Source organism: Dothidotthia symphoricarpi, assembly GCF_010015815.1.
Source record: "Dothidotthia symphoricarpi CBS 119687 unplaced genomic scaffold P153scaffold_22, whole genome shotgun sequence".
Lineage (NCBI taxonomy): Eukaryota > Fungi > Ascomycota > Dothideomycetes > Pleosporales > Dothidotthiaceae > Dothidotthia > Dothidotthia symphoricarpi.
In genome coordinates this window covers 14,389-228,666 of record NW_022985029.1, presented here as the reverse complement: position 1 = coordinate 228,666, position 214,278 = coordinate 14,389, and the positions used below count along the sequence as shown (strand labels likewise).

General features: G+C 47.8%; 72 protein-coding genes and 1 non-coding gene across 73 annotated transcripts; 43 read left to right on the top strand and 30 right to left on the bottom strand.

Moving 5' to 3' along the window:
* Positions 1-13,997: 13,997 nt before the first annotated feature.
* On the bottom strand, positions 13,998-16,244 carry P153DRAFT_349824 (amino acid transporter). The gene is made up of 4 exons (XM_033666265.1): positions 15,742-16,244; positions 15,182-15,694; positions 14,519-15,117; positions 13,998-14,466 (listed from the first exon to the last, which is right to left on the bottom strand). The coding sequence occupies exons 1-4, from the start codon at positions 16,014-16,016 to the stop codon at positions 14,282-14,284; spliced, it is 1,572 nt and encodes a 523-aa protein (XP_033519079.1). The 5' UTR covers positions 16,017-16,244; the 3' UTR covers positions 13,998-14,281.
* Positions 16,245-16,678: 434 nt separating this feature from the next.
* P153DRAFT_301229 (acid phosphatase) lies at positions 16,679-18,227 on the top strand (the record flags this gene model as incomplete). Its single annotated transcript, XM_033664372.1, has 2 exons — positions 16,679-16,758; positions 16,910-18,227. The coding sequence occupies 2 exons, from the start codon at positions 16,679-16,681 to the stop codon at positions 18,225-18,227; spliced, it is 1,398 nt and encodes a 465-aa protein (XP_033519078.1).
* Positions 18,228-18,414: 187 nt separating this feature from the next.
* On the top strand, positions 18,415-19,894 carry P153DRAFT_124609 (uncharacterized protein). Its single transcript, XM_033662004.1, has one exon. The coding sequence runs from the start codon at positions 18,602-18,604 to the stop codon at positions 19,514-19,516; it is 915 nt and encodes a 304-aa protein (XP_033519077.1). The 5' UTR covers positions 18,415-18,601; the 3' UTR covers positions 19,517-19,894.
* P153DRAFT_370600 (uncharacterized protein) lies at positions 19,751-23,779 on the top strand. Its single transcript, XM_033669076.1, has 3 exons — positions 19,751-20,193; positions 20,244-21,245; positions 21,466-23,779. The coding sequence occupies exons 1-3, from the start codon at positions 19,860-19,862 to the stop codon at positions 23,670-23,672; spliced, it is 3,543 nt and encodes a 1,180-aa protein (XP_033519076.1). The 5' UTR covers positions 19,751-19,859; the 3' UTR covers positions 23,673-23,779.
* A 435-nt stretch (positions 23,780-24,214) lies between these two features.
* P153DRAFT_301773 (uncharacterized protein) lies at positions 24,215-27,573 on the top strand (the record flags this gene model as incomplete). The annotated part of the gene is made up of 2 exons (XM_033664406.1): positions 24,215-26,489; positions 26,636-27,573. The coding sequence occupies 2 exons, from the start codon at positions 24,215-24,217 to the stop codon at positions 27,571-27,573; spliced, it is 3,213 nt and encodes a 1,070-aa protein (XP_033519075.1).
* Positions 27,574-27,851: 278 nt separating this feature from the next.
* Positions 27,852-28,415, bottom strand: P153DRAFT_360873 (uncharacterized protein; the record flags this gene model as incomplete). The annotated part of the gene is made up of 1 exon (XM_033666945.1): positions 27,852-28,415. One exon carries the CDS (start codon positions 28,413-28,415, stop codon positions 27,852-27,854), a length of 564 nt encoding a protein of 187 aa, XP_033519074.1.
* A 596-nt stretch (positions 28,416-29,011) lies between these two features.
* On the top strand, positions 29,012-30,254 carry P153DRAFT_301284 (uncharacterized protein; the record flags this gene model as incomplete). The annotated part of the gene is made up of 2 exons (XM_033664377.1): positions 29,012-29,446; positions 29,889-30,254. 2 exons carry the CDS (start codon positions 29,012-29,014, stop codon positions 30,252-30,254), a joined length of 801 nt encoding a protein of 266 aa, XP_033519073.1.
* A 1,032-nt stretch (positions 30,255-31,286) lies between these two features.
* Positions 31,287-33,033, top strand: P153DRAFT_379302 (FMN-linked oxidoreductase; the record flags this gene model as incomplete). Its single annotated transcript, XM_033669855.1, has 2 exons — positions 31,287-31,451; positions 31,519-33,033. 2 exons carry the CDS (start codon positions 31,287-31,289, stop codon positions 33,031-33,033), a joined length of 1,680 nt encoding a protein of 559 aa, XP_033519072.1.
* Positions 33,034-33,570: 537 nt separating this feature from the next.
* P153DRAFT_253058 (uncharacterized protein) lies at positions 33,571-34,353 on the top strand (the record flags this gene model as incomplete). The annotated part of the gene is made up of 1 exon (XM_033662737.1): positions 33,571-34,353. A coding segment is annotated over one exon (783 nt), but the record flags the coding sequence as incomplete, so codon positions are not given.
* Positions 34,354-34,852: 499 nt separating this feature from the next.
* On the bottom strand, positions 34,853-37,696 carry P153DRAFT_325969 (uncharacterized protein). The gene is made up of 8 exons (XM_033665285.1): positions 37,605-37,696; positions 36,511-37,555; positions 36,345-36,459; positions 36,021-36,279; positions 35,749-35,970; positions 35,481-35,688; positions 35,279-35,429; positions 34,853-35,232 (listed from the first exon to the last, which is right to left on the bottom strand). Exons 2-8 carry the CDS (start codon positions 37,546-37,548, stop codon positions 34,955-34,957), a joined length of 2,271 nt encoding a protein of 756 aa, XP_033519070.1. The 5' UTR covers positions 37,549-37,555; positions 37,605-37,696; the 3' UTR covers positions 34,853-34,954.
* A 313-nt stretch (positions 37,697-38,009) lies between these two features.
* Positions 38,010-40,166, top strand: P153DRAFT_370595 (uncharacterized protein). The gene is made up of 3 exons (XM_033669075.1): positions 38,010-38,593; positions 38,647-39,493; positions 39,547-40,166. Exons 1-3 carry the CDS (start codon positions 38,108-38,110, stop codon positions 40,017-40,019), a joined length of 1,806 nt encoding a protein of 601 aa, XP_033519069.1. The 5' UTR covers positions 38,010-38,107; the 3' UTR covers positions 40,020-40,166.
* A 437-nt stretch (positions 40,167-40,603) lies between these two features.
* P153DRAFT_400764 (uncharacterized protein) lies at positions 40,604-43,475 on the top strand. Its single transcript, XM_033671851.1, has 4 exons — positions 40,604-40,988; positions 41,044-41,190; positions 41,238-41,634; positions 41,689-43,475. The coding sequence occupies exons 1-4, from the start codon at positions 40,657-40,659 to the stop codon at positions 43,099-43,101; spliced, it is 2,289 nt and encodes a 762-aa protein (XP_033519068.1). The 5' UTR covers positions 40,604-40,656; the 3' UTR covers positions 43,102-43,475.
* Positions 43,476-43,479: 4 nt separating this feature from the next.
* On the bottom strand, positions 43,480-44,996 carry P153DRAFT_124431 (uncharacterized protein). The gene is made up of 4 exons (XM_033662003.1): positions 44,747-44,996; positions 44,672-44,687; positions 44,482-44,625; positions 43,480-44,421 (listed from the first exon to the last, which is right to left on the bottom strand). The coding sequence occupies exons 1-4, from the start codon at positions 44,793-44,795 to the stop codon at positions 43,884-43,886; spliced, it is 747 nt and encodes a 248-aa protein (XP_033519067.1). The 5' UTR covers positions 44,796-44,996; the 3' UTR covers positions 43,480-43,883.
* A 650-nt stretch (positions 44,997-45,646) lies between these two features.
* Positions 45,647-47,464, top strand: P153DRAFT_325963 (uncharacterized protein; the record flags this gene model as incomplete). The annotated part of the gene is made up of 2 exons (XM_033665284.1): positions 45,647-46,140; positions 46,270-47,464. The coding sequence occupies 2 exons, from the start codon at positions 45,647-45,649 to the stop codon at positions 47,237-47,239; spliced, it is 1,464 nt and encodes a 487-aa protein (XP_033519066.1). The 3' UTR covers positions 47,240-47,464.
* A 913-nt stretch (positions 47,465-48,377) lies between these two features.
* P153DRAFT_349795 (cytochrome P450 monooxygenase-like protein) lies at positions 48,378-49,907 on the top strand (the record flags this gene model as incomplete). The annotated part of the gene is made up of 2 exons (XM_033666264.1): positions 48,378-48,947; positions 48,987-49,907. 2 exons carry the CDS (start codon positions 48,378-48,380, stop codon positions 49,905-49,907), a joined length of 1,491 nt encoding a protein of 496 aa, XP_033519065.1.
* A 1,057-nt stretch (positions 49,908-50,964) lies between these two features.
* P153DRAFT_301763 (uncharacterized protein) lies at positions 50,965-51,390 on the top strand (the record flags this gene model as incomplete). The annotated part of the gene is made up of 1 exon (XM_033664405.1): positions 50,965-51,390. The coding sequence occupies one exon, from the start codon at positions 50,965-50,967 to the stop codon at positions 51,388-51,390; it is 426 nt and encodes a 141-aa protein (XP_033519064.1).
* Positions 51,391-51,420: 30 nt separating this feature from the next.
* On the top strand, positions 51,421-52,374 carry P153DRAFT_390138 (kinase-like protein; the record flags this gene model as incomplete). Its single annotated transcript, XM_033670900.1, has 2 exons — positions 51,421-51,547; positions 51,608-52,374. 2 exons carry the CDS (start codon positions 51,421-51,423, stop codon positions 52,372-52,374), a joined length of 894 nt encoding a protein of 297 aa, XP_033519063.1.
* A 1,003-nt stretch (positions 52,375-53,377) lies between these two features.
* On the top strand, positions 53,378-55,618 carry P153DRAFT_325956 (subtilisin-like protein). Its single transcript, XM_033665283.1, has 2 exons — positions 53,378-53,788; positions 53,841-55,618. The coding sequence occupies exons 1-2, from the start codon at positions 53,698-53,700 to the stop codon at positions 55,538-55,540; spliced, it is 1,791 nt and encodes a 596-aa protein (XP_033519062.1). The 5' UTR covers positions 53,378-53,697; the 3' UTR covers positions 55,541-55,618.
* Positions 55,619-55,684: 66 nt separating this feature from the next.
* Positions 55,685-56,239, bottom strand: P153DRAFT_124358 (uncharacterized protein). The gene has a single exon (XM_033662002.1). It carries the CDS (start codon positions 56,074-56,076, stop codon positions 55,798-55,800), a length of 279 nt encoding a protein of 92 aa, XP_033519061.1. The 5' UTR covers positions 56,077-56,239; the 3' UTR covers positions 55,685-55,797.
* Positions 56,240-56,412: 173 nt separating this feature from the next.
* On the top strand, positions 56,413-57,375 carry P153DRAFT_301522 (HET-domain-containing protein; the record flags this gene model as incomplete). Its single annotated transcript, XM_033664385.1, has 1 exon — positions 56,413-57,375. A coding segment is annotated over one exon (963 nt), but the record flags the coding sequence as incomplete, so codon positions are not given.
* Positions 57,376-57,627: 252 nt separating this feature from the next.
* P153DRAFT_252946 (ankyrin repeat protein) lies at positions 57,628-57,945 on the top strand (the record flags this gene model as incomplete). Its single annotated transcript, XM_033662733.1, has 1 exon — positions 57,628-57,945. A coding segment is annotated over one exon (318 nt), but the record flags the coding sequence as incomplete, so codon positions are not given.
* Positions 57,946-58,570: 625 nt separating this feature from the next.
* P153DRAFT_325946 (ADP-ribosylation factor 6) lies at positions 58,571-59,583 on the bottom strand. Its single transcript, XM_033665282.1, has 2 exons — positions 59,488-59,583; positions 58,571-59,418 (listed from the first exon to the last, which is right to left on the bottom strand). Exons 1-2 carry the CDS (start codon positions 59,534-59,536, stop codon positions 58,802-58,804), a joined length of 666 nt encoding a protein of 221 aa, XP_033519058.1. The 5' UTR covers positions 59,537-59,583; the 3' UTR covers positions 58,571-58,801.
* Positions 59,584-59,692: 109 nt separating this feature from the next.
* P153DRAFT_370588 (autophagy protein-like protein Atg27) lies at positions 59,693-61,304 on the bottom strand. The gene is made up of 2 exons (XM_033669074.1): positions 60,226-61,304; positions 59,693-60,176 (listed from the first exon to the last, which is right to left on the bottom strand). Exons 1-2 carry the CDS (start codon positions 61,077-61,079, stop codon positions 59,981-59,983), a joined length of 1,050 nt encoding a protein of 349 aa, XP_033519057.1. The 5' UTR covers positions 61,080-61,304; the 3' UTR covers positions 59,693-59,980.
* Positions 61,305-61,905: 601 nt separating this feature from the next.
* On the bottom strand, positions 61,906-63,062 carry P153DRAFT_124349 (uncharacterized protein). Its single transcript, XM_033662001.1, has one exon. It carries the CDS (start codon positions 62,718-62,720, stop codon positions 62,286-62,288), a length of 435 nt encoding a protein of 144 aa, XP_033519056.1. The 5' UTR covers positions 62,721-63,062; the 3' UTR covers positions 61,906-62,285.
* A 2,053-nt stretch (positions 63,063-65,115) lies between these two features.
* P153DRAFT_301612 (uncharacterized protein) lies at positions 65,116-65,609 on the bottom strand (the record flags this gene model as incomplete). The annotated part of the gene is made up of 2 exons (XM_033664395.1): positions 65,116-65,358; positions 65,412-65,609. 2 exons carry the CDS (start codon positions 65,607-65,609, stop codon positions 65,116-65,118), a joined length of 441 nt encoding a protein of 146 aa, XP_033519055.1.
* Positions 65,610-65,709: 100 nt separating this feature from the next.
* On the top strand, positions 65,710-67,313 carry P153DRAFT_370586 (methyltransferas-like protein). The gene is made up of 2 exons (XM_033669073.1): positions 65,710-65,916; positions 65,975-67,313. Exons 1-2 carry the CDS (start codon positions 65,828-65,830, stop codon positions 67,176-67,178), a joined length of 1,293 nt encoding a protein of 430 aa, XP_033519054.1. The 5' UTR covers positions 65,710-65,827; the 3' UTR covers positions 67,179-67,313.
* P153DRAFT_360857 (uncharacterized protein) lies at positions 67,305-71,694 on the bottom strand (the record flags this gene model as incomplete). The annotated part of the gene is made up of 2 exons (XM_033666944.1): positions 67,305-70,632; positions 70,835-71,694. 2 exons carry the CDS (start codon positions 71,692-71,694, stop codon positions 67,305-67,307), a joined length of 4,188 nt encoding a protein of 1,395 aa, XP_033519053.1.
* Positions 71,695-72,258: 564 nt separating this feature from the next.
* P153DRAFT_301611 (Fibrillarin) lies at positions 72,259-73,336 on the bottom strand (the record flags this gene model as incomplete). The annotated part of the gene is made up of 3 exons (XM_033664394.1): positions 72,259-72,464; positions 72,513-73,036; positions 73,086-73,336. 3 exons carry the CDS (start codon positions 73,334-73,336, stop codon positions 72,259-72,261), a joined length of 981 nt encoding a protein of 326 aa, XP_033519052.1.
* A 522-nt stretch (positions 73,337-73,858) lies between these two features.
* P153DRAFT_301649 (60S ribosomal protein L17) lies at positions 73,859-74,539 on the top strand (the record flags this gene model as incomplete). Its single annotated transcript, XM_033664397.1, has 3 exons — positions 73,859-74,075; positions 74,149-74,336; positions 74,393-74,539. Coding segments are annotated over 3 exons (552 nt in total), but the record flags the coding sequence as incomplete, so codon positions are not given.
* A 621-nt stretch (positions 74,540-75,160) lies between these two features.
* Positions 75,161-76,165, top strand: P153DRAFT_379288 (glycoside hydrolase family 128 protein; the record flags this gene model as incomplete). Its single annotated transcript, XM_033669854.1, has 1 exon — positions 75,161-76,165. The coding sequence occupies one exon, from the start codon at positions 75,161-75,163 to the stop codon at positions 76,163-76,165; it is 1,005 nt and encodes a 334-aa protein (XP_033519050.1).
* A 141-nt stretch (positions 76,166-76,306) lies between these two features.
* On the bottom strand, positions 76,307-78,128 carry P153DRAFT_301534 (amidase signature enzyme; the record flags this gene model as incomplete). Its single annotated transcript, XM_033664386.1, has 2 exons — positions 76,307-77,543; positions 77,599-78,128. The coding sequence occupies 2 exons, from the start codon at positions 78,126-78,128 to the stop codon at positions 76,307-76,309; spliced, it is 1,767 nt and encodes a 588-aa protein (XP_033519049.1).
* A 988-nt stretch (positions 78,129-79,116) lies between these two features.
* Positions 79,117-80,270, top strand: P153DRAFT_349752 (uncharacterized protein; the record flags this gene model as incomplete). Its single annotated transcript, XM_033666263.1, has 1 exon — positions 79,117-80,270. The coding sequence occupies one exon, from the start codon at positions 79,117-79,119 to the stop codon at positions 80,230-80,232; it is 1,116 nt and encodes a 371-aa protein (XP_033519048.1). The 3' UTR covers positions 80,233-80,270.
* Positions 80,271-81,581: 1,311 nt separating this feature from the next.
* On the top strand, positions 81,582-82,326 carry P153DRAFT_301263 (uncharacterized protein; the record flags this gene model as incomplete). The annotated part of the gene is made up of 2 exons (XM_033664376.1): positions 81,582-81,991; positions 82,047-82,326. The coding sequence occupies 2 exons, from the start codon at positions 81,582-81,584 to the stop codon at positions 82,324-82,326; spliced, it is 690 nt and encodes a 229-aa protein (XP_033519047.1).
* A 1,264-nt stretch (positions 82,327-83,590) lies between these two features.
* On the bottom strand, positions 83,591-85,023 carry P153DRAFT_379286 (uncharacterized protein; the record flags this gene model as incomplete). Its single annotated transcript, XM_033669853.1, has 3 exons — positions 83,591-84,181; positions 84,218-84,628; positions 84,925-85,023. 3 exons carry the CDS (start codon positions 85,021-85,023, stop codon positions 83,591-83,593), a joined length of 1,101 nt encoding a protein of 366 aa, XP_033519046.1.
* A 3,186-nt stretch (positions 85,024-88,209) lies between these two features.
* P153DRAFT_360850 (general substrate transporter) lies at positions 88,210-89,938 on the bottom strand (the record flags this gene model as incomplete). Its single annotated transcript, XM_033666943.1, has 3 exons — positions 88,210-88,746; positions 88,797-89,834; positions 89,885-89,938. 3 exons carry the CDS (start codon positions 89,936-89,938, stop codon positions 88,210-88,212), a joined length of 1,629 nt encoding a protein of 542 aa, XP_033519045.1.
* Positions 89,939-92,707: 2,769 nt separating this feature from the next.
* On the bottom strand, positions 92,708-92,779 carry P153DRAFT_t113. Its single transcript has one exon. It is a non-coding gene; the product is annotated as a tRNA-Thr (tRNA).
* Positions 92,780-93,666: 887 nt separating this feature from the next.
* P153DRAFT_370577 (MFS general substrate transporter) lies at positions 93,667-95,902 on the bottom strand. The gene is made up of 2 exons (XM_033669072.1): positions 95,105-95,902; positions 93,667-95,053 (listed from the first exon to the last, which is right to left on the bottom strand). The coding sequence occupies exons 1-2, from the start codon at positions 95,541-95,543 to the stop codon at positions 93,783-93,785; spliced, it is 1,710 nt and encodes a 569-aa protein (XP_033519044.1). The 5' UTR covers positions 95,544-95,902; the 3' UTR covers positions 93,667-93,782.
* Positions 95,903-96,036: 134 nt separating this feature from the next.
* P153DRAFT_400744 (uncharacterized protein) lies at positions 96,037-96,596 on the bottom strand (the record flags this gene model as incomplete). Its single annotated transcript, XM_033671850.1, has 2 exons — positions 96,163-96,596; positions 96,037-96,077 (listed from the first exon to the last, which is right to left on the bottom strand). Exons 1-2 carry the CDS (start codon positions 96,383-96,385, stop codon positions 96,037-96,039), a joined length of 264 nt encoding a protein of 87 aa, XP_033519043.1. The 5' UTR covers positions 96,386-96,596.
* Positions 96,597-97,500: 904 nt separating this feature from the next.
* P153DRAFT_124095 (uncharacterized protein) lies at positions 97,501-99,689 on the bottom strand. The gene has a single exon (XM_033661999.1). It carries the CDS (start codon positions 99,590-99,592, stop codon positions 97,700-97,702), a length of 1,893 nt encoding a protein of 630 aa, XP_033519042.1. The 5' UTR covers positions 99,593-99,689; the 3' UTR covers positions 97,501-97,699.
* A 1,652-nt stretch (positions 99,690-101,341) lies between these two features.
* P153DRAFT_301221 (glycoside hydrolase family 18 protein) lies at positions 101,342-102,313 on the bottom strand (the record flags this gene model as incomplete). Its single annotated transcript, XM_033664371.1, has 1 exon — positions 101,342-102,313. A coding segment is annotated over one exon (972 nt), but the record flags the coding sequence as incomplete, so codon positions are not given.
* A 4,333-nt stretch (positions 102,314-106,646) lies between these two features.
* P153DRAFT_370574 (uncharacterized protein) lies at positions 106,647-107,136 on the top strand. The gene is made up of 2 exons (XM_033669071.1): positions 106,647-106,841; positions 106,893-107,136. The coding sequence occupies exons 1-2, from the start codon at positions 106,706-106,708 to the stop codon at positions 107,009-107,011; spliced, it is 255 nt and encodes an 84-aa protein (XP_033519040.1). The 5' UTR covers positions 106,647-106,705; the 3' UTR covers positions 107,012-107,136.
* A 1,031-nt stretch (positions 107,137-108,167) lies between these two features.
* On the top strand, positions 108,168-110,953 carry P153DRAFT_390119 (uncharacterized protein; the record flags this gene model as incomplete). Its single annotated transcript, XM_033670899.1, has 4 exons — positions 108,168-108,521; positions 108,811-108,908; positions 108,962-109,732; positions 109,786-110,953. The coding sequence occupies 4 exons, from the start codon at positions 108,168-108,170 to the stop codon at positions 110,951-110,953; spliced, it is 2,391 nt and encodes a 796-aa protein (XP_033519039.1).
* A 1,476-nt stretch (positions 110,954-112,429) lies between these two features.
* On the top strand, positions 112,430-114,531 carry P153DRAFT_390118 (glutamate decarboxylase; the record flags this gene model as incomplete). The annotated part of the gene is made up of 11 exons (XM_033670898.1): positions 112,430-112,600; positions 112,649-112,671; positions 112,725-112,806; positions 112,859-112,884; positions 112,941-113,005; positions 113,065-113,162; positions 113,215-113,325; positions 113,388-113,502; positions 113,550-114,099; positions 114,149-114,346; positions 114,402-114,531. The coding sequence occupies 11 exons, from the start codon at positions 112,430-112,432 to the stop codon at positions 114,529-114,531; spliced, it is 1,569 nt and encodes a 522-aa protein (XP_033519038.1).
* Positions 114,532-114,676: 145 nt separating this feature from the next.
* P153DRAFT_434904 (NAD(P)-binding protein) lies at positions 114,677-116,167 on the bottom strand (the record flags this gene model as incomplete). Its single annotated transcript, XM_033673116.1, has 3 exons — positions 115,612-116,167; positions 115,193-115,510; positions 114,677-115,103 (listed from the first exon to the last, which is right to left on the bottom strand). Exons 1-3 carry the CDS (start codon positions 115,728-115,730, stop codon positions 114,677-114,679), a joined length of 864 nt encoding a protein of 287 aa, XP_033519037.1. The 5' UTR covers positions 115,731-116,167.
* An 83-nt stretch (positions 116,168-116,250) lies between these two features.
* On the top strand, positions 116,251-117,407 carry P153DRAFT_349728 (uncharacterized protein; the record flags this gene model as incomplete). Its single annotated transcript, XM_033666262.1, has 2 exons — positions 116,251-116,725; positions 116,802-117,407. 2 exons carry the CDS (start codon positions 116,251-116,253, stop codon positions 117,305-117,307), a joined length of 981 nt encoding a protein of 326 aa, XP_033519036.1. The 3' UTR covers positions 117,308-117,407.
* Positions 117,357-120,368, bottom strand: P153DRAFT_349727 (DUF1740-domain-containing protein; the record flags this gene model as incomplete). Its single annotated transcript, XM_033666261.1, has 1 exon — positions 117,357-120,368. The coding sequence occupies one exon, from the start codon at positions 120,366-120,368 to the stop codon at positions 117,357-117,359; it is 3,012 nt and encodes a 1,003-aa protein (XP_033519035.1).
* Positions 120,369-120,646: 278 nt separating this feature from the next.
* P153DRAFT_349723 (uncharacterized protein) lies at positions 120,647-126,475 on the top strand. Its single transcript, XM_033666260.1, has 7 exons — positions 120,647-123,627; positions 123,678-123,908; positions 123,957-124,241; positions 124,288-125,316; positions 125,366-125,692; positions 125,743-125,884; positions 125,936-126,475. Exons 1-7 carry the CDS (start codon positions 120,754-120,756, stop codon positions 126,334-126,336), a joined length of 5,289 nt encoding a protein of 1,762 aa, XP_033519034.1. The 5' UTR covers positions 120,647-120,753; the 3' UTR covers positions 126,337-126,475.
* Positions 126,476-126,626: 151 nt separating this feature from the next.
* On the top strand, positions 126,627-128,451 carry P153DRAFT_400736 (uncharacterized protein; the record flags this gene model as incomplete). The annotated part of the gene is made up of 2 exons (XM_033671849.1): positions 126,627-127,455; positions 127,511-128,451. Exons 1-2 carry the CDS (start codon positions 126,711-126,713, stop codon positions 128,449-128,451), a joined length of 1,686 nt encoding a protein of 561 aa, XP_033519033.1. The 5' UTR covers positions 126,627-126,710.
* An 885-nt stretch (positions 128,452-129,336) lies between these two features.
* P153DRAFT_301693 (2-isopropylmalate synthase) lies at positions 129,337-131,365 on the top strand (the record flags this gene model as incomplete). The annotated part of the gene is made up of 3 exons (XM_033664399.1): positions 129,337-129,489; positions 129,563-131,140; positions 131,198-131,365. The coding sequence occupies 3 exons, from the start codon at positions 129,337-129,339 to the stop codon at positions 131,363-131,365; spliced, it is 1,899 nt and encodes a 632-aa protein (XP_033519032.1).
* A 987-nt stretch (positions 131,366-132,352) lies between these two features.
* Positions 132,353-133,731, top strand: P153DRAFT_379275 (uncharacterized protein; the record flags this gene model as incomplete). Its single annotated transcript, XM_033669852.1, has 2 exons — positions 132,353-133,616; positions 133,676-133,731. The coding sequence occupies 2 exons, from the start codon at positions 132,353-132,355 to the stop codon at positions 133,729-133,731; spliced, it is 1,320 nt and encodes a 439-aa protein (XP_033519031.1).
* A 1,062-nt stretch (positions 133,732-134,793) lies between these two features.
* Positions 134,794-135,827, bottom strand: P153DRAFT_252837 (uncharacterized protein; the record flags this gene model as incomplete). Its single annotated transcript, XM_033662732.1, has 3 exons — positions 134,794-134,928; positions 134,983-135,466; positions 135,523-135,827. Coding segments are annotated over 3 exons (924 nt in total), but the record flags the coding sequence as incomplete, so codon positions are not given.
* A 1,014-nt stretch (positions 135,828-136,841) lies between these two features.
* P153DRAFT_400732 (DDE-domain-containing protein) lies at positions 136,842-138,307 on the top strand (the record flags this gene model as incomplete). The annotated part of the gene is made up of 4 exons (XM_033671848.1): positions 136,842-137,419; positions 137,475-137,879; positions 137,958-138,185; positions 138,221-138,307. Exons 1-4 carry the CDS (start codon positions 137,234-137,236, stop codon positions 138,305-138,307), a joined length of 906 nt encoding a protein of 301 aa, XP_033519029.1. The 5' UTR covers positions 136,842-137,233.
* A 726-nt stretch (positions 138,308-139,033) lies between these two features.
* Positions 139,034-142,184, top strand: P153DRAFT_325872 (uncharacterized protein; the record flags this gene model as incomplete). The annotated part of the gene is made up of 3 exons (XM_033665281.1): positions 139,034-140,929; positions 140,981-141,697; positions 141,749-142,184. Coding segments are annotated over exons 1-3 (2,697 nt in total), but the record flags the coding sequence as incomplete, so codon positions are not given.
* Positions 142,147-145,563, bottom strand: P153DRAFT_370564 (uncharacterized protein). The gene is made up of 3 exons (XM_033669070.1): positions 145,345-145,563; positions 144,507-145,282; positions 142,147-144,458 (listed from the first exon to the last, which is right to left on the bottom strand). The coding sequence occupies exons 1-3, from the start codon at positions 145,541-145,543 to the stop codon at positions 142,560-142,562; spliced, it is 2,874 nt and encodes a 957-aa protein (XP_033519027.1). The 5' UTR covers positions 145,544-145,563; the 3' UTR covers positions 142,147-142,559.
* A 1,397-nt stretch (positions 145,564-146,960) lies between these two features.
* P153DRAFT_390106 (amidase) lies at positions 146,961-148,771 on the bottom strand (the record flags this gene model as incomplete). The annotated part of the gene is made up of 3 exons (XM_033670897.1): positions 146,961-147,115; positions 147,191-148,442; positions 148,490-148,771. 3 exons carry the CDS (start codon positions 148,769-148,771, stop codon positions 146,961-146,963), a joined length of 1,689 nt encoding a protein of 562 aa, XP_033519026.1.
* A 633-nt stretch (positions 148,772-149,404) lies between these two features.
* P153DRAFT_370561 (Emopamil-binding protein) lies at positions 149,405-150,550 on the top strand. The gene is made up of 2 exons (XM_033669069.1): positions 149,405-149,855; positions 149,910-150,550. The coding sequence occupies exons 1-2, from the start codon at positions 149,472-149,474 to the stop codon at positions 150,255-150,257; spliced, it is 732 nt and encodes a 243-aa protein (XP_033519025.1). The 5' UTR covers positions 149,405-149,471; the 3' UTR covers positions 150,258-150,550.
* Positions 150,551-150,721: 171 nt separating this feature from the next.
* Positions 150,722-157,433, top strand: P153DRAFT_434893 (uncharacterized protein). Its single transcript, XM_033673115.1, has 2 exons — positions 150,722-153,994; positions 154,048-157,433. The coding sequence occupies exons 1-2, from the start codon at positions 151,013-151,015 to the stop codon at positions 157,153-157,155; spliced, it is 6,090 nt and encodes a 2,029-aa protein (XP_033519024.1). The 5' UTR covers positions 150,722-151,012; the 3' UTR covers positions 157,156-157,433.
* A 68-nt stretch (positions 157,434-157,501) lies between these two features.
* Positions 157,502-158,120, bottom strand: P153DRAFT_370559 (uncharacterized protein). Its single transcript, XM_033669068.1, has 2 exons — positions 158,076-158,120; positions 157,502-158,020 (listed from the first exon to the last, which is right to left on the bottom strand). Exons 1-2 carry the CDS (start codon positions 158,113-158,115, stop codon positions 157,803-157,805), a joined length of 258 nt encoding a protein of 85 aa, XP_033519023.1. The 5' UTR covers positions 158,116-158,120; the 3' UTR covers positions 157,502-157,802.
* A 1,402-nt stretch (positions 158,121-159,522) lies between these two features.
* P153DRAFT_360833 (uncharacterized protein) lies at positions 159,523-160,962 on the top strand (the record flags this gene model as incomplete). The annotated part of the gene is made up of 1 exon (XM_033666942.1): positions 159,523-160,962. The coding sequence occupies one exon, from the start codon at positions 159,523-159,525 to the stop codon at positions 160,960-160,962; it is 1,440 nt and encodes a 479-aa protein (XP_033519022.1).
* Positions 160,963-162,473: 1,511 nt separating this feature from the next.
* P153DRAFT_123395 (uncharacterized protein) lies at positions 162,474-163,279 on the top strand. The gene has a single exon (XM_033661996.1). It carries the CDS (start codon positions 162,809-162,811, stop codon positions 163,232-163,234), a length of 426 nt encoding a protein of 141 aa, XP_033519021.1. The 5' UTR covers positions 162,474-162,808; the 3' UTR covers positions 163,235-163,279.
* Positions 163,280-164,031: 752 nt separating this feature from the next.
* On the top strand, positions 164,032-166,123 carry P153DRAFT_301799 (high affinity glucose transporter; the record flags this gene model as incomplete). Its single annotated transcript, XM_033664408.1, has 5 exons — positions 164,032-164,123; positions 164,174-164,576; positions 164,632-165,016; positions 165,068-165,125; positions 165,463-166,123. The coding sequence occupies 5 exons, from the start codon at positions 164,032-164,034 to the stop codon at positions 166,121-166,123; spliced, it is 1,599 nt and encodes a 532-aa protein (XP_033519020.1).
* An 895-nt stretch (positions 166,124-167,018) lies between these two features.
* On the top strand, positions 167,019-167,744 carry P153DRAFT_253041 (HET-domain-containing protein; the record flags this gene model as incomplete). The annotated part of the gene is made up of 1 exon (XM_033662735.1): positions 167,019-167,744. A coding segment is annotated over one exon (726 nt), but the record flags the coding sequence as incomplete, so codon positions are not given.
* A 1,251-nt stretch (positions 167,745-168,995) lies between these two features.
* Positions 168,996-169,617, top strand: P153DRAFT_123306 (uncharacterized protein). The gene has a single exon (XM_033661995.1). It carries the CDS (start codon positions 169,092-169,094, stop codon positions 169,467-169,469), a length of 378 nt encoding a protein of 125 aa, XP_033519018.1. The 5' UTR covers positions 168,996-169,091; the 3' UTR covers positions 169,470-169,617.
* On the bottom strand, positions 169,618-173,857 carry P153DRAFT_123305 (oxysterol binding protein 1). The gene is made up of 6 exons (XM_033661994.1): positions 173,674-173,857; positions 172,434-173,620; positions 172,063-172,386; positions 171,032-172,014; positions 170,627-170,980; positions 169,618-170,581 (listed from the first exon to the last, which is right to left on the bottom strand). The coding sequence occupies exons 1-6, from the start codon at positions 173,682-173,684 to the stop codon at positions 169,766-169,768; spliced, it is 3,675 nt and encodes a 1,224-aa protein (XP_033519017.1). The 5' UTR covers positions 173,685-173,857; the 3' UTR covers positions 169,618-169,765.
* A 174-nt stretch (positions 173,858-174,031) lies between these two features.
* P153DRAFT_301632 (F1-ATP synthase assembly protein) lies at positions 174,032-175,163 on the bottom strand (the record flags this gene model as incomplete). The annotated part of the gene is made up of 2 exons (XM_033664396.1): positions 174,032-174,807; positions 174,857-175,163. The coding sequence occupies 2 exons, from the start codon at positions 175,161-175,163 to the stop codon at positions 174,032-174,034; spliced, it is 1,083 nt and encodes a 360-aa protein (XP_033519016.1).
* Positions 175,164-175,311: 148 nt separating this feature from the next.
* Positions 175,312-178,253, top strand: P153DRAFT_370552 (uncharacterized protein). Its single transcript, XM_033669067.1, has 4 exons — positions 175,312-175,678; positions 175,735-176,133; positions 176,182-177,430; positions 177,478-178,253. Exons 1-4 carry the CDS (start codon positions 175,525-175,527, stop codon positions 178,100-178,102), a joined length of 2,427 nt encoding a protein of 808 aa, XP_033519015.1. The 5' UTR covers positions 175,312-175,524; the 3' UTR covers positions 178,103-178,253.
* A 333-nt stretch (positions 178,254-178,586) lies between these two features.
* On the bottom strand, positions 178,587-180,345 carry P153DRAFT_325845 (arad-like aldolase/epimerase). Its single transcript, XM_033665280.1, has 2 exons — positions 179,437-180,345; positions 178,587-179,308 (listed from the first exon to the last, which is right to left on the bottom strand). The coding sequence occupies exons 1-2, from the start codon at positions 180,097-180,099 to the stop codon at positions 179,072-179,074; spliced, it is 900 nt and encodes a 299-aa protein (XP_033519014.1). The 5' UTR covers positions 180,100-180,345; the 3' UTR covers positions 178,587-179,071.
* A 3,829-nt stretch (positions 180,346-184,174) lies between these two features.
* On the top strand, positions 184,175-185,157 carry P153DRAFT_434885 (polysaccharide lyase family 3 protein; the record flags this gene model as incomplete). Its single annotated transcript, XM_033673114.1, has 3 exons — positions 184,175-184,642; positions 184,685-184,826; positions 184,889-185,157. The coding sequence occupies exons 1-3, from the start codon at positions 184,301-184,303 to the stop codon at positions 185,155-185,157; spliced, it is 753 nt and encodes a 250-aa protein (XP_033519013.1). The 5' UTR covers positions 184,175-184,300.
* A 1,362-nt stretch (positions 185,158-186,519) lies between these two features.
* P153DRAFT_123216 (uncharacterized protein) lies at positions 186,520-188,834 on the top strand. The gene is made up of 4 exons (XM_033661993.1): positions 186,520-187,335; positions 187,385-187,505; positions 187,560-188,075; positions 188,125-188,834. The coding sequence occupies exons 1-4, from the start codon at positions 186,621-186,623 to the stop codon at positions 188,684-188,686; spliced, it is 1,914 nt and encodes a 637-aa protein (XP_033519012.1). The 5' UTR covers positions 186,520-186,620; the 3' UTR covers positions 188,687-188,834.
* A 1,017-nt stretch (positions 188,835-189,851) lies between these two features.
* P153DRAFT_123197 (uncharacterized protein) lies at positions 189,852-190,450 on the top strand. The gene is made up of 4 exons (XM_033661992.1): positions 189,852-189,939; positions 189,990-190,116; positions 190,169-190,306; positions 190,355-190,450. The coding sequence occupies exons 2-4, from the start codon at positions 190,015-190,017 to the stop codon at positions 190,367-190,369; spliced, it is 255 nt and encodes an 84-aa protein (XP_033519011.1). The 5' UTR covers positions 189,852-189,939; positions 189,990-190,014; the 3' UTR covers positions 190,370-190,450.
* Positions 190,451-190,530: 80 nt separating this feature from the next.
* Positions 190,531-191,166, top strand: P153DRAFT_400718 (uncharacterized protein; the record flags this gene model as incomplete). The annotated part of the gene is made up of 2 exons (XM_033671847.1): positions 190,531-190,765; positions 190,817-191,166. 2 exons carry the CDS (start codon positions 190,531-190,533, stop codon positions 191,164-191,166), a joined length of 585 nt encoding a protein of 194 aa, XP_033519010.1.
* Positions 191,167-192,139: 973 nt separating this feature from the next.
* Positions 192,140-193,254, bottom strand: P153DRAFT_325836 (carbohydrate esterase family 5 protein). Its single transcript, XM_033665279.1, has 3 exons — positions 192,928-193,254; positions 192,599-192,813; positions 192,140-192,533 (listed from the first exon to the last, which is right to left on the bottom strand). The coding sequence occupies exons 1-3, from the start codon at positions 193,132-193,134 to the stop codon at positions 192,263-192,265; spliced, it is 693 nt and encodes a 230-aa protein (XP_033519009.1). The 5' UTR covers positions 193,135-193,254; the 3' UTR covers positions 192,140-192,262.
* A 2,164-nt stretch (positions 193,255-195,418) lies between these two features.
* Positions 195,419-196,073, bottom strand: P153DRAFT_349675 (uncharacterized protein; the record flags this gene model as incomplete). The annotated part of the gene is made up of 2 exons (XM_033666259.1): positions 195,419-195,472; positions 195,525-196,073. The coding sequence occupies 2 exons, from the start codon at positions 196,071-196,073 to the stop codon at positions 195,419-195,421; spliced, it is 603 nt and encodes a 200-aa protein (XP_033519008.1).
* Positions 196,074-214,278: the final 18,205 nt, after the last annotated feature.

The following is a 214,278-nucleotide window of genomic DNA, read 5'->3' as shown; positions in this document are numbered from 1 at the left end:
TAGTAATAGTAATAGTAATAGTAATAGTAATAGTAATAGTAATAGTAATAGTAATAGTAATAGTAATAGTAATAGTAATAGTAATAGTAATAGTATTAGTAACAGTAATAGTATTAGTATTAGTAATAGTAATAGTAATAGAAAGTAAAGAGCTAATAACTTAGAACTAGTCTTAACTTTAGCTGCTTTAGTTTGTACAAATAATAAGAACTAACAAGTAATTAAAATACGTATCTAAAAATATAATAGTAACGTAATACATTAATCTCTACTCTCTAGACTTAAGATCTATTAGAGCTTACTTAGAACAACTTCTATTTTAAAGTCTAAGTAGTATTAATAAACTACTTATTAGTTAGCTTATTAGTTTTGCAAGGCTTAGTATTAAGAAAAGCTATATAAATTTTTAAACTTAAGTTTAAAAAGGATAGGCTTTAACTTTATAAGGCTATAGTATTAATTTTTATAATAACTTTGAAGTACTATAAAATATCTTTGTTTTTCAAGTAAAAGATATTACTATTATACTAAGTAATACTTTTTATTTTATTTTACTACTTAACTAGATCTTAAAAGATCCTACTAGAAATATCTAAAGTACTATACTAGTATTAGTAGTTTCTTAAAATATATTTCTAATTCTTAGCTTACTATTAAATATATTATAGAAACACTTAAGCTATAATAAAAAATTTAAATTATTAATTAAGTATAATCCTAGTAGTAAAATAGATTTAAATAAGTTTAATTTATAGATATATAAAGATTTTAACTTTTAAATTATTAAAGATATTAATATAACACCTTATTTCTCTAGGGAACAGGGATTAATATGTAATCTTATTATTCTACTTATATAGATACGTTTTACTTATTTGTTAATTTTATTTAATTATTTTAACTATAGTAGCTAAAGTTTTACCTACTTATAACTCTCTACTTCTTTTTACTATAGCTATTACTATAACTATAACTATTACTATTACTTTAATATTTACTTTTTATACTACTAATACTAAATATAAGTTGTTTATCTACTAAACTACCTCTACTAAAATTATTATCTAATTATAGGCCTAGAAATTTTTAAAGGCTAAGTTAAACTAGCTTTTATATAGACCTAGAATAGTATTTTCCAACTACTTAGTAGTAAACTAGTTAAGTTAAATAGGCTAAATTCTTAAATGTGTTTTATTAGCTTAATAAACTAATCTAAAAAGAAGCTATACTTAAACTTTATAACGCTCTACTTTAAGCTATTTACTAACTTTTAAGTACTACCTTGTTATTAGATTTCTTATATAAAATATTAGATTATTATACTAAGTAACACTCTGTATTTTCTTTTACTATCTAGTTAAGTTTTTAAATATTCTACTTCAGATATTAAAAGTACTATAATAGTGTTAATAATTAATCCTATTAGATAATATCTTATTAAAGTAATATTAAATATAGCACCTTAACTTCCAAGCTTTAGTTAAAGTTTTCTTATATAAGTATAAAATTATAGTTATAGTAAAATAAACTTAAAAATAAACTAGGTAATTAGTTAGAAGGGTAGAAAATTTTAAAAACCTTTAAATACTAGTTTATTGTTATAAGCTATTATTACTTAGACACTTGTTAAAGCTACTAATTATTTATTTAGAATTACTAGTTAATTAAATGTTTTCTATTTCTAAGCTATAGTTTATAATGTAAACTAAAGTTTCTAACTAAGCTAAAATTTAGTTAATAGCTGCTTAGACTTTAGAATCTTTATCTATTCTAATATGTTTAACAGAAAATTACTAAGAAATAACTTATCTACTATCTAATATACTAATGTTTTTTTTAACTATTATTTACTATATATTAAAGAGCTAAGTCTTAGCTTCTCAACAAAGTTACTATACTATAATATTACTACAGTATTTCAATCTACTTGTATTATAGGTATAAATACGCTATAACTCTAAAATAATTACTTATATATGTATCTATAACATGTACCTAGAGTAAATATAAATATATAATTAGTCTACTACTAATAATTTTAACAGAATTAGGATGTTTCTAGGTTTTAGTACTAAAAAAACTTTTTAATTAGATATCTTAAATATAGAATTGTAAGTAAGTAGAAATAAGAAGTATAAGCTATTATTAAGGTATAAAAATTGAAGAATTCGAACTAAAGTTCTTAAAGATAAGAACTTAAATTAATAGTATTAGATATTAAATAAATAAAATATCTATCTTTAATTCTTTTTCTTATAGCTTGAACCTACTAATAACAATTTACGTCTTTAGGAAATAGAGTATATAAGTAGATTTATATTACACTCTATATTAGGGTTTAACAACTTATAGTTTAATTTTCTCGTCTTATAATATAGAACTATAGAATTTAGAATATAATCTATTTATCCTAGAAATATAAGATTATTATATTAGTAAAGAGTTTTATTTACTAAACTAAAAGTCTTATAACTTAACTTTTTTATCTTTTATTTAGTAATAGGACTTATAGTCTTTTCTCTTTCTTAAAATACTAATCTATAATATCTTTCTATCCCTAGAGGACGGGGATTAATGTGTTACGTTACTATTGTATTTTTGTGCACGTGTTTTAATTGTTTATCAGTCTTTATTTAGCTGAAGTTTAACCTAGTCGCAACCCTCCGCTTCCTATTGCTATCGCCGTTGCTGTTGCTCTTGCTGCTACTTCTAGCTTTGTCCTTATTCTATATTAATCCTATAGTCCTGCAGTAAAGTTTTATACCTCCTAAATTACTTCTATAAGTCTCTATTTCTAGGCAGTGTACCTAAGGTCTATAAAAGCTTGCTTAAAACGCCTCTTATCCTTAGTTAGAATAGCGTTATTACGCTGCTTAGCAGTAAGGCTATTAAGTTAGAAAAGCTAGGCGTTAAAGAAAGCCCTATTAGCCTTATAGACTTATATAAGGAGGAGCTAAACCCTAACTTTATAAAGCTTTACTTTAAGCCTCTTATTAAGTATAAGGTACTACTTAATATCTAGATTACTTAAGCAGAATATATTACTATTACGCTAAGTAATTCTCTCTATTTTTTCTTACTACTTAACTAGGTCTTTAAAGATCTTACTAGAGATATCTAAAGTACTGTACTAGTACTAGTAATTACTTACCTTAATCTTTTAATTATTAGTTTACTGTAAGACACAGCGCAGGAACTCCTAGGCTACGCTAATAGGATTATATTATTAGTTAGGTATAATCTTAGTTATAAAGAAAGATAAGATAAGATAGATAAATAGATAGATAGATACAATATTTAGATCTTAACTCTTAAGGCGTAAAGGATATTTATGTGCTAGCTTACTTATATAAACTATTATTGCCTACACTCCCTCTAAAGCTGCCCTAGTTATATATTTAGGATTACTAGTTAATTAAGTTTTTATAACCTAGCTATAGTTTATAATATAATCTAGGGTTTACAACTAAACTAAACTTTAACTAACAGCTGCCTAGGCTCTTAAATATACGCTATTAGAAACTTATAAATGTATTTTCCTGCTAACAGTTTAAAGACGCGTCTGCACTAGTATATTAAGTAGCTAGTTATTAAAAAGACAGTGTTCTAATTAGCTCTCTGTTACTATTACTATGTACTTTAACTAATATTTACTGTGTAAAAAGGGGCTAGGTAATAGCTTCTATACTAAGTTACTATATTAGATTCTTACTGTGTTACGTCTATCTGCTTGTACTAGAAGCATAAATACGCTATAAACCTAAAATAATAATATCTTTCTATTTAATATAAGTAAAGTAAAGAAATTCTTTCTAAGTATTAGATTTCCGAAACTTCTTTCTATTAGATAGCTAGATTAATATTTTAAGCTTATACTACGTAATCTATAGATTATATATTGTTTTAGGTTTTAAATAAAGGCTTTAAACCTTCCTTTCTATTTAATAAACTTAATATATCTCCTAGTTAATATTTTAGTAAAGATTAAATAGTAGTACACTAATAAACTAATATTATAATTAAGGGTTTATTAATTTTCGGTTTTTTTTAGATCTTATTATACTAAAAATAGAATTTTTTTAGTGTTAGCTTCGAGTTCTCTTTTTACTAAGTTATATTACTAATAAGTCTAGTAATCTTAGAAAGGATTACTGGAAATAAGATAGTAGATATAGCCTAATCTTAAGTAATTTAATCTTAGATATATAAACTTTTGTTTATATATTAAGCTACTTTCTTTACAACTATTTAAATAGGTATTTTTAACTTTTTAAGTATTAGTAGATATAATCTCTTAATATATCTTAAGATTCTTGTACTAAGTTTATTAGAATAATTGCAATATACGTTTATTCTTCTTATAATTATACCTAGTGGCAGGAAAATATAGCTTAAAATTCTAGTAACTTAGTAAGTCTCTCTACTGTATAGAAAATAACACTACAGTTACACAAGAATATTGTCTAAAATTTTAACTCTAATAAGGGAACTACTAGCTTTATAATATATTTAAACTTTATATCTTTTAGTGCTATAGTAACGAAGTTATAGTCTTAATGTTCCTGTTGTTTTACTAAGTTACTAGAATTCTAAGCTATATTTTCCTACTACTAGGTACTTACTTAATAGAAAATAAATACAATATTATATTAAGTACTACTATAACTATTATTTATATTAACCTATATCTTATTACGTCTATTATAATATTGTCTTAAGTAGAATACTTTATAAATTACTAAAATATACGCTAGTAAATAGGTTAGAGTTAGGTAGGATTTAGGTTTTATATAAGCATAACCTAACTTCTACCTAACTCTAGCTTAATATACAGTCTACTCTAACCTAAACCTAACCTAATATTTTAATACTAGTATTAAGTTAGGGTTAGGTTAGGGTTATATAGACTCTAAGTAAAGGTTAGCTTATATTATATTAACTCTAAAATATTTTTAGTAATTAGAATTTTATATTATATAAGTAAGTATCTTAGTAAGTATTAGATTAAGGACAGTATTTAATATAGTAATTTATTACAGCTTATAAAAAGTTTAATTAAAACTATAAATTTAAGTATTTTTTAATAGAAAAAGCTAATTATATAAACCTATTTATTTACCTAGAATCTTATTATACTTAATTTGCTATAGTAATATCTTACTAGTACTAAGTTCTTTTACTAAATAGTAACCTATTTAGTATAAATAGTATTAATATTATAGTTTTTTAAAGTAAGTATAGTACTAGAAGTAGTAGAATAAAATTAACTATACCTTTAAAATAACTAATAAGAAATAACTTAGTTACCTCTTAGAAGGCTTTAAGTATAGTTTTCCAATAGTTTATGCCTATACTTTTTAGTAAAGCTTTAGTAATCTTATAAGTAAAATAAAAAAATAGTAACTTATAAATAAGAAATTTAGTAGACTTTAAGTACTTCTTTATATCTTATAAAGCTATAGCTAAGTATTATTAGTATTTATCTATAATTAAAGAATATACTAATATACTATCTTACTTAAATTAGTAATTTTTTTTAACTAGTATTTTCTTTTTACTAGTTATTTTTTTTTAAGTAGTTTTTTACTTAGCTTTAGTTATTTAATTTTTTTAGCTGCTTAATAGTAGTAGTATTAAGCTTAGGTTTTCTTATTTTAGCTATTATAGTAGAGTAAACCTTTAAATAATATAATTAAAATATCTAATAATTAAATATTATTAAAAATATAATAATAGTAGGATAAGCTTATTAGAGTTTTAATAATAATAAGTAGTAAATATAAGTAAAAATCTACTATTTATACTAAATAAGTAATATATATTTATAAGCTACTTATACTTTTTTACTTTAAGTTTTTTATTTAAAACTTACTACTTATTTTAACTTAATAACTATACTTATACTATATTATTATAGACGTTAATTATATAATATATAATAAATACTATTAAAGAAAAGCCTAATAATATTTTAAAGAGCTTACTACTAGCTTTAAAAAATAACTCTTTAATAGGTTTTAAGTATTAAAAGTAGTTTAATCTAACTTAAGTATTAAATATATTTATTTATTATTTTCGGTTTATAGTGTATTTATACTTATAGTATAGGCAGATAGACGTAACACAGTAAGAATCTAATATAGTAACTTAGTATAGAAGCTAATACCTAGCCTCTTTTTATAAAATAAATATTAGTAAGAGTATATAGTAAAAGTAATAGAGAGCTAATTAGCTGTCTCTTAACAACTAGCTACTTAATATACTAATATAGACGCGTATTTAAGAGCCTAGGTAGCTATTAGTTAAAGTTTAGTTTAGTTATAAACCCTAGTTTATATTATAAACTATAGCTAGGTTATAAAAACTCTTTAATTAACTAGTAATCCTAAATATATAATAAGCAGCTTTAGAGAGAGTCTAGGTAATAATAGTTTATATAGGTAAGCTAGTATATAAAGATCCTTTATACCTTAAGGCCTTCTAACTTATCTCCTATTCTATCTTTAATCTTATCTTACTATAACTAAGATTATATACCTATAATATAATACTATTACTAAAGCCTAGATATTTAAGTGCTGTATTCTATAGTACTCTAATAAGGTGTAAATTACTATATATAATCCCTAATACTATTACAGTACTCTAGATATCTATAGTAAGATTTCTAAGGACCTAACTAAATAGTAAAAGAAGATAAAGAGTATTACTTAGTATAATAGTAATATATTCTACGTAAAAAATCTAGATATCTAGTAGTACCTTAAGGTTAATAAGAGGCTTAGGGTAAAGCTCTATAAGGTTAGAGTTTAGCTTCTCCTTATATAAGTCTATAAGGCTAATAGAGCTTTCTTTAATACCTAGCTTTTCTAACTTAACTAGCTTACTACTAAGCAGCGTAATAATACTGCTCTAACTTTAGATAAGAGCTACTTTAAGTAAGCTTTTATAGATTTTAAGTATTATAATTAGAAAATAAGATTAGTAGTAGTAATTAAGCAGGTATAGTACCTATATACACTGTTAGCAGCATAAGGACTAGTAACTATTAGGGCGATAGTAATAGCGACAGTAATAATAGTAATAGTAATAGTAATAGTAATAGTAATAGAAAGCGGAGGGCTAATAACATAGAAAGTCTAAAGTTAGTAAGAATTATAAATTAAATCTATAAATATACCTACTTACAACTAGGTTAAACTTTAGCTGCTGTAGTTAGTATAAATAATAAGAACTAATAAGTAATTAAAACGCGTGCGTAACTAAAACACAATAGTAACATAATATATTAATCTCCGTCCTCTAGGGATATATTTATTTATTATAGCAAATACTTACTTATATAGAGGTATAATTATAAAGAAGTATAAAATTTAAAATATTTTTACGTAATATAGTTAAGCTAATACTTAAAAAGATTACCTAATAAATTTTAAAAAACTATTTATAAGTAATTTTAGTACTAGTAGTTTTACTATTACTTAAAGAAACTAAACTACTTTACTTAATAAAAAGAAAAAGTGCCTTTTACTACTATAGCTATAGATTATACTATAAAGTATTAGCTTAACTAGTAACTTAAAAAGATAGATTAATATATAGCTATAAGTAAAAATAAGTAAGTAAAGTACTTTAAAGAAAAACTTAAAAAGCTAGTATAAAATTACTTTAATAATTAGAAAAGTAGTAAGTTAATATAGTTATATATTTATATTATTTTACTAATAATCTTTAGCTAAGTAGTTATAAGCTAAGCTTTAAAAATTACATAAAAAATAAAAAGATCTATACTAGAAAGTTAATAAACGCTAAAATTAATAAGTGTTATAAGAGGTTACTTAAGTAAGCTAAGATAGTATAAGTACTTAACCTTAATTTTATACTTAACTATACTTATTTAGTACTAGTAGTACCTTAAAATAAATTTTACGTAATACCTATAAAAAAAAATTAGTAAAGCTAAAAACTAATCTTTTAAAAGTAAAAGTATAAAGAAAAAGTAGTAAGCCTTTATTACTAGGCTTATAATAGAAGAATTAGTTATCCCATACTCCGCCGTGTAATGCCCTGGAGCACGGACTACCTACTGGCCAATTAGATTGCACTATCACGTTAGCAAGTTAGTGTCGCAATAGTGATTCCTGGTTTGAAGTTCGTGGCGTTCGCTATATGCCGACCTACCGACGCCAATCCAAGCTGTGATTGGTCGACAGTCGGCCCGTGCCTCCAGGGCATTACACGGCGGACCATGGGATAGTAACTAGTAAAAATTAGTTAGAAGTTTAATATATACCTTTATTATACTTATATACCAATAGTAATAAGTAACTTAAGCTTATACCTATTTATAAACTTTTAAGCATAAATATCTTTACTTTACGCAGTAATCTTCTATTTATTAAAAGTTATAATAAATAATAAGTATAAAGAAACAGTTAATATTAATTTAGAAACTAATAAATACTATAATTAAGGTAAAATTAACTATTAGAGTATTATAAAGTATAATAATAAGATTAATTTTAAAGGCTTTATAGATTTTAAAGGCTTTTTAGATTAAAATATTAAAGTTAAAAGCTTAGGTTAGATAGTAATAATATTAGCTAATAGTTATATAAAATAATATAACTTAAACCTTTTATTATACTTTAAATAGTAACTTAAAAATAATAGCTTAATTACTTAGTAGATAATAGGTATTAGCTATAAGGTTTTTAGCTTAGTATTTTACTAGCTTTTAATAATTAGCTTAGTTTTCTTAGTATATATTATTATTAGAGTTAAGACTTAGAGTTTTATTAGAATAGCTATAAACTATATATAATATTAAGATTACTATAAGTTTATTTTAGTATTTTATTATAGCTATTTATTTTATTTTTATTTACTATATTAATTTAAACTACTAGATATATAATTAACTTATTACTTAAGCTTATTTAGAAAGTTAAATAATCTTATAAGCTTTTACCTAACCTTTTTATATTAAGGTTAACTACTTTTTAAATTATTAAAAGTATAAAAATAATAAGCTTATAGCTTATAAAATACCTACCTATAGTAATAAGGTAGAATAATAATAATAAATATATAGTTTTAACTTAGAATAAGTAGTAGAGTAGGACTAAATAGGCTGTTAACCTTATAACTAGCTACTTATATTAAAACTCTGCTATATACTATAGTTAAGTATAGCTTTATTTTAGTAAAGCTATAAACTTTATAAATAGTTATTTATATATATACTACCTTAACTATAAACTAATACTTTAATTCTTATTAACTAAAAAAAGTATTAAAATAAAATACTTACTTAACTATTTAAACTTAAGAAGCTATAAATTTACTATTATTTTTATATACTTATAGCTATTAATCCTTCTTAATTAGTTTACTTTACTTAGTAATAAAAGAACTTATAATTCTTTTCTTTTATATTATACTTTAAACTTTCAAAAAGAGCTTATATAGCTAGTTATTAGAGGACAGAGATTAATGTGTTATATTACTATTATATTTTTGTGTACGCATTTTAATTATTTATTAGTTTTTATTAGTTATACTAACTATAGTAGCTAAAGTTTAATCTAGTTACAACTCTTTACTTCTTATTACTATTACTATTACTATTACTATTACTATTACTGTTACTATTACTGCTACTTCTAGCTTTATCCTTATTCTATATTAATTGTCTCTGTAGTAAGGTATTATACCTTCTAGATTACTACTATAATTCTTTTTTTCTAGGTAGTATACCTAGGATCTATAAAAGCTTACTTAAAGTAGCTTTTATTCTTAGTTAGAGCAGTATTATTATACTACTTAGTAGTAAGCTTATTAAGTTAAAAGAGCTAGGTATTAAAGAAAGCCTTATTAGTCTTATAGACTTATATAAGAAGAATCTAAACTCTAACCTTATAAAGCTATACTTTAAGTCTTTTATTAAGCTTAAAGTACTATAAGATATCTTTATTTCTTAGGTAGAAGGTATTACTATTATACTAAGTAATACTCTTTATTTTTTTTTACTACTTAACTAGGTTCTTAGAGATCTTACTAGAGATATTTAGAGTACTATACTAGTACTAGAAATTACTTACTTTAATTCTTTACTTATTAGCTTACTATAAGACGCAGTATAGGAATACCTAGGCTACACTAATAGAGTTATATTATTAGTTAGCTATAATTATAGTTATAAAGAAAAATAAAATAGATAGATAAAGACTTCTAAGGTATAAAGGATATTTATATACTAGCTTATTTATATAAACTATTATTACCTATACTCTTACTAAGGCTGCCCTAGTTATATATTTAGAATTACTATTTAATTAAAGAGTTTTTCTAACTTAGCTGTAGTTTATAATATAATTTAGGGTTTATAACTAAACTAAACTTTAACTAATAGCTACTTAGGCTCTTAAATATACGTCTATATTAGTATATTAAGTAGCTAGTAATTAAAAGATAGCTAATTAGCTCTCTATTACCTTTACTATATACTTCTACTAATATTTATTATATAAAAAGGGGCTAAGTATTAGCTTCTATACTAAGTTACTATATTAAATTCTTACTATATTGCGTCTATCTGCCTATACTACAAGTATAAATACGCTATAAACCTAAATAATATAGCTAGTTATTAATAGTAATTTCTTCTTCTAAATAATTAAATAGCTATTATTTAGTTACTTTTTTAAATTTCTATTACTAGAGACTATAATAATTAGCTATTAGATATTCTAGTATAACTTCTATAAATTATACTATAAAGTAAAGAAATTATTTCTCTATAATCTTAGTATAATAACTAGAATTTTAGTTTTATTAGATAGGTAGTTTATAAGTAATTACTTTTGTTTTCTTACTATTGAGATATACTATATTAATACTAAATAAAAACTTTAAAGAAAGCTACTAGATTTTATCTTAATATATAGTATAAATATTAGTGTTTTTATAGTAGAAGAGGTAAGTAAAGTACTTTCTAAAACTAGTACTAAGTATAGACTTCTTACTATTACTTATAATAATACTAGTTATAATACTATACTTACTTAAGTAATTAAAGTAAACTTATAAGATAATAAAATTACTTAAAGCTTGTAAAAACACTATTTTCTGCCTTACTTATATTATTAACCTTATTATTTAAGATATTATTTAGTATTTAAAATTAGTTACTTTTACTAAGGTTACTAAAACTCTATAAAGGCGCTATATTTAAAATATTAAAGTATAAATATTAGTTTTAAACTTACTTTATAAGAAATTTACTTTTTTATTATATATATTTAATTATATACTAATTTATTACTAGCTTAAAGCTATTTAGATTATAATTAATAATTTACTATAGTAATATAAGTACTTTATATTAATATATTTATACTTAATAGTAAAAGATTAGCTATCTATTATTTATAATATAAAGATTAAATAAAATTTTACTTATAATATATATAAGTATATAATTAAGCTGTAAAGATATCTTAGTAAATAGCTAAAGTAAGAAATTGTTTTTAAGGCTAGCGTAGGTACTTAAACTAGTAATACTTTAACTAAAAATAATATTAGTAAAATAAACTTTTATAATTTAAAATAACTTTAACTATTTTCTACTACGTAATATTACTTTAAGCTAATAATAAAAATACTTAAGTAATTTAAAAATATAACTAGCTTTTAAAATAAAAACTAAAAGCTATAAATTTAAGATATTTAGCTAATATATAATAAACTATTTAACTTTTTAAACTAGATAGAAAAAAACCTTTATAAAGATATTATAAATTAAAAAAGTACTAATTAGCCTACTATAATATAAGCTATAGCTAAAAGAAGTTAAGTAAAATTAAGTAAGTACTATATAAAAACTAATATAAAGTATAAGTTCTTAATGTGTTACGTTACTATTATGTTTTTGTGTACGCGTTTTAATTGTTTATTAGTCTTTATTTAGCTAAAGTTCAACCTAGTTATAACTCTCTGCTTTCTATTGCTATTGCTATTACTATTACTGTTAACGTTGCTATTACTGCTACTTTAAAATTAGCTAGCTTTATCCTTATTCTATATTAATTATACAGCCCTGCAGTAAGGTATTACACCTTCTAGATTAGTACTATAATTCTCTTTTTCTAGGTAGTGTACCTAGAATCTATAAAAGCTTACTTAAAGTAGCTCTTATCCTTAGTTAAAGTAGCGTTGTTATACTACTTAGTAGTAAGCTTATTAAGTTAGAAGAGCTAGGTATTAAAGAAAGCTCTATTAGTCTAATAGACTTATATAAGAAGGAGCTAAACTCTAACCTTATAAAGCTATACCCTAAGTCTCTTATTAAGCTTAAGGTACTATAAGATATTTTTATCTTCTAGGTAAAAGGTATTACTGTTATACTAAGTAATACTCTTTATTTCCTCCTACTACCTAACTAGGTTCTTAGAGATCTTACTAGAGATATCTAAAGTACTGTACTAGTACTAAGGATTACTTACCTTAATTCTTTACTTATTAGCTTACTACAAAACGCAGCGTAGAAATACCTAGGCTATACTAATAGAGTTATATTATTAGTTAACTATAATTATAGTTGTAAAGAAAGATAAAATAGATAGATAAAGGTTTACTTCTAAGGTGTAAAGGATATTTATATGCTAGCTTATCTATATAAACTGTTATTACCTACACTTCTACTAAAGCTACTCTAGTTATATATTTAGAATTACTAGTTAATTAAAGAGTTTTTATAACCTAGCTATAGTTTATAATATAATCTAGGGTTTATAACTAAACTAAACTTTAACTAATAGCTGCCTAGGCTCTTAAATACACGTCTATATTAGTATATTAAGCAGCTAGTTGTTAAGAGATAGCTAATTAGCTCTCTATTACCTTTACTATATACTCCTACTAATATTTACTATATAAAAAGAGGCTAGGTATTAGCTTCTATACTAAGTTACTATATTAAATTCTTACTGTATTGCGTCTATCTGCCTATACTACAAGCATAAATATACTATAAACCTAAAATAATAAAGTATAAGTTCTTATTTAATTATTTAATAATACTGAACCTAACTTAGAAACTTATAATATATAAAGTCTATTTATTATAGTTACTTATTATAGTTATATACTAACTATATACCTAAAATAATTTATAAAATACTTAAAATAAATATATATATTATATATAATTTCTTAATTACTTAAACTGCTATAACTAAAAGAAGTAAAGTAAATTTATACTAAACTTAACTATTTACTTATAATAATAATAAAGTAGTAAATAGTTTTAAAAGTTTTTTACTTTTTTTCTATTATAACTAAGTAGTTTTTTTTTACTTTAAGTTAAAGTTTTTAAACTTAAGAAGCTAATAATTTAATTAGCTAAACTATTTTAAAAAAAAGCTTACCTAAGTACTATATATATAATAAGTAATAGCTTCTTTAATATTCTAAAGTAGTAAAAGGCTAATAAAGGTATATATTCTTAACTAGCTTAAGTTATAAAAAATATATTAATAATAACAATTACTTAAGTTAGTATTAAGCGTATTTTTAATATTACTAAGAATATAATTAGTAATTAAATGTATTACTTATTTAATAAAATAATTTAGTAGATTATAATCTTTAAAGATTTAATTTTTTATAAAGTAAACTAAATAATAAACTTTTTAGATAAGGATATAGGCTTAAATAAAGCCCCTTATAATAAAGCTAATAATTTATTAAACTTTCTAGCTTTAGTACAGTAAATTAGTAATCTATATAAAGTTATTAATAGAAAAAAAAATATTAAAGAAAAAAAGAAAGAGAATCTATTACTATATTTATTATATAAGTATATTTATCTTACGTACTACTATAATTAATATCTATAATAAATTAATTTTAATACTTTTTTTTATACTTTTTATCTTTTACTTAGTTAAATTACTTTTATAATATATAGTTTATTTTAATTAACTAATATCTTTCTTAATAGGCTATATATTTAAGTAGACTTTACTTAACCTTAACTTAAGCTTTAACTACCTTTACTTAACTTTAACTTTAAGCTTTATCTACTTTAACCTTACTTTAACGTAAAGCTGTTACTACTTTTACTTAATTATAACTTTAAGCCTTAACTACTTTAACCTAACTTTAACCTAGAGTCTGTGCAGCCCTAACCTAACCCTGACCTGTTGTTAGGTACCCCGAACCCATTTACCAGCGTACCAAGATGTTACTAGCGGTTGATAGCTATATGAATTTCGCACTACTTTCCCTCTGCCGCTAGCTTAGGATTTCCGACCTCAGTATCACCTGGCTCGTGGCTCTTCAAAGCTTCAAGCACTTCCAATCCCATATCATTTCGAGGCCCTGTGAAATTCTTCCTACCATCAAGGAACCATTGAATAGTGCTGATGAAGAGAATGATGCCGAAAGCAACCACGCAGTAGTCTAGAAGTTTTAGCTGTAATCCAGTGGAATCTTTGAAAATTGTGGTACATACTCATGTTGCTTGCAGTAACAGGCAGTTCAGGCGGAAAGACAAACAAGACGGTGGTGACAATGGCATAAGCAAGCCCGAGAAGATTCGCGAACCAGCCTACGGCGCTGGGCAATGCGAATGATCTGGGAGGGAGCATTTTCCGTCCTCGGCAAACATTGATAGCAATGGGGATGGCATAGCTTACTCCGAGAGCGACGACGGAAGCTGCGATGAGCGCATTGAAAGCGCTGCTAGATCCAATCATGAGTAGCCCGAACAGCAGGGTTAGCACGTTCGCCAAGATGAGAGCGTTAAGCGGCTGGCCGAGCCGCGGATGAACCTTTGCGAAGAACTTGGAGAATGGCAGGCCTCGATCTCTTGCAAATGCGTACGTCATTCTTGACGAGGTCGTCATGATTGCAATCTCGGCAAAGAGTATGCATCCCAGAGGAAATAGGAGAAGACATGTAGCTCCGGCTCTACTACTTGTTGCGTTATACAAGATCTGGAGGAGGGCGCCAGCAGGGGAACTGATGATGGCGTCGCTATCTCCACCAGAGACGAATAGTAGGACCATCAAGAAGATAAAACCAGTGAATGTTCCGATGCAGACGCAATATCTGTGTGTTGGTTTCAAGTCAGTCTTGATCTAACATGTATTCCATGTGCCGAAGATTTGCTTACATCATGATTTTGGGTCCTTCGACGGATGCATTGGGTATCTCTTCAATCATGTGTGCCACCGCATCGTATCCAGTGATACCGAAGCCTCCCTGTAGTAGACCCAGAAGCCAAGCAATACCGTCAGGCCAACCAGTCTCGTTGATGAAATCTGTAAAAACAAATTCTGCAGTCGCGTAGTTGGGTGAAGCGCACGCCAAAACAGTGATGCAGATGATGCCAAAGCCAGCTACAGACCAGAAGAAGGCGGTACGATTGACATAGGGTAATAATCGGTTTAAGAAAGCGTTGACAACAAAAGCGATGAGTGTCCAGGCGACGTAAATCAAGTACTGCTGCCAAGGCTCCATGCTAAAATCCGGGTGGAATAGCGATATAAGACCAGCGATGAGCTGAGAAGCTAGAAGGCCTCCAGAGGTTGTCAAGGCAATCCATCCCGAGACGTTGATCCATCCAGTAATCCATGAGGCCAATGGTGCCCATTTCGCAGGCGTAATGACGGCAACCCAGTGGTACCTGTTATGTCAGTGTTTTTCGAGTCGCATACTAGAACAAATACATACTGTCCACCAGCCGTAGGATACGCAGACAAGAACTCTGCGAGCGATGCAGCCAAGGCTAGGTTACAGATGCCGGCTGTGAGCAATCCCCAGATGACGCTCGTCGATCCGCCACTCGGCAGCGCAACAGACAGAGATGCCGAGAGCGCGGTCCAGGAATTGAGAATGGCAAAAGCCAACCCTAACATAGACAGCAGCGAAAAGTTGCGCTGCAACTCGCCCTTGTGACCCAAGGCTTCGAGTTGTAGCTCATCATCGGTTCGTTCGCCAGGTTTCATTGTGCAAGCATTGGATTGGAAACAGAAGACAGGTCCGACCCGCAAGAAGTGCGATATAGAGGCGTAACACGAAGTAGAGGATAGTGACAATGGCAGAGATGGGAACAAGACGATACTTGGGGAGGCATACGAGGTGAGGGAATACCGCCATTGACGTCGACTTCCGCTTTCGGTAAGTCCAGCAGAGAGGGGTTTAGGGCGGAGCTTTATTGAAGATTGCCACTAGACGCCGCAGATGCGACAGATAGGCAGATCTAGTGCCAACGGCCAATTACGTGCATAGAGCGTTTAGTTATCGAAGCACAAGCGTAAGCGGCGCTGTCTTTATCTTCCCGTCATATCTCAACCCTGCACCACACATCCACGCGTCTTGCGCGTACTGACCACGTGAAATAGACACCCTGCTAGGACGTTCATGAATTATATTGTGATCAATTACGGCTGTAGTCGTGTCAAGCTTTTTACGTGCTTGGCGCGCCGGCAATGAGCGGGTCGAGCCTGAAACTTCCAACGATGTGTCAAACAATACCACCACCCCTAAACGTATCGCAGATTTGTTGGTTTCCGCATGTCTGCCGGCTAAATCGTACAGTGACATGTGGTTGCACGTAAATTAATCGACTCCTGTCACGGCTAAAGACGTCTCTCGTACGATAACCACGATGGCGCATATATGGAAGAGGGTCACAAGCCGTCGTTCAAAGGAGTACGACCGACTTCCAGCGAGCGAAAAAGAGCACTTGTTACCAATCAAGCATCCGAAGATAGTTTTGTCCAGACATAGCAACTTCGGCCTCATGTTGTGCCTTGCGGGGACCTTACTCGGGATCTATGGACTTGTCTCGTTCGAAAACCCTCCCCTTCACTCATACTTGCTCAAGCTGATTGTTTAGTGCTGTGACTACCGTGTCTAACACCTCATCGTCCTGCGACACTGTCGATCATGGCTATACGTGTAGCCCGGAGACGTCGCGCTTCTGGGGCCAGTACTCGCCCTGGTTCGCGGTGCCATCCGAAATCGACGTCGCTCCTCCCGAGGGTTGCGCCGTGACATTTGCCAACGTTCTGTCACGCCATGGCGGTCGCGATCCCACCGCGAGCAAGACAGCCACATACGCTTTGCTCATTGCTACCATCAAGAACACCAGCACCGCCTACCCCAACGAGTACGCCTTTCTCAAAGACTACAAGTACACGCTAGGTGCGGATGACCTGACGGAAGCTGGACGACAAGAGATGCAGAACTCGGGTGTCCATTTCTTCAGACGGTATTCCACGCTCGTTACACAACATACACCATTTGTGCGTGCGAGTGGACAGGCTCGAGTGGTCGAGTCGGCAGAGAATTGGCTCAAAGGCATAGCGCAGTCATTGGGCGAAGATTCCAAAGACGTCGATGTCACTATTGGTGAGGGTTCCACATACAACAACACGTTGTCGCACGATATATGCACAGCTTTTGAAAGCGGACCCGTTCATACCATAAACGACAAAGCGAAACAGACATGGGTCGCGCAGTTTGTCCCGTCTATTCAACGGCGAGTAAACTCTCAGCTGGGAACTAATCTCACCACATCCTCCATCATTTCGCTCATGGACATGTGCCCGTACGAGACCATCGCAGACGCTTCCGCCAAGGTGTCTGACTTTTGTCATCTCTTCACGAACATGGAGTGGCATCAATATGATTATTACCAGACTCTCGACAAATGGTATGGGTACGGAAATGGCAACCCACTTGGACCAACTCAGGGTGTTGGGTATGTCAACGAACTGCTGGCCCGCTTAACGAACAAGCCGGTTGAAGATAGCACAACCACGAACCGTACTCTAGACTCCAATCCTGCGACATTCCCGCTCAACCGTACCGTGTATGCCGACTTCAGTCACGACAACGACATCACTGGCGTGCTGGCGGCTCTTGGGTTATACAATACCACCGAGAACCTTTCCAACTCGACGATGCAAGGCACCAACGAGACGCATGGGTACTCTGCGGCATGGACGGTCCCCTTCGCCTCTAGAATGTATGTTGAGAAGTTGCAGTGCACAGATATGACGGAAGAGTCTGTTCGCATCATTGTCAACGATCGCGTTATGCCGCTAGAGTTTTGTGATGGGGATGAGTACGGCCGATGCGGTTTGAGTAAGTTTGTAGAAAGCCAGAGCTTTGCGAGAAGTGGCGGATTTTGGTCTGAATGCTGGGAGTAAAGTTTGATGTCGCTTTTCTGCTTTGGCAATTGGGGCGTTCTTGACATGGCATAACTTCAGCTTGACGCATCGCATCAGAATCTCAAAGACATTGTGCGCAGCCTGTCACTCATAGAGCCGTGTTTAGTCTGCCAGGTGTTGATTTCGCAGTATCTGAGAAGGCAACAAAGCCCGCACCTGTTGACCAGGTCAGGACAAAGAGCACACCATTTTCTTATCTTCGTCGTCGCGTGAGACATACAGTCGCAAGTCAGTTCCACACTTCGATTGATGTACGAGATAGGTCAGAGTGTCAGTGTCAGTTATCAAGTTGACAAACAACGAGCAAATAATCCGTCAAACAGCAAAACACCATCCAGTTGTCACGATAAGAGATGACGCGCAGACTTCCTGCGCGCGGAAGCAAGATTATAGCTGCTGCTAACATGGCAGCCCTAGTCCAACAGTCATCCATTCATCCAGACGACTCGCGCCGGCTGATAGTCAAGATTCCGAAACGTATATGGAATGCATGGGACCCACGGAAAACAATCAAAGCAAAGACGGCACCGAAGAGGAGAATTGATTTCGTGAGGGATAGGGATAGTCCCACCCTTCCAGCACACTGCAAGGCTAAACTTTGGAGGTTTCATTACGGCGGTCCTGCTATGAGAGTTGCTGGCAAATGGCAGAATAAGATCACATACGAGACGCCTTGTTTACAAACTTCATGCGTGAACTGCCAAAAGTGGCATCCGCATCTTCTCGATATGAGCAATTTTCCGGAGGGGAACGGTGTTGTGCGAGCGACTGCTGTGGAAATCGAATGTAACAGACCGACGATCAGTCCTCTAAGCCCGGAAGTTGAGCGCAGGATGTTGGATGACTACGCAACTGATTTTACGCCTGACGTGTCGATTCCAGCTTCCGATATCATTTCTTCTGGCAAACTCAACATAGTCCTGTCTTCATCTCCGGTCAATCAGGCTGTTTCGGCCGCTTCGCCGTATACCAGGTGGCGCTCTGAACAGCGCCAACGGAATACGGTAAGACTAAAGTTTACATCATTTGAGGGGCAGAAGAGGTTCAGGACGTTGGTGGGAGAGAGAGAGCGGAAAGAAAAGAAGCTAGAGAAGAGAAGGCACCATAGGTTCAGCAGGACCAAGTCACAGGGACGGGCTGATGGAGATGGTCGCAGTGGTACTGGTACGAGCGACGACGGTAGATGGAAGCAGGGACATAGGGTGAGGTTGATGTTCAGGAGTCAAGAGGGGAGGGATGCGTATCGGAGGTTGGTGGACATGTATTGATGATGACCAAGGATTGTTGAACACTGACTAAGAGTCCAGTTGGAACTATGCAGGTCTGGTCGAGATATTCAGTCGTCGCAAGAAGTGACGTAGAAGCATTCCAGCGTCGGTATTATCTGCCGTCAAATCATAGACATTGCCACGCAAGGTGACTGTTATCCAGCTCGCAGCGGAAACCCCCGCCGTTGTCGGTGACTAGAGTGCCAAGATCCCTGTTTGCAACCCACCACAACCAATGTGCAGTCACCCGCACGCACACGGCTGTTGTATATAGTGCTCCCATGTCCACCCCTCCAGATGCCGGACGAGGCTCTTGCACCTGTCCCTCTCCCCGATGACGTCCATGACGTCCATGGTTAAGATACGGCCGAGTGCGAAAGCGCTGCGGTCGACGGTGGCGCGTGGCGAATGTGCAGTGAGGCAGTCACGACGCGCGCTGCCGTCGCGACGAGGCATTGCGACAGACGCGGCGGTACGGGAACCCGGCGTCGAGCAGCTCCCTGGCGGCGTCCCTCCGGTGGTGTCGTCAGGCGACGGGCGGGGACGTAGAGAGGCCATCAAGACGGCCAAGCCCTTCTCGGACTTTTTGACAGACACATACCAGCGGCAGCACGACTATCTGCGCATCAGCATCACGGAGCGGTGCAACCTGCGATGCCTGTACTGCATGCCCGAAGGTAGGCGGCACCGCCCCTCTCCCACGCGACCCGGCTGACGCGCACGTCAGAGGGCATTCCGCTGTCGCCGGCGGCCCACATGCTCACGACGCCCGAGATCTTCTATCTGTCGTCGCTGTTTGTGTCGCAGGGCGTGACCAAGATCCGGCTGACGGGCGGCGAGCCTACGATCCGGCGCGACATTGTGCCGCTGATGCAGCAGATTGGCAGCCTGCGCGCCCAAGGTCTGCGTGAACTCGCCCTCACGACCAACGGCATCGCCCTGCACCGCAAGCTGGACGCCATGGTCGAGGCGGGGCTCACGGGCGTCAACCTCAGCCTCGACACGCTCGACCCCTTCCAGTTCCAGATCATGACGCGCCGCAACGGCTTCGACGCCGTCGTCAAGTCCATCGACCGCATCCTCGAGATGAACCGCCTCGGCGCCGGCGTCAAGCTCAAGGTCAACTGCGTCGTCATGCGCGGCCTCAACGAGCGCGAGATCATCCCCTTCGTCGAGCTGGGTCGCGAGAAGGACATCGAGGTGCGCTTCATCGAGTACATGCCCTTTGGCGGCAACAAGTGGAGCGAGGGCAAGATGATCAGCTTCCAGGAGATGCTCGACGTCATCCGCACAAAGTACCCCGCCCTCGCCCGCCTGCCCGGCCACAAGAACGACACGAGCAAGACGTACGCCGTGCCGGGCTTTGTCGGCAAGGTCGGCTTCATCTCGAGCATGACAAACGACTTCTGCGGCACGTGCAACCGCCTGCGCATCACCAGCGACGGCAACCTCAAGGTGTGTCTGCATGGCAACGACGAGGTCTCGCTGCGAGACCTGCTGCGCAAGGACAACGGCGGCGAGCCAATCGACGAGCAAGCTTTCCAACGCATCAAGCAGATGGAGATGGACCGACGCGACGGCCGACTAAGCGACAAGACAACCCTCGGCTGGGGTCCACGCGAGCGCGAGCTCCTGCAAGTCATTGGCGGCGCCGTGAAGAGGAAAGCCGAGAAGCACGCCGACATGGGCGATCTGGCGAACATGCAGAACAGACCCATGATACTAATTGGTGGGTGAACATGGTCCTCTTTCTCCTTGTTGTCCGCTGGCCATTGCCTACATGTCGTTTCGCACTATGGCACTCATTGCATGCATGGCGTTGTGAGTGTCGTGTTACTGTTGTCGCTCGGATGCGGAAGATTCTGGCTACATACACCAATCATATACCCATTTGCCCTCTACAAATCAATCCACACGTGCCTGTGATGTGCCATGCTGACTTGCTGCAGATCGAAGAGCCCAGCCAGACACCCTTGGCCCGTACCCGCATACTTCACGTTGCCGCAGGAGCATTGCTCGGCCCAAGTCCAGTGTCCTACTGTCTTCGCGCCCATTTCTCAATCACCATTCAGCATTCGAAGGTGCCTCTGCTCGTGCTTTCTCGACAAGCCCGGTTATCCGTACCCAATCGCTCCCCGACGAAACATCTCGGAGCGACAATACCGCAGCTCCATCTGCACATGCCAACACACAACCGACGTCAAGTCGTCCAGAAACAGGCAACGCGAAGGCTTCTCAACCCCAGACCAGCTCCCATCTATCCCTCTCCCCCAGCCTTGAGGCCGTACGCGAAAAATATCAACTGACAGGCCAAGAGTGGGACCCTTATTGGCTCATGGTGCGCGGGTCAACGAGAGGAGGCGGCCGCACCGTAGTCAAGAAACTCGATTTTAGAGCTCACGGGCTGCTACGCAATATACAAGAGATAGCTGGGCGCAAGCATCCGGTTCCTAGCCACAACGAGTTGATGCGAGAAGCACGCCATCTACGCGAGAAGGTGGTGGAGAGCGTGAGCCAGTACAGTACGAAGGCGAATGTGAGAAATGTCATGGCTTTGATGGGAGAGATGAGGGCCAACCATACAACATCCCGACTATACTCAAGTGAACAGGAGGAACAACTAATAAAACTTCATCAGGAAAAAGAGGACCTTGAGGGAAAAAAGCTGAAACTAATGGAGCTTCTTGGCAACGAGGAAGAGGTGGACCCTTGGGCTCAATCTCCTTCGAAGTTGGGAAATCCTCAACAGCGTCGTGACGCTCTTCTCAAAAAGAGTACCGTTGTAATACAACCCCTTGAAGCTTTCAAGGTCTCTAAGCCGGGTTATACTCTTTACGATCCTAATGCCCATATCAACAATCATAGTGAAGAGACTCAAATTTCACCGGAATTGGATGACACTCCGAAACATAACACTGCCGTAAGAGCAACGCCAGTGGGCATATCCTACCGCCCATTGAGCGAGAATCTACGTCTCAGCGTACCGTCCTCCAATACAATCAAAGTCGATGATGATCTCACCGTCAACTTCGAAGCAGACGTCCCCGATTTGCAGCGTCAAATTTTCCAGCTGCAAGAGCGTCTAAAATCTGTATACCCCCGAATCGATGCCCTTCCCTACGATGTATGGAGTTCGACCAAACACAATACACTGCGCACATGGCTCAAGATCTTGATAAGCAGGTGGCAGACGCGGTTTGATGATGCCATGAATGAAGGAGTGGTCGTCGATGAGCAGGTCAAAAAAGTTCTCGATGATATGGTGCGTAATCACGACTTGAGTAACGCGGCGGCTGAAAGAATGGCCATGCGGTGGAACGAAGTGTTCAACCGCAGACAAGGCTCGTCAAGTCACGCGACGGAGGCAATTGATTGGGAAGAATACGAAGCTGGAGGCCTGGGATTCTTGATGGATGGGAATGAAATGGAGGTAGATGATGAAGTTGTGACGCGGGTGGATGGGCGGATCAGCTGGCGTTACACTTTGTTTGCTAAGCAGCAAAAGTCACGCAAACCCAAACAATTCTACACTCTACCCCGGCACTACTCGACATCCACACGCACATCACCCGACCATGAAATGGTTACCATACCCGGAAAAACGGCCTCACCCTCACCCTCCCCACCAACGCCTACGTTCCCCCACCTAACTCCCACGGGCTCTGCACACATGGTTTCCGTCTCCTCCAAACCACACACAACCCGCACCGCTATCGCAGTTGGCACAGTATACTTCTCGAACCCGACCCCACTGTCTCTCATCCGGAGCAACTCGCTCAAAAAAGGTGACGTGCTGAGCGTGTCTCGCATTGCAGGTATCATGGCTGCAAAGAAATGTCCAGATCTGATTCCCTTGTGCCATCCAATCGCTCTCACACACGTTGGTGTTGAGCTCCGTGCGTTTGCATCAGAGGGGAAGGTTGGAAATGACATGGGTTGTGGTGGGGTGCAAGTAGAAGCAAAGGTTCAATGCACAGGCCCCACGGGTGTCGAAATGGAGGCTCTGACGAGTGTCATGGGTACTACACTTAGCATCGTGGATATGTGCAAGGCAGTAGACAAGTTCCAGACGATCCAGGACGTGAGAGTTGTGTTGAAGGAGGGTGGGAAGAGCGGGGTTTGGAGAGAGGAAGGGTGGAAGAGTTGGCAGAGCTAGAAGATCTGGAAGTCTGAAAAAGAGGAAGACAATGTAAGATATGTGTTAGTGTATCTATGTACCAGCGTCGTAGTCTTGGTAGACAAGCTCAATGGTAACTCCCGTCTTGTCAAATCTTTCCTGTTTGGGGATGTCGTTTGTTTGAAATGTCAGTCGGAAAGGTCAACGTCACTCCAAAGGCTTTGCCGTCGACTACGAACGAATCATATCGCATGCTGATTTTGAGATCTGGTCAAACTAGTGAACAGTTCCATAACCTCCACTTTCTAACCCCGGATTTAACGATCGACTAGTCGGGCCGGTCTTGCCGCGGAGAGGAGCGTACCACTGACAAAACAAATCATGGCGGACTGGCTCCGAACCAACCGCCAGTCACTAGAACACGAGGCGTGTAAATATACTTTTGTGATCATGACGACATGGCTGAAAAAGGACACTGGAATGCTTCCGGGATCCGGGCTCCTGGGATATATATACAAACACGAAGTCTTGAAAGAGAGTGTCAACAAAGTCTGAAATCAAGACTAGAAAAAACAATCAACATGCCACCTATTCCATGGCGCGTTAGCATCACCAACCACCCAGGTTCCAGCCGAGATGAAATCAGTCAGGAGCCAGACTGGGACACCGTACATGGACACGGGCATCGTATTGGTTATAGAAACCAGCACGATCGCATGCCTGGCATTACACACGCCTGCGATGAGCGAACCGACGACGAATTTACGGAAGAAGCAAAGAAGGCTTATGCACAACTGGTCCAGAGAGCGAAAGAGGGAGACCTTGTCAATTTCCGCGATATTATCGAGAACGAAAAAGACTTGCATTTGAGACATCCCCAGAACAGGAGCTTGGGGTGGAGGTACGTACTGCAGTTTACGGAAGACTGGGTCAGGAATAAGGAGGCTTGGCCGGCGAATGTGCAGAAGTGGCAGAAGGAAGAGGAAGAAAAGGCGAAGAAAAAGAAGGAAGACGAGGATAGGAAACAGGAAGATAAAAGTGGCTCGAAAGATTCACAGAAGGATGGAGGTGTACAAGATGAGGAAGAATGGAAGCGCAAGCATGGCGAGGGCAAAAAACACAACGATGCCTATGCCGAGGGTGATCAAGATTCAGGATACTCGAGCGACGACTCAAATGAGCACAAGTCTGAGTCCGAAAAACTCCATGAGAAATACACACCCCAAGAGATCTCTTTGTTGAGAATGCTGCGGCATGAAAAGGACTACATTCAGACCCTCGAGCAGAACGATGGCAAACGTGAAAGCCCACAAACTCACAATAGGACTACCATCTCCATTGATGAAGCTGATCAGTTCTCCCCCGACAACTGGCTGCCGCGTTCTTCGGACTTGATCCGTTTGACTGGCAAACACCCGCTCAACGCCGAAGCACATCTGTCGCATTTGTTCGACGCCGGGCTCATTACGCCAAACGAACTACACTACGTCCGCAACCACGGCGCTGTTCCGCGCCTGCTTTGGGAATTTCATGAACTGGATATCTGTGGCGGCAAACTTGTGCTCACAATGGACGACCTGAAGAACAAGTTCGAGCCTATCAACATCGCAGTGGCACTGGCCTGTGACGGCAATCGTCGCAAAGAATTGAATATGATAAAAAAGTCCAAAGGCTTCAGCTGGGGCTCTGGAGCTGTGAGTTGCGCGTACTGGAAAGGCCCACTTCTGCGCGACGTTCTTTTGGCCGCTGGGGTACCTAACAGCATGCCGCAAGGCAAGCGATACTGGGTCAATTTCGAGGGCGCCGACGAACCCAGCGAGGGCAAGTACGCGACCTGCTTGCCATTTGATTACGCCATGGATGCAACCAACGACGTGATTCTAGCATACGGGATGAATGATGTCATGCTTCCCCCAGATCATGGCTATCCAGTACGTCTGATGATTCCAGGGTACGTAGGTGGACGATGCGTCAAGTGGCTCAAGCGGATCTGGATCTCGGACAAGGAAAATGACTCGCACTATCATATCTGGGATAATCGTGTGCTTCCGTCTTTTGTCACGGAAAAGGATGGCGAGTTTGCAGAGGCGCTGTTCAACCATCCGGATACGGCGTGCAACGAGCAGAATCTCAACTCTGTCATTGTGAAGCCTGCGCAAGGGGAGAAGATTCCGCTGACTGCTGCACGCAAAGGGCAGACATACCGCATCGAAGGTTATGCGTACGATGGCGGTGGCCACGAGGTGCAGAGAGTTGAAGTTTCGCTTGATGATGGAGAGACATGGTTGTACTGCATACGGAAGTTTCCTGATGCTCCCATCCGCCATGGAAACAAGTTCTGGACATGGCTTCACTGGCATGTTGATATCGAGATCACACACCTGCTACAAGCCAAAAGTATCACCGCACGCTGCTTCAACGTATTCAAAAACACACAACCAAGAGAGCCTAATTGGAACGTCATGGGTATGATGAATAACTGCTACCACGTAGTAAAGCCGTCCATAGTCCAAGATTCCGACTCAGACACTCCATCGATCTTGTTCAGACATCCTGTCGAGCCAGGCACTGCAGATGGTGGGTGGATGAAGCCGAGCGTGGAAAATCAAATCGCCGCCGCTAAACAAGATGCCGGGGCTCCGCAGAAACAGTTCACGAGGCAAGAGATTGAGAAGCACGATTCGGAAGATGATTGCTGGATCGTCGTAGACGGAAAAGTGTATGATGCCACAAGTGTGCTGCAGTGGCACCCCGGCGGCAAAGCAGCAGTCTTGGGCCATGCTGGCAAGGTGCATGCGGAGACGAGCAATGAGTTTGAGAGTATCCATGACGGGTATGCGTATCAGAAGTTGAAAGGTAAGCACCCTGGTTTCGATATACGTTCCAATCCAGGTGTGTATCAGCACCAATACAGAGAGGCGTCTGTAAAATCACAAACCATACGCAATGAGTTGGACAGTTCAGGCACAAGCCCTAGATCATTTTCTCTCACGTCGAACAAGCTGACCACGTAAACCCAGAATGTATCCTTGGTACTGTCACCGACAAGGCAGCCGCCTACATCAAGAAGAGTGCTGAAGCAGCTGCAAAAGAAAAGTCTGAATCATCCAAGGGCTCCAGCAAGACCGTACTTGAAAAGTCACGGTGGAATCCAGTCACACTCATCGATCGTAAATCGTTGTCCGAGGATACCAGGGCATACACCTTCCAGCTTCCGAAAGACAAACCTGACCTTGGACTCGGGACCGGTCAGCATATTCAGCTCGGCTTCCACCTCAAGGACCGTATGTTGATCCGCTCATACACGCCAACCAAGCCCCTACTCCCCGAGTCCAACGGCAACATCGATGACATGCACGACGGGGCAGATATGTTCGAACTGACTGTGAAGACGTATTTCCCGACCGATGAACAACCTGGCGGGGCAATGTCAAACATCCTCGACTGTATGCCGATTGGCGAGGAAATCGAGATCCGTGGCCCTACAGGTGAGATTGTGTACAACGGCAACGGCTCCTTTACCATCTCCTCAAAAGAATACACATTCAACCGCATCAACCTTGTCCTGGGTGGTAGTGGCATTACGCCAGGCTACTCGCTGATTGCACGCGCTCTTCTGTCTTCTGGAGATGAAACTCAAATCAGAGTTGTAGATGCGAACAAGACCGAGTCGGACATATTGCTCAAAGAGGAGCTAGACAAGTTTGAAAAGGAAAGTGGCGGGAGATTGAAGGTTACGCACGTGCTGAGCCACGCGGGAGAAGGATGGAAGGGGAAGAAAGGACACGTGGATGCGGAGATGCTTAAAGAGTGCCTGTTCGAGCCGGGTGAGGGGACGGGCGTGTTTCTATGCGGACCGCCGGGTATGATACAGAAGGCTGCTTTACCGGCACTGAGTGATTGGGGATTCAAGGAGGATGAAGATGTTTTTGGGTTTTAGCGGGCATATTCATTGAGGATTATATGTTTGTTAGGCCATTCCTGGAAAGCCAGGTCAAGATCATATAATCCATTTGACAGAGACATGTACCAAGGCAATTCCTTCTCAAGTTGCTGCGTGAGATGGTCTGGGCATGTTGGAATAGTTCGAGAAGGTTCGAGTAATGTGAGAATGGTCGCGATGCAGCGGTAGAGAGCAAGGGAAGTCTTACGCGAACCCCCACGGTTTACCTCATGTCCGGCTGAAATCGCCTAGAAGCCACAGCGTCAACGCCACCGTCATGTCCAAGCGTCCGAACGACGGGCGCGTGAGGCTTGGCGGAGGCTCAGTTCAGCCTCGTCCGCCTCGTCCAGACCCTGGCTTGTCGCGGGTCTATCGAGATGCCCCACCAGGAAACGGCCCCTGCTCTGGCGACGTCGTGAAGCGGCTTTGACGTGCGCCGTATCGACAGAGGCATCGACGCGCGTATCGAGACGGCGATGGACATGGAGGCATGCGATCAGAGCCGTGATCGCAGAGAGCATCATAGCATGACGGAAGTTGGTCAAGGTTCGAAGATCGTCGTCCCCTCCATCGTAATGCGTCCTCGGAGAAAGTTGGGCGCCAAGGCTAGCGGGCTGTGATTGGTGCGAGATAAGGCATGATAGCCAGCCGTTGCCGTTGTGATGTAGGTAGCCCTCGACAGTGCTTTGTTCAGCCCAGACTGCAGACGTGTTGCTTTTGGCTGCTGGAAAAGGCAGCCAGCGAGGCGTCTTGGTTGACTGCATGTCGTGGCACCAGAGCCACGCACAGAGGCAGCCCACGAGACAGCAAAGCAAAGCGGACGAGGGCGACGCCGCCATCTGTTACCCTCACGAAATTATCAAAAAATGGCCGATCCGCTGCCGATGATAGCCCGTCTGGCAATACGAGCCCCAATCGGGCATGACCCATTCAACGTTCCGTCGCCATCAATCCACTCACAGGCCGGTGATAATAATTAGAGACGCTCCCCAGAGCCTCACCCCAGGAACCCAATTCCTCCGCATTCCTCACGCGACCTTGCCTGCCTTGCCCTCCAGTTCATTGCACACGCTGCGCCGCTGAATCGCAAACGACGTTGCAAGACTGTGGCCCCAGCGTTGTCGTGCCACGCCTTCCCGTCGTCTTATCGCAAGCCCGCACGTCAGCACCAATTGCCTGTCGACGTCGGCCACTCCAAGCACCTTCCTGCCAGTCAACATCGACGGTTGCACTGCAGAACAGAACAGGCACCCTTGGACATCGCCGTACCTGGGCCACACAGCACCACGCTCTACCAGGCACCTTGACCACGACCCTCACCGCCAGTGTTGTTGTCGTTGTCGTTGTTATCCTTATCAGTCAACCGCACTCGCAGTCACTTCCCAAGTCCTTTCTCTTCACCTCTCAACACTCACTCACACACGACCACCCCAACATGGCGACGCAATACTCAACCGCCGTCTCCCAGCCCGCACCTTACCAACGCCACGCCTACCGGAAATCGGCGCAATACTCCCCCACCGGCTCGGCCATGCACACGCCCATGAACATCTCGCCCTCGTCGCCGCGCAACACCCAGGCCCCCATGCACCAGCAGCAGCACATGGGCATCCGCCCGCTCAAGACGGCAATAGGCGTGCCAGCAGCACTGCGCAAGACGGAGCGACCCATCAAGCAGTCCCCGCCCAAGGTCGACTCGGCCAGGACCTCTCCCAACAACGGCTGGGTCGGAGGCAGTCCTTTCGGCCAGCTCTCCAATGACCGCGCCGTAACGCCCGTGTCCCAAGTCGGCAACGAGGACATGCACAGCATCTACAACGACGTGCCCATGTCGCCCACGGCAGGACCCATTACGCGCAACCACTGGCAGGTACGTTGCTGACTCTCTCCTATTCGTCTTTCTTGATATGCCGGTGCTAGCCCCACCATGCCTTGTCCGTTCTTGTGTCGCGTGTCCAGTCCCAACTGGGGGCCCGCTCTTACGTACATGCTTCGGGGTGGATCCCTTTAGCGTTGCATGGTCTGGCCACTCGCCAATGCCACTCGCCGATATGCCGATGCGCTCCACGATCCACCATGTCCATGTCGACCTGGATGCAGCCTTGGGTGTTGCCGCTTGTTGCGTCTCGACGGCGAACCGGACGCATGTTTGGCGTGGCACGTTGGCCACAGCGACCACACATGTCTTGGTCTTTCTTCTTCTCCCACGCTACACGCCCGAACCGACGCAGGGTCACGTTCGTCATTTCCGGCTTTGACTCGGTTTTTTTTTTGAACGGTTCTGGACCAATCATGCTGACGAACACATCTAGGCGGATGGCTCCACCTCGGTCTGCTCGGCATCTGCGTGTCAGACTCCTTTTGGTCTTTTCAACCGCCGTCACCACTGCCGGAAGTGCGGTGGTGTCTTTTGTTGGCAACACTCATCCAAGCAAGTCCGACTGGATGAGCTTGCACGCTTCCACGTAGAGGGCGAACTGTACCGGGCTTGCGACCGCTGCCATGGCTCGTTCCGCGAGTGGGAGCACCTACGTTCAAGCCGCACGAATAGCGAGAGCTCTGGTAGCAGCGCTGCCGCTATCCAAGTCGAGGCGCCCGTCATGCCGAAGCGACCAGACCTGCGCGTAGGCAGCCTTGCACAGAGCTTCCAGGGCGCTTGGAACTGGAGCACCTTCTGAGCTCGCTGTCGACGACGGAGCAGTTGACTACTTTCAGCAAATCCGGTGGACGGACTCGGTTCCCTACAATTCCGCCTCTTCATGATATCCGGACAGTCCGCATGCGGCCTTTCCACATTATAACTTGTATTTTCTTCCAAGCATTTGCATACTTGCATAATACCGGCGTCCTTGCACAAAACGGGTGTTTCTCAGTTCTCACTCTGCGATTGAGCGATTTTTGCCACTTCTCATGGCGACTCATAGATATGAGCTTCCTCTACTGTAAAACGAGGTATGCTACGGCCGAGCGGACGTGCAATTAGTGATTGCCGACTGCATTTTTGGGCATGCTAGGTTTTCGGTCAAACGGCCGCAACGCGAGGTTGTAGGGAAAACATTGCTGATGGGCGCTTGATATGATTTATTTTGCTGGGCGGTGAATGGTGATTGTGAGTCGAGCTAATTTGGCTCCTGGCGTTTCGCGACATTTGGAGTTAGGGTTCCTATGGCATGTGTATAGATTGAGTGCCGGTCATGGTTGAGTGACGAGCTTCAAGAATGAAGATGAGAACAATCGATTGATAAGATTTTCAAGCACCTTGATGTCGTGGTGGTGAGCCAATCAGACTTGGGATAATCTTGTCGTTTTCGGTGACAGATACGTGACTTGACTCCTGCAACCACCTAGCAGACACTGCAAGACCAGACGAAGATGCAAGTAGGATGGAGAGTTGGCTGGAGCGAGCGAGTGTTGCAAAGGCAAGAACAACAGGTGCACGACGAAGAAAACGATGGTGTAACCTGATACAAAGGCAGCCTCGTGCTCCGATTGGCCAAAAGTTTTGGGTCTCGGATGGCGCACTTTTTGTCTGCGATGACCTCTTCGGTGCAACATCTTCGCCTGTGAACAGGCGCCACCCTGCGATTGATCACGGGACAATCCAGGCTCGCATTTCGCTTGTAATCATACGCTTCCTTGTCCCCAAGGTTTTTGGGGGCACGATAGCCCCCAGGAGAGTTGTCGGGGCCCCGCGACGGCTTTTTGCAGTCATGGCCACCGAGGCCAATACGCAGCAGGCGCACGAGGACACAGCGGAGAAGGATGGGGCAGCAAACGGACATGGGAACAAGGCCAAACTACATGGGCGGGCCTTCTACGAGAGCATTGGGAGTCCAAAGCTCGTGCTTGCGCCTATGGTTGAGCAGTCCGAGTTCGTATGTCTCTTCAGCCCTCTTCTCCTCGCCGCCGCCGCATCCTCTACTGACGTCACGTCCTACACAGGCCTGGCGCTTGCTCTCGCGCTCCTTCCTCCCCAAGGCCCAACAGAAGGACCTCCTAGCCTACTCTCCCATGTTCCACTCCAAGATGTTCGCAGAGAAGAGCCAGTACCGCGATGCCCACTTCCAGCCTCTCAAGTCTACCATCCCCTCGCCCGCCGACACATACCACGTCTCCCAGCTGCCCGACTCTGAGCGACATCTCGACGGCAATCCGGCCTTTGACAGACCGCTCACGGTGCAGTTCTGCTCGAACGACCCACATGACCTGCTCAACGCGGCAAAGCACGTGGCGCCCTTTTGCGATGCCGTCGACCTGAATCTAGGCTGTCCGCAGGGCATTGCCAAGCGTGGGAAATACGGCGCTTTCTTACAGGAAGATTGGGGGCTGATCGCCAGCATGATACGGAAAGTGCATGAGGAACTCGATATTCCCATCACGGCGAAGATGCGCGTACTCGAGACGCGGGAGAAGACGCTGGCATATGCGAAAACGCTGCTCGACGCGGGCGCTAGCATCATCACTGTACATGGCCGGCGGAGAGAGCAGAAGGGGCACAACACTGGGCTGGCGGACTGGGCCATGATCCGCTACTTGAGAGAGAGTTTGCCCAAAGGAACTGTCATATTCGCAAATGGCAATATCCTCCAGCATGAGGATATTCAGACGTGTCTCGAAGTAACCGGCGCAGACGCTGTCATGAGCGCAGAGGGGAATCTCTATGACCCCACTATCTTCGGGCCAGCACCCCCACCTGGCGAGGAAGGACGAGAGTATTGGCGCGACAGGAATGGGAAAGGTGGTTACCGGGTCGATGCTGTAATGCGCCGATATATGGACATCATCCACAAGTACGCGCTGGGTCAGCAACCGCCCAAACGCAGACCGCTATGGATCCCGGGGGAGACTCAGGAACCAGAACCACCAAATGAGGAAGTTGAAGACGAGGAAGAAGGACCACCAAGAAAGAAACAGAAGCAGATGGAGAAGAAGGGGAATGGGAAGAAACAGCCAGAGAAAAAGAACCCAAACTTGACAGCCATGCAAGCGCATCTCTTCCACCTCCTCCGCCCTCTCGTCGCAGAGCACCACAACGTACGGGACGCCCTCGCGCGGTCGCGAACCGGCGACATCGAAGCCTTTGAAAACGTCCTTGCGCTCGCCGAGAAAGCCGTCAAAGAAGGCATCATCAAATATGAGCAAGAGCCTGTCACAGAATCCGATTCAAGTACCACCGAGGAAGTTGTCGCAAACCTTGACCCTTACGAATCCTCCCTGGCCACGGTGGCGCGATGCAAAAGACCATACTGGGTCTGCCAACCTTACGTTCGTCCGTTACCCAAGGAAGCTATCGAGAAGGGGAGTATGCAGCTCAGTAAGAAAGATAAAAGAAAACAAGAGCTAGAGGCTGAGGAGGTCAGGAAAGCGGGGTTGGAGCCTGGCGGACGAGTGGAGAAAGAGGCGCTGAACACGGATGAGGTAGTCGAAGTGCCCAAGGACGGTGTGGTTTGTGGATAGGGTGCGAGCGTTGAAGCAGAAGGTAGGAGGAAGAAATATACCCAATTCAAGAATCACAACTTTTGGCAAGGCTATGAGAAGTGCAATGGAGCTAAATCGTTGTGTGTGTATCCCAGGGTGCACGATCTGGTCAGATGTGGGTTGCTTCATCTTGTTGCTTTCTCACTCACGCTGGCCCCAGTCTCCCGTTTATCATCGCATTGCCACAAACAAAGGCAACGTCTTTCTTCCGTTCCTCTTCCACGTTTATCAACACCTACAATGCATCTTATGCAAACCAAATGTCGACCGCCAAGTGTCGGGTGCAAGTGATCATTGGACCCTGCAACACGTCCTTTCCCCACTTTCAGCTTACACTCAGCGCTCTCACCTGAACACTCAACCCGCAAGTCAACAGCCTTCACTGTTCACAGCATGGCCGCAAAGCAGCGATCAACTGCAAAAAGTCGCGACGGACCTACTCAATGGAGTACTGGTCAACCAAAGTATCGCAACCGGCAGCTCCTTCCCAGACGACCAAAGCCTTTTTCCATAACGCGCCCCGAGAGACGGCAGATGCTTACCGAGCGGAACGATAGACTCCATCGACTACATGATGCTATCGTTGGAACGGGACGCGCTTTTAAAGGCAAACTTACCCACAACCCTCAGGATGCGAGCAGCCAAGATCCTGCAAACCTGTCTGACATAAGCAATCTTTCCGAGGCGGGTCGTGCTGCGATTTACTGGACTTCAGGCAGCGCACAGTTGGGCTACATGGGCGTAGGTGTTGTCTGGCAAGAAAAGGCTTTGGGCTCTGGACGATGGCAAGAAGCAGAATACCCAATAGGCTATAACACAGGTACTATTTCTGATGCTCAAGCATTCGGTGTCGCTGTTGCCTTGGGCCTTGCCGTAGATAAGGTCAAAGAAGGAAAGAGCCTGAAAGTTGTGAGGATTTTCACGCATTCTCCAGGCATGATAAGCAGTCTGCACAAACAGAAGTATACTTCGCTCGGTCCAATGCTCGGGGACAGATTCGCGCTCCTCGATCTTTACGAGCGCTCGGACTGGCTGGTTAAGCATGGTGTTGAGGTCGAATTGGTGTGGCTCAAGAACAAGGGTCACGTCAAGAGCAAGGCTGTCAGATTGGCGGATGAGGCTGCCGATCGAGCCGCGCATGCAAACACCGAGCTATCCGGTGTGATAAAAACAGCAATCCACGGCGCCAATGTTACAGAGTTACTCAAGACCATCGACGACGTACCCCAAATCTATAGAGCGAGTGGTCAAGATTGGATCGATGAATGGCTATGGCGGCAGAACAAGAGCCTGTACGACTTCCCAACCAAGAATCAGGCAAAAAGGGAAAAATTGGCGCACGGTGTTCAGGATCTGGCTGATGAAGAACTCGACCACTCCGACATGGACGCACAAGCCGATGACGAACCTCTAAACCACAACATGGCTGCACATCCGATCCTCAAACATGAGCAGGATGAGTCCGATGAAGACGACTGGGTCGGAGGTGTTTTGCTCGACGCTCTCGAGAATGCAACACATAATTTTCCAGAGACTTTGAAGTCGAACACGTCCATGCTGAGCTACGTTAACCAAGAGGATGGATGCACGCCATATAAGAACGACTACCATAACAAGCAGGCTGGGATAGCGTATGCAAGTGACGACGAGGATGAAGATGGGGGCGTCTTGATCAAGAGAGAGGAGGAATGATGTTAGGAGATGCCGTGTGGGAACGCTGCCAGCTGTTTTTGAACTTCGTCAGCGACATCCGCCAATCAACAAAAAGCACAAACCCGTGCTCTGTGACATATGGTTGCTGGAACTATGAACAGTTCTGTGTGCAAGTACAACTAAAGGAATATTGTAAATACTCTCTCATAGGCATACAACGTCGAACACAGCTTAAATACTACTCCATCTAAGCAGTGCCAGGTGCAAACGCCGCAGCAATGCCAACAAGCTTCATCACAAGCACCTTTTGATGTTGCCCGTGTTGCAGATTGCCTTTCACTGGCCATCTTGCTTCAAAGCGAATACTTCGACCTTCAACGATCATGGCCACCTCGTAGTAAACCTCCCAATACCATTTCTGTGAGCCGAAATGGGTGCTGAATTCAGATGGCTGCTGGGGCTGGATCAGGCCGTCTTCCTTCAAAAAGGTCAAGTTCGCCTCAATTGATCCAATCAACTCGGCCCCTATCTCATAATTAGATAGGTGAAACACAGAGCAACTAGAGCTTACCTTTGTTCAAGGGATGCGTCTTTCTGTAGTGGTCTGAATGTTTGAGATCAGACATCCACAGTTGCTCAGCGCACACAAGCTTCTTCCTTGTCAACGGAAAGGTATGTCTCACGTCAAACGTAAACGTTTGCATATTCTCCACTCTCTCACCCTAACACACAGTAAGTCAATCATATCATTATACGACTTTGAGGTCACTTACAGCGCGGATTACCCATCGGATCGTTTCATCGACATATTTTTCGCCATCGGCTTTATTGATGCGACATCTTGTTTGACGATGTGCTTCTATACTATCAGGCTCATACGGTTCGCTGACGAGAATTCCATAGCTGCATTGGGTAATCCGGCTCGGTCCAAACCTCTTGTTGAGTGCTCGAAGAACTGCGCCTCTTGCTACTGCTGTTGACCTATGAGCTTGTCAGTTCGCTCTTCATCGACGTGATAGTCAGGATCAGAGAATGACTGACGGGTTTTGCGGAACAATCAAATCAATCTTCCAGCCTCTGATATTCATTCGTCCCGCAAGATAGGTTCGCAGGTAGCTTTGCAAAGATGGGGATTGGCTAAAACCGCCAGTCAGGATAATCTTCTCGACGCGATGATTCTTGCTTTCTGCCAGCTCCAACTGGTTCTCGAGAACCTCCTTCACGCCTGCCAGCGAATCCTCGAAGAACCCACTCATTGTTTTTCTGCTAGAATTTCAGTATATGGACACATCAAATGGATCCTCCAAACTTACCGCTTCAGCTCTAGAACGTTTTGGAAGAAGTGTTTTCTCCGATTCTCCCTAAGATCATCGATCCAGATTGGAGCTAAGGGGGCTTCACGTTTCGTGATGTCAATGATTCTCTTCTGATAGTTTTCAAAGATAGTGGTTCTGGCCTGTACAATACTTTTCAAAGTTTTTCCGTTCTTAACCAGATAGACTTCGCTGGCAAGTTTATGCAGTAGCTTCTTCTCAAACCTTTCGTTTATGTAACTCGCACCACATAATCGACCTACAACGCTTAGCCTACATTGATAGATGACGTACCAAAGAGGAAAACCTATCGGAAGTACTCACTATCTGGGCTAACAACCTCCGCAGACAAGCGCAAGGGATCACTGTTCTCGCACTTGTACGTTACGGCATCGACTGTGCCTCCTCCAGCGTCAACAATGACGACCGTTTCGTTACGCTATGCGTTATAGTTAGTAGAATCGTTAACAAATGATAGAACACTACCTACAAAAACCTCACTTCTTGCCTCAGCAAGAATACATTCAGCAGCAGCCTCTGGCTCCGAAATCATGAAGAGATTGCGCACGGTATGACCGTCCCGCTCACTCAGGCCGACGTCCATCACAGCCCCTTCCAGTGCGGCCTGCATGGTTCGACATGCGCTCACAGGCCATTTGGCAGGCACACACAAGACAAATTGGATGAGCATATCTTGTTGGAGCTCATTGGAAGAAAGAAGCTGTTCCTTTGTGTGTCTTAGTAGGTGTGTGAGATAGTGCGTGTAGATATCCGTGTCGTTCTGGATGATCCCTTTTCTCTTCAAAGCTTTCAGAGCTGTCCTGATATCAGTCCGAACGTCGTCAGTTTCTATACCGTGACCAAGGTTGAGCTTGAATCTAGTGAGTGGTCGTGCTTCATCTCTAGGGATGTTCATCGTGCTAAGCTTGTGCTGGACTCCGTAACCCCAGTACTGTGTGGCAGGAGTTCTGCGAAAATCTCGGTGTCGTATATTCGCGCGCGCTTCCAACCCACCATCATCATCGAATGGTGATTGTGACTGCCCGTCCTCGGCATCATCGTCATCACTGCTAGAGGATTCCTCAATTTCACTCTCCGGGTTTCCAGCACGATCGACCCCGTTGGAAAAGCGTTGCCTCCGACTTTCTACTTGTCCATCATCGTACCACAATTCAGTTGGGACATCTTGTCTGAAATCCAGTACACCAGGAGGAGGTTCGTAGCCTGGATAGTTGCCGATGCATCTCACCTGGCGTATATCGACTCTTTCTGGCGGCGTACCCTTCGGTACGACAGTGTACGCAACAGAAGAGAACGTCGTGCCGAAATCGATAGCAATGATCATTCGATCCTCTTGAATGTTGCTGACAGGATCGTGTTCCATCTCGTAATCCTCATTGATGTTCTCTCCCTCTTCTTCTATGGTCATCTCAACATCTGTGTCCTGAGTGACGTCTTCGTACGACGGTTCTGGACCGGGATCAATTTGACTGAATATGATCTTGGAACTTCTCGTTGCAGGAGGCATGTTGTTCCTGTGAAGGTAAGTGACAATTGCTAAAGCGTAGAAAGAGAAAGCGATACGATATATAGATCTGAACCCAGGACCTACGCTCGAATGAAGAATTGTACAAGTAGAGCTGAGAAAAAGGTCAACACAGTGTAATGTATTCTGTTGAGTGCGGTTCAAGCTCAACTTCAAGGTCTCACTACATTCGAAATGCTGCAAAAGCACTACGAGCTGGCGTGGCGCAACAGGGCGCGAGGCGGATTCTGTTTCACAAAAGGTAGTCAGCCTTGCCGCCTGCTTGGCATTAGATTAACCCTACCGAGATGCAACTACGACAACCAATCGCTCCCCTCCATTCCCATGCACTCTCCAAAATAGGACAACCCCTTTTCCCGTGCCGCCATCACTCCTTGCTAAGCGCAAGTCCCATATTTGACCAAGCACCCAGTCTCGGAGGATACTTAACCTTCTCTTGTAAAGCCTGTTCCATTTTGTCGATCTAGTATTCGATTTCCCGTCTTCTCTAAAGCGCTTGATTTTTTCCGTACCCGTTATTCACAGTTGTTCGAAGTCTTTGATGTCTTGCCCAGACGTAGTTGAACTTCTGGCAAACCTCGATTTCTTGGTTGAAGGGCCCAAGACAAGGTCATTACAGGATGAAGATTATGACGAGTACACATATGAACTGCTTGGCCAGCTTTCTAAGAGTTTGGGGAGCCGGTACACTGTAGAGCAAATCAGGAAGCAACTTTGGACGGAGTTTCAACCTGGGTACGAATTTCCCCAGCATAACATCGATCTGCTCTTCCTTCACGGCAGCTCCGAGATACGGACTCTTAGTCCGGAGTTGAAGAGCCTCATAAAAGAACAGCTGCGTACAATCCGCCTACAAAAGGCGTTGCACGCACCGCGTTGTCGACGATCTTTAGCTCGAGTGGAGAAACACCGTGGACACCATAGAAACTCCGGGCCTGCGAGACCATCCGCAAAATTCAACACAGGAAAGAGTCGTACAAATGCGGTAAAAAAAGACGTATCGCTTGAGAAGAGTACGTATCCTAAAGTAAGGTTTCAGTTTACGACGACTAGGGTATAACTGCTAATACGGAAAGTCAGGCTAGACAAAGTACTACATCGACACCTAAACCTCAGACAGTTCAGTCCATAGTTATTCCCGCAAGGACCAAGACTGATCACAATTCATACCACTCTCCATTTTCATCGCCTCCAACAAGGGAACCCACTACTACCGTCCCGTTTTCAGGCGAGAAGCTAGCTATGCAGTCAACATCAGTCGCTCACACTGCAAGATCAATGAACGAAAAGATTGATCGAAGGAGCCATTATATGACCAGAAGTCCTCGTTCACTTGCTATGTCCACTGAGATCGACGACATGGATATGATCTCTGCAATGGTACACTATAAACGGCGCTGCGAAGAAGCTGAACATAAATGCGAAGACCTAAAAAAAGAGAGGCGACAGATGGAGAGCTTGAGATATGTACCAGAGGATGTTTCGAATGTCTTGCAACAAAACATACGACAGATCAGCAACCTGAAGAAACAGCTCGATGATCGGGCGAATCTGGAGCGGTACCTCTACATTGGCAATTTTCCAGATGAGACGTTGAACGCGCAACAATTCATTTCGAGGTTTCAGATGATGAAAGACCAAATCCCTACAATCCTGGTTCTGAATGATGCAGACAAGCTATCAATCAAGCATCTTTATGGCGAATCTACAGATCTAGATGGTCTGTTATCAATCATTTTTGGCACTGACGGCCTAGGCGGATTCCAGAAAATGGCAGACAGTCTCCCTGCATTGACGTTGTATGATCTCGTTCAAGCTCTTACGGGAGCGGCAATCCATTCTTGGATCTTTGGAAGCGAGTATCGTATCCATAGTTTGAAAGATTCACCGCTGTTACAGAAGTATCGTGATCACATTGCTACCTTATGTAAGTGCCGATATGGCCACTACCTATTGTTCATATACACTAATATCTAGTAGGTGGTTACGAAAGCCTTTGTAATTTGGATATCGCTGTGCATCGATCCATAGTCGACGAACAAAGCTTCAGGGATGTGATCGTTCGGAACATGAGCGAGACGTATACTACCCGTTTGCTACATGCCCTCCAACCTCTCTTCCAACAGCCACTGGAGCGCAACGCAACCAGAAAATTGAAATCCTCGCTGGATCGCGTATTGAGTCTGGCAGTACAAATTCGATCAGATTCCCTGGTTGGCACTGAGGACTATGAGTCGGTATGGCCTGCAATCGGCTCGACATACAGCCAAAATGAGATGGAGACCAAGCACGCAGGGTCTGTTGCCATAGCAAATGTGGTCAGGTTGTCTCTCTGCCCAGGTCTCCGGGCGTACTCAAAGAAAAAGGCAATGGTTGAATACCATAGTCTTGGGAATGGCGGATGTTCCAATGTGACTCCAAAATATGTGATCAAAGCCCTGGTTCTCTGTTAAGAGACACAATTCAGATGAATGTCTCCGGAGTAGTTTGTCAACCTATACCCATTGCTATTTGTATTTCAACAGCATTTGTAAAACTGGATTGATTGATGTCTCTAAAAACAACCTGCAACATAAATGCATTCTTGTGGGTTTAGCTACACCACGTATAGTGCCACTGTACCTTCGCTCCACTGTGTAAAGCGGCTGATTGAGGCTTACATCGAATCAAAACAAGGGGAATGCAGAGCCCGGTGAGCAGCTAGATAGGGACATTCGTAGCAGACTCCGTACATCATGCGACAATACTGACACGCCAGTGAGGGCTATGCGCTGGGTTCCAGCTGCTGCCTGTCATTGTACAACGTCTAGTGGGCGGAGTGTGTCAAGGGCAAGTTGCGGCGCTTATCAGTCTTCCCAGCAAGACGCGTGCCTATCTAAGCGCCTCAGCGTACTGCAGTCGATGCTGCGATCCATGTAATTATGCCTTATGCAGGGGCTACCAGGATTACAGGGATGTTCATATGTGCTGCGCCACTGGTGTCATTGAACAAATCGCAGGCTCCCACAGAATGTACTCATAAAGTACTCACAGACGTCTAAAATGTCCGTTTTCACGATCCCAAAGTGACTGATCAAGCAAATATCGACGATGCCACCGAAAAAGGATCAGCTTTCCAAAGTGGACTTGCGTCGAAAAGCCTACGAGCATGGCATTCGGTTCGAGGGACCAACGCCACCAAAATTGTGGCCTAATGAACACAAGCACCATTTTCAGGCCATCCGGTCCATTCAGTTTACACAGTATGACGACTATAAAGACAACAAACATGTTTCCATCAATCGAAGGGAGACTTTCCAAAAACGTGTCAATTACTTGCGGCGTAAGGCAAAGGAACTGCTCGATGATGTCAACACCAACGAAGCCACTTGGCGCGAGCTTGAACATCCAATATTGGAGAGATTTGACAAACTTGTCATCTGGTATGCATTAAAGTTGTCAAATTTCTGTAACAATAACACTGACCTACGAACCAAGTGGAAATTGCAACAATGAATTATGGAAATCGGACCACGAGGCAGAGTGCCTACACGAAGAGAACCAAATCAAGCTCAATTCAAAACGACATCTAAGAAGGATGTGTTTTTGCAAGAACAGACGAGTCGAAGTAAGGACAGAAAACAGGTAATGCCTCCTCAATGTCCTTTCTGATGAATGCGCTGAATAAGAAGTGATGATGAGAATGGAACCATATTCCGGTTTGCCAAGGACGAAGTCATTACCCACGCATTGGGAGATGATCTCCAAAATTTCAATATCTCCATGAAGCCAGATCGAGTAATTGGATTAAGGGCCCCATCAAATATGCCCCAGAATTACTCCTACTTTCCAGTCACAGGAAGGGGAATATTGTTACCGTTTCTCATAGTAGAAGCGAAGAAAGGGGGGGTTGTCCCAGGTTTTCGATCAATTCAGTATCAGACCGCCTTTCCGGTTCGTCGGCTTTTGAAAGCTCAATATGACCTTGGTAATCGTAGCTCATCTTGTGAGCCTTGCTTGGTGTGGTTTTTTGCATATCAGGGTGAGCAATGGCGCCTACACGCGGGTTCTCAAGAGCATGGAAAAGTAGTAAGTTACAACCTAAAGTGTAAGGTCGAGATTGTGCTCATACAAAGATCCCAGAGAATATACGATCTATGGCAAGGGACGATACAATCTCAAGACGGCGCACTACAATTATTGCTTATCGTTGACTACATATGGTCATGGGCCCGAGATGTCTACCGGCCAACTATCAGAGAACTCATTCTGGACTCTATCACAGGTATTCGTGATCTCTCCCCAGCATCTACCGATCGGTTTCGCCATTCTATCTCATTATCGTCCGTAACAAGCCCTGCTCCAACCATACAGGACCTCGATCAGATGCAAATTGATGAAGGTTTGGTTGCTACAGAGCGTTCCATAGGACTTGCCCAGGAAGATGGTTATCAATCTCACCAGTACGAAGACCAGGAAGTCATAGTCCTCAGGGATGCACGTTCTCACACTTTTCTCCAGTGGGCAGTTGGCCAAAACTGCTCACCCTCGTGGACCAAGCTTGGAAGCATACGCCACTCAGACATCATACATTTCGAATTCCGATGTTATGATGCCCAGAGGTGTGACACTGATATTGGACAATCAACTGAAGTGGAAGATGATGATGATGATCTGTTGTTATCTCGTACCCTATCTTCTTGGGCGCTTCCTATACTTCCGGAACAGCTCAATGAACTGGCAACTCTCTGGACAGTGAATTTCGCTCCAAACCCGACACTTGATCTTAGGGGCCCTCTTCAAGCAACATTGTTCTGCCAGACATACTGTGATCAGTCAACATGGCAAATCAAGAGAGTACTAAACTGCATATTATGGAGACAATTGACCCTGGAACCGGCTACGACAGCTAATATCGCCTGTCTACCAACATATGGGGGCGAGAATGATACACTGGAGCGCCTGGGAACGATAGACTTCAAAAGTGCTATCCTACATAGTCGTAACATTCAAGGTAGAGAATCAGTTCGGTGTGCTCTGCAAGGCGTGAGCATGGTTTTGCAACCTAGAATCGATAACGTGGGCCTCGACTGGACATTGTTTGCACAGACTAATCTTCCCGAAAATGCATCTGAGACTCTCATGGGCCTTGCAGCTCGTATGCGTCTTGGCGATATCGATATACACCATGTCACTTGCTGTGGTGGACTCTCGCAGATCGACTCAAATTCCGAAAGTCATCTTCCGTCAATACTTCCAGCTTCAGGGCAGGGTACACAAAATGGAGATTCCATGCTCGCGATCCGGTTATCTTCATGGCCATCAACATGTCCCATGTTTTGCTTGTTTGTCCTTTCTCAGAAAGGTTACGACTCTGTCAACATCCTCCACCGACTTCTCGAAGAAGCCATTTCGGCAAAAGATTGGCACGGAGATAGCGATTACAAATGGCGTCCCTCAGACTGGCAGATACTTCGCGAATGGCGCGAAGCTCTTCGAACTGAAGAGTGGAAAAGGGCTACTATTACTACAACATCCCATGACTTTTCAGCATAACCATGGAAAGGTTACCCTGTTAAAAAACATCAAACTAACCAGGAGATATGGAACAACATAACACTCTGGCTAGCAATGGGCCTCAAGCGATCACCTGCAAGTTGGAGAAACGCAAAATGGCCTACATATGAGCCTTGCTGGCGGTTCGCAAGATATTGGGAGGCACAGTAATCAAATCCTCATGTGTTGCTAATAGAAATTCTTGTGATGTTGATAGGGCGGGCCAAGAGCGTATCATCTGCCCAGGATGCGATAAGTTGCAAAGAGATCACTTCAATTACAATGGATTGGGACTGATGTTCTTGTATACATCATAGCAGTATATGTCACGCATTGCGTTCCAGTAGTGATGCGGCGGTCACGTTCAGTTCGGGTAGAGTGTTAGAGATCGTTTGCTCTAAAACCTAATATGATCTTAGAATATTTCACATCTGCACCCTGCCGTTAAGCGTGTCGGTCTTGAACTAATGAGAGACAGGACACTTTTTGTAAATCAGAATTACGAGCTCAGGCAGGAATCTCAACCAATCTACACCAGCTTGATTTGTAGAGAGCTTTCGAGTACAAGTGTGACGAAGTAATGGCATAAGTGGATTCATGATAGCCTTCAAGCTGAGACGGCTCGATTCTGGTTGTTGAAAATTAAACTGGAAGTCAAAACGGTGGGTGAATGACATTGTTAAGATGGAGTTCAGGACAGAAACTTCAATCTCTAGGCGGACAGAGGAGATCGAGAGACCTATTGTGATGAAAGATCGGGCTGCACAAGCTCGATGAATCATCTACTCCAGCCGAATCGCACCCACTCTAGTCTCATCTCCGACAGACTGATACAAGGGTCCCCTTCCTGGCATCATCAGTACCATAGGCTCTATACCCGTCCCTCCTAGCAATCTACTGGAAACCCATGTGTGTCGCCTTATCCAGGCCATGCCATACAGCAATGCCGCGCTGCCAAACATGCCAGTCGCGATATATTTTATCAAGTATTGACACCATATAAACCAATGAGATCCTTCAGCATCCCAGGCATAGCGTTGAAGATATATGGAGAAGACCAGGTGTCCACAATAGAGAGCATTAACTCCAACTCTTGTTTGAAGCCCAGGGGTGACTGTCCAGATTCTGACTGCAAGGAGAAAGGTAGCCGGTAGAGAAAGAATCATGATGACGTAGTTTTTAGAATCGAACCTATACGCGAGCAACGAAATAAAGTTGAGAAGCGGTAATACGAACCATGACAGGGTTGATAAATAGAGGAACGGTTTTGGTCGGATGTATTGGGGGAGTTCCAGTGCGAGAGGTGCCAGGGGGAAGAGACTATTACATGTACGAGATGCATCAGTGATGTACACGGTATGTTCTTGCAGTCATGCTTACAATGTCTTGACCCCGACGTTGAAGGTATTGAGTAGAACCCATTTGAGGCTCAAACTGGATGGCAAGGCGAAGAGATGATTGAGGTAATTAAATAAGCCGTAAAACGCTGAGACATAGAACAACATTGTCGCAAGGACAGACGTCCTAAAATGTGTCAGACACTCATTTAATATGGCGAAACGGGTAGTACCATTGTGCGTATATGGCTGGTATCATTTAGCATCCTGACATCAGCGAGAAATTCGCTCAAGTCGCGATAACGTACTCAGATTCCGTAGTCTCAGGTCGGATCTCACGTTGTACCAAACACCCATCCTACACCTAACGAGAGTCGTGCTCGACTCTAAGAACTTGATATGTGTTGCGAGAACGATATATACATGCTGTTAAAGGATAAACGCTTGATGATGGTGCAAGCATGAGTTGTGCGATGGAACCTGCACCACGATGACATCGAGAGGCACAGCCACCTCGATGCCAAGAGCGTGTTTCAGCCCCCACAGCTATCGACCGCTCTAGGCTTTCGATTAGTCAACAAATCAAAGTGGGTAGGCATATACCAATCATGTTTATGGGGCTCAAGTTCTACTTGAACTTTGCTTGTAGTTGTCCAGCTGTTCCAAGATCTCGCTGCAGCTTTGTTCCAGGTGTTTCGTCTAGGCAACCGAGAGCCAGGAAATTAGACGTTGGACGTCACGCCAAATCACCACTTGGCTCCATGGCGTCGCGCGACGCAATTTATCAACCGCTCAGGGACTCTTCTATCCGCCTCCTATCCATTAACCCCGGGTTTCCAACGGAAACCATAGAATGTGCGTTCGTCACTGTCACCGATATTAACGAATCACCGCCATACAGTGCGCTATCGTACGTTTGGGGCAAGGAACTAAATGCAGACCCTATAATCTGCAATGGTGTCAATGTAGCCGTTACGAAACAACTGGCCGATGCACTAAAGCATCTACGACGCTTCCCAGGATGGGGTTCGGTCATTCCCTGGTCTAGAGATCACCCGCTACATTCGAGGAAGAATGCGTGGAACGGGTTTGCGAGAAACCGACATGAACATCACAAGGATAGTATAGGGAGTCAAGAGGTCTTGCTATGGGTCGATGCGCTATGCATAAATCAGGATGACGCCAATGAGAGAGCAAATCAGGTCAAGATGATGGGCAAAATTTACGCGCGAGCCTTGAACGTCAAGATATGGCTTGGCAAAGAAGACAAGGAACCACCAGACTTTACCGCTTCTCTCGGACTAGGAACATTGAATAGTGTTCATATCGGCGCGTCTCTCGGACTAGGAACGATGAATAGTGTTCATATCGGCGCGTATGGCCGGATACCTATCTCCCTGTCTTTTATCGCGCAAGCACTGCGAAACGCCAGCGGACCGAAGAACAGACTGGCTGCAATTAGACCGATGGAGGATTCAGCTCATCGTAACGTGGCATACGGGTTCCCGCCGCCCAACGCCCCCGAATGGGACGTTGTTCGCGATTTCTTTACAAATTCTTGGTTTGAAAGAGTTTGGGTGGTGCAGGAGGCAGTGCTTGCGAGCGAAGCAACGGCGCTGATCGGTGACTGGGAGATCGAATGGGCAGCCATTGGCCAAGCAGCGGTGTGGTTTCAGGCCAAAGGCTATGCTATGCCAGCAGTGTTGAAGTACCAACTGCGAGACCAACATGATCTCTTGCCCGTCTCCAAATCCGCCTCAGCATGGAATTTCTGCTCTTGGCCTGAGCATAGGATCCCACTTCTAGACTTACTTCATGAGTTTCGCAACAGACTAGCTACTAATCCCGTAGACAAAGTGTATGCAACGTTTGGTATGGCGGAAGAATTGGCATACATGGAGGAGAATGGATTTCATGAACTGGTGGAGCCAAACTACACTTCGAAGTCCGTTCTCGATGTCTATCGCGATATCGCAAGATTCCTCGTCATCGAACATGGAAATCTCGCAGTACTTTCTCACGTAGGAATGTCGGTGCTGTCAGACTGGCCGTCGTGGGCTCCGGACTGGCGCCACGACAAAGCCTCAAATGCCTTGTCGACAAAGTGGTCTGCCGGCGCATACAACACAGGTGGAGATCAGTCGCTCGCTATCGGCATCAGCAACGATGTTAACACACTATCGCTTCAAGGGATTGAGACGGATACTATCGCGGCTTACGGCGACAGACTTGCAAGCTACGGCTTTGGCTATGTGACTTACCAGGAAGAAATCGATTTCGTGAAAATGGCGTGGGCATTGTTCATGCAGCGACCTTTGGACACATCGGCCTCGGACACAGACGACGGTGTCGCAAACACATTCATCCACACACTGACTGCAGGTCTCAGCAACACAAATAAACTCGCATCCGAAGACCCCACCTACCAGGCAGACGCCCTGTATTGGTTCGCACAGCATGCTCCTCACATGCTACCTGGCATATCTTTTTCCCAGCGCCTGAAATGGTCAATAAAGCAGCGTCCAGATCCAGGCCGATTTCATGAGGCGTTTGTGCGTGCTTGCGTTGATAGACGGTTCTTTGTGACTAGAGATGGGTCAATGGGTATCGGACCAGACGCGATGAAGCAGGGTGACGTGATTGTGGTATTATTTGGCGGGAGGGTACCTTATCTTCTCCGAGCCTTGGATACTGGATATAGGTTTCTAGGGGAGTGCTATGTACCAGGGCTAATGGATGGCGAAGCGGTTCGAACATGGAAAGACGAAGGGAGCAAGAGAGTTTTCTTCGAGTTAGTTTGATGTCAGAGCGCGTTGAAAATGGATGCATAGTAACGGCAACATTTCTGCCCCTTGATCTCTACCGATGCTAGCATATGGGAAGAAAGCCGCTGGTACGTTGCCCAAACACGGCAAATCGAGCGGGAAGCCTCACTGTTTTGGACGCTGATACCATCACCATCGATAATGTTGCTGTAACCGTGAGCGTTTTTTGCAGAAAGAAAGGTGGCAAGTCAATTCTTAAATACCTACACGGGTTTATATGAATTGGCTCCGCAATAGTTGAACCCCTTGCCCAAGAGTTGTATAACGTCGTGACGATTTGACTTTCGATGCGGGTGAACAATTGTAAGGGACAATCTTAGCAACCAGGTAGGTCTGTGGTTACTTGTAGTTGTCGTTACTGTATCAACAGTCGAAGTAGCCCAACACCATGCCCGAGCGCATATTACTCGGCACTACTTTCGAGCTAGAGGGAGCAGGATACGAAACCTTAAGGGGGTGTAAAGTTCATATACAATGGGGCCGAGGGCAAAACATCAATGATCCATAGGTTCTCCGAAGATGGGCCGAATAGTGTATCTTGAGATACTGCGTAAGATTATACGAGCCACAAAATGCCGAAGCTTCCACAACTGTCTCCGCCATCAGTATCAAAATTGATGAAAGCAATTGAACTTGACCAAGATTTCCACTCGAGAATATCTTAAACAGTACTCTTGTTTGACGGTGTTTGGGTTCGAATAGTGCAGCGATGGGTCGGCGTTACTTGACTGTCCGCTTTTGCAACCTGATCCAAGAAAGACCGCCGGTCAATTCGGGCGTGGCGTGGCGCAATTTGCCAACTCATATGTTAGGATCTGCGGAGTAATAAAGCCTGAGAGAATCTATAGCCAAGTGAGTAAGACCTTGCCTAAACAAGTCTCGAGTACTACTCAGACAGGTATAGCCCTCTGTTCATCATTGGAATCATTGGCATATGAGAATAAGCATATTCTGTTCTCCCCTGCGAGAACCGGCAACATCTGAAAGCTATGCTGGGATAGGTTTTTTCTTGGTACGATGCTCAAACTGGGGTGTAAACTCTCGTTGAAACCTATAAAACGACGTGTGCATCGCACAAAAGGCGTCAACGATTACCGACTCTTCACATGCCATCATGTCGACTGAAACACCATCAGTGTCCAACGTGTTCCTCAACCTCTTCATTCCACGCGGGACAAACACAAGTTTTCGATGGGACATAGTTTGGATCACCTTGGCCTTCTCGGTTGTCGTTCAGGCTTTCAAAATGGTATACTACGCAAACATACATCCGTTGCGAGCGGTTCCCGGCCCATGGATTAGTTCAGCAACCTCTGTATGGATTCGGTGGCAGAGATGGAACGGCAAGCTTTCATTCGAGGCGGATAAGCTTATGACAGAATATGGGCCAATCGTCAGAATCAGCCCAAATCTTGTGATTCTAAACGATTCCGAAGCAGTGGAAAGAATATTCATGAGGAAGGACCTCGATACTTCCCCGAAGTCGATCCGTGCTTTGCGTGTTGGCGGTCATGACTGGACAGTCACATATCCACAACACCCTGTTGCGCGGCTACGACGCCACCCTGTCATGATTGCTACGACGACCAAAAACCTTAAGCTCCGCCATGAGATATTCGTCACCAACACTGAAGCGATGGTTCGAGATCTTGCAAAGTCAGAAGGGGCGAGATCAGAAGATATCGTCTATCACCTTCGCATTTGCACTTTGAAGAATTCGCAGGTTATTATGGGAGGTTCCGCAGTAGATCTTGACCATCGCGAATTTCCACGTGTTGTCGGAGAGTACAACTTTCTCGTAGTTTGGAGATTGTGCCTTCCTGAATGGCTGTTTGGTTGGTTACAATACGGTCCGTTCCCGCATTCTCGTTTCCGTGTACAATCAAGCGATAAGCTTTTCGAACTGGGCGAAGAGATGTGTCGACAAGCCGCTGCGGGACAAGAAGCAGTGTTCGAGGAGGACCCTAGCGTTTACAAGTTGTTTACCGACCATGATGCAAAGTACCCCACACAATCATGGACCGGCCCCGAGCTCGGTGCGGAAATGGCAGGTCAAGTGCTCGCTGCCACGGAGACAACCTCATCTGCACTCGCGTTTATCTACTACGAATTGGCGAGGAACCAGCGCCTTCAACAGGAGGTGTACGAGGAAGCCTACGCTCATGAGGGGTATGAGGACCTCGATTCCTTAAAGCTTCTGGATGCGTGTATCAAGGAAGGTCTTCGATTCCGTCCACCAGTCGCCCTCACAGGAAGTCGCATGGTGCCCGAAGGAGGAATGTATGTTCTCGACTATTTCCTCCCTGCTGGCACCGTTATTACGACCCAATCACTGTCAATGAGTCGACAAAGACCTGATCTCTTTCCAGATTTCGACAGCTATAACCCTCGACGCTGGCTAGACAATGAAAATCATGCTGAAAAACGCCGCCTCCTTGTGCCGTTTGGTATCGGAGCCCGCCGTTGCCCAGGAGGAAACATGGCCACGTACCAGATGCGCCTTATCCTGGCTGCCACATTCCGCGCATTCAAGATTACACTAGCACCAGAAACCACTCCTGAAGCGATGGCACCGTTCGAAGCAAACGGTTATCGGTCCCGCCACGACAGGTGCGACTTGATTTTCACACCTCGAGCGGCATAATACTATTTGCTACCCTTCTTTTGGTTGCTGGGCGTTCATCATGTCCCTTTACTTTTGCTGTATTACTAGATGTAGACATTAGGCGTTTGAGATTACAAACAAATTTGAGGAATTGAGAAGTTTTTAATTCTCAAAACAGTGGCTTTTTCAGGTGGCTAATATAGGTCTCAATTCCTGAAGTGCTAAAGTTACTGTCAAGTCACGGATCGAAACACCCGTGAAGATATATATCATGTGTGGCTACAACTCTACTTTGATGTGAAGAGATATGCGAACGTAGAGCGACCTCGCTCATACTGGGAGGAGCCACCGGGAGAGGGCAGCATGGATATGAGTGAAAACTGTTTGAGCTTATTCATCTACGACAATCCAACAATCCAAACAACCGTGTGTGACTTTGTGATCAACGGTTGGTTTGGTGGTGCGACTTCTTGCAACATTCTGGGGGTCGGTATTCCCGTGAACGGTGTGAAGTCATTCGATACCGTGGACTACCAAATCACCTACGTGACATTCTGCTTTCACCTCGCAAACTATACTCGAAATTATCCAACCAGGAGAGTACAACACGACGAGCAGGACTTTACGCTGATGATCTCGATTCTTTCGAGCTCGCTCTACAACCCTTCACTGAGTTCGGCCGGAAGTCTGTTTCCTATAAAATTGCTCCCCTCTCGTTTTGGGATTTGAGGAACGAGATTATGCAATGCACGAGAAGAACCTCAAGCGTCGAAGTGGAAATCGTATGTCGCACATTTGTTACGTGTGCTGCTTCTAGACTCCGTTCTATAACCAACCTCAACAATCGCACGATTGGATCTTGGCTCTGCTATGCACGGTCGGATCTTCCGAACCCCGAGCTCCTGCCATTGGGGCCGAGTGGATTCGCTCTGCAACGGCATCAAATTTTGTCCCACAGAGGCGCCATATCAATAAGACAACTATACAGTAAGAGGTTTCGAACTTAGCGATGTTCACAGACCCCTCCTCTTTCTGCTCGCCCCGTCCTTTTGTTTGCATTCGACTCGCCTCTCTACACAAAAGCTGTCGCAATCAGATGAGGAGGTGGATTCTATCTCACAACCTGTCTCGAACAGTATCTGGCCATGCTGCTTCGAAGGTTTCCTGTGTACGATACGAGCCGATTGAAGACATCGAACCATTCGAGCGGTACGCTGCTGGAGGTTATTATCCGGTTCAGATCGGCGACCAATTCTGCTTGTCTCGTTATCACATTGTACACAAGCTGGGCCACGGGGCTTCTTCCACCACATGGTTAGCACGTGACGAGCGTTTGACCAAGTACGTCGCGATCAAATTCGTCGTGTCGGAACGTAACCGTCCATTCGAGAGCGCTATACTGAAAATCTTGCGGGATGGGAAAAGATGCGATGCGGAAGCACATGCCGGCATTGCTATGATACCAGAGATGTTGGATGAGTTCGACGTGGAAGGTCCAGAGATCCAGGGCACAAAGGGATAACATCGTTGCCTCGTCACCACACCAGCAAGGATGAGCATTTCAGAAGCGCGAGAAGCTTCTTATGTGCGGTTGTTTCAGCCTTCGGTAGCTCGTGCGATTGCCGCTCAACTTATCCAAGCCGTGGCTTACATGCATACTCGTGGCATCGTTCATGCGGGTAAGTAATCAGGTTGGTAGGCGCTAGAATAGCATCGCGTTTTGCTGACCACGACTACAGATCTTCATGAGGCCAACATCCTTGTTCGTTTACCCCATTCCATTGACAACCTTGCTCCAGACCAGCTCTACGAGAAGTATGGGCAGCCTAAGCTCGAGCAAATAACGCGGTTGGACGGACAACCTCTGGATCAGTGGGTGCCTACTCATGGTGTCGTACCAATATGGTTTGGAGATGCCTGCGAAACTGTTTCGCTCGCCGACTCGCATATCTTCTTAAGCGACTTCGGCGAATCCTCCCAGCCAGCAGTTGATGTACCACAATCTTCTCACACACCCTTGATACTGAGATCTCCAGAGATACTCTTAGAGCCAATGTCACAGGTTTCGTTTCCTGCTGAGATCTGGAGTCTTGCGTGCGCGGTCTTCGCCATCATGGGTCAGCGGCCCCTGTTCGATACCTGGTTCCCTAGTAGAGATCGAATTCTTGAAGAACACGTTGACACATTGGGTTGTTTGCCTAAAGAGTGGTGGGCAAGTTGGTCGAATCGCAACGAAAGTTTTGATGATCAACTCCAAAGAGTTGATGGATCACCGCGTCGGCTGCTGGAAGATCGGTTGGAGAACTCAACACAGGAGCCACGAAAAGAATCTGGAATGATAGAGATGGACGAGGAAGAGAAGAAAGCCTTCCTTTCACTCTTGAGATCGATGTTATCATTCAGGCCAAACGACCGACCTTCAGCGCAACAGGTGCTCGAGTCCAACTGGATGCAGAAATGGGCTAAACCAGCGTTTGAGTTGATGGAGGACATTCCCAATCCTTAGCAATCTGCCCATTAGCTGAAATTACAACACAAGGCTTGCTTTGGCAAACATCCTACCTCGGACTACGCAGAAAACAAATTTTGTCTCTTACACATATCACTGTAAGCCATAGCTACATCATAGTTTGTAGTATTTACCTGGCAATCGTGATCGAGATACCTGCGTTCCGTCTCGAAGTTCAATATCATAAGGCACGAAGACCGAAAGTCGACGCATGTACAGCACTGATGATGGCATGATTGAGGTAAGGTATGACTGGAGAAGGTGGAGGAGCAAAAACAAACGGGAAGGTGTCGAGTGCAGGTGGGATCACGGAGTGTCATGACGGATGCAAGAGCAGGAGCGAGCCTGGACTAAGCTCGAAGGCAGTAGCGATGCTGATGCAAGACGATGTAGAAAAAAAAAGAAGACAAAAACATACAACAGCGGGTATTAGTTGCAGCAGGGGAGTGCCTGGGTGACGCAGGTGAGGCTCTGCACGTGCAAAGTGCACGGTCCATATGCCCACATTTGTACATAAGACACCTCGATCCCGGTAGGACGTAAAAAATCGACAACAAAAACATACAACAGCGGGGATTCGCTAGTAGTCTCCTACCCAGCTACTAATCCGCCGGTACGTTGCTTAAATAGGGCTGAGCGAACGGGAAGCCTTGTTTTCAACGTCCTATGGTCGTATGTGAAAGATATGGGTGTTACCGGAATACATATTGCTGCAGTGTTCTCCCAAATCGCTGACGAACCCACGATAATCTGTGGCGGTGGCAATGCTACTTCCTGCAATGCATGAACGTGTCGTCCAAAACTTCGACGGCTAATATCGATTCATGTCGTGCGATGCTATGCGCGAGCACGTTTTCGTTGTTAGTCAGTCCTTGTTCCTGCCATTGCGTTCCCGGCAGGTGCTCAAGTACGGATATTGCCTCGGCTGCACCGAGCCACCGAGAACCCGGATTAAAGTCTTTCGCCACACGAATCAATCACTCCATCGCGCGAACTCATCTTCATTCCTCATGCGTACTAGACCTTGGAAGGCAGCGAGCGGCAGGCACATCCGCGGCGTTATCGTAGGCTAAGTCTCGATTAGGCAGGAGCTTGAGGCTATTCAAGCTTCGTTGAGACCCACGACGGGAAGCTTGTCCTTGCTTGGAACCGCAACGATATTGGCAACGTGCATCACGAAGATACAAGTCTAACTGCAGAAGGCAGTTGATAGGTGACATGCATGTACGTGCCGCCATGGGCTTGAGTATTTAAGCGTAGAGGGTGCCATGTCTTGCAAGCCAGTGCTTCGCTCAAGTCAAGCTCGTACCAGTCGGAAAGATGGCACCAGTTCTCAGCTTCCTTATCGGCTCTCTGCTGGCGGCAAGGGGCCTTGCAGAGCCCTTCGAGAAACTGTTCGCTGTTCCTGAGGGTATGCAGGTTCCAAATCGTGATTCGATTGCATATACTGACATAACCCGCAGGATGGAAATCCGCAGGACCAGCAGCTGACTCGCAATTGCTCAAGTTGCAGATTGCTCTCCAGCAGGGAGACTCTGAAGCGTTCGAGCAGCACGTTCTAGATGTTTCCACTCCTAGCAACAGGAAGTACGGACAACACTTCCAGTCGCACGAGGACATGAAAAGGATGCTGCTGCCGACTGAGGAGACTTCATCCACCGTTGCCGCCTGGATCCAGGCTGCTGGTATCGATGAATTCGAGCAAGACGCCGACTGGGTGAGCTTCAAGACTACCGTTGGTGTTGCCAACAAGATGTTGGATACGCAGTTTTCCTGGTTTACCAGCGAGGAGGCGAAGCCGCGCAAGGTCCTTCGCGCCCTTGAGTACTCTGTACCTGAGGATGTTGCTTTACACATCAACCTCGTTCAACCGACTACTCGCTTCGCCGCCATTCGTGCGAACCACGAGACCGAGAAGGAGATCTTCGGCCTCCAACGCATTGATCTCGCCGCCAACGCGAATGTTACTGTCAACTGCGATGCCGGCATAACTCCTCAGTGTCTGAAGCAGCTCTACAAGATTGACTACAAGGCCGATCCTAAGAGCGGCAGCAAAGCTGCTTTCGCCTCGTACCTTGAGGAATACGCTCGGTACAGTGACATGGCTCTGTTCGAGCAGAACATTCTGCCCGAAGCCATTGGGCAAAACTTCACTGTTATCACATATAATGGTGGTCTGGACGGCCAGAACTCCACCTCCGACAGTGGCGAGGCCAACCTGGATGCGCAGTACATGCTCGGTTTGGCCCAGCCCCTTCCCGTCACCGAGTTCAGCACCGGTGGTCGCGGTCCTTGGATCGCTGATCTCGATCAGCCTGATGAGGCTGACAGTGCCAACGAGCCCTACCTGGACTTTCTTCAAAACGTTCTGAAGATGTCACAAAAGAACCTTCCTCAGGTCATTTCCACCTCTTACGGCGAGAACGAGCAAAGTGTCCCCAAGTCGTACGCTCTGTCTGTCTGCAACCTCTTCGCCCAGCTCAGCTCCCGTGGCGTCAGTGTCATCTTCTCTTCAGGTGACTCAGGTACTGGTTCAGCGTGCCAGAGCAACGACGGCAAGAACACCACCAAGTTTCAGCCTCAGTACCCTGCTGCATGCCCCTGGGTGACATCCGTCGGTTCTACGCGCTACCTCAATGAGACCGCTACCTTCTTCTCGTCTGGCGGTTTCTCTGACTACTGGAAGCGCCCTTCGTACCAGGATGATGCTATCAAGGCCTATTTCCATACTCTCGGTGAGAAGAACAAGCCTTACTTCAACCGCCACGGCCGTGGTTTCCCCGATGTCTCTGCTCAGGGCTTTGGGTACCGTGTTTACGATAAGGGCGTGCTGAAGGGCTACCAGGGCACCTCTTGCTCTGCTCCTGCGTTCGGTGGCATTGTTGCTCTCCTCAATGACGCACGTCTGAGGGCCAAGAAGCCTTCTCTTGGGTTCTTGAACCCCCTCCTATATTCTAACCCCGATGCTCTGAACGACATCGTCCTTGGTGGAAGTACAGGTTGTGATGGCCACGCCAGGTTTCACGGTGCGCCAAATGGAAGCCCGGTCATCCCATATGCCAGTTGGAATGCTACGGCAGGGTGGGATCCCGTCTCTGGACTGGGTACACCGAACTTCCCCAAGCTGCTCAAGGCTGCTGTCCCTAGTCGTTACAGGGCTTAGACTTAGGCCTGGTTGTTCGAAGGAGGGACATGTATATAATGGCGATGATAACGAATAAATATAACTATGAAACTTCTCAAAAGCAAAAATTCCAGGTCGAGTTTTCAAGCTGGCATTAGGCGAGGAGTGCGTTGAAGAAATGTGGTTGCCCTGGGATGTGAGGGGAACCGATTTTGGGCAGTCGCGCCCAAAGACCGCGGCACGCCTTCAACACCGCCAATCAAACCCTTCGCCGTGGTCTTCACAGCCCTTGACGATCAGCCTCTAACGCAGCCACCGGTGTAGGCATCGGTGCCAGAACCCATAGTGCCTACCCCACATCCGCAAGAGGTTGATATTGCAGTTGCTGTTAACCACGATGTGCGAAAGTATGTACGAGATAAGTGAGTCTCCCTAAAGCCTTCATCACATACATACCAACCAGTTGTGATAATCTGTTCAGTGAAAAACAGTGTAGGCTCTCTCGAAAGGGATGCAGTAGGCAGGCATAGCTGCACCGCAGATGCACTGCCTCCTGCACCATGACCGCAACGCATATCAGTGCGCCCTTCCTTGGCCTTTGCATCCTGTATAAAGTAGTGCTGTCTTTGTTCTATCTTCTGTGCCAAAATACTTAACCTTTGAGCTTCGCTTCAGCCTATCTGGTCAGAAATCCTACGAACCATTTCAGCGTACTTGTCTCTGAACTTGTCTCTCTCCTTACGAACGATCAAAATTACATCGACAATAAGAGCCTCGTCCGTCACTTCTCAACTAGCGAATCTCATAGCAGTTTTGCTATATTTGACTCTTGCCAAAACATCGTCGCACCATCTACACGTACCTCATAACCTAGTGCGCCTCTCCGATGCATATCTTATACAATGTCTTCGATGGACGATTTCAAACATAAACCGATAAATCTTGAAGAGGATTCATTTCGCATCATTCGTCTTTTCAAGGGCAAGAATGAACCCATTTCGTGCGAGTTGATCCATGCAAGACTTCATGATGTAAAAGATTTAATAGAGTATGAAGCTCTATCTTATACATGGGGAGATACATGTAATCAACACATCATAAAAGTCGACGAGAAGGAGATGTTAGTCACAGAAAACTTGTTCCTGGCGTTATTACATCTGCGGTATGAATACGAAGATCGGATCTTATGGATTGACGCAATTTCTATTGACCAAAACAACGTCAAAGAGCGAGGACATCAGGTACGACAGATGGGATCTATCTATGGACATGCTGAACGAGTTGTTATCTGGTTGGGTCCAGCAACTCTTGCAACCGACGTGGTCATGAGCTCAATGCAACTACTGGCGAGGGAGGCAAACAAACACGCATGCCGCCGATGGGAAGTTTCAGATAAGCGGTGGTACAAGCTTTGGTCAATAGGACAACCATTATCGCCAGACAGCTTTCATGAAGGCTTCATAATTCAACAACGTGAGGGTATGGATACCCTCTTAAGCCGACCATGGTTCAAAAGAGTTTGGATCATACAGGAAGTCGCCAACGCACGATCAGCCAAAGTGGTGTGTGGCACCAAATCCATCTCAACACACATCTTCGCAATCTATCCGTCGTTGTTAGATGTAGAACCAGAATCACACTGCCAAGCTATCCTGGATATAATGCCAGGGCCTGCACGAAACTCCTCTTGGTGGATCGAAAACCGAAGTCTTCATACACTATTGCTCAAGTTTCGTGGAAGCGAGGCGACTGATCCAAGAGACATCGTCTATGCATTGATTGGCATGTCGTCAGATGGATCCAGTACTGACAAACTGGTACCGGACTACGACAAGTCTATGGAGGAAGTTGTTCGCGACACTGTTGCGTTCCTACTTGATTTCCGAGTCGACGGAAAGTTCGCAGACTATTTCCTAGAGTGGACATTACCGGAGCTTTTGCAGAACTTGGATTCTTTAAGCAATGGAATTTTCCTTTGGGCTGTCCATGAAAGCCGTTTAGCTACAGCTCGGAAACTATTACACCTTAAACAATTGGATCTGAATGACCACACTCGCATGGATGCTTACTCAAAGAACTGCGCAGTCCTCCCAACTTTAGCAAGGGGTGATGCACAAATTCTCCATATACTATTGGACAATGATGCCAAAGTTGATACAAGTCAGCACAACTATGCCGAAGAGCTCCAGGTGGCTTTAGAGAAGGGCCACAGGCAGGTAGCGGAGCTGTTTCTAGAAAAGGGTATCTGTATCCACAAAGACAAATCCAATTACGAGGCTGCACTCTCTGTGGCTTCTGCTGAAGGTTATAAACGTGTGGCAGAGCTTCTGCTAGAGAAGGGAGCAGACCCCAATGTTGCAGACGCAGACGGACGGACGCCACTTCAAATGGCAGTTGAGAAGGAATGTCCCGAGATTGTAGCGCTGTTGCTAGAAAAAGGAGCAGGCCCTGACGTTGCAGGCCCTGACAGACGGACGCCACTTCGAATGGCAGTTGAGAAGAAATTTCCTGAGATCGTAGCGCTGTTACTAAATGCAGGAGCAAGCCCTGACTCTATGGGCGCAGACGGGCGGACACCACTTGACTTGGCCATTGAGAAGGATTATCTTGAGATGGTAAAGCTGTTGCTAAGAAGAGGAGAAGACCATAACGTTAGAGTGTGTCTCGGATTCACACCAATCGAATTCGCAGCCTTGCATGGCAAAGTCGAAATTTTCAGGTTTCTGCTAGGAAATGGAGCAGAGATGCCTGAAAAGATATATTGGCACCAATCCATTCGTGACTCACTCAAAGCTCCGTCTAAAGACAAACAACTCCGAAGATATGCAGCATGCTTGGTTCCACAAGCAGCGCTCAGACGCCTGTTTAGAAAGTGGAATTCTATTACTGGGAGGAGTACTTCGACAGAGGGACAACCAGAGGGATAGATCCGGATAGGGGCCTGTCACATAACTAGTGTGCTCTATAGTATATAGAGAGTCTTGTTCCCAGCTCTAATCAAGCACCCGTTCTTGCCATTTCCACATCGTTCAACAACCACGGCAGGTGACAACTGGGACAACGGAATTTGATATCAAAGTCTTGTGTTCTATATGAGAGACTCGAGTGTTGCTAGAGTATAGAAATAATAACAATTGTTCATGCAAGGCGACCCGAAGCATTGGCTGAACTCATCGTATCACGTACCCGATCTTATGTTCCAAAGTCAACGCCGCACCTTCAAGCCATCGCGAACGTTATACGTGTCATAACGTAGGGTATCTTCACCTCATCTCACGAATCCAGCTTCCACCCATCTGGCTATCGCATAACCGGCGGTCTAGACTCCTTATTGAACGCCATCCTACTGCACAACCACTCAACCGCTTCCTGCACTCCCGTCCCCGTCAGTGCACTGCACGGCAACACCCTACTATCCCTCACATTCCCACCCTTATCGCCCTCAAACACCCTCCTCACAAACCCCTCCTTGATCCGCACCACCTCCACACAATCTTCTCTATCCTGCTTATTGGCCAGCACAAGTATCGGCACGCCACTCGTATCCTGGTTCTCCAGCACGCTCTCCAGTACGAGCCGGCACTCGTCCAGGCGTCCGATGTCGTCGTGCGCTATGTCTGTCGACATCTCCGTGAGCGTGGCGTTCCCGACGTCGCTGCTATCTATGACGAAGACGATGGCGTGGCAGCTGCTGTAGTAGCTCTGCCAGAGGCCGCGCAGGCTATGTTGACCGCCGACGTCCCATATCTTGAGGTAGATGGGTGGGTTTGGCGGTGGGAGCGCGAGTGTCGCGACGTTTTGACCGACGGTGGGGACGGTCTTTAGGTTTGGGTGGGAGGGTGTGTAAGAAGCTTTTATTTGCTCGAGTAGGGTTGTCTTGCCGGCGTTGTCGAGGCCGAGGAGGAGGACGGAGTACTCTGTAGGGATTAGCTGTGCACCGGGTTGATTTGGATAAAGTAACAGTCCGAGGTGGGGAGCAAGGTTACCTTCTTTACTTGTTGCATGCAGGTATATCGATTTGAAGAGGTGGTACATCTTATGTGTGGAGCTGATGGTCGGTGGTGTTAAACTCGATGCGCGAGTTGTCTTCGGAGGTAAGATGGTGTTAAGACGAGGGTCCATGCGCAGGTATCATGATGGACAGCAGATAAGTATCTCAAACTTGAAATCACAAAAATGCACTCTCGAGCTATGACCGTGAGGATATGGAAACTCTCATAGTGCAAACTTCATCGTATAATACTAGCAAAAAAGAGCGAAAGCATGTACAGAGAAGAAACCTCGTATACTGAGGTAATCGCAAATTCTAGGAAGACCGGAGGACCTTCAGGCGGAAAGGGCCTTTCCCAGTCAAGCCTATGACGCCGAAACAATGCCATCTATATTACACTGTCGCACTTCAATCCAACACGTTCCGCATCCAACTCTCGTAACTCACTCAACTCCTCACGAAAAAGAATCGGACTGTACAGCATCTGTCTACACGGCAGCGTAACCTCCTCTGCCTCCACTTCCTTGCACAGTACCCATGACCTTCCTTGCAAAGTCCTTGGCGATGTATGGGATATCGCGAATGGTGTCGCCATGAGGAAGCAAGTCCCAGCCGCGAGCGCCGTAGCGGTTGTAGTTGAGCCAGGAGCCGAAGATGAGATAGGACGCTATGGCAAGGAAAACACTATGTTGCATTAGTAGTGAAATGAGACATAGAGAGTGAGAGAACTTGCATGATGAAGAACCAGCCAAAGAAGCCCCAGTGGCTTCCCGCATCCTCTGCAGGCGCGTCTTCACACGCATACTGTGTCCGCCACTCGAGTCGTAGTGTCTTGACATTCTTGTCCTTGGCGATGGATTCTTCTTCGTATCCGCAGAAGCGCAGGCTGTGGTCGTTATCCTCGCACTTGCCCTTCCCACCATCCTCCCTCCTCCTCAACTTCTCTTCTTTCTTGCCATCTCCTTTCTTATCGTCTCCACCCTTGTCATCGTCCTTGGGGTCGCTCTCATGTTCACCGTCATCCTTCTCATCACCCTCCAAGCCCGTCCTCTCTTTATCGCACACAAACTCGACGATGGCGCGTTGATCGAGACCGTTCTTCTTGTCGTCAAAAGGCAGTCGCCCACCATGCAGCTCTACCCTGACTCCCTCACGCCCAGCGTCCGAGTTGCTCTTGGAGCTCCGCAACCGCTCAAACTTGGCCTCGAGCTCCCTCCCTGTCTGCGTTTTGTATGTCCCCGCAATATCGATCGGCGTGAATGTTGAGTTTCCTTCCATAGATAGATCAACGTTCTCTCGGATAGCGCAGACCATGGCGCCATGGTGACACTCGGTCGCCAAACTCCCGCCCTTGTGCCACTTCAGCACGTTGCAGATGTCGAGTGTGAAGTTGTATTTGTACATGACGTCGTGCCCTAGATCTTCTTCTTTCCAGTGCACCATGTGTGGGCCGCCTAGTTTTCCTAGGTTGAAATGGACGCCTTGGGCTGCGATGTCGTTGCAGTCAAAGGCCCATGATGACAGCGGGAGGAGTGCGGATGCGGCGAGGAGGGAGAGAAGCGACGTTTGCGATCGTGATGGCGCCATAGCGAGAAGGGTTCTATCGGTTGCAGTCCAAGGTCGATGCGATGGACGGGAGATGGAGTGGGTTCAAACTTCAGGAGGCAGCCGTCGGCGTCCCAACGCGTAGGAAAATGTGCAGATGATGTCAGTGGTGAGAGAAACAAAGCGTCAAAGGGTCAAAGGAGATAACGAGGGATGGAGAAGGAAGATGAAAGAGTCGGCGACGCTAGCGCAAGTTGTCAGTCGTGGTCCAAACTGTCGCGTGGACTTTGAATGGTATCAAACATGGGCAATGACGGCTGCCAAGACATGCTCACGTAATGTTGGCTTACTAGATAACTTCATCTTCCTTCGACGACAATATTTTCCACGGAAACGTGAATTGGACGTACTGTTTCGGTAAATTTTTTCAGAGTTTTTCACTCAATGCTCTATCTTGCATCGCCGTACAAGATCCGTATAAAGGGTAGCCTTTGGCCGTGGTGATCTCCGCTTCATTATCTTAGTATTCGCTTCGTCCGTATTCGTCCTTTTCCTTTATCAGATTGACTGACCCTCTGCTTCCAAACCAAGCATTTGCATCCTAAGTCTGACATTCTCCATTCGTGTTGACTGCTCGCGCACTCCTATGGTTTACATTGTCCTTTATTACGACGCACAAATCACAATGCAACGACATCAAAGGCAAGATTTGCAGAGTCGAGCAAAACCGCAGAGGCTATGTGTGTAACATACAATCTATCTAGTTCCAATACTGGGTCCTGTGCTAAGCCCATCTATGATCATGCCAGAAAATCTAAATTCTAAAGTATAACGCCATGAATCGATACAAGTCCAAACGATAAAGAGAGTGATCGAGATTGGAAAGACGCGCGGATAAACAACCTCTTATACAGAAACCATACAAAAGGATAGAAGAAACCCGACCGTGTAAATGCAAATGAGGAGCGAACGATTGAGTAACAGAAGAAACAAATTGACTAAGAGAATGATGACACTGATTAAGATAGATGGAGAGGAGAGGATACGCGTCACCCATAAATAAAAAACGAGTGCTAGAAACAAGATATTCCCAACCTCAGAAATGCGATAAATTAAATACATCCAAAAGTCAAGAACCAGTGTTGGCATGAAAAGAAAGTCGTATCATCGTAGAGTAGTCATGCGCCTCTGCCGTATACACCAAGCCCAGTCTTACAATATCGAATAGTTCCAGGGATAAGAGCGACTCTAATTGCCTTTGTCATCTTTCTGTCCCGACCCTCGAGTGTTGGCAGGCATCGGGTACGGGAAGGGAGCGTAAGGGAGTTGATAGGAGGGGTTGCTGGAGCCCGACGCTGATCCAGCGGTAGACGTGTTGCCAGGGGAAGAAGAGGAGGAAGACATGGCTGTCGTGATGGGTTCTTGAGGCTGATTGTCTGATGTGTTGGTGCTGGTGGGAATCGGAGAATGTGCCGCGGAAGTGTGTCGAGATGGCGAGCCGGGGACAAAGATGACTGAGGTTGAGGATTCGACCGGGGATCGCGGTCCTGATGTGGCTTGAGAGGTTTCTGCGGAGGCTTGAGGTGAGGCCGATGAAGTGGTAGGTTGCGTTGAGGCTTCTGGCGTAACGTATCTGCTAATGGGCTTTGGAGAGTTCGATGAACCAGAGGTTTGGTCGCTCATAGACCGGTGATCAGAGGTGTTGATACTGTCGATGCTGGCTGATCGTAGCCTGGAGAAACTACGGTAAGAGTTTGGAGATGATACGTTAGAAGGCTGTTCGAACTGCTGTAGTGAGTGAACAATCTCTACACTGATCTCTATTAGAGTTTTATATCTGTGGAGAAGTTTCAGCGACCCCCGATAATCACGATTTGGCTTCTACCCCCAAATCCCTGATAGGCGACAACAGAATGACTAGACTACGGATACGAACTCATGGATCTTCTAAGCTGATCCAGTAAAGCGCAATGGAGATATTCTGTCCAGGTTCACGGGCACAAAGAGATCAGAGCGTCGCCGTTTTCACGAAGAACAGACCCAAGTGTCGTTAGAGATGTGGCAAAAACGAGTATTATCGAGTCGCCAAACGGTATCAAGCTATTTGGATGCGGTGTGGCTGCGCGGTAACCTGGTGTACGGGCTCGTGCGGGAACGGACAATCTTTTTTAGTACTTTGTCGTCTGATCTACGTTCTGCTCCAGGATAGGTCAACGGATAGGTAGCGGTACTGCAATGGGAGCCTGTAGGGCTGCTGTCGTCAGAAGCTTATTTTGAGCCGCACGCGCTATGGCCGGGGTATGGGAAGAGGACAGGTCAGGTGGAGTTTGGTGTGTGGCAAGATTGGCGATGTCCGTGGAGATCAAGGTGCTCGGTGTAGAAGTGGACTTGGTCTTGTGGTGTGGGATATCATTGTGACTGACAAAGTGAATGATATACACCATCATCATCATTCTTCTCGTTCATTCTCCCCTCTTGCAAACATGAGGAGTTGTTGATTTGTCTTCATTCCTGTAAGCATGCCATACACACATACAAAACATACAATTGTCATCGGATGGTCCACTGAGGACGTTCCGCAGCTGGCAGTGCCCAACAAACCTTACCCATCGTGAGGAGAGGTACACATCTCACTGTGCCATGTATCAGACCGGCATAACCGAGTGCAACCTTGGAGACGCCACGCGTATTTGACCCTTGGAAAGAACAGAGAGCGCTTACAACGACAGTAAAAAGAGCTTAGGTGAGTCAGTGTTTCAATTCCCGCCAAGACTAGCTCTGTCTTCACAAGATGTATTCCCAATAGACGTTACTCGGCTCTCGCCTGGATTTCCGCTCTGCCCTAATACAAATCATGATCCCAGACAAGTATGAGGTCATTGCCAGTATACCTATAGAATATGTGTCCAATTTTGGTGTACTCGCTGATTAGTAGTCAAGTCGGACAGTTTGTAAGCGGCTCGCGTATCGTGCATATGACAGGGATGATGCTTCGTTCTCGAAGGTTTCCTGATTAGGAAAATGGAATACTGGTTTGTAATTTCTGACTTGACGATGCAACACAGGCTCAAGCGGTGTGGATGTAATCGCTCTATGATGTGACGGGGGAGTTTCTACGAACATGGCGACGGATAAGGCACGTTAGGCTAAGTGATGCATTACCAAGAATGCAAGGCCGAAAGCTAAATTCATATCAGCGGACAAGTTGACCTCGACTAAATCTAGCAGATCCGGCCACAAGAGAAACGCTCTATATTGGGCAAAGCCAGTTGTACACAGACACGAATTGAAGTCCGGAAGGATTCCAAGTAACAACCAAATTAGTACTATTGAAATTCATTTTGGTGCTAATTGACGGCCTTCAATCTCTAGGCTGACTGTAACGTGCTGACACAAACACGGGAAAATGACGTGGTTGGCGCGAGATACGCTTACCAGCCATGTGCAACTGCTTTTCATATTTGAGAAAGCAGAATGCGACGTCGCATTACAGAGTTCACACCGTACCCAGCAACAATGACAAACTCTCAAAGGCCAGACTGTCAAGAAATTAAATCTGAGAAGAACTTCCAAAGGTCAAACGACGACTGGACTTGGAGTTCACGAGTCAGTCCCTGCACCAAGATATAAATGATGATTAGACCCGTTTAGCATGACGTGCTCTTAACTACATCATGCTGACTTGGCCTGCAATGGTAAGTGAGGTAGGAAAAATCTCCAAGGTCGCCATCGTCGAAGAAAAAGAGACGAACGCTGCAACTGAGCATGGTGCCGTCTTCTACTGAACATCCTATCGCATCGCGACATGCCTGGCAACTCTCCTGTTCTCTTGAGATATCCGCTTGTGCTCTCAACACTTTTTTCCACCTGCGAACCGTCAACCCAATCCATCGAGTGACTAGTAAACACGTGAAGCGACCGTTCACGTCCTAACCCTCCCTCGCACCACCTCTACCTTCCTGCTCTTATCCTGAAGAGAAGCCCAAGTTGTCTCCTACTCCATCACCAACGCGTCGTCCGCTGCCACCTCGATGGCCCCGTCCTCTGATTCCTATCATGCCCCTAGCACAGATATTCTTCACCCTCCCAACTTCTTCCCACCATCCAACAACCCCATAACAACCTCAACAACCCTCCGAAACCCCTCCATCTCCTCCTCAACAGTCCCGCCCATCCCCGCACTCGCGAAGCTCAACGAACTCCCAACATAAACCGGTTTTCCCGTCTTGCGCGCAAGCACCTTGGACAGCCGGGTCGTGAAATCTATGGTTCCGGAGTGCGTGAAGAGGGGTGTGCTGAGCGTATCGGCTGGTGACATGCGCTATTGGAAGGTGTTAGCAACGCTCAAAATGCAGATGGGAATGATAGACTTACATTCGGCATAGCGTAGACGAAGGAACCTAGCGGCGCGGAAGATGCGGACTCGGGGGACGCGGTGGTCAGGAACAGCACCAGGTTCGGCCCGTTGTTGGTGAGCTGGAGGTGGATGTTTGTGCGCAGTCCTCGGGGCAGAGGGAAGGAGACCTCGACAGGCGCGTGCGACGCGTCGCTTTTCGTTGTTGCGGCAGCCATGGCGCGAGGTGCTGCTGCTTGTGTGTTGGTCGCGGTGGTGAGATGGGAGGGTAGAGCCCCGCGCTAGATCTACAGCTCCCCCCACGTTCCACTACCACGCTTCACACACGTCGCGACACAGGGACATCCGGAGGTGAACGTGACGGGAAAACCAATCGGAATCTTGTTCACAACAACACGATCTCCGTCGAGCTGCCGAAATATCCAAAAAAGGCAGCATGCCAGAAAAAGAATGGGAAGGCGACTTCGACCCAATGGCCGACCCAGAAGAGCAGCAACACCTTCTATCCGTACTAGACTCGTTTCGGTACAGACATGCATTCCATCCCTACACCAAACCAAGCAAGCTACTAACTCCCATGCAGTTCCTACCGCCGCCTCGCCCACTTCAACGGCACCCACGTGCGCCGACAAGCCTTCTACTCCCTCCCCCAAGAGCACTGGACACTCCTCTCACAACCCCCTTTCTCCCTCCTCGCCTCCTTCAACAAGCTCGACGACCTAATCGACAGCAATGCCGAGCTCGCCGAGGCCATCTTCACAGCAGGCTTCAAAGCCTTCCTCGCCCCGACCATTGACAGCGAGTGGGTCGCTTCCATCATCCCGGCCAAGCACGCAGGCGATGAGTACCAGATCTGCTCGACAGTAATGGACCACATGAGCGTGCAAACCAACCAAACCGACATGGAGAAAGCACGGAGCTGCATCAACCAATTCTACCGGGAGTGGAGTGCGGAAGGCGCCCTCGAGCGGGCGAAATGCTTCGATCCTGTTGTCGCGGCCCTGCACGACGAACACACACGCCGCCTAACCACCACACCGGGCCTAGACAGATCGGACACGCGCGTCCTCGTCCCCGGCGCCGGACTGGGCCGTCTGGTATTCGACGTGTGCCGCGCGGGCTACAGCGTCGAGGGGAATGAGATCTCGTACCACGAGCTGATGGCCAGTGCGCTCGTGCTGAACCACACGCAGCGGGTCGGGCAATTCAGCATCGCGCCGTTCGCGCTCAACGGGTCGAACCACCATTCGCGGGCTGAGCAGATGCAGGCGTTTGCGGTGCCGGATGTGCATCCTGGGACTGAGCTGGCGGATAGGGGGAAGGATAAGGTGCCGGCGCATGAGCGGATGAGTATGGCGACGGGGGACTTTTGCGTGCTGTACAGCCAGCTTGAGTATGCGGGCGTGTTTGATGCGGTGGCGACGGTGTTTTTTATTGATACGGCGCCGAATGTTATTCGGTATGTTGAGGCTGTGCGGAATTGTTTGAAGGCGGGGGGTGTGTGGATTAATCTTGGGCCTTTGCTGTGGCATCATGCTTCTCGTGGCGGTGGGGAAGAAGACGACGAACAGAAGCGGAAGAAGAGGAGCCAAGTCGCTGATGCAGGGATCGGCGACCCGGGGTCTGTCGAACTAACAAACGACGAGGTCGTGGCACTTGTCGAGCATCTGGGGTTTGTGATGGAGAAACAAGAGAGCGGCACGTTTGAAACGGGATATATCTCTAATCCGAAGAGTATGCAGCAGAGTACATATCGGCCCGTGTTTTGGATAGCGAGGAAGAAGTAGTAGTGATAGAAGGATGAAAGCAACATAAACCGAACAAAGGATGGATTGAGGTGTGCATGCCGACTCGGCTGATCTTCTATCATACCACTAGAAGAATAAACACACCCACCATCATACTCCCCACATTCAATTATTCCGCTTACTCTTCTTGTCCTTCTTCTTCTTCCCCGCCTGTTCATCCTCACTCCCCCTCTTCCCATTGCCATTCACCGCCCCCTCCCCCAGCACAACCTCATCGTCCTTCTCCTTGACCAAAAGCTCATTGAGCGCCTCGTTGAACTTGTCTAACTCCACGATCTCGCCGATCTTGACGCGCATGTAGTCGAATGCAATGGCGACTTTCATGTCCTTGTTACGGATGCGTACTATACGTCCGTTTTGCTGGAGTGAGGAGGTTTGAAGGGGGAGGGAGGGCGGAGGTGCAGGTGTAGATGCGGGCGTGGGACGAATGTCTGGGTTGCCCATTGTGGTGTCGCCGTCGCCTTCTTCGTCGTGGACGGCGTCTTCGGCGCTCTCTTTTGCCTGGGTGCTAGTGTCTTCCTGTTCGCCGTCCTGCACTGTCTGCAGCACGGGGATCTTCTGATATCGTTGGCTGAAGTGCGTGAGTACCACTGTCTTGGCTTCCATCTTTGCACCAATCCGCAGCGCCTCACTCGTGGTGGAGTGCTTCTTCGCCTTTGCGTCGCCCGCCAGTTCATCGTCGAACGTCGCCTCATGAATCAACACCGTCGTATCGCGGCCAACGGTAGCAAAATGCCACGACGGACGGCAGTCACCCGAGTAGCTGACCTTCAACGGCTTGACATGCGCAGGATCCGACGACGAAGGTGGGAAAGTAACGCATACGGCCATAGAGCCGTGACAATGTGAGACCTTAACGGACTGTATGTCTGAGAAACCAATGAGAGTCTCGTAGTCTTTCTGTTCGATCTTCTTTCCCGATTCTTCACGGTGCAGCGCGTTGACAACGGAGAGATAGGACCCTGAGCTCTGAGAAGTTTCGACGGGCGTGATCTCTAGGGGCAGGATGCGACTGTATCCGAAGTCCTCGACGGATGAGTACTCGTGGAGCCATTGGATCATGCCGCGATGCGAGATAATGGAGAGGCCGTATTCGCTGGCATTGCTAACCAGCGAAGATGTGTCGAACGGTTTAGAGTTTGGAACGCTGCCGTGCTTGATGGCGTACCAAGCCCGGATTACAGATGCTGTGCCAAGATGATGGTCCGCGTGCAGGTGGCTAATCCATATCATGCGCAGATCCTTGATGATTTGAACGAGCTCCTCAGGCTGGAACATTCGCTGAAGCTGGCCCAGAGTGTTCTCGCCACAGTCGAAAAGGTAGTTTCCGACGCCTGGGACACGCACCAAAGTGGCCGATACGTTTCGGTATTTGGACGGCAGCGCTGAACCAGTCCCGAGGGTCGTGACTTCTGTGTCGGGACGTGCGACTAGCTGTCTCCAAGTCTGCATCGATTTATGGTCATCTTTGACGGCTTGTTGGGCCAATTTTGCCAGCTCGATGACTTCTGGGGACAGATGCTCCATCGCAGTTGTAGGATTGAAGAGGGGTGTTACGCTATCTGCTTTCTTGACGAACTTGGGCATCAGTGTGAAGGTCATACCGCGGTCAGCAACAACAGCTTCTTTGGGCAATGGACTGGAATTGACCAAACCAAAACCGTATAGACTGTTCTGTGGGAGCGTTTTGCAGTCATGCATGGGGATGGTGTATCTCGTTGGGTCGACATGAGCTAAGCGCGTGGTCTGACCAGCGACTGAGTCGAACGTCAAACGGTTTGGACAACTATCCACAGACGAGATTACGTGCTCGACATTGGCCAACTTGTTCATGAAGTTGTGAAGGATAGGATGGCTAGCGAGCCCAGGACCCAGAATCCAAACAACAGCTCCAATACCGCTCATGACCTGAGCAGAGGTCAATTCTTCCCGCTGAACAATGGACTTGAGATAGCCAATAGAAGGAACATCCAAGATGGCGATACCTTGCCCAGGTTTATCAGGTCCGAGGACCTGATCAGGCGTTATCCACTCCCCCTTCTCGTTCTGAACCGACTCGCCTGAACTCAGCTTCCCAAAAGTCGGACCAGGTTTGACGCCCAGCTCCTTCGCGCGCTTGACATCGAACGCGCCGCGAGCAGGGAACGTGCGAACAATGTACGACACACACTGAGGGGCCGGTTTCGTAGGTGGGAGAGCCATGATCTTAGCCCCAGGCCATGGCGTTCTTGTCCACACGGTGATGTCTGGAAGAGCGTCCTGGCCTCCTGGCTTGGGACCCGTGTAGGGCACATAGCCATGGGTGTCGTGGTTGCGAACATACATGGGAGTTGTTGTCTCTACTTCTGAGATGTGTCGCTCAACAAGCTTGTCGAAGCTCCAGTTGGAGTCAAACATGTACTTGACAGTGAGTGCACGAATGCGATCGTACCGCGCCTCGCGGTCTGCTGTGCTTTCGTTTTCCGACGCCTGGTGTTCTTCAAACGCGTTCAGATTTGCGTCGTAGAATCGCCGTCGAGATTCAAGGTCAGCTTCGGCTTGCGCATCTACCTCTTGGTTCGCAGGTGAAACGGCGAGTGCCCAGACCTGAATGTTCGAATCCTCCCAGCTCGGTAGAATATCCCCATTATCGCTATGCTTTTCCGGAGCTTCGCCACTATACTCAGTCGCCACTAAAGGCGCGCCTGTCCTGAAGATGAACCTCCGACAGGTACTAATCGCATGCTTCAAATTCGGCGGGCCATAAACGTTGAAATGTGGTTTCGACGGCTCCTCCCCCTTCTTATTCTTATTCCAGACCTCCCAAGCCGTCGAATACGAATTGGTCGCCGAATCCGACAGTGTGAGTATCGACCCAACCAGACCACCTATGTTCTTCCACTCGGTCCGACCTGTGAGGAAGAAGTCCTGAGCTTTGAGTAAGCGCGTGCCCTGCTGCACCATAGCACGCTGGACGCCCTCGCCCTGACTGCCAAACACATAGTGCTGCCTCGCCGTGCGCAGCAGAAGCGTTGTGCCTGGTGTGTCTGCCGTAGGCGTCGTGATAATCTCCACGCTGGATGTCATGCTGCCGTGATGGCTGGACGATGTCCCGTGAACTTGGCTCTTTGGTTCAGGTACACTATTTCGAATATGGAGAGGCTCGAGCAGCGTGTCGCGTTTCCAGTTGCATCCTCCAGGCCTGTTATTTCCCGAATGGGCGTGGAAATGTGCGCGTACAGCTATGGGCACTGGACGAGGTGGAGCGTATGTTGCTGTTTTCTCAGAGCAACTTTTCTGATGCTTGGAGGCAAGATCTTGGAGGGATTCGAGGGCCGAGTTCTTGGCTAGACGGAGCGTGGTGGTCGTAAAGGCCCGGCAGGTGAAGACACGAGCTGTGAGCGGCGGGCGCAAGGCAAGGAAAGAGCACCGGGTCGTGGAAATCGTAATGCGCCTAATGGCGGTCAGTTTAGAAGCCAATTTGGCGGACAGTCAAAGGAATGACGCGTGAGATCAGAACATGCACAGTCATTCATTGCAGCGTCACTTGAGGGCAAAGCACTATGAACTTTTTTTTGGAATGCGTCAACGACATCGGCATTTTGTTGGTCCGACGAACTCTTGGCGTTGTACTTGCTGATCATCGAGTCATTCACTTCTTCATCTTCAGTGCCCCGCCATCAACCGTGATCTCCTGTCCCGTCACGAAACCTGCATCGATAAGGTACAGCGCTGCATCCACCACGTCCCTCGGCCTCCCCGCGCGATTCGTGGGATGGTCGGCAATATCCTTGTCACTAATCTGACCCTCCCAGTTCGTGCCCGCCTCATCTCCCTCCTTGCTCTCATGCGCGACCTTTATCCTGCCTGGCGCAATCAGATTCACTCTGATGCCAAAAGCACCCAGTGAAATGGCCATCGAGTGCATCAAGCCCAAGAGTCCAGCTTTGCTCGAGGCGTAGCCCTCTTGGTTGGCGTCAGACTGATGGGCCCGGAAGGATCCAATATGTATAATGCAAGGTCCTGTGACTTGGATCTTGTGGGCGCCATCCTGTGCGTCGCTGAGGCGGGCCTTCATGTAGGGTATGCAGGCTTGGCTCATGGCGAAGGGGGCTGTCAGATTCGTCTCCATATAAGCCTGCCATTCTGATATAGTGTCTGGATTCTCCATATCTTTTCCGTCTCTCCAGAAGGGCGAGGCGATGCCGCCGTTGTTGATCAGGACATCAATGTGGGAGTTGAAGAACTCGGCCGCCTCCTTGACTTTGGCGCGGATGTCCTCCACATTGCGGAGGTCACAGAGTGCGGACCGAAGCCTTCCATCCTCATGGTACGCCTTGAGATGGACTTTGGTGGTATGCTCGAGCTCATCTTCGTCGATGTCGAATATGTAGACGCGGTGGCCGGCTTCGAGGAACATACGTGCAAATGCTCGACCGATTCCGCGGGCACCTCCAGAAATGATGACATTTCTGAAGGTTGTCTGTCTCTCGACTGCAACTGCGACTGAAGCCATGTTTGGGATGTTGGTACTCGTGTTGGTCTCTGAATTTGTCTTTGAATTTATTCGAATTCGTGGGCCGCGGGAGGTATATTATGAAGGTACACACGTTCATCTGACGTCACGCTTTCACGTCCAACAATCTGGCAGGCGCATAAGGCAGTAGCCGAATTGTGTCAATGGTGTCGCGATAAGCTTTCGTGTGTATCTGCGCATGTCCGATCAATACCTTCTCCTAGTATGACAAAGCTCCCAAACGGATCTGGGGTAGATGAAATTATAGTGGGTATAAACTTTATGACTTCAGTGCTTTGCCTCAGGTTGATATTTTCATTATCTGCGATTTTCATTAACATGCTGAGCGAGACGCATTGAATCAGAGGAAGGATTGGGGCACGACGAACAGAAAAAGTGGCAGAAAAGTAGAGATGTGAAGCTTGAACATGAAGAGTAATTGCAGCGTGACTATTTTCCTAACAGTACCAATCAAACAAGCCCCAGCACCCTTAACGCCAATCCTTAGTACAGGTATATGACCACGCCCATGTATCGTAAAATCACAAGTCAAATCAACCGTGTTCATGTTGATCGTTCGTAGACACCAACAACCATGGCGTGATCACGCTCAAAGGGCTCGAGCGTCAGCTGCTCCTTGGGCTTGATGCCCATCTCCCTCAGCTTGGCGACTTCCTGGGCAAAGACGGCTTCAGGTGCGGCGGTCGAATCGATACAGTTGGCCTTGATGGAGATGACGATACCTCCGCCAACCTTGAGGAAGAGACCGGCTGGGGAACGTTAGTAGAGTTCGGAAATGATGTGGTGAGGAGACTTACCGTTCAAACCAACAATACGGGCCTGATCGGGCTGAGCAACATCGGCGAAGATGCAGTCAACCATGCCGACCAACATGCGGTACTTGAGCGGGTGACGCGCATCCTCGACAATGGGGATGACGTTTGTGCGGTGGGTGGCCATGTTGATCAGATCACGGCCAGAGCGGTGGGAGAACTCGACGGCGAAAACGGTGCCCTCGGGTCCAACAATGTCGGCAACGTGAGACACACTAGTACCGGAGGCAGCACCGAGGTAGAGGACCTTGCTGCCAGGGCCCATGTAGATGTTGTCGACACCACCGAGGATACCGGCGGCCAACTTACTCCTGAAGGGGTTCCACACGCGGTACTCGGTGCTGGTGGGCGGCGCATCGTCGCCGTTGGCAGGCTTGTCGGCGCCAACGCTGATGCGCTTCTCGCCGTAGACGCTCTCACCGGGCGTCAGGTTCTTGGTGACGAGGAGATCCTCCTTGCCGCGGGCGACAAAGACACCGGCGTGGCGATGGGGCTCGACAATGACCTTGCTGTGCGGGTTTAGTGATGTGACGCTGTGAAGTAAACGGGTCGACATACGCTCCACCTCGGGCTCCACCACGTCCTCCACCACGCGGCGCACCACGACCACGGGGAGCGCCACGGCCTCCGCCTCGTCCACCGCGGTCACCAAAGCCACCTCGGGCACCGCCACGACCGCCTCCACGTCCGCCGCGATCGCCAAAGCCGCCGCGACCGCCTCCGCGACCACCGCGGTCACCGCCGCCTCGGGGAGTGAATCCACCGCGTCCGCCTCTGCGCAAAGTCAGTTTCTGCTGTCTCAATGGCATGCGCAGTGCATTGGACACGCGGGGAATCGTACCTGGGAGTGAAGGCCATTGCTTATTGCTTGTTGGGTTTGGTAGAGCCGGGAAAGTTCTGCTGCAGGTTAGCTCAAGCTCCAAAACAGGCAGGCAAACAACATACCTCGAAAGGAAGCTCGCAGAGTATGCGCGATGTGAATGCGCTGAGTGGTTCGTGGGGTGACGGGATGCGCGCAGAAGAGTCGACGGGCAGGAACGATGGGCTTGCAGGAGCTCCGAGATGAAGTTCGAGCTCGCAAAAAAATCCAGACGGCATCTTGGCGTTCGGGCGCGGCGGCCAATCAGCGCCGACTGCCCTGCTCAGTCAGCATCGCGGCCCGCTAGTTTTGCCGAGCCCACAATCCTCAGTTTTCGATTTGGCGCAGGACCGCGGACTCTCGAACTACTAACCACAGGCCCCTCGACAATCGACAAAATGGTACGTCGCACGCCGCAGCAGTGCCCAAGGGAAATACTGGCCGCGCTCGCCAGTGCAGGGCTAACTCATGGCAGGTGCGATACGCTGCAACCTCCCTCGACAACGCGAAGAGCGCCCGCGCCCGTGGCAGCTACCTCCGTGTCTCGTACAAGAACACGCGCGAGACGGCCCAGGCCATCAACGGCTGGAAGCTCGAGCGCGCCCTGACGTACCTCGGCAATGTTCTGGAGCACAAGGAGGCCGTCCCCATGAGGCGGTACGCCGGCGGCACTGGACGCACTGCACAGGGTGAGTGCTGAGACGGGCATGGAGATGCGAAGAAAGGGCAGAAACATGACAAGGGCAAGGCTGACGTCCCCAGGCAAGGCTCTCGGTGTCTCGCGCGCCCGCTGGCCCGTCAAGTCGGCTGAGATCCTGCTCGGCCTCCTCAAGAACGCAGAGGCCAACGCCGACACCAAGGGCCTCGACACGGCCAACTTGGTCGTCAAGCACATCCAGGTCAACCAGGCCCCCAAGCAGCGCAGGCGCACTTACCGTGCCCACGGTCGTGTACGTGTCACCCCCATACAATGCTGTTTTGGGATGAGAACCTAACCCACCACCAGATCAACCCGTACATGTCCAACCCCTCCCACATCGAGCTCATCCTCGCCGAGGGTGCCGAGGTCGTCCAGAAGGCCCCCGCTGTCGAGCGCCGATTGAACTCGAGGCAGCGTGGCCGCGAGGTCCGCAAGGCCATCACCGCTGCGTAGACGGGAGGAGAAGATGACGTAAGAGTGCGGAAAAGGGTCAGGGCATGGGCACGGTACGGAGTCAATGAGCGATGAATCATAGGGTTTTTCACACCACTCGTCATGTATGCATGAATGGGACTTTGAGTTCTCCGGGGTCTGGTCGATCCAAATAAACAGGGCCACGGCCTGAATCCCCGTGTTTTTCTGTCTGCATCTGTTTGTGCTTCGAGACGATTGATGGCTGTGTTTGTTTTCACGCAACTTGATATAGACAAAACGCCGCCATCTCCAATCTGGCCTAGTTGTTCAGCCAGACTGCGAACCCCAGTTCTGTTTCAACACCCATCACCACCTCATTTCTTACCCTCGTTACTTTGCGCAATTTCCGATTTCCTAACTCTCTTTTCACGAAATCACTTTCTATTCCTCCGAGTCATGTCTCTTCCCGCCTTGCTTCGGCCTCACTTGCCAAGTACCTACATCGATCATGACGCAAGCCCAGCACGCAGAAGGATTCCGCCACGACTTGATGGCAAAAGATAAAGACTCTTATGGAGACTATTTCCGCATTTCAAATTCAACTGTGTCCATTCATTTTCAGCATTCAATCTTCCCCTCACATTCCATATCAGCACAGTCATGACTTGCATCACAACCCGCCACCAGCGGCAACCCTCGCATTTCACTACTTTCCTTGTCTTGATGTTAAACACATCACTAGCCCTCGCACAAGATGGTAAACGAGGCCTAGCATATATCGGCAGCTCCCACACTCCCGACACCAACCTCCTAAGTTCATCCGCCAGCCCGCTATCCTGGTACTACAACTGGGGCCCCTACCCGGGCCTCCAAACCGACGCATCAAACCTCGAATTCATGCCCATGATCCACGGCCTCGACGCCGTCCAAGACTCCCAGACCGAAAGTGCCATCGCCTCCTCGCCATCCTCTTCCACCCACCTGCTCTCCTTCAACGAGCCAGACGGCACGCAAGACTCCGGCGGAAGCAAAATCAGCGCAGAAGACGCCGCAAAAGCCTACCACGACTACGTCCTCCCCTTCCGCAACGGCTCGCGAGGCGGCGGCCGAAAGTGGAAAATCAGCCACCCCGTGACCACAGGGAGCGGCTCAGGCGTCGATTGGCTCCGCGCCTTCAACGCGTCGTGCTACGAGATCGACGCGCAGAACGGGTGTCCCACGGACTTTATCGCCGTGCACTGGTACGGGAATTTCGACGGCCTGGCTGCGTGGCTCGGCACGATAAATGAGTTCTACAACGTTAATGCGTCGATGTCGCTCAAGCTTTGGGTTACGGAGTTGGGCCTTCCGCAGCAGGATGCTGATGTTACGGCGGATATGATGAATCGGACGCTGCCGTATCTTGATGGGCTGGAGTATGTGGAGAGGTATAGTTGGTTTGGCGCGTTTCGGACGAGTGATGCGAATGAGTGGACGGGGAATGGGGTTGCGCTGTTTGATAGTGATGGTGGGTTGACGGAGGTGGGGGCGCTGTATATGGGGGATGGGTTTGAGAAGGGGCAGAAGGGGCAGGGGAATACGTCGGGGGTGGAGGGGAGGAGAGTGGGATGGGGGGTGTTGGTTGGGTTGGTTGGGGTGGGTGTGTGGTTTGGAGGGGTGTTGTAGAGTAGGAGCTGTTGATACCCATTTGATTTGACGTTCGCTAAATTGCTCAATCATGTCATGATGTACTCGTCTTTTTCTATACGTGAACAAGACGTACAACCTCAACCCATCCACATCTTCATCATTTCCCCCACATCCTCCTCACAGATTCCGCACCGGCACATTCCTCTCCAAATACCCATACCAACTCGGATCCGACCTCCCCCCCGCCCCCTCCCCCTCCACACCACCCTGCAAATCCTCAATCGCACTAGCCCACCTCAACAACTCGCCCTCACTCCACGCCGTCCCCATAAGCGCAAGTCCAAACGGCATCCCAGTACTAGCATGCACGCCCACGGGCAGCGTAACCATCGGATACCCCGCCTGCGCAGCAATCTGCCCACTCTGTCCCACGTCGGGCGGCACAAGCAGACCATCCAGTCTCGACCCATTATTCGCGAGCGCGGCGTCGATGCCGTCTTCGCGCGTGCTGCGGTGGATGAAAGACAGCGCTTGGTAGTACGTCTCGTCCATCCTGCCCTTCGACGCCAGACTGGCGAGGAAACCGTCCTGGCCGGAGTAGAACGCTGGTGTGCCCAGGGGCCAGGGGTTCCCGCCCTCGCTGCCGTCGTTCGCGTAGTTGTATGCTACGATGTCTTCTAGGCTGCGGATGTTGGTGTTTTCTAGCTCCGAGAGGTAGGTTTTGATGTTGTTGTAGAAGTCGACTTTCACGACTGTGTACTCTGATTCGTTGGCGTATCCGCGTGTGGTGCCGTAGTCCCAGTTCCAGCCATCGGGTGAGACGATGGTGGCGTAGTTGGGCAGCTCAGTGTTGTTGATGACCTTTGCGCCTGCGGATTCTATCACAGCGATGAGGGAGAGGAGTTGCGCTTGCTGCTCCGCGTCGGCGTAGACCCAGAAGCTGTTCCATGGGATGCCGAAGGTGGCGTTTTTCAGCGCGGATTTGTCGGTCAGGAACTGCATGTAGCCGCCCGCGGGTGTGTTGTTTTGCTGCGCGAGCGTGTAGTTGTCGCGCGCGTCGACGCCGAAGATGGCGTCGAAGGCGTAGGCGGCGTCGCGTACGCTGCGCCCGAATGTGCCGACTGTGTCTTGGTGGATGCTCTCTGGGATGACGCCGGCCCGCGATGTCAGGCCCACTGTGGGCTTGATGCCTACCAGGGCGTTGCGCTGCGCGGGGTTGATGACACTGCCGTCTGTTTCTGTTCCGAGGGAGAAAGCCACGACATTTGCGGCGACGGCGGTCGCACTGCCCGAACTGCTTCCTCCTGGGTTGACGGTGAGATTGTAGGGACTACGCGCCTGACCGCCTCGTCCCGAGTATCCCTCAGAGTAGTTATTCGAGCGCATATCCGCCCACTCCGACAGTGTCGCTTTCCTATTTCCATCTCAGTTCCGCTCATATATTTTTAATTCCTCCCCCACAAACTCACCCCATAAGCAGAGCCCCCGCTTCCCTCAGCTTCGCAACAACATGCGCATCCCGCGGCACCACGCTGCCCATCAACGCCCAGCTGCCCGCCGTCGTCTCCATCTGGTCCTTCGTCGCGATGTTGTCCTTCACAATGAATGGAATCCCATGCAACGGCCCCCTCACCCGCCCCGCCGCGCGCTCCGCATCCAGCGCAGCAGCAATATCCTCCGCATCGGGATTTGTCTCGATGATGGAGTTGATGTACCCGTCCACCTGCCTGGCTCTTCTGAGGTAGCATCCCAGCAATTGGACGGACGTCAATGCGCCGCTGCTCAGGTAACTTTGCAGCTGGTCAATTGAAGCTTCAGCCAGCGTGACATTGTGGCATGTTGGCATAGGGAAAAGCGCCGGTGTATTCGCCGCATCTTGGGGCGGGAAGTAGTACGGATATGGCTGCTGCAGGGGATCTACATCCAGAACATTTGACGAGTTTAGCTGCGCCCGCGCCGTTGTGCCGAGCGCGAGGAAGAGACTGAGAGATGCGTGCATAGCCAAGTCCTCTCGTCCTGGGGAGCAGGACTAGATGAGGCTGAGGGTTCAGGTACAGAAAAGATATAGGTGACGAATGCGGCGCTTGTTCGTTAGTATGTTTTGAGGCTGCGCTAGTTTTGGACATGGGAGATTGTAGCGTGGGATAAGGTATCATCCTGCAGCGGTTAGGCGATAAGCGATGGGCGTTTGACAGGGGATATCCTCTGAATTTTGTCGAAGCCGAGATAGGTGTATTAGGTAGTTGAATCCACTTTTGTAGCGGTGAAGACCTAATGTTTTACCCCGATAGGCACCTAGTTCACAGAAAGCTCAGTCAGAAAAATTTGATGTTGTACTTGTGTAGTTAGTCCACGCTCAAACATACGAATTACTACCACTCACCATCTCATAAACGGACGTCTGTGTCGCCGTAAAGATAGACAACTCTAAGCGTACTTTTACCTTTTCGCGCCCACTGTCTCTTTCTCTGTCGCCTTTATATGCCGTTTAAACCATACGGGCTGGTATCATACAACATTGTCCGCGTTTTTCTAGGTGACTTTGGCAGGCCTTGTTCGATGAAGTCGATATTCTTATTCGATGAAGCGATGAACAGATAAACTAAAGCCCAAATGCCTGACTTTCATGCATTGCTCTACTGAGTAGAAGTTTGATTTCGTACAGGCGAGCTTTTCACATCTTAGCGCTATACTTAGCGAAAATACTCAACTGATCAAACTACCATTTGTGCTCCGCCGATGAACAGTTTGCTTGAACTGTTGGCTACGCAGTAATACTGCATCTCATAGTCTCTAAGAAGGACTGTCTATCCGGCTTGTTGTTTGTCGTTCGTGTGTCAATTGTCTTACACGAATGTCTCTGTTTGTGAATAATGTTGATACAATGTTTCAACTCACCAAATCCTATCACACAACTCGTTCTCCCCAAATCTTCCCTCTCTGAATCTACTATTTTCACGACGTCAGTCAACCCACATGAATCGGCTATGATCGCGCAAGGCGATTTGCAAGAGCAACTGTCCAAGATCCTGGCTGCTGCGAACTCTGCCGGCCTCAAGTTTGAAGATGTGATCCCCGACGAGATGGCAGACTACTTCCAGGGGATGACGCAACTCAAAGCTGCGCAGGATTACATCAAAGACTTGGAGTTTCAGCAGACGCAGCTGTCGGCCGAGAACAGCAAATTGACGGCCAAGTTGAAGGCGGCAGAAGAGGAAATCGAAAACCAGCCGGAAGAGTTCAAGGAAATGAAAGTCGAATTACAGCAAGCGAATCGTCAGGCCGACTGCTGGCAGAAGTGCTACGAAGACGCTCTTACCCGTGTGGAAACCTATCAGCGTCAACTGCAAGAGAGACTCCAGCCGCGCTTCGCCGTGGATGACGACTCCGTGAAGAAGATCGAGCGCCTGAAGCACGAGCTCGACCAACAAAAAGCCATCAATGCCAAACTCGTGCAGGAAAACCAGGTTGCATCAGCTCTATTCGAAGCACTGCAACCGCAGTATGCGCGCGAAGTCGAGGAGAAGGATGTCGAACTCCGCAGGGTCGTTAAGGAACTCGACGAGTCCCAAGCAACAATAGCAGCCATTGAATCCGAGAACGAGCAAGTCTCAGACACTTGTAACGTCATCATCGAGTTCTTGGAGAGTGAGAACGAAAACGCTGCGAAGGCCATCCAGCATCACTCCACCAATGCTCGTGATGCGAACCGACTCTGTTCCGTGATACGATCTGAGATCACGCCTCTCAATACGTTCTTCTCCTACGCCCTCGCTATCTTGGATACATATCGATCTGTTTTCCAGGCTCTGGCAGCACCTTACGCCCACACATTCCCCGCCACCTCAACCTTGGACAAGGACCTCGATGCCGCGGCAGACCATCTGGAATTCTATCGCGTCATGCACCAGGCGACACAGATCGAGGGCGAGGTCGACGATTCAGTGCGAACACAGGTGAACGAGGTTGCAGGGAAGGCGGGGGAGATGTATCTGAGTCTTGATCGGATGAAAGTGGATGTTGAGAAGATTATGGAGATGAGGAGGCGACATCCTGTGGGCAAGAATGGGAAGCGGAGGTCCTTCTTCCAACGGTTCTTATAGCCGAGACCGATATTCTTGTTAGCTTTAATGATACTACGATTGGTTGATTGGACCAAAGTCTATCTTGCCATTACTTCTTTCACAGTGTATCTTTTACTTAAATTGCTGCTACAACATCGATGGTGTGTGGCTGACCTTGCTGGAGCATTGGCTGGGAGTCTAGCCATACCATTCACAACACTCACACAGTGCTGGAAGTCGCGCTCATGTTCTGAAGAGTGTTGCTTGCAGCATTAGGTTGTTCTTTGCCTCTGATGTCGTTTTTGCCTTAGGAATTAGTTACTCGAGTATGTTAGTCGCATCGCCTAACATGAACAATGCGTTTGGAACCCCGTATGTAACAAAATATCCTACAGGAAAAGGTCGAGGTGCTTTGGCGAGTTGAAGTTGACATTCTGATGACGAAGGACGTGGCTCGTGCCCGGTGCACGGACATAGGCTGACTGAAGCTTCGATCTGACCATCAATCAATTGGGAAACCTCGTATCCTACTCGGCAACGCGCGAAACCAACTTCAGATGGCTCTCGTATGATGCAGTCAGCATTTGCCAGGCAGGGATACGATAATGCCGAACACCGATGGCATCACGCGTGAAAGTCGGGTTGGAGCCGGCTGTCATTACCAACACACAATGCGTACGCACAATATGATATCACTCGACAATGAGCTGTCATACCCCGAAGACCTCCTTATCGATCACACACGGGATATGCCAGGCGTGCCTCAGTTTCTCAGTTTCGCAACGACAAGGTCAAATGGACTTACCCAGTCTTCCTCGGGCACATCTGTGCATATCCTAGCTTCATCACCCAACATATAGTCCTTCGACTAATGATGGGGATGCCCGTTTGACATTCAACCGAGGAGTTTCACATTCACGGGTGGAGTGGTTGATTGAAATCAGCATAAGGTGGAGAAACTTCGAGTCTGCCTCGTATAGAAACCATATGTAGCACCTAGCGCACCGGGTCTCCTGTTTCGATTAGGCTCAGCCCCTTCCTTCGAAGTCTCGTTGGTCTAGTGGCAACCACCCTCCCGCAAGTTTTGCTTTTCAATTCGTTGGCATCTGTGGGGTGCGGGACAGATGTAAGACGTCGCCGTTTCCTTCGAATTGATTGGTCTGGGTTGTATCAAGGCGTCCAGGAGCGTTACTGCAAGAACACCTTGGCATCTTTTCGTCGTTGCCTGGTGGACGTCTCTAGGCTGCCATTTTACACCTGAAAGATTATCTGGCTCACTTGTCCGCACGAGTCCACCAACATACACATTCTTTACCAATTACACTAAGCTTGTGTGATCAGCTCTTCAATATCTTCGCTCTGACTTTTGTTCGAACATGAGTCCTATCATGGCTGATGAGCGTCTCCTCCGCTTGGGTTCGCTCCTCTGCAACGCCATCGCGACACCTCTCCTTGTCACCTCCACGATCGTCAGGATCAAACACTCTAATAACTACTCATGGGACAGACCCTTTGATAACTACTCACGGAGTAGACATCTCACTGCTTTCGCCTTCGGATTTATCCCTGTTGCGCTTACCGCTATTGCTGCGACGGCGAGTCTTCTGCATCACAAGAAGCATCGAAACACTTTTGTCTCCACTCCCGCACGTCCCCGGATGGCTCTTCTTGACCTTCTGGCCGGGTTCGCGTATCTTGGTGTGCTGATTCCGATTTGGGTTGTTGATATCGGGACTATGAGACGGCCGGGATTCGGCTTGTTGGCAGGATACACTACTGCGCCCATGATTGTCAATATGTAAGCTCATCTTTGTCACATGCGCAGTTCGAGAATGCTTTGCTCACAGTAACAGGTTCATTCACTTTGGCATCGTCTTGTACAACGCTCCGGCGCTGTTCGCATCATTTAAAGATGACACATGTCGACAATGCCCCAATTGTCGCAACAAGTTCACCATAAGCGGTGCAGAAGTCAGACAGACTACCAAGGGAGGAGCAGGCTACAACTTGTTGCGTGGAGAGGTTTACCTGGATGCAGATGAGGATGCTGCTGTCTATCATGATAGCATAGCCTCAGAGGACTTGCGCCCTGACATGTCTGAGGGTGTTAAGGGCAAGGCCGTGGAAGTCTGAGAATGGTCGACCAAATTGATCAGAACAAGATCCACATGGGTCGCAAGAGTAGTGGAGATGTAAGTGAGCACATGCGGGTGGAAGTTGGGGAGTCTCGGGCTCAGGTGGGGTGAGAAGAGGAAGAACAACCGATATTGGGTAAATCAGTTGTGTTGTTGGTTGCTAGGGTCAGAGTACAAACTGCACATTTTCCTGAGGTGAGGGGGATGGAAGTTGCACTTGAGCAGTGCATTTTGGCTACACGCCTTGACAGTTTGTTCGTATCAGTCGCTCCTTCAAAAGTAGTTTGAATAAATGCATTGAGCTGGTGCTTTTGAAAAGTCATGTTCATTGTCCTTTATTTGCTATTCCAGCATCTCGAGACTGCGTGAACAATCCCATCATGCATTTCAAACACCACATGACCAATTCTAAAAGTTCCACACTCCCCTACCATCAAACAGCTTTTTCCATACAGCAAACCTCTCCAAGTAATAGCCCAAGCACCCTATCATGCGATTCATCCCATCTGCCTGCCCACAGCAATGCGACACCCCCAAAAATCCCTCATTGTGAAACTCAAAGTCCACATACCGCAACATCACCGCGCATATGTAGCCCCAAAGCCTCTTTCCGCTAGAATGAAAAGGACGATCTTGTCGAAACACAGGCAGTGGTTGGAGGCAAACAAGCAAGGTGATGCGGAAGCCTCAGATGAGATTGAAGAGGAGCTGAGGGAATTGGAGGAGGCCAAGGCGATTAATCGGGCGGCGTTTGTGGAATGGAAGTTTGGAGTGGGCGGGTATGGATATACGTAGGCCACGGTTTTGATAGTCAGTTGCTTGGGAACTTTAATTATGTATCCTGAAGGGGATGAAGTTGCGAAAGTGGTTGCATGAGTGACGATAAAGATCTTACCAACTGTCGTTTAAGCATTCATCTGCGGTGCACCGGGATTGTGCCGAGATGAAAAGAATATGGAAACGAGACGTGGGGATAGTTATAGTGAATGAGCTACACGCTGTGATACGCGATGCGGATTTTGGAATTGTCATCTAAATTCCTGCCGAAATATGAGAATGAGAATGAGACCAGGCGAGAGTTCGGACTTGTATTTTGGAAGATAATTCGATATTATAGAAACCCTTAGCATAGCTTCATACCTAGCCAGTCAGATGAATTCCACCAGCTGACTGAGTCTATCTTGCACGGTAGACATGTCTTACACTGCAACGCTGTAGCGTATCTCCACAAGTCTTCGCTCACTCTATTGAGCCCATGACAACTAGACCCGACCGATTGACTCACGCGAGTACTCCACCATCCACCAACCAGGGCAAGGCTGCACCATCGTGCCAGACCCTTGCTTAGAACCATTCGTGACTGTCATACCCATGGAGCCTGCGATGATTCTCGTCTTGAATCGAAGGCCGAGATCCAAGGCTTTCACAGTGACCGAAATCTCAACAACTCCAGAAGGAACACCCTCGAGAGTGTGGTAGATGAGAGGGTAGACTTCACCGTCGATCTTGGGAGGCTTCTTATCGTTTGCAACAACGATGTCCTTGGATCTCTGGCAATAACCTTCGTTGTCCCAGTACATGAATGCAGTAAGCCATCCGTTGTACGTCGGGAGAGGGCCACTTCCAAGTGCACCGTCCGAGTGAACCGCTTGCATCCAAAATTTCTTCAACTCAGTCGAGTCTGGCATGTAGAATGAGGCGATGAATCGCTTGAGTACCGGTACGAGAAGTCGACTCCACTTGGCTGGTTGTTCGCCGTATTCTGCAAGCTGGTCTAGTCGTGTCAGAATCTTCTGCCAGTCCTCGACCTCACCAAGGAGAGTAACTGATGGGAAACCCCACCCGCTCTTGAGCTCAAAGGCGAAATATTACTTCATAGTCGCCATCACGACCATCGAAGACACCGCCAAGTCAAGGTCGGTTGTAGTCGAGAACACGGGAACAAGCCAATCGCGGACGCTAGGATTAATTACCTTCTCCTGCTTCAGTGTAGCAAACTGCTTAGACATGCTCCCGATATCCCAATTGAGGCACGGCCTAGTGTGGTCCTCGACAACCAGCTCCTCCTTTCCTTGATGAGCGACAAACTGGTCGCGCAACTCTTCAGCATTCTTGTTGACATAGAAACTAAACTGAGTGAGGATTGCAAGCCATACATCATCAGGTCGAAGAACGAGATGAAGATCTTGTTGAAACGCCCTCATGACTCCGTCGACAAATCCATTGCGGTACGGAGCGATCGGCCCTTCGTGATGGGCATTGAAGTTTCTGAACGATGAGTGAAGAACGCGTTTGCTGTGCTTAGATTTCACCGGGTCGTAGCGAGTTTCCTTCTCCCAGGCTGTAATAAGCGCACCGTACAGACGGGAGTCTGTGGTCGCTGTGGCGTCAAGGTTACGTCCCCTTCTCAGGCGAGGGCTTGATAATGACAGGTATTAGACTGGCTGCTTGTCGCAGGGCAGGTGTTAGCTGGTGGATCGGGAGTGCACACTCGGAGTCGATTGTCAGGATATGAGATGGCTGAATGAGGTGAGTGAAAGAGAAGAACGCGATGTGATATGTAAAAGTGTGGATCATTTGTATTTGCATGATGTACTTCACAGTCTGCGATAACAAAGGAGGCAGGTACGACATCAAAGTTCAAAACCCACGCGGAGAGATTATTAACGCGTCTCGAAATATTCGAGAAACACATACGACTTGATCGTACCTATCAAGCTTATGTAACGTGTGAGAGCACACAATCTGTGGTCAATGGACCATTTTCTCGCCCTTAGCTTCCCCATAATATCGTCTAATCCTTCAGATGTCAGATCTCTCAGTGCCCACATCCAAATACTCTCTCAATCTCTCCCTCGCCTTCGCAACCCCTCTCTTGCCCTCCCTCAGCCACCTTCTCCAGACTCTCAGATCTTTCTCCTCCCGTACCTGTGCTACACCCCACTTTCTCAACCGCTCCATCTCGAGCATCAACTTCGCCAACTTGGTCTCCTCTTGAAGACAGTACGTAACGAATCTTCCACCCTCTGACAACACAACCCTCAGAGCGTCGGTTGCCTTACGGGTCTCTTCCTCATCCGCATACCTTGGATCACTAAACACATGCGCCATCTCCGCCCTCGCAGCATCTTCGGTGAGTCTCATCACCCGGTGGAACAGCATCCAGATAAGTTCCTCGGTGCTGACTCGGCGGCTAAGAGACGTGTGGCAAGGTTCATATGGACCATGCGTATGATACCTCCGGCAACGCATCTTCTGATTTCCATGATGTAGATGCTGCCTGCCTTCATCTTGCTCATCCATGCACTGCTGCGCCATGCGCGACACATGTTCGCCCGTACCGCTTGCCCAGCTGAGTTTAGTGCCATCGGGTGTGCGGTCGATGGTGATGTCCACCAGGAGTCTCAGCAACGGCTCATCCTCCTCGCGATCCAGATACTCGAGATACCTTCCCGGGATGGTGAAGGCCAGAGGAGTTCCCTGCTTGTAGTGCTCTTGATAGAGCTGTCGCACACGATCGGTGACCATGTCTTTCACCACACCACAACCCGCTGTCACAGCCACGTCATACAACTCCATGCAGTTCTTGAGATTCCAATCCCACCTCTTGACCTTAGTGTTGGCGGGTCTAAGCACTCCGAGAATGCCATCTTTATACGTGCCAGACTCAAAAGCTTCGTCAGGTAGCTCGATGTCATAGACAGGTAGTTCCGTGCTCGGCAACGGCGAGATGGCCTGTATGAAGGCGCGGATGACCCAAGGCGGGAACTCGCTGAAATCAATCTGCTCGACAGACTGAGGAGTCCCGTCAATGGCATCCACTTCCGCGCGGACAGTGTCGCAGTAGTTGTACAGCGCATTGCCTTTTACCGTATATCGGTCTTGGTCTAGTAGTACCGAGACTAGTCTGCTGCCGTGCATGTTGAGACCAGCTTGTAAGCGGTCGCGGAGTGGAATTCTGGCATCGTCAACTTCTGTAGAAGATTGATTTGAGACAAACTTACTGATCTGATTCGTAATCCTCGATTTCATCTTCGCTCTCCTCGCTCTCCTCGTCGCTTGCATCGCCGCTCTCGAAGCCTGGTAGTGGTGGGTATCGGAAGTTGATATTGAATCGTGAGGACTCGGAAAGGCTCTCTCCTTCGCTCAAGTCAGCAAGGTGTTGATGGTCTCGTAGCCAGTCTTCAACGGTAGTCACCAACTGACCAGTTTGAGATGTTGTCTGTGGTCCATTACCATCAAGACGATGGCCTGTAGAAGACTGCGGTAGCGCTGATGAAGCCATCACTCCTCCAACCTGCGCGGTAACGTTGTTCCTAAGCTGTCGCCTCGCAGGACCTCTCACTGCACCCCTACGAGGTTGATCCGGCTGTGGGCTCCCCCCAACGACTAACGTTGGGAAGTTCTGCGGTCGCAGTCCCAACTCCTGCAAGCGCTTCTTATCCTCCTTCGCACGACATTGCCAGGGAACAATAACCTGCTCACTCTCAAACCACACCCGTCCGTCTTTGATAGCTGCCTTCGACACAGCGGCATCTACAGTCGCCGATGCCCCCAATCGGTTGTAGTTCGCCATGCAGTCACTGAGAGACCAGTTGAGGAAGATGCGCTCGTGGACTAGATTCTCCTCTTTAGTAACGGTAGTATTCAATGTTTGAAGAGGGGTTCGCGTTGGGAACAGAGCTAGCGTGCCGACCTCGCGTAGGTAGGCTTGTCTTACGAGGGGCTCGGTATCTGGGGGCGCGTGTGGATTTTGCGTGAGGTCGTTGGCAGGTATGCGGTTAGCTGTGTGGTTTGGATCTAGCAAGACTGGGGTAATGGCTGGAGGTGTTGGATTGGGTTGCTGGGTGGTTGTTGCTGCCGCGACACTAGGCGTGGGGTTGTTGACACTCGCATTGCTTGTGCTTGGTGTGGCATCGTGCACGCTTTTGTCCTTTGACGCGTTACCTGCTTTGCGTGTAACAGAAGCTGACTTTTGCTTCTTCGGAGGGGGCTCGTTATCGATGTCTTGATCATCTTGCACTGAGCGGTTCGTATGTGAAGGATCGTCGCTGGGGACAACATCGTCCTTTTTACGCTTCGAAGACGCCATGGAGATGTTCGTGACGGAGAGTGACCTCTACTCAAGTTGAGTCAGTTGTAAAAACGGACAAGAAGCAGATGATAGTCTGGAATGGGACATCCGCAGTTCTCATTCGTGCGAAGACAAAACAATGTGGGGAGATTTGCACAAAAGCCGTGCACTTACAAAGGTAATGAGACGAGTAGAGTGTGTAAACGAGTCTTGGTGTTGACTTTGTACGGGAGACAAAGAGCAAACTGGAAGAATGAAGACAAAGGGCATGGCGGGGGCCGCCTGTAACGAAAGGTCACGTGGACCTGCTTTCACTTCAGGTATGACGACCAATCAATTCCTGTGAAGGCAGCCTTATCAACAAGCGAGAGGTCATGACCGATGCAGGCTTACGTCAATATCACGCAGTTTTCTTGACGGTGAGCTCACTTGAAACAGTTACGTGTGCCAGCGATAGCAACTGTAAAATTTCTCGATTGTGACACCCGTTCATCCCTCACGAGCTGTGATTGATTTCGGTACGTGCGTGCATTGTGTAAAAATTCTGAGCGGGGTTGACAATGTATGTTTGGAAGCGCAGAAACGCGATAGATGACCACGACGACATGTTAGACATTCCATGTTTCTTCGAGACGCATGGGCGAGAAAGTAGCATATGATTGTTCAATTAACAAATATCGATTTATTAGCTCTACGAATCCTCCAACAAGTCCCTTCCTCGTGGACTCACCCAACGATAGCGTACCCGTGGCGATTTACCAGGAGCTAAGCATCGTTCCCCCTACTCAGGATCTGAAGCAGATATACTCATACTTTCTCCACCTCGAGGATATTGCCCTCCGAGTCGGCTGCAATCTTCTTCTTGACAAGCGAGGCGTTGCGAGGATTCGGCGCGTTGAAGATGTCATCAAGCTCCTCAAGCGTGCGTTTCTTGGTCTCAGGAATGAACGCCCAGACAACTAAAGCTTGCACCGGGCACCAGACGGCGAAAACAATGTACAGCTTCCACTTGATCCTCTCAAGAGCGATTGGGTATGCGAACTGGTTGACCAACATAGCGGTTGTGATAGCCAAATTGGAGAAAGCCATACCCTTGGCGCGGATCTCGAAGGAGAGGACTTCGACGGGGTACAGAGCCTGAAGTGGCGTGATACCAAAGGCGAAGACACAGTTGAACAGAAAGATGAAGGCGATGAAGGCTTTGCCGGCCGCGGCATTTCCGGTTTTAGCGTTTTCGGACACACAACCGATAGCGACGGCCCACATGAAAGCAGCACTTCCAAACGCGCCCATGAGCATAGGTCGACGACCAAGCTTGTCAACAAAGAAGGCACCAGTAACAGCCTAGAAATTATTAACAAATGGTTTAGCAGAGGAGAATCAGGTCTACTCACGCATGCAAGTTGCGCACAGGCTTTACCGAGATTGATGTTCATTCCCTGGATTTCATCGGTGATGCCAACCGTCTCGAGTACCGCGCCGATGAAGTAGTCGATAGCACCGTTGCCAGCCCACTGACCAAAGATGGAGATGGTGACGTTGCAAGCAATACGGTAGCGAGCGCCACGAGTCTTGAACAGTGCACTGTAGTCCCACCAGCGCTTGTCTCCACCGTCCATGTTTAGGTACTCCTCATACTCTCGAAGTTGCATTGAGACCCAGGCACTGTCTGGATTTCCTTCGCCATGGAACTTGGTCAAGATCTTCTTAGCATCTGAGTGTCTTCCACGGGTGTAAAGCCAGCGCGGGGATTCGGGAAGGAAATAAGCGAGAACGGTGATAAGACCAGGGAAGAGAATCTGCATCCACACTGGCATGATCCAGCTCTGGTTGCCTGGGAGATTTGTGGAGCCGCGAGCGACGCCAGCAGCGAGAATGGAGCCCACAAACCAGAAGGTGTTGTAGAGACCTGTGATGACACCGCGATGGGCAGGGTGAGCAGTCTCGATGACATGGAGAGGTCCAGCGGTAGTGAGAATGGGCACAGCAAACCCTAGCAAGAATCGACCGCCCATGAATTGGCCGATTGGGTTGCCGCGATCGGCCTTGGTCGTGGCCTGGATAATGACGCCTGCGCATCCAATGGCTCCTCCAATGATCATCCCGAATCGACGGCCCCAGGTATCGCAAGCTGGGCCAATGAAGGGAATAGCAACGACACCGCCGATCTGGTACATGGAGCTAACAATGCCAGCCCAGGCGCCGGAGCTCTCAACTTTGAAGTAAGACTTGAAGGCCTTGTTGAGGAGGAGGGCGTTGAAGACAGAGCCGTCGAAGCCATTGCAAGTGGAGCAAAAGAACCCAACGAAGGCGCAGAGATAGAGAATCATGGCATACAAGGAGAAGCGTGTAGGAGGTTCCTTGAGCTTGGCTTCGGCGATCGCCTCAGATCCAGCGATGACCCTCACCTCGGCGACGGCGCCCTTCTGGTCCTGCGAAGATGTAAGACGCATGTTGAGTAGGGAAGAGGAGAATAGCTTACACCATGGTCCGAGGTGGTCGTGTGGACTCGTGCAGCGGTATCGTCCTTCTCCATGGTTGTGGTGATAGTCGTGAGGATGCTCGAGTGGAGACCTGCTGCTGATGGGCAAACCGACGAGACGGGGGTGAACTATAAACATGCTCGACGAACACACCTACCACATCCCATGGGCAAGGGCGTCCGGGGTTGTGGCCCGCAGTATCCGCCGTACCGCAGAAACACTGGGTGTCTGTATTGGCGCACCGCACTGGAAACATGCGTCTGTACAGATTGGGCGCGGAGACATGGGCTCCGTCGTCGGGAACGGTGCAGTTATTGGATGCCGCGACCTCGAACATAACGTGTGAATGGTGCGGAAACCCGGTCCATGCTCCAGAAGCAGTAAGATGAGTTCTTGGTGCATGCCAGCCTTGTCTTCCACATTGACTCGGACCACCACATGCCATGTTAGCGAACGAATCTTACTTGGATGTGTAGTCTTGGCGCGGTCTGCATTGCAACGGCTTTGTGATGATTAGAGGTAGATGTCTCGTGTCCTGGACGATTGCGTCCAACCAGCTGACGGCGGAGTTGGACATAATGTACAAGTGGAACGGACCACTGCACAATAAGCAAGGCTTGCCTTGAAAAGCAGCATGTCAGACGACGAAGATCAATTCCTCCGCGAATGAGATTCTCCATGCAGCATCGTGCAGCAACCCCACAATGCAGAATGCGGAGGATGCGCATTGGGATTACACAGTGTCTTCGCAGTTGAAGGGCAGCCAGAGCGAACTGAAACAAAGAACTGGCCTTCCATGATGTAAGTTGTCCAGACAAGAGCGTTGCTAAGAACGACACGACGTCCCGAGCGAGATGCGATACATGAATGGCGCGGTGGATCGCGGAGGGAGAAAGCGGAGACCCCAAGCGGGGTTGGGGTGCCAAGCATCAAGCGAGGAAGCCTCGACCCAGCAGCGTTCCTGGCCGCTCCGCAGTTGCATTGCACCACCGTTTCCAAGTCTTGCATCTGAGCGGCATGCATCGTGCGCCGTCGCGATATCGTGGCCCCAAAGTCCCTCTGAACGGCTGCGTGAGGCTGGCCGCCACAAATCGTTGGACGGATCTCTCGGTGAATTCGTCTTTTTGGTGTCGGTAGGTCGGGCCGCCACGTGCCTCATTTGCGCTCGAGGCTTGCCATGCCTCCATTTTTTGTCTCCCCACGGCACCTCCAACTTCTGTTCCGGGTGGCCTTCAAGAAGAAAGGGTCTTCTGACACAAACTTTCCCATATCATCCCAGAACTCTCCAATGAGTTAGCTTCCCACTGAACAACATTCCACATCCTTAAAGCCGCAACGTGTCAAAGGCAACCGTGCGACGGTTTCTCGAGGGCTGATTTTCCAGCCATCACGCCCTTGCGGACCGAGGATCCTGAACCCGCTGTGGCGTTATTGTTTCTGCTCTCGTTTTACATCTGTTGCTCCACGTATCGCACTCCTCGTCTTCCAACATACTCGCTGCTCGCCTTAGCAACAATGATCACGACTACTCTCGGCCAAAACTTCTCATCTGTCATTGGCATCGAGCCACGTGCAGGCATTACCTCCGCCAATTTTTTCTTCCATCATATCTCTGCGCGACCCAGATGATTCATCGCCGCAAGGTATTGAGCACCAAAAACTCTGCCTGGAATCAACTCATTGCCCGCTTCACTGCTGTCGAACCACGACCGATTTTCTGGCGTTACCGTAATGAGGAAGTTGCGCGATGAGAACACGAGATCCCAACATTGCGAGATCAATCCAGCCTCAGCTCAAATCGCGTCATTACCACGACAATGTTACGCTATTTTGATCGAGAATACTCTAACCAAATCCATGTTTACACTACTCATCAGAGTTAGTATAGCCATGCATAGTAGCATGGCAAGTTCAGCATGGAGTTTATCTGGCGTCTCAGCATAACCTCCTCCGCGACGCAACTTTGTGACGTTATGCACAGCATCGTTTTACTACTATGATCAAATACGTTGGATCTTGGAGATGGAAGATAAGGTAAGCGAAAGGGAAGTAGCTCTTCAGCAAAGCGACGACCTCCGTAATCTTGCTTACATCTTCGCCGGTCTTTACACAGGCGTGAAACCCGTATTGATTTGCAGTGTTCACATCTATGTCACGGCAAAATCCAAGATGACTATTCCAACCAGTTCTATGACCTCTGCCTAACACGATTAATTTTCAACGCGAACATGGAACGTACGTTCATACTGACAGCAGGTCTACTGATTTTCGATGCGGTTTAGCGATGAAAACTATCTATTATTGGATTGAACTTGCAAGAGCGAGTCTTCTCTCCGGCTTCGTTACCTTAGTGTCCACTTTCACATGCTAACAAATTCAGATGAGGAGCTCCTTTTTCCCCACCTAGTCTATATATCTCGTCCTGTCAGTGTCAGTCTCAGATATTCTACCTGCTGTTGTCTCCTATATCAGTTTGAGTAATCTTTGATTCCCTACGATGCTACAACTCATTGCGGGCTTCGCTATATTCACATCCGCGATCACTGCTGTAGCGCTCAACGTTCATTCTCACACCGTGACCACAGACCTCAATGAATGTTCTTCCAACACAAATGTACCGTTTGCAAGTCTGCCTCATCCTGCAAAAAATCCATTCGAAGTCGACGCCGCAAAAACTCCAGACTTGATAAAATACACTCTTAAAGGCGACGCGCTAGTGTGTCGACCTCCAGACTCAAAAAAGAAGCTGACAAACAAAAAAAACCCGTCAAAGATATGCCGCAACCTCAAGCAGGAGACATGGAGAAACGCAAAAAATAAACTGCCTACTACCCGAATCGAACGAGCGATCTTCGCATTACAAGTGCGACGCCTTACCACTTGGCCAAGCAGGCTTCGTCTCATTGGAGCAAAAACGAGAATTGTTTGGCCATTAGACATAAAAAGCAAAGTCATTCCCTTGCAGGCAGGGTACTTGCACACCCTCATTCCGGCGACATACACCTACACAACTTACAAAAATTCGAACATAGAGCTCACGACACAACACCTTGACCTAAACTTGAAGCTAAACGCAGGTTGAGAAGATAGGCTATACTATTCTATATAGCACTGGGCTCCAGGCAAGCAGGAGAACGGACGGCGAGTTCAGAAATAAATCAGTGACACAGAACCAACAGTAAGAAAGAGACTCGGGCCCTCAAACCACTTTCAAATCAACGACATCATAACAATACAACATGTCCTTCAGTCCACTAAAACATACTACGAATTCGGCATCAGCACAAGCAGAGGCGGACGCAAACCATTTCTTCCCCACTCAATCAACCCCCTTTCAACGATCTTTGCATTCTCCGTCGACAGTCTGCACGACATCCATCTCCGTCTCCATACTCTGGCAGCGCAACTACAAGCTTGTCGTTAAAGCCAGAAGTTTTGAAGTTCTTGACTGCGGCCGAACTACTTCCGCACGGTATGGGTGTACAACCCATTTATAGCTCCAGACTTTCGTCAACAACACCGTTGTACTGTTTTCTTAATCTTAGGTCAAGACAATTGTTCCTAGGTTTCTGCGGTATAGCTCAGATTGTATACTGCTTGTACAAACCCCGTGTGTTGCTTGTTGGAAATAGGGAATGGATAGGAACACTTTGAAAAGCAGGATCATCGAATGGTCCTACAATATCGCAATGAGAAGTGTGCATTGAAATGAAGCTTTGAAGGAGGTTAGGTGATATGCGCCCCATCCTCATAGAACTGCGAAAATGAATGGATGAATCTTGCTTGATAGATAATTCTGTCACAAATAGGTATTTTTCTATCACTCCGCGATCTATTGAGTTCCCCACCAAGCGAATGTATCCAAATACGCGTCTTAGTACTCTAGTCTGACACGATCTATTTCCCAGCCATATTGGCCGCCTCGGCTCCAAACCTCGTCATTCCCCTCAACTTATCTCCCCATTTATAAAACGCAAACAAACACGGAATGAAAATCAACGCCAGAAATGCCGGAACGCTACTCGCCCAATGAATACCAAGCGACGAGTATAAATTGCCCGTGAACAAAGGAAATGCAGCGCCAGCGACAGATCGCAGGACGGTGCTCGCAGCAAGCGCAGACGCAGCATACCCGAGGTATGCGTCCACGATGTAGTTTGTAATAGACATGTATAGTAACACCATTCCAAACCCGAATAATGTGCCCGCAGAGACGGGGACCATGAAGTGAACAGAAGGGCCGTTCGTCCACGCGAACCAGAACAAGCCAATGGGGAGCGCGGCAGCGCCGAGCATGGCGGGTGGGAGACGTGCCTCGGGCGGCGCGGCGCCGTTGTGTTGAGCCACGACTCTCGCGTACCGCTTTTGATCCACAAAGGCGACGTACAGGAGTGAAATCATGATGCCGACGATGATGGCGAGGAAAGGAAGAGATGCGACGCCCTGCGGCCATCCCCGCCCTTTCTCATAAACTATGGGATAAGCAGCAAAAAGGCAAAAAAGTGTACCATGTACAACGGACAAGAAAAGCGAGAGAAGCGTGACAATGGGTTCGTAGATGAGCATGATCCATGGACGGAGTGCGCCAATGCGGAGTTGCTGGGCGATGGGCTTGGGCGTCATGCCTGCAACGAGATGCTGCTTTCCGGTCTCCTTTGTGAGTTTATCTGCACGACGTTGTAGCAGAACTGGCGCGTAAGTCTCCGGGAATGTGAAGGCTAGAATGAACCATGTGGGAAGTGCTGTGGCGGTAATGAGAACCGCGATGGAACGCCATCCGTATGCTTTGACGAGAAAACCACAAACGATAGGTCCGAGATTCTGTCCCACAAGTCCTGCAAGGGTGAAGATACTCATCACGAGACCGCGCTCCTGGGCGTCAAACATGTCGGCAACTACTGCGGGAGCGACGGCTTGTGTGAAGGAGCCTGCAAGACCTGCGAAGAACCGGAGTACGATGACGACCGTCATTGACGAGGAAAATCCCACTGAACCACTGAAAGCCACAAATGCACCAAAAGTCATGATATACAAATCTCGACGCCCGTATACCTCACTGAGAGGAGACAAGACCAAGGCACCCACAGCAAAACCGAGCACAAAAGTCGATGTAGTGAGAAGCGCAGTGACCTGCGAAATGTGAAACTCGGACTTGAGTTGTTCAGTGCCTTCAATCGTGTCAGCTCAAAATTCTATCTCATGTCTTGGAGAACACATACCTTGAGAGAACCCCGAAGATGCAATCGACACAATGAAGCAGGCGAACGCAAGCAACATGGCGTTGAACCATTTCCTGCCTGTGCCAAAGTTGAGTGGGTTCTCCTTATCGTCCTCTTCCCATTCCACCCCGAATGCGTCGGTATCGAGGTTGTCGGAGTCGTCCAAGCTAATCCACCTGTTCGGAGTCCTTGTTACCCACGAGTCTCTTTGTTCAACGGCGAACTTGCCCGGCCACACACGTTCTGTTACATCAGCTTGCGTGACGGGCGCGAGCCATGTTTGTCTATTCGCCTGATTCGTTCCGTGCCATACCGAGTGTCTGTTTCGAAGTTGCGTAGGTGGTGGTAACAGTGACGAGTCAGCCAGAACACTCATACGTGCAGCGCGGGCCTCTGTGTCGAAGATGCTGACAGTCCGTTGGTTTATCTCGTTGGACATGTCCCATGGTAGAGGCCATGGTGCACTGATTGCATTGCCGTTCTCATCTGAAGAGAGTTCCGGCCAAAAACTATGGCGTTGCGTGCGACTGAATGGTGACTTTGACATGCGATACGAGTCGCGCATGTAAGGTAATGACTCCATACTGATTGTTATTTGATCTAGGCGCTGAAATTTGGGAGGCGGCCAGCGCAGATAGAAAAAAAAGGAAGCACTGAATCCAGCAGCGATGAGAGGAAAGATTAGAAATGCAAAGCAAACACAGTCAACGCCTAAAAGTGCAAAGAGTGGGAAAAACGAAACGATGATGAACCCTCTGAACGAGGTGAGAGATACGACATGTTATGGAAGTGACATCAGGCGCATTGTGTTATCTTCAAACATGCATGGACCCGTCACATTCGTTTGACTGGAGGTCCAGGCACGTTGGTGGCCCACTAACGTTCTTGGACGCTAGGATAGGCGGTATAGGGAGACCCTTCGAAGAGCCTCATCAGGACGAGTCAGCATCACGCATGGACTCATCTGGAAGGCCTGAAGCTCAAGGTCAGGAGTTTGCAGATTAACATTTGCTGCATTAGGAACCTTCGAGGATCACCCTTCCTTTCTGTGCGCATACCCCTTTGCCTGGGAACTGAGTAGCCGAAGTTCGTCAAATCTGAGGATTTGACCAAAGCGACTGTTGAGCAATTGGACAAAGTACAGCCGCAGGATAGAAGAACCAAATCAGAAACAGGTTGAGAACCCCTCGGCGGCACGGGCTGGTGTTGAAGTTCTGACACTTTCATGGCAGATGTCAGAGGGTCCACAACGAAGGCCATCGTAGCCGCATACGTAGCCATGATGGTGATGCGAGTCCTCTGAGTGGTCGGGATATGAGCAGTGCATTGTCAGACATCAAGCTATGCCCCCGACTAACGATGAAACGGGCGCCGGTTTGGGATGGTGCGGCTTACGCGTGGCGGGCCGCGTACAAGCTCTGCGAAGAGCTGCCGGGTTTGACACGAACGTGGCTTCGAAAACGAGGCTTTCGCGAAGTGTTATCGCGTTTCCTGTTGGTTATAAGGATATATGATCAGAGAAGCCAAAGCTGAGGTGGAAAATAAGGGTCAATCCCGGCGCGTCTCTAGCGCGCGCGTAGGTAACGTAAGCAGATACGCCGGCCATCGGACTTGGCACCATTCTTTTTTCTTCTCCAGTACCAATCACTCACTCTATCGCGTATGCGATACTTTCTCCTGATGCGCAAAGTACGTTTAATAAACGGGGAAAGCCCTGTGTTTATGTTCTGCGGTAGACCTATCACACAGCCATGACAACGCCTCCATCCTCCCGCCAAATCTCCCATTACTCGCGAGTCTTCGAGTGCAAGGGGAACGTTGAACCCACGACACACTGTCTGTTGCGTTCCTGTATATTGTTGACGTTGATTCCACCGGCTCCAAGGCCGGAATACCGCGATACTCCTTGTAGTAGCAGACGACTAGAGGGATATTCAAACCTGGAGTGTAGAGAGTATGAGGTGGTTCGTATTGAAGCAACGGTTGACAAAGTTGCAACCAAAAACTGTAATCGTGAACCTCTCGATGATCCATACTTTGAGCAGCTAGCTTCGGAACCTCTGATGAGATTTTGGGCGCAACGATCCGAGCTCAACAACAACACGGCTGGAGGAAAAGAGATTAACCCCCTTTACACTTATCGTTTCCGAGTCGTCGTTGTTTTGAACACAGCAGCTTTCGAAAGCATGTGGTCGTGAGTATGGATGCGGGCCGTTAAGGTAAACATAGGTCTGTTTCTCGAAAGCAGCCGCTCCCGGCCTAATTAAAGCTTGTCGCAATGTCTAAACGTCCTTCGTCAAACAACACATTGTAAGGAGCTACGTTGCGCGAACAAGATTATCCTTCAAAATTTTCATGTACTACAAGGTTCAAGGCATTTCGTTTGGAATTCGCAAGATATCATTGAGGACATTTGAGATTTTGCTACTGGAATGGATCTTGGTCTGGACCTCCATCTATACCGAACGCCATTGGACTACACACTTCCAAACACCGAAAACAAGATCTACCAGTGCTTCCATCCGCACGTGTACTTCCGCTCCCAGCCGGCGTTGATCTTGGTCCACTGTGCCGTGTTCAAATCATCGCGGGCGGCTAAGCAGCATCCTCCCAGCCTTTCCATCCACACTCCCACTCACGCTCCCAGCCGGCGTTCTTCTTCTTCCAAGAGGACTTGTTCAGATCGTCACACCATAAATCATCCTTTGCGAGCGGAGGATCACGACCAAGCAGCTCCTTGCACGATTCACAGACCGATACAGAAAATGTCTTGTCTTCTTTGAACGTTTCGGTTCGCATGCTGGGTTTGCACTGGTATTTTTCTCCGCCGACTATGTTATCTCCAAGATAGCAGATGTTTTTCTGGATAATGAGCTCAGTCTGCGTGAGTTCGAGGCGCAGAGACTCGATCACTTTGAGATCGACAACGTAGCTCATTGAATCTTCAGCTGGGCGGTATTGTGAAGCAATGACGTCCGAAAGTTCCTTCGACTTATGCCCTGCTTTCATGCCTTTGCCAGCCTCAAAACCGTTCCCATCGTAGAGTGTCCATGAGATGGATGAGTCGTCTCGCTCCATGGTGTGTCGTAGCTTTACCTTCCATGTCGAGTCGGGCTTGATGGGAGCTGACGTCCGTGTTGGCTTGGCGGGGACCGATGACGGCTCAGACGAACTTGGGAAGTTAGTAACGGTCGCGATTGTTGACGGCAGGTGAACAGTCCAAGTGAAAGGTTCTGCGGGAGTTCCATCTTGGAGGTTGGGAAAGTTGCCAACAGGACAAGCCTTCCACGCACACGTTTGGCCGCTGCGGCAGTTGCTGGGCGAGTCTTCGGCATGGCATAGCGCCGTGAGACACCAGTTCACACACTTGTTCACGTCAGATCCGTCTTGCTTGCAGTACTTCTTGGTACAATCTCCCATCCACATTTCGCAGTTGGCGCAAGACACTGATGTCGTGGATGCTGACGACGAAGTTGTCTTTGTCGGGCTAGAAGGGGTTGAAGTGCTGGAGTTCATCGAGCTGAACGTGAAAGAGTTCGAAGAAACCCATCGATCTGGTTGTTCGTTACTGCCCTCATCGTCGTCCAAAGAAAGAGGTGCCCTTGTGCACATTGGCCCGGGAGTCTCGCTCGCTGTGCTTGTTCGCGTTGCAGTTGTTGTCGAATCCCATCCTACCACGGCACAGCCAGTGACTGTAGCTTGAATCAGTGGCGCGCAGACTGATGAGACCGTAGTCGATGAAATCTGCAACTCTGAGATTACGGAAGACACGACAATGTTTTCCGTACACCAGACAAAGCGTTCAGTGACAGTGATCTTTTGTTTGTCGTCACACTTCGAGGGCCGGTCGCTTGGTTGAGCTGGCGGAGGCCCTGGCTTGGGTCCACAGCCGTCGGGAAGCTTGCATCCGGGTAGTTTGCAAATCTCTGGAGGGCACGGTGTGCAGCCGCCACTTGTGATACAGTGCCCCCCGCAACCCAAGATACCACAGACTGGTGGTCCATTGATAGTCGGGCAGCCGAAGAGTCCGATGCAACCAGTATCAGGATCTGGGCAACCAAACATACCACATTCGAACCCAAGCTCTCCCAGAGGAGGCGGAATAGTGCCAGGAGGACAACCAGGTCCCCAAGGAAGGCCCATCCATCCGCAACCTGCAAACTTTGTTAGTATGATATCAAGGATGGTTTGCAGGCGGAGACTTACCGCAACCGAAGATCTTGCACTTGCCCCTCCCACCATTTTGGGGCCGATCGGAACTGTCACTGTTATCCACACCATCGTCGTTCGATTCCCCAGTCTTATCGGTATCATGGTCATTGTCATCGTCATTGTCGCTGTCACTCGGCGTGTCCGAATCCCCGTCTTTGTCACATTTCCGAGGAATACAAGGGCAGAAAGTCTTCCCCCTGAGCAGAATGAAAGTGGCAAGATTCCACGCTTTGCACTCATCAACGCAGTCATTGGGGACACAGCCTGCATCCTCATCCGAATGACTATCGGGATCGGATGGATGGTCAGATGGATGGGTGGTCGGGTGGCCGACTGTCGGTGTCGGAAGTGTTGGAGATGGAAGTGGGTTCGATATTGGAATAGGAACTGGGAGAGGAGTAGCGCATGCTAGGTCCGTGCAACGAGGCCACTTTGGCTCACACCACGAATGGGTGCATTGAGCGGGTGGACTACTGACAGGCATACAACTGAATGCCGAGCACCAGTCGTACGTGCATTCTGCTGGTAATGTGATCTTTGGTTCGCCACAGCTCGGAGTGGGCTTCTGCCACCACGTGTAACACCATGGATAGTCTTTGCACTGTGGAGGCTCCTGCTCCGGAAGCGTTGGTAGGCCGCACAATGGCGCGCACCAGTCGAGAGCCATACATTCCAGGGGGCAAGGCGGGATGATAGGGCTTAGCGTAGTTGTCGCAGACGGTAACGAAAATGGCGTCGATGGAGCAGTCCAAGAGTCCGAAGTGCGCGAAGGTTCTGAGATCAGAGATTCCGGAGATGAACTGGGCTGCCCGATCCAAGACATGGGAGGGCTCTGATTCTCAGTCGAAGTCGAAGGTGCGGGGTTAGGAGTCACGAGAGTGGGAATACTGAAAGACAATACCTCAGATCCAGAAGTGCTAAATGACCATACGAAGGATTCTATCGGAGTGGGAGGTTGAAAGTTTGGCATGCTCAAGGACAGAGCCACAGAAGAAGACTGAGCTGCAGAGCTAGGCACTACACCTGTGATTGAATCAGACGCACTCGCGCCTGACGAAATCACGATCTCGCTGGATGCAGATGCGAAGGATGCCGTGTTGCTCTGAACAGACGATATTCCAATGGAATCGAACTGTGACGACTCTTGAATGCTCGACGTGACTGTAGATGATGCGGCCGAACTTGCTGAAAAGGACGTTACGCTTGTGATCGAATCGCCATTTGAGCTGGCTGCTGTCGTCTCCTGAGTGTTTGTCGCGACTGCAGATGAGCCAACAGAAGTAGCTGGGACATCTGATGATGCTACACTCGTGGAGGGAACACCACCTGAACTTGCAATGACAGTCGTCTCTTGGGAGTTGATTGATGAGACAAATGAAGCGACGGAAGTGCCTGGAGCAACAATCACCGTAGTAGAAGGCACTGCGGACGACTCTGGTGGTACCACAGTTGAGATTTCTGCGTTGGTCGAGGTGCTCACAAAGGTCTCCGCGTTGCTTGACGTCGCAGGAAATGGAGAGGCATCACTCGAGGCAACAGATGATATTACCGCCGACGAAACGGTCGCCGAGCTTCCCCAAGGAATGGTATTCACAGTCGAAGATGAGTCTGAGGAGGTAGTCGCCAAGGTCTCCGATGATTGAGCCGTGGTGGCGACAGGAGGCGCGATGGTCGATTCGGCGATCGATGTTCCAGGTGCATTTGGAGCAGTCCCGGAAGAAACTTGGATGGTCGAATCAGAAGGATTGTCGATGGCAGAGCTGCCCTGAGCAACGCTCGATGGTACAGACGACAACTGGGCGGAGGTCGGGGTCGAAGTCGCAACCGGGGGAGCTTCTGATAGCTCGATCGTGGATGTAGCGGATGGTGCGACAGGAGGGGCTGCTGGAGGTAAAGAGGCAGAGTTTGATGGTGCAGCTGAATTCCCAGGCATAGGCGCGCCGCCACTGGTGAGAAGTCAGTCAAATGCTCGAGAGGGATATATAGGTGGAAGCAGGCGGCGCTCAAGCGAAATTCAGAAATGACTTACCTTCCATCACATATAGCATAGTCGACGGCCCAGAGAGCCGTACCACCAAGGCAACGGTCGTTGGCCAATTCCAACTTCATGGCAAAGGTCTGCTGATCGTCGTAGTTAACCCATTGATCGTCCCAGGAAATTTCCTTCACACCTGCGCCACCGCTGATAACTTGAGGCTTCAAGCCCTTCTCGCCGATGATGCGATTGATCTCACAGGTAGAAAGTACACCAGCAAGATCGGTACACTTTCCGGCCTTGGATGGACCTGTGAATTGGCAACCGTAGTACATGCAGTTCTTGTCTGCGACTGTGTACCCGCGACCGTAGTTGGCAGTGCCGAGATTCACCTTCTGGGGGCTGACTTCGTTGAACCAGAGGAGTCGAAGAGCTTCGTCGATTTCTTTTAGATCAGTATGTGGCTTAATGATAGAACCCAAGCCGGGTACGTTTGCATCCCAGGCGCCGTGGAGATCGTAGGCCAAGACATTGAAGAAGTCAACCTGAGCTTCGAGGGCCTTTGGATCGAGGTTCTTGAGGTACAGATACTGGGCGGGGAGAACGACAGAAAGCCCCCAGCTGCTACCGAGAGCTTGTCGAAGCTCGACCAGGAGGTCGATGTGATTGCGCATGTCACTCGGGTTCCCGCCACGGGTCTCAGCGCCAGGCCACTCCCAGTCGATGTCGACACCGCGGAAGTTCCACTTGGCCAAGAACTGCTTGAGCGAGTCGATGAAAGCCTTGCGGTTCTCCTTGGAGCTTGCCAGCTCTGACCAAGTGTGATGAGTACGCTCAGAGGGATCACTGAACTCCCAGCCGCCGATACCAATGTATTTGTCGACATGGTCCGGAAGGGCGAGGAACTGCTTGTACACTTCTTCGTCGTCGGGATGCGTGGGTGAAACTGCGAACGTCGTCGGGTCGATGGAAGCAAAGGAAAGTATCAAATGAGTCAGGCCAGACGTGTCGATCTGGCTTGGGTAAACCTTGTCGCAGCTGCGTCGACGAGTGTTCCTATGAGACTGTCAGTTATGCTGCAGTTCTTCAACCGATGTGATGACTTACCAAGCCTCATAGTATGCGACGCGACGCGAAGCAGTTCCAGAATTCTTTCCACAGGTCGGGGACGGGATGTAGCCACACTTTCCAAAGTCCTTCTGACAAGGCGTCTTCTCGCCAGACTCGGTCTGGTCGCGACAGAAGAAGTCGGTCGTGCCGCAAAAGCCGTAGTACGAGCAGCAAACGTTCAATGGACACGTCTTCTTACCGTCGTCAGCGAACTCGCCACAAGTCGCCTTAGCACCGCAGTTCGAGACGCAGGACTTGGGAGGTTCGGGGTGACAATGCTCAGGTCGGTAACCGCACCAGCCGTCAGAGTTGCTGAGAGTATGGTCAGTGGGGACTCGAACCAAGAGAACGTGTGAGGAGATCTTACCAACATGAACCGTCATAACAGGGATTGCTGGCACTGCACTGGCTACTACCAGCAGCTTTGGAGGCCACACCAGTATTCACATCGTGCTCATCACGACCATCGGTCTGACCGCGAATGTAGTTTTCAGTAATCTCGAGGATAGGCAGGACGCCTTCCAGAACGTGATGAGGGGAACCAAAGAAGGTGACATTGACATCGGTACCAGGACCGTTGGAGCTGAAGACATGGCCGCCAGCGGCGACCAGCCCCAACAGAGCTAGAAGAAGAGAAAGCGACCGCATGCCGCCAAGCATGGAAAAGAAGAGGTGTCTCAAACGAATAACAGAGAGGTTGAAATCAATACCAATTGCCGTGTGCACGTCGGGTTGAGAGGCTGTGGTGGAGAAGGAAGTAGAGGAGGAGGTGAGCTGACGGTTTATATGAAGTGCGGGGCTTGAGCAATGAGTGCAAGCCAGAAGTGAAAGCAACAATTGAGAATGGTACTTGCACAGGTGAGGGAGCGCCTTGCACGATCTAACATGTGGGGCTTATCAACCGAGGGGAGAGAAGCGACGGCGAACCTTTCACTTTCACACAGCTCCATGGTTGGATGAGCATTGGACAAGACGTTGGTAGAGTGAAAAGTTATATACGAGCTGGCCTAGGAGCCGAAAGCTCTCAAGTTCTCTTGCAGCTCGAGACAATGACTGTGTAGAGGGAGCGAAAATATCTAGGCTCAGGTAACAGATCTGTAAAACTGAACTAAAAGTCGGATCACTGAGACGTCTTTGGGAGCGACCGTCGCGCATTCGGAATATGCCATCAACACAGCAAGCTTTGCTAGCGATATATCTTGAGCAATCAACGAGAAGATAGTCAACAGAGTCAAACTCGAAGGATGTATTGTAGTGAGAAGTAACACGTATGTAAGACATTGGAAATCGAAATCGAAATCGAGAGCATCATGATAAAGACAATTTCTCCGAGATATGCAGGAATTATTGTACTTGGAAAGAAACCATATACCGTTATTATGTATAATATGTCCATGGTCGTAGACAAGTTTGGACAAACAGTGACTACCTTACAAGATAACGAACATTAGAATTCGCGATGATTATAATCACTCTAAACAGGAGAAGAAAGCGTATGAAAGTGAGCAACAACATGGTTGAAACATGCTATATGTCCCTTCGATGCCCTCTGAACTGCGCCGCATAGTTATTGGAAATATTCGCGCCCTGAGTGGCCTTATTCGCACCATGCAAGGCAGTAAGAGGATATCGACATTCTAGACACTTCCTCCTGGCTGTCAATCCAGAAATTATCACCTCGGTAGACAGCCCTCATCCCTTTCTGCTCTTGATAATTCGCGTCGCGTCGATTTCGCGTATGTCCGGGACGCGTCTAGCGTGTTTCGGAAGATAGTGATCCGAGCGATACCTGCATCACACGTTTTCGTTTTCGTTTTCCAGACCGACGTCGAGGTAGCACAATGGTGACAGGTGTAGTGCCCGCCTCCCAACCTCATTGCACGGTCGCGCTAGCTAGAGGATTTTGACCACAAGTCATTGGAAACGAACACGCGTTCAACTTTTTCATACGCTCTCAGGCGCTGGTCTCCGAGTGGACGTCAGCACCGCAGGATCTGAGTGAATCACGCCAGGATCATGGCAGCAGTAAGCTCTGGTTATCGGATAGTCCGGCAAATGGGTCGGATGTCGGAGAGCTGGCTTACGAATAGCTGGGCATTGAGAGGTTGTACAATGTAAATGTAGACGCTGTGTTGCCTAAAGCGTGGGTGTGGGGATCCTGCATGAGCTATTGCTGGAACTAGCCCATGAGTCGTCCAAGCCGCCGGACTTTTGACCCCGGATGTGTTTGTGGCTTGTTGTGATGATGCCTAGGTAGGTAACGCTGGCAAGGTCGGTTCGATTAGCGTGACGAAGAACCGGGCTTCGGAACGGAGCTAGAGTATGATACGTGCACCTGGTGAAGAAGTAGTGTTTGAGAGGGATTTGTAAGGATTACGATTTCTCGCATTCGCTTTCCATGGTTGAGTTCAAGACCTTTGTACACGATATCTGCTCGAGTCACAGGACAAATAATGAATCAAATCTCGTCTGCTAGAATCTCGCCGGAGAACCTGCATAGAAGATGTCACCCATGTGGGTTCGTTGTACAACCATCGAAAAATGTTTCCCCGTTCTCTGCGTTGTGCCTAACTCGCTGTTCGGGACGTAAGCATTGACGTGCAAACGCTGTATGGACACTGCGCACATTGAAGTAATCTAATCGCGCTTTTAGTAGGCAGAATGTTCAAATTGAGACGATAATCACTAATTTCACTAAATGTGATGAAAACCAGCTGTATGTGGCGTGAGACGTTTGGTATTGCTGCGTGATTGTATTTGATGCTCGAGCAGCGGTTCTGTCAATTCCAAGACGAGTCTCAATTATCAAAAATGAAATGAGATTATCAAAGTTCAACAGCGAGCCATATATAGATTAGGTGTTGAAATGATAGATATCCAAGATTACTGCTGCACTTGTCTTTGACAACCCCGTATACCACTGGCCGTACTTGAGCATTGCTAGGAAGTTAAACAAAGGTTGTGGACATTTCCTACGTGAGCCATGTCTTGCCCTACGCTGGAATGAAGTTGTCTTGGCGCTTGACGTGTCTTCTTCTATGTGAATGCTTCTCCACTGCTTACGACGTCTAAAACGTCACGATCCTTGATTTTGCCACTCGCGTTCGCGACCTCCGCCCGCTAACCACATGCCGATCGTCACTGTGCTGCACACCAGCAAACGGCGGAGCGGAAATGGCCGACGAGACGCTATCTGTACCCTTCAACGGCAGCTCGTGGAAGGACAGATCAACAGGAACCACCCAGTTCAAGCACGGCCTCAACTCTGCCAAGACATAATTCGGGCCTTCTAGCCCATGACGTACGGAGCTTCTAGACCAAAGTTTGAAATTCCATCGGCTGTGTCCCCGAGAGCGGAAGCTACCGACCCGCCATGGGGCCAGGCCACGCCACCAGACACGCAGATCTCCAGACGTTGAGTTGCCCAAGGTATCCCAAGAGGATGGAAGATGCTACAGCATGGAATCAATACCTGCCAACATCCTGCAGATGCCGGCTTACATCCTCGTTGTTCCACATAAACTGCATCCTCTTGAGTCAGGGCTTAACCGGCTTAACCGACGGAGCACAGAACGCCGACCTAGGCATTGAAGGGTCGAAGTACACCAACACGCATACGGAAACATCACGCCATGTTTAACTTTGCCGCATCTGCATCCACGGGCAGATGGATATTACCCCTGCCCAAGAGCTCCACGCCCGGCACTTGACAGTGCGGCTTCTTCCCGTCACGTACCTGGGGTATGCTGAGACATTCGGCTAAACCTCAAGGGAGACCAGATCCTGAGATTCTACCAAGAACAGTATAGCGATCCAGGGTCGAATGACAACCTCTGCGTTCTAGACGACGACAGGGCCTACGAGAGCTTGTTTGTTTCGAAAAATATTCGGTCCGTTGAATTATTTGGCATACAGGTAGTCAAGCTAAGACTAAGCTGGGCGATTGGAGGTTTGGGTGGCAGAAGTCAGGCCATAACATCTAGTCTCGTGGGTGACTTCGGAACAAATACACTCAGGCAACGTGGGAGAACGTGATCTTGAGCACGCCACACCTTAGAACGAGCCAGATTGGAATCATCGTTACGGTCAAACCTTTCTTTGACCAATGAGAGATCCGACCGTTGGGGACGTCCGCATTCGCCACGAGAGCAGCGCACCCGATCTTCATGATCTTCCTTCCAGACTTTCGACATCCGGCTACGACTCGCCGCATGCCGAAAATCGTTGCTTAGGTTGCTCTGGTCACACCTATCACACACCTGGCTTACTGTGTATGCACATTCGGCAGACGCGCGAGATCCACTATGACGGGGCGGCATGTTCGCAAGCTCGGAGCCCACTTTACGCTTTGCTCACCGTCGTCTCATCTAGACCCGACCATTTCAGCCTCGTGCACGGTGCCGCAACACTCTAGCCGTGCGCTCGATAATCAGCGACGATGTCTGTTGCAGCTCGTTCCGAAAACTACGAAATTATCTAATTTCTTTGTAGGTAACGACAACTTCCACGCCATTGTCGCCGAGAAACGTTCCCTATGGTTGTTCGGGCGAATGACCGAGATCTACATCCACATCTCGGCGCCAACAAGCCGTTGCATCTATTCTGGTTAGGTTTCTCGCTTCGCACGCCGTCAGACGTTGAAGCTGTCTTTTCCACGGCACGCACGTTGTTGGGCACTAAGTACATTTGGGACAGCGACGTTGACAGTATGTGTACAATTGTAAATCAATTATGGGTCTCCAAACTCGACGCATAGCAGATTTAAGTTTTTCTTTGGGACCGGTTTGTTGAGTGCCTGATCAAGGTACACACCATCCCGTTCTCTAGCCGGCATGACTGCAAATTTTCAACCCCAGCTCTTCACGAAAGCTTTGACGTACAAGGTCATTGACGTCCTTTCCTATTTGAGCGACTACGGGAAGTGACACATGCTTCGGGAGTGGCATGCTCGCCAATCCTCTTGAACTAAATGCCAAATATCAAAAACTTGGGGTGCGGTGGAGTCTGTTCATGTACATTCCACGGCTCCCACGACGTGTTCCGGACCATTGCTCTTACTACAATTGGGATTTGAATTGAGTACTAACGCAGCGTAACTACTCGGATATTTACTGTACACGAGAACTGCGCGACCAGACAGCTGGCTGCCAGCATCACCTCCAGCGGCTCATCCCACCACCCATACCTCTTATACTTCCGTTCACCGACGAGACAGACCGCTGCAGTTCGCCACGGAGAAGCTGTACCCACGACTTGCTTGTTTGTTAGCGAGTGGGCCTTGCTTCTCGCAAGCTCACCCTTGCACACATCTGGCCATTTTTCCGATCCTTAGTTAGGTTTTCGACCAAGAGTTGCTCGAGCGTCGTCGAAGCGACACATGTCATTCAAATCTTGCACTTCAAGCCTTGATGCCTGAGTAGCCTGGCTTTGCCCTACCACATTCAACCATATGCGCGATTCTTCGACACGCACTCGGATGCTACGTTGATCGGCCTTTATCTTCCCTACCACTACTCTGCTTTACACCTTCGGAATCGAACCAAGCCGACGACATGTGTTGACTGACTCAAATCCATTGGCTCGTTTTCATCCGACCGATCCTACAAGTTGGTCAATCCTTCGAGTGACCCTGTAAAGCGTTGTTCTCGGTTGCTGCCGAGATAATTCGTTTTTCCCCACAGCAACAATCTTCGTCCAAACACCGCTCCGTATTGTAAGGGTCGTCAAGCTCAGACCTCACATCACCACCAGCCGGGTCGTATCGCTATGGCTATGCGCGCATCTCCGCCGGAATCGATAGGAGAGTCTCCGCAGGCTATTATATCGCCGTCTAATCCATTCACCATGGCACCGCCATCCGTTCGCACTACTACCCACACTGTTCCGACATTATCACAACTCGGCTCTAGGTCGCTAGGATACATGTCGAATTCACACAGTCATCCAAGGTCCCCAGATACTATGTCCGGAAACCTTTCCGACATCCAGAACTACGATGCTCCGAGTTTGATGATATCACCCACGCATATATCCTCCGCAAATCTGAATGCGCAAAAACGAGCGTATAGGCAAAGGAGGAAGGATCCTTCGTGCGATGCCTGCAGAGAGCGGAAAGTCAAAGTAAGTTGCAGCCCAGGACGACGTACTGCCTGAACAATACACCCTGGTCATGATCATCAAATGGTATTGCTTGGACTGGAGAATTGGCGTGTACAATATCAAGAGCTTCTCCTACGCGACTCGTTACAAATCCACTCTGACTGAGTCAAAGCTGATTTTACGACGTACTGCATAGCGTACGAGTTCTACTGGCTCACACACTCGGTCCTTGACATCATGAGTCCACCATCAGGGTGTCAGGATCTCATTCTACACGGTTACTTGATCACCCCGCTGACCAACACTACAGTGCGATGCCACTGAAACTTCGGCTTGCTCAGAATGTTCGAGTCGGAATCATAAGTGCCAGTTTACAAAAGAGACAAATCGTCGCATGTCTTCAATCAAGTATGTCAGATAAGGCCACCGAGGCAGTGTCCGCTCACTTACACTTCGCTCAGGCAAGTTCAGGATCTTCAGAGTCAGATTGCCGAGTTGACCCAAATCAACACCCATCTGCGAACAAAAGCTACGGTTGGGGAGCCAAACGCGGACAGAACAGAGATGAAGCGCCGTCGTTCAAGTGCACAGATTGGAACCTCCCTCGTCACAGAGCGTGCCTCCGCGCCGGTCCTCAGCAACTTCAGTTATGTTCGTGAAAACATCCGATCACACTCTCAAGGCATATTCGATACCCCACATCCGAAGAGCAGCTTGCCCATAGATCGAAGCTCGGGGCTGCCTGAAGTACCACTGCGGGTCGACTACGCGCACTTGTCGCGATCTTACCATGACTCCATTCATGAGTGGTACCCAGCAATACACTGGCCAACATTTCAGCGCGAAGTAGATGAGGTGTATGCAGCAAGGAGTTTCCAGGGCATGTCGCGGGAATGGGTCGGCCTGTTTTTCGCGGTACTTGCATGCGGAAGTTTACTGCCAGCGTCTGGACCGAGTGGCCCTGTGGTAGCCCGAGGCAAAGCCTTCTTTGACATCGCGATTCAGACAATGACACCCATGCCAGAAAACTTCGTATACACGCACGCGCAGTTGGCACTGCTATTGAGCATCTTCGCTACAGAAAGTAACATGAAATCGACTGGATCGATATGGCTCGCCTCAGCTGTTAGGATCGCTCAAGAGCTGAGCCTTAACTCTGAACACGAGTCTTGGCCCGCGGTCGAAGCAGAGTTACGTCGCAGGCTGTGGTGGGCCATATATGTGCGCGACAGGTAACATAACCTCACATGCTTGATGACGAACTGATTGATTGACCATTGTGCAGGCTGACATCTTTGGAATCCAATCGACCGATGTTGATCAACGAGGACGACTGCGAGACGATACTCCCATCCTCTATTGAAGATCGGTATATACAGTCTCAAAGTTTCTATCGGCCCCAAACAAGCTCGACGCCTGTGACCGGCACACTGGCCATTATCCAAATAACACGGCTCCATTCACGGTTATATCAGGCCCTTAAATCAAGCGTCATCGCCCAATCAGTCTTACAGGGCTTTGAAGGGCAGTTCCGTGACACGATGCTACTATTACCAGACACTTATCAGTTTAATTCCGGCGCCACGCTTGAGGCAGCGGCCTTGCCTCCTCTTTTCACTCTTCTTTCCGCCCGATTCCATCTATACAGACGCAACCTCTCGTCCACATGTCATCCATCGGAACGCGCCGAGGCGCTCAACCGATGCACCTTCATTGCTCAAGATACGGCGAAATACATTTCGAGAACACTCCACCATTCGCCAAAACCGGGAATGGAGAGGAGTTGGCAGGCAAGAGTGGCGCCTCTGGCGAGCAGCACGACATGCATGCATGTTTGGAGATGTATGCTCGTACTTTGCTTGCGCGGCGACTACGACGCAGTGCTCATGTGCCTACATTTTGCAGCTGCTATTGGAGACGCGCGAAAGATCAACGTCGCTTGCGGGAAGTACCTTGCGTTCTTTCTGGAACAACTACTAGATCGCGTTCAAAATGGTCACGGTAGTCCTCAACAGCTCGAGCGTGACGAGGAGATGCTAGTTTATGCCAGCGGAGACCTACAAGGTAGCCTCGAGCACTCATGGGTATGGGCTGGAACCAACTTATCTTCACCAGTGTCCGCACAACATCCACCACCAAATGGCTCACGAGCTCAGCGACCGGACGAGCCAATGCGCGATGCGTTACCTATGCGACCGTTTTCTGGATCACCACAGAACGGAACAAAAGAATGGGATGGTTGGGGAAGAGTAGAACAGCTGATTCGATATTTGATGGAAGAGCATCGCCCACACCACGCGCAGCCGCTGCCGTCGTATTATCCTCCACCGCATAACCCTGTCAAGCGTCTGCAGTTGGCGCCTGATGTTCGTCCATTGCCTTCGACGACGTTACCAAACTCGAGTCCAGCGCAGTCGAGCACGAGCCGGATCAGTATTGCGAATATAATATAAGAACGGAGAGGACTATTGGGTGCATTTACTAATTACAGCGTCTCTCATTGGCAGCAGCGGAACAGAGGATATCTGGTCAACGCCATTTCAAATCAAAACGGCCCACACGACATGCGGCGTCTACGTACATCTTTTTGCATCGCACATTAGCGCATTTTTTTGAGCTTCGTTTAACGGACGAAAGCTACGTTCACCATTGCATAGGTCATTTCGCATCTTCGTAGTAACAGCATCACCATATTGGAGTAAATTGTATATCATATTTGTGTCATTCTATGGATCATTCTGGATTGCCATCGGCAGCTTGCTTCCATTACGCCCTTGATGTTACATCTCCGCAGAAACACACCGTCACGTCCTCTTGTGGTCTGGGTGGCTATGCGCTAAACTTCAGCTTCATCGATTATGCATGTGTCAGATTTGAAGGAGTGGGAAAAAAGAGAACCCGCATGACAGTCTGAAACCATCTAGCTGGATATATCGCAATCTCTCGAAGACCCACTTGTCTCGCGATACAATATTGTTTTTTCCCTGAGCATCCTTGTGCAGTCCCTCTCAGGTCAATAATCGATCTATCCTCACCAAACTACAGGAACGGCCCGGGTAACCTCGAGATCGCCTCATTCGTCTCAGCTGTCAGCCCACTCATGTTTGACTTTGCGCCACAACGTTCCCACAATTACATCTCGCTTACAGCCTTGCATACCGGAGCGAATGATTGGGTCACTCGACACAGAGCTGATAGCCAAAGCACGCATGCATGGCGTTAACCCGTTCCTACACGTGTACCTGAGCTGCATCTCAGCTTGGTCTGGACCGTACAGTTATAGAACAAGAAGGGGGGCTGCGATAACGACGCTGCTCCCACGGAAGCTCGAGACCGGAGGCGTGATGATCAGAGCACGTCCCCATACAAACGCTGCGATCGAGCAAAGGGTTGTTCCTGAGATCCATCTCCACGGGAGCCCCACCCTAGAATCATAACAATGCTAGCTCGATCCCACGCACGGCATCGTGTGGCAGCGGCAAGGCGATTAATTTGAGCTGCCAAGGTCAAACCCTCAAAGCTTGATTTCTTTAGCGCAGCCCCACTACTATGACGATCTAAATAAATGCTGCGGGGCTGAGACCTGAGATGTGTAGATGTTGTACGCGTCTGCATGGCTGGCTGTGTATCAGCTGTGCGCAGTACCAATGTGTGCAGAACAGGCGTCAGCACCAGGACTCGTTCACCGCTGAACAAGACACGTTGGAGCACGATAGGAGAGCGTGAGCTTCGGGAGAGGTTCCGTGGTGAGATTGTTCGCATGGTGGGGTAGTTAGCCACGTTTGTACCCCATGTAGACGTAATGCCCGCAACGTGTTGATAAACCCGCTCGAGGCCCGCTGAATTCTCCTCGAACAAACTCCTCATTGTAGTGCTTTCAGACCCCTCTTAAACCAAAACTCAACACGAATTGAGCTCTAACCGCCACAATGGTTCACGTCAACCGCGTAGCGACTAGCAAGGAAATTGCCGACTCGAAGCAAGGATTTGAGGAGTTCGAGGCGCTGAAGCTCACTGCTGAGGAGGAGCAAGATGACTACACGTCAACCGTGTATGGGAGCAAGTGGGCGGCGGAGGACCTCCCCAAACATGAGATGCCTGTACGTGTTCTGACAAAGTCATTGGGGTTTGAAGACTAATCGGTGTAGGACTGCGAGATGCCCCCGCATATGTGAGTAGCTGCTTGGAGGAAGATGATAGTAGGAGTGAGACTGACCAATTCAGCGCGTACCGTCTGATCAAGGACGACCTGACGCTTGATGGCACTCCTACGCTCAACTTGGCTTCTTTCGTCACTACATACATGGTTCGAACACCCTCACGTAGGCTGGTTGGCCGATACTGACACACCTGCTTAGGAAGAGGAAGCTGAGAAGCTCATGGTGTACGTACATCCAACCTCCTCATACTTCATGAGTGCTCGACTGACATACCACTCAGTGACGCCTTCTCGAAGAACTTCATCGACTACGAAGAGTACCCCGTCAGCGCCGACATCCAGAACCGTACGTACAAGACAGGAGAGGAAAGGACATATAAGAGGGCAATGCTAAATGTTGAGCAGGTTGCGTGTCTATGATCGCCAGGCTGTTCAACGCCCCGACCGAGGAAGACGCGAACACTATTGGTACATCGACCATTGGTAGCTCAGAGGCCATCATGGTGAGACATCTCACCTCTGGAAATACACAGACCAGAAGCTGATGTTGCGTAGTTGGGCGTGCTCGCCATGAAGAAGGTCTGGCAGAACAAGCGCAAGGCTGCGGGCAAGCCTTACGACAAGCCCAATCTTATCATGAACTCGGCGGTGCAGGTGTGCTGGGAGGTCAGTACATGCTTCAAACTCTGTTGAAGTTTTCTGTGAGACTGACTGTCATTCCTTTGTAGAAAGCCTGCAGGTACTTTGACGTTGAGGAGAAGTACGTCTACTGCACCACAGACCGCTTTGTCATCGACCCCAAGGAGGCGGTAGACCTTGTTGACGAGAACACCATCGGAATTTGTACGTAAATCATGATCTGCGGTGAGTAACTGAGCTAACACCTCCAGGCGCCATCTTGGGCACCACATACACCGGCGAGTACGAAGACATCAAAGCCATGAACGACATCCTTGTCGAGCGCAACATCGACTGCGACATCCACGTCGACGCAGCCTCTGGCGGTTTCGTCGCCCCCTTCGTCAACCCCAATCTCCTCTGGGACTTCCGTCTGCCCAAGGTCATCTCCATCAACGTATCCGGTCACAAATACGGCCTGGTGTATCCTGGTGTAGGCTGGGTCGTATGGCGTGACCCCAAGTACCTTCCCCAGGAGCTTGTTTTCACCATCAACTACCTCGGAGCGGACCAGGCGTCCTTCACACTCAACTTCTCGCGTGGCGCCTCGCAGATCATCGGCCAGTACTACCAGTTGATCCGTCTGGGCAAGCGCGGATACAGGCGTGTGATGCTCAACTTGACGCGTACTTCGGACTACCTGGCCGCGAATCTCGAGTCGATGGGCTTCATCATTCTTAGCCAGAAGAGTGGAGAGGGTCTCCCGCTTGTGGCTTGCCGCATGGACGAGGATCTCGGCAAGCATTACGATGAGTTTGCCATGTAAGTGTCTTCCCTCACTGTGTCTACGCACCATCTAACGTACGAAAAGTGCCCACCAACTGCGCGAGCGTGGTTGGGTCGTCCCCGCCTACACCATGGCCCCCCACTCCGAGAAGATGAAGCTGATGCGCATCGTCGTGCGTGAGGACTTCACAAAAGCGAGGTGCGACGCGTTGATTGCGGACTTCAAGCTTGCGCTGGAGACACTCGACTCGCAAGACGCAAAGAAGATCCAGGAGGACAAGGAGTAAGTCGAGTTCCACACGAGTCGATGAGGATTTTTGTGACTAACATTCCCTTAGGTCACGACAGACTATTCGTCGTCAATCGACGATGAAGACCGCTGTCTTCAAGAAAGCCGCCACGAAGATCTATGGCGAAGAGGATCACAGTCTGCAGGGCAAGCATGACAAGACGCATGCCGTGTGCTGAGCTAGTGTGATGGCGAGCGAAACGAGACGAAGTAACGATTATACAAAGTACATCATGTAGTGGACTATTTATCCTGACCCACCATGCCGTTCCATTTCCCATTCCCATTCCCTTGATGATGATGCTTCTTCCAACCCCACCGACACTACAACCTCTCCAGTTTATTACTCCCCCAAATCTTCCCCCCATCAAGCACAAGCGTATCCCCATTGACATGCCCCCCCGCCCTTGAACTCAAAAATACAACCGCAGCAGCAATATCCTCAGGTCGTCCCACTCTACCGTTCGGATTCGCCTTGTCCAGCGCATCGACGCCGCCAGACTGCTCCATCAGCCCCGCAGCCATCTTGCTCATGAAGAACCCCGGCGCAATGCCATTGACCAGGATATGGCGCGGCCCCAGCTCAACAGCGAGGTTACGCGCGAGATGTAGAACGGCCGCTTTGGACGCCGCGTACGAGTACGCGCCCGCGTCGCCGAGGGAGCCCGTCCCGATCCCAGCCACGGACCCAGTAACAATGACGCGCGAGGGGGACGCGAGTGTCGCGCCCGCCGCAAGAAGCGGCGCGAATCTACCCTCGCATCAGCAACGCATTCCCCAAAAGAACGCAACCCCACCACACAGGATAGAAACGGGAGAAGAAGAGAGAGGGAAACATACTTCTGTATACAAAAAAACACACCCTTGACATTCAAATCCATAACGCGATCCCACCCGCTCTTCTCGTCCACATCGTCAAACCGACTCCCCCACGTCGCGCCCGCATTGGCAAATAGTATATCCACGTGGTCCGTATGCGCCGATACTTCGCGCACCAGCCGCTCTATCTCCGAGACGCGCGAGCTGTCGGCCGGGATGGAGTATGCGCGCGCGTCGGGCGCGAGGTTGGGGAGCGCGTTTAGGGCTGCGACGGCGGAGGCGCATGCGCTGGCTTTGCGGGAGGTGATGAATACTTTGCTGCAGCCGGCTTGGAGGAGTCTGGGGGTGGAGGGTTAGTTGGAGAATGGAGGAATGGGGAGGGGGGGGGGGGGGGAGGGGGGGGGGGGGGGGGGGGGGGGGGGGGGGGGGGGGAAGCTCACCCAGATGCGGCGTGGAGACCTAGACCGCGCGAGCCGCCTGTTACGACTGCGACTTTTCCTTTCAGGCTGAAGATGTTTGCGAAGTCGTGGAGTTGGACGTCGGATTCGGGGGTGCTCATTGTTGCGGTGGGAGGATTGGTTGATGGGATGGATGAGGAGCTTTTCGAGGGGGTTGTAGATGGGGTGATTGAGTGCGTGAAGGCTGGATAGTGGTGTTGTGTTGTAGTGTATTGTTGCTTGGTTATTGTCGCTGTCGCTACCTCGGGCCATACATGCTGTCGACGTACGACGTACGTCGTGTTGGACCGCGGCTCAGACGCGCGCTAGCTGAGAGGGGTAATAAGCTCTGCATAACTCAGTGTACCTTACCCAGAATAGAGATCCATCTATACCACATACTGTCGTCAATGTATACCACCGAATTGTTACATAGAGGAGGGAGCGAGATGGAGACAACACCAAACTCCCGATAAGGTGCTCCACTCAACACACGCTTACCCACGGCTTTACTTATCTCCATATCCATCCCATCCCCTCAACGCCAACACTCCGAACAACGGACCCCCAAAATGAAACCCCCCATATAACACAACACTCCCAACTTCCCTCCTTCTCCTCCCCTCCCCAAACCACCCCAAAATGTCCGCCCACCCCCCAACACCAGCCTACTACCCCACCTCCCCCCCCCCCCCCCCCCCCCCCCCACCAGCCCCCCCCCCCCGCCTGCGCACCCCCCCCCCCCCCCCCCTCCGCAAAACCGCCGACTTCCTCATCCCCCCCCGCAGCGGCCGTGCCTGGCGCGTCCCAGCAACCTGTCTCTTCCGGCTCAGCACGCCCAAAGGCCCACAAGTCGGCGACCTAAATCTCTGGAACGCAGACGATCCGCGCGAGCGCTTCTGGGCTGCGCGCACGCGGCAGCTACAAGGCAGCCATGTTATCGAGGGGGATAGACTGTGGAGTGTGTTGCCGTTTATGCGGCCGTTGGCGGGGGTGGTGGAGGATGGGTGTAAGCTTGGGGATGTGGGGAGGGAGGCGGGGCGGGATGCGAGGGGTGGGGTGACGCGGTGGGGGGGACGGTGTCATGATTTGCTGGGGACGCGGTGTGATCCTTATGGTATGTTCTTCTTTTTCTTTTTATTTGAGACTGTGTTTTTGGGGCATGGGGGCTAATGGGATTGGATGGGCGGTAGTGAACAACCTTCTCACCTCCTCAACGTACGATTTCCACTGTCATTCTAACCTCGTGCGCGCTGTGCTGCCGTATGGATTGACGGAGTTTGACGTGCATGATGTGCTTAATGTGTTTCAAGTCACTGGCTTGACTCCGGATCCTCAACTCTCCCAAACACCCTCCCCCTCCCCCCCTCAGGAACCCTCTTCCGACCCCCCACCCCCAGGCAGCCAATACTTCATGGAATCCTCCCCCGCAACACCCTCCAGTTTCCTCACCTTCTTCGCCGAGCAAGACCTACTCTGCGCACTGAGCACGTGTCCCGGCGGCGATCTGAGCGTGTGGGCGTGGACGCCCGAGGACGAGGCGATGAAGAAGACGTGTCGGCCGATTCGCGTGGAGGTATTTGAGATAGCCGAGGAAGTGAGGGCGGAGGTGCTTCAGGGGTGGAAAGCGCCCGAGAAGAACGGGTACAGGGGGGGTCATGGTGTGGGTATTCCCATCGGCGAGGGCGTAGATACATAAAGGAAAATGGTGCAAGGGAGGAAAATACTACTTATCCATATGCTTATGCTTATACCGTCTCGACATCAATATCAATATACAGCCTAAACTCCTTCTCCTGCATAACGCCATACAACCGCGCTTTCTCCTCGTCCGTAAACACACGCGAGCAGTGTGTGAATGCGTGCGTGATAAATGCCTTGCACCAGGGTACCCGTCTCAGCCCCGCATACACAGTCGATCTAACGCGTTGCTCCGCCTCGCGCACTCGCCCTGCGCCCTCCTTCCCATCCCCACGCGCCCACTTCCCCCTCTCAAGCTCAAGCTGCCCAGTCTCAAAACGCACATACGCCATCCACAGCGCAGGACAAGCCGCGCCCCCAGACCCCGTGGCGCGTCCATACAGCGCCCTCACCGCATGGCTCGTCGAGCCCCCGCGCTCACCACGCAACGCCTCGTAGTGAATCGCGAACGCCCAGCCCGCTGTGCTGAGGTTCTGTGCGTTTGGTCTGCGCATGACGCTGCGCACTCTGTCGTCGATTGCGAAGCGGGCTTCGTTTGCGGCGTAGAGGGGGAGGAGGATGGTGTTGTTTGGGAAGAGGGCGATGAGGGGGTCGAGGGCTGTGCGGAGGAGTGTTGCTTTTAGGATGGGGGCGTGGAGCGCGTGGTGGGTTAGGAGGCGGGCGAGGGATTGGGCGAGGGATTCTTGGTGCGGTGGTGGGAGGGAGGGGAGGAGGGATGTGTGGTGGGCGAGGGCGGATTGGGGGTTGGGGGTGGAGATGTAGGTTAGGAGGGCGAGGAGAGAGGTGCTTAGGATTGCTGTGGGGTGGTTGCGTTGGATTAGGGCGCGTTGCGTGGTTTCGGTGAAGAGCGTGTGCGCGCGGAGTATCGTGGTGGAGTCGGGTTGTGTGGTTCTCGCGGGCTGGGTCGGAGATCCTTGGGGCGATACGAGGCGCCAGTATGCCTCTGTGGGTTCGTTCTTGTCCATTGCGCTCCAGACCCAGCTGTACAAGAGCTGCAGACTATCTTGCGTCGGATCCCCTTTATGCATGGACAGCGCCATGCTGAAGACTTGGTCTGCTTTCGTAACATTCCCGCGATGCGATTCGGCGAGACCATATGCGTTGTAGAGACGTAAACTGGACGAGCGGGTTTTGAGAAGCTGTTTTGCGATTTTGGGGATATCTGAGGGGAAATGACGCGATGTAAAGGCGAGGAGGTATTCGCCAATGATCGCGTCACTTGACGGATCTGACGCTACGAGTTTGAGAAGTCGCTGTATGAAGCTAGTGCTGAGGTTGATACCCTCGAGTGAGAAATCTTGCTCGAAAAGAAGCGAGCTCGTCATCTGCAAGCTCTTTGACGGGCAATCCGAGAAGTGTCGGAGTGTTTGCACGAATGGGCTCGAGTCATCTATGTCGGTTGGCGAAGACGGCAAGGTGTGCTGTAGATATGGGTCGGACCACCACTTCCACTGGTGCGATCCAACTCGTGGCAATGAAGGAAGGCCGCAGAAACACAAAAAGGCTTCCAGAATAAGTGATGCGTCTGTCGTGGAGGGGACGATTGATAGATATTCCTGGACATCCGAGAAGAAGATTGTATGGAAAGGATCATCTTCAGCCACGTCGTCTGCAGTACGGCCTGGATATCGGAGGTTGAGCATGGCTTCCGACTCGCGCTTTTGGAAATCTTCAAAGACGGCATCTGATGCGATCTTTTTTTGTAGAGGCGCAGGCCCTGGGGGCGGATCATCTTCTGAATTGAAACGACGCCAGCCTTTTGCTTGCGGCTCGCCGATCCGCGGAACTTCGCTTTCCCAAAAGTCTTCGAAGCTTTGGAGAGCGTCTTGTACCTTCGTGCCGGTATTCTGCGGTGGCCGTAAAAGATGAAACTCCAGTAGAGCTTGCCATATAGCCAGGGCGAGCTCCTGGTAGCCTGCTCCGTGAATCATCGAAGTCAGGCGAACCAACACATGCAAAGATATTTCCGGCGAGACTCCCTTGGGGCTCAATCGCAGAGTTTCGAGACACTTGAGAAAAGCGATCCGGGAGTCTTCGTATTTGAATCGAGCAAAACTTGACTGCATGAAGTTGAGATAGTCAAACCACAATGGCGTGCTATATGGATATTTCGCAAGTACGTCTTTCCACTTGATAGCAAGTCTGGCATCATCCCAAGACCGACGCGCTTCGTTCAAGAGTCCTTCATAGAGCCTGACTTGGCTGTCTTGATTGTTCCCAATCTTCTTCAAAGCTTCCTCGTAGATTGGAACACGTACCTCGGCGAGATGTCGCTTGTCCGTCTCGCTCAATTCAGCAGAAGCCCGGTCTAGCATCATCATTGGCTCCTGATGATGGATGAAGTCTAGCCACCCCTCAAGGTCCTCCGGGTGTTCGCGAGTTCTTCTCACGAGCCTGGAGTTCTGGCGAGTGACCTCTGCGCCCACACCGGTAGTCTGTGAATCTGACTCATACAATGTGTCTGGATCAATCAGCTCAGACGACTTGTCATGACGCTCAATACCGCGATAATCCACATCTGGTGCTTCGTCATCTTCAGCTTCATCATCGTCTCGTTTTCGCTTGTTAGTGCTAGAAAGCGAGATGAAGTCGCGGTCTTGAACAGGCTGGTGCTCGGCAGGCTTGATGAATCGTAGCGCGCGGCTACTCTCTTTGGGCACGTGCTTGGCTGTCAATAGTCTTTCCTGTCGTTGTCGAGTTGCTGGAGTGATGTAGATTTTCTTGTCTGTCGACGTCTCTCGATCGATCTTCTGGTCGGTAGACAGCCCTAGGACATGGCCGTGACCACAGCGACGATATGCGGGAACATCATAGCGATTTATCGTTCCATATTTCAGGATGTCAGTGTCGCTTCTGCGGTCGCTGAAGTAGAGTTTTGACGGTTGCGAGTCTCGTGCGTGGCGTTGGTTTTCGTGTTGTGGTGACTTTCTCCTTTCGCGTCGCGTTGTGTCTTTTGGCAGCCTCTCCACATCCTTTACTTTCTGGACTTCTTTGGGCGGTTCTGAGGCCGGCTTGGGCTTTGGTCGGAAACTTGCAAACTTAGGAACGTTCGAAGCCATCTTGGAGAATGTAGCCTACAATAGCGCTTTCAATCGCAAGAGACGATTATGGATGCATCACTATGGTGAACACTCGACATGACGATAGTCTATGTAAGCTGCCGCTGTATTGTTGTATCAAGGATGTTGTCGACTGCTAGACGCGTTGATGAGAGTAAATGCGGTGCACGTGTTAGTTCGGGAGTCCGCACTGCGCGTCATGCGGAGCTAACCAGTGCGCCGTAGCTAGCGGCAGAAATTCGATTTCAAAATTTCGAGCTTCGACACTCTAGCAGTCCGCCAACAAGCCCGCCACGACACTTCCCACGCCTTCCCGCGGCGTCCCATGGCTATCCAGACGCCCATTACCCCACCGCGATAACATTACCACCTCGATACACGCGCAATGGCGACTGCGCTCCAGAAGCAGCTCGCGGCCATCGCCGCCTCGAGCACCCATGAGCTCGACATCAAAGCGCAGAAGTCGGCGCACGGAAAGTCGCTGCTCTTCGATCCCAAGGTCGCCTCCTCGCAGTCGTTTGAGAGCGTGTACTTGCTGTGCTACGAGGGATACAGAGAACTATGCGCGCTGGATCCACGTTTTCTGCATTTTGCCAAGAACCTGTTCAGCGAGCAGAGCAAGGTCGAGGACCGGACGCAGATGACCAAGAAGGAGAACGAGAAGCTGAATGCGGTACTCGAGGCTTTCATCACTCTGGTCGGGCCACGATTGCTGCTCAAGCCGGCGGAGAAGGCGCTCGAGTGGCTGGTGCGCCGGTTCAGAGTGCACGAGTACAACACCGAGTGTCTCGTCTTCACATACCTGCCGTACCACAGCACCCCGCAGTTCCAGTCGCTGCTCTCCATCCTCCCCGCCCAACCGCCGCATGCCCTGCGCTTCCTCTTCCCATACATCGAGTCGAAGACGAAGGCGAACCCGCCGCGCCAGACCATCGTCTACACGGCCATCAACACGCCACAGTTCTTCAATGCCTTCCAGTCATACGTCGTCAAGGTGTTAGAGGCAGGCCACCAGGCATCTCATATGCTCTCTTTCTGGTCGAGCATCACGGTGCAGGCTGTGCACGGCATACTCAACAGCTCCAGCTCAGGCAGGCGAGACATGCAGGACCAGAAGACGGAGGAGCTGCTACTGAGAGTGCTGCCTGTGCTCAACAGCTGCATGCGCGCTTCATACGGAGCCGAAACTGTCGTGGCCTGCTACATGATCGTCGTTGTCTTGGTGACAGAGGCGACACTCGGGGACAAGGTGCTGGACGGGCTGATGGAGGCCGTGGTACTTGCACACGACAGCGAGTCTCTCGACGAATGTCTCATGTCGCTTGCTATCATCGCCGAAGAGCGCTCGCACGCTCAGATTCCAGAAACGGTTTCCAGGCAACTTCTCCGGATCCCACAGCTGTCGCAAAAGCTAGCATCAGTCTCGGCGGCGGAACAATGTCGTGTGGAGCGTCTTGCCCTGGGATGCGCTCTAGGAGCACTTAGTGGCGCCACTCGATCGGACGAGAAGCGCGACACGTTCCACGAGCTCGTCACTTCGAAACTCATCGTTGAATCGCAGGTTCAGATAGCGCTGGCAGCTCTGATCGGGACAATTCGAGACAACGCTCCCGGCTCGGAAGAGCGTGGACAACTGCTCGAGCTTGCTGCAAAGCTGGTCGAGTCGAAACAGGTGCTGAGCATACTCCAAGCTACTGCGAAACAAAACAATGTGGACCTAGAATTGCTCGGTCTTACCATTCAAGAACCTCTGGAAGACCAGACTATCGACTTCGATGATGAAGACGAGGAGATGCTAGACGCAGACGAAGGATCCATCCAGGCATCAGCAATTCAAGTTCCGAGCATCACAACAAGCAGCTTTCTCGACCCCACTGCGACCGAAGACTTTTCCGATGTCGCCAACGCTTTCGAACAAGCTGTGACACTGAATCAGACTACACGATTCCTGGGCTCCGAACCGCTTCACCGCAAAGATGCACTCCAGCAGCCTTTGTATCTCACATTCTTGATCCGGGTGTGGTCTAGTGCCCGACCGGTTCCTGTCCGAGTTGCTGCGTTGCGCGCCGCTGCAACAACGATCAAGCAAGCTGACACTGCCGCTGTTCTCCAACACGTGACACCGTACCTGCTCTTTGCTCTTGCCGATGCGTCTCCAGTGGTCCGCCGCTCCGCTGCTGCATGTGTTGCCGCGTTGTCCGAGAAGGCTGCTAGCAAATCATCCGCCAAAGCTTGGGGGGCTAACATGTACAGCACCACTAGCAAAGTTACAGAGCTGAAAGGGGATGAGATCACGGCCCTGGTAATCTCAATGCTCGTTCCAATACTCGAAGAGTGCGTTATGGACTCCAATTTTGTCATCTCCGCGGTCAGAGATGTGCTAGACGGATCCCAGTCTTCGAAAGCCCAGGCCAAGCATGCGTTCAAGGCCCAAATGCGAACATCAATTCTCTCATTCCTAGCCAATCACGCCTCTCTCACTCCACTTTTGAAAGTCCGACTTTGTCTCTTGCCTGTTGCCAACTTTACCGGGAAGGTTTCAGACAGCGTGCGCGGCAACGCAGTGCTTGCTGTCGTCAGACAGTGGTGTTCCCTATCAACTGCTGAAGTAGCTACGCGCTGTGGTGATGAGACAATTGAGATGGAAGAGGCAGAGCGAGCACATCTTGCTGTATTGATAGCTCAGGAAGCGAAGAGTGCGCAATTGCTGAACGACATAATCACCGGGAGCCTCAGTCAGGAGCGGACAGTGCTTGCAAACGCCGCCTTTGACCAGATTAACTCATTCTGGCCATCACTCAAACCTGATTCGAAGCTGTCCCTAGCTCAATGCATGTTGGGTCTGGCTTTTAAGGAGAGCAGTGAGCAGTACGACAAGCTTTGCAGGGAACGAGCACTTGAGACTCTACGCAATGTCAAGCTCGATTCTGCCACGCTTGTGACTTTCTTGGACACCGTTCCCACGACGGTACAGATGCCCGAGGGACCGCCAACAAAGAAGAGGAGGCGAACTAGCCGGAGCGAAATGGCTCGCGTAGAACTGTCTTCCGCTGATGATGTTCAGCGACTGCTACGCAATCTCACATTGGTGTTGGAATTGGTAGAAGGCTCAAACCCCGGGCAGCACCCCGCTTTGTTCAGGACGCTGTTCAGTGTGTTTGGGGACCTCCAGCCGCTTAAGCAGCAGTCAGGATCAGAGTTGGTCTACCTGCAAAGCATGATTCTAGGAGCTCTAACGCCAATTGTCAACACCCTGAAGGTAAGGAGATATCTTATACTAATGATGGATAATCTGCTAACATTGATCAGGAGCAACCGGACACAGTTGAATACCAGTCCGCAGTACGAGCAGATCTGCTCATCGACTGCATTCGACATTCCACAAGCCCACAGGTGCAGAACAGCGCACTGCTCTTGATTGCCAACCTGGCATCATGGGTACCCGACATGATTCTGCACAATCTGATGCCCGTATTCACATTCATCGGGTCTACACTACTTCGCCAGCAAGATGACTACTCCGCACAAGTAGTGGATAAGGTCAGTTTTTCCATGTGTTATATATGACGATGTTACTGACCTTGTTAGACCATCTCTCGCGTCGTACCTCAATTGGCAGCCTCTCTTCGTTCGAAGCATAAGAACTTCCTTACTGGAGTTTCCGACCTATTGCTCAGCTTCACAGCAGCGTTTGAGCACATTCCGCTACACAGAAGGCTCAAACTCTTCTCAGAGCTGGCTCGGACGCTCGGCCCAGAAGACTCGCTTTCCGCGATCATTGCCTTGCTTGCTGATCGATACCACAACAGCAAGAGCCAGCGCAGGTTCTCAACCGAATTGCTGCTCATGTTTGACCCTGTCCACACGCTTGAAGTAAGCATTACTCAAGATCGTCTAGGTACCGCGCTAACTTATCTAGGCTTTTAAAGGCTACCTCGAACTCGTCACCGATGCTGCTGGGCCAAAGCGCAAGATCTCGGATACGTTGTTTGGCCTGAATGAGAAATCGCCCGCTCAAGTCGAATCTGCGCTCAACGACATCCTGTCCTCACTTGCAGACCTTGCAGCTGACGAGCGTATACGGGCGCACGTGAAGAGGGCCTTCCGACAAAAGGCAGACCCTGCTAAGCCTCGAGAGGTCTTCGCGAACATCGTTCAAACGACCATCCAGTTATCGAAGAAGGTGGCTCAATCACACAAGCTCTACGAATGCTGCAGTCGCGTACTCGCTCGATGCCTGGATCTCCTGCCTACCGCCGATCTCATCAAGTCGGCCGAGCTTCTACTCTCGAACCCGGACGCTCAAGTACAAGTCGCAGCCATCAAGTCGGTGGAACTGCGAGCTGGAACGGCGGTCCAAAACGATCGCTCGTCTGTATCTGCTCTGCTCTCGTTCCTGCCCAATGTTGAGAACGTCTTGCAGGAATCACAAGAGTTGGATGCCAAGATCATTGCAGTCAGCTGCATTGATCGTATCATCGAGCGATTTGGCAAGAGAGATACGTCTGCCGTCGCAGCTATCGCGCAAACAATCTCTGGCCCACAGGCGCTTTCAAGTAGCGATGACAGGATTCGCATACTCTCCCTGCTCTGCTTGACATCAGTCGTCGACGTTCTGGAGGACGGAGCTATTTCCTTCCTCCCGACGGTCTTGCCAGTTGCTTTCGAATATCTGTCACTGGCTATTGAAGAGGAGAAGACTGGGTTGCACAACGCGGTGTACTCACTCCTCTCCAACATTGTCGAGCGACTGGGGTACATGTTCTCGCGCGAGTATCTGGACACGGCTCTCAGGCTGTCACACCGCTCCGCTGCTGGTGATCTAGAAGACGCATGTGACGAAAGCCGTCGTTCGTTCTACCAGAGTGTCTCTGTAGATCTTGGCGCGCAGGAAGTGTTTGCTGCGATTAAGTCTACTTGGTCGCATGCCGTTACCGAGGGCTTTGACGTACGTACTCTATGCACTACTTTCTGAAGTAAAGCTAACAAGGAAACAGGCTTCACTCGAACACCTCGAGCTCCTCCGATCTACCATCGACAGCCAAGCAAAGTCGAAGTTGATCAAAGCCAGCTCGACTCTCTTCAGCTTGCTTCTCCAAATCTTCCATCTCCGAGAAGCAGTCGAGTTGCAGGAAGATGAAGCTTTCGATGATGAGGAAGTTCAGCAACTGGATAACACACTCGTTGAGTCTGTTGTCGCTATGGTATTGAAGCTTAACGACGCTACGTTCCGACCTTTCTTTGTGCAACTTGTGGACCAAGAGGGACCGCGTCGAAGCATCACCTTCTACAAGTTCCTCGCTGGGTTCTTTGACAAGTTCAAGGTATGTAGCATACTGATTGTGACTTGAACCAATACTGATTATTTTTCCAGTCCATTGTTACAAGCTATTCCAGCTACGTCCTCGAGCACGTTGCGAAGATGCTAGAGCACCTTGCCCAAGAAGACGCAGAGTCAGAACTGCGAGGCACAGTCCTCAGCGCGCTGCAGAAGACGTTACAGCACGACCAAGATGGTGAGTTCGAATCCGCCCATCCATACATTCACAACTAACACTCTCTCCCAGGCTTCTGGCAAGCACCGTCCCACTTCACCGTCGTCATGTCTCCTCTCCTCAACCTCCTCACAATCACCCACTCCGAGGAGATCACAACACACGTCATCCCCACAATCGTCGAGCTCGCAGCTACCTGCTCCTCCTCAATTGACAACCTGCGCGCTATCAACTCCACACTCCTCAAATACATGCGCGACGAGCGAGCAAACACGCGTCTAGCTACTGTGCTGTGCGAGCAAGCACTCACACAACGCTTGGGCGAGGAGTGGCTCAGTTTGCTGCCCGAGATGCTGCCGTTTATCAGCGAGTTGCGGGAAGATGACGATGAGGGCGTGGAAAGGGAGACACAGAGGTGGATTAATAGCATGGAAAGCATTTTGGGTGAGGATCTGGAGGCTATGTTGCAGTAGTGACGACGAGGGTGGGATGGGAGACTTTGTGAATCTGAAAAGGGTGGTATACCCCGGGTGTGGATGTGCATGTACGAGTTTAGAATAGCATTGTTGTTTGCATTGCGACTTCTTCTTTTGAATCAAGACTTGTCTGGCAGCTTGTGTATATATTCATCTGTCTCTTGAACCACTTTTTTTCTGAAGAAGCCTCTTGTCGATTTTCCTCGAATCGGGTAGCCGGGACCAGCGGAACCTCTCGGTACGCACGCACGCGTCGTCCCAACGGCATTGCATCACCGCCCACCGCCCACCGATCAACCCTGGTCTTGTACTGGTACCTAGCTATCAAGCTCCCCCGATCTGCACCCAAAACTCCCCTCCACACAACCACCATGTCCAAATCACCATCCACATCACCATCGCGATCGCCCCACGATGTTACATCCACAACCAACATCCTGGCCATGCCAAACTCACACACCTCGCACACCAACAACAACGCGCCGGGGAAACCCTCGCAAAACGGCAGTGCAGGGAGAAACGCGCCCTCGAACCCAGACGTCGAGGCGCTGTTTCTAGTGCGCTTCGACAGCAGAGTCGGCTACACAATCGCCTGGCAGCGCACACGCACCCCGGCCACAGACCTCGACGGTGTGGAGTACAAGGCCCTGCCCTCGGGCCTGCACGCTGTGCAAAACGATCTCGTGTATTTCACACATACCGGGCCTAAAGGGGAGGAATATGTCGGGCTCAGTGCGTTTGCGCAGAGTGAGGCGGGGGCTGAGGAGCGTGGGGCGCGGTTTGTGTCTGTGGGCGTGTTGGTTAGGAGGGAGGGCGTTTTGGGGCGCGCGTGGGTGCTTGCGGGGAGGTTGGAGGGCGTTGCGCGGGAACTGGCGGGGGGGATGGAGGAGCGGGAGGGGGCGGTGTTGGAGCGGGTTTGGGGGGAGGTGCAGGGTGGAGAGGATATGCAGGAGGAGAGGGAGGAGGAAGAGTTACCGGAACATCATCCCGCGCGGAGTGTGTTACGATATGTGGATGTATGCGGGCCGTTGGTGTTCAGACTACAACAAGCCGCTTTGCTACGGAAGAGGGTTCTTTTCGTCGGCGGGCCGCCCGTCAGAGGGGTCTGCGAATTCGGTACGTCTTTGCGCTTTCCCAGCACACAGGCGAGCATGAGAGCTAATAACAACAGTCTACACCCTCACAGTCCTATCCAGCATCTCCCCACGCGACACATCCTCCTTTCTCCCCGGCACAGACACCCTCTTGCGCATCCCATCCCTCTTCTCAATCGGCGTCCACGACATCCCGCTGCTGGAGACACCGCGCGCTAAACACGGCGGGCACACGGGCGCAGACGATCTCCCGCCAGAGGGCTGGATAGCATGCACGACGGACGAGATCATCGCGACGAAAAAACACCTCTTCGATATCATCGTCGACTTCGACGCAAAGGGTAGATGGCCCTCGATCCGCACGAGCGAGGGCGACGCCGTGCGTGCTAGTCAACGGGACCTCGCGCGCTGGAAAATGCTGCGCAGGGAGTTGGCTAGACATGAGCGGCCGCAACTGTACACGGACGCTGAGCCTGCAGATGAAGACGCAGATGGAGACGCCGCCCCCCTCCTCCCCGCCCCTACACAAGACGAAAAGCAAAACCCCGAACACGCAATCGACGACACAACCGTAGAGCCAATAACCTGGTCCCACCTCGCCTACCTAGGCTTCATGTGGTGGGCCAGCGCAGGCGAGAAAGACGCCTTCACCACCGCAGAACGGGACATGGATCGCGAGCTCGTCGCGTGCATACCGCCTCCTTCCCCCTCCCCATCGCCCAATACATCAAAGGCGCTGGAGACGCACCTCATCGGCTACTTTCACCGTATGACGAGCGGGTTTGTCAGGACGCTTGCACAGCTTATACAGGAGGATGAGGGGAGTGAAGGGGAGGGTGATGAGGGGGATGGGGAGGTGTTGATTGATAGGGATGATGTGCAGAGACTGGGGCTGGATGTTTGGAGTCAGGCTGATAGGGCGTTTGTGGGGGAGTTTGCGGAGATGTATTGTGGAAGGGGGGTGAGGGTTGTGGGGGGGGAGGTGCGGTGTTGTGGGGTGGGGGTTCCTGTTTTTTAGAGGGGAGGTGGGTGGATTGGTGTTGGTGTGGTGTTGGATAGAGGGTTTGTGTGGTTGTGTGGAGGGTGTGGTGTACTGGATGGATGGTGGATGGTGGATGGATTGCCGTCTCTTGCTCTTTTGGTTCTCTCGCGATGGATTGTTGGCTTGCGTTTGGTGTTTGTTGGGTAGAGTCAAGCAGGACAAATGGTAGTGTGGTGGTGTGTGGTGGTGTGTAGTGTAGTCTAGTTATCAAAGAAAAGGACAAAGACAAACATAAGTAACAAATAGCTTCAACAAATCATATTCTCTTCGCGGAAAACCATCTTTTGATAGCCTACAAAATGCTCGATTCCTGTACTCCGACATAGTAGTGATAGACTTAGAAGTCATCGTAACGCTGCCAACACGTCAGAGAGGTGAATTGATTTGGGAAAAGTTTGACGGGAGGCGCTCCAGCAAACACCTCGGCGAAAACCTTAGTAAACCTATCTACTTCATTCGCTTGCCTGGTAACATGTTCGTTTGCTAGATCAATCTCCCGGCAGTTCTACACATTTCCCGCCCGATGTCGCTCTGCCCCGCCCTTTCGAATTAGCTCGTCTCGCGGCCGCCCCGCATTTGCGGATGCGTCATGGGCCGAGTGGAAGCGCGACCGAATTGAAACTTTTTTGCGTGGGCATGATGTGATTCACACACACACACACAGACAGATACAGTCATACGACAAACAATATATAACCAATACGCAATACGCCTACCTTCACTCACTCACTCATTCAGCTTTACCTGGGGATAATATCATTTGTCTTGCAATTGCACGGCAACTACGATTCATACTGGACGGCTAGAGAGAAAGGAAACACGGATTTCAATTCGTGAAAGGAAGAGTAGAGGACTTTCAAGATGCCGATGCTCAAGGAGCCGTGGAAGAAATACAAGGCGTTCAAGCCGCTGAATCTGCCGGATCGCACGTGGCCGAGCAAGACGATTGAGAGGCCGCCGCGCTGGCTGTCGACGGATTTGAGGGATGGGAATCAGAGTTTGGTAGATCCCATGGTGAGTTTAAACTCTACGCGTTACTGGAAGACTCACTCGTAGATGTTGTGCCATACTGACATCTCATCTCTAGGACGGCACACAAAAATGGGAGTACTTCCAGATGCTCGTCAAGCTCGGATACAAGGAAATCGAAGTGTCGTTCCCGTCAGCATCGCAAACCGACTTCGACTTCACACAGCGCCTGATCCAGACGCCCGGCATAGTCCCTGATGATGTCTGGGTCCAGGTCCTGTCGCCGTGCCGCAAGGAGCTGATTCGCCGCACCGTCGACTCGCTCAAGGGCGCGAGGAAGGCTATCCTCCATCTGTACCTCGCCACGAGCCCGTGTTTCCAGCAGATTGTCTTCAACATGAATGACGAGGAGACGATTGCGTTGGCAGTCGAGTGCACAAAGTACGCGCGCGAGATTACAAAGGACGACCCCGAGCAGGCAGGGACAGAGTGGACGTACGAGTTCTCCCCGGAGACGTTCTCGGACTCGTCGCCTGAGTTTGCGCTGCAGGTGTGTGAGGCGGTTAAGAAGGCGTGGGAGCCCAGTGTTGAGAAGCCGATTATCTTCAACCTGCCTGCGACTGTCGAGATGGCGACGCCAAATGTGTACGCCGATCAGATTGAGTACTTCTGCAAAAATATCTCCGAGCGGGAGAAGATCTGCGTGTCTCTTCATCCACACAACGACCGTGGCTGCGCAGTCGCGGCAGCTGAACTGGCGCAGATGGCTGGTGCGGACCGTGTAGAGGGCACGCTCTTTGGCAACGGCGAGAGGACAGGAAATGTTGACCTCGTGACTCTGGGTCTCAATCTCTACACACAAGGTGTTCACCCCGGCATCGACTTCTCGGACCTCAAATCCATCATCGACATGGTCGAGACGTGCAACAAAATCCCCATCCACCCCCGCGCCCCCTACGGCGGCCAGCTCGTCGTCTGCGCATTCAGCGGCTCCCACCAAGACGCCATCAAGAAAGGTTTCGCAAAGCGCAAAGCCGACGGCGCAACAAACGAGTCCTACTGGCAAATCCCCTACCTCCCCCTCGACCCCCAAGACATCGGCCGCACATACGAAGCCATCATCCGCGTCAACTCGCAGAGCGGAAAGGGTGGTGTGGCCTGGATCATCCAGCGGCAGCTCGAACTCGACCTCCCGCGGGGCCTTCAAATCGCCTTCTCCAAAGTCGTCCAGCGCGAAACAGACATGTTGGGCCGCGAACTGCTCCCCACGGAGATCACAAAACTCTTCGAGGAAGCATACCATCTACGCCGCAACCCGCGCTTCTCCCTCGTCGACTACGAAATCACAACCGACCGCTCGAAATCCCCCGCGCCGCTACAGGACGGCAAGACGGCCAGCAGCCGCAATTTGCGCCGTATCTTCAAGGGTGTTATTGAAATTGATGGCGCGGAGCATACGATTCGCGGGTCGGGCAATGGCGCTATTTCGTCGTTGGCAGATGCGTTGCGGGGTCTGGGCATCGAGCTTGATGTCGTGGATTACAATGAGCACACTATCGGCACGAGCAAGGATGCAAAGGCCGCCACGTACATTGGGTGTACGGCCGCGGGCAGCAGTACGAAAGTGTGGGGCGTGGGTATCCATCATGATGTCGTGCAGGCTAGTTTGATTGCGCTGTTGAGTGCTGCGAGTTCGGTGCGTTGAGGCATATCCCTTCTTATACACACTGTGAATGTGCTAATGCGTATATAGTTCCTCTCCTCGCGGCCATCGACGCCCATCCCCTTTCGTCCCAAGCGCTCTAATACTGTAGAGATCCCGAGCCCGGAGTCGAGTCCCACACATAAGGCGACGCAGAGCGAGAAAGAGCGCGAGCCGTCTGTTGTGGAGAAATTGGAGGCTGTTGTGAATGGCGAGTAGGCGGATGTTAAGAGTGCGGGGGTGTGAAGGTGGGGAGGTTTGAATAGGGAGGGAGGTCTTTGGAGTTTTGTATTGTGTTCAAAATGGGGGGGTTTGCATTGGGCATCTTGCATTGGGGTTGGAATTGGACTTTGCATTGGAAGTTATATCGGCTGGCTGAGAGGTTGAAAAAGTTATGTTATGCATATGGCTGTTTGTGCTTGAGTCCAATCATATCTTTCTTCTGTTCGTTGGGGTTTACCGTGTCTTGCTGGTGGGAGTTTGAGTTTGAGTTTGAGGGCTTGCTTGAGGATGTTGAAGCGTGGGGTTATGGAGGTGAATGGCCGTTTTATTCAGTGTGTATTTCTCAGTGTTGGGGAAGGGGATGTGTAGTGGGTGTTGTGGTTGTGGTTGTGAGTTTTTGGCTTTTGGGATGGAAAGTTGCTTAGAGAGGATATGGAGGGGGAGATGGGATGGATAAATGAACCTTGTGGTGTGGGTGGGTTCTTTTTCGGCAAAGCGGTATTCGGGATAGGGTTGAGGAAGGGGGTGTTTTCAAGAAATTAGGTACTTTACTTTGATCAAAGACCTAGCGAGCTGTGTACAGTTACCTGGAACGAGGTCCTTCGTGAAGCCTTGATAGATGCTAATCCTAAGTTGGTGTTAGTTCTGGTATTTCGATTACTCGGCTTCTTAGTCTTTAAGGCGGCACCTGCAAGTCTTAGTATCAGGTATTCGCAGACCAACAAACTTCACCCACACTGTATAGTACTCGCCATAATGAAGTCGCTAGCGTGGGGGTCGAATGGATGACATCTACCCCTCACCACACAGGCGAGAGTTCAAGATCGAGACCCCAACATAACAATCATAAACAATCAAGCCTACAAGATGCGCCTTATCAACACTTCCACAGTAATGCTCGAAGAGTTCTTCAACCCACCGGACACCTACGCAATTCTATCTCACATGTGGGGCAAAACAGGCGACGAAACAACCTACCATGAAATGCTAGCCCCCGTGCGAACACGACCAACCTCCACGCTCTCCAAGCCCGGATATGAGAAAATAGTAAAAACATGCGAAGTCGCCCGTGAACGGTATAAGCTTGATTGGGTATGGATCGACACGTGCTGCATCGACAAGACGAGCAGTTCGGAGCTCAGCGAGGCCATAAACTCCATGTTCAAGTGGTACCGATCTGCGACTGTGTGTCTGGTTTACCTCGCGGATGTGAACGTGTTTGAGCGCGAGTTTGTCAAGTCGCGGTGGTTTCGCCGGGGATGGACACTGCAGGAGCTTATTGCGCCGCGGGATGTGGTATTTTTTGACTGCGGGTGGGTGCAGGGCGGGACGAAGAAGTCCATGGCGGGTAGGATTGCGGCTACGACGGGCATCTCGACGAGCGTGCTCACAGGAGCGAGGTTCCTCAGTACTGTCCCCGTGGCGGCGCGTATGTCCTGGGCTGCACTGCGGGAAACGACAAAAGAAGAAGACCTCGCATACTGTCTGCTGGGTATCTTCAGCGTAAATATGCCCATGCTATACGGCGAAGGCGCAAAAGCCTTCATCCGCCTGCAAGAAGAGATCATGCGCAACTCGGCCGACCTCTCGATTTTCCTCTGGGAGGACTCTGCGATGACTCAGAAATACACAGGCCTGCTATCCCGCTCCCCCACGGCCTTTTACCGGATGGGCAAAGTGGCTGTCGAACCAACCTTCTCCCAGCGCGAGTTCCTCGTCACAAACCGCGGCATCCGCCTCAAACTCGGTCTGCACGTGAACGCGGTGCCATCGTCAGGCCTCGCTGTTCTGCCCCTAGGCCACGTCGTAAACCCCTCCAAAGGCTCGCTTGGTATCTACCTCCGGCGGGCGGGCCTCGATCTCTTCGTGCGCACGCGGCCCAAGGAGTGTTTCGAAGGCGATATCAACCGCATGTTCACCAAGTTCCAAGTCGTCAAGTCGCTGCACTACCACCAGTCTGTGGCGATGTGGGACAACAGATTGGTCATCTCGAACCCGCTTTCCCTCCCTGTGTCCAGTGTCGAACCGCCCGGATGCTGGGACCCGAAGCACGGGATCGTGTACTCTGGGTTCAGCGGCGCGTTTCTGGGATACATTGAGTTTGAGCTGAGCGCACACGATAAGTTTGCTGTCGTGTTTTGCCACAGGGATCACGTGTGGTCCTGCGATGTGGTGCAGGGGCAGAAGTGGGCGCAGGTTCAGAAGAACTTCCAGAGTCACTATATGGCGAGGTATGATAGGCTTATATGTGGGGGAAGCGACGCGTACGCTGAGTTTGCGTCCATTGTATCTCATGATAACACGCAGACGCTCAAGGTCTGCTTTTTTGGTGGCAGGACCGTCGAGGTTCGCAAGGCGTCTGACAATCGGGCTTTGGTGCCGGCTTCCACGTAACTTACAGATTCTCCGTTCGAACATGTGGAGCTACATCGCATTTGGCTTACTTACCTCTTTCACTGGAAGAAACACGAGATCGTCACGCCAGCTGAGCATGCTCGGATAAAGTCTATGCGATCATCACCAGAAACGCGTATCATATCCCCGCACTGGGAGACCGAACTCGCGAAAGCTTAATGTCGTCAGCGTAAACAACGTTTTTTATTTTCTAGGGAGAGGGTTAATTACATCCGAGCACCTGCTGGAATTTCGTTTGTCTTGTCGCCTTCGGACTATTGTATAGCGACAAATGAACGTTTTCAGCTGACTGCAAATTGCGGAAGAAAGATCATGGATGACGATGGAAGTTTGGTTTGGCGGCTGCAAGAGGTGTCAGCCACACTGGCCAGGACGAGGGGGGACGATTTCAGTGTCGTCTTAGGGCGAGATTGTGTTTCAGAGTAGACTGGCTCAACAATGGCTTGTAGGGAAGTGACAGTATAATCTTGGAAACATGTTGATGTAAATATACACACGAGAGACTCGTGTTATTCTTCTACTTGATAAAGTTTACTTATAACTAAATCCATACGTGTATTTGAATGGTCTATATATAATCCTTCTATCGATTGCCTATGTAGCTGGCCAAAGTTCCTCAACAAGCAAATCTTGCGTACCAGTCTAAATTCATCCACTAGCAAACTGTCTTCGACCTCTCGTCATCCAAACGTCGGCCGCCCACGACGCCGCTTCGGCTGAGACTTGGCGACTTTATTCTTTGATCCTCCAGGGCTGCTCTGTACTCGAAGTTGCGCTGCAAAAAGTTCCTTTAATCTTACCCTCTCTTGCAACTCTTGCAGCACTTCGCTGGCTTTGGTGTGGAATGGATCTTCTAATAGTTTACTCTTTTTGAGCTCACGAGTTTTGGCTGCTTTAGCCGCTCTAGCATCGTTCGATGCCTCTTTGACCTTGAACCACTCTGGAGTAAAGTCCATGATCTCTCCGGTCTCCTCGAGTTGAGACATGTCGTAATATTCGGCATGCTTAAGCCATGGCTCGAGATGGTTGATAACGAACTCACGATGCTGATTAGCGGCATAACCATGAACTTGTTCCATAATGTATATCAACTCGGCAGCGCAAGTGAACTGCCGGACATCGCCCTCCCAGATTGTGTCCATGTGCTATAATCATGATAAGCTGAACCCAGAATTGTTGGCGTCGGAGGACACACTCACGCAGTAACCCAAGCAGTTCCACGCGATATAGACCTGCCAGTAAGACCCACACGAGGTGAAAGCAAAGACCTGATAGCCATCGCTCTCTTGCGATTGATATCTCGTAACGTCCGTCGGGTCACGAGCCAAATCGTCCAACATAGCCAGGTAAGACAAGCATGCGTGCTGGATCTGATTTTCGGCCTGCTCCCAAGTTGTAGCACGTTTTTTTGCCTCATAAACGGCGAATGGAAATAGGAGGTTCGACTCGCCCCATATGCCATCAACTATCAGTCCACTATCCGGATCTCTCATTTGGGCACGGAGGCGCTTTTTCAATAAGCTTTCATGGGATTTCTTATTCTTGTGATCGACTTTGCAAGGATGATCGAGAGACTCCAAGCTATCATATGATCTAAGGCCCATGGTGGCATCTGGGATCCGCCTTTTCACTGACACATTATCGTGCTCGTCTGTCTCAACAAACTCATACGGCCTCTTGTCGCTAAGGTTCTCGTCAGCTTTCGTCAATATCAGGTTTGATAATACATAAAGGGCTACAACATTCGTAGCGTGTCATCCTCTCTGATCAAACCGAACACATCGTGCCATGCATCTGCTTCCCAGTTGAACTCGGAGGCCTCGAAATGATGATTTAAAATAGCCCGCCTGCTCAGACGGTCTGCCCGATGAACGAGTTCTGCATTCTTTTCCTCGCTCAATTGGGCACTATAGCGCATTACGTCCAGGTCAGGACAGAATTTGCAAGGTCTTCGCACTGTTCTTGGAGAATGTGTCATCATCCGTTGCCTGGACATCGAAACTTCATGGAAGGGCTCCGGTATTAATGGTTTTGTGCGTTTTCGTGCCCATGGATAATCCCTGAGAAGTTAGAAAACGATGGGATGTACTATCTTTGAGCAACGAACCGTTCAGACCCCATTTGAGTTAAATCTGACAGATCTTGTGACGACTGAATACAATATATCGATCGATCAGAAAAGTTCAGAGAATTGCTGTAGAGCAAGAACAAACTTTGAACCACATTTTATAGTGATTGTACTGCGGCACAGCTAAAGGCAACTACCTTTGCGAACAGCTGCGCCGTACCTAGAGTTAGGTACATTCATGCAAACAATATAGCTGCGAGGGTGGCTGAGTTGAAGTATGGCCAAACATCGAAACACACTAACCGAAACGGGAAGTATGAAGCATATAGTGCATATAGTGCATGAACAAGGTAAGCGCTTTGGAACATAGCGAATCAGTTGGCGAGCATGGAAACGTTGAAGAGTATTGATTCTATATTTGATATCTCGCTGTATGCCAGCCAACAAATGTAACTTCTAATGTAATTTGTATAATGCGTCTTTTACATTCATTTTGCCTTCATTCACTTCAGGACAAAACCGTTGAACTCATCTTAATACGTTGACTTGTGCGAACAAATAAGAAATAGAAAAAAGAGAAGACAAGAATCATAGAGCAATGCCAATCGAAAGATGCCTTCGCTCGTTCCAAATGGCATAAGATGGTTTATATACCACAGTTTCTCTTTCACCGAGCGCCATGAATCTACCGAACTCATTAGCCTGAGATTGTCAGATCAGGCCACAGCGTCAGCACTGAACTTACAGTGTTCTACAAAACAGGTTATGACACAATTCGCCAGGCAGCAAAAAGTGCCGACCATCACGTGACGCTACAGCCTGCATGCCCATCGAATCAACACCCATCATCTACGCATCTGCATAACATCTCAGCCTTCCATTCGCTGAGCCCCCTGCACTCAAACCTCGATCCTCCCAGGCAACACCCATCAGCCTACAATCCACAACATCACATGCTCCTTCTGCCTAGCCCTCTCATTCCTATAAATACCCCCCCTCACCCAACCTTTCCACTCCAGCTCGCTCTTTGCCAATTTGGCTCTGATCGGATGTAGTATCTGTTCTTCCGCAGGGTAACGCCTCGGATCTGGTCTTAACGGGACCGTTCACGTTATCTACTTTTTGGAACCTGGCTCCCAGCTCACTGGTCTGCGATCACAGTCGGGGGTATGGTGCCCATCCTCTTACACCGCTGGGATGTGTGCGCGATTCTTTTTTTCATTGAGTTCTCTGCCTGGGATGGTGGGGGCTTGAGGAAGGAAGAGGAGAAAGAGAGGGGTGGGATGGGAGTGAGGTTGACGGGAAGTGGAATACGGTGCGTCCTTGAGTGAAGAGATACATACGCGAGAAGAGTCAAGGCGTTGGACTAGAATCGCAATGAGATGAACACATACTGGAAGATGACGCATTGGTTTGAACTGATTGGGAGGGTGCTGCGAGACCGGGCTGTCTTAAAGGAGAATGTATACAGCATGGACGAGATGTTATTGATGCTAGGTTTCGTGAAGGTGCTTGTAGGTAAGGACGACACGCGAGACTACAGAGGTGCGCGTGTGAAGCGCACAATGGTGACTGTTATTGAATGCATTAGCGGAAACGGAGAGTATCTGAATTCTATTGGAGTCTGGATATACCGACTCCTACATCAGCCTGCAATGGCTCAAGCGTATATTTGACCCCGAGATGAAGGAGAGAGCTAACAACAAGCTACGGGTCCTGATCTACGATAGCTTTGACACGCATGAAACCCTGGAGGTACTGGAGTACTGCTTTGTAAACAACATTATCCTGTGCCGGCTCCCCTCTCACACCTTTCACAAGCTGCAGCCCTGCGACGTGGCTGTGTTCGCTTCACTGAAGGCAGCCTATCGCGAGCAGGTCGAACAACTAAAGCGTGGAGGCGTTAAAACTATCGGCAAAGAGCACTTTACTGCCCTTTTTAGTCCAGCGAGGAAGAAGGCCTTTACCCATGAGGACGTTATAGCTAGTTTTGCTGCAAGTGGTCTGTTTCCTTTCGACCCAGACAGGGTGCTTAGAATTATGCCAAGGCCTGTCGCCGACCTGACAATCCCAAAGGCCAGTGAAGTAAACGTTGAGTTCTGTTAGCAGAATGAAGTTCCGCGGACGCCTGCCACACCGGTGTCGGCAGAGGGTCTCGTGTCGCTACAAGATCTTATCATTAAGCAGGATGCTGGTACTCTTGATGAGGCGAGCAAACAAAGCCTACAGAGACATCTGCACAAGCTGGCCAAAACTGTGCAGTTGTCTTTTGCTAAAGGGGCTCTCCAACAGAACTACATCCGATTCTTGCTGACTATCAACAACGAAGCTAAGGTGCACGGTCGACTCAGCCGCTGATACTTGGCAAGGTGAAAGTCATGGGCTATGAGGAGCTCCAGGAGGCACGACAAAAGCGCATCGAGAAGGATGCTGACGAGAAGGCTAAAGAGAAATGAAAACGAGGTCGGAAGCGCACGAGTGTTGTGCTAGGTGCAGTGGTACAGATGGACGGAATAGTCGTAGCACAAGTTGAGGCTGCACTTGTCCCATGGAGAGCCCCAGTGGCGCGAATGTACTAATAGATGGCAGGCGACTTCATGTTGGGCGTGAAGTTAGGCCGGTATAGGCTTGGGACAGGCTGCCGTCCTGTGGCTGGGTGGTATCAATGCGTTGGAGCCTTTCCGGCGCCCAAGGGAGGAGCGCTCACAATGATGACCAAGGTAGGCTCGAGAATAGTGGCCGTCGCGATTTGGTGGGTACAAAGTGCGCGATTCGTCGAGCGAGAGCGAGCCGTAGGTTGATGCTAATGTCGAATGTGCGCGTTAATGAAGATGTTCCGTAGTAGTAGTAACACCTGTCTTCGCTGCGCTGAAGCGGTGGCACAAAGATCCTGAGGCTAGCTACCGTAAAACTCCTGCTCAATGGATTAACGCTAGCAGTGGAGGGCTGAGGCTCAATACGGGTACTAAGCTCGGTGCAGGTTGGAGGACCCAATTTTCGCCAGTTTTCCCCGCACAATGCTGTTATTTGAACCAATCAAAGATACTCAGTATATCTTCAGCCTTCTACTCCCCGTGCTAGCGTTAATCCATTGAGCAGGAGTTTTACGCTACGAAGGCGCTGCACGGACATCCTGATATGCTGTTTAATACAAACCTACGTATCACATGCACTATCGCATAGTATCCTCATGCGAGAAACGCCTACTTACAGTTGTGGCTGTCGCACAATCATGTGTTGTCAGCACTGCCCGGTCAGCCTCGCGTCGCAGTGCAGGCAAGCTGCGCCTCCCGCTCTCGATGTTCGAAACATAGCCTACCTAACAATCAACTGATATACTGCAGCACGTAGACGCTCAGTCTATTCTCACTTTCGACTCAGCATATTGTCACTTTGCGCTCACAACGAATCTTGCAGCTAAGATCTCAACGCCCTGCGCGAGCGAGCCACCGTGCGCTATCGATTTCCTCAGCCTGCTTCAAGGGTTCGAGAGTCCTGTCTACCGCTCGCGTATGTAGACACGTACATGACCCGATGCGACTGCTATATACCACAAGCGAGGGGAGGCTCAAGCGGACCGAGGACTTGACCGGTGACAAGGTCCCCACCTATGCGATCCTGTCGCACACCTGGAAGGACGGGCAGGAGGTGACCTTCGGCGATCTGGAGAATGTCGGCAATGTGGCAGACATTGACGCGCAAAGCAGTGAGGGATTTCAGAAGCTCGGCTTTTGCGCGCAACAGGCTATGCGTGACGGCCTAGATCATTTCTGGGTAGACACCTGCTGCATCGACAAGTCGAACAGCTCAGAGCTTCAAGAAGCGATCAACTCTATGTTTCGATGGTACCAGAACGCAGTGAGGTGTTATGTCTACCTTGCGGACGTCGAGAACGATACTCCGGATGGAGATGGCACGTCATCTCTCAGGAAGAGCAGATGGTTCACCCGAGGCTGGACACTCCAGGAGCTTCTTGCTCCCCAATCAGTCGAGTTTTATTCTAGAGAGGGAGCGCTGCTGGGGAACAGGGAGTCTCTCAAGCACACTATTCACGAGGTTACAGGCATCTCCATCGAAGCTCTATCAAGGAGTAATCTGTCTAACTTCAGTGTTGCTGAACGTTTCTCTTGGGCAGAAAACCGGGAGACGACGCGCGAAGAAGATAGAGCGTATTGTCTGTTTGGCATATTTGGCGTCTATCTTCCGCTAATCTATGGCGAGAACAAAGAGAACGCACTCGACCGGCTGAGAAGTGCGGCTGTTGCAAAGAACAACAAGGGCCGCAGTCAAGAGCAGGAAGCGAGGCTCGGCAAGATCCGCAGATGGCTAGCTGCGCCGGACCCGTCCACGAACTACCACAAAGCGCACAAGCAGCGGCAGGCTGAGACCGGACTCTGGCTGTTGGAAAGTGCAAAATTCGCTGAATGGAAGGGGAGTGTAGCATCGCAACTCTGGCTGCATGGGATCCCAGGATGTGGAAAGACCATCCTGAGCTCTACTATCATCGAGCATCTGCTGCAGCACTGCCATGATGACAGCAATACAGTGACGGTGTACTTTTACTTCGACTTCAATGATACACAGAAACAGGATCCAGAGCTGATGCTCCGCTCGTTGCTCTGCCAGCTCCAGCAGCGTCCATTTATAGTACCTGAAGGTGTTGACGCGTTATTTTCGTCCTGCGAGAACGGACAACGACAGCCATCATTGCATGCACTTTTAGACGTGACACGGCAGGCGATGCAACAGTTCACGCATGTCTACGTTGTTCTGGATGCGCTCGATGAGTGTACACAACGCTCAGAACTAATGGACATGCTTGCAACAGTGGCTAAGTGGCGACTTAACAACGTGCATCTGCTCATGACCAGCCGGAAAGAACGAGATATCGAGAGTTCTCTGGAGAGTTACGTCCGGGAAGAGGACACCGTCTGTCTTCAGGGGGACTTGGTGGACAATGACATACAGCGATACGTTCAACAAAGGCTGTCTGACGATAAGAAGCTGGCAAAATGGAACAAAGACGCCGCCATTAGGCAAGAGATCGAAGCTGCAATGATGCACGGGGCTCGTGGGATGTATATGTGTCCGCCCAGTTCTTTGCAAAGCCAAAACTGACGATAGTGTAGGTTCCGATGGGCTGTGTGTCAGCTTGACGCACTAAGAGAGTGTCGCAATCGAGCGATGCTGCGCAAGTCACTCGCTACTTTGCCACGGACGCTAGACGAGACATACGACCGCATCCTCTCTGCTATAAGCGAGGAAGACTGCGAGTACGCAGTGCGCATCCTGCAGTGGCTGACATTCTCTGCGCGGCCACTGTCCGTCGAGGAGATTGCCGAAGTTATCGCCATCAACGTAGCGCGCGACCCAGCGTTCGACCGTGATGAAGTGCTAGAAGATCCGCTAGAAGCGCTGAACATCTGCTCTAGCCTAGTCACCATTACAACGAACAGGGCGGAAGTAGGACATCACTCCACACAACGTATCATCGCTCTAGCACACTATTCGGTCCAGGAATACCTTGTGTCAGACAGGATTGCGAAAGGATCAGCAAAGCAGTACAGTATGCAAGAAGTTGACTGCCATGATGCGATAGCACAAAGCTCCTTAGCGTACCTGATGCAGTTCCAGCAACCATTATCAAGAGAAATTCTTGAGGCATCTGCGCTCGCAAGGTACACAGCAGAGTTCTGGAGTAGCCATCTTCGAAAGTCAGGAGATAAGGCGGAAGGAGCAATTCGACTAGCGTTGGGTCTATTGTCGATGGAAAACAACGCATATTTCACCTGGATCCAGTTGTATGATCCGGAAATGCCCTGGGCCAAGCCAGACCTGAAAAAAGGGTTGGACAGCGTAGCTACGCCCCTTTACTACGCTGCACTGTTGGGCTTGAGTACGGTCACAAAAGTGATGTTGAGCCACGGCGCCGACGTCAACGCGCAGGGTGGACGCTACGGCAACGCACTGCAGGCAGCTTCAGCTGAAGGCCACGAGCAGGTAGTGAAGATGCTGCTTAACAAAGGCACTAACGTTAACGTTAACGCACAGGGTGGACGCTACAGCAACGCACTGCAGGCAGCTTCAATAGAAGGCCACAAGCAGGTAGTTAAGATGCTGCTTAACAAAGGCGCTAACGTTAACGTTAACGTACAAGGTGGATACTACAGCACTGCACTGCACGCAGCTTCAGCGGAAGGCTACGAGCAGGTAGTTAAGATGCTGCTTGACATAGGCGCCAACGTTAATGCACAAGGTGGACACTTTGGCAACGCACTGCAGGCAGCTTCATACAGGGGCTACGAACAGGTAGTTAAGATACTGCTTGATGCAGGTGCTCATCAACCCAAGGAAAACGATCATATGTTGCGATTAGAATAGCTTTCCTCAAGCACTCAGTAAGCATTTCAACTCAGCAGCAAATGACATCAAGCAGACCATCGCGCTCTCGCTCAATTGAGTCCTCTCATCCCCCCCTCCCCCCCAGGGTATACGCACCGCAGTCTACGGAACCTCAAGATCTGTACAACGGTGTAGATGGGACAATCCAGAACGAGTACCACCAGTATGCGCAGATACCATTCACTCGAGTATATCCAGATCTCCAGAAACCAGGAAAACAGCAATATTTCGTATTAGGAATTACCTCCTCCCCCCCACCTCTGCTCTCCCTCTCCCTGCTCTCCCATCCCCCACCCCCCCAAAAAGCTAAGCCCACACCAACTTCTTCAACGAATACCCAATCTGCTCCAGATACCCCGTACTCCTCCTCGCCTCAGCCAGACTAACTATATCCCTCTCCTCCACCTCCAACGTCTTCGGCGCAACGCGCACAATCTCCTCGCAAATACTGCTTACGATCTGCATCTCCGTCTGCGGGGAATCATGAGCGCCGGCTGCAGACGACGGGGGCGGCAGGGCCTTGAAAGCTAGGAAGCGCTGCGTGGCTGTACTCGGCTCCGCTGTATCGTCCGACGCGCCGGAATCCAAGGCGCGTGTATTTCGGCGGACGAGCTCGGCGCCGCCTTGCGTGCGGTAGCGGAGGAGCAGGCCGACGTTTTTATCCGCATCCATGTGGCGCTGTGCCAGCGTGGAAGTAATGTACACGCCCTTGACTAGACCCTGCACATCAGCCAAGTCGATGCGTTCAAACTCGCGGACCTTCTCGGTGCCCCAGTCCAGACGGCAGAAGTAGACTGCTTTCTGGGTGAGCAGCAGGACAGCCTCTTCGAAGCCTGCGGTTTTAGTGTGGTTTGCTTGGGTGGGGACGCTGAGAGTCCAGCCGTGGATCAGGTCTTCGTCCGGGGATTCGATGACGATGCCTGCTGAGCGGTCGATGGCTTGTTGGCGGACTTTGCGCACGTCGATGAAGTAGTCGCTGCTTTTCATGTCGGCTTCGAATTCGGCGAAGATGGTGTCTGTTGCGCGGCCGAGGAGGTAGTCGATCACGGCTTGGGCGAAGTAGTCGTTGACGATGTTGTTGTAGTATCGAGTGAGAGTGAGGCCGAAATCTGTCAGCGCGCCGGTGATTTGGCGTTTGCGTGTGCGTGTGAAGTCGCCCTTGAGCGCGGCGGTGCCGGCGTATTGGCGGGAGATGGCGTCGCCGTTGTCGGCCCAGAGCGTGTTGAACCAGCTGGTGCTTGGGTCGTTTTGCAAGTCGATGGTGTAGCTGCCTGCCGAGAGTTGTCCTTCCAAAGCTGTCCTTGCACAAGCAGATTGTACGACGTTTGTGCGATCTAGACAGTCCATACAGTTCGTGCGAAGGACGCCTGATTGTTGGTGTTTGATTTCATCGTCAGAGATTTCCGTCCAACCTGTGGAGTCCAAGAAAGGGCCAAGAGTAGACATCAGAACGGAAACGTTTTCAAAGCGCATGCCACGGCAGACGTTGTGGAAGTCGAACCACTCAAAACCGAGCTGCTTGCCCTGCCCGTCCATACCCCCATTTTCATTGAGTGCCTGTGCGTGTTTTTCGTACAGCTCGCCAATCTTCGCTTCTGTGCCTTTTTTGTCGATGAGAGACGCGCAGTACAGCTCTCCGTATCGCGAGGAAAGATCGGTAAAGTGGCGCTTAAAGGCTGTGGCATTTGTCTCGAAAGACCCCCAGGTAGTGACTTGAGGCTTCAAACTATACGGTGATTGTGAAAAGAAGAGAGGGATAGAGCCGCGGATCTGCGTGAAGGAAAATATCTTGTCTTGCGAGGTGTTCCACGTCGGGGATGAGAGAATTTGCTCTGTCTCGACACTATTGGCAGTACAACCCTCATCATCGATTCCTCGACGTAGATATCGAAGCCCAGCTCGCTTAATCGATCTTCGAGAGATGAGCGTTAATACGAAGTCTTTGCCATCTGCAGGCGCCACTGGCGGCGTGGAGGGTTTCGCTTCCGAGCTCGATTCCGTCTCCTTCTCCTGCTTGTCTTTCCAGGATTGTAGTTGAATGTCGTCTGGAGTCGCTGCCGAGTCCACCACTAAACTGCCAGACTGGGAGTTTGCCGCTTTGATCGTGAATGGTCGTTGTCCCACGAATCCCTGAATGACAGGAAGGATGAACGCATGCTGGCCAGCCTCAACAAATGGCGAGACGATGTGTTGGTTCCAGAAAAACTATTCAAGTCAGTCATTGCACTACCCTTCATATGGGAAGAAACTAACCAAAGGATCGTACTGCTTGAAGAGGGGCAGACTAGGAGTAGGGTTTTGCTTGCCGACGCTATGCGACAAGTCATGTTCGTAGGAGAAAAAGAAGTTGCCAGAAGAAAAGTACATCCTCGTCGTCTGCAAGATCTTGGGCAGTAGTGCGATAGTCGTAGCATCCTTCTCACCGTCCAAAGCCTTGGGAATATCCTCAGGGCTAACATCCGCTACATTCTTGTCTTCCGTGGGTATCGCATCTGGCTTCGACTCGCCAGTGGCTTGTTCCTCTTTCTTGGGGATCGTGGATGCAACATCCTGCGGGACGCTCTTCGCAGCCAATTTCTCGTCAGAAGTCAAGCCCTGGGTACGCCTACTATCAGTGCTCCACCCCTTCCTCGAGAACCATTTATCAGCGAACATGCCATATGCTCCTTTGCGCTGCATGACATCCTCGGCAACACTAGACTTCGGATCCGCCGGGCCCTTCTGTCCCGTAACTGGATCCTTGACCTCCGTCGTCTCGGTCGTTGCCTCCTCCACCAGCGAATCAGTCATGCTATGCGCATCGTCTTCATTCTCAGAGTCCGTCTCTTCTTCCCCAGCCATCTGCGCCTTATTATGTCGATGCAGGTGTTCGCGCGTAGCCGCAATAGCCTTGTCGGCGTCGGCCTGCGATGAGAGTGGGATAAGGGCGACATCAGTAATCTTGTAGATTGGCTTGCCGCGAATCTGCGCGACCTGCTCCCGGTCGCATATCGATATGAGGAAGTGCGAAGTCGCGACTTTCAAAAGGCCTGTCCATGCGCATTAACATCCATCAACTTCTGAAGCAAGGCGCTGGACAAGCAAGCCATACCCACAACGCCGTGCGCCTCCAGGGATATCGGCGCAGCATCCTCGTCGCGTCGATCCTTGAGCAGTGGTCCGACGTTGCCCTTGTAGTCGATCTTGATGGCCTGCTTAGGTGCAGGCGCATGACTGTGGGGCGCGACGCTTTGTAGTACCAGGCCGTCCACGGCGGCGTAGACGAGCAGTTTGCGCACAATGCCCGGCATAGCGTTGTGTGTGTTGATAGGGTGTTGACTCGTGGGGAAGCGTACAGATGGTTCGGCGCGGGGTGGATGTTGCATGACGTCGTCTTACATATCTGACGCTAGTGGCCGCGTCGCGACTGCTCCAAGTTATCACCATTGAACTCATATCTTTCAACACGAATTTCCTTCTGTCGCGTAGGGATGCATCGATCTCATAGCTGGAACGGTTAGAAGATTGGTCTTCTGCTGTTTCACATCTTCCCTTGACGTAAATTCATTACGCTGCACTACTTACACGCCCCTAAGCTCTCATGAACCACATTGTTGGTTGGTGGTCGGTTGGTTCAGGCGTAAGCTTTGCAGAGGCCTAAGGCCATGTAGCTGGTATGCAGGATACCCGGCTGCTTGCAGCTAAAGCTATTGAAAAAAAACCAACCCGTTACCGTGTTTTTGTGTTGTAGTTGAGGTATCTAGATATCCTCCTTCCTCTTCTTCTCCTTCGCCCCCGTATATACATACCTCTACCTATTTTAATGTACCAATATCAAAAATGTAAATCTGCTTAAAAAGTATAATAACCTAGTCTTACGTTAGTAAAGCCTCTTCTGCGACTACACTTACTTCTAGCACGCGTAATGCATACTATGTCTTTAAAGCAGAGCCTATAGAAAAGCTACGTAGATGTAAATATTCTCCAAGCTCTAACAAGCCTGTCTTTTGATCTGTAAATGTGATAAGTTGTAAGATAATATTCTAGGTCTTTACCGCGTATCCAGATTAGAAAAAGGCGCTCTATCGCCACTATATCGCACAGCCCATTACCTACAAGTGTAGCAAACAGAAAAGTAGCGGTAGAAGTTCCTTATCTCAACCCCAGTAATCATAATTTCAAGTTTTCTGCGTGCTCGAGATTTCGAAAAATTGGGGTTTCTTTGAGAATTAGTGTTGGTGAACTATGCCCCCCCCCCCCCCCCCCAAAAAAAAATCAAGATACCAAACCCATTAAACCAATCCCTCAACCTCCTCGTACCTCAATTTTTCTCTCTTTTCTTAGCTTTCCGTCCCTTCATTCCACATCCTCAATTCTCCACTCCAGTTCGGTCTGCATCCACAGTCTTCGCATCAACCCCATGCTTACTATTTCTCGTTTCTGCTAGAAGTTGGCTGGACGTTCCACCTTATAAAGATTGAAATGTTATGAGTTTCTCAGTCTCGTCAGGCAACAGAGTTGTAGGTATTTGTAAAAGGCATATTTTCGTACACTAAAAATTCATTTTCGTTTCATGCCGCGATTCATTTCCCAATTTTTTTAGTTATTAATTCCCACCATCTATCTTTCCATACTCTTAGCGAGAATATACTATATCTACGAGTACTTCAATCAATGCATCCACCTACCCATACTACACCTTTCCACCCAACTTCGCCTCAATCCACCTCAAAGCTTAGCACCCACCTTCCCACACCCAGCCATCTTCACCGCCTCATCAATAACCTGCATAGCCTCAACCAGGACCTCCTCGCGCAAGCTCGGCGCAACAACCTGCACGCAAAGCGGCGTGCCCAGATAAACCCTGCGATCGAACCCCGTCCCTATCAATAAAAGGTCAGCTTAGCACCATAAACCCCCCCAAAAAGACTCAGAAGAAGAAAAAGAAGAGAACTCACACAACCCCCTATTCACCCTATCCCACTCCCCCAACACCTCCCCCTCCACCTCACCCCTTAAGTCCTGCTCGCCAAACATCTTCACAGGCACAACCCCCGCCGCACAATCCAACAACACAAACGCACTCGTATAATTAATAAAATCATACCTATCAACCGGGGGCACCGGATGCGGCGCCACAGGGCAAAAAAACGCATCAACATCCCCATGCTGACTATTCCACACTTGTAAAAACTCCTTCTGAAGGACATCCCTCTTAGCGTGCAGTTTCTGCACCTCGAGAAGATCCTTGGGCGGCTGGCGCTGGAAACGGGACTGCAGCCAGGGGGATAGTGGCTCGTCGGCGGCTTCGATCAGGTCGAGCATTGCGTTTCCGCCTTCGACTGTGTGGAGGGTGTCGAAGAGGGGTTTGCATTGCGTGAGGAGGGGGGCGATGTCGAGGGCGATTGTTTCTACGCCTGCGGATGTGAGGGCGGTTTTTACGGTGTCGAGGAGGCGTGAGATGGGCGGGTGGGGGGTGACGATTCCGTCGTGGCGTACGATGCCGATGCGGAGTTTGCGGGGCGGGGAGGTCGCGGGGAGGATGTTCCATGGTAAGGGTGTGACGTCCGGGTCGAGTGTCCATGGTTCTTGGAGGGAGACGGCGCGGAAGAAGAGTTCCATGTCGCGCATGGAGCGGCCCATGGGGCCGGCGGAGGGTGGGATGCTGACTTTCATGGCGCCGGCGTGGATGCCGTTGGCGTAGGGGATCCGCTCCCAGCTGGGCTTGATGCTGAAGATGCCGTTGCACATGGCGGGGATGCGGATCGAGCCGCCCAGATCGGAGCCGACGCCTAGTACGCTGCCGCGCATGGCGATTAGTGCGCCTTCGCCGCCGGAACTCCCGCCTGCGGTTACGGCGGTGTTGTGGGGGTTGATGGTGCGGCCGAAGACGTTGTTGTGGGTGTCGAATGCTAGGAGCGTTTGGGGCACGTTGGTCTTGCAATACAGTACTGCTCCCGAGTTGAGTAGGATGTCTACGAGGACAGAGTTTTGCGTCACGGGATTGAAGGCCAGGCTGGCGAGGCCTGTGGAAGAATCATAGCCGCGGACTTTGAACGTGTCTTTTAGTGATACTGGGACGCCGTGGAGGGGGCCTAGAGGGGGCTTTCCGGAGGCGAGGTGGGCGTCTAGTTCTGCTGCTCTTTCTAGGGCATCCGTGAAGAAGATTTCTGTCAGGCAGTTTGTGAGCTGGTGGGCGATGGTTGCGCGCTTAGGTTTGTTAGCTGGTTGAAGGTAGAGTTAAGGGATATACGCACCTTGCAGAATGCTCTCACAACATCAACACACTTCAACCTTTTCTCTCTGATTTCTTCGGCCAACGCAGTCGCATCGAATTGCTCGGTGATCCGCAGCTCTTCACTGCTTAACAGTCCACACTTGCGAGGCAAATCGATATAATTTGTGACGTCCGGTGACGTCAAGTTGCTGATTAGCCATTCCTTAGGTATGCGGGCGGCTTGTTCCTCTTTCTTCTTCTTCGACACAATCTGATACTTGAGTGGTCGTTCAGGTTTGGTTGTTGTTTCTAATTTCGACATGGTATTTTGTGCTTGTCCATCCTAGAAATTGAAAAGTAGAATTTATTGCTGTTGCCAAGGTAGCTAACTACCAAGTCTTTGTGCTTAAGGGGTAGCCATATCGTACTGAGTTGTCCGGTTGAGGCTCTAATGGTTAGTTACTATCGAACTAACCCCATGAGTAGTCGCGATTGGCTCCAAAAGCAACGGAGGCGCGCGCAGCCGAATAGCTAAAGCTTCGACTCGCGTCGCCCGTACATCATCGAGACGCGCGATGTCCATCTCAGGAACACGTCAACCTACAGATAGATCTGTCTGATGGAAGAGGCTTGCTCGCTTGGAGAGGTTGTGGAATGTTGGATGTGCATGGACTCGCGCTAAGAATGTGGCGCTGAAGTGGACTGATGAAGTCAGAACTACGAAAAAGACTCGACGACGTCTCGAAAGACAGAAGGTATAGACGACTCAGTCAAACCTATTAGAGACAGCACTTACAAACGAGGGAGATCAACTGTCAGCGCGCCTGTTACAGAGTCTGACATCTACAAACGCGGTGATAGGCAGGGGACGATGCGCCGACCCCTGCCATTTGGGCCTAGTTTGGCTGATTAGGGCCATACCCCAGAAGTCTTGGAGCGTCTACTTCAACACTCACCGTTGTTTTCCTCCCTTTCTTGCGTCCTCATCTCCATCCTCGACATCAATTGCATCCACTGCAGCCATGTCGTTCAATTCCACCATCCCCGGTGCCCTGCACCCTTACTACCCGGTCGGTGTCGAGATCACAGGGTACCTCATGAACTTCTGGAACACGGTTGAGCTGCTCAGCATGTTCACGGCGGGAATCACAGTAATCTTCAGCGCGACGTATGTTATTACGAAGCGTCTGCGGCCGACTGTCAGCACGGGCGACCTGTCGACGATCATGTGGTTCGTCCTGTGTGGGTTCATCCACTCGTTCTTCGAGGGCTACTTCTCGTACAACTTCCGCCGCATGGGGGGCATGCAGGATCTGTTTGGTCAGCTGTGGAAGGAGTACGCGTTGAGCGACAGCCGGTACCTGACGCAGGATGCGTTTGTGCTGTGCATGGAGAGTGTCACTGCCGTAGGTTCAGCCCCGTCTCAGCGCAGAAGGTCAATGCTAATGAAACGTTTCCAGTTCTTCTGGGGCCCTCTCTCGTTCGTCACGGCCGGCCTCATCGCGACCGACCACCCACTGCGCTACTCGCTCCAGCTTATCGTCTCGCTCGGCCAGTTCTACGGCGACGTGCTGTACTACGCCACATCCCTCTTCGACCACTACATCCTCGATGTGTCGTACTCGCGTCCTGAGCAGTGCTACTACTGGGGCTACTTTGTCCTTATGAACGCCTTCTGGATTGTGATTCCGGGATACCTGATGTGGCAGAGTGTCGATGCCACCACGCAGGCATTCGCGGCGGTCAACGAGGCAGCCAGCCTGATGAAGCGCGCAGAGAAGATGGGATACACCAAGAAGAAGGCTTGAGCTTGGGTTGTCTTGGTGGGCGATGAGATGGTGGATGGGATGAGTGGGGCAAGGGGGGGTCTGAAGGAAGGGCTGAAAATATAGCGGCAATGTTGGGGCTGTATATAGATAGAAGTGGTAGACGGGGCACAGGAGCATTGCGGGCGGCGTTGTAATGATAGGCGTGGCTATTGCCGCGTGCACACAGGACATGAATGAATCGAAACGAACTGAGCGAGTATCCGTGCACAGACCACCATGACGCACGGGCAGTAAGCATACTGTCTCAGACGGCGGACGGGAGAGTCGCGCAGGGAGCGAGGGCAACGGGCGTCGAGTGCTGCTGACAAGCGTTGCCCGACGCACTGGGCGGCATGTTGTGCGTGAGGTGGTGTGCGGCGGTTGAGGCTCAAGGCCCGACTCTTGGCCTGCTCATTGGGCGCTGCGAGACGGGCCAAAACAAGCTTGCCTCACTCCCTCGATATTCACAATCCGCGCTCATGGAGGGGCCGCTCTCACCATTTCTGCCCTGCCCGACTCCCCCCCGCTCCGCCGCCGCCGTCGCCTGCTGAGGCTCGTTGCAGAGCCCGCCGCTCTGTGACTCTGCCACGCCGTCGCCGCCCGCAGCACCAGCCCCTAGACTGCGCGCCAGCACCAAAACAAAGCACGGCGACGATATCGCGACACAGCGCCGCCATCATCGCGCGGCCGTGAACACCCTCCCCCCCCCGACTCCAGCGCGCCGCCTCGCTCTGCTCCAATGCCCGGCTGACCTCATGCCCGCCTCGCCGCTGCCCACTGACCCGGACGACTCGGCCGCTCCGAAGAAGCATGGCTCGCCGGGCAAGAAGACGGGCGCTGCGGGCAAGCAGAACAACATGGACGGCAAAGACTTTGCCAAAGCCATCGGCATCAACAAGCCCGCCAACGTGCGCGACAAGATCAAGCGCTGGCAGCACACGGTCGAGCCCGACGAGGGTGGAGTAGACAAGGCAGGCACAGACAAGACGGGCGCAGACAAGGCAGGCGCGGACAAGGCCGTCGCGTCCGCCCTCAACACGCTCGCCCGGCCCGCCTCGTCGCCCAAGCTGCAGTCGACGACGCCCAAGGCGAAGCTCTTCGACGACAAGCCCAACTGGAAGCCCGCACACAAAGCCGCCAAATCCGTCGACGCCAGCCCCGAGCGCCCCAAGACGGCGAAGCAGGCGTCGCTCATCGCCAACCCGCTCGACGACGACGTCCTCACCGCCACCGCCCCGAAGAAGCGCGTCATCAGCGACTCCCACTGGCGCGCGAAGCCCGCAGCCCCCAAAGACACGGGCCGGCCCCTACCCAAGACCATCCCCAATGCCTGGGTGCGCCCCTCGAAGATTGTCAAGCTGGACAAGCCCGAGAACGAGGAGCCCCCGAAGGAGCAGCCCAAGGCCCCGCCGCCCGTCGCCCTGAAGCCGCTCGTCACCTACATCGGCAGGAGCACGGGGCAGACCAAGCCTCCGCCCAAGCCGCGCATCCCGCCAAAGCCACCCAGTCTGACCAAGCAGGAGCGCCCGAGCAGTAGCGGGTCGAGCAACGCAAAGGATGGCAAGAGCGAGAACAGCGCCCTGGCGCCACCATCACCTCAGCCCGAGAAGGAAAAGACCGAGATGGTCAAGATGCGCCGCAGCAGACGTCGACCCCAGACATCTCACCTCGCATCCAAGTCAGCTGACGATGTCTCCATGTTCAAGCACCAGGCACGCCGGTCAGACACATCGCTCAGCGACGATGCACAGAACATCATCACAGTCGAGTACGACGAGAGCCACGTCACATCGCCCCCAGCAAGTCAAATCACATCGCCGCGAGAGGGACGCATCACATCTCCACGCGACAGCCAAATCACATCCCCTCGAGATGACGAGCTGCGGGAGAGGCGGCGCAGGCGACGTCCCAAGAGCATGGGCGACAGGACAGCAGACGAGGCGCTCAGAGATTCTCCCTCGAATGCGCGCAGACGACGTCGCAGATCGTCCCCAAAGACTGATGGAGAGGAACTGGCAAGACGCTCGCCGGAACCACGCACACACTCGCCAGAACCACGCAAGCCATCCCCACAGCCAGGCCGAAGATCCCCACAGTCAGGCAGACGATCCCCACAACAAGGCAGGCGGTCCCCACAGCCATTCAAACACTCGCCAGTACCAGCCAGACGGTCACCGGAACCCGCCAAGCTCGCGACACCGCCCAGCAAGCCGGTTGGAAGTCGACTGGAGGCCTGGCTGAGCGGCACGTCTGATCCCTTCTCTGACAGCGATTCGCATCGCAGGATCAGATCGAAAGACTCAACATCGACCATAGAGATACCGCCCAAAAACCCGGCAGGCCCCCCTCGCAGACGAAGATCCAAAGAATCAGTCTCGACGGTAGAGCCGCCCCCCAAGGAAGACGCATCAGAAGTCACTGTCTCGACCGAAGTGACAAATGAGACCGAGGAAGACGTGCAACCACCCACCAGGCACAGCAGTGGGAGCAGCGGCAAGCGGCGCCGACGACGACGACGCAGCCGCGAGATCAAGGTGGAGACACCCATTGTAGATGATGCATCTACTGTCATGTCAGACGACACAGCCGAGACACCTGCGCCAGAAGCACCAACTGAAGTGTCACTCTCGCCCACGCCCACTCTAAAGCGCCGTGGCGCCAGACGCAGCCGTAGTCAACATTCCATCAAGAGCCGCTCCATGTCCTCACCACTGCGCGAAACTACATCAGTGGACGAGGCGTTCGATGAAGGCCTGAGAGAAGCAGGTGCCGCCTCGCCTGCACCCTCTTCGTCGGTAGATGCGTCAGCAATAGACATCGAGAACATTGCCCTGCGACCACGTCCACTCGACGTGAAGCGGTTCTTCCCCACTGGTGGCAAGCGCCTTTCCACAATTGCTTCCGTTGAATCATTCGCCGCATCGCAGAGGGCGCCTCCTTCAGAAGCCGTGGGCTCGGAGGCGCCTTACTCCGTCTCCAATTTCAGCGAAATTCTCTCGCAGGTAGCTGCCTCACAACTCAAAGCGTCTATGAATCCAGAAACATCCACTCTTCTGAGCCGCAAGAGCACGAGACGCAACAGACTTGCCAGCCATGCCGACTTGATATCGGTGTTGTCCATGCCCAAGACTGGCGCAAAGAGTATCGTGTCCGCTCGCAGCATCCGTACCAACAGGAGCCGCATGGCTACAGCCACCATTCCCGACATCATGAGGGAACTTACATCCGATGAGGGCAAGTACATGAGAGAGCTTCGCACCATTGTTGATGGCGTCATTCCCGTTCTCCTCAGCTGCGTTCTCTCCAAATCCGATTCTGCCGTCGCCGCCGGGTTGTTCTCTCGTTCAGCTAATACCGACCCGAACGACGTTACAAAGCCCATCATCGAAATGGGTGTTTGCCTAGAACGCATGAAGACGCTGCACAAGCGCATCCCTACAGATGATCCGGATGCTTTCGTGGACTGGGCCCAGAGCGCACAAGACGCCTACGCCGCGTACATTTCCTCCTGGCGTCTCGGCTTTCAAGACGTCGTCGTCAGCCTCGCCCCCGCAGACGACGATCCATTCAAGCCAGCAAAGATTGTGAACGGCCCTGAGGATGGTGCTCCTTGGGACGAAGGCATGCCGCGCAATGCCGAAGGTTACGTTGTGAACGGCGATGGGGAGCGTGTTGATGTTGCATACATACTCAAGCGGCCGCTCGTGCGGTTGAAGTATTTGTCAAAGAGCTTGAAGGTACGTTTTGATACTGTCTTTGGTAGTCCCCACATAACTAACCGTGGTTCCAGAGTATCAACCACGTAAGACCATCAGAACGTGCAGAGAAAATTGCGAGTATTTTCCAAGAACTTGTCACCGCCGCACGCAGACGCTCCAACGACGAATACGCCCGACTTGAAGATGAGGCTGCCGCCAATATCGACCCCACACGCACCCGTGATCCACGAAGCCTGGCCCCCCTCGCAGGCGTACGTGTTGAGCCCGCCCGTTGCGTACGAGCCAGAGACCACTTCGATATGCACCTGTACCATTCCAGTGGTCAGGAGATCAGCTGCCGCGTTGAGATTTTACTCCGCGACAACACGCCGGGCACCGGCAAGGGAGGCGATCTACTTTTCTGCGAAGTCGACCCAGCTGGACGTTGGCTTCTACTCCCACCCGTCCAACAAAACCGTGTCTCTGCTCGGAACGGCGACATGAAGGGCGAGATAGTCGTCATGATCCGTGGCCACCAAGCAGATGGGTCCGAATGGAGCGAGGTGATGTCGCTCACAATCGACGACGAGCAAGCTGGCTTCGAGTGGGTACAAATGTTAGGCCTCAACCCCATACCGCCACCGCTCTCCGATGTTAGACGAACACATGTTCCCGGCCACGATGCGTCCGCTGCTTTCATCACGGCATCACCAAGATCGACCTCCCCACACCAAAGCCGCACGCCGAGCCCCCACGAAATCGATATACCCATTGGAGAACAGCACACGGAAGTCTCCAAGGTGTGGCGCTCCAACACGCCTGACAGACGTCAGCAGTCACGTACTGTGTCCCCCACTACTCCACCCGGTGTAGACACTTCTCTAGATAGCGGGACATACGACACAAGTGCAACCACGCCTGGCGAAGATGGTCGATCCACAAGCCCATGGGATGACGACCCCGACCGAACACCTCGCAGTCTCAATGAAGCCTTACGCATTGCCGACAATGGATCGCCTACTGGTTTGAGGCGTACCAAGGCTACGAGACTGTCAAGACACGGAACATCATCGCCGGTTTCATCAAAGTCCTCGCGTCAGATCACTCTCGATGATCCGCAAGAGTTTGTTGAGGAGCCAATGTCTATCGAAGAAGAGGTCAAGCCACGCAGAAAATCGACCAAGCGCCGACCTCAATCGCTCCCATCTGGAGGATCATCAACTGTATCGCAGTCTAACAAGAAATACAGCGTCTGGATGCCAGAATCTGACGTTGGGGACTCGGATGAGTCGGAAGAAGACACACAGTCTGTTGGAGACCAAACACTCTCACCGCCGGGCTCTCCTCCGTTACTCGCACGTCCAAGTATGCACAGACGAGTCTCTTCAGTACCTTCGCTCGAGTTGCCAAGTATTCCCAGGCAGAGAAAGTCGAGCCGACCTTCGTCTCCAGTTGATGAGCCTGAACCGGAACCGGAACGAATCCTTGAGCCAGCATTCACAACTCCCAAATCCAAGAAGAAGTCCAAGCTGGCCAACGAGATACTGCAAGACGAGGAAGATGATGGCCCACCGCCCGTGCCAGTTCATCGATCACCCAGTCCCGCTACGCCCGTGACACTGAAGGGAACCAAGACCCCCGTATTGACGCCAGCGTTACCCGCTTTCAAGAACAAACGGCGCTCCTCATCTCCATTGAAGCATGAGTATGAGCCCTCCACTTGCACTGAGTCGTCGAGCGAGAGTGAAGAGGAAGTTGTATCTGAGGTGGACGCGTCTGAAGAAGATGAAGAGAGCCTGACGTCGGAGTCGTCAGATGATGAGCTCGAAGACGACGTCCCCATGCCATTGATGCCTTCCGGCTACCCTGGACTTCATGGATATGTTTCACGGCCATGCCCTCCAAATCGACGAACAACCACATTCGACGAGCCAGAGCCTAAGCCGTTCGCCAAAGTCTCGCCACCTTCGTCAATCAATAACACGCCAGCCGACACAATCACACCATCTCAGTCCGCATCCAACACACCTTACCGATCCGTTCCGCACGACTCTGGCAAAGCGACCAAGTCAGTGGGGTCAATTTTCACCTGGTCGGACGAAGGCAGATGGGACAGCTTGCACCCTGATGAGTGCAACATTGTCGTTACACCAGGCAAGGTCGAAGTGTTCGAACTCAAGTCCGACGGTCACGAGACAGGACGTGCTCCCCTAATTGCGGTTGAGCTTACCCCTCTTGTGCCGTTGCGCAAATCAACAGCGATTGACATCTCCATCCGCTCCCCACCGACCTCCGACTCCCGCATCCAAACCGGAAACAACATCATGTTGAGGAGTCGCAACGCCACGGAATGCACGCAGCTCTACGCCCTGATCAACCAAGCCCGCATCAACAACCCCACATATCTAGCCCTCCAGAACGCACGCGGCCCATACGGCCAAACAAGCTGGGCCGAAGCCATGGACCGCCAAAACGCCGCGCGCACAAATCCCAGCACCTCCTCCGGCTGGCTCAACAACACCCTCGGGCGGCGCAACAGCTACCGCAAAACCACCACCCGCGCAGCCTCCATCTCCGCCGCCACCGAGTCCTCCGTCGGGACTATGAACACCGCGCTCCGCTCCGCCCTCGGCCGCTTCTCCTTCGGCAAAAACGGCATGTTCAGCGTCCGCAACTCCACCCTCGGCTCCCGCAGCTCAGGCTCCTTCGACAGCGCCGAGCGCCCCGGCTCAGGCGCCAGCACACCACCCGGCTCCACCGGCGCCCCCGCAGGCATCACAAACACAAAGTGCCGCCTCTACGAACGCGAATCCCTCAAGAAATGGCGCGATATGGGTTCCGCGAGACTTACTATCATGCTCCCCTCGCCCCACCCCAGCGTGCCCTCCTCCCCTAACTCACTCCAGCGCGCGCCTGGTACGAGAGACCACACACAAGAGCGCCGCATCCTGGTCACGGGTAAAATGAAGGGCGAGGTGCTGCTCGACGTCACGCTGAGTGAGACGTGCTTTGAGCGCGTGGCGCGCAGTGGGATTGCGGTGAGTGTTTGGGAGGATACGGTGGGTGATGATGGAGAGGTTGGGAGAGTTGGTAAGACGGGCGGGGTTAGTGGGGCGAGAGCACGCGTTTATATGATTCAGATGAAGAGTGAGAGGGAGTGTGCGCATTGCTTTGGGTTGTTGGGGAGGTTGAGGTATTAGGATCTGTGCTTTTTTTGGGAAGGGCGTTTGGGGGGGCGGGATACCATACCATACCAAATCTTGGTTTTCTGCAGGACCGCGTCTGGTCGTGCGTTTTCTTTCCTTTCTTGTCTTTTCTTCTCTGCTCTGCTCTTTTCTTTATGTTGGGTGGAGTGGTGTGTATGTACACTGCTTGCTTGGCTGGGTGTGGCTACACTGTTACCTCTTCCGGCACACCAAGATAGCGTCCAGCGGGATAGAAAACAAAGGACCGTATATATAGTAATAATATTCTGTACATTTCACTTACTTTGCCTCTTCTCTTCGTTTCTGGACGTGTAGAACTCGTTGTTCCACGTCCCTGGAGCTAGCTAGCTGGCGAGTATAGGGCCTAAGAAGTATACAACGGAGTGTACGGTGTTGGCACGTCTTACTACTACCTACGATTCTACAATAAGTCTTCGTTAGAAACCCTTTACTATCGTACTACACTACACTACCTCTTACTATAATGCCAAACTGGGCAGGGCTGGAGTACACTGCCCGGGGCAATACACACCGACTGTTTTACCTAGTAAACTTTGTAGATAAATTCTCACTACTCTTTTGTTTTGTCTGGGATGGTCTGATTTGATGTGCTGTTGCTGGTCTACGCGCGGATTACACTATTATGTATCGCTACGTGGGGAAGCGGCGAGAAGCGTGAAGGGGGGGTTTGTGAGGAGGGGAGAGGGTAAGGAGGGAAGGGGAGAGTGAGGTGTTGTGAGGAAGGAGAAGCTGGATATGAGTATTGCACTTCCTCCCACGAGACGATTTTGCAGCGTTTTTCGCTTGTGGAGTGTGGTGGGGTGTGATGTGTGATGGTATTGTGCGCTAGGTCGAAGGCCTGGTGCCTGTTATCTAAATACTAATGAAAAGATGGGAATCTGAGAAAAACGCACTTATTTCATATTTCAGTCTTCTCTCCCCAAAGACGTTCATGCACGGTTTCTTGTAGCACCAAGTCGGTGGACGGGGAGATATATATATCGAATGGGTCAGCGTGCTCTTGAGCGTGTATCGCGTTCTGAAGATTTCGCGGCATGGCCATACATCTTGTCAGCTGGTAGTATTATTTTACAGGCATGGGTTTTCTGGGTAGCCAGCCGGTCTTGGGGACTTTGCCTGATTCGTCCCATGTCTGCGAGCGTGACTTGCTTCTTTTGTGGCACTATCGCGTCGTGCTTGTGGGGTTTGGGAGGCGTCTTGTTTCGTGTGTATGCTGGGCTTGGTATAAGCTTATTCGCATGGTAGTTTTGCCCTTGTTACGTTCTTGTTCTCCTGACGTCCTGCTCTTTTAGTCGGCGAGGTGGGCTTTCGTGGGAGTGGTCTGGCTCTTTCGTCGACGGAGGGTTCGCTGGGAATCATAGCTCGAGCGAAGGGGGTGAGAAAGCGGAGTGATATGGGCTGATGTACGGTCCATCATCATACGCCTTGTAGTTTTCAACGCTGGTAAGAAGATATATGGTGAAAAGAAATGCATGAATTGAGAGAGAGCCAGAAAGGAACCTGGACAAAGTTACGGAAAAGTATGTTCACAATGCCACTATACGTGTGAGAGGATACAGATGTCTTTCGTCTTCCTGATACTGAAGTGCAAGTAAACACCACAGTCAGTGTTTACGAATAGTGTAGCAGAAGGATCAAATAACACATGTTCGAACGAGAGTCCGAGAAGCGGCGCGAGACTTGACATTAGCACTTAAACAAGCGTGATTCGCATCTAGTTGACATACTTCCAGCTTGTTCGAAGAAGCTTGAGAATGGCAAAGTGAGAGAGAGGTTAAGTTCACAGATCATGACGTGCTAGTCAGCACTAGACTCACATCCGGACGCGTCGTCATCACTAAAACACAGCCACGCATGAGAGTTGTCTTGACGGATGCTGCGACTGTGCGCAGTCGCTTTGGTCAGCGGAACGGCATGGAAGGCTGAATTGGCCTTGCAGAACAAAAGGTCAGATGTGTGACACCGACGAAGCGGACCCATTGGTGCAATCCCGTGGCTACAGATGGTAGGTTTGCGTTAGAAAGAGGAGTACATAGGAAGATAGCCACGAACTTACTGACTATGTACGTGGATCAGAGCGTTGCTGAATCGAACATTATGGAATCACTTCAACGGTGCGTGAGCGTGGTTTACGAACAAAATTCACAAAAGTGCGTGACGTGAAAGGCATGTGTGCACGCGTCTTAGCGCGGATTTCGACCGTCCTCAAGTGCAGATGACTCCACCAGGTCTCACCATTTACCCCGCAGACCCGGGCTCTCTCACTTCCTCTCATCCCGACTCAAGCACCACCATAGCTCGCCGATTTGTTGATATTTTTTTGAATGCCTGCTACCAGTCATGAAGTACTTGCCACCAGAACTGCACTACGAAGTGTGTGAGTATCTGTCGCTCGAAGACATACGGAGATACCGCCTGGTCAACAAAACCTTTTCCCATGTTGGAGCAGCCAAGCTCTTCCGTCAGCTCACTTTTCACGCCAGCGACGAGAGCCTCAACCAAGTATGCGCTGTTGCTGCTCACCCAGTGCTCCGGAAGCAAGTCAAATCACTAATATGGGATGCGAACTTGTGGGATATTGGCACTTATGGAAGCAGTTTTGAAGAATTCAGAAACTACACCTCTGACCATTCTCGATCTGGCCTCCAGGAGATGGAGCACAAACTCGCAAGGCAGCTAAATGTCTCCCGCGATCAACTGGTACTGGAGCATCAGTCTGAGGTAGAATCGGAGGTCCAAAGGCATTATGGCCTCTACCAAGCGCGTAGAATCGATGAACAAAGAGTCTTACGCGAGCGTCTCACAGCCATCTGTCTACGACCCATACTTCGCCGCTTTCTCGGCATGGAAAAGATCAGTATTCACAATGGTGATTACTATAAGTGGTGTCCTAAGCGTTGGCCAGACTATTATTGGGGGGGTGATCACGTCCTTCCTGAAACTAAAGCAACAGAGCTCCTAGCTAGGGGAGAAGGCGCCTGGCAAGATAATCTGGGAAGCGGACTGCCTGTTTGGCACCCTTTTGAGCATAGCATTATCGCTGTAGGACACCAACTCAAGGAGCTCGTTGTCGACCACCTTTCCTGGAAGACGTTTCAATCCGAGTTTCGAGTCAGTATGTTGGCAAGACACTGCCCAGGTCTTGTGAGTCTGAAGCTCGCCGTGGCGGTTGAAGCTGGTTATGGAACGAAAATTGAGGTCAATAACTCGGGACAATGTCGGTCGATCATGAAGAACGGACAATTGGCTGGATTCATTGCTGGGCTTAGCAAGCTTCAGGTTCTAGAGATCCGATTTCCCTACTATGCTAGGACATATGTTGCGGCTGTCGAACTTTCCGACATCATCCCAGCAGACCAGACCGGCCTTCGGCGTCTTGTTCTCGAACGATTCGAGACCTCGGAAGCCCACATCAGTAAATTGTTACGCAGCAACAGGAAGACACTCAAAGATTTGAGCCTCCAGGATATTTATCTGAACCCTCGAGGGTCATGGACCAGAATTTTCAAGATGATCCGAAATCGATTATCCCTTACCTCAGCACAGTTCGACGGCGTTCTTTGCGACAGTGTGCGTCCAAACGTACCTCTTGACAGATTTAATCATCGTGCAGGCGTTGAAGATGGTTGGGATTTCATGTGGTACAGCGACGAGGGTGAAGATGAGCGTTTGGGGTACGCCTTGTCAGACTACCTCGTGAAGGGCCCAGTTTGTCCCCTTACGTACGACATGAAGATTGCGGTTCAGAAGGGCCGCAAAGAGCTTGTTGCGGAGCCCTGAATTAACGCGGCTCGAGTTTAGCATGCATGAATGAGCTCAGCGTGGAGTAAGGCTAGTAGGATATTCCATCGTTAGTTTTCAAGTTGATCCGGGAATAGGAGCGGTAGCCACCTTGATCTAAATGTCAATGTTGGCCTCAAGCAGAAAGCCGCTGATTGCAGTTTGAGAGCGTTTGAAATGTCACTGAAAATGGGTCTTATCCTGTTGTGGTTCAACATCATCCAAACATTCAGATGTTTGATCACCTGCAAAAGGCATGCCCCATCACAATGCATAATCATAACCTTCCAACCCATCTCAGGTGCGTCCTCAAATAGAGAGACACACTATGTCCTGAGACAGATTGGCAGTTCGGACCTTTAGTACCTCCTATTTGCAAGTCCGTTGAGCTTTCGTCGTAATAAGATATTTGTGAAAGTATTGCTCCTCTGTGCTAGCACGCTCTAACTAGGATCTCTGCAGTGTTAGCTATGCTGTCAATCATCCTGTTAACGCCGTTAAACAACCCTTTGGCAATACCCCCTGTCTTCTCACTACTTGAGTAGTTTGCCTAGATATTGGAGGGTCAGGGGTAAAGCGCGTTTGAGAAAAATTATCTCCCTAGTCTTTGGATATCGTTCTAACGCAGGCATGTGCATACCGGGATCTCCGCAATGTAGACTAGGTGATCTCTGCAACTAGTAGGGTACACTATTACGTCTTGGTATGCATCAGCCTGCATTAGCGCATCAATGAACAATCTGTATTCTACCGTGATGAATTAAGCGCTGTGCCTACCTGGCACGGCCCTTAGAATGGATGTGGCGCATGCTAACGGATTTGAGTCACGTCTGCTTGGTTTACCGCCTTGTTCTCAATGGTCATGGGGGGGCTGGACCGGGCGGGGTGACCAGTTGTACCGGGGCGTGGAGGGATAGGTGACAAGTTGAGGTGGGAGAGTTGTCATGTGTCTGCGTGTTGGCAGCATGCTAGGACGTTCGGGTGTAATGCCGTGGGTTATAGACTGCGTTACACGTGCTTCCTAACAGTAGGACATAACTACAACGACAACCACGTCAGGCTGCACAACATCCGTCTGACGGTGGTTCTGCGAAATAACGTTGGGTAAATGGATTTCGACTAGTGTGTGTTATGCGCGGAAATATAGATGGGGGCCTGGATTGGGAGGTTGGAGAAAGAGAAAGATTGGGGAGGTGGGAGGAGTAGGGATTATGAAGGTGGACAACGAAAACGTGGAATAGGGAAGAATAAAAAAGACGTAAAGCGGGGAACAGAGGGGGAACGATTAGCTGAGTTAATACGATGAGTACATATGTAAGTGTTGAGTGTTGAGAAGGGTGTTTCTTTCGTGTGTTTGTGGGGAGTTGTAGAGTGTGGTGGATAGGGTGCGGTGTTCTCCTCAGTTATCTTTTAGTTCACAAATAGATGGATGGGTATGACAGTATCAGTATAGACTGAGGTTTGCGAGAACAAGCAAGCGCGTGACAAGCAAGCTCTGGGGGAGTATATTTTCCGACATGATACGATCCAGGAAACCTCCTCGACAAGTACTTTTCGAGCCGAGCATGAGTGTCATGTAAGGGCACACGCGACGCGCACGGCAACATTCTCGTAAAAGTTGTCTACCAATAATTTGCAAGTCCATAGCCGAGGCTACATCACACACGCATTCTTGTTCCCGACTTCCTCGCGCTAACGTCGGTTCTCGGCACCAGGTCAGCAAGGCACATGCGGCTCTTCGTCTCGTCTCACGTTGTCGAAGAGGCGGCACGGGCGTTTGGAACAACCGGGTGGAGACGCTGTACGCACGCGCCTACGTACGCACCCACGCATCCATCCATTGGTAATGCTTACCAGAAGGCTGGATGGGGTAGGGTATCCGGCTCGGTGTTTCTCCTCCGATCTTGTCGATGTCGGGGGTTTCGGGGGTTGGAATTGTGGATGGGGAGAACTTGAGGATTTGAGACGGGGGCATGAAGATGTGCGCTGGGAGGGCGTGGAGTGGAGACAGATGTTGGGTGATGGGTTTGTTTCTCTTTGTTGTTCATGTGTGTGTGTATGCACTGCTTCGCGCGAAAGAAACCCGGACGCTGTCGGACGGCGTGAGTGGGATGCTTATCGTCAGGCCATATGGTCGGATCGCGCTACATTGGTGGTCGGCTGCATGGTGAATCCTTCTATGCGCGTCAGATCAGCTTGTGCTTGTACGCGAGGTAGATACTTTCACATCAATACTGCAAGAATGGTCTTTCTTCTCACACACATCGCTTGAGTTGACTTCTACTTTACTGTAATACACTGAATTGACATGCCGGTGATCGACGTCCTCTTCGCAAGGCTTAATGTCGGTTCTCGGTGCTATCAAGCTTTGCCATGCAGCGGGAGGCGCAACGCCCACGCTAGCATGCCGGACGTTACATTGCGAAGTGGGGACGTGACGTCAACTTCAAGATGAAACCTCACATTGACCACAGTGGAGCTCTGGTGGAGAGAAAACTCTGGAATTGTGGGCAAAGATGGAGATTGGGGTATGGGGACTGGAGTGTGTGTGGAGGGTGGATGATGGGGAAATAGTGAGGGGAAGAGATAACGGGGACGATTGATACACATCGATTCAGTCAAACCACGGACAGAAGATGAGATGCTCACAACACACACCACCAGTCAATTGTCAGCAGACGGCATGATACGAGTGGATTATTACTCCGTTCCATTTCGCCTTTCCCGTTGCCCTCTCCCGACTCGTACACCAGCTTCGCGCTCCCGTCCATGCTAGTGCTTGTTTCCACCGCTCTCCATTTCCCACTTCACCAATCAGAACTTGAAATCATCGGAGACGATACCCAACCAGGCAGTCTATCAGCCACTTCCGCCATTGTCGCGTGCCCTGGAACAGTGAAGGGCCTGTTGCGGGGCTCCCACAATGCTCTCCTCATCTCCTGACCTGGTCACGCTGGGGATTGACCCGAGTGATCGGACATTGGGAACATACAAATACCCGTTTTCTCCCCAGATCGCTGTTTACCAGCTCAACAGTTCTTTGTACGACAGACAAGAGATTCGGCCAAGATGTATCAGATTGGCAACATCTACGGGATTACCGCTCTTGCGGTCGTCGGTGGAGGGTTGTTTGGTTTTGATATTAGTTCTATGAGCGCTATGTGGGTTTGATCACTCACAACCCCTCTGGACAACTACTGACATATTTTAGCCTGCCAACTCAGCAATATCGATGCTACTTCAACCAAGGACCCAATGGCCCGCCATACACACAAAACGAGTTATGCTCTGGTCCCTCAGCTAACGTACAAGGTGGAATCACAGCTGCCATGCCTGGTGGCTCCTTTCTTGGTTCTCTGGCATCCGGATACTTGACTGACAAGTTGGGTCGCAAACGAGCTATTCAGATCGGGTGTTTGATCTGGGTGATCGGTTCTATCATCTCCTGTGCCTCGCAAAACATTGGCATGCTCATTGCTGGCCGCTTCATCAACGGTGTCTCCGTCGGTATCTGCTCTGCTCAAGTCCCTGTATACGTCACAGAGCTGGCCCCTCCATCGAAGCGTGGTCGTGTTGTCGGTTCCCAACAGTGGGCTATCACTTGGGGTATTTTGGTGAGTATTCCTATTATCAAACCAATTCACATTGCCTCAAAATTGACTGGAAAAGATTATGTATTACATCTCTTACGGCTGCAGCTTCATGGACGGCGCAAAGGCCTTCCGCGTTCCATGGGCTCTGCAGATGCTCCCAGCAATCTTCCTCTTTTTCGCACTTTTCCTCCTACCTGAGTCGCCCCGATGGCTCGCCCGCCACGACCGCTGGGAGGAAGCCCACGCCGTTCTGACACTTGTCCACGGCAAAGGCGATGCCAACAGTCCTTTTGTTGCTCTGGAGATGGCCGAGATCAAGCAGATGATCGAATTCGAGAGGCTCAATGCCGATGTGTCTGTCACAGAACTCTTCAAGCCTGCCATGCTCAACCGCCTTCACATCGGCATATTCACACAGATCTGGTCGCAGCTGACTGGCATGAACGTGATGATGTACTATAGTAAGAATACGCCGTTGACACCGTCTGAGTATTTCACTAACACGTTCTTAGTTACCTACGTCTTCGGTATGGCTGGTCTCAACGGCAATATCAATTTGATCGCTTCGAGGTTAGTTACACCCTCTTCCACTCAAGTTCAGAAGTCTCTTCGAGTCCAGACGATGTGCACAAAGTTTGGTGGTCGTTGTCCAGCGATTACAAAACTTTACTGCGTACCCTCTATCTGGGGTTGAGTGAAATGCCAATCCCTAGCGCAAAAGCAAGATGACCACAAGAGTAAATGCTATATACAAGGCACTTCAGGCGTATACCTGTCGCACTCTAGCCATAAAAGTTTCATTAAAAAAAACTGTTGGTACTTGGTCAGCTGCGATTGGGTCTCGGCTTTTACACTCAACGTCGAGAACACTATCCACCCAAGACCACCACCACTAACAACAACTCAGTATTCAATACGTGATCAACGTGATCATGACAATCCCCGCACTCATCTACATGGATCGCTGGGGTCGCCGGCCCATGTTTGTCAGCGGCGGTATTCTGATGGCGATATGGATGTTCGCGAACGCTGGTCTGATGGCCACCTACGGCCATGCCGCTCCCCCAGGAGGTGTGAACAACATTGCAGAGGAATCGTGGGAGATCAGTGGTCGTCCCGCCTACGCCGTCATCGCCTGCACATACCTCTTTGTCGCCAGCTACGCCCCCACCTGGGGACCAGCATCATGGGTGTACCCTCCCGAGCTCTTCCCTCTCCGTGTCCGTGGAAAGGCCGTCGCACTCACAACATCGTCGAACTGGATCTTCAACTTCGCGCTGTCGTACTTCGTGCCCCCGGCGTTTGTCAGCATCAAGTGGAAGGTGTACATCATCTTCGGTGTGTTCTGCACGGCCATGGCAATTCACACGTTCTTCTGCTTCCCTGAGACGGCCGGAAAGACGCTCGAGGATATCGAGGAGATGTTCTTGGCTGGCGTGCCGGCGTGGAAGACAAAGACGGACTTTAGCAACTCGCGCCGTGCTGAGAGGGGCTTGGTCGATTCGGAGAAGGGCATGGCGTATAATGCTGAAAAGGTGGAGAACACGGACGTGCCTACGGCTGCATGAGAAAATCTACGATGGACATGAGACTGAGGTTGTGAACTGGAAAATAGCTGTCTTGTAAGTACTGTTTGAATATGCATAGGAGCTCGTTGAAAGAAACATCACCCGATGTATGCATTTTTTCATGATGAACATAACGTTTCTGGCTTTTCATAACTCGTACTGTGACAGTGGAATCATATCCTTGTGTCGATGTCCGCTTTGTAGCAGGACAACTACAAGGAAAGTTTAATTAAGCGTTTCTGTGCGTCAACTTTTGCTGGTACATGTCTTACCTAACACGTTCTTGTCAACGTTTTCTTATACACTTTACACGTTGTAGATTCAAGCGCCTCTATGAGTTTATCTTCGTATTTTTGTATTTCCGTCACGCTTCCGTTCCAAAGAGACAACACTCAATATATGGGCTTATCCACAATTTTCAACCTTTGTGAGGTTTTTATGATTTTCACTGATACAGCGGATTGGTGTTGTCGTCGCGTCGCTGCCCGTCTCGTGGACGGTGGCCTTGGCGTGTTGATTTACTTCGGTGGCACAACTCGTCCACTTCCTCACCAACACCACCAACTTCCCTCACCTCATTCACTTCTACGCGTGCCCCCACTCATATATGGCCTTGATCTACTATCTCGCTGTCGCACTTGTTTAGCTGTTGCGACTTCTCAACAGTTTCTTCGTCGTTGAGATTTTGCGCCTTCTCTGCGACACTAAACAATCCATCCCAGGTGATGAAAACATGGCAGCATGCGAGCTGAAGTTAACAAAGGAGGGAGCAAACTAAGATCCTCTGGTACGTTCACAGCCACAACGCCACTATGCATGTCAGCCTGCCCCGCAGCAACACCATACATCCTGCAGCTCATTTTGATGCCACTTAATTCACTTACCACGATTAATCATGAGGTTACTCAACGTTCACACCCTCAAATTACATACATTTTACGGTGATGCCATACCACCATACGCTATTCTCTCACACACGTGGCTTCAAGATGCTCAGGAAGTTACGTTTTCGCAGCTTCAAGCTGATCCCGTCAGCTGGCGCAATATCGAGGGCTCTCTTAAAATCGACTTCTTGTGTCAGCAGGCGATCAATGACGGCTACGACTACGCCTGGATGGACACCTGTTGCATCGACAAGACCAACAACTCCGAGCTTTCTGAGGCCATCAATTCCATGTTTCAATGGTACCAAAAGTCGAGAGTGTGCTATGCGTATATGGCAGACGTCGAGTATGGGTCGGAGGTTGATTTGATGAGCAGTCGGTGGTGGAGCCGGGCCTGGACTTTGCAGGAACTTCTCGCACCGAGGGACGTCAAGTTTTACGATACGCACTGGCGATTGATTGGCACAAAGAACGACCTGAGTGAGTCCATTTATAGCAATACTGGCATTAACCTGGAGACATTACGGGACCCGCAGTGCATATCTGAAAGCTGTGTTGCTCAAAGAATGTCTTGGGCAGCGCAACGTCAAGCTACCAGAACTGAAGATCTCGCATATTCACTTCTTGGCATCTTTGGAATCAACATGCCATTGCAATATGGAGAAGGCAAAGGCGCCTTCGTACGACTCCAACAAGAGATCCTCAAAACGAAAAACGATCAATCATTGTTCGCCTGGGGCTTGTCTGAACGTTCGTTTGAGGACGTGTTGCACGACTTTGGATCCGGAGAAATCGACAAAAGACAGATTGATAGCGGTCAAAACATCTTTACGCAGCACATCAAACGCAGCTTGAGTCGTCTGGATGGAGTAACCGTACACACGCAATCTGGCATGTTCGCATCCCATCCTCGCCTTTACGCGAACTGTCGTAACATCGAGTATCACAGTCATCATGTTCACAATGTTGATATCGACGAGCGTCATGGTTTCTTGACTGTAGTGGTTCCCGTCACTCCGGGCAGCTATTCTGTTTTTGGTTCCCGTGTCATCCACATCGCGTTGCTCCCATGTGGCGTGAAAGACAGGCCCCACGAGATCATAGCCATGGTCATAAGTCACGAAAGTCATGGACAGTTCCTACGCAGAGAGTTCCTGGACGGCACATCCACTTTCTTCGTAAACAGCCGTGTATCTGCCACAGCCGAGACTAAGAAGATTATGGTTCCTAGGCTATTCTCGATGTGTCATGTTTGTAGTGACTACGTGCCCCGAAGAAGAAACCGATCTCTGATCCTAGAGTTCCACACTCGCAATTCATATAGCCTAGATCTGCCCAGTTTATCGTCGGACTGGATATGGCTCCCAAAGGAGTCAACACTCCTGCAAGAAAATTCAGCAAAAAGCCACCAATTAGACCTAAAATTCCACAGTGTGCTACCTGCAACGATCCTGCAGGTCGTCATACATTTTGCTGTTGACGATAGCGCCGAGAAGCAGATGGTTATGATATCTACACAACCGTCGTCAACCACCAATGAGAAGACTACACCCTCTGCTCGAAAAAACACTGATGAGCACCCAGTGACCATCGGCTCGTTCCATCATAGCGACCCTCCGTACAAATATTTCCGTTGTGGTACATTGGACGCAAAAATCGGAACACACCTCATCTTCAACCAAGCAGTAACAACGCTTACCATCACCGACCACGACGAAGATACCATAGAAGAGACAGACTCGGAAAACACCATAGAAGAGACAGACTCCGAATCCACCATAGAGGAGAAAAACTACGAAGACGATAGCATTCAAGTTCACAAACACGAAGCAGATACTACAGAAAGCAAGGTGACACAGATTTTCAAGGTCCTGGCGGCATTCAATTGGTAGATGGTAGATAAGGACTCTCTTCACCCAGCAGATTCGCTCTAGTGTTCATATGCGGATCCCTCGTTCCATTTCTACTTCCTTCCAAAACCACCGACCATCCATCATCAAATCGATCTAGCATACGCCCCACTGCATTGCCTCGATCACTCAACAACCCCAAAATCACGCTCCATTCCCTTCCGCAAATATACCATGAGACTGCACAATCAACCGCTCCAAACAAGCCGGGCTGGAAATACACTGACACCGCCTACGTCGCACAACCCATACGCGAATCCACCCTGTCGATGTCGAACCGTGGTACGATCTCGCCGCATTCTAGTTCGCGTGTCCTCGCATTATAGACAGCCTACATCACCACCGCAGCCTATACGTAAACACAAACCTCTCCTACCCCACCTACTACCTGGCGTGCAAATCATACACATACCGACCTCCAAGCCCTATCCTCTATTTAACACGCACGTTTTCATTCTGAATCACGCTTGCATTGCATATCCCATCCCGTCGTTCCCTGAACTGCACTCTACCACTCCCGTCCACCCCCGAGAACCTCCCAACCGCTACTAGTCCGTTGGTTACTTAGTCGGACGAAAGACCCGGGAAAGAAACGGGAATGGTGTAAACACTGGACAGAAATGCGAGGCGAGGGGAGAAAGACAGCAAAGACAGTTCTGTGAAAGCGAGAAGGGTGATTGGCGACTTGAAAGGTATGAGGAAGCAGACGGATAACAACTGGAGAAAGAAACACCACGATGCCATGAAAGACAGAGAGACAGAACAGGACAAAGCAGTCGATAACATCAATTCTCCAGCCCAGAAATCCCTCCCCTCCCCTTCCTACCCTCCCCCACACCCACCAACAGCTAATATATATCCTCGCACCCCGCCTCCCTCCAACTCCCCCTCCCGCTAGCAACCCCCTCCCTAACCCTCCAATACTCATGATTAAACTCCCAAAACTCCTCCCCAGTCGTCTCACACACGCTCTTCCTAAACCACCTCGGTTCAAAATGCCCCCCACTAGCCTCCCTCTCCCGCCTAGTAGCGCGTTGTTTCTCCTCAACGCGATTCTTCTCCGTTGCCGCAAGATCATACGCGCCGTCTTCCATAGCGCGCTGATCAGGTCTTAGTCTAGTATCAGTCGGCGCTACCACCGGTCTAAGACGATCGGGAATATCGTTCAGTGTCACGACAAAGGGCGTGAGATTAAACGGTATACCCGTCGGTCTAGCATTAGCCTGCCAGACGAGGAACGCCTTACTTTCATCATGCTTAGCGTGCTTACTCCCGCCCTTATCAATCTCCGCATCTTCAAACCCCGGGGTAAGGCGCGCATAGATCTTATCGTTCCAGCGGCCGCCGACGGACCAGCGGACGCGGCCTGCGCTGTCGAGCACTTTGCCGACGACTTGAAACGCGGAGGAGGCTTTCCAGCCGCGCGCTTTGAAGTCCAGGTGGCAGATTTCGCCGGTTGTGTGGTTTTTGATCTCCATGAGGCCGTAGTTGTCGACGACGGGGTTGCCCGTGATGATGCCGATGACGGAGGAGGTCACTTTTTTCCACGTGTAGAGCTCGCTGTGTCCCGGGGAGGAGGTGGGGCGCAGGCGGAGGAACCAGGTCCCGAGGGGGTTGATGTCGAAGGATTTACCGTAGAATTTTGACTTTACGGCTGATTCGCCCTGGGGATGTTAGTTGTGTTTGAAAGAATGTGAGGGCAGTCTTACCCAATAATCCCACGTCTTCGACTCGGCGTATGCAGCGCCAATTGGGGGATGATGGCTGACCTGCTCAATGAAGAACCGGTAGCCCTTGTCGGGCCTGGCGTACTCGTACGTTTCCGCGAGAAGCGGGTTGAAGGGTTTTGCGACACGCCCAATGGTAGACGCATACTCGGAGGCAGCAAAGGCGGCAACATAGAGTAGGCGTTCTGTCGAGTCTGCGCGCGTGGCTGCGGTGTCGAGAAGATCGGTGTATTCCATGTCTTCGGCCACGCGCTGGAGCAGGGATGTGGGCTCGTTGAAAGAGACGGGAAGGGTCATTTTAGTCATATCCTTGCCGATCATAGACTTCAAGATACCCTAGCAAATTGTTAGCATCTTCATCGTTGGAAACGTTGTGGACTGCCATACCCAAAGCGAGATCTTGGGCCTGTCATCTGCATCCATGGCCAGCCTCTGTCGCGGCCCATCTTCATACCCTACGAATCCCGTCGCGATATCTGCATGCTTGCTCTCAAAGACGTCTGTGGGTGGGGCCGCTTCTGATTCTCTCACCACCGGAGCAGGGGCTGGCATCTCAACAACCTCGACCTCACCAGCACCAACGGCATCGAAGAACTCCTCGTCGCCTTCCGAGTCCGATTCCGAAAAGTCAGCGGCAAGATCCGCAAACGTGGCCTTCCTGCCCAAGCCTCGTTGCTTGGACGCCAAGTCGTGCTCTTGCTCCGGTGTTTCTGCAGCTTCAACAAAGTCGTCTTGGTGATCCCGCAGCGTTGGACCGGGTTCCATTCTCCCATAGTCCTCCAAAGCCTCGCGCAAAGCCTTTTTCGTTTTCCGCCTCTTCTCCTCCGACTGACCCATCCTTGTCTCCAAATCCTCCTGCTCCTTTGCGACCTTGGCCATGCTGTCTTCCCACATGCGCCGCACATTGGCCTCGCGATCCAACCGATACTGCCAATAAGCATCGCGATCCCTCGATATCCGCAACAGATCACCGATAAGCCCCTTGAGGTTGCCAATAGCCGATTCGTACGACGCAAAGGCTTGCAGCATCATGGGATCCGAGAGCTGCAAAGTAGGGTTCTGGTTCTTCTCCGCTTGTAGTGCTAGGGATACGGAGGTCATGAGGTCAAGTTGCAGCTTTGCAGACTGCGCTGTGATGTTGAATGCGTCTTTGCTGTGCGGTTTGATTTCGTGGCCGCTGTCATCATCATCGTAATCGTCGTCGTCGTCATCATCACCTGCGACAGTAGCCGTTCCCATGTGGCTGGTCATCCTGCCTAGGTCGTTTCCGACGTAGCTGGGCTCGTACGTACTCCCGGGACCTTCTACCACGCTGACTGCAGTTCGCGAGGATGTGTCTAGGGTTGAGAGAGGAACGCCGAGATTGGTGGCTTGTACACTGTCAGTATAGCAGGGTGGCAGCGAAGGTGACGACTTACCTGGTGTGAGATTCCTTGACATCCTGGAGCTGTTCACACTTGGGGTGTCACCTTGGCCTGTTAGTTGCTCGATCTTGGCCTGCTTGAGGGCTTCCTGGTTCTGGTTGGCGCGCTTCTCTTCGTCGCGTGCCTCGTCTTTGGCCCACTGGATGGCGTTGTTCAGGGCCCAGTACCATCGCTTTGCTTCGACCTGGTGATTTGCCTTGAGGTGGTACTTGACTGACGACTTGCCCTGGATCTCAAACCGTTGCTTGTCTTGGGGGTCCATGTAGAGCTTGCCTATCCGCATGTTGATTGCACCACGGCAGGCAGAGCCAGTGTCATCTGCTGAGGTTAGCTCGGTTATCATCCATTTCGATCTGTTGACCAACCTTGATGCTTATAATAGCTGAGCACACCATCCTCAAGCACGAACCACCTCAACTTGTAGCCGCTCGTATAGTTTGTCCACTTCTTGAGATAGCCCTTCATCTCACGAGACTCCTTTGCGCCCATGCCATTGTCGGCGGCGGCTCCACCCTGGGGTGCGCCTGCGAGGATTGTCTTTTCCTGGATGCCCCGCTGAGCTGCTGCCGCGGCAGGCGATCGCTTCAGAATAGCACGTGTGCGGTCGTCTTTGGTGTAGTCCTGGGGCAATTTGCCTACGCGGTCTCGACGGAAGGGATCGGCGCCGTTCAGCAGCAGAAGCTGTGCCAGCTTGACGTCCTTCTTCTTGGCTGCTTCGTGCAGGAGCGTGCCTCCAGCATCGATGACGACGGGGTCAGTCGCCAGTTCCCCGTTGTTGACGTCCAGCGTGCTCTTGATGCGGCTGTCTTGCAGCGTTGTCTCCAGCGCATCCAAATCTCCTGCGCTGACCAGCTGGTGGATCCTCTTGACGTTGGTGTCGATGAAGATGGATCGCGCGAGCTGCAGCTGCTGGAAGATGTCTGGCGTGCGCGCGAGATCTAGCGGCGTCTGGCCATTGTAATTTGTGATGGAGTCGTTGATGCCTGGACGGTCCAACAGCATGCGCACGACTGGTGTGCGGCCCAGCGTGGCAGCCAGGTGGAGCGGGGTATTCCCATCGCGGTCGCGGCCGTTGATGTCGATGGGCGAGTCGGGCGTGGCGGTCGCGTTGGACAAGACGAACTCGATGACGGGCAGCTCAGCGCACTGAATGGCCAGGTGCAGGATCGAGGTGCCCTCGGTGCGTGCGCTGGGCAGCTGCAGCGAGGCTCGGCTGTCTTCGCCGTCTGCGGGCCCCGACTGCTCGCGGATGGCCTTTGAAATGGCAGCCGTGTCGCCGTTGCGCAGCGACTCGAACACGCGGAACAGCTTGACAGACTGCTCGATGGACGAGCCCGTGGGCGTGGGGCCTGGGAGCGCCGGCGCAATACTCTGCGGCGAGGAGGGGTCCTGCGGGGGACCACCCAGGCTCGTCATGCTGGTGGACGTGTGTGGGCGGAGGGACGCCGTGGACAGAGCCGCGGGGGAGTCTGTGTTGGAACCGCTGTCGTCCGTCTTGGAATGGGTGCGCGTCAAGGCATTCTTCACCCTGCTCGACTTGGAGCGTTTGTGTCTGGGGGCAGTCAGCGCGTGTCGGATAACGGCATGTCTGCTGCAGCTTCTCACCCTTCCATCATGTGGTGATTGGGCACGTGGGCCCTGTGCACGAGGCGGGGTTTGCTGTGGAGAGACAAGAGACGAGGGGTCGCATAGATATCCAGGACGGGAGCTGCGACGTTACACAATCTGTATTCATGCCATCATCGCAGCGGGGCTCGCGGATACCCAGTCCCTCCAGCCAAGGTTCCTGCAGCTCGTTCGCAGCAACCCAGCGAATCACGATTGGACTTCGGCTTGTTGCAGTGGTAGTCGGGCCTAGACGGTAGACGGACTTTACTCCCACGCGCGGCACGGGTCAACGGAGCGCACGAGTGACAGCCTTTACGCTGTGTATACATGTGTTGTACAATCTCTATCTATACAATCATGACGAATCTCCGCCCACCAGAATGATGGCACTCCCCAGTTGTCGTCGCAGGTCCTCCTTCTCAACGTCGTGTGTATCCTCCACCTCCCCCCACTGTCCCGTCTGCCATCGCACCTCTAGAGTCGACGCCTCAGCCGCCTCCTCGATACCAAACCGACGCCCGTTGGAAGTCTTGCGCGTGTTTGCAAAAGCCTCGCCCCATTCGTGAATCAGGCGCACCCCGACTAACAGACTCTTCGATGCGAGCACCGCACGCTCCAGCCCAGCAAGTTCATACGCAGGGAGTCCCATACACCAGCCGTGGATCACCTCGGTTGTCATCTCGGGCTGCGACATGGGCACGATGCTGTCGTCGAGGGTGGGCTTGATTTGGACGCCTGGCCACACGTGCGTGGTCAGGTAGGCGATGATCTTCATGGCTGCCTCCTCCTGGAGATTGCGCAGTGTCTTGCCATCACGCAGAGACTCGTTCAGAACCTTCTCGGGCGCCCAGCACAGCATCGTGTCCGTGGCAAGGTATTCGAGCAGCATCTTGACAATGTCGTTGCGTATGCGCTCGTTCCCACTCGCATCTGCGGCCTCAATGTCGGTTGCACGGGCGGCAATGGACGTCATGGGTATGTAGTGCGTCTTGAGCGCCTGCTGTGCGCTCAGCAGGAGGTCCCACTCGAGGGCAATGGCTGTGGCGAGCTGAGGCTTCGAGAAGGGGACGGTGAGGATCTCTTTGTCGGGAGTGCGCACAGGTCTGCTGTCGAGATAGACATGGAAGCCGTCTAGGGCATTGTCAGCCAGATACATGGCCTAGTAACGTCCAAGCCATACCATCAGCCTCCTTCACCGTGACATCCTTCCAGAAGCGCTTCTTGAAGATGGTAGTAGTCTTGGACGATGTCCGCGCCTCCTGCGCCTGCTGCAGCATGCCCGCCTGCCTCCTCTTCCTGGCCACCCTGTCCAATGCATCCGTGGCGGCCGGCGTTGGCGTCTCGGGCGGCGGCCCAGGTACTGAAGGGTGCGGCAGAGGCGTGGCGCATCGAGCCGCCGTCGTGTGCAGACATTGGTAGAAGGGACGGTAGGCCTGTCGGGGTGCTGCCAGCCGCAGTGTCGCCAGCGCAGGGCGCATCGGTTCCATGGTTGATGGCTGATGTCGAGTGCGACGTAACGTGATGGCGTTGATGGAATCGACCTTTTTCGCCCGCCTTCGGATCGCCATCCCTGCATCGCATCCAAACTCCGCACCTCGACCCTCACGCGACGCCTCCGCCTGTCAACCTCACCCTGCACATGTACGACCCCGCGAATACCAGCCATCCATCCATCGCTTGTTCCCGGGACCATGCGCCTGTGCTCCCATAACCCTTCATGCCGTCCTGCGACTTATCCACAATACAATCCCATCTAGCCCGTACATGATACCCAAGCGTTGATTTCCCCGCACCAAGACGGCTAGGCACTACGCATTCCCCAATGCACACACCTCACAACGTCTTTCTATGAATCACGGAGCTCTATCTACGACACCCAATGCTGCTGCTCCTCAGCTCAAGCCCATTCGCTTCGTGACCAACAATGACGGCCCCTATGCCAAGCGGCGCAGGATCAACACGGCCTGTCTGACATGTCGCCGCAAGAAGACGCGTTGTTCTGGTCAGATAGATGGGACCAGTCTAGAAAGGCAAGAACACCAACTAATGCAATAGCAGGCGATCGCCCCAGTTGCGCAAGATGCCTACAGAACAATTTGGTATGCGCCGGCTATGGGGACGACAACACGTCGAGCGAGGCAAAGGCGGATGCAAAGGGTAGCAATAGCAATGTCGTGAGCAACGCGCCTTCCCGAGAAATGCACCAGCCAATCGACCCGCAACTCTCACGACCGCAAGAAGCGCACACCGTACCAATCGCGTCACGGAATGCTGGCCCGACCGTCAGCAGTCGATTTCCAAAGCGTGAGGCTAATGACGGTATGCTCAGTCTGAGCACTCGCAATCGCATGCCATATTTTCGATACTTCGGGCCAACAGCCATCATGCCTGGTTTCAAACAGATGGTCGTCAAGGTTAGGGGGAATCGACACGGAAGTGGACAAAAGTCTTCAGATCGTGCGTGGCTTCCACCTCAGCTGCAAGCCAACCAACTGATATCAACAGAAAACTCCGTAGACTTTTCGCCTGCGCAACCTCCATTAGTGGGCTCACCTCAATCACACGAGACTCACGCACCTTTGGACATCCCAGTCTATGACAACTCTGCAATGTTGCCTAGCCCGCTCATCACCCAACTTTGCAAGCTCTTCTTTACTCATCTGGGGTGCTGTTTCCCCTTCCTCCAGCGTGAGCGCTTCATGCGTGACCTCGAAGAGAAGCAAGTGGATGCGATACTCGTCGATGCAGTATGTGCGCTTGCAGCTCGCTTCTCGACAAAACCCGTCTCGAGCCATCAGCAGAAAGTTGGAGATGACGAGCAATCCAAAGTGCAGCCCTCCGAATATGGTCAAGCATTTGCCCACCGAGCAAAATCTGCAATACCAGACACATTTCCCTGTCCAAGTGTAGCTGTGGTCCAAGCAGCGCTACTTCTCGCGTATGATGAATTTGGAGCCAGTCGTGACAGTGGCCTCTGGATGTATCTGGGCATCGCAATCCGGATGGCGCAAGATCTGGGTATGCACACTCTTGAGGGATTGAAGTATGAGGGACACCACGGACCTACTCCTAAATCCGTCATGTTGGGTCCTGGTGACTGCAACGAAACGAGTGGACCAGCGGAGTTCCAGGAGCATCATGTTGAGAGCGTCACCCCTGAAGAGCGGGAACAAAGAGACGTTGAACGCGAAAGACTGGACACGTTCTGGAGCATCTTTTTCCTCGACCGCGTTATCTCATCCGGTACTGGACGGCCAGTCACGCTACGCGACCAAGAGATCGAAATCTCGTTCCCTTCACTTGATGCGTACGATGCTGGTTGTAGATGGCCGCTGCCATTTCCGGCCCTGATCAGGATCATCCACCTCTACGGTCGGGTCACTGACCTTCTCAATGGGATACGAAATGCAACAGACATCACAGAAGGCCTTCAGACGCAGCTCAATGCTTTGGAGAACCGCTTGACAGATATCTACCAGAACCTGTCGCCAAGACTGCACTTCAACGCTGTGAACTTTCAGCAATATGTCAAGATCAATCAGGGGACGAATTTTCTCCTTTTGCATTGCTGGTTCCACACTTTGATCGTTCTTTTGCACCAACCGACGATACTGAAGACGTTTGAAGACACTCCACAGTCGCTCTCCGCAAACAGCAGAGAACTGTCTATGTCGTCGGCCAAGACGGTCGCCGACATCCTAGCCTTCACGGAGCTCATTGATGCGAAGACCGGGGTGGGCAATCCGTTTACGAGGTAAATCATGTTCGATGGCTGCATTTCCACCGCTAATCGCTTTACAGCCAGCCGATATACATCGCCGCATGCGCATTTCTGAAGGAAACAGCAATCCACTCCGCCTCCTCCCAGCCCCAAACTCGACCGCCATCTCCGGGAGTCAAAAACGAACACGGGCGACAGCATACAGGAAACGACTTAGCCGAAGGTCCCAACACCTACGACAAAATCGCCGAACCTCCCGACGGGGATCGTTGTAATCTTCAACAAGACCGCGAGCAGAAACAAGCTGCTAAACACACCCTGCTCGCATCCGCCGCAAACCAAAACTACCAGCGCTGCTATCGCGCTCTGCATTCTCTTGAGACGTATTGGGCGGGCGTCAAGTACATACTGACAGTCTTGGACCAGAAAGCGAAAGGCGTCGGCGATCCTCTCCTGTACACAAGGGAGGAGATGGAAAGCGCGCTCGAGATGCCGCGCCCAGAACCGTCCTTCACTAGCCCGGGCTGGCGGAGGAAACTCAGCTGGGGCACGTATCTAACTGCGCAGAATCCAGATGGCGATACGGCGAGGATGCCTGCCGTGATCAGGAAGGGAGCGAGGACACCCATCCTCCCGGGCTCGCCAATGGCGCATCCAAGTCAAGGTACGCCGCATCCTCGACCTACTTCACACGCACAAAACTGACGATACCATGCAGCCATCGGCTGGTCCCTAACAGGCACAATGAACTCGCCCTCCACAAACGTCGCAGTAATGTACACTTCAGAAAACAACAGTAACACCCAACCCACAACAACAACAACCCTCACCCCCCACCACCACATCCCCTCCCCCCCAACATCAACATCAACATCAACATCCACCTTCCTCCCCCCTCCCTTCCCACACACCCCCTCCGCCCCCCTCCTCTCAGACGCAGACCTCCTCCTAAACCTACACTCCCCCTTCTCCGCATCTACACACAGCTCCTTCACCGCCCCACCCCAGCATCAGCATCAAATGGCCTACGCAACCTACCCCACACCTTCGGATAACTCGTTCGCGGACATGCTGATCGATACGCTGGATGTTGATATGGCGTTGCTGGGCGCGGAGGGTATGCCGTGGGATCTGGAGTTTTTGCCGGCGTGTGGGGGGGTGGGGTTTGAGGGGGGGTTTGGTGGGGGGTAGTTGTATATCAATGGAAAGGCAGGAGGGGTAAGGAGGGAGATGGTTATCATGGATGTGTGGGTGTGTAGTATATGATGGGTTCTAGCATATGTCTCGGTGCGAAAGTTTCATGGTGGTTTTGTGTCCGCGGTTCATGTCTACGCGTTTTTCTTGCGGGATATTTTGTGCGTTGGACACCTGCGGCTCGAATACGGATGTGCCTGGCACGCCTGTTTGGTCCGTGGGATATAGTGCGCGAGTCCTAGCGCGTTGTGGGTGCGCATCAAGCGCGTGGTTTACCGTGGGCGGAGGGCCGAAATTGGCGAGCGATAATCGGAGAAGACGAAGCTACCTCATCCATCCATCCGCACGCGCGCGCATGGGAGATTCTCTACATACCCCCCGAGCGGACAATAAACGGTTCGAATTCCTGGATACGCGTCACTGAAGGTAGATATACAGAAATCGACCCATCTCAACAACATCTCGATCCCACACCCATCCTCAGTTTTCAAACGCACCACCACTCAGCTCGCGCTCATACTCGAGCTCGGGCTGGAACTCGCAGTACAGCGTCTCGGGGTCGCTGCCCATTCTGAACGTGTACTCTGCTGCTTCGTCGTCGACGTACACTTTGGGGATGCCGTTGGCGGCTGCGGCTTCGACCATCAGCTGGATCTCGCAGGAGCGCTCCATGAGGGTGTAGAGGTAGGCTGCTTCGTCTACGGTGTGACCTACGGTCTGGGGGGTGTTAGTTTGGTGTACTGTCATAATGCTAGACTAGTAGATCTAGTGAAAACGTGTCGCAACGAATCTGACCAGCGTATTCTCCAAGATAGTTCACAGGAGTAAAAAGCACAAAGACTCACCAACAACCCATGATTCCTCAAAATCAAGCCCTTCCCCTTCTCCCCCAACGCCCTCGCCAACCGTCCCCCCTCCTCCTCACTAAACACCACCCCCCCAAACTCCCCATAAACCGCCTGCGCCTCCCCATAAAAATAACACACATCCTGATTAACCATCTCCAGCCTCCTCGCAAACGCACTCCACGCCTTCCCCGCCCTCCCATGACAATGACACGCCGCATTAACATCCGGCCTTGCCTTATGCACAGCAGCATGTATAAGAAACCCCGCCGCATTCGCCGGCCGACTCGTATTACCTCCCACCGCATTACCCTCATAGTCGACTAACACCATGTCCGAGGCTTTCAGCGTCGCGAAATGTTTGCCTAACGGGTTTGTCCAGAAGGTGTGCGGGTTCTCGGGGTCGCGCACGGAGATGTGCCCGCTCATTCCTTCGGTGAAGCCGTAGCGTGCGAAGACGCGGAATGCGCCTGCCATGTGTGAGAGGATCCATGCGCGGTGTTTGTCGTGGGTGGAGAAGAGTGGGATGCCGGGGAGGCAGATGCCTTGCGATATGGCTTGGAGGGGGGTCTTTTCTTTCGTTGGGTCGGATGCGGATCGTGGGATGAGTTGTTTTGACTGGGGGGTAGGAGGGGGCTCGGTGGTGACGGCGGAGGGTGCCATTGTGGGGTGTTTGATGGTCGCGAGAGATTAGATTGCGGTGAAAGAGTGGGGTGAGCTATGAACGATGGAAGTAGGCGCTTCAAGATACAGTGTAAGTGAAATAGAGAGTTGAATTTGGAGGTAAGCTAATCATTCAAGATACGGCTTGGTGTGGGTCGTTGAAGGTGGGATGGCTATTGTGGGGTAATTATGGGACGCTTGTTGCTCTAGTGTTGATAGGGATGAGTACTACGTTGACCATCTTACACGGTTTTCTCGACCTTAAAGGATCAATTTCAGAAATGCATTCTTGCCAAAATGGAAATATAGGTATTGATATTTTATTGTTATTTTGTTGATGCACCTTCCACCTCGAAACATGCAGTTAGCAGACTGCGTTGGCGCCTAACCTTGCTCAGCCTTCTCACTGCCACTCTGAACTGACCCAAACTCTCCCAACAGGACCCCCAGGACAGCAGCGCAAGGTTATACAACCAAGTGAATATTTGAGTTCCTTGAAAATAGTTCCAACCCTCATCTCGCTTTCTGTTTCATATCACGTACCAGCATTACTCACGATTGCAGCAACACGGCTCAGTAGATTTATTCAAAAACCATGGCTATCATCTTACACGATTTACCATATGAGATACTTGATTTTCTCATTGCGGCGTCCTTGGTCAGAAGATTGTGTGTTTTCCGATTATGTCACAGCATTACCATCATGGGTTCCCAATTTCAGCAATTCACATGCGTCGTATATCGGGGCATTGTTGCGTATCTACCACTACCCTCAATGTTTTGTGCCGCGTTTGGCCTGGAAATTGAGTAACAGATATGCTCAACAACCATCACTCCGATCGTTGATTTCCCGGATAGCTTCAAAGTTTTGGAGATCTTTGGCATCCTCATCGGTACAATGGAGTCAACCTCTTTGGATATATTGAGTGAAGTGAACCAAAGGCATGCTCAGCGGAAGGATAGGTCGGCACGATCAATAGACAACCTAAGGCAGAGCTATCACAATTTTGCGAAGCCAAGAGGCATGATTGCAGCTAGCCTTCTCGCAGTTCTCCTCTCAAACCATCTTGCCAAACCATCCGACATCGCAACTTTCGAAGCCTTCGTGGTCTTGCTTGACAATACTTCATCTAGTGCACCCAGTACCGCGCCAGAATTCAGACAAAACGAGATGTTTGGAGCAGAGGAGGATGCAAGGTACATACTACGACGCGACATCTGTAACAGGGCGTTGAACTGCGTTAACCTTGCCACAGATAAAAGTAATGTCTGTAAATCTTACCATCCTGATCCTGTGTAAGGTGTTTCACCTGGCGATCTTCTGGTTGGTCTCTTCGGCGTCAATATGCCCTTCATCCTGTGCCAAACAACCCGGAGGGACGTCTACGATGATCAACGTCGCCTATGTTGTTGGTCGTGAAATTGGTCATGACTTTTTCGGTGAACTGCATCAGACAGCTACCGGGAACTCCACGCTTAGGACCGTGAAGTCGTGGGAAGATTCGACATTGACGAAGTATTGCATCAAAGCACTCTATATCACCACACATAGGTAGATGTCTTCCAAGACTACAACATTCCATGTTCCAATCGTTTGATTGCCAAGTTTAACGCCCGTCTTTGTCCAGTGACCTTTACACGACGATCTATAAACAGGAAAGCCTCATTGCAGCGGGGTAGTGATATCAGAGAATGCAGTGATCGGCGCGTTGATGCAAGGACCGATTTGACCTATTGATTGTAAGAGGTTGCACGGAAATTCCCCGACTTTAAGCTGGCTCGCCGCATGCTCATAGACCAAGAGCAAAGACTTTGAAAACAATGGGAAACCCCTAAAGTACACCCCAACATATGTATGATTTTTGTCTAGATGTCCTGAAGTTTATTCGTAGATGATATCCTGCTGGCCGAGTAGATGCAGAGGTCAGGTCAGCTCTTGGTTGCATTCTAGGATACCATGAGGTCGGTAGTCTTGGACTGACTGCGAAGACTCCGATTCGATTTCAAGACGCGTGGGAACGTACTTGCCCTTTGTGGAGGCCGATCTCATCAAAATTTTATAATGCTAGTACTTTGAGTCGATAGTTATGCAGTTCATTCCTCAAGGGGTTGATCGACTCCTTGAGCACATTAAATCACGAGTGGACGGAGGAATCCCAGACACATTTTCTACGAATGATAGGCGAGCCTTCGCCTGAAAGTTGCCACCGTGTACCCTGCTTTGCTGTGTGAAACTCAGCTAGATCCCTCTCCGCAGATAATCTGACTTCGTGCCGGCTGGGTTCAGTTCTGCACTGCACAAAAGGCTCGTTGTTTTGCCAAACATGGACGACTCCCCAGTGAAACATGCAACTTACAACGCATGAACAGACGCCGCCTTCGAATTCATAAACGGCACACACGCATCACTTTGACAATGGTCGTTGCGGATATAGGCTTTCTGATGTATCAGCATACTACGGTAGATTTGTCTTCCCAGGTCATTGCAAGAATAATGTGTTCTCTAAGAAGGGTTGTAAAGGTCGATTCTTACCAGGACCAAAACATGCGTGTCTACACCGTCTTTCGGGGGGTACTTCGGACAGTATCTCGCAAGATCATTGTATGTTTTCCCATCACGCCATATGTAGCACCTATTCGCACTAAACTGGAAGGTAACGAAGAATCGGCCCTCATAACTACACGAAGACTTCTAGTTCGCCAGTGTTGGCATCAATTCAGCCAATGCGGAGAGTAACTTAGTGCGAAACATTCAGGGGATGCAGGAACAGCTTAGTCTAGACTCGATCACCTCACCGTTATGTGAAATGCCAAGGTGCTCTTGCCCTAAATTAGCACGTTTCGACCTGATTCGAGTAGTCACCGTTCAACGGCAGTCCCCGGTTTGCTCAGAACGATTCTAAGGGTTCAGACGTCCAGACTCGGCACAGGTGCCAAAACTGTCAAACAGGGTCTGCACATCATCGCGCAATAATCGTGCATCAAGACCCTGGGAGGAATCGTACCGCCGCAGAGCAACGCCGAATCGGACACTTGGCAAAGTACGACACTACAGCTTATGAGGAGACCTTTGATTGGCTGTCTATCGACTGACTAATCGTATCTGATCGCTAGGACGGAACGAGGCTTCCGTCGGCATTACTGGCAAGCCACCAACAGTTGGCATTACCAAGTAGTGCCGTGTATATCACCGAAGTCCCTTCCCATGTCCTGCGCATAATCCTCACGACACAAAGATCTACCGTGCAGAATTTTCAGAGTCACTATCATCTCATACAAAACATATTTCTCGAGGGGTTCAAATGGTACACAGGAGTATCCTCTAGCACAGGACAGCAAGGCCATGGACTTGCATCTGAGGTTACACGGAGATTGAACGACATGTGTGGTTGCTGAACAAGTGTCAAAATCTGCGGTAAGTCGGTGGTTAGACTATTGTTACTGAGGTACTAAGTTGGCAGTACTGCCAAATACTACCGACCTGCCGCCGTGTAGACCTCGTGTGTGCTGGGCAAGTTTCTGGCGTGAAACAAAGATCCTGATACTGGCAAGTGGTTTTGGTACACTTGACGTGTTTTCTATCGGCGTAGAGTAGCCAAGCGAGAGATACGTGTAATACGACAAGTACAAACTAGTGTAAAGTGGGGTTCCTTGCGGCTCGCTGACCTAGTTTCCTCGTTGGTCGCCCCTGGCGCGAAGGGAGGCCCGCGTAGATCCCCAGGTCTCTCCACAAGCATCCCAGACCCCGTAGCGTCTTGAAATGAATCTGTTTTGGGATCTGTATCGGATCATTCGACGGCATGTGCCACTAGAACATTCGATACTTATGAGTTCTAATCTCGAACCCCTTGTTGCCAAGATTTCGAGATCTCGTACAGACTGCTACTACACCGGTCTTGGCTTGTTTTCAGTCGTGAGAGTCAGTCTCAAGTGCACACCGACATTGATGCCACTAATTTCATGAACCACCGAGCCTCTGCAAGCCAACCGTACGATACTTTGAGAAGGGCCGTTGTAAGATCTCGAATCGCGGTGTACAACATGCGAAGGTCGTTTGAATTGATATAAAGAGGACGGGGTTCTCGCAGTTCAATTTTTATCTACCACAGTTCTTTACTTCTCATCTATCAAGCATCCTTCATCAACAACACACTTTCTAGATACAACTACTACATTCACTTCTTCCAACTAAATCATCAAGATGCAATACCTCGCTGTAGCTCTCTGCTTCGGTCTGTCTGCCGCTCAGACTCTGAACATCCCCACTCGTGTCGGCAATGTTGTGCCTTTGTCTTCCGCTTCTGTCATTCCCAGAGGTGTGACTAGGAACCTCGGAAACCAGGAGTTCGATCGTGGCATGAAGTGCGCCGAGGGAGATACTGGCAGCAAGAACGCTGTTTTCGTCCTTGAGGATGGTGCAACGCTTGAGAACGTCATTATCGGTGCTAATGCTCTGGAGGGCGTTCACTGCCTTGCAAGTTGCACTGTCAGGAACGTCTGGTTCCGGGACGTCTGCGAGGACGCCGTCTCCGCACTTGGAACTGTAAGTTTTGCCACCCTTGCTATCATGACTATGCTAACATAGTTTGAGGGATCGGTTTTGATCGAGGGTGGAGGTGCTCAGAACGCTGAAGATAAGGTCGTTCAGCACAATGGCAGCGGAAGGGTTACCATTCGTAACTACACCGTGGTCAATGCTGGCAAGCTTTACAGGGCTTGCGGTGATTGTAAGTCTTCGAGCTCTTATAACAACAACTACCGGGAATTTTCGCTTACATGCGCATTCTAGGCACCAACAACTCTTCCAGGGGAGCTCGCCATGTGACCATCGAAAACCTCCGTGCCAACAACGTCAGGACCAACTTGGCCGGTATCAACAAGAACTACGGCGATACTGCGACCATCAGCGGATCGTGCGGAACTGTCTCTGGTGAGATTTGCCAGCAGTTCAACGGTATCAACAAGGGCGAAGGCTCCGGCAGCCCTGAGATTGCAGGAAAGGAGAACTGCCTTGGTGCCCAGGGCAAACTTGCTCGCGGAGCTCTGCCCCGTTGCTAGAGAACTACATCTAGTAGTACAACAGATCGAGAAGGGGAAGATGTATCAAAATGTCAAATGTTGGAGAGGATGAGGAATTTGGAAGGAGGAAAAAGAAGAAAACAGAGAAAAGTAGCAACGGATCAAAAACCTGACATCTTAAAAGTTTTACGCTCATCTGTAGTAATTCAATCTGTTGAGCAAATTCTCATCATAGTGACTTGTGGTGGTGCTCGAATACACTCAACCAGTGTCTGCAACCCTTCCTTGTACCAACACTTCGCGGATCGTTTTGCGTCGTTCGGTGCAACAACCAGTAACAGACGATTTGTGTGCTCGTTGCGTCATACTAGCAGCGCTATCTTCTCAAGCTGTTTCAATACTGTCGCGGAGGTTTTATCGATTGTCAAAGGCGAAATCGGAGATTGTGAATTAACCTTAAAAGCTAGTGGACATAGCTGTACAGGTTGCTCTTGAAAGCATTATGACTCCGTAACAACCAAAAGTCCTTTGATCGAGACTAAGGTGATCATCACCTAGAATCTTACCAAGGGTGTAATCTTGCAATACTTTCTACGAAAGACCTGCCTTGCTTCTACGGTATCATAGTACCCAGCCGGAGCACCCCGATCAACTTTAGGCTGCTGATAACATTGTCTTGTATTCGACGGTCCCGAAGCAGCGCTCGGTCATATAGAACTTGCAGCATGGTTGATGGAATCTTAATACACAAAAACATGTAACTATACGTTGGAATCATCTTGATGGATACAGCAGGACGACTGATATCGTCGTTGGTGATGAGGAACACATGTATGTCGATCCCTCGTATCAATATGTAGATGTCGTGACACGAAATGTCGTAAGAGGGATCGCAGCATTGCCGCCAAACTCTCAAGAATCATAAGCTGTTTGCAAGAGTGTTCAAGTTCATTCGCGTGATAGTTTTGATCTGTGAGTTGAGCCTGGAGCCAAGATGTGGAGATATTCCTTGTGGAAGCAGCGTGGGACCCAGCCAATCATCGCGTGTGAGTGGACGTGGGCTCTGATCAATACCGCCACCCTACGTCACGATGGCCCCACAGATTTTGCTTCCTACTTTCCGAACAAAAGCGTCGCCACTAATCAATCAGAACTCCAACCCATTAACAAATCGAGATATGTCGAGCTTTCGCAATCTCATTCCACGGCTGTCATGCGTTGCAGACCCGACTCTAACAGAACGTTCACGAACGTCCAAAATTGCCCTCGCATGTGGACCTTGTCGGAAGAAACGTATTAAGGTCTCACGGCCCTGCACATGCTTCTCGACCCACATGCATCACCGCGGAAGCTAATGCAACCCGCAGTGCGATGGCGCCAAACCAGTCTGCGAAGCTTGTGTCCGGCGGTCGAAAGCGTGTGAATATGCGCCGCCGCGGGGACAACAACTTGCTCAGGAGCAGCAACACAAGATCCAAGAGCTCGAGAAAGACAAGAGCAGCATGTATGAAATCTTATGGTATTTGCAGACACAATCGCCCGAGAAGGCAACGGCTATGCTAGATTTCCTCCGGACTTCACAAGATGGAGACATGGGCGCTTGCCTGGGTCATTTCGAGCAACATCTCCGTCAGAATCCTGAATCTAGTATTCAGGCACAAAAGGCCCCAAGTCACATAACCCCACCACAGGACGTAGCCTGGGCTATACTGGCGATGCCTGAGGTGGCCGAGCACCCGCAGTTGATGAAAATCCAACATGGCGCCGTGAACCAGGTGGGCGTCGTCTTGCAACCCCCACTGCAGCAGGATATCAATGTCGGAGCGTTGACAGAGCCATTGCAAATGTTCTTTAACTGTGTTGGAGCATTGTTCTATATCATGAACGCGGAGGAAGTCCAAGCCACAATCGTTAAGATTCAGAACTCTGAATATGCTCATGTACCCATTGGCGATCTGGTCAGCAGGGGTAGCAATATTCACCTCAAGACACTTGCAGCGGAGATTGCAGGCATGGCTGCGATTGGAGTTGTACATTTCCAACTTGCTGACCCTGAGAATGCGCCACCAATCGAGCTTGCGGACTACCTTTACGCTGTTGCTAGACATGGACTTGACAACGCTATCGCTTACAATCCCCTCCGCGCTATGAAGACCTGCGCTTTATTGGTAATGTATAACATCGTTGTCAAGGCTAGTATAGCTCTGGCATTCAGTGGTTAGTCCCTTTCGTCTCCTATTTGCAATCAATACTCACTGTGTTCCAGAACTCGGGCTGAGTCTCGCTCGCAACCATGGCCTTGATGCCAATGAGTGTCCACTAAGCATGTCCGTAGCCGAATTTGCTGACCTGCGACGAACACGCAGAACTCTCATTCATCTGCAATGGTATGGCACTCTCGGTCTCAGTACGTATGACGTTTGGCTGACACGTTCTCGTAGTTGGCTCAGTGCTTCTCTGGACTACGTCCCGAACTCACTCAGCTACAGTATACAAACCGCTGTTGACGAGGTCGACGTTCCCCCTGAGGATTTGATTCGGCTCGAGTGTGTTAAGGTAACTATCATCAAAGCCACTACGCTTCATCGTCTACCAGCCACAGGTTACATTCAACAAGCAACCATCGCTGAACTGAGGGCTCAACTATCGACTTTTCATGCGCAACTACCGACATGGATGAGCCTGGGATCACTGCTCAGCCATACTGAGGGTGAATTGATGGCGCAGTTTCGTCCCGTCATCTTCTATGTCCACCTGTTTTATCTTTCCGCCATGATGTTGTTGTCGCGTCGCCTGATCCTTGCATACGTTGCACTGGACGCAAACGGCAAGGTGCCTTTAACCTCAGAGGCGCGTCAAGGTATTGAAGAAGGGTTTATGGCAGCGCAAACCAATGCTCGAGTTATGGAGTTGATGCTCTCTGAGGGCAAAGTGGTGCAGGTGTGCTGGCTCTGCATGTAAGAGATCTAATATCGAACGTGTCAGTCAGTACTAACGTCCTATCAGTTTCACGTCGTATACCGCTGGCATCATGATTGCGTACTACGCGACACAAAAAGCGCTGCATGGTCTCTCGTACGCAACCGATGTGGACCTCCTCAGCAAATGCATTAGTGTACTTGCGTATTGTGCCGAGAAGGACACTCTTGCCGCTAAATTTCGAGATATTCTGACAGCACATATCCGCGTCCTGAAAGAGGTGGAGTATGAGAGCGCCGCGGCTTATGTACCAATAGCCGACGTGCTTTTCACTATGCACTCTGGTGGGACACGGCTTCATCACGCAGCTCGGGATCTTTTATGCCTGACACACCGCCCGTTCAGTGGATTGAAGAATATCCCTGCGCGTGCGACATTGTCTAATCGTGCCGAGACAACTATGGGAACACATCTTGAGTGGGAGTGGGAGTTGAGGAGTAGTGAGGATGTGCAAGACCACGCTGCTTCGGGACATTTGAGATCTTGCGATGCAGGAACTGGAGGGGAGCAATCGTTTGGTCAGTTTCTACCGCAGGCACAAGCTGGTGCCTGGTCAATTTGGACAGAACCGGCAAAAATAGGTGCATAATGCACACTTCTGTATTTTCTTAAGAGCATGTTGATTTCAAGTAAGCTGATCATCAATAGGTTATGAGGCCTCGAGCGTATAAACAAATCGATGCTTGTATTTAAAGCAAATCATTCATTTTAACGACGACTTCAGCCACAGGTCGATTCGTGGCCGTCCTTTTCAATGGGCCAATAGAGCCTGGGGTCTTCACCAGGCTCAACGATCCATGGCTTTACCATGAAACACCCGTGCAATGCCTCCTAGGTTCGGCAAGGCGATGTTCAAGGCCAAGGATAGGGCAGCCGGGACTGAACCTAATCATACTCGAAGAGCGAGGGGATGAATCCGGAAGGATTGATTAAGAATTTCACATGGATGGGAAATATCAGTATATACCGTTGATGACAGACAGTTTCCAACTTTGAAGGGAGTGAAAAGGCCCCCCAAGTTTTTCGTGTATCTCTAAGACACATTCATGAATTGGTCCGGGGAGTTGCTTTCTAGTAAATGTAGACCCTAATGTCGTCAGTATCCCAATCTCGGTTTGGCCCGAGTATTCGGCCAAATCGAATGATTGAAGAGGACATGTTGGTTACCATTGTGACCCCTAGTTTGGATGCGCTCAACTCTTAGAGTGTAAAAATGTTTTCTGACCTGCTGAGTGAATTAATAGAGGGTAAAATATCCTAGTTCAAGCATCGGGATTTTCGGCAAGGGCTAGCTGAAAATAAACCAGACAATATGCTAACTTTTGTCCATCTTCTTTGCGCCAACAGCAACGCCGTGCGCCGAGAACGCTCTGTCGTTGCCAACTAACTTTGAAATTGTGCAACTACATCCGAGTACGGTGTAGTCATGCAATCTTGCTGTCCCCAAACGGTGCACGAGGCTGCGCTATCGTTAAGCGACCTCCACTTCAGCTACGTTCAGAACGCCATAACAATTGGGTGGCGGGAACCCCTTACGCCTAATACACTATAAATTCAAGCTGGTATGTGTTGCTTCCCAAGCGCACGTGCGCTAAACTTCCGGTGCACACCCGTAGAGATGCCTGAGTTCATCGCTCACACAGAACACATAAATCCGCTTGGTGCGCTCTTTGCGACGAACCAACACCGAATTTGACAACATACAAACTGAAGGCCTTTCCACGCTTTTTCCTGTACTTGTCGGTGCACGTTTGGGGGACGCAACAGACATTTGCGGTGCCTAACCCAAGTCTTGTGCCAGTCTTCCCCTGCGTTCAGCGAAAGCTTGTTCATCCACTAGATGTTCGTGCGGTATGTCCAAGACTGGTTTCAGTACTTACTCATATGTGTAGCCAAATCGAAAATCAACGTATTGACATGTTCTTTCCCTTCTTCTACTGTAACTCGGACTTCGACAGTCCAGCCATCGACCACCAAAACGATCACAGTGACGCAGACTGTTTCCTTGAGAAGGCCGACGTGAGTAAATATCCTGTTGCATATTTGAACCTTGCTTACATATCTCCCATAGCACCATACAGCGGAGTGTACAGAAAACCGTTACGAGCACATCTATTTCTCACACTCCACTCGTCCAGACAAACACGCAGACAGACCAGACGACAGTTATCTTACCTACAACCTTGACGATCACTGCAAGCGTCACATAGTAAAGTCATCAAACTTATCAATGCTGAATGTCTGTTAATATCCTCAGAACAATCGCGTCTAATTCGTTAATACCTTACCAACAAGAGACCTGCAATGTGCTTTCGAAACTAAAGAGAAACCGACGGAGCTACAATAGGCGAGATAGTATACCGCGTGACTGCTGTAAGGAACAGTTTTGATTCGGAGCAGATTACTAAACGGCTTACAGCACGCTTTCTTACAATGACAAAGACTTGCACCAAGGCCATTACAACGTGGACAACAGTTAACAAGCCTACGTCAACAGTCCTTGTCACGCAGTATAAGCTTACAACATCCGTCCAGTACGACACCAAAACTGTCGACACGCTACAGACCACGACGGCCAGAGATACTGCCGTCTCAACCGACATCTCTGTAACATCGGTGGTCACAACAATAACACAGTCAGCTACGTCCACAGCCACGGAGACAATCAGTAAACTCTCGCTGCCCCCACTACTATTCACCTCTCACTAATCCTTTATAGCTGCAACTGCAACCTCAACCTCTATTCAAAACATCCAGGCTGACCCTTGCGCTAATCCTGTTCTCTACCAGGCCATCCGACCCTTCTACCCTGCCGCTACGGTCGGCGTCTTGTCCGACTCCTACTCCCCTCAAGACTGCTGCCAAAGATGCTTCGGTACCAATGCTGGCTGCCTCTACTGGCGCTACTCAAATCAGGCTTGCTATTTATACGTCATTCCAAATGCTGTTGCTGCTTCGTCGTGCATCACAAGCTCATGTCGGAAAGGAAGGCCAGCGCTCGTTCCAGCGCCCGGAGATGGATCGACGTATGGAATTGGAATATGTGCACAATCAGATATCGATGGATGAAAATTTTAGGATGATACATACGATGAAGAGACCTCGTCGAAGTCTGGAGACTGCATTTAAAGATTTACCCATTGTAATTCGTTGTTACCTTAGATAATTTTGATATGAACTTGATCCCATTTCATTAAATACATACGCTTCTGATATCTCGAACAATAAAGTAGTCTCATGGAAGAGTTCTGAGTATCTGCTTGGTGCTACGCGTCATGTACTAATCCTGATGTTTTACGTATCGTTGATGGCACTACAACTTATAAGCTTCGATTTCCTGTAGACCAGTGGCTCCTTGTTGGTTCGAGAGAGATCTATCGTCGCGGACGGTCGGCAAAAACGTAAGCAACGCCCTCATTACTAGTATATTCCATAAGAGCCACCAGATCAGTAGCAGCTGGAACCTAAATCTCACCATGTCGCTTACAACGTTATAGAATGTGTGACAAGTGTCATGTTACTTAATGACGTTTTTCCATCACTGCGATAGTTCCTTTAAGACACCTCAGATTTCGTCGAGACGTTCGTCGAGTTTGGAGGCGCTTTTATCGAGAGAACTTACTTGAGCTCTCTATCCTTCATCGTCACGCTAACGCAGTTCTTGAAAAACGCAAAAGGCCATAATTAAGTGAGTTGGGTTTTCGAATGAATCTTATGCTGGCTCTTGATATAATCGACGCTACACTCTTCTGGCTTGTGTTTAGGAGGGGTATACATGGCTTGACTGTAACCGCAATGCCATAAGCATGACTATCAGAACGAAAGGTCAATAGCAGGCGGCGAGTCAGGGAACATAATGGCCGGAACCCATCCCCACAACTGACGCGTCTGGGCTTGTATAAGAGGAGAAACAATCGCGATGCAAAGGAGGGGAAATGACACATAAGTATAGCAGTACATTCACGGTTGTTTGATCAAGAAGAGGTTGGGGCCGTTCATAGGGAAAAGTTGCTTCAAAAGAAAGATTGCTACGACCTCGACTAGAACGTGAATACCCTTTTGAAAGCCAGAGATTGCCCAACAAAATCATCCCCACATCAACCTAAGATACCAGACCCCAGGACAGAGAACTTCGACGCCCTGACAACAGTGATGTTATGTCCGCTTAGTTTCCGATCTTGCTGATCAGGAAAGCCGGTGCCTCATTGCTTGCCTGAGGACCGTAGGACAAGTGTGCTGCGGTGATTGTAAGGGTTCCAGTGCAGACCAAATCGCCGACCGCGCAGAAGACCTTCAACCTGTCCGAAGGGTAGCTCGGAATGGCGCCACTGTTCTGCATGTTCTTCGTGTATCCGAAGAGCACTGTGCCCACAACCTGGTTGCGCACGGTAGCAGTGAGGTCGGTAATAGCGGCGGCTGCCAAAGCAGCACCCTGACTAAAGCCATTGTCAGTACGAATTGATAAAGTAAGGAAATAAAGGAGAAAGTAGAGAAGACTTACGAATAACCACCAGCAACAACCGGGGTGTTGGGGCATTTCGTGTTGGCCATGGTGATGAGACGAACCATCTCCGCGATAGCAGCCGGCGAGGACCCTCGAGGAAGAGCATTGTCGTAGAGAGTTGCGCCGTAGGGGCCACCCACACCTTGAACCCAGAAGTTCGCCGCGCCATACTTGCGCTCAAGGGCGTCGCCGAGCGGTGCACCCAAGGTACCCTACATATATAATCAACCCTATGCTTTCTTTATGGCGATGGTTTTCGAAGTGTAAAACTTCATGCCATTGGTAACACTGAGTCAATAACCAAGGACATGAAAAATGAGACGTACCAAATTGCCTGTTTCAGTGCTTCCACGAGCGAAGACCAGGATAGCCTTGGGGCAGGCACTAGCACTTCCACTTTCAAGTTCACTCTTAGATCCGCCGAATTGGCGAGCCTCGAGGTCGTTGGCGACGATATTGATGCTGGGCTCTGGCACTGCAATGGGAGAGGCAGCGGCCAAAGTAGCGAGAAGTGAGACAATGAGGAACTTCATGTTGAGTTTTTCGTGTTGCTGTTCCTTGAAGATAGTGTTGGTAGTGGGATTTGAGCGAAAGAAGTTGAACGAGAGAAAGTCAGTGAGTGTGTTAAGCAGACAAGTGATGCTGCGATTGAGATCTGTGGATATCGAAACTTATGATAGAAAATCAAGTGATACTTATACCTTGGTGTTTGCTTGAGTGTCGCATCTCTATCTGGTTCCGGTCGGGCACTAATTTTAGCGTGGAAGTTGGCCGAAACTCTAATTCATCCGAGCCCCTCTGCCCGCTCTAACGCATGGAAGGTCATGTAGATCACCACGTTCGTTTCTAGTCCGTTGTCTGACCAATCATGAGGGGTTTTATGCCATTTTCAGTGTGGCGTGCAAGCGTGGGCCATGCAACTCCGTTTCAGTGCCTTACATCGGACCATAAGCCTCCTGCAACGCCTTACGGTGAACGAACCTCATTGGTTCGTATCTTCTGCCGGACTTATTCCCTCGGCAGCTAGTTAGTACACTGTTTGGCCTGCAGAGTAGTGTGTTGACTCGTGGGTGAGGTTACCAAGGCAGAGTCGATCCAGTGTTGCAGGTGAAGGAGACCTTGTAAATTCGGCGCAGTTAGTTGCTTCACCTCCACATCTTTCCTTCCACTCCCTCGGCAACAGTTTGGTCCTGCATGCTGTCATTGGGCTCACACATATCAAACAATATAAAATCTACGTCGCATGGCAGCTCCATCCCTTGGCCTACGACCTGAAGCCTCGGCTGTAAGAGATATCAGATTAATTTACAAGAAGTGCTGTACTGATTTTAGCATTTTACGGCTTGTTCCTTGTCCCATATCACGCAGATTTGCTGCTGGCTTAGAGACTTAGTCTATGCGCCAATGTTTCGTCGTATCAGCCGCGGCACACTGCTTCCGATGTAGGCCGTTAACACCTCGTAGAATGCCGTCTTGGCAATGTAATCCGCTCCTACCTCTGATGAGTATATTGCATCAGGTAGTCCTACTTAAGGTTCGACTTAGACGTGCTAGCTTCGGTCACTCCCGGCGTATGAGGACTAGTGCTGGGCATCTTTCTCCACTGGTATTATCGCGCAGGCCATTCTCCTATGCCGTAGTCTCCCCGAAGCATAAACCATTCTCCACCTCAAGTACTGATCTTCAATTTGTTCAGACTGCTGATCAAAAGAATTTTCACTGATCTGGAAACACAATAGAAGTAGGCTACGACACGCGAATAACTTTTACTTCGTGGAGGGTGGAAAGACCATAGTGCGGCTTTCCGATTAGCTATAATGAAATGTCCATATTCGAGAGAATTCTTCAGCGAAAGAGCTTTTCAAGCTTACAGACATCTATCGCTGATGGAGGATCTAACGAAACAATGCTCAGCCAAGTCTCACCCATTGTGAACGTTGAAATCGGTAAAAACGCGCGATAGAGGCTGGTAATTTGACACAAGTTCTTGATTTTCAAAGAGATGACACACCAACTTGAGACATTGAGTGTGATGTGATGGAACTACTATAAGATTATTGCGTATCGCTCCCTATCCCTGCGGTACTCTTACCTGACCTCGGCAATATTTCAACGTTACGAACGATCGCTTCCTTGTCTCTATAGTTTGAGATGTACATCGTGTAATTGTGGATGTTGCTCGTCAGGAGTAATGCAGGCATCGTATGAAGATCCGGAGCTTAGTCTACAAGCTTACCAGGTTTTGCGAGGTGATCCTCCGGTACTAAGGTCGGATGTGTTCTCAAAAACAGTAGTCTATTCCATGAGGTCTATCTCAACCCCGCTTTCTCATATTATCCAGCGTGAGATCGACGGCTAATGTGACTTGGCCCCTTACAACTCGATTAGGGCAATTCAGCTATCAAATGCAGGGTGAAATGCGTAGGTTGTTTTTCTGGTCGATGTCGCAACCTCGGCAAGAGGTGCATGGTCGCCCGACATCTGTCAAGGATGTCATGTAAGGCGGGCTAGCAGTAACGCCAACGCTAGCGTTCCACAAAACTAGCCTACAGAAGAGGCTGATCATTCTGACACATTTAAGACGCTAACTCCTCAAACACCGAGAAACTTTCGGATTAGTTGCCGAATAAGTCTTGGCAGCTAAGTATTCTTGGACTCGACCCTTGGCATGTTTGCTTGCTGGTTATTAATCTAACCCGAAAAGCAGCGTCCTTACTGGCATCTGAAATCTTAGTCGCGGCAGCTTTACACTCACAGTATCCTCCTTCTAGTTTAATCCGCAACTTGCCATAGTTGTATCTCTTATGCTAGTACATCCTACTGTCTCCACACGTGATGCATCTCAGCTCGACAGAGAGCTATAACCAAGACCTGAGTCATAACTTAGCTTGGACCTTTTCTTGATTAGAATCAGAGGGCTTACGATAGCAGGATCTATACCACCAGCAATTCGAACCTTCCAGGAACTCCGATCAACTTGACGGAGATCAGAGATATCGTTCGACTCCTGGAGCTGCAACTCAGCAATGCAGGCGTTTTCGAAAAAGACCTGAGTTGTGATCGCGCTCTGGTCCTTTTGTCGAATTTGCAACATTACATCGTCTTCTTTTCCTTTTTCATTGGCAACAACCATGTCAAGGTCCGATCGACGTCCAGCGGAGATATGCTTCAAGTTCGCTATGAGATGACCATCTGGACTTTCCACTGTCCAAAGGTTCTTCATCGCCGACCCGTGATGGCGTAAGTCGAAGATCGGTACCCCTGAGGTGTCTTTCACCTGTCGGCGCCATGACCACGACTTCATCAACCCAGGTCCTCCTCCAACGAAGAGCTCTCGATCTTTCTCATCCACTACGGTGACGTTCACGAATAACCGGTCGTGGCATTTGACAAAGATGCTGATCTCTTCATTCGCGATTGGGACACTGGAGATTTTGAACGGGAGCGAACAAAACTCAAGGACTGCCGCCATGTTGACTGCCGGCCGAATGTAGTGATCCTCGAAAATGTTTAGAAGTCTACCAGCTGTGAGTATAGATGCTTGCAGAAGTTGAGAAGCGATGTAGGACGATTAGTTCGGTTTCATAAACCTCTTGTTGAGGAAAGCGAGCGGGACAGTTCGTGATTCGAGTAAGTATCGAAAACCACGCCCCAAACTTGCAGCTCTTGGCTGCATATCTATGACATACTATAATCGAGCAGGATTCGAAGAGCGCGACCAAAGCGTAAATTTAGGCATTAGTCTTAGCACTGTGGTCGACGCAAACCTGGTCGAGATTTATCCGCCTCAAGCTCGTCGACTTCTGTACCAGTAGCAACAGGATCTTCGTCAAATGCACAAGCTACGAGAGAGGCAGAAGTTGCGTGAACTGAAGCCGCTACCGAGACTGAACTCGTGACAGACGCACAAGCCGCTGTAGAAGAAGGATTGCCTCTGTCAGTCCGAACGCCGCCCGTCGTCCCCATCGGCAAAGGTACGAACCTTCGCCTTACCCCACTGTACGAGCTCAGCCCGGAAGAGGCTGTAGTAGATATTATCTTTATACACAGGTTAACTGGAAATGCATACGAAACATAGCTTTACAAGAGAAGAGGGACCGGGGTCTACTAGCTGTATAAGTAACTATATATAAATTACAAGAACTCTTATACTCTAATATAAAGAGCTATAACGCGAGTATTACTAAGTTCTAGAGTCTAGTATTATTAGATACCTTTGCTAATTATATAGAGAATCTACCTAGTAATATTTAATACCTTATAGTAAGAACTAGAATAGTGTACTAAAATAACTAATATAATAGCCTTTCTAAATTTTTAAATACTTAATAGTAAGGTATATTTATTATACTATACTTTTATAATCTTATAGTTTAAAGTTTATAGTATATCTAAATATATAGTATAGGTAAATAAATAAAGTATATTAATAATTTTAAATAATTACTTAGTATAAAACTAAATACCTAGCTTTTTTTTTATAGTAAATATAAGTTAAAGTAAAAAGTAAAAGTAATAAGATACTATTAAGCTATATTTTAATTAGTTACTAATTAATAAATTAGTATTTAAATTCTTTTTAGTACCTAAGTTACTCTATTAACTTAAATCCTTTTAGTAATAGCTTCTAATCTATTATTAAGCAAAAAAAAACTTCTAAATTTACTAGTTATATTTAGTATTAGAATAGCTAATTATAGGTTTTTAAAATAATCTAGTATCTTAATAGTTTTATACTTTAATATTTATTATAAACTAGCTATAGAGTTAAGCTTTAATAAGTATTAATAATATTATTATATTCTTTAAGAAGTAGAAAAGAATTTTATATATATATATATATTTCTCTAGTTCTACTAAGCTAAGACTATAGTATAGGTAAAGCCTAAGCCTATTATATACCTCTTTACTTTACCTTTATTTTTTTTTTTTTTTTAACTATACCTATTAGGTATACTTATTATTTTTGTATAATTCTTTTTATACTATACTAAGCCTTATAACTACTAGTAGCTTACTATATATTAGTACTATAGCTACTTATACTTATTTTTATTTTTATATTAACTTTATAAATTTTTTTTATTATAACTATTATACTTATAAAGTACTACCTTAACTTCTTTACTATATTCTTTTTTACCTTTCTTTATTATACTTCTTTTATTTCTTTATATAACTAATTACCTTTTATTATAGCTAATATTACTTTTAATAGTATCTTTAGTATAATAAGTACTAAAGCTTCTAGTAAAAAGCTACTTAATAATTACTAGAGTAGTTCTTTAGGCTATAATAATTCTATATATCTAGTTATTATTTCTTTATATATTTACTAATTATTAAGTAAAAGAAGCTTTACTATTATACTAGTAATTTTTATAATAGGCTAGGCCTAGTAGAACCTAAGTAAGTAAAGCCTTAAAGCTTAGTAGCTCTAACTACTAATACTTACTCTTAGTTAGCTTACTAGAAATACTTAGTATACTACTAGAAGAACTATAAGTAAAGAAAAGCTAGTACTATAAATTCTTAGTAAATTTATCTAATTTATACTAGTAACTACTCTTAGAGTTAGCTTCTTATATTTAAATTTATTTATAAAAACCTCTCTAGAAATTAAAAGAATTCTAGAAAACTACTAATAGTATATTTATTATAAAAGAAACTATAGTTACTAAGCTAAAAGCAAAAGCTTTATAGCTAATAGAAATAGGCTTTATATAGAAAGTAGTTAAAATATACCTCTAAACTATAGCTAAATAGTATAAGACTTAGTTATAGTAGTAATATAGTATAGTAAAGATAGAATAATTATATTTAATATATAATAAGATAAATTACTAAAGAACCTATATCCCTTTATAAGGTACTTTTATCTATATATATAAGCTAAGAGGCTAAAGCTAGTATAATAGTATATAAACTACCTATTACTTTATATTTACCTAATAATATTCTCCTTCTTAGATATAATTATCCTAATCTAGTAGACTATATCTTCTATTACTTATATTTAGTAATATTAAGCGTATTATAAGCGTATTAGGGTAACTATTTAGGTAGATTACTAGATTAAGCTAATTTAGCCTAATTAAGATACTTTTAAAGTATATTATAACTAAAATTTTAGTTTAGAGTAAAAGAAATAAGTACCTATTCTTACTTCTTTTATTATTTACCTACTTAGAAGGTAGCCTAAGCTCTAAGGGCCCTACCTAAGTATATAATAAAGGCTTTCTTCTAGTTCTTTATACTTTACCTTCTTTTTACTCTTAATTTTTAGAAGTTTCTAAGCTTTAGGTATATTTTTAGTTAAAAGGTAGAAGGTATTAATTAGCTTTAATTAGTACTAATTAGTAGAATTTAGGTCTAATAGTCTTAGTAGGTATTAGATATTAGCTAACTATCTTAGTAGAACTCTTTTAATAACTACTTAACCTACTCTACTTCTAATATAATTAAGATAGTTACTTTAATAAAAGCTTAGTACCTTAAGAACTATAAAGGTACTAGTTACTATACTAAGGTTCTTTATATATACTACTTAGACCTTTTAGCTAATAGTAACTTTACTATAAATAATTTAATCTACTTCTTTAGTACTAATATTAATTTATAAAGTAAGTTTTATAATAGTAATTATTAAGGTATATAGTACTATTATTATACCTAACTTAGCTAGAACTATTTTAGGGTATATCTATTAGCTTTAATTAGTATAAGTTATAGCTAATTAACTCTTTTAGCTTTTTAATACTTACTATAAGTACTTTATTAAGCTTAAAAAGTAACTTACTTACTACTTATCTAGTAAAGATATTATTATAGAAGCTATAGAAGAAGGTAAGCCTATATAGTATAATTATATTCTATATATACTCTTTTTTTATATTATAATTAAGGTAAGGGTTATTAATATTACTAATAAGATTATTAGCTTAATTTATAAGTAAGTAGTTAGAATTAGTAGTAATTAGCTCTAATAGTATCTAATTATTTATAATAGTAAGTACTCTCTTTATTATAAGTCTTTTATAGTCTATATAGCTATAACTAAGATTAATAAGTTTACTAAGTCTACTATCTATATTAAAAGTTATAATTAGTCTAAAGCTAGCTTTTAGAAGAAGGCTATAGCTAAGAAGTAAGCTCTTAAGGCCTTTAATAATAAAAACCTAGATTTTACTCTTTATAAGAAGGTAAGTAGCTACTTATAGGCTCTATTAGTATAAATTAGTACTAACTATCTAGAATTAGTTTAGTATATATAGTTTTAGTAAAACTTTAGCTAAAGTAGCTACTAAAGAGAAGAAAAAGGCTACTATAATTACTATTACTTTTTAAACTACTAAGGTAGATCTTACTACTACTAATAAGTACTTTATATCTACTAAGAGAGCTACTAAGACCTATAAAAAGAATAAAAATAAGAATAAGTATACTTAGGTACTAATTAGCGTAGATTAGCTTAAATTAGTAGTAGTAGGGCTAAGATATAGCTATATATATATTTCTAGTATTATATACTAAAAGAGTTACTTTCTAGCCTTATATAAGCTTTATAAATAATAATTATAGTTAACTTATACTAATTTATTCTAATTCTTTACCTATATTCTAATATTATATAGTAACTTAGAGTATTTTAATTAACTTAGTAATTTCTTATATTTACTTCTAGAGTTATTTTTTTAGACTCTTTTCTATAAATTCTAATTACTAGGTATAGCACTATTAAACCTTATAAAAATCCTACTAAGTAGGTAAAAATAAAGAAAGGTAGCTATATAGTTATTTTTTAATAGTTTTATTCTTCTTCTTTTAGAAAGTTTATCTTAAAATTATACTTATAGTAGCTTATTTTTCTTTTTAATATATCTTAAGACTGCTTTAACTCTGTTCTAGAATACTATAAGTATTTTCTTACTTAGATTTATTCTAGGTTTTTAAGAGTTTTTATTTTCTAGATAGCTATTCTACTTTACTAGATATTCTTATATACCTACACTATTTTATCTTTTATTAACTACTTTCTCTATATTATAAATATTATTTTCTATTTTATAGAGTATATCTATAAGTAGGAGTTTATTATATAGGATTATTTTTCTTCTTATATAGGGTTTTAATAGAAATGCGTAGTATACTAGATAGGTATTATTTACTTCTAAGAAATTAACTTTAAATATAGTAGAGCTAATTTAGCCTATAATCTTTCTAGGTTCTAATATCTTCTAATTAAGCTTCTTTTTTAGTCTAGTAGACCTTATATACTAATTAGATATAAAAACTTTATTCTCTACCTTAAATTTATAGTAGAGTCTTTTTTTATTAGTATATTTCTTTTAGTATTTATTTAAAACTAGAATTTTTCTCTTATACTCTACTTATAGTACTATTAACCTTACTACTAATTTATTTTTTAGGAGGGCTTTACCTTTTCTAAGAAGTTAATTAGGCTAATTAGGAGCTCTTAGGTATACTTTATAGTAGGCTTAGAATAGAGTAACTCTAATTATTATATATATACTATTATTATAGGTAAATTCTATAATTAGGATCTATAGTGCCTAATTATTTTATTTTAAATAATAAAAGTACTAAAAGTATTACTTTAGTATTTAGTTCTACCTTTCTATCTAACTATTTATCTATAAGTAATAAGTAGAAGTTAAGATCTCTTAGAGTTTAGGTAGTAGTTAAATATATTCTATAACTTTAAATTTATTAGAGGACCTTAGTTAGAAATTATAGTTTTAGGTACTTTATAAAGTAAGATAATTTCTCTTACCTATATATAGGCTAGGTCTACTTTAGTCTAATCTGCTCTTACTAGAATATAGTAAAATATCTTAGTAAGTCTATATATAACTACTAGAATTAAGTTATATACCTACCTTAGATATTTACTAGTAGGTAGTTCTATAATAAAGTTTATTATTATATCTTTTTATAGTCTTAAGAGTAGTTTTAGAAGTTAAAGAAGCCTATATAGTTAGTATTTTAGTATAACTAACCTCCTATAGTAGTTATAGTCTATATAGTAGTTTACTATATCTTTTAATATATTTATTTACTAGTACTTATACTAAAGCTTCTTTAGTATCTTCTTCTAGCTAAAATAGCCTACTATTAGATTATTATAATATTCTTTTAGTGCTAATAACTTTAATTCTAGTATTATAAAAATTATAACCTTTTCTAGTTCTAATTCTAGCTCTTATATACTAATTTAAGCTACTTTAGTATCTAAATTATTAGATAAGTTAGAAGATTCTAAATTTAAACCTTCTAGATTAGATTCTATTAATTAGAGCTTTAGTCTAGGCCTACTATCCTATCTTACTAACCTATTTATATATTAGAGTTTTTAATAGTTCTTTCTAATATATTAGCTTTATATAGTAATAGAGTAGATTAATAGAGGTTTATTAATTTCTACTTTAGTTAATAAGTTCCTTATTAGATCTATAAAGGCTTTATTATATTTCTAGTCTAGATTTTAAGTTACTACTATATAGTCTAGCCTTCTTAATAGTCTATTAGCTAGGTTTATTACCTTTAGTTAATATTTAATAATAAAGTTATATTCTATTAGCTTTTAGTAAAAGTAAACCTATCTTTAGTTTAAAACCTTTATATCTATAAACTATTTAAGGTTATAGTAGTTTATTAAGAGTTTAAAGAATATACTTTATAAGTAATACCTCTAGTAGTCTAAACTTACTACTATTACTAGTAGTTTCTTATTATAAGTATTATATCTAAACTTAGTTTAGTTTAATTTTTTTAAGAAAAAGTCTACTAGTTTTTAAACTAAGTTACTTTTCTTCTAGGTAGATAACTAGCTTAGTATTCTAGATACTACTCTACTAGATATATTAACTTCTATATATATAAGTTAGTTCTACTTATAGTAGGTTAAAATTAGTACCTTTAGAAAGGTATCCTTAAGCTCTTAAAAGGCTCTTTAACTATTATTTCTAATATTTAGGCCTTAACTTTTCTTTTTTTATTATATATAGCCTCTCTTAGCTATATTTTGGCCTTTTAAAGTTAATTTTATTAATAGAAGTGCTACTTATAAGAATTCTTTAATAAATCTCTAATAGTAGTTTATAAAGCTAATAAAAACGTAAATATTATACACTATTTATAAAAGTAGCTATTTTTAGATAGTTTATACTCTACTAATATTAACTTTTACTTCTTATAGGTATACTATATATTCTAAGAATTTAGTTTCTTTTTTATACTATTTATACTTACTTAGCTTTATAAATAGCTTAGCTTTGTATTATTTCTTTAATACCTTATAAATATAGGCCTTATATTTCTCTTTAGTATCTAAGAAGATTAGGATATTATTAAGATATACTATATATAATATATTTACTAGCTCTCTAAGAGCTTAGTTAATATAGGCCTAAAACTACGTAGGCACGTTTATAAAGCTAAAGGGTATAATAGTATACTTAAAATAACTATATCTTATTTAAAATATAGTCTTTAACTTATCTCCTTTCTTTATTTTAATTCTATAGTAGGTATCTTTAATATCTAGTTTTATATAGAACTTAGCCTTAGCTAATCTATTTAATAATTTTAAGATAAGGAGTAAAGAGTATTTATTCTTAATAGTAACCTTATTAAGGCCTCTATAGTTTATATAAAGCTATAAGGTCCTATCCTTTTTCTTTATAAAGAAAATAAGTATACCTACTAGTAACTTAAACCTTTTAATCTAGCTTTTTCTAAGGTAATTTATAATATACTTTCTTAATACTTCTAGTTTATATACTAAAAGGTTATATAGTAGCCTTAAAAGTACTATAGCCTTCTCTTTTAAGTCTATAGTAAGATCTTAAAGGCTATAGTCTAGTAGAATATCTACTACTAATTCTAATATAGTATTAGTTAAATCTATATATTATAGAAGCAGTAAGGTATCTTAAACTATAATAAAAAATACTTCTTCTATAAAATTTACTATATATATATAGACGTCTGTCTTTAAACTTCTTATAGTATAGTTAAACTTATCTACCTCTTTAAGTATAATATAAGTATATAGTATTATATACTTAGCCTTTATACTATAGAAATATATATACCTACTAAGATACCTTAGCTTTAGATTATCTATATTAATCTAGAAAAGACTAAAGTAGATTAAGTACCTTTTTAGGTTAGCTATAATAAATAGTTTATTATAGTATTATTCTTTTCTCCTTAAGTCTGTTATAGTAATACCTATAGTTATTATACTATATAAAGTAATTTTACTACTATTTATAGCTTCTATAATTAAACTTAGAAGTAGAATAATCTCTAGGTTCTATTCCTTAGCTAACTTTATATTAATAAGGTTAAGTTATATACCTCTATCTAGAAAAGCTTCTATAGCTTCTAATTAGCCTAATTTAGCTTATATAGTAAGGAGTTAAGCTAGTTTAAAGAAGAGGTAGAACCTTAGTATCTTTAGCTCTTTATAATCCTCTAGAGTTTATATATAGGTTACTAGAAGAGAGCTTACTTCTATTAACTCTTCTTTTTTTCTAAATTTTCCTTAATAATCTTCTTAAACTTATTATTAGCCTTCTTTTAGTATTTATTTATATAGTAGCCTAGCTTATTATAATAGTAATAAGTAATTTTCTTTTTATTAAAGGATTTTTCTACCTTTACCTTATTAGAGAGTTTCTTTTTCTTTTTATAAGAGGAGAAAGTTATATTACTCTTCTTTAAAGAAGGTAAGTTCTTTTAATTACTTTCTAATAGAAGTCTTTTACTTCTACTCTTCTTTAGTTTATAGAACTTCTTATCTAGTTTTAGGTACTAGTAGATAGTATTAGTATATTCTTTAACTAGTACTAAGTTATTACGCCTATTTATAGGTAGAAGAAGTAGGTTATACTAAATCTATTTTTCTAGAAATATAGTAAACTCTAATATCTATATTAAGAGTAGAGTAGCTAATTCTACCTATAATAAATATAGGTAGTTTAAGAGTTCTATAAAGCTCTATTTATAGTATTACCTATAGTTCTTTACTATATTATAAGTATTTTAATAGTATTTATTAGGCGTTTTAAGAGTATTAAGTATCTTAAGCTTTAAATTAGCCTAAGTTAGTACCTATAAGAGATAACTATACTTTTATTTCTTTATATAAGATTTTTAGATTATTTTATATATCTCTAATATATATATTACTTTAAAGTCTATCTTTCTTACCTTTATAGTAAACTTAGTAGAGTTATAGAAATAATAGCTTTTATAGTCTTTCTTCTATCTATTATAGCTCTGCCTATTATCTTTATTAAATATATATAGTAGTTTAGGCCTTAGTAGGTTTACTCTTAGTGCTACTCTAGTATATAATACTATATCTATATTAGAAAGTATATTACAGGTATTTCTATCTAAGCTCCTGTTAGCCTACCTTTAGTAGACCTCTAGGCTAAGGGCGTAAGGCCCTTAGAGCTCTAGTATATAGTACTTATAAATCCCTAGGGCTTATACCCTAAGAATTTATCTAATCTCTTAATAAATACCTATTTATTCTATATCTTAATTACCTATTTATAGTGCCCTTATAATTTAAATCCTTTATACTCCTTCTTAGAAAGAGCAGTTAATTTAAGATAAATAGAAGCTATTTTCTTTAATAGAAAAATAATACCTCTTTAAAGAGAATAAAACATTATACCTAAGAAGGGCCTAATAGTATTCTTATCTAGGACTAAAAGTAACCTAGCCCTAGAGTAAGGCCTAGCTGCCTATATTAAAGATATAGAGAGCCTAGATAAAGAAGAAGAAATTTCTAAGTAGAAAGTAACTTACTTTCTAATAATAAACTAGCTACTTAAGAAAATATATAAGAGCTTCTTAAAATAACTCTTAATTAAGGAAATAAGCTACGCACTTCTCTCTAAAATATAGCTAGAAAGTAATATTAATAGGGTTTTAGGAGTAATCTACTAGTTTAGCGTTTTATAACCTCCTTAGAAATTACCTCTAAGGGTCTATATATAAGTAGCTCTGCTAAGTAGTAAGTAGTATATTTAATTAATCTTAAATAGGCTCTTAAAAGAATAACTTTAAGGTGCTAGCCTAGAATATATTATAATCCTAAAAAGATACCTCTAAGTTACCTTATAGTACTTAGGCCTAGGACGCCCTACTGCCTTAGTAGAGCCTTTCTAGTTAGTATCTAACATAGTAGGAAGGCTAATTAGGGTACTTAATATAGTAAACCTTAAGCCTAAATTAGGTATAGAATCCTGCATCTCTACCTCCTAATAAGTAGATTAGTAGGTTAAGGATATAGACGTAGTATTTAAGTATACCTAGGTACTAAAGGACTCTATAACTAAAACCTACTAAGTAATAGGTACTATCTAATATAGAGTATACTAAGAATTAATTTAACAAAAGATTAATAAGAGAGTAATCTATACCTAGGCTAACATCTGTATAGAGGAGTAGAAGCTAGTATAAAACCTAGTCCTTATATAGTATAAAAACTACTTAAAGTTTTAAAACTTTAAGTAGTATACTAATAACTTAGTTAATATATTCTTACTATACCTAAACTATAGAGAATCTCTACTTTATTAAAGCTTCTTTAAGCTTATAAATAGTAGTATAGATAATAAGTTAAAGATTTCTTTAGTATAGGTAAAGGCCCCTAAGGCTTACTAATAAGAGATTTAGTATAATAGAGTATTAAAGACTATTACTAAATAGTTAGAGTTTAAGCAGGCTCTCTGTAATATAGAAACTACTATAGGTATAAAGATAAAGTTAAAATTATTAGACTCTATAAAGCCTAAATAAATAGCTAACTCTCTAACTTAAGGTAGCTATAAGAAAAGATATAACTCTAAACCCTTAAAATAGTACTAGAACTAATCTACTAGCGCCCTACCCTAGGCCTAGAACTAGAGTAGTAGGTAAGTAGTAAATACTAGTAATAATTAAGATAATAAGAGGAAGAGTTAGTAGAAACTAAATTAGAAAACTAATACTAACTAACCCTAAGACTTAAAGAGCTAAAGCCTAAGAAAAGAAAAGCTCTAATTATAAATCTTTCCTAATTACAGCTAGGGCTAGAGTTAAAAGGGAAATAAACTTATATTAAAGTTACTATAATTCTATAAGGGTCTAATAGGTCTATAATACTTCTCTATATACTGTATAACTTAGGTGCAGAGATTAATATTATTAACTAATATATAGTTAAGGAGAGGAATCTCCTCTATAGTCTATTTTATTAGAAGCTAGTAGTAAGCTTTATTAATAGTAACTATTTAAATATTCTTAAACTATATAAACTTATACTCTTATATAATAATATAAGGGAAACTACTAAAGAAGTAGGCCCTTAGATATTCTAGGCAGTAAACTTTATAGGTTATAACCTTATACTAAGGTACTCTTAGCTGTAAGAGGCAGATCTAAAGATCTACTTCTTAATAGGTAAGTTTAAATAGTAGGTAGATAATATTAATAGAATTTAGTTACTCTCTATAGAATAACTACTAGATAATATAAGTCTAGAGGAAAGAGTATATATCTTCTACTCTAGTAATCTAGTGTATAAGCTTCTGCCTAGTAGCTAGAAAGCTCTATATAAGAAACTCCTATAGAGAGACTCTAGAATACCTATACCTATAGGTAGAGTATAACTAGGAGGGAATATAGTTTAAGACGTAAAGTACTATTACTAAAAGGAGATTCTCTAGTTAAAGAATAAGTTCTTAGAGATTATTAATTATCTTTACTACTATATATAGAACTATCTAGACTTAGCCTAGCTACTAGAAATAGTAGCCTATTAAATAGTTACTAGTATATATAATAAAAACTCTAATTAGGCTAGACTACCTCTAGGCGTAGCCTATATCCTAACTAATAATATTAAGATAGATACTTTATATCTAGTAGTTAAAGATAATATACCTAATCTAAATAAATTAAAATTTATACTAAAAAAGCTATACTATAAGTAGCTTACGTTTAGTAAGTATTAAGTAGGTATACTTTAACCTAATAGAGAGTATAATTACTTTATTAACTTAGAGCTAGGGACTAAGGTCCTAAATCTTCCTATCTATAACCTCTTTAGCTATAAGCTAGAAATCCTATAGGACTACCTTAATATAGCCTAGAAGAAGAGATAGATCTGTCCTAGTAAATTACCTATAGGTACTCTAATCCTCTTTATACTAAAAGCTAATAAGATAATAAGACTTTACATAGACTATTATAGACTAAATAAAGTTATAATTAAGAATTAATACTCTATTCTACTTATAGGTAAGATATTAGATTAATTATTAAAGGTAGCTATCTTCTCTAAGCTTAACCTCTGCAAAGCCTATTATAGGCTATAGATTAAAGAGGGTAATAAGTAGAAGATAGCCTTTAAAATAAGGTATAGCTATTTTAAGTATCTAGTTATACCCTTTAGATTAGTAAACGCGCTAGTAATATTCTAATCCTATATTTATAGAGCCTTAAGTAGCCTAGTAGATTATACCTGCATAGTATATTTAGATAATATCTTAATCTACTCTAAGAATAAGAAAGATTATAATACCTATATTAAGGAGATCCTTAATAGGCTTATTAAGTAGAGCTTATACTATAAGGTAAGTAAATACGTCTTTTTAATAAAATCTATAGAGTTCCTAGGCTTTATTATTACTCCTAGTAGTATAGTTATAGACCTAGTAAGGGTATAAACTATTAGAGAGTAGCTAGAGCCTAAGAGATATAAGGATATCTAAGTGTTTTTAGGCTTTATAAACTTCTATAAAAGATTTATCTATAACTACTCTAGTATTATACGCCTGCTAGTAGACTATATAATAGCTACCTAGTCTCTAGTACTAGCCCCTACAGAAGCTAGCGCAGATAGAAAGGAAAAGAAAAACCTAAAGAAGACTTAGAAGGGTCTAATAAAATAGTATTAACTATAGAGTTAGCCTAATAAAGTTTATAAGGCCTTTTTCTCTATCTAATTAAAGTTTATAGAAGCTCCTATACTCTAGCACTTTAATCTAGTAAAGCTAGTAATAGTCTTAACTAATATATTAGACTTTACTATAGTAGTAATCTTACTCTAGCCCTAAATATTAGAGTTAGTAACTAACCTTTATTAGAAGCTAGTAGTATTTTAAAGCTATAAGTTTACTAGCCTATTAATTTAATAGTATATATATAATAAGGAGCTTTCTGTAATTATAAAATTATTTAGGCAGTAGAGATACTACCTTAAATACGCTCTATTAATAATCTAAGTTCTTTCTAATTATAATAACCTTTAGTACTTTATAACTATAAAGAAACTCTTCCCTAAATAAGTATATTAGGTAGAAGAGCTAGCTTAATTTAACTTTAAAGTTAAATATAAGCTAGGACTAGAGAACCTAGCTAATAGTTCCTTAAAACACCCTAACTACGTATAGGGCCTTATAGTTAGAGAATAATAGGTACTTTATAATATAGTACTGCCTATACTTTAATAGAAGCTTTAAATATAGACCCTTTAAAAGTCTAAGGCTTAACTAATTAATTAGGTAATTTTAGTAGAAGACTACCTTAGGGGTAGGCTAGTATAGTACTATTAACTCTCTAAAATAGTCTCTAAATAGGAATTCCCTAATAGTAGTTTAGCTACTAGTAGTATACTGCCCTTAGCTCTTAACAGCCCTTCTATAGGCTATAATAGTTAGGGTTAATCTAAATTATTTAAAGCTTAGGGGTAGAACTTTAATATAGCTATAGTATTAAATTATAAGCTTAATAATTAGGTCCTAGCTTCTATATACCTTATAAACAAAGCTATATAAGGGAAAAACACTTACGTACTAAAAATTCTAGAATAGCTTTCTAATTTTATTAGATAGGTTTAAGAATAGAATAAGGCCTATTCTGTAAATAAAGTACTAGTAATACAGAGAGATAGCAGAGTAATTAAGGGTACTACTTTATAGAAAGTTAACCCTAGTAGTATCCTACGTAGAAGTAGGAAAGTGTAAATTCCTAATAATATTACTTTACGCTAAAATATACTTATAAGGAACTATAATAATTCTATAGAGGGTTACTATAGAGTTAAGAAGACTAGAGATCTCTTTATAAGGAAGTATTACTAGCTACACTTTAAACTAGATATCTATAAATATATTAAAAGGTATACTACTTACTAGTTAAATAAGATTTAATAGTATAAGCTATAGAGGATACTAGTACCTCTTTTTATACCTAATATAGTATAGTAATATTACTTCTTAGACTTTGTTACTAACTTACCTAAGTTAAAAGATAACCTAGAGAATATATATAATTTAATTCTAGTATTAGTAGATAGGTTTAGTAAGTATATCTACTACCTTTTTATAACTAAAATAATCTTATTCTAGAGGGTAGCTAAACTACTCCTTAAATAAGTATTCTTAAAATAAGGACTCCTAGATACCTTACTATTAGATTATAGCTTAGTATTTACTAGTTAATTCTAGTTAGATATATACTACTACCTTAAAATTAACTATTACCTAAGTATAGTATTCTACTCCTAGACTAATAGTTAGACTAAAAGGCTAAACTAGGAGCTTAAAACGTACTTATATATCTATATAAACTATAAGCAGGATAACTAGGCCCTATTATTACTATATACTAAATATGTGTATAACTCTAAAGTATACTCTATATATAGAGAATACCCTATTAAGGTAGTATTTAGGTTAAACCTAAAAGGCTTTAATAGAATTCTAGATAAGTATTAGTTAAGGTAACCTCCTAAAGTCTAGGATAAGGACGTAAAAGTGCTAGAGCTCTATTAGTAAGTTACTAGGAGACTTACTTAATAGTAAGAAATATAGAAAGAGGTAAAGTAGAGCCTTAAGTATACCTAGAAGGGTATAATAAAATAGTATAATACTAAGTGCTTTAAGAAATACTATACTAAAGGTAAGTAGGTACTTCTCTAAGTAAAAAATATTACTACTAGGCAGCCTTTAAAGAAATTTAATACTAGGTACCTTAGGCCCTTTATAATTATAAAGCGTATTAGGAAATTAGCCTATAAACTAGTACTACTACCCTTTATAGAGTATATATATCTAGTATTTAATATATTATTACTTAAACTATAGCAGGAACCTCTTACTAAGAAGGGCTTCTAGCTAGGGCCTATACAACTTCTAAAGAATACTCTACCTAGAGATAGGTATAAGGTTAAAGGAATTATAAAATACTATAATACTACTACCTAAGGGTAGAAGTATAGGGTAAAGTAGCTAGGTTAGTCTAATAAGGATACTACCTAAGAACTACTTAAGAATCTTAATTACTATAATAAAATCCTCTAAGACTATCTAGTAAACCTATAAGATATATCTTAGGGTGCCTATAGGCTACCTAGAGGACGTAGGTAGAAGATAGAAGCCCTACTAAATCTAGAAGTTAATAATCTACTAAGGTAGAAATAAGGACGTCCTAGGAAGAACGTCTAAAAGAAAGGAAGGAAAGAAAGCTAGAGCTATAGTATAGTAATTACCTCTAGAACTAAAAGTATAAACTAGTACAGAATAATATAGGCCTTAGTAAAAATAGAAAATTATAATTATTATTCCTTATACTATCTAAAGAAAGTAAAATATATATCTACTAAAAGAACCTTTATAGTTATTTATTAGAATACTATAGAGTTAGAACTAATACTACTAGAGTTATACTTAGCTATTAGAGAACTAGAGAAGCTAGTAGTAGGAGCCTTCCTAGAAGTACTACTAGCTACCTTTTAACTAGAAGTATAGAGAGCTACTAAATAAAGACGCTTCTAGGGTAATAATAAAACTAGAATCTTCTTCTTCTTAGTATTAGAAATATTAGTGCTGTAGTAGTAGAAGTACTAGTTAATATTCTTAGAAGTACTATTATATAGGAAGTAAGCCTTTATAGAAGTATAAATAATAATATTATTAGAATAACATAGGCTAGTAGTACTAAGACCTAACTAGAATAGATTAGTAATAGAAAGATACTAGAATAATAGTAAACTAACCTTATATTACTCTAAGTTATACTAAGTAGAAACTTAATAAGCCTAACTAAAAGCTATAGTAAAGAGACTGCTATTAGTAATAGTATAGTACTTAGTATAATTATACTTAAGGAAACTCTTATAATAAGCTTTAGTATAGGTATAAGTATTTACCTAGTTAGCCTATACCTAGTTATCTATAAAGAGTATATTAGAGTTAGTAGTAGATATAAAGCTAGTAAACTCCTAAGTCTTATATAAAGTATACTTAAGGTAGTAGTTAAGGATATTAATAGTATAATAGAACTTAGGTAGAATCTATTAGAGTTAGTAATAAATAAGGTATAAATAGAATAGAATAGGAAACTTACCTTAGTATAACCTTTAGTCTTAGTATTAAAATAACTACTATAGATACCTTAACTAGCCTTACGTTTATAGTATAGCTTATTACCCTACTATAACTTAAAAAATAATATAATAGTGCTATTAGAAAGATACTTTTAGAAGGTAGTAGTAAGAAAGTTAATATAGCCTATACACTAGAAGTAAGTAAGAGCAGGCTAAGGAGCTATACTAGTAGGGAGCTAGTAAATCTGCTTAGGCAGAGGCATATTACTAATATAGGAAGGCAGAAGTATAGTAAATTAATAAGAAGAAGGTTATTATAGTAATATTAGAGTTATAAGGTAATACGTAGGTATTTTATGCCTATTTAGTATACGTGCGTAGGCCCTCTAGGACTACTATAATACTATACTACTTTACCTTACTTTATATATACTAATAACTATAAAAAGTTATTATAATATAAATAAATAATAAACGCTACCTAAGATACTAGGACTATACCTAGTAGACTACTTATAGAGAGCTAATAGACTCCTATAAAGGAACTATAGTTATAAATATTATAAAGAGTATAATAGGTACTAATATTAAAGTAAGCGCTGCCTGCATAGAATTAACCTCTAAGAAGGCTACTAGTAATATGCCTTATAAGGATAACACTAGCCTATAAATAATTACGTAAATTAGTATAAATACTAACTATAATAATAGAGTAAGTAAATAATAAATTATTATAAGTAAACTCTATATTAAGCCCTTACTTTATATAATTATATATTATAAAGCCTCTAAAATAGGGCTAGAGAAGTAACAGAGCCTAATAAACTATCTATATAGTTAATAGGTACCTAATAAGGTAAAACTTATAAACGTAAAGTTACTAATAATAATATATAGTAAATATAACTATACTCCTAAGGATTATAATCTAGAGATAATAGTAAACAGGACTCTCTATAGAGGCCTAGTAGTTACCTATAATAAACTAGGCTACACTTACTAAAGTTATAAAGACTTAGTAATAAGGACGCAGGCCTAGTATAGTAGGCCCCTAGGCTAGATCTAAGGACTAGCCTAGAGAAAACTTAAATAATTTAGTACTAAATTTCTTCTAAACTATTTTCTCTTTATAGGAGGTTTTTATAGAGTTTAATTAAGGTAACTATGTAAATTAAATACCTATTTATCTACTCTAAAAATTCTAGCAGTTTAGAATAAACTATAAGAAGGGAGAGAGCTCTGTTATAGGTATTTCTATCTAAGCTCCTATTAGCCTACCTTTAGTAAACCTCTAGGCTAAGGGCGTAAGGCCCTTAGAGCTCTAGTATATAGTACTTACAAATCTCTAGGGCTTATACCCTAAGAATTCGTCTAATCTCTTAATAAATACCTATTTGTCCTATAACTTAATTACCTATTTATAGTGCCCTTATAAAGTAGTTCTAATACTACTATAGAATTCCTAGCCTTATATCTAGCCTTAAGGTCTTATAGCTACCTAATTTATAGCTTATCTACCTAGGTTTTCTTCTATATAAGTAGAGCCTATAGCTTCTATTATACTTATTTCTTAATTATAGGTAGTAGAATTAAATTATTTATAATTAGCCTAATTAGGTCTTCTAGACCTTTAATAGAGAGAATACTCTATTATTATAGGTTATTACTACCTATTAGGAATTATAGTAGCGTATTTTATTCTACTTAAGATATAGGAGTCCTTATATTACGTCTAGACCTATAAGTAGATAATTTACTAGATATTCTTACTATTCTAGGCTACTGTGTATTAGAAGTAATTTAAATATAAGACTTAGTTACAGTAGTAACGTAGTATAGTAAAGATAGAATAATTATATTTAATATATAATAAAATAAATTACTAAGGAACCTATATCTCTTTATAAGGTACTTTTATTTATATATATAAGCTAAAAGGCTAGAGCTAGTATAATAGTACGTAAACTACCTATTACTCTATACTTACCTAAGTGTATTAGGATTAAAAATATAATAGTTATATTGTTTTAAAATAGAGCCGTGTATAGTAGTTAGAGTAGATATTAATATAGAACTTTAATATTAAAGTCCTATATTAATATTAGTTTATAATTACCTATAAGTTACTATCCCTAACGTTAAAGTTTGTAATTAACTGCTGTAAATTACTATCTCTAATATTAAAGTTTATAATTACCTATAAGTTACTATCTCTAACGTTAAAGTTTATAATTAACTGTAAGTCTATCCTTAATATTAA

Bases quoted from the DNA above. Each gene is read 5' to 3' on its own strand.
- P153DRAFT_325956 (XM_033665283.1), top strand. From the start codon at position 53,698: ATGGCACCAGTTCTCAGCTTCCTTATCGGCTCTCTGCTGGCGGCAAGG. The intron at 53,789-53,840 runs GTATGCAGGTTC...CATAACCCGCAG, and splicing joins ACTGTTCGCTGTTCCTGAGG to GATGGAAATCCGCAGGACCA.
- P153DRAFT_124609 (XM_033662004.1), top strand. From the start codon at position 18,602: ATGACGCGCAGACTTCCTGCGCGCGGAAGCAAGATTATAGCTGCTGCT.
- P153DRAFT_370595 (XM_033669075.1), top strand. From the start codon at position 38,108: ATGTCTTGCCCAGACGTAGTTGAACTTCTGGCAAACCTCGATTTCTTG. The intron at 38,594-38,646 runs GTAAGGTTTCAG...ACGGAAAGTCAG, and splicing joins AGAAGAGTACGTATCCTAAA to GCTAGACAAAGTACTACATC. The intron at 39,494-39,546 runs GTAAGTGCCGAT...AATATCTAGTAG, and splicing joins TGATCACATTGCTACCTTAT to GTGGTTACGAAAGCCTTTGT.
- P153DRAFT_124358 (XM_033662002.1), bottom strand. From the start codon at position 56,076: ATGCGTTGCGGTCATGGTGCAGGAGGCAGTGCATCTGCGGTGCAGCTA.
- P153DRAFT_370564 (XM_033669070.1), bottom strand. From the start codon at position 145,543: ATGCCGGGCATTGTGCGCAAACTGCTCGTCTACGCCGCCGTGGACGGC. The intron at 145,283-145,344 runs GTATGGCTTGCT...GCGCATGGACAG, and splicing joins GGAGGCGCACGGCGTTGTGG to GCCTTTTGAAAGTCGCGACT. The intron at 144,459-144,506 runs GTTAGTTTCTTC...TGACTTGAATAG, and splicing joins TCAAGCAGTACGATCCTTTG to TTTTTCTGGAACCAACACAT.
- P153DRAFT_370559 (XM_033669068.1), bottom strand. From the start codon at position 158,115: ATGAACGTCTTTGGGGAGAGAAGACTGAAATATGAAATAA. The intron at 158,021-158,075 runs GTGCGTTTTTCT...AACAGGCACCAG, and splicing joins AAGACTGAAATATGAAATAA to GCCTTCGACCTAGCGCACAA.
- P153DRAFT_325836 (XM_033665279.1), bottom strand. From the start codon at position 193,134: ATGAAGTTCCTCATTGTCTCACTTCTCGCTACTTTGGCCGCTGCCTCT. The intron at 192,814-192,927 runs GTACGTCTCATT...TTATATATGTAG, and splicing joins GCACTGAAACAGGCAATTTG to GGTACCTTGGGTGCACCGCT. The intron at 192,534-192,598 runs GTAAGTCTTCTC...CAATGGCTTTAG, and splicing joins GTTGTTGCTGGTGGTTATTC to TCAGGGTGCTGCTTTGGCAG.
- P153DRAFT_370600 (XM_033669076.1), top strand. From the start codon at position 19,860: ATGACGTCCATGGTTAAGATACGGCCGAGTGCGAAAGCGCTGCGGTCG. The intron at 20,194-20,243 runs GTAGGCGGCACC...CGCGCACGTCAG, and splicing joins CCTGTACTGCATGCCCGAAG to AGGGCATTCCGCTGTCGCCG. The intron at 21,246-21,465 runs GTGGGTGAACAT...GACTTGCTGCAG, and splicing joins CAGACCCATGATACTAATTG to ATCGAAGAGCCCAGCCAGAC.
- P153DRAFT_124349 (XM_033662001.1), bottom strand. From the start codon at position 62,720: ATGAGCGACCAAACCTCTGGTTCATCGAACTCTCCAAAGCCCATTAGC.
- P153DRAFT_370588 (XM_033669074.1), bottom strand. From the start codon at position 61,079: ATGGCGCCATCACGATCGCAAACGTCGCTTCTCTCCCTCCTCGCCGCA. The intron at 60,177-60,225 runs GCAAGTTCTCTC...AATGCAACATAG, and splicing joins TTTGGCTGGTTCTTCATCAT to TGTTTTCCTTGCCATAGCGT.
- P153DRAFT_123197 (XM_033661992.1), top strand. From the start codon at position 190,015: ATGTTCTTTCCCTTCTTCTACTGTAACTCGGACTTCGACAGTCCAGCC. The intron at 190,117-190,168 runs GTGAGTAAATAT...TATCTCCCATAG, and splicing joins GTTTCCTTGAGAAGGCCGAC to CACCATACAGCGGAGTGTAC.
- P153DRAFT_325946 (XM_033665282.1), bottom strand. From the start codon at position 59,536: ATGTACCACCTCTTCAAATCGATATACCTGCATGCAACAAGTAAAGAA. The intron at 59,419-59,487 runs GTAACCTTGCTC...TAATCCCTACAG, and splicing joins GCATGCAACAAGTAAAGAAG to AGTACTCCGTCCTCCTCCTC.
- P153DRAFT_370574 (XM_033669071.1), top strand. From the start codon at position 106,706: ATGACGGGGCGGCATGTTCGCAAGCTCGGAGCCCACTTTACGCTTTGC. The intron at 106,842-106,892 runs GTCTGTTGCAGC...ATTTCTTTGTAG, and splicing joins GCTCGATAATCAGCGACGAT to GTAACGACAACTTCCACGCC.
- P153DRAFT_349723 (XM_033666260.1), top strand. From the start codon at position 120,754: ATGGCGACTGCGCTCCAGAAGCAGCTCGCGGCCATCGCCGCCTCGAGC. The intron at 125,317-125,365 runs GTACGTACTCTA...ACAAGGAAACAG, and splicing joins CCGTTACCGAGGGCTTTGAC to GCTTCACTCGAACACCTCGA. The intron at 125,885-125,935 runs GTGAGTTCGAAT...ACTCTCTCCCAG, and splicing joins GTTACAGCACGACCAAGATG to GCTTCTGGCAAGCACCGTCC.
- P153DRAFT_349824 (XM_033666265.1), bottom strand. From the start codon at position 16,016: ATGAAACCTGGCGAACGAACCGATGATGAGCTACAACTCGAAGCCTTG. The intron at 15,695-15,741 runs GTATGTATTTGT...CTGACATAACAG, and splicing joins TATCCTACGGCTGGTGGACA to GTACCACTGGGTTGCCGTCA. The intron at 15,118-15,181 runs GTAAGCAAATCT...ACCAACACACAG, and splicing joins GAAGGACCCAAAATCATGAT to ATATTGCGTCTGCATCGGAA.
- P153DRAFT_325969 (XM_033665285.1), bottom strand. From the start codon at position 37,548: ATGCCTCCTGCAACGAGAAGTTCCAAGATCATATTCAGTCAAATTGAT. The intron at 36,280-36,344 runs GTGAGTACTTCC...TAAGCGTTGTAG, and splicing joins GGAGGTTGTTAGCCCAGATA to GTCGATTATGTGGTGCGAGT. The intron at 35,689-35,748 runs GTCAGTCATTCT...ACAAGCTCATAG, and splicing joins TTGATTGTTCCGCAAAACCC to GTCAACAGCAGTAGCAAGAG.
- P153DRAFT_400764 (XM_033671851.1), top strand. From the start codon at position 40,657: ATGCCACCGAAAAAGGATCAGCTTTCCAAAGTGGACTTGCGTCGAAAA. The intron at 40,989-41,043 runs GTATGCATTAAA...CTACGAACCAAG, and splicing joins TTTGACAAACTTGTCATCTG to TGGAAATTGCAACAATGAAT. The intron at 41,191-41,237 runs GTAATGCCTCCT...CTGAATAAGAAG, and splicing joins GAAGTAAGGACAGAAAACAG to TGATGATGAGAATGGAACCA.
- P153DRAFT_325845 (XM_033665280.1), bottom strand. From the start codon at position 180,099: ATGGCACCCTCCGCCGTCACCACCGAGCCCCCTCCTACCCCCCAGTCA. The intron at 179,309-179,436 runs GTGAGTCTTTGT...AACACCCCCCAG, and splicing joins TGAGGAATCATGGGTTGTTG to ACCGTAGGTCACACCGTAGA.
- P153DRAFT_370561 (XM_033669069.1), top strand. From the start codon at position 149,472: ATGTCGTTCAATTCCACCATCCCCGGTGCCCTGCACCCTTACTACCCG. The intron at 149,856-149,909 runs GTAGGTTCAGCC...AAACGTTTCCAG, and splicing joins GCATGGAGAGTGTCACTGCC to TTCTTCTGGGGCCCTCTCTC.
- P153DRAFT_370577 (XM_033669072.1), bottom strand. From the start codon at position 95,543: ATGTCCAACGAGATAAACCAACGGACTGTCAGCATCTTCGACACAGAG. The intron at 95,054-95,104 runs GTATGTGTTCTC...ACACGATTGAAG, and splicing joins ATCTTCGGGGTTCTCTCAAG to GCACTGAACAACTCAAGTCC.
- P153DRAFT_123306 (XM_033661995.1), top strand. From the start codon at position 169,092: ATGAGACTGCACAATCAACCGCTCCAAACAAGCCGGGCTGGAAATACA.
- P153DRAFT_370552 (XM_033669067.1), top strand. From the start codon at position 175,525: ATGAATCACGGAGCTCTATCTACGACACCCAATGCTGCTGCTCCTCAG. The intron at 176,134-176,181 runs GTGCGTGGCTTC...TGATATCAACAG, and splicing joins TGGACAAAAGTCTTCAGATC to AAAACTCCGTAGACTTTTCG. The intron at 177,431-177,477 runs GTAAATCATGTT...ATCGCTTTACAG, and splicing joins GTGGGCAATCCGTTTACGAG to CCAGCCGATATACATCGCCG.
- P153DRAFT_123395 (XM_033661996.1), top strand. From the start codon at position 162,809: ATGCTTACCAGAAGGCTGGATGGGGTAGGGTATCCGGCTCGGTGTTTC.
- P153DRAFT_124095 (XM_033661999.1), bottom strand. From the start codon at position 99,592: ATGAGGATGCAGGCTGTGTCCCCAATGACTGCGTTGATGAGTGCAAAG.
- P153DRAFT_370586 (XM_033669073.1), top strand. From the start codon at position 65,828: ATGCCAGAAAAAGAATGGGAAGGCGACTTCGACCCAATGGCCGACCCA. The intron at 65,917-65,974 runs GTACAGACATGC...ACTCCCATGCAG, and splicing joins TCCGTACTAGACTCGTTTCG to TTCCTACCGCCGCCTCGCCC.
- P153DRAFT_123305 (XM_033661994.1), bottom strand. The intron at 170,981-171,031 runs GTATGGCAGTCC...ACAATTTGCTAG, and splicing joins GGCCCAAGATCTCGCTTTGG to GGTATCTTGAAGTCTATGAT. The intron at 170,582-170,626 runs GTAAGACTGCCC...TAACATCCCCAG, and splicing joins CGAAGACGTGGGATTATTGG to GGCGAATCAGCCGTAAAGTC.
- P153DRAFT_124431 (XM_033662003.1), bottom strand. From the start codon at position 44,795: ATGGGTGTTTGGTACAACGTGAGATCCGACCTGAGACTACGGAATCTG. The intron at 44,422-44,481 runs GTAAGCATGACT...TACATGTAATAG, and splicing joins AACGTCGGGGTCAAGACATT to TCTCTTCCCCCTGGCACCTC.
- P153DRAFT_123216 (XM_033661993.1), top strand. From the start codon at position 186,621: ATGTATGAAATCTTATGGTATTTGCAGACACAATCGCCCGAGAAGGCA. The intron at 187,336-187,384 runs GTTAGTCCCTTT...ACTGTGTTCCAG, and splicing joins TATAGCTCTGGCATTCAGTG to AACTCGGGCTGAGTCTCGCT. The intron at 187,506-187,559 runs GTATGGCACTCT...ACGTTCTCGTAG, and splicing joins ACTCTCATTCATCTGCAATG to TTGGCTCAGTGCTTCTCTGG.
- P153DRAFT_434893 (XM_033673115.1), top strand. From the start codon at position 151,013: ATGCCCGCCTCGCCGCTGCCCACTGACCCGGACGACTCGGCCGCTCCG. The intron at 153,995-154,047 runs GTACGTTTTGAT...CCGTGGTTCCAG, and splicing joins ATTTGTCAAAGAGCTTGAAG to AGTATCAACCACGTAAGACC.